Source organism: Mytilus galloprovincialis, chromosome 3 (genome assembly GCF_965363235.1).
Source record: "Mytilus galloprovincialis chromosome 3, xbMytGall1.hap1.1, whole genome shotgun sequence".
Taxonomy (NCBI): Eukaryota; Metazoa; Mollusca; class Bivalvia; order Mytilida; family Mytilidae; genus Mytilus; species Mytilus galloprovincialis.
This window is the reverse complement of record NC_134840.1, coordinates 85,732,980-85,958,521: the sequence shown is the minus strand read 5'-3', so window position 1 is coordinate 85,958,521 and position 225,542 is coordinate 85,732,980. Positions and strand designations below refer to the sequence as shown.

General features: G+C 31.9%; 12 protein-coding genes across 14 annotated transcripts; 6 read left to right on the top strand and 6 right to left on the bottom strand.

Annotated features, from left to right (window-relative positions):
• Window positions 1–11,324: 11,324 nt before the first annotated feature.
• On the bottom strand, window positions 11,325–19,911 carry LOC143069230 (uncharacterized). Its single transcript, XM_076243762.1, has 6 exons — window positions 19,839–19,911; window positions 17,646–17,699; window positions 16,318–16,371; window positions 13,774–14,320; window positions 12,246–12,467; window positions 11,325–11,584 (listed from the first exon to the last, which is right to left on the bottom strand). The coding sequence occupies exons 2-6, from the start codon at window positions 17,694–17,696 to the stop codon at window positions 11,364–11,366; spliced, it is 1,095 nt and encodes a 364-aa protein (XP_076099877.1). The 5' UTR covers window positions 17,697–17,699; window positions 19,839–19,911; the 3' UTR covers window positions 11,325–11,363.
• Window positions 19,842–41,308, top strand: LOC143069229 (interferon-induced protein 44-like). The gene is made up of 7 exons (XM_076243761.1): window positions 19,842–19,957; window positions 34,731–35,260; window positions 37,092–37,150; window positions 37,856–38,053; window positions 38,406–38,552; window positions 39,066–39,237; window positions 40,746–41,308. The coding sequence occupies exons 2-7, from the start codon at window positions 34,741–34,743 to the stop codon at window positions 41,057–41,059; spliced, it is 1,410 nt and encodes a 469-aa protein (XP_076099876.1). The 5' UTR covers window positions 19,842–19,957; window positions 34,731–34,740; the 3' UTR covers window positions 41,060–41,308.
• Window positions 41,309–43,632: 2,324 nt separating this feature from the next.
• On the bottom strand, window positions 43,633–54,585 carry LOC143069228 (uncharacterized). The gene is made up of 6 exons (XM_076243760.1): window positions 54,499–54,585; window positions 53,827–53,895; window positions 51,449–51,499; window positions 47,797–49,747; window positions 44,920–45,141; window positions 43,633–43,869 (listed from the first exon to the last, which is right to left on the bottom strand). Exons 3-6 carry the CDS (start codon window positions 51,494–51,496, stop codon window positions 43,658–43,660), a joined length of 2,433 nt encoding a protein of 810 aa, XP_076099875.1. The 5' UTR covers window positions 51,497–51,499; window positions 53,827–53,895; window positions 54,499–54,585; the 3' UTR covers window positions 43,633–43,657.
• A 155-nt stretch (window positions 54,586–54,740) lies between these two features.
• LOC143069227 (interferon-induced protein 44-like) lies at window positions 54,741–145,014 on the top strand. 3 transcript variants are annotated; one of them, XM_076243759.1, is made up of 6 exons: window positions 54,741–54,772; window positions 67,933–67,994; window positions 68,433–68,630; window positions 74,693–74,839; window positions 75,639–75,810; window positions 92,627–93,232. In XM_076243759.1, the coding sequence occupies exons 2-6, from the start codon at window positions 67,935–67,937 to the stop codon at window positions 92,977–92,979; spliced, it is 930 nt and encodes a 309-aa protein (XP_076099874.1). In that variant the 5' UTR covers window positions 54,741–54,772; window positions 67,933–67,934; the 3' UTR covers window positions 92,980–93,232. The 3 variants fall into 3 exon arrangements, with proteins under 3 accessions (XP_076099874.1, XP_076099873.1, XP_076099872.1); XM_076243757.1 differs by lacking the exons at window positions 54,741–54,772; window positions 67,933–67,994; window positions 68,433–68,630; ... (1 more) ...; window positions 75,639–75,810; window positions 92,627–93,232 and adding exons at window positions 138,855–139,477; window positions 140,404–140,441; window positions 141,696–141,893; ... (1 more) ...; window positions 143,747–143,918; window positions 144,363–145,014; XM_076243758.1 differs by lacking the exons at window positions 54,741–54,772; window positions 68,433–68,630; window positions 74,693–74,839; window positions 75,639–75,810; window positions 92,627–93,232 and adding exons at window positions 141,696–141,893; window positions 142,545–142,691; window positions 143,747–143,918; window positions 144,363–145,014.
• On the top strand, window positions 119,395–134,119 carry LOC143066617 (interferon-induced protein 44-like). The gene is made up of 7 exons (XM_076239483.1): window positions 119,395–119,534; window positions 121,165–121,703; window positions 122,310–122,371; window positions 126,179–126,376; window positions 129,448–129,594; window positions 131,714–131,885; window positions 133,669–134,119. The coding sequence occupies exons 2-7, from the start codon at window positions 121,181–121,183 to the stop codon at window positions 133,986–133,988; spliced, it is 1,422 nt and encodes a 473-aa protein (XP_076095598.1). The 5' UTR covers window positions 119,395–119,534; window positions 121,165–121,180; the 3' UTR covers window positions 133,989–134,119.
• Window positions 145,015–151,605: 6,591 nt separating the features above from the next.
• Window positions 151,606–167,306, top strand: LOC143069226 (UDP-galactose transporter senju-like). The gene is made up of 5 exons (XM_076243756.1): window positions 151,606–151,770; window positions 157,868–157,985; window positions 159,419–159,465; window positions 161,090–161,229; window positions 162,015–167,306. The coding sequence occupies exons 1-5, from the start codon at window positions 151,686–151,688 to the stop codon at window positions 162,639–162,641; spliced, it is 1,017 nt and encodes a 338-aa protein (XP_076099871.1). The 5' UTR covers window positions 151,606–151,685; the 3' UTR covers window positions 162,642–167,306.
• Window positions 167,307–178,919: 11,613 nt separating this feature from the next.
• LOC143066616 (uncharacterized) lies at window positions 178,920–183,460 on the bottom strand. The gene is made up of 2 exons (XM_076239482.1): window positions 182,878–183,460; window positions 178,920–180,299 (listed from the first exon to the last, which is right to left on the bottom strand). The coding sequence occupies exons 1-2, from the start codon at window positions 183,429–183,431 to the stop codon at window positions 179,846–179,848; spliced, it is 1,008 nt and encodes a 335-aa protein (XP_076095597.1). The 5' UTR covers window positions 183,432–183,460; the 3' UTR covers window positions 178,920–179,845.
• A 7,563-nt stretch (window positions 183,461–191,023) lies between these two features.
• LOC143069225 (uncharacterized) lies at window positions 191,024–194,425 on the bottom strand. The gene is made up of 2 exons (XM_076243754.1): window positions 193,820–194,425; window positions 191,024–191,734 (listed from the first exon to the last, which is right to left on the bottom strand). Exons 1-2 carry the CDS (start codon window positions 194,365–194,367, stop codon window positions 191,296–191,298), a joined length of 987 nt encoding a protein of 328 aa, XP_076099869.1. The 5' UTR covers window positions 194,368–194,425; the 3' UTR covers window positions 191,024–191,295.
• A 2,563-nt stretch (window positions 194,426–196,988) lies between these two features.
• Window positions 196,989–199,368, top strand: LOC143066615 (uncharacterized). Its single transcript, XM_076239481.1, has 4 exons — window positions 196,989–197,075; window positions 197,688–197,770; window positions 198,554–198,647; window positions 199,109–199,368. The coding sequence occupies exons 1-4, from the start codon at window positions 197,024–197,026 to the stop codon at window positions 199,351–199,353; spliced, it is 474 nt and encodes a 157-aa protein (XP_076095596.1). The 5' UTR covers window positions 196,989–197,023; the 3' UTR covers window positions 199,354–199,368.
• A 6,066-nt stretch (window positions 199,369–205,434) lies between these two features.
• LOC143069224 (uncharacterized) lies at window positions 205,435–207,599 on the top strand. The gene is made up of 2 exons (XM_076243753.1): window positions 205,435–206,091; window positions 206,981–207,599. Exons 1-2 carry the CDS (start codon window positions 205,550–205,552, stop codon window positions 207,468–207,470), a joined length of 1,032 nt encoding a protein of 343 aa, XP_076099868.1. The 5' UTR covers window positions 205,435–205,549; the 3' UTR covers window positions 207,471–207,599.
• A 1,255-nt stretch (window positions 207,600–208,854) lies between these two features.
• LOC143069223 (uncharacterized) lies at window positions 208,855–211,414 on the bottom strand. Its single transcript, XM_076243752.1, has 2 exons — window positions 210,396–211,414; window positions 208,855–209,755 (listed from the first exon to the last, which is right to left on the bottom strand). Exons 1-2 carry the CDS (start codon window positions 210,944–210,946, stop codon window positions 209,293–209,295), a joined length of 1,014 nt encoding a protein of 337 aa, XP_076099867.1. The 5' UTR covers window positions 210,947–211,414; the 3' UTR covers window positions 208,855–209,292.
• An 11,369-nt stretch (window positions 211,415–222,783) lies between these two features.
• LOC143069221 (uncharacterized) lies at window positions 222,784–224,515 on the bottom strand. Its single transcript, XM_076243751.1, has 2 exons — window positions 223,795–224,515; window positions 222,784–223,374 (listed from the first exon to the last, which is right to left on the bottom strand). Exons 1-2 carry the CDS (start codon window positions 224,352–224,354, stop codon window positions 222,897–222,899), a joined length of 1,038 nt encoding a protein of 345 aa, XP_076099866.1. The 5' UTR covers window positions 224,355–224,515; the 3' UTR covers window positions 222,784–222,896.
• Window positions 224,516–225,542: the final 1,027 nt, after the last annotated feature.

Sequence of the window (225,542 nt, the reverse complement as noted above, 5' to 3'; positions counted from 1 at the left end):
TTTAAAAACTAATGGAGGATAGATACTTGAGATAGTGAACAAAATTTTGTTTATAACGCATTATTTATTTGCGCCAGTATGTCACTTATTCCAAGTATGTCACTTATTCCAAGTATGCATAACAAGTTTATATAACTACATATATATAATTTTTATTTTAATAGTTAGTTTTATGTTGTTTTAAGCATGTCCATCTTCAGAAAATCTAGTTTTTATCAAAATGACAAATTGTCATTTGTGTATTTCATAGATTGAATGATAGAATAGTATTTGCAAATTTATTTCACCCTTATTTTGTGTTGATGTTAAATGTTAAGAATGTTAGAAAGATTTATGCTAATACCCATGTATTTAATATGTTTTGCATAATTTAATATTTAATTTTTTACCTCAAAGCCATAAAAACCAATCCAATGTATGGCAATCTGATACCTAAAGTTGTTGCTAAGATTTTTGTCTTCTTGTTTTTCTAAGGTTTATTTTGTCATAAAAAAGATACAGTTTTAGTGTAAGTTGTTAAACAATAAAATCACATCATTCCTTACTGAGAGGATGAAACCAAAATATGTTTCCTTAGCATATAAATTTCTACTTTTACCAAATAATTTTGATTTAAAAAGACTTCTCAAGTACATTAACATAAGGACATTTTTTTACTTTTTTTAGAAGCAAAAATGAAAAAAATTTGCACATTAATTTTGAATGTCAGATTTCTCACTTAGCTTTAATTTTGCTATTTGTTTTATTTATTTTGTTGTGTTATTTTCCTTGTTAAAGAATTATTTACCGACATGATTTCATACATACACATTTTGTAGGAACAAATTATAAACTTTAAATAACATTTATTATGATTAAGATTGATTGATTGATTATTAAGATTGTATTTATCAACACTTAAAGCTCCATTAGTTATATTGGGCTGTCAGTTCTTATTGATGGAGTAAGAGTGTTGTACAGATTCTTAAGCAAAAAATATCCAAATTGTTTGTATTTATAAACTTTTTTAATAACTTTTATTAAGTAATAGGATGAAGTAGTTTAAAAAAAGATTTATTGATAGATGTGCAATATATAAATTTTGTATTGTCGTTTGTAGTAATTATTGAATCAGTTTATACACAAGTAATAATTATGGGAAATGTTTAATTGTATTAGATTTTAGAGTACTTTTACATACCAGAATACCAGTTTGTATGAAATCCTTAGATAAATTTACTAATACATGTACTTATTGAAAATGTACCTAAAATGATAGAACCAAAGAATGATTTGAATTAGTTATATTTTCTGAGGAAACGAAATATTGATGCAAAATATGACAGTTCTGATCAATTTATGAAATTTTGAATTCACAGTCTTTTAATTTGTCTGTAAAATTTGTTCTAGAGAAACATTTGGGGAGGACCATGATAAGATGTTACAACTTTAACCATTTCCTATTGTTTATTTACACAATTAGGCCGTTTTTATTAAATAAGTTGGTTTACGGATCCGCCGACCCGAATTTTCGCTAATTCAAATAAAAATAAACGCACATTTGTCCTTAAAAATTATTTCCGCCGACCTCATATTTATCGATTTACTAAGAAAATTTTAAACGGAATTTTTGTGTTTACGTTTCGTATTCTGGTTCCTATTACTGCATTAAAAAATCGTTAACCAGTGCACCGGAAACGTGACTGGTAAGCTTTCCCTGACACCCAAAAACGAAAACAAGTCGCCCTCTTCTTGACAATACTCGCTTTCAGTCGCTTCAGTCATCGGACATTTTCAATTTTTACCAAGTTGATGAAACATCATTTTTTTTATTGATAATTAAAGAAATTAAGACATAAACGGTTCATTATCTTAAGAAAAGAGGCTGAAGCATTGTATTTGCAGTGTGTAGCAGTTTATTTGATAAAAAATACAACTTTTTATCACCTCGAACATTTTTGCAAGTTCCGGTGCTTGTTACTCGAAAACGTACATCAACCTAAATTTCGGCGGTAAAATAAGTTTGTTACTTCATTTAAACGTGATAAAAGTTGCCTCTAGTAAATGTTTAATCCATTTATTGCATTAAAAACGTCATGTTCCTTTCCAAATAACTTGTCAAACATCGTTTATTTTTGTAAATTTTCTTGCATTCGTCCGCCATTTACCGATTCCTAAACTACGGATCTGAACCGGACCAGCTAAACCGAAATCCGTACTTTTACAATAATTATTACGGACGCACGGATGGAACAGCTGACAGACGAATATTGACCACAAAGGAAAAAATTACGTATTTCACATGCATTAAGAGACTTTTAGTTACATTTTATTGATTGGTGTATATAATTCCCTATATTTTTTTATGTATTGAATTTGTTTCAAACTTTATTAAAGTTGCTTAACTCTGAGACTATTACACTAGCTAATATCAATATATTATGGCCCAGCTTAATAACTTATATATTTTTTGATGAGAGACACTGAATTTCATACTTAAGATAGTTTTGAATTAAATTGTAATTGATATATTATAATTTCTTTACATTTTTCAAAATAAAAAAAAAAATTTTTTAGTGCTAGATATTAAATATTTAGTTGGAAGTTTCTCACAAGAACCTAAGTAAAACTTTTAATTTGAAATGTTACTTTAATTGTATACTCAGATATGAATTGAACAATATAAAAAGAACATTATTTAACATATGACCCTTTATACTATAGTAAAATCCAAACATTGTAGGGCACCACGCGAATGATCACTTCTCTTTCAAATCTCACCACTTCTCCCTATCAGTTTCAAAAAGAAAAGTCACTTCTCCCTATAATTCTGAAAAAGTGTGAGCCCTGCTGATATCCGTAAACCAAGTAAAAAAAACAAAACTGGAAAGATCTAGTTTAAATTTATTTTTTTCCCCTCCTCCTACCCTAAGTTTTTTGGGCTGATGTCCGTAAACCAACTTATTAAATAAAAACGGCCTTAAGTATGTTGAAACCGAACTGAACTAGAGAATCATTGCAATAGATTAAAAGACGCCAATATTTAAATGATCATGGTTTGTTAATCCTATAAAAACCAAGTATCAACCTATGGCTAGGTCAATAAGAGCAAGACAAAGCGTGTAAATTCTACAAAAACAAGGTGTCAATCCTTTAGCCAGGACTTTGATAGGACCATATGCTTTAAATCCAAAAAGGATGTCTTTTTAGCATTAGCAGGATTTTGTGCCAGAAGTCAAATTAAAGTTGAAAACATTTGTTTGTGTGTGAAGAACACATGTGGGATGAGTTATGAATTCTGCAGGCTTGAGTTTTTGATAGAGAAGAGTGAGATCTTTGTCTATAAGTCCTACAAAGACCAGTTTCATACAACGATTATATAAATCAGTTCATTAACTGGAAATCCTGAAAGAGCCAGCCTTTAATCATAAGACAAGTAATATGTGTGATACAACATCATTCCTGTCTGCATTCTCTTTTTACTTTACTTTAGCATGCTTGTTGTAAATTTGTATTCATATGTTAGGATTGTTATTTTATTTAATATTCTATTTGTAAATTTGCATAATTGAAACATGCAATTAAAAAAATAGTGATACTGTTGAGTCCTTATTTTGTTATTTTGTTATTCCATATACTGTGGATTCTATTAGTTACATAGTGTGCTAGTGACCTAATACGGTATATATGGGGTCAGTAAAATCCATATAGGGTGAGAGCGAAGCTTGAATCCCCATATGGAATTTACTGACCCCATATATACTGTATTACGTCACTAGCACACTATATAACGAATTTATCTTACCGACTATCTTAACGTGTGAAATTAAGACTAGTGATTCTCAAAATGAGCAAGTCTTCAATACTGTTAGCATTAAGAAAATACTTCCATTGATCCTACTAAAACAGATGCAAACAATAACGACTTGTAAGGTTTAAATGTGTTTTATGAATTTATTTCAATCTTAATCATCAATTTCGTCGTCTGTTGGAACCTTTTAAGTTTTTTTCTCAGTACCGTTTTGTTTTTATAAAGGGACATAACACCATTGCTAACAGTGTATGAAATAAGCCCCGCCCCCTTCTTACCTAATATGGAATATAAAGGGACGTAACTCCACTACTAACCGTGTATGAGATAAGCCCCGCCTCCCTACTAACCTAATATCAAATATACACGGTTTGCACGCGGACGCTTTTAACCAATCATATTCCTGGAAATGTATAGGAGGTAAGATAAATTTATTTATGTGGGTACCAATTTTCGTGGATTTAGAAAAATTTGCATGTTCGTGGATATGTTCTGGACCATATGAGTATTTGGACCATCATGTATGCTCATGACCATATGGTCCAACCATATGTGTATGGTCCGACTGTACGTATATGGTTGGACCATATGAGTATATATACTGGTTTGGTTATTAACGGGCCAGACCTTATGAGTATTTGAACCATAAAGGTATTTGTTTTCAAATATCAATAAACTTTGATTTATCTAAAAAAATAACCACAATAATGTTTACATAATAGTCACATGAAAATGTATTAATTTTATAATTCAAAAGCTATATAAAATCAAAAATTGATGCCACAGTTAGTTTTCATTGCGAAATTGTGTTCTTGCATTTACCTTTAGGATGATATTTACTTCCACATGATACCCTAACTTTTTCTGCATTGCACATTTTTATTGTGCACGATCCTTTGCAGTTACACAATTTGCATTCGAGCAAAAAGCTGGCCTTCTTCGCAGCTGCGTGCAGTGATACCGAGGTCTTGGTAAATTCCATAACTGTTGCAGTAATTAAGAAATTTGCAAATATCTACCCAAGTCGACATATTTAATGTCATTCACTCGTAATAACAAGTTGGTAATGGCCATAGGTATAAAATGTTTTTACTATAGTGACTAGTGAGTAAAATTAACTGCTTATTTTTCATTATAATATAATTAAATGACCATTGATATCGTCTTTTTAATGATGTAACAACTAGAAGGATCATTTCTTACTAACAGTTAGGTATCACCTGTAAACTTGTTGATTACCCCGACCATAAGCGTATGGAACATATGAGTATATACCCATATGGTCATGACCATACGCGTATGTTCAAAATACTCATATGGTCTGGAATAGATTTAATTTCGTGGTTTGGCAGACATCGGCTTACTAGCCTATAAAAGATGTGCTATTCATTGAACATTTAATTTCGTAGTTTACCTGTTCCCACGAATAACACGAAAATTGATATCCAACGAATAATTATAATGAATCCACAGTACAATAAATCACATTATGATGTGATATAATTGGTAGTTAATGCCTGTCACATATTCACATCTACACCTCTAACATTGATCATGTTAAAAAAAGTTTAGATGAAATTTGTTTTAAATAAGGGTGAAGGTTTGTTACCGTTAAAACGTTTAAACCAGCTGCAATTGTTTGCACCTGTCCTAAGTCAGGAACTTGATGTTCAGCAGATGTCGTTTGTTGATGTGGTTCATAAGTGTTTCTCATTTCTCGTTTTTTATATAGATTAGACTGTTAGTTTTCCCGTTTGAATGGTTTTACACTAGTAATTTATGGGGCACTTTATAGCTTGCAGTTCGGTGTGAACCAAGGCTCCGTGTTAAAGACCGTTCTTTGACCTATAATGGTTTACTATTATAAATTGTGACTTGGATGGAGAGTTGTCTCGTTGGCACTGATACCACATCATCTTATATCTATGATGGAATTTTCTTTTATTTTGGTCTTAGTTTTGTCTCTCCATCATAGCAGAGGCAACAGCAACAGCGAGATAGATAGCAGCAGTGGCTACAGTGTTTTAACTGTTTGTGTGAAGCATTTTTATTTCAGAAATTAGAATACCTGGATGCTTCATACCATGTATGTAGATGCATTATGTTACGAAGTTGCTGTCTTTAATGTCTACCGTTCTTGACTTAATTTCCCTAGTTAATCTAACTTTAACCTCATTTACATGGATCAATATTGTTTAGTAATTTGGAACTTTGTAGTATAAACTTCATTATACATATTTTTAACATAAGTTCAATCATGATAAATGAAGCAGGTGAGACATTACATCCTGTTGTTTTGTAGTATTTTTATTCAACAAGCATCATATACACTTTCCATTTTTAGCTCACCTGGCCTAAAAGGCCATGTGAGCTTTTCTCATCACTTGGCGTCCGTCGTCGTCGTCGTCGTCGACGTCGTCGTCGTCGTTAACAATTTTTCAAACATCTTCTCCTCTGAAACTACTGAATGGATTTGAATGAAACTTAGCATGATTGTTCCTTAGAGTATCCTGCACAAAGTGTGTGCTTCGATTTTTGATCCGTCAAAAAACATGGCCGCCGTTACTTAAAATAGAACATAGGGGTCAAATGCAGTTTTTGGCTTATATCTCCAAAACGAAAGCATTTAGAGCAAATCTGACATGGGGTAAAAATGTTCATTAGGTCAAGATCTATCAGCCCTGAAATTTTCAGACAAATCAAACAAACCATTGTTGGGTTGCTGCCACTTAATTGGTAATTTTAAGGAAATTTTGCAGTTTTTGGTCATTATCTTGAATATTATTATAGATAAAGATAAACTGTAAACAGCAAAAATGATCAGCAAAGTAAGATCTACAAATAAGTTAATATGACCAAAATTGTCAATTGACCCCTTAAGGGGTTATTGTCCTTTAATGACAATTTTTCACAATTTGTTCATCATTTGCTAACTTTAAAAAATCTTCTCCTCTGAAACTGTTGAATGGATTTGGATGAAACTTAGCATGATTGTTCCTTAGATTATCCTGCACAAAGTGTGTGCTTCGATTTTTGATCCGTCAAAAAACATGGCCGCCGTTACTTAAAATAGAACATAGGGGTCAAATGCAGTTTTTGGCTTATATCTCAAAAACGAAAGCATTTAGAGCAAATCTGACATGAGATAAAAATGTTCATTAGGTCAAGATCTATCAGCCCTGAAACCATTGTTGGGTTGCTGCCACTTAATTGGTAATTTTAAGGAAATTTTGCAGTTTTTGGTCATTATCTTGAATATTATTATAGATACAGATAAACTGTTAAAAGCAAAAATGTTAAGCAAAGTAAGATCTACAAATAAGTCAATTTGACCAAAATTGTCAATTGACCTCTTAAGGAGTTATTGCCCTTTAAAGACTTTTTTCACAATTTGTTCATCATGTTGACTTACTTTAAAAAATCTTCTCCTTTGAAACTGCTGTATCAATTTCAGCCAAACTTAGGCTAAATGAGTTTTAGAGTTTCAGAGTATCTAGTATAAATTTTATATTTCATTTCCTTGTATGTCAAGAAACATAGCTCCTATGGCTAAAATAGAACATAGGAGAAAATGATTTTTTTTTTGCTTTTGAAGAAAATAGGACGATTCAAAGAACATTTAAATAAATTGAAAAGCCAAAATAATCATTGATATGAGATTAAACCAAAAAAATTCAGGTGAGCGATTCAGGCTCTTGAGAGCCTCTTGTTTATCAAAGAGAAGAATTAAATACTGAAAATGAATAGTTTCATCTGAGAAGTCTTATTGTTTTCATAAACCTATCTCTGTACATAACATTATTTGCTATCACTATGTTAAGTCATGCTGTTCCTTCAAAAATATTTTGCATCCAGTGGTGCTTGAAACTAAATGTTGAAAATAATTAAATTCCAGCATATAACAAGTAATTTATCTCAACTAATACCAAAAAAGGACACAAAACAAGTTAAGGACTTCCATTGCATTTAGAGGATGTTCTTAAAACTGACTGACTTGAATTGGTATGTTCAGTGAAAGATTTCATTTTATGTATTTTTTGTATGTCGTAATACTCATTTTTTTCTGCAAGGACAGGCAAATTTTGGGACTATGAAAATGTGTCGGTTAAAGCAGGATGTTGAAATACTCATGTGTCGGATAAGACAGGTTACACTGTATTTCATGAAACTAATGCTAGACTGATTTGTTTGTATTATCCTTCAGATTTTAAGATGTTTCACTGGATTGATATTATATAAGAAAAATCAATACAGTATCATTTTTATGTCTTGCATCATACATCATTGACGAAATAATATGTGTATTTAGTCACAGTCATTCTGCAGTAACAATCTTAGACTTCATAGAGCCTGAATTGCTGCACTGATATCTTTTCATAATATTTAAATATTAATAAAACATTTAAAAAAGAGCACTGGGCTTGGTAGCTGAAAAACAGTAGTGTACCGGTGACTGCCTTGCCATCTGCTAAATAACCATGTTCGCCGTACACAACCCAATCAAATTGCCCCAATAGAAGAAACCTTCTTACAAAACATGTGCCTGTAGCCAATCAGAAATCGCGTTGTAATATGTTGACCTTTAACCTAAAATCATGTGTGCTATAAAAAGAACAAAGTAAGGTACACGCTGTCTTGTGATAACCTTCGTGTATTGCCCTATATAAGGCCAGTTGACCTGTTAGCCTGTCCGCTTGTGGAAATTTCCACTGGTTGACATCTATACATGCATGACGCAATCAATGGCTTTATCAATCTAGAAAAATTCAAATAACATATATTTATTATACATCTCTGTATTTATATTATACAAACTTAACATTTTTTAAAGTCCAAATGGAGTATTTGGTGATAAATATATTGAGGTATACATTTTTCTTCTGTCAGCTTCGTCAATAGACGGACAATGCTCGACGTCTCCTAATCCCATGCGTTTAAGTTCTGCCATTCCGCTTTAAAATTTTCTCTGGAAGCGCTAAAACTTTCATCATTCACAATGTCAATTTTTTATTGTACGGTGGAGCCTTAAAATATCTTTTCAATGAGTATCTCAAGCATTGCAGTGAATTTGTTTTATAAGGATTTCCATCAGCTTTATGCACATCCATATAAAAATGACCCAACACTTCATCTAGTTTTAAGGTGTCATACTGTTCAAATCCAGGATCCATTTTCTTTACTTTCAATACTCCCTGAAATTAGTGGCTGCTGCTATATTCTGCTTTATTGTTTTGTCAGCACTCATTTTCAAACGTTTTTGTTCAATTTCTTCATCACTAGTATCAACAAATCGTTTTTTACCAGACTCCATCTTTAGTTGGCATAAAAACACATGAACTATGCACTACATGGAAAATCAATAGATCATCAGGTTTCACGATACACATTAAGAGTGAGGTCAGAGGGCGGAGTTAACATGTTACTATTGCGTAGTGAAATCTAGGACACTTGTGTATTAAACGTTTGATTAATTATATACCTAATACGGTTAGCATAACCGCACAAAAATGTTATCATGCTTTGACCCAACTAGCATGATTATTTAGACATGTTAGTTGGGTCAAAGCATGATAACTTATACTGAACTCCGAGTAAAACTCAAAACGGAAAGTCCATAATTAAATGGCAAAATCATCAAACGAATGGACAACTGTCGGCATTTTCTATTGTAGAAAAAGGTGGATTGAACCTGTTTTTTTTTATATAAAGCTAGATAAACCTCTCAAAGTCTTAGTTCATGGAACAATTGTAAAGTTTTTTGTTGCACTTCATTGTTTCTGTTGTTTCGTTATTTTCCTCCTATAGTTCACATGTGTTTCCCTCGGTCTTAGTTTGTAATCCGAAATTTGTTTTGTCTCAATGGATTTATGACTTTCGAACAGCGGAATACTACTGTTGCCTCTATTTATGCGTCCGAGGCGCTTTTTGTTCATCAGGAACGCACAAAACTAAGTATTAAAAAGCTAAGAATTATTCCATACACTAAATACAGTTGACAGACTGCTTATAATGAATGAGATACTGAATTGACCACATAAGTTTAACATGAATTACTGACCCATGGAATGATGTCGATGACAGTTACACCCTACCTGTAGACCTAGCAAAGAACCCATATACCTAATAAAATTATCCTATAGGACATGAATCATAATCTAAGTCATTGTAATTGAGGTAACTTTCAAAGTAAGAAAAATCTAAACAATATAATTGCTTAAATATCAGACAATTCAGCTTTGCAAAAGCCGCGGCCATTCAATTTTGTTGAAATCAAAGATTTTTTTCGGACCATTTGAACCCTGATATGAAAAATTGAGCTCAATATCCAAATATAAATACATTATTAGATTGAGCATATTGAAATCAATCAAAGTATAATTGTGTACCTTAATTTGGAACCACATGAAAATGAAAACAATCGTCAGTTTAGAGCATAAACTCCTAAAAGTCGACTGACGATTTTAGCCATGTATTTAAAATCTTTTATTTTCAACTTGTATCGTTGATCGATTTTACTATTTAAAGTTCTCTCTATATATTGCAGTTTGTTGTAGTTTGCAAGACAAAAAATGAAGTTAATTGACATGCAGTTATTATATCATTATTCTGAACATTTTTGCTATTTCATATTTCCCCCGTCCTTGTGAACATCTGTAAACACTTGTTGCCTAAAGTTAAGCATCGATTACAGTATAACACTGTTATTACCTTTATACCCTCGTCGCCAAGCGAAAGGGGATTACGTGTTACCCTTACGTCCGTCCCAAAAGTATTTTCACATAGTATTATCAAGTTTGAGCGGTACATTTGTGTCCTCAGTCTCCTTTTATTACTTTTTTTAATTTAAATAATAAATGCCCATATCTGAATTCCTTATCAACTTCACAAATAATACACGATGGTCTTGAAATATAGATTCTAGGTACTGACGTTTGTTTACCATCTTAATAACGTGTTATAGTATTCTTTAATTTGTCCTTGTATATTAATACTTTTATTTTTTTAAGTTTTTGGTAATATCCAATCGACAGGGATTACTTATACATCCCGCCATTGTGTTTTTGTAATATGGTATTTTATTGTATTCTTGTCTTTCGTATTGTCTTTGTGCTTGGTCTACATGCCATTTGGTTTGTCTTTGTTGACATATTTGTTTGTTTTTATATTGATTAAGATTATAACACAATGTTGACCCCTTTTTTGACATTTTTACCTATTATGTCTATTTGCTTTGTTAAAACAGTGTTGTCAATAAAATGTAATGTTATGCGACTGTCATACAAGTGTGAGGTTGAGCTAGTTATAAAACCAGGTCTAATCCACTATTTTCTACATAAGAAAATGTCTGTACCAAGTCAAGAATATGATAGTTGTTATCCATTTGTTTGATGTGCTTGAGCTTTTTATTTTGTCATTTGCTTAGGGATTTCCGTCTAGACTTTTCTTTGGAGTTCGGTATTTTTGTTATTTTACTTTTTGATAGATTGAAACACAGCGGAATCAACACAGCGCTATGCAAATTGAACAAGTGCTGTATATTATTATACGTTATTATTTATTTATTGAATATATTTCACTTTAACTGAGAATTAACCTTTATAAAGTTAACAAGTCTATCTAATGATTTTTCGTTCATATCACATGGATATACTCCTTTTGTTGTCAGATATGCAATATCCACTATAGCTCCAATATGTTTATAATCGCTTCCTATTAGCATCTTCTCACTCGGTTGTCTTGGTAAGGCGTGATATTCTTTATGGTGTAAGACAACCACAGCAATAGTTCTGGATCCTAAAATAAAAAGGGTTATCGTTTGGTTACTTTTTCAATGTAATACACAGGTACTTCATCGTCCAAACACCTGTTTTTATTCTAATGAATATCTCCCACTTGAATACAGACGAAAATAACTTCTACTAAACGCTATGTTAAACAAATAAAAGGCAACTACAGTAGTTTACCGCTGTTCAATAGTCATACATCGATTACGCGAAAAACAAATCAGGGTCACAAACCAAAACCGATTGATACACATAAATCATTAGAGACAAATAACGGAACAACAGAAACACTGTACTGCAATACAAAAAAAAACGCCAACATACATAGAAAAGCAAAGCAAGATACGACCATAGCTTATGGAAGCCATATTCAAAATCAAAGGCTGAATAAATGAACAATCATTCCATCGATTCCATTCATTCACGTCTTTATTTAGACTTCATTGCGTCTGAACGGACGCGTCATTTCAGCTCCTGATTATCCGCCTACCACTACATGTACTTTGGCTTGCTTGTCAGCTAAAACTAGTGTACAACAATCTGCTCAGTAATGAGGATTTAAAATTTTCCCAGATTAAACAAATTTTACAATCACCACAAACGATCACTATTATTAATAAAGCTTTGATTGTATCGAACATGAAAAAAGATGAACTGTTAAGTGTACTTACGATTAACATGACTTAAGGCTTGGTTGACATCTGTACCAAGACGTGATGCGTTAATACAAATAACTATCAGTGGAACTCTACTGTCTGGGGGAGGATCCTTGTATTTCTCAATTTCTATTATAGAATTGTTAAGTTCAAACTGCGTGCTTAACATGTTTTCTAATTCAGTCATCATCTTGTCACAAAGTTCCTTGTTAACAGCAGCATACATCTGAATGTGTACTTAAAAAAGATATAACACAAGGTAAACATATAATATAAAGTACTAGTATCTGATAACATTAAAACTGTTCTTTAAATTGTTTAAACTTTGATGTGAAATGGAACTCTGCATATGAACTATTATATGTCTTCCTGTTGATAATCCAGAGCTTGTATTTCCTATCATGATTTCGTTGAAATACAGTTCCTGCTTACAAAATAGCTATTGAACCAAGATTTCCTTGCCGCTGAGTTGCTATCATCCCTATTCTAAGATTTAAGACCGCCATCACGAGATGGTTGACCGTAATGGAAGCAACAACTTTTTCATGGATGACGACGGATATGTTATAATTGTTACCGAAATCCTGTCCTCTTTCCGTCGAATGTGACCAACCAAATCAGAAATGTCATCGAGTTTTACTTACATGAGCACCACGATTGGAGCCACATGTGGAGCAGTTTCTGCTTGGTCGGGTTGATCTTTTGTTCAGTCTTTCGATTTATATGTTATGTTGTGTGTTCTGTTGTTTGTATTTTTTGTCATGGCATTGTCAGTTTGTTTTCGACTTTGAATATCACTGTTTTATCTGTCGCCATTTCAATATTCGACAAGGAGATATGATCTATTTTTAAATCAAAATGAAAATAAAAACACCTTGTACTTTTCATAACTTATATGCCATGTCGTTGTCAGTTTATTTTCGATTTATGAGTTTGACTTTCCCCTTGGTATCTTTCGTCCCTCCTTCAGTACAACTCTTTTTGAATCTTCCTATATATGGATAAAATTACTAGCTGCTTTTTGAATGGCAGTTTATAATAATAAACGCTGAATTTTCGTGCTTTTTAGTTTTGTTAAAACAAGTATTAATTACTTTTTAATGAAATTTCGGCGAGTGTTTGTCTGCCCAGTCGGTGCAAATATGGGCACTTGCCACATGGACAAATACTATCATGCATTGTCAGGAATTCCTAAAAGTCACGACTATGACTTATTGCACCAAAACGGGGAGCAAAAACACATGAAAAGCAGATTTTTATATAAGATTTGCCCGAGGCCGAAGACATCAACACCTAAACCCCTCTTCAAATTTCTTCACCACTTTTCTCTTCAAAGCAGCAGATTTTTATATAAGATTTGCCCGAGGCCGAAGACATCAACACCTAAACCCCTCTTCAAATTTCTTCACCACTTTTCTCTACAAAGCAAACGGCACACCGTAAAACTGAAAAAGTACTTGTTCCCAAACATTTGCTTACTATATCCACAGAAATAATCAAAGTTGTAAAAAGTACAAATGAGTTTTTAAAAATATTAATCTACCTGTAGAGTGTTTCTTGGCAACCCAAGAATCAATCTGTTGTTTTAATGTGTTTTTTTCTTGTTCGAGTTTACTGTTAAGTTCCTGGAGACGCAGACATTTTCTTTCCAATGTATCTATCCGATCTCTATGGTCTTGGTTTTCTATTGTTAAATGTTTTATTTGATCTTCTAAATTTTTATGATGACCAATAAAGCACCCCTCTTCTATCTTAGGATCTACAGAAGACTCTGACAATTTGTTTTCAAGGTCTTGAATCGTTTTTAAATAGTTTCTTTCTTTTTTATCACTTTGCTTCTCCAGGGTTTCAATGGTCTTTTTAGCTTCCTGTAATTTCTTATCTGTTTCTGTCTGCTGGTTGTATTCTTTCTGTACTAACGTATCTTTCATTTTTGTTTTAACCTTGTCTTCCTGTAGCCTTTTTATTTCCGCATCCTTCTTATCGTTTTGTGCACGTAGTTGTTTGTTCGCGTCTTGGAATGATTTAATAATCTTGTTTTCATCGTTGGTAGCAGCTGCTAATTGTGAAATTAAACCTTTCACTCTATTCTGTTCAAAATAAGCAAATTAACACAAAATTAATATTTCAACGGAGTGTATAAGAAGTTGAAAAAAACTATTACGATTTAAAATAAGATATTTACACCGAATATTAGGGTCGTTGTCTTATTGACATATGACCCTTCATAGCTTTTTATTCAGTCGTGACGAAACGAATTGCTTAAATCTCTGTAATAGTAATTTGAGAATTTCTAAATCAGTACTTGAAGAAAAAGAGCATCATTAGGCAAAGCTCAATTTAGTTGTGAATTTGTTGGTTTAGTCTCAATCATCAGTTTCTACACAAATTTAATTGTTATTTTAAATTGCCCATATGATAGTGTGGTCTGTATCCTTGATTTGTCATTCGCTGATTGATTATTAGATTTTCACATTTCCATTTTGTCTTATGCAACTAATAATGATGCCAAATTGAACCAATACAATTGAGAAAGGAAATGGGGAATGTGCCAAAGCGACAACAACCCGACCATAGAGCAGGCAACAGCCGAAGGCCACCAATGGGTCTTCAATGTAGCGAGAAACTCCCGCACCCGTAAGCGTCCTTCAGCTGGCCCCTTAAAAGATATGTTTACTAGTACAGTGATTATGGACGTCATACTAAACTCCGAATTATACACAAGAAACTAACATTAAAAATTATACAAGACCAACAAAGGCCAGAGTCTCCTGACTTGGGACAGGCGCAAATTGCGGCGGGGTTAAACATGTTTATGAGATCTCAACCCTCCCCCTATACCTCTAGCCAATGTAGAAAAGTAAACTCATAACAATACGCACATTAAAATTCAGTTCAAGAGAAGTCCGAGTCCGATGTCAGAAGGTGAAACAAAAGAAAATAAATAAAATGACAATAATACATTAATAACAATAGACTACTAGCAGTTAACTGACATGTCAGCTCCAGACCTCAATTAAACTGATTGAAAGATTATGTCTTCATCATATGAATATCAGGCAAAATCCCTCTCGTTAAGGATTTAGTATCATACTATCATAAAATATATGAGAAGAACATAACCCGTGTCATGCTAACAACTGTTTTTTTTAAAATAAATGTGTTTAGTTCCGATGCAAAGACCCTATAAATGAATCAATATTAAAGCCAAAATATGCAATCTTTAATGACCTGACAACAGTATCGTAACTATATCCCCTCTTAATAAGTATGTTTAAAGGTTTTGTAAGCTTTTGAGGTGAATACTGATTTTTTTTGTGCTTTATAAAGAATATTACCATAAAAGATTGGATGTGAAATACCTGAACGTATAAGATGTCTGCATTTTGAGTTATATATACGAATTAATTCCTTATACCGATGATAAAATTTAGTAAATGTTTTGACTAGTTTGTGAAATCGAAAACCCTGGTGTAATAATTTATCAGTAATACATAAATTTCTGTCGCTAAAATCTAATACGTTGTTACATACACGAGCGAATGGTACAAGTTGAGATATATAAACACCAATGTTCTAGAAGTGAAGCATAAACTTCTTGCCATTCCTGAAAACTTAGATTTACTAGCGGTGCTAACGATGTTCATGATGCATAACCAATGCCCGCTTTCTCTGTGAATTTATTTTTCTGTTGTATTTTTCTTTTGACAATGGTACTACTTAATAACCCCTTGCTGACTGCTGTTCCCCTAATTTTGACATCTTTACCTATTTTTAAATGTATGTTATTTTCAAACATCGTTGTCAATATAATGGAATTTGATGCGACTGCCATACAATTGAGAGGTTTAGCTAGCTATAAAACATGGTTTAATCCAAAATTTTCTTCATACCAAGTCATGAATATGACAGTTGTTATCAATCCGTTTGACTTGTTTCATTTTCGATTTTGCCATTTGATTAGGGACTTTCCGTTTTGAATTTTCCTCGGAGTTCGGTATTTTTGTGATTTTGCTTTTATTTTATAATCTACCTACATATTTTTTTGGCAGCATTTGGTATTTCTGTAACAATATACACTACTCACCTGATTTTCTTCTGCTTGTCTATTCAAGTCGCTGCTTGTGTCTGCAGCCATTTTCTACATAAACAGATCATTGATTTATTCCTAGAATGCCTCACATAGATATATACTAATATGATTTCACGAATCAGAAGTTTATTTTCTGATGACTTTAGTATTATTTAATTTGTAAAAAAAATAGACAAAAGACATTTTTTCAAACCTCTGATTTCTGGATTAATTTACTTTAAAATTTCAATATAAGTACTGGGGGTTACTTTGTACAGACCTTGATTTATAGTTAAAATACATTGAAATTAACGAAATCACACATAATATATAGGGTTTATATGGGAAGGGTTTATATTGACTTAACTTTTCCTTATTGCAATCGAAAAAACATTACACGATAGAAACAGTTCAAATTCAACGAGATGATTGCTTAAATTGATAAATACTTCCTATATATCAAATACAAATGTTGGGTCAAGACCCTTCTTTTCTAGAAAAATAAAGAAAAATGTCCTGGTAAATATTTTTTTACCAAAAAAGTATTTTTGCAACATATCCAGAATAGATGCTCAGAAAAGACACACGATCTACCTTAAAAGAAGGAAAATATGGAACAAAATGAAAATCTACGAAAACTAGGTTTGAATTTTGACTACTGCACTTCACGAAACATATAAGACAGATTTTTCATTTGATAAAATAAGACAAATACTTATTTTTTTTAGTCAAAACCACTGACCATGGAGCTGAAACATATATTCTCTATGTTTGTAACTGTCCCAACTCAGGAGCCTGTAATTCAGTGGTTGTCGTTTGTTTATGTGTTGCATATTTGTTTTTCGTTCTTTTTTTGTACATAAATTAGGCCGTTAGTTTTCTCGTTTGAATTGTTTTACAGAGTTATTCCAGGGCCTTTTATAGTTGACTATGCGGTATGGGCTTTGCTCATTGTTGAAGGCCGTAGGGTGACCTATAGACTTTAAGTTGTTTATTTCTGTGTCATTTCGGTCTCTTGTGGAGAGTTGTCTCATTGGCAATAATACCACATCTTCCTTTTTGTATTTAATCAGTCGCACACTACTGTGACAAGTGGCACGATGATCCTGATAACATTTCGTTCAAGTTTCAGTTGTACTAATATCAAATTGATTGAACACTAAAGATACACTTTTTTATTTGCAGCAAATTGAATTTCATTTAAGTCACCAAAACATCCAATTTTTAAAGTGAAATTTATGAAACAATGCAAAAACCAATCATTGATATGTGCCTCATACATCCACATCGAAATAGACCATCATGCAACATTCCGTATGTCTGTAACTATATTCACTACAAACCTGATTTTCTGAGGTTGGTTTATTCATCTCGTTGCCCATCTTTTTAGCCATAATCTACAGAAAAAAATTAATAATTTACACATAAAAAAGTTTACCTCTAAAGATACATATGAATGGTTGTTCGACACCTGTAGACCCCCATGAAGAGAAGGACGTTCATAAAAGTCATTTTCTTAACGGAGTGGTCTCCTGAGTGATTCTTTTGATGCTTAACCAGTAAATGTTTTTTTTATAAAACATATTGCATTTTGCTGCAGACGAAAACTGATGCACCGATCTTGTAATTTTGTAAAACATCTTCATTTTTTCTTCTTTCAAAAGTCCGATATTTTTAAGTGTATCTGATCACTTATTCTCATTTACATAAACATACTACTATTTGAATAGAAAGGGTATCGAAAAGTTGCCAATCAGGTGCTTATCTGTTTCGAACCATTGTTTCTCTCTAGGTTTGAAGACATCGTCCAAGGTCGCCTCAGGAATTGGCTTGTACACAGAATCGATATACAAACAAAAGGGATAAAAGAACGATATTGAAATTTTTGTCCGTCTTTAAACGCGTCTATAAAATTATTGTATTTCATAAACCCAGATTAAGCGGCAGTTTTGGTTACAGCTGTTTTTTAATTTTTCATTGATGTCAACCGATCTGTTGTAAAGCTTAGCAGTGGTAATACATTTGCCTCTTTAAAAATACAAATTTTAAACTGGTATTTTGTTGTTGAATTTCAAATATGAAATATGTAATTATAGCAAAATCTAATTGTTGGAAATCGGTAGAGACTTCTTCTGAAGTGTTGTATTTCCCCCCTGAGAAAGTCCGTCAGATAATAAAATCTGATTTCTCACGTTGTTTTTGAGTTATCCCTCTTGATTGTCTACAGATATAAAACATGTTAAGTAAGGAAACGAATATAGTTGCTAGGTTTACTGTGAAAGCTCGTCCTACCAACTGTTTCAAACTGATTTGTAGTGTTTCTCAGTCTAGATGCATGACGTTGGCAAAACCATGAAATTTGGCAGGACTTTGGGTGTCTGGACTATTAGAAATGACCTATGTCCTTGAAATAAGGCTACAAATTTAACAGAAAGTGGCATTTTGAACAGTCTAATTGAGATAAAGAACATTATATAGAGCTCATATGGAGTATAGCAAAACCAGAGTGCTATACTTTAGTTAAACTGGTGGCATATGAAGCTAAAGTAACAGCATCACTCACAAAAACCCTTGAACTTTCAATGCTATGTCAGGTCAGTAAGAACACATATTGCATCTTATATAGGGTTCCGGATTGGTGGGATCCTCACACCTTTCTTTTATATACTTCAGCACCCAATTTTTGTCTAGTTTTTATTTTGTCTATTTTTTTTTCTCAACTTTTTACGCCATTACTCTCTTTTCTATAAGCCCCTTCCAGATCGCCGTATACACTCTTCTTGTGAGACTTCTAATCACTAAGCAGCTCACTTTCTATTATTGAAGCCTACTCTACTTGAACAAATAAATCAATCTGGGAAAGGTGATGACGTAGTTAGTTGATTTCTTTAAAAACACACATCTTCATGACGATTTTGAAAAAAAAGCCTAATGATATCATAATATCTATCTTTAATTTACCAAATAGCTTGAAACAGAACATGGCGATACATATATGCCAAACATCTACTTTAGTTCTTATTCTACTTCAGTGTTACCTTCAATATCTCAATCGTTAAATAGGATAAATACTTGTTGGCTTCATTCGAAGCTTTAGTTTCACAAATAATTATTCAGGTCAAATGCCTACAGAGATCATTATTTGATTTGAAGTATTGAATACTTTTACTATATATAACTCATATACAGTATAGATCAGTATAGTGACCCCAAGTGAGTGACTCTCTTAAAAATAAAAGACATTTTTTATATTTATAGATAATTAATTTTGTACATAATATAGACGAATAAAAAAATCATAAGAAAAGAACATTTTACTCTTTTATTTTCTTGAGCACAGTTATTTAGCAAACACAGAATATATCATGTGACAGCGCACAGTCATCAATCTATCATGTCACAGTGGCTCAGAGGATTACATGTGGAATATGCAACGACTTTGATGTTTTCGTTTACTTATGATACATATATTTCATAACTTCTATCGTTTGAACAATGATTCAGTTTTAACTATCAGTAATATATTTTCTACAAACCTGGTTATGTCTGTAATCAATGTTGACTTTCTGAAAATGAAACCGGAAGTAGTATTGTTCTTTCGGTTTAGAAATATCAATAATTGCATTATTTTTTAAAATACCATCACGTGTAAAATGTAAGTACTTATCATGTCTTATATGTATTTATGTAACTGATGAGCTAGCAATGAAGCTTGCATTGATTATTATTGATTCAAAGTCCATTTAAATCGTAATTAAGGATATAATGATGCACATTTAATATATAATTATAATTTAGAGATAGACACCCCCATTCTTTACATATTTAGGTCATTTCGCCATTATTTAGTGATGAACTTTGAACATGTGAGAAACGTAACAATTTAATTATAATATATAAAGTGGGAAAATCTTTGTGCATAAGAAAGGTTTCGGCATAGCAAAAATATAATAAAAATGCCTTTAGGGGGTGGTATTCCGAATAATTATATAGATATTTAAAACAGATTATACGAGATGAGGTGAGAGCATACCGTTACACTTGAACGCCAAGTTGCTTGCAATGAAGCAGTAATGTTAAAAGTAGAATGCATCAAGGAGTATGCTTTATACCGATTTGACGAATAGATCTTTTACAAATTCGTGAGATTGTTCTTCTGTGTTGTGATACTACACTGTCCAACATTAGGAGGGGGTTGAACGCTCACACATATGTTTACCTTGTCACAGCTTGACAGTTTATATATAATGTGCCCGTCACAGTATATTTTGTTCATCGTATTAAGTCTAATACTTTTTGTGTATGCTTTTTTAGTAATGAATTCTGCTTTCTATGTTTAATTGTACGACGGTGTGCATGACTGTGAAATGTAAAATCACAAAAATACTGAATTCTGAGGAAAATTCAAAACGGAAAGTCCATAATCAAATGTCAAAATCAAATGATAAAACTCATCAAACGAATTGTCAACAACTGTCATATTCCTGACTTGGTAGAGGCTTTTTCAAATGTAGAAAATGGTGGATTGAATCTGGTTTTATAGCGCTTAACCTCTCACTTGTACGACAGTCGCATCAATTTCCATTATATTGACAATGATGCATGAACAAAATTTCACAAATAGGGGTAAAAAAACAACACGGCCCCTACCAAAAACTAGGGATGATTTCGGGTGCTACGGAAGGGGATGCAGATCCTGCTTCAAATGTGACATCCGTCGTGCTACTTATGTTGTTACAAAGCTGGTAAATAGTCTAAATCGGTAGGTCACATTCGTGAAAAGGGGAAGGGATTGTAGTTACGACATAAGGAACATATCCGATATTCTTTGTACATGTTGTATAGAGCCCAGGTGGTCGTGTGGTCTAGCGGGACGGCTGCAGTGCAGGCGATTTGGTGTCACGATATCACAGTTGCATGGGTTCGAATCCCGGCGAGGGAAGAACCAAAAATTTGCGAAAGCAAATTTACAGATCTAACATTGTTGGGTTGATGTTTAGACGAGTTGTATATATATATATATATATATATATATATATATATATAACGAGTAATCCATAACGTTCAACCAACTCGTGATGGCGTCCGTAATATTTACGAAGTGATGATTTCAACTTCACTATTTGGATCTCTTGGTTTAAAGATGAAAAAAGGTAACAAATAGCTGAAATCATCTCTTTTGTCGTAAAGTTTTGTTTTTAACCGACCCTTATAGTCAATTGCTAGATATAAGTCCTAATCAAATGGCCAAATCAAAAGCTCGGACACATCAAACGAATGGATAACAACTGTCATATTCCCGACTTGGTACAGGCATTTCCTTATGTAGAAATTTGTGGATTGAACCATGTTTTATAGCGCTAAACCTCTCACTTGTATGATAGTGGCATCAAACTCCGTTATATTTACAACGATGCGCGAACAAACAAACATAATAGTCAAAATTGTCAAAATATGGGTACAGCAGTCATCACCGTGTAAATGTATGTTTTGTTTGCTGTGCTTTCCAAAAATACAATATTGAAAATTGGCCAATCAATTAAAAGCTATATTAGCATAGCCCGCCCCTACCCGCATGCCCTGCTTCATCTGTAAGTTTCTGAGTTGCAAATGTTTTCAGATCAGTTTTCTAAGAGAAGAAAAATTGGATGTGGATCCAGGATTTTCAAATAGGGAGAGTGTGGTTGGGCGGCCCCTAAACTAGGCAAAACTCGTAGTGGAACCGGCTCGGGCGTCCACTTCCTATCTGCAAGGTGATAGAACGTACCACTGGAATAGGTCACCTTTTAAATTCAAGCTTGTAAATATGTGAATAAGTCGGGAAAGAACTATCAGAAATAGATGATTAAACCAATAAAGTTCCCATAACTTCTTCGTCTGTCATATTTCTTGGTTTTCCCGGCTGATTTTATCAATCATTTTTTTCATTTTTGGAACTCTGTTATTCCACTCTTACATTACAGACCCTTACACATCACATGAAACCCAAACAATATTGGAAAGGTTACTTTTGTACCTCCGCAATATATGAAAAGTTTACATTCATAAAGTCTAAATTATATCAAAAGGATGGGATAATAGAACACCAGCGGCACCCCTTATCAGTTAAGTAGTCCCCTCTTCCGAGAACAACAGGCTCCTGACTTAAAACAGATGCATAAACATGCAGCGGGTTTATATCTAAATAAATTAAAACAGCAATTAAGGTTACAACACAAGAAAATAAATATAGACTTCCAGAGGTCAAAATAAGGTTTTTAATCAATAATGGCAAGTATCAACCCTTGAAACCGCTATGAGTTTGGCCAAGATTTAAACAGTTGAACTAAAAGAGTTTCGAAGATCATTCATTTTTTTGTTGTTGTTTTTTTGTCGAGCCTTCGATTTTAGTTGAAAAAGCGAGACATAGCGATCCTAGATTCCGTCGACGTCGGTGTCGTCGGCGGCGTCCACAAATATTCACTCTGTGGTTAAAGTTTTTGAAATTTTAATAACTTTCTTGAAATATCCTGGATTTCTATTAAACTTGGACAGAAGCTTGTTTATGTTCATAAGATAGTATCCTGGAGTAAATTTTGTAAAAATAGAATTCCATTTTTTTCTGTATTTTACTTATAAATGGACTTAGTTTTTCTACGAGGGACCATTGCATTCACTCTGGGGTTAAAGTTTTTTTTAAATTTTAATAACTTTCTTAAACTATCCTAGAATTGTACGAAACTTGGCCAGAAGCTTGTTTATGATCATAAGATAGTATCCAGAAGTAAATTTTGAAAAAAAATCAAATTCCATTTCTTCCGTATTTTACTTATAACAATGTATAAATGGACTTAGTTTTTCTTCAAGTTAACATTACATACAGTCTGCAGTTAAAGTTTTTAAAACATTTATAAGATTCTTAAACTAGCCTGGATTTTTACCAAACTTGGACAGAAGCTTCTGACAAATCAAAAGATAGTATCGAGAGGAATAATTTTATTGATTTTTTTCATCATTTTTCTTTTTGTTGAGGGTGTGATTAATAGCAAAAGTAGGCGAAACACTGGGTTCCGCGGAACCCTTACAGATTTTATTTATTTATTTTTTTATTTTTGCAAGATCAATTATTGTTGACTCTCCGACCAGGCATTGCTTAGACAGGTTGTTTAAATGACTTGTTCAGCCCTCCTCTAAGTAACATGAGTGCATGTTCAGACGAAACTCGTATATGGTATTAAATGTTAATTGTCTTTATCCTTAAAACATATAATATCTATATTTTATCCAGAAAAATGAGAAATGGTACTCAAAAAAGGAGAGTTTCGTATGAAACTCGAATGGAATAAACTTTTATTCATTTTCATTATATACAAGTGTGGACACAGATGAGTGTGGATAGTATGTATGGATGTTTGACAGTGTCTTATGACAAAATGAGTTCTATGTTTTTTCTATATGGTGTTATTAACTATGTTGCACGATGACAACCAATCTGAGCATTATGAGTGTTATTTATTAATTTTTTTATGCCCCCACCTACAATAGTAGATAGGCATTATGTTTTTTGGTCTGTGGGTCCGTTCGTTCGTTTGTCCCGCTTTAGGTTAAAGTTTTTGGTCAAGGTAGTTTTTGATGAAGCTGAAGTCCAATCAACTCGAAACTTAGTACACATGTTCATTATGATATGATCTTTCTAATTTTAAAGCCAAATTAGACTTTTGACCCCTATTTCACGGTCCATTGAACATAGAAAATGGAAGTGGGAGTTTCAGGTTAAAGTTTTTGGTCAAAGTAGTTTTTGATGAAGCTGAATTCCAATCAACTTGAAACTTACTACACTTGTTGCATATGATATGATCTTTCTAATTTCAAAACTCATAACTGCTCCAAAAGTAATCTGATAGAATTTCAAGCATTTTAAGCCAATATTATCAACATCTACTAATGAGTCTTAATATGTCTACATATCTAAAAAGTCATAGTATTCAAAAGGTAATGCAAAATTATTCCTTTTCATTTTTTTTTGTTATATGGATACACATTTGAGTGATACATGTACCAATACAATATTTGTTGTGGTATGAAAGTGCAGTAATTAGCATTTACTGTAACTATGTTAATTCACACAAATTGAAAAATAAACAAATGAATGGACCAGATGCTCCGCAGAGCCCAGCTTTATACGACTGCAGAGGTCGAAGCCTGAACAGTTGGGGCTAGTATTGACACAACATTCAAGCTGGAAACAGCTCTGAGTTTGAATTGTGATTAAATAGATGACACAGCTTAGGTTTCTGACACAGAATGAATGTGGTCTAATGAACTTAAATATTTGTTTTGCTTTTGTGTTAGGAGCAATTCACTATGCTGCTGAATATTAATCCTTTCAAACAAAAATATCTAAAGAAATTTTCTTTTTAATTTCTGAAATGAGAAACATTTAGAGGAGACAAACTTCAGTTAAGAGATCAGAAACTAAAAAAATGTATAATTTTTCCATTTGTAAAAGGGCATACCCTAGAAAGTGCTTGCAATCACTGAATGGTTATTAATGACTGCTTTAATTTATCAGTTGGTAATAAAGTGAATATTGCATTGTATATTGTATAATTGATTTAAGTTGACTGAACAAAGAAAGATAACTCCAATTTTCAAAAAAGATTTCATAAAGCATTGGTATTAGGTAATTCAAGAACCATTCTGGACAAACTCCAATTAAGGGTCTTGAATTTACAAAAATGTTTGTTTTTGGTCCGTAATTATTAGACTGTTTGTCCCATAACCCACACAATATATCCGAACCTTCTACTTATGGTATTAAACATTGTGGTACAATTTCAGAACAATTGAAATACTTATACACAACTTTTTAAACCGACACTAGATTAAAGCTTGTTTTGGGCACCTTTGTACCCCTTATTCCTAAACCTTAGGGACCATAACCCCCAAAATCAATCCCAAGCTTCCTTTTGTGGTTATAAACGTTGTGTTATAATTTTGTTGATTTCTGTTGACTTATAATAAAGTTATTATCCAGAAACCATCTTTCGGACAGGATACCAATTTACGACCCCAAATTTTTTGTGGTTGTATAAAAATGTTGAACATGTGCAATGAAGTATAGTTTTAGAAATCGATTAGGGAGCTACCATTTGATTTTTATGGGGGGGGGGGCTAGGATGAAAAATTTTGTCCTGCCTTTTTTTTTAGTTGTAATCTCTGTCCTGCCTTTTTATTTTTCAGTCTATTCGGTCCTGCCTCTTTTTTTCTTAGCTTATCCTGACTTTTTTACAACAATTGTCATCCTGCCTTTTTTTTTTTGCCAAGTTACTCATCCTGCCTTTTTTTTTTACTCAAAATCCTGTCCTGCCTTTTTTTTTCAGATTTCATCCTAGCTCCCCCCATAAAAATCAAATGGTAGCTCCCTTAGACTGGATAGGCCTTATAATTTTTTTCCCTCCTAATTGAAGGACCGTTTACACTCAGGGCCGAGTCATCAGCAGGCAATACAGATGTATTAAAACAACCTAGCATCATATTGCTAGTAGTGGGAGTAGCATTGTCCGGTAAATTTGTTCCCACTTTTTTTTATAAAATGTATGGTTCAAATCAAAATAGAATGCTTTTATCTCCTGAATACTTACATTGTACATAGAGATGATACTACTTTGACAAATCCTTGTCCATTAGAGTTGTCTGTCAAATCTTAATTTCACAAAGAATGAATTGCATAACAATGAACTGAGCTCAAAGCAAAGTACTTTAATAATACACTTAGACAAAGAGCTAAATCCAGTGATATACTTTGTACTACAGGTCCTTCATGACCATCCATCCACCCAAACCATATCTCAATAACATTCCATACTACATGATTGGATTCAGAAGTCCTGAAAAAGACATGACTTTTTTTATCTTGTTTTAAGTATATATGCACAGGTTAAACCTTTATTGTGGATATAATCATTCAGTATCTAGCAACTATCAATTTGCTTCATGCACATATTGATATAGGTTGATTGCTCCTCTGTTGGAAATTAGAACACACCTCCATCTAATTTTAGTCAACTGACGAAGAAAAATTCAAAACTATATAAAATGTTATCTAAGACTTGTCAGTGTCTATTTCCTTTGCCACTGAATAAGATTCCATATTTACAACCAATGAAAATCAAATATCCCTCTAATAGACTTAGCATTGAAATCGTTTTCTAAAATGGTAGTTATGTGGAACCTAGAACTAAAAAAATTGAAACAATATATCTTAAATATTTCAAATGCATGTACATTTAATAATTCTCCAAAATTCACTTTATTTTTCCTTTTTTGGTTTTCTGTTGGAGACTGTATATTGACCTCTATGTAGCCTTTTCAACTTATAAAAGGGGGGATACATTTCCATAGAATTAAACTTTTCTGAAAGAATTGATTCCATTTATTTTCAATAAACAATAAGTATTGAAGTCTATAACAGGCATCTAGGAACAGGCTCAACATTATTTCTAAACATGTATTAATATATACCAAAATGTGGACAAACCTACATTAAATATTCTACTTCAACGACTTTAATTAGTGGAGTAGATCAAATTAAAAAGTCACAATGGTTAAAAACTCCAATGGCAGTCTTTCCTGCTAAAATCTTGATGTGTAGAATGTGATATACCATTTTTGGGTCTATATACTGTCCTTTAAATTTAGGTCATTTTGACACGGCAAAATATGAAAAAAAATGTAAACTATGGTCTGGAAAGCACACAGTTTGTGATATTTTAAGGTATCTTTACTAAGAAAACCTGCAAATCTCAGTGGCAGATCCAGAACTTTTCAAAAAGGTGTGGGGGCTCTGATGGACCAGAGGGTTGCCCACTCCCATCAAGCTTCAATGATTTCTTACATATATGTCATAAGCTAAATTTCCCCCACCCCCTTGGTCTGTCTATGCATCTGTTTATCGTTCTGCGAAATAGTACTACATCTTCTTTGGTTACATCTTCTGACATCAGACTCGGACTTCTCTTGAACTGAATTTTAATGTACGTATTGTTATGCGTTTACTTTTCTACATTGGTTAGAGGTATAGGGGGAGGGTTGAGATCTCACAAACATGTTTAACCCCGCCGCATTTTTGCGCCTGTCCCAAGTCAGGAGCCTCTGGCCTTTGTTAGTCTTGTATTATTTTAATTTTAGTTTCTTGTGTACAATTTGGAAATTAGTATGGCGTTCATTATCACTGAACTAGTATATATTTGTTTAGGGGCCAGCTGAAGGACGCCTCCGGGTGCGGGAATTTCTCGCTACATTGAAGACCTGTTGGTGACCTTCTGCTGTTGTTTTTTATTTGGTCGGGTTGTTGTCTCTTTGACACATTCCCCATTTCCATTCTCAATTTTAATTTTTCCCCTCCCTTACCTGGCCCTAGACAGTTGCTTACCTTTGTAAACATTTTATAATTATAGTCAGGTATATATTGATTGAGAGTAACTTACATAGTAGTTAATGGGACTCTTTTTCACACGGTTCTGTGAAATATAATACGGCAAATATATACCCGTACATACTATCCGCATAACACAGAAATCTGATAGATTTTCACTCCTCTGGGAAAAATCAACCTGTGAAATGAAATACCATGCCTGGAAAAAAATTACCGGGACAAATTATCCTCAGGATAAAATATCACAGAGGACGAAATAAACCGTTACATTACATGAGAAGCCGGTTTGGTTACAAATAATTATGTCACGTGAAGGCGCACTGACGTCACAATTTGCATTAATTTTGCAATACACTACAGTTCACTCATACAGAACCCATTATCATGCAAACATGCAACGTGAATGTGATTGGTTATCAAATAATACAGAATTTATGCACGTACAGTTAATATAGAAGAAATTAGTTCATCAAATGTGAGTTCGTGATCTTGTGGTTAAGACCGATGGCTACAGTGCTGAAAGTCCTGAGTTAGATTCTCACTTGGGGTGCTAAAAATATCAGTACATCAGAAGGGTAATTTTCACCCTCTCACACACATCTTTGTTAATGTTCCGGGATTGTTGAAAACTTGCATATTCATCAATATTTGATTTTGTGGTTTTAACAATCCAGACAGACAAATAGCAATAAGGTGTTTAGGAAAACATGACCTAAAACCTCCTTCATATATGACAAAAATACATGGGAACTCATATTGAATGGTCAAATGTGTTCAATATGAAAATTGAAATTAAGATGGTAAAATCAAATATTAGCCGTTACTGTAAATGGACTTAAAGTATGACTTTTCAGCAAATTTAAAGGGAAATGACACGGAAGGGGCCAAATAGTGTTCAAGGGGAGCAAATGCTATTTAAATTAGTATGCAGGTTTTAAATATAGAGGGAAGTTGAGTCATCTTTTTGGGTGAAGTTAAATACTGACTAGTGTGTGGTTCTCATTGGGTCTAAGCGTGACCAATATTGACAATTTTTCGCAAGCGTGAAATGTGAAAGTCAAATTATTGTGTCATGAAAACGGGAAATGAGGTCTGTCGTGAAAACGGGAAATGGGGTTCTGCAGGACCCCGGAAATGACAAAAAAATGAAAATTGCTCATGTACATAGTGTAAGCGGGATATGGGAATCTGACAAAACAGTAAGTGGGATCTGGGATCAGAACACCCCCCCCCCCCCCCCCCCCAATGAGACCCCCTTATGTAGATTTACCTTCTAATTCTATATAAAAAAAACACAACTAAGAACTACGTTTAATTCACTTTGACTACTGATATGCAAACCTAGAAATATTTCATAAAATAGTGATTGAAAGATTCATAACACTTTGAAAGGATAATTCAGACACGTGTTACGCGGGGAGCATGTTTTAAATTTGTTTACAAATAATAATGTCACGTGATCGCGCACTGACCTCAAGTTGCATCGCCCTTACAATTCACTAATACATGACCATTTTCATGCAAACATGCAACGTGAATGTGATTGGTTATCATATAATACAGAAATAATGCATGCACAGTTTAAGAAGAAATTAGTTCAATAAATCGATGCGATTTTCACTTTTGACACGAATAGGTCGGGTTGACATTACTGTCATCGAGATAATATTGAGATAAATGGGATAAAACGGACCGTCAAAAAGGTCTAGAGGAGCACATCAGTAGAACCTTAACATTAATAAGTAATACTTACCAAAATTTCTCTAATTAAAGAACTATATAACTGAAATTTCACAAAGATAACGGTAAACATTTTGTTGATGGTGATGATGCTATTATCGATCCGTTGAATTCAGGGTCAACGGAATTTTTTGCGTTGCGTTTAAATCATTGAGGCCATCTATTTTTATTGCGGGTTCCACATATATAAATCGGAATTAAAGAAAAAATGGAATGTTGTTAGCAGAATCAAAACAGAAATGATGAACATTGCAACATTTTCAGCAAAATATAAATAGGATGGAGGATCTGTGTATTCACATTATTTGTAAAACTCTCCTTATTCATGTGAAGCGTGTGCTTTACATCGAGGCTTGCTATGCTTATCATTGACGCCACAGTACTTCAACCAATCAGACAATGTTTATTTTGGGCATTTGACTTTTTTTAACTCAGATTTTGGAATATTTTAATCGAAATTATAGAAAAATGGAATGTTGTTAGTACATATAAAATAGAAAATGATGAATACTTTTAGCTAAAGATAATTTGGATGGGGGTTCTGTGTATTCACATTATTTGCACAACTCTCCTTACTGATGCCATATTTTGGAGGGCCCTCATGGGGTTTTTGATTATGTGATTACTTGGCCGTTTTTTTAATGATTATTTGATTATTAAGCCAAATATTTCATGATTATTTGATTACCTAGGACTGTATTTTTAGTTTATGATTATTTGATTACTAAAGATAAGCAAATATTTAATGATTATGTGATTATATTGGCAAAAAAATGGTGATTATGTGATTACTAGGACCCCCCCCCCATGAGGGGCCTCATTTTGGAATTTCCGTGACCTAAATGGTTCGCGAAAATTAATATTTTTATATATAGTATAGTAATTATAGGGTTGGAGTGTCATGTAGAACTCTTAAAAACGTAGATAAATTTTTACACGACCTGCTTGCATATTTCATTTGTACTTGCGTTAAAAAAACATTTTGATGTCAGATTGGCGTGCTTTAACACGTGTCGTATGAACATGTATCAATACCATACATCAATATACTGTTCTTAATACCATTTTATTTAAGATAAAGACGACCCATATTTTTCTGACATTTCGGACAAAGTCACATTATACTTTATATTAAAGGGAGGGTATCTATTGTTGTTTTTTCTGAGTTCTGTTCTAATCATGATCAATGTGAGTATATTTCCTTAGGCGGATCCAGGGGGGCCCTGGGGGCCCGCCCCCCCCCCCCTTTGTGGGAAAAATTTGTTTGATTATATAGGGAATCATTAAAGCATGACTGGAGCGGGCCCCCATTAGGGAAAGTTCTGGATCCGCCACTGATTTCAATTAAATATTCATATGCCTACATCGTATAGTATATGGTATACGTACGTAAAAAGGATGAACACAGTAAAGTTTTGAACTCTGATGGAGAACAATGTGAATCTGATTCATTCGAAAGGTTAGATTACATTCTAAATCACTCGATTTTCGAAAACAATCAGCAATAAACACTATTTCAGTTTCACTATAAATATGTAGAAAGCGCTACTTAAATATATGATTTATTTTTGCTATTGCACATGTTAGTATTCAGTCTTTATGTTACTACTTTTAAGCTCTCTTTGCCAAAGGTCCAGGTGAGATTTTCTCATCACTTGGCGTCCGTCGATGTCGTCGTCGGCTGTTAACCAAAAAAATATTGGAACAAATTTAACCAAAGTTTGCCACAACCATCGTTTAGGTATCTATTTTTAAAATGTGTCCGATTATCCTGCCCGCCAACCAAGATGTCCGACATGGCCAAACATGTCGATTTCTTATAGGAGTTATTGATCTTAAATGGCAAATGTTATCACATTTTTCTTCATTTTTGCCTTTTATTTTAAAATGATATAGTTTATAGAGAGAAACTTTAAATTGCGAAAATGAATCAGCTAGACATGTTCTACAAATAAGTCTTATGGTTGAAATCGTGGACTCCTTATTAGAGTTATGACCCTTTGATGACGAATGTTTTGCATTTTGCCCAATATCTTAAAAATTATAATAGATAGATATAAACTTAATTTAGGCAAAAATGATCAGCAAGACAAAATTTACACTTAATTCAATTATGATAGAAATTGTCCGATGACTATTATTGGAGTTATGGCCCTTAAATGACGACTTTTACCAAAATATTTTGGGGAGAGAAAGAACAGTGATATTGTTGGCTTTTTTCAAAACTACCTTTACACTTTTATATTGGGAAAATATGCGTAATTTTTATCAAATTGAGAAATTTATAATAAACCATGAATTTGACTGGAACTTCAATTTGCAGACCCCCTTTCAAGGGATAAACACTCATTTAAAATAAGAGCCCTTATTGTCAGTGATGATACATAAATAGACCCTCAAATCTGCACATATAGTCATTTTAAGCATGAAAAATGTTAAAATGAGTGTTTTTCACTTTGAATTCATGCACTATTACTACTGAGACTGCACTGTTTGGGGAAAAAAAGTTGTCTTTTTGGGAATAATTTTAAGCCATGTTTTTTTTTAAATTGGGATTCTTCTCCAAGGGAAAAAAGCCTTTATTCTCTGTTAATTTATGTCTTATATGATAAGATCTACTAATAAGTCAAATCTTGCTCCTCTATTTAGGAGTCCTTTTTGTTTTTACTCTCTTTTATGTTTTGAGCAAAAATTATTATAGCTAGAGAGAAACTAAATGGACTAAATGTATTTTTGTCCATCTGATGAGTTAAGCCTTTTTTCAACTGATTTTTATAGTTCGTTCTTATGTTGTACTGTTATACCACTGTCCCAGGTTAGGGGGATTGGGAGGGTTGGGATCCCGCTAACATGTTTAACCCCGCCACATTATTTATGTAAGTCAGGAGCCTATAATTTAGTGGTTGTCGTTTTTTATGTGTTACATATTTGTTTTTCGTTCATTTTTTTTTTACATAAATAAGGCCGTTAGTTTTCTCGTTTGAATTGTTTTACATTGTCTTATCGGGGCCTATTATAGCTGACTATGCGGTATGGGCTTTGCTCATTGTTGAAGGCCGTACGGTGACCTATAGTTGTTAATGTCTGTGTCATTTTGGTCTTTTGTGGATAGTTGTCTCATTGGCAATCATACCACATCATCTTTTTTTTTTATAAATGATCAGCTTAACAAGATCATTTAAAACAGAGATTTTTGTCACGAGTTCTATTCTCGCCTACACTTTTGTAGTGTTATTTTTCATATAGACCGTTGTGAGCCACAAAGACTTTTTAGAACCTCTATTTCATTTGGTCAAATTCATGTAGTTGCTGACAGGTTTTGCATGGCAATTTTTAATAACTGTAATCCGCAAATGTTCAATTAATTTAGTATTATCGAAAATAAAACTTAATCTACTTCAAAAATTAGTTTTTATTGGATTTTATCCAAATAACAATACATCGCAAATAACGAGAAAGGGATTATTTTTACAAAAAATCTGACGATTAAAATTATCGTAAGTCATACTTAATTAAATGTGTATGACTAACGAACTTTTTTACTCTTTAAGATTTTTTGCGAAAAGGCCGCAGAACTGTAAATTGAATTTGAAACTTTGCCTACGAAAAATTATTTAATCTTCTTTGGAAACTGATGAACAAGGTAATAGATGGACGTCCAGTTGTCAAATGTAAACATCAGTGATGATTCAATTCACAAAAATCTACCAGAAAAAAATCTCATTAGTCAAGAACATTTCAATTTAACTTTTCATTGAGATTTGTGTTAACTTTTTTAACGTTTCAGACTGTTTGTTCGCCTCAGATTGTAATTGAATTAGATAAAAAGATTTTTTGTTTGGTGAATTTCTTGTTTGAATTCTTTTTAATTTATTATTAACATGTCAATATATTCCGCAATTTAAAAATGTCAGCTTCCAATAGTTACAGATAAATAGAATTTTATCGCTGGTTGTCATCCAATCATTACCATTGCTACAAAATGACTGCATTAGAATTTCCGTTACATTAGCTCACAAGCACTTGTCTCAGAATATTTTTTCCTATATACTTTAATATAACACTAGGAAATTTTTTTTCTGAGACAAGTGCCTGTGCATTAGCTAGATAATATCCGTGCGAAGCTTTTGATAAAAGTCGTCAAATTTTATTTTAGTTTTGATAAATGTCACGTTTACATTCTAAATCTAAGAAAAGTCTATTTACTCTTACAAGTATAAGCTGTTGTGTGTTTATCACAATACTGACCCTTTTGCTGATGATTGCACTTTGCCTGTGATTATAAAAAAGGGTATGTAAGTCAAACACTTACAAAGCACTCGAGGTCACACCCGGTTTTAGATCAGCTTTTGGTTTTCTATGTTGACATGTGTTTTGTGTACTGGTGTTTGTCATTTGGTCGTTTGTCGTTTCTTGCCATGCCGTTGTCAGTTTGTTTTCGAGTTTGACTGTCCATTTAGTATCTTTCGCCACTCTTTTGATACTGTTTGAAAAAATATTTGTTTTTGGTGCGATAAAAAAAAAACCCACAGGTATGTTACTTATTATTGTAAGTGTGTCAATAACAAAAACAAGACAATTTGTATAGATTCATAGCAGAAACTGTCTGCCATGTACGATGAAACTTTAAAGATATATTTAATAATGATCAGCATATTAATGGAATTCGCTGTGAAAAGGTCTTTGTGTTGTTATTGATGTTACTCTTGTATGATCATATCCACTATGTTAAAAAAACCGTTGATCATCAAAAATTGATACCGTTTATGTTACTATCAAAAAAGTTAATTCTTCATTAGCGTTTCTAAAAAGAATCAAGAAATACTTGAGAATCTTTAGGCAAGATTTTTATTTTACGATACTTATTTCACATTTAGAATGCTGTTGTAATCTAATACAAATATGGCATGTCTTCCTGATGACTGTTGGGAACTAGCACCTCACTAAAATGCGATTCAGGACGTTGAACATCCACTCGTCATAACAGTTCCACATGTTTGGAATAAAGAAATAAAAAAGGGGGAAGTCCATAAAACCCTGGATACACAATTACCGAGCCACCGGTCAAAAGTGGCAGGAAGAAAATAAACAAATACAGAATAAGGGGAAATTATTTTCTAACTACTAGTGTCAAATTAAATTTCAATTTTATCACAGTATTATACTTGGGTATCTTTTACACTAAAACAAAAGTAAACTCCCTAATCAAAATGCAATATAGAATTTGAAATATAGTGGTTTGAAAGCACTTTTTTGTTTGTTATTTGTTTAGCTTAATCGCAATGCCAGAAATAAACAAAGTTGACCAGAAACAAATATCAGAATGGATCGGAGGGCGACAAAAGTACACATTGTTGTTCAAAGCATCAAGGGACGGTTGCGTTGCCACAACATTCCATTCCAAGTGTAACAATAAAGGTGCAACAGTTACAGTGCTGTATAATGCCAATGGTTCAGTTTATGGAGGTTACACATCTGTAGCTTGGAGAAGTACAGGCGCTTATTCAATCGACAATAAAGCATTTTTGTTCAGATTGTATCTAAATGGAACAGCAAAACCAGTTCAATTTCCTGTCACTGTACCAGGGCATGCTATAAATGACAATCCAAATTATGGACCAACTTTTGGTGGTGGACATGACTTGTATACATTTAATGGGACTGTCACTCATGATGGTACATGTTATCCTTTAAATGGTTCTGCAAACTTTGGTAATTCATATAACATGAAAGGAGAGAACTTGAACACAATTGGTAATGGGAATCTGAAAGTTACAGATCTTGAAGTTTACATGGTAGAGGGTAAGTAAGACGTATTGCCATTAAATTGTTGGTCTATGACTAAGTAGCATATTTATTGTTTTATTTTCATTTTTTGCTATATTTATTATATACATAATGTACACAGCCATGTATCACCATCACTGCTGGTGATCCGATGGATAAATCTGTTGTAGAGTTGTCACTGGCTCAGACGTACTTATATATATATCATCTCCATGCCTTATATATCATGTACTGTAGTACGATGCTAGATTAAAACTGACGAGGAAAGGTAACACACGACCACCGAAAGCTTTATTATAGAAGCCCAGGTGGTCGAGTGGTCTAGCGGGACGGCTACAGTGCAGGCGATTTGGTGTCACGATATCTCAGTAGCATGGGTTCGAATCCCGGCGAGGGAAGAACAAAAAATTTGCAAAAGCAAATTTACAGATCTAACATTGTTGGGTTGATGTTTAGACGAGTTGTATATATATGTTCCAGACCGTATGAGTATTTGGACCGTACGCGTACGGTCTGGACCGTATGTGTATCTTTCCAAAATACTCATACGGTCGGACCGTCTGATTAATATTAAATAAGATGATGGTCAGGTTTATTAGATACAAATGCATATAACAGATCAACATAACTTAACTATCAAATTATTATAAAAAAGTTCAATTGTAATTGAAACAAAAACTTTATATTTTAACTTTTTTTTAAATTCACGCTAATTAAATCTGTAAATCTCTTGTATCGACTAGCATGTCGATCAGTAATACATTAATTGAATTATGATCACTGAAATTGAAGATATCGGAAGTAAATATCATGTGGGAGGTCAATTGTTTTGGAATATTTAGCAACTTTACCAAAAGATGCAAATGCAAAGAACATGCATGAACTGCATACATGAAAATATAAAAAATATTACGTTACTTGAATTGTGTCACCAAAATCGGATTCAGATATACAATTAACAAAATACTAAATTTCAATTGTTCGTTTGTCGTTTGATCTAATTGTAATAAATTATCAATAACAATTTGTATAACTTAAAATCACTATTAAAATAAAGATTGTGATAAATGCTTGTTTCAATTTAATTTATTACCCATATGATCAAATAACATGTATGGTCAGCTCGTACCGGACCGTACGCGTATACTCATACGGTCCGATCGTACGCGTATGGTCGGACCGTACGAGTATACGTATACGGTCCGGACCGTACGCGTACGGTCCAAATACTCATATGGTCTGGAACATATATATGTGTGTAAGCCATTGGCCAATATGGGTGTTAAGTGATTTGAAAAAAATAAGCAAATACTATACCTTACTTAAAGCATGTTAGAATAAAAAGAAATGAATTTCTGGTTAAGCACAAGCAAACTTATCGTACAATACAAATAAAAATTAATGACTTGCATGGATCAAATAGATAGTTTTACCATAATTCGGATGACTTTAATAGACACATTTAATATATACAACAATAGCCAGACTTCCGATGATGTAACTAAAAATAGTTTTTTTAAGACGTATAACTCTCACTGTAACTGACTGATCTCAAGTGTCAATTTAAATACAATTGGTTGGATTTTTTTGGGCTTTTGTTAAGTTAATTATAGGAGAAAATAAAGTCTAGTTTGCAATATTAACAATACTTTTAGAAATATAAAATAAGAAACGCAATAGCTTTAATATGATATCATGTTTGTATTCAAAATAATCTAGTTAAAACGTTCAGCTATCTAAGAAGATTTTACCTTCATTTACACGTTAAAAATTGCATATGAAAACTAATGCGGAACATTAATTTACAAGAATCAGATATATGATTAGACAGTTGAAATATTTTCAGAACTTCCAAATGCTCCGTTGGAAAATCCATGGAGGAGAACACCTGAATGGAACCTTAAGGTGAGGTGCTAACAAATAACCAAAAAACAAAATAACAAAAAATATACCTGGCACTATCTTTAAATCTAACGCAAAATTATTTTAATACATAGTTTATCACATTTTTAAGTATTGCTGATCATCACATAACCTATGTTTTTGAAACAAAAGTCATAATTACGATCAAATTATTTATAAGTAAATGATTAATTATCATCTAAAAATCTCTAGAGAAACAGATTCAACTACCAAAACTTGACCAATACGATATGTTTCCACTCTCGATAGTTAATTAAAAAAAATTTTAAACGCTTGGAGAGCTTCGCGTTTTAAATTTGAAAATTCAACTGTCTCGAGTGGATAAATATCGTATTACACTTGATGCAGTGGTAGAATCTATCTATATATAGCCACCGAACGCTTTGTTATTATAGTGCCTAGGTAGTTGAGTGGTGTAGCGCGTCGGATGTAATGCAAGGCGATTTGGTGCCACAATATCTCAGTAGCATGAGTTCGAATCCCGGCAAGGGAAGAACAACAAAATTTCGAAAGCAAATTACAGATTTAACATTGTTCGGCTGATGTTTAGACGAATTATATATACAGAATGTATAGTTTCAGCCTTGTATCACCATCATTGATGGTGATCCGATGGATAAAAGCTGTTTTAAATTCGTCATTGGTTCAGACGTATATATATTTTAATTTATGTGACTTTTTAAACAGTTCTTAGAAGAGTTGAAGGCGAATGTTGAGCATTATAAACCGTTGAAAGAACTGAAAATTCAGCAGGCCAGAATTTTACTCGTTGGTCAAGTTGGAGCAGGGAAATCGAGTTTTTTCAACACTGTCAACTCTATATTCCGAGGATACATCACTAGTCAAGCCTGCAGCGGTAACGCTGAACATAGTCTCACAACAGTGGTATGTAATATATGATTAAGGTTTATAAAGATTAAACAAGCACCCGTATGCAAACATATATTTATTGTGTAATATTTCTGTGATCGCAATCTCTTTAATTGTTTCTCTTTAAACAGTTTGACAAGTACGAATTTCCGCTCCTACTAGTATCTTGATTAATCTTAATATCTTATTATAACTTAGCTTCGCTTTTTCTATCTTTATATGTAAGCAATTTTGCAATACAGATAGTTGTCCAGATTTCAAATGAATTAAGATTGAATAAAGATTTAATAATTTTCTCTATAACTTATATCTCGGTATTGCATATAGATACTAACTTTTATTTGTTTTTATGTTTATTTGATTTTAGTACAGAACATATCAAGTTAGAAATGGACCATCTGGAAAACCAATGAATTTTCGCCTTCATGATACACGTGGTCTAGAGGCTGACCAAGGAATAGATGGACATGAAATTAGCTATATCGTAGATGGACATTTGCCAGACAGACATCAGGTAGTATTCACTTTAAAAGGTATAACTACTTGAAGAGTATCAAACATTACTTTAATAGCTAAGCAATAAGTGGTATTGTGGCCAATATATATAATTGTTTCTTTAAAGTCTTTAAAAACTCTATTCATCAGGTGATGCAAAAATCTGCCTCCATATTTATAATAACATGAAGAGATATTCCTGAAACCAGAATAGCAAAACATGTTAAATGATTTAAAATTGAAACTGATGGGTTATTAGAACGAATATCGGATTTACGCTTGCTTTTTTTGTGTGTATTATTTCGAAATTTCTTGCTTTGACTTAAAATAACTCATAAAGAGCACAGAAATCCAGTAAGTTAACCGGTGGCAAATGATATAATAACAGCCTGCTTAATTATAATTCATTTCCGGGAATCAAGATACATCAACATTCTTTGTGCCTTTGGCGACTCTCCCGAATAATCTATTATAATTAAAAATGTAACAATCTGCGAGTAAAAATAATGGAAATTAAGTGATCTTTTTTCAGTTCAATCCATCACTGCCAATTTCTCCAGAGATACCTGGATTTATAACTAGTCCACAACTGTCCGACAAGATACACTGTGTAGCATTTGTAATGGACAGTAGTACAGTTGATGTTTTACCAGAAAAAGTTCTTGAGAGGATTAAGAGCTTACAGACAAGACTCAATCAAAAGGGTATGTGGAAATACGTAAAATACACACAACACTCCTGGCATAAACTGTTAATTCAGAAATTATTGGCATCATTTGTTACTGCAACTTTTTAATAAAGGACACAAATTCAATATTAATAAAAGCGATTTCAGGAAAATCTGCATACAGTTATATGCATCTAATATACCAATGCCAGATTTTAACATTGCGATACTCACCCAGTCACAATATTCGCATTTATGAAAACATCGCAATAGCATCTGGATTTACAGTTATTTTCTTTTAAAATCTCTTCCCCTATAGCCCTCCCTAAAAAGAAAGGCAAAGACACACCAGTTATTTATCTCAGTAGTAAAAGACAAACTGACAACGCCATGCCAAAAACAAAATTAAAAAAAAAACATGAAAAGAACAACATTTTTTTTCGTAAATTTTAGTAATCTTTTACAAAAATATTACCGAGACAAAGGCCATAATCATCATTAGGGTATCAAGTTTAAATAATGTGTCTTATGAACCCGCTTGCCAATCAACATGGCCAAAATTGTTAAAACAGAACATAGAGATTTAATGCAGATTTTGGCTTATATCTCTAAAACTAAAGCAAAAAAATAACGCTTTCATTATTTCAGGCATCAATTGTAAACAAAAATAACAGGTTAGCGACACAGGCTCATTGGAGCCTCTAGTTCGTATTCTTGTCTTTCATTTTTGCTTATTTTTCTTTGTTTAAAGAGTGCAATTTTGTTTTTCTATATTGGCATAGCTGTTTGTTTTTATAGTGATTAAGATTATAATCTCAAGTTGACTGCTGTACTAGAAATTTTTTTTACCTTTATTATGTCTGTCTGTTTTGCTCACACATTGTTTTCAATATAATGGAATGCTATACAACTGTCATACACGTGAGAGGTTAATTATAAGTTTGCTATAAAACCAGGTTAAATCCACTATTTTCTACAAAGGTCTGTACCAAATCCGGAGTATGACAGTTGTTTTCCATTCGTTTGATGAGTTTCAGCTTTTGATTTTGCCATTTGTTAAAGACTTATCGTTTCGAATTTTTCTTAACTTTCGCTACTAAATAATTTTGCCAATAATTTTTTGGACACAATGTTGTCTTTTTGATTGTACTCATGATTTTCGATTGCCACCTTGGGGTATTTTCTATCGGTCAATGAACATAATGACTTATTTGCAATTATTTATATAGCAAAATATATAAGTTGAACAGAATTATTTTTTATGTATCGATTTTAATAGAAAAATGAATATCTTGCAAGACCTGGATTTTTGGTAAAAATATGTTTTAAAATAAACTCATCATAGATACCAGGATTGAAATTTGTACTTGCGCAGACATGCGTTTTATCTGAAATAGACTCACCAATGACACTAGAATATAAAAAAAAGTAGTTAAAAAGGCCAATTAAAGTACGAAGTTGAAGAGCAGTCAGGACCAACAGTTCTTAAAGTTTTGCCAAATACAGCTAAGGTAATCTATAAACTAGTAACTGATTTTTTTCCAGGTGTACCACAGGTAGTGCTATTGACCAAAGTAGATAAAGTATGTCCTATAATGACCGAGGAATCTGTTTCAAGAGTGTTCTATAGTCCAATCGTTCAAGAGGTTGTAGACCGGGTGTCACAGATCATGGGGCTACCAAGGGCTCATATACTACCACTTAAAAACTATGAGAGCGAGATGGAACTTGATGATAATGTCAGCACTCTAGCGCTCATAACATTGCAACAAGTCTTACGGTTTGCTGATGACTATATGTACAATTATCTCGATTTACTGGAGGAGGGAAAGCTGAAACAAGAGAACATTCGGGAATAAGACAAAAAACTGTAAATAAAAGTTGATTATGAGCCATAAAAATCAATATACTATGTAACGAGAATGTTTGGTTGATATACTCGACTGCCTTATTATGGCAATTTATTTTCTAAACCATCACAGGGAGAAAGTTAATGGTATTATTTACGTCGTCTTTCTGCTAATGAAGACATTCATTACAATTATTTACTAATTATTGTATATTCATGTGTCTCTTTTGCAAATAAAACAAGGTGCTAGTATTTGAAACTGGATTAAATGCCATTAAATATAAACTCATCGTAGATACCAGGACTAAATTTAGTATATACGCCAGACGCGCGTTTCGTCTACAAAAGACTCATCAGTGACGCTCGAATCCAAAAAAGTTAAAAAGGCCAAATAAAGGACGAAGTTGAAGAGCATTGAAGACCAAAATTCCTAAAAGATGACAAGGTATTTTAAATAGCTGCTGTCAAATGATAAGTCTAATTTCTAACTACTGGATTGAGGATTTATTGGGCATAGGACATTTGGGTAAAAACTTCAAAAATGCATATTGGTACATTTGAGCGCCAACACCATAGGACATGATAAATAGACAAACATTTCACATTTTCTTTAATTAAAAAACAATTTTTTTTATTTCATTTTATATGAAGTATAAAGATTTGTTATTCTATTTAAAATTTTAATTTTTATATCAAAATAGTAACATATTTTTTGTTAATTATTTTCTTTTCAGCGAAATAGTCGATGTTTAAATACACTTTAAAAACAAATCCTTTGAAACTAGCAATGTCAAGAAATTGACAAAAAGTTTGGATTAAGAACAAAACTTTGCGACAAAAAAAAAAGATTTTAGCTTCCCAATTGTAATGTTATCAATTCTATATAGCAACACTGTCTCAGCATATGCATATGAAGTAATAAAGTATTAATGTATTCAAAAAGGGAAAGAAAGTCTATAAAACCTGCCAAAATCCAATCCTCGACAATATCAACGAACATGAAGGAACGGAACGAATGAAAACAGTTGTCATATTCCTGACAAGCCACTCGGTATATGATACATTGAATGTCTCCCATGTGATAAACTATTTCAGAGCTTGAGATTTCATCGATAAAGGATCACTGCTTACAAGAAAGTTATTATAACACCAAGGGTTCCAAGTTGTAAAACGGCCAAATTCATTCCTTCGAAAAGTTTACGAACGGAATCACGAATTTGTTGATAGGTATTGAATGTCTATTTTAAATATAACGATGCATAAAATCCAGTTGTCGAAACCACAAACCCGACTTCTTTTTTCCTAGTGTGACATCACAGACTGAAAATATCATCAAACATGTACTAACAGAAGGAACACAACGGATGCTACATCAGAATCTAAATCTATTTACCATTCCTGACCACATTTTTAAGTTTTGTTTCATATTGCACACCCGTCAGATTTCTATGTTGTGTTATTCATTTTTTTGCCATGTCGATGTCGGTTCGTATTCCAATAATGAGTTTGATTGTCCCTTTGGTATCTTCCAGCTCTTTTTTAGAAGTAAAATTAACATAACGGCATGGGTTTGTTGTAGAGGACTGCATGGTAGTCAGTATTTTTATACACGTCTTGTCTTTTAATCGTTGTGTGATAATCTTTCCATTGGCAATCATTCCACGTCTTCTTATTTAAATACAAATTACATGAAGTTTGTATATCACTTATATTTATTTATTTTTTAATCGACCTTACTTTTCATGAATGTGACCTACCGAATTAGACTATTTACCGGATTTGTTATCGCATAAGCAACACGACGGGTGACACATGTGGATCAGGATCTGCTTACCCTTCCGGAGCACCTGAGATCACCCCTAGTTTTTTGTGGGCTTTGTGTGGCTTATTCTTTGTATTCTATGTTGTGTCATGTGTACTATTGTTTGCCTGTTTGTCTTTTTTCAGTTTTAGCCATGGCGTTGTTAGTTTATTTTCGATTTATGAGTTTGACTGTCCTTCTGGTATCTCTCGTCCCTCTTTTAGTACAAATAGTAAACTCCTACTATATTTTTAACAGCAATGTTGTCTGTAATAACATAAACGGTGACAATTTATCTGCGCCAGATTCCGGTGGCCAAAGTATTTGAAAATCAAAAAGAAAACTAAAACAACCCGAAGAACAGAAAGTACAGAGTGTAGATTAAGCGTGATAGTGATATAAATTGTTAATTTCATGAATTTCAATTACGTTTTTTTCATAGAATGATTTTTTTTATGACACAGTCTTGTTCTGTTATAATAGCAACACAAACTTGAGCAATTATTTTCTCCGTTTAAAAGTAAATACCTTTCATAGGGAAAGTGATGTAACTATTGTCCAACTTTATATAATCAATAGAAAAAAACCCGAATATTTTATAATTTTTTGAAAATTATCGACGTCTAATAAATTTCAGAAATTAATGAAATTCAAGCATTGGTAAACTATCGATACCTTTTACCAGATTTTAGAATTCATCGTTGTATTGATTCTAGACTCACATACTAATTGTTTGCGTTTTACAAGTCAGGCTGTATTATATATATTATTTTGATTAGTTCAAATTTATTCATAAGTAACTATATATCATGAATTAGTGGTTATGAAGTTGACTAGTCTATCTAATGAGTTTTCATTCATATCACAAGGATATATTCCCTTATGCGTTAGGTAAGCAATGTCTATTATAGCTCCAATATGTTTATAGTCCCTCCCTATCAGTAACCTCTCACTTGGCTGTTTAGGTAAGGCGTGGTATTCCTTGTGGTGTAGGACGACTACAGCTATAGTTCTGGAACCTGCAAAAGGGTTGCATTTAATGGTAAAAATAAATCGGGTTGTAATGTCTGACTAAAGGTGAACCAACATTTTTTTTTAAAAGAATAATTTCGTTTATAAATCAATGGTAAAGTTGAGCTTGCAAGTAAATGTTATTGTATGTTGTGACGTAACTTTTAACGTATAATACCAAATTCCATGAGCAAAACATTTAGAATGTTTGCTCGAGATCCAACATCAATACCAAAAGTTACACCCGTCCAAATTTTAGAATATTTGATCCAAGTTGTAATAGATGCTGAAGCCATAAATCTGCACTGTTTTAAAAACATAATATGATTGATTATGTTTCCATGTTGAATACATGAATGAAGGTACCAAGGAGAAATAAAACACTAGAAGTCGAAATGACACAAAGCCATGATATTAATGATAACCATAGGAAGGACAACAGTTTGCAACACTCAGTTGATTGATTGATTGATTGTTGGTTGCTTAACGTCCAGTGGCAAATATTGCATGCATGATTAGGACGAGAACAAGTTCACAATAAATGAAATAGGTAGGTTTTGTAATTAATGAGACCATCCGGGATGATGGTCGGGGAAATGTTAACTACCATTGATAAATGAGGGTATATTGGATAGGAACATACATTTTGCCTTGCAACAGGCATAAGTAACTGTAAGGAATGTTTAGTCCTCAATGTTCTTCAACTTCGTACTGTATTTGAACTTTTTAGCTTTTTTTTATTCGAGTGTCACAAATGAGTCTTTTGTAGATGAAACTAACGTCTTTCGAACACACAAATTAAAGTTTCAATCCTGTTTATGTTTATCAATACTTACAAATACATATTCTTTATCTAGGGTCATGAAAATACGGTTCCTATCAAGTTTTCTACTATTTGTCTATGCACTCTATTGTTGGTGCGTGTGTCACCATGAATTTTACATTTCATTTTTATATAAAGTTTAATTTCAGAATGACGCAAGATTGCTGTTAGCCAATCAAAGTAACTTCTATAATGAAATATACATGTAACTTAAGTGTTACTATATGATACTTACGATCAATATTATCTATAGCGTAATTCACATCGGAACCAAGACGGGAAGCATTGAAACACATGACTATTAAAGGAACTGTACTGTCTGGAGGAGGTTCTTTATGTTTTTCAACATTTATTGGAATGTGCTTTAATTCCAATTGTGTACGTAACATTCCTTCCAACTCGGTCATCATCTGATCACATAGTTCTTTTTTAACAGCTGCGTACATCTGAATTTTCACTACAATATAAATAGTCGCTTTTAACTGCTTTTAAACAACAGGCACTTGTCTGTGAAAATGCCTACAAAAAAGTAACATGCTTATGTATATAACACAAGGTACTTAACTCGCAGTTTTGAAAAGTGTCACCGGTCGCGAAATTCCGTGAAATTTCGATTCCTTAGCTGTCAACCCCACTAAAACTTGTTAATCTATATTTATTTATCCACAATATTGTGTATAACATGCCTACCTTTGTTGTCGGAAAGTAAGAATAATCTGTACTAATTTTTTATGTGATTAAAAGCGTTAGAAAGAGATGACTGAAAAGAATTTCCATTATCCGTCATCCCGACATTCTTAAACATTCATGAAGAAGTACTTTTTTCCAAGCCTTCACATAATCTGAGATAACTCTGACACATTTTATAGTAATCTCAGACATATAGAGCATTTTTTTGTATGTGAGTTTACAATTACGAGTTACAGATGAAGTGTTCCTTTTTTCCGCTCCATTGATTTTTGCTGAAATTACGGGCTGTAGATTTTGAAAAAGTTCGCGATAAAAATGGTTGTACATATATATAAGTAGATGTGGTATGCCGGAGTGCAATGTATAAAAGTAAACCATAATAGGTCAAAGTACGGTCTTCAACACGAAGCATTGGCTCACACCGAACAGTAAGCTATAAAGGCCCCCAAAAATTACTAGCGTAAAACCATTTAAATGGGAAAACCAACGTCTATAAAAGAAAAAAAACTAGAAACGAGAAACTCTTATGAACCGCATCAACCGAACGACAAAAACTGAACTTCCGTTTCCTTACTTAAGACAAATGCAAATAATTGCAGCAGGTTTTATCATTTTAATAGCTGAACTCAATTAAAGATATATTAATACATGTGAACTTACACTGAACAAATACATTTGATCTATGATACAATGTATATTCAAAATAAAAAAAATAAGGGATGAATGATAAAAGAGACAGTATCATATCGCTGTAAAATGTGAAACAATACCAGAAAAACAAAAACAAGTAAGCTTCAACAAAAAAAAATCCACCATTGGCAATAATATATAATTATACATAAGTAAATCACAATAATTTTGTTGTTATGTATAAATGTACAGATCAAATGGAGAACGGAAACATTTTTACAAAATAATTCATTTTGATGTTCATAGTGAAGTGAAAATTTATAGTAATACCACGCACATATCAAAGCTGGTATATAGACCAAATCTACCCTAGAGGAAACATGAATACAGACTGTTTTATCTTAATTTTTCTCTACTTAAAATGGCTCAGTATTTTGTATCGTCTGGTGAACAAAACTCTACAACACTCAGTCAAAATACCAAGACCAGATATATGATACAAACGAATCTTTAAGAAAGGTCAGGCGGGACAAATTTCTAAATAGCGATAATATATACTGAGTGCCAATGAAAACGCATCTTCGCGCTCTGTTCACGCGAAGAGAGCGGGAGTAGATCGTAACCCTTGGCTAGCGAAGATGATGAAAACGCAACACTTTTGTTTTTAAAAAAAAATCTTATAATTTTTATTTTATTTATATTAGAACTTTGTATAGTTAGTTTTAAATGACTTATAAGACAATTGACGATAACTTTACGGTTGAGTGATTTTTGGAACAATTGCCAAGTAAGGGTTCTTTTGAACGGACATAAACCGAGTTCACCGCTTTTCAACATACGCACCATTTTCACGATTTCGTCATTTAAAGCTTGACTAACATCTGAGTAAATGCCAGGACTTTCTGACAACCAGCGACATGCAGTTTTGTACATGATCCAATGAAGCCTCTCACTACATACAATTACAAGCAGACTGAAGTTGTAGCCTCAACAATAACTCAAATCATCCATAAATTCAACCAAAATGGATCATTTAATGAAAAAAGACATCCCGGGGTACAAAAAGCAAGAAACGCTCAGCCAGACCGATACATTTGGTCTTAAACATATTCGATATTGACTCTGATGGGTGTACACAGGTCACTAGAGTTCAATGGTGGTCACGGTAGATCCTTTGGAGAAATTTCAGTAAAGCACCATTTGCGCAGAAATTGTTAAAGAGCACCAAAGTCTTTTAGGGACATATAAACGGACGTAAGGCGTTAATATCGAGTTCTGTAGACCAAAAATCATTCATTGTGAACCAAAAAACCGTCAGTGGTGGTTACTTAGACATTTGGCACCCTTTTTGGCCAAACGTCATGTGTTTCACACGATTTGGGTCCAATCGAGAACATTTTGCATCAGATTGGACATGGTTTAGACGACGAAAACCACCACCAATATCATAAAGTCAGCTTGAGTTTGATATGCGGGACAAGTGCAACAACATTCCTTGGGATCACATTTACCGTCCGGGATGATTAATTCCACGGCGCTGTCGAGATTGCGCTGCACAACAGGGTTGTAACATGTTTTGTTAGGAATGTGAGTTGATAATTCGACATTGGATCTTTCGTTTACCTATAGCCTCTGAAAGATGACAATGAAACATTTTTGTTTGATATCGATCTATTGTTAGAATAATTAATTTTTAAAAACAATTAATTTTGAAAGATTATCATTTCTAATATAAATTTTATTTTTGAAAAACCAAGTGTTGAGTTTTCATAGGCACTCAGTATAGTATTACCTGTCGAGTTCTTCTGTGAAAACCACGAATCAATCCTTAGCTGTAATTCATCTCTTTCTTTCTCAATACTATTCGCTTTTCTTTGTAAAGTGTCAAATTTTCTACAATCTGTTTCAATTAATGTCACCAACTCTTTATTTTTTCTGGTTAATTCTGACAGTTTGGTGTCCAGTCGATTTATTTTTCGTTCTTTTTCTTCAATTTCCGTCTTCATTAGTTGAATTGTATGTTCAGGTTCATCTAATCTGATTTTTGTTTCCGTCGTTTGTCTTTGCGCATCAGGGATCACTTTTATTCCTTTTAGATTTGATGCTTCCGTTGGTGCTTTCTTCATTGCTTCCATTGATGCTTCCGTCGATGTTTCCGTTAAGGCTTCTTTTGATGCTTTCGTTGATGGTTCCATTGATGCTTCCGTTGATGTTTCCATTGAAGCTTCCTTCGATGCTTCCTTAGAAGCTTCCTTTGATGCTTCCTTTGATGCTTCCGTTGATGCTTCCTTCGATGCTTCCTTTGATTTTTCCTTTGTTGTTTCTGTTAAGGCTTCCTTTGATGCTTCTGTTGATGATCCCGTTAAGGTTTCATTTGATGCTTCCATTGAAGCTTCCGTCGATGCTTCCTGTGATGCTTCTGTTGGTGCTTTATTTAATGCTTTCGTTGATGTTTTTGTTGATGCGTCCGTTGATGCTTCCGTCGATGTTTCCGATAAGGCTTCCTTCGATGCTTCCGTTGATGTTTCCGTTAAGGCTTCCTTCGATGCTTCCTCTGATGCTTCCGTTGATGTTTCCGTTAAGCCTTCCATTGATGCTTCCTTTGATGCTTCCGTTAATGTGTCCGTTAAGGCTTCCTTCGATGCTACCTCTGATGCTTCCGTTAATGTTTCCGTTAAGCCTTCCTTCGATGCTTCCTCTGATGCTTCCGTTGATGTTTCCGTTGAGCATTCCATTGATGCTTCCCTCGATGCGTTCGTTGATGTGTCCGTTAAGGCTTCCTTTGATGCTTCCGTTGATGTGTCCGTTAAGGCTTTCTTTGATGCTTCCTTTGAATTTTCTGTTAATGTTTCAGTTAAGGCTTCTTTCGACGCTTCCTTTGATGCTTTCGTTAAAGTTTCCGTTAAGCCTTCCTTCGATGCTTCCTCTGATGCTTCCGTTGATGTTACCGTTAAGCCTTCCATTGATGCTTCCTTTGATGCTTCCGTTGACGTGTCCGTTAAGGCTTCCTTCGATGCTTCATCTGATGCTTCCGTTGATGTTTCCGTTAAGCCTTCATTCGATGCTTCCTCTGATGCTTCCGTTGATGTTTCCGTTAAGTCTTCCATTGATGCTTCCTTTGATGCTTCCGTTGATGTGTCCGTTGAAGCTTTCTTTGATGCTTCCTTTGATTTTTCTGTTAATGTTTCAGTTAAGGCTTCTTTCGACGCTTCCTTTGATGCTTTCGTTAATGTTTCAGTTAAGGCTTCCTTTGATGCTTCCTTCGAAGCTTTTGTTAACATTTCCGTTAAGGTTTCATACGATGTTTTATTTGATGCTTCTGTTGATGTAACCTTTGATGCCTCCTTTGATGATTCAGTTGATGTTTCCGTTAAGGCTTCCTTCGATGCCTCCTTGGATGTTTTTTCACATGCTTCCTTCGATGCTTCTGTTGATGCTTCTGTTGATGCTTCTGTTGATGCTTCTGTTGATGTTTCTGTTAAGGTTCCATTCGATGCCTGAAGTTCCGTTGATGTTTCCGTTAAGGCTTCCTTCGATGCTTCCTTCGATGATGACGTTGATGTTTCCGTTGATTCTTTATTTATCATATTGGCGTCAATATGCTGTTTAAGATCAGTATATCTATTTTTTAGCTCCTCATTTTCTGTCCGAAGTTTTTCATTTGTGTTCTTGAATGTGTTGATAATTCTATTTTGATCTTTTAATGCATCTGTGAGTTGCGATATTGAATATGCCAGACGCTTCTGTTAAATATAATCATAAAAATGTAGTAACCCATAAAACATTGTTGTATGTTAAACTTCTTGTATATGTATCATATCAATTTTTGAATATCTACCAATCGCAAAATATAAAGCCTAGAGTGAGCATTTCGAATCCAAATAATAAGGTGAAAAAGGTTATGGAGGGGGTTGGGTAGGTGCTCCGGAGGGGTATACAAATTCTGCTTCATATGTGACAACCTTTGTCTTGATCATTTATAATTTGATTCGCTGCAAGTGATATGTCTCATTGCATGATGTCACATTTTACAAAAAAGGACAGGATTGTGATTACAAAAAATACTCGTCAGTTATGCTCGAGTTCGAAATATTTAAAAATCCAAAATTAACTACTATAAAAAAATTAGTAGCGTATTCACAAACTAGAACAACAAGTATAGCCACAGCCGGACAAGGAATCAATGCATTGTATAAGGAAAATATCCTTCTTAATTTAAGCATGGTTTGCAAAATTTTGTAAAGCAAAATTTAGTAATTAAATGTCCGTTATCTCATCTATACCTCAAGACTATAATGTATTAATTGTGAATGTGATACGGTATATTTATCAGCAAGGCCTTGGCACTTTTGAACATGTGTTCTTGAATAAAAGACGAAACGTTCTTTTAAATAATAAGTTCAACAACGTTTTGCTCAGACACTGGTGATGCCAAATAAAGTCTGCGTAGAAGCTAAAAGCTATCGAATACCAAACGAGTCGGGTACTTCTTGAGCATCTGATATAGCCCCCTTTTTCGGTGATGCTCGTTTTGCTCTGTGTTTGGTTGATTTGTCATGCAGTTGTTAGTTTTGAATGATAAAGGCTTGTTACTACTCATGATGATTCTATATGATTATGAGTTCCTTGTCTTCAAGTATTTGTGTTTCAGCGGTTTTGAAAACCGCTTTAGACGCATGACTCTAATTAAACTTGTTTCATGCAACTGCAGCAAAATGCTTACAAATTGGCACTACAAACGTTTTAAAAATGTACAAAAACCCGAACTAGCGTAAATCCAAAAAGAAGGATGTAGTTATTTGTGTTTGTTTGTCGTAGTTGTTTTTTTTTGTGATGGTGTTGTCATTTTAACAAGATGAGGGTAATTTTATATGAGGTCTTTTCTTTCTTATTTTATACATTATTATATAGAAACCAAATATATTATGAATCAGTATAAAGAAACATATGATATGTTACCAATATTTACTTGAAGTAAACTGCTATTAGCTTCTTATTAATTTATTTAAGAATTGAATGCTTCTTTTTGTAAATTTATTGGGGTGTAAAAGCGTTGACCGAAGTACATTTTGTATGAAGCGCGGAACCCTATAAAGGTACAAAAAGAAGCATTCAATACTTATAATTACATTTTTTAGCTAGGATTATAAAAACACGATTTTCATGAAGTTTAATTTTTACATTCACCTGTGCACTTTATTGTGGGACCTCGTGTCATCATGAATGAAATGTTATTGTCTCATGCAATTGCTTACGGAATAACATGTGATGTGCAATTAGCCAATCAGAATAACGTATTATAATGAAACATACATCTAATGTAATTATTGAGAAATTTAATGTAAAAAGATCTGCAATTGTTTTTATCATTCGTTATATAGTTTAATTCTTTTTAACTACATCATTCTTATCATTTAAATTGTAAGAACTATAAAAATGTTAACCTTATTTGCTTGTTCTTTCTCAATCAGCTCATCATTTATGCCTTCCATATCCTGCAAAAATAACATGGCCAATCATGGTCACCATGGGTTTTTATATCAAAAACAGATTGAAGAAATTGGCACATCGGTTAGCTACAGTTGCATCTAACCAAGCCTGTGACAAAAAACCGTGATTGTATATTTTGTTTAATTTTGAAATCATTTGTTTTAGTTAACATTTATGATTTGGGTGTAGAAGTTGGCTTTATATTTATTTTAATGGTTGAGAGCAGAAAATTACACTTCTTTATACGAGATAAAAGTGAAATTAGCAGTGTTATATTTAACGTTGGCATAAGCAGCACAAGGTTAACCTAGCCGCAAAACCAGGTTCGACCCATTATTTTGTCTTAAAATGTCCTGTACCAAGTCAGGAAAATGGCTGTTGTTATCTTATACTGCGTTATTGTGTGTGTGGCATTGTCGTTTTGTGTTTTTGTTGCACTTCCGTGTTTCCGTCGTTTTGTTGTTTTCCGCTTGTAGTTGATATTTTCACCTCAGTTTTAGTTTGTAACTCGGATTTGTTTACTCTCGATCGATTTATTACTTTCGAACACGGTATACTACTTTTGCCTTTAATGTTATTATCATTTGTGCTATTATCATAATTCTATAATCATCATATTTTTTATCATTACTAACAGGCGAGACCCTGACTAAAAATATACCAAACGATAAAGAACAATAGAAAAAAGCACACTATGTAGAAAAAAAATAAAAATATTCTAACTCGAGAAAAAAAACATTTATCATTTTAAATCTTTGGCCGAGCCCATGTTCCATCGCAAATGCATAGTAACCCAGAGCCCAAAAATAATCAGTAATCTCAAAATATTTGGCTATGTAGTTAAATAAATTTTATAGATCTGTGAATAAATCGCTGGTTTCAGCACAAGTTCTATCGATTTTTAATGTCAGATTGATTGAATATAGACTAAAATTATGCATGCTTAAGTATTAGTTAACTAGTATAAGTATGATTTCGGCAATGTAGATATATGTATTTCAACAAGTTATTAAGAGTCGGTATTATCTAATTGAAAGAGTAGGTATTGCTTTCCTTCATAAAAAGAATGTCAAACGTAGATACAAGTATTTTTCCTATATAATTGGGAGGAACCCAAACAGCACTTGCATACGGAGTATATATCTCTCAATTGATACGATATTCTCGGGCTTGTATTTCCTATCACAATCTTCTTGATATAGGATTACTGCTCACAAGAAAACTATTAAATCAAGAGTTTCAAATGTTGAAGTTGAAATCATGTCTTCGTAAATTAACGGTCGCCATCAGGTTGACCGTTATGGAATAATCGTTACACAGATGATATCAGATATGTTCCTTATGTCGTAACTACAATCCCCTTCCCTTTTCACGAATGTGTCCTACCGAATTAAAATTGTGAATGAAAATGGGAAATGTGTCAAAGAGACAACAACCCGACCATAAAGCAGACAACAGCAGAAGTTCACCAACAGGTCTTCAATGCAGCGAGAAATTCCCGCACCCGGAGGCGTTCTTCAGCTGGCCCCTATACAAATATATATACTAGTATACTAGTTCAGTGATAGACTATCTACCGGCTTTGTTATAAAATAAGCAACACGACGGCTGCCACATGTGGAGCAGGATATGTCTAACCCCCCCCCCCCCCCCGGAGCAACTGAGATCACCCCCAGTTTTTGGTGTGGGTGTTGTTTTTGCTTAGTCTTAGTTTTCTATGTTGTGTTTTGTGTACCATTATTTGTCAGTTTGTCTTTTACTTTTTTAGCCATTGCTTTGTCATTTGTTTTCTCTCTATGAATTTGACTGTCATTTTGTTATCTTTCGTCCCTCCTTTATTACTGTTGTAAATTATACTCAATATTTTACTGGCGCTTGAATGTCTAATATAACCAGAGAAGTTCAACTACTTAACTCGCACACTATGAGAAAAAGGAGAACAACCATTTATATTTGATGCTCACTCAAAATCCTAAGTCAATAGATCTTGAATTTGTGTACATGTGTGTTTGTGGTATTTCATAACATGCGTAGAAAAGAGTGGTCAAAGTGAATAAAAAAAATCTGCTAAGTCACTTGATATCACTCAAAACTACCTGGTTATTTTTTACAGGAAGACATTTGACGCACAAAAACATTACTGTTTACAGTTTCCATTTTTATCATATCAATTCAACATGCAATGTTTTTGCTAGATTTATTTACCCTAAATCTCGAATTCGTCCGTTATAGTTCAATAGTTATCGTAATATTTTGAATCAATACTGCCTGCAGCATCAACAAATATGTCGTTATCAAGGTTATAAGTCATAAATGAAACAAGATACATTACCTTCAAATTGCTGATATCAGATCTTCTACCAATTCGGGTTTGATCACTTTCAATGTAATGTGGCACAAACTAAAAATAAAAATAATAGATATAGGAAGATGTGGTGTGAGTGCCAATGAGACAACTCTCCATCCAAATAACAATTTAAAAATTAAACCATTATAGGTTAAAGTACGGCCTTCAACACGGAGCCTTGGCTCACACCGAACAACAAGCTATAAAGGGCCCCAAAATTACTAGTGTAAAACCATTCAAACGGGAAAACCAACGGTCTAATCTATATAAACAAAACGAGAAACGAGAACTGACACAAAATTTTGGGATTTGGTGGTACTTTTTAAAAATCAACAGAGGCAATTAAACGCATATTCTTGTCACAGCAGCTGGAGGTTTGGACATGGTACCTTGCCTAAATTCCATGCATCTCATCTTCTCATGGTTTGATTTGGAAATAAGAGTATAAAATGCAGATATTATTTAAATAATTTAAAACCTCGTACTTATTTACATTCGTTGACTAATCTAACCGACTCAAGTCAAAATGTTCCTTATCTGTTTTTTTTATTTATCAATAATCAAATTAAAGCAAAAATCCTGTTCGCCCTCCTCTGAGTATTTAAATCATAAACGGGAAAAGAAAAAAAATGATAAAAACGAAACACATATACGTACACTTTCCAAAAGAATTTCACTGTATGCTTTGCGTGTGACGTAACCTTCATTTAATACATCGTACAGTTTGTACTACTCATCAGTCACTTTATCTGTAATCTTAATGTTTAACAGCAGTACTAATGATATAACTGTGTATATTGTAAAAATATAGATAAACTTTGTTAGTTATCCTTATGAATAGTATATTGATTTCTTAACATCATTCTGTATAAAGTTCATTTTAGTATCTACAGTATTAACTTCTTTTAGGTAGGTTAGATACGCCCTTCAGGTTAGTGCGATTTAAATCTTTATCCACATCTATCTACGCAATTTTCATCCTTTCCCTTTTTGAATTTTATTTTAGATTTTTTTTTCTTCATGATTATAATTGTAAAAGTTTACCAGTTGATGATCTGGTATTAAGCTGAAGTCTACCCTCGTGGGTGATATTTTCTCGCAGTGTTGAAAACCCACTGACCCTGTACTGTTTTCTGGTAGCTCTTTGGTTGGAATGTTGTCTATTTGACGCATTTGTCGTCTCCATTCTCACTATATCTGTTTTGCCCTTATTGTGAATACAAAATCAAAACAAAAATCATAACACTTAATCAGTGAACCATGAACAGAAAAAGACGAATATTTGTTTTTTGAATAATTGGTTCCCAGTAAATGAATGATTTACGTATAACATATGCTGTCAATAAAACATCAGGCCTCATGAAGTTTCCAAATTTCAGTGTACCTTTTGACGCATACATCTTTTTAGAATAAAATTGCAAAAGAAGAACGACTTAGAATTTATGTTCTCTCAGCAGTCATACATATTGAGAGCTAAAATTAAATCATCTGGTTCTAACTGGGTATCTGTATGTATTGCATTATGTATGTATCAGAAAGTTATCATCTTGTCAATATCGAAAAAGCAATCATGCAGGACTTTAAAACTTTATTTATAAACTATAAATCTTTTGAATTGAATATCATGTGACTAAGACTTCAAAATCGACGCAATTATGAGATTTGCAATCCGGCTGTATAGTCTTGACCCTAATATGATTCAATTCAAAGTGAAATACGATTTGTTAGAATCGGTACACACATAAACTTATACAATGGGAAGGACGACACATAAGGTCCGAGACCACAATTAATTCGTAGTGCATTTCTTTGAGAACATAAATGAAAATTAAAAAAATCCAACCTGCGCGTTATCAATGAAATTTTTACAGTGTGTTGTTACTGTGTACTACTTTTGGGACAACTTATATTAAAATTATAGCAAACTTCAACGGCTCTAACTCAAATATGGACAATTTTATATTTAGGGCGTCTTGAAATCTTTTGACAGCTTCCAAAGTGCTAATTTGTAACATTTTTTAGCTGGACAAATCACTACTTTCATTTAAAATTATGGACCCAAATTTTTTACAGTGTAATTTTACAACCCTACTTGCAATTTGAGGCATACAAATTGGAGAAAAAAATTTGTAAGGGGTATTAAAAATATTGGCAAGTAACCCACTGTCAACACTAGAGACTATGGATAACGAAAATCAAGGGACGATAATTGTGGTCTCGGACTATAAGAGTAAGACAGTTTAAACATAATAAGCGTAGTGGGGTCGCAGAATAAGCGGTTTGAGAACGTGGTATAATCGTAGTGGGTCATTATAGAAGCATAATAAGGACGTAGTAGCATCGTGGAGGCAACGAAAATAGACATTTCATGTCGCTCATACCGCGACCTTACGGCACGATCTGAATTTATAATATTTTAGATCGCATTGAGCGTGATGCGATCGTAGTCTATTGGGACTTGGGCTTAAGACAAAATAATTGTATCTATGTTGGCCATTCTTTTTTTTATGAAACAAAGCAATACCAACTCTTTCAATTTGGCTTTTAGTTAAGAATATGGAAAGGTCAAATGTTTTAATACTATTGCAAGAAGAAAGAGAGTTGCATTGTATGTACTCTAAAAGATCTTTGGAATTTGTTAGTATCCACATCTGTATCACGCCACCTCTAGAATAGGCAGTTTCACAATAACTTTGAAATCCGTCTTTGATTGCTGATAAAATAGATGTAATAATTTTGAAAGAGGTTTCGTATAGCACTTGGGAGACTCAGCAAAATACCGTTGTTTGTAAGAACACTTATGAAGTTGAGGTATCCAATACAGTGATGGAAGATCCAGTTCTTCATCTTTGGTTGAAATTCCAAAGGAGCATAGAACCGACCTATGATTATCCAGGATTTCCTCTCTTCTTCGGTAAGTGTCATGAGGGTATATGTTGAGTTTCCAAGTGATATGTCAATACCTGATTCGTTTATCAAGCAGTTTATTTAAATTGCGTTCTACACACAAACACGATGTTGTTTGGGGCTTTATCTGCGGGGACAACACCATATTTGTCATGGAGGTAGGATAAGTGTTTTGCAATATTTGGGTCTTTAAAGATTAACGTAGTGTAATATATTTGTTATGTAATAATACAATCCAGTTTCTATAACTAATTTATTAACAAGTACATCGTTTGATGGTCAGACTACAGAAAGACAACATTCAATTGATTGAAGTTAATTATGTTTATTTAAGAACGCACAGACGTGAGAGTTGCTTATCTGTCAATTATAAATACTGAAACAGATGATACGGTAATAAAGTGAGGTGAACTTTATAACACTTTTCTGGCCTTAGATAAAAACAAATAAAAAACAAATTAACTCAATTACAGAAAAGTTATGTCTTTTCATGGCTATTGATTGATAAGTCCATATCAGTTTGAAAACAAATAAAATGTTAGATCACAAAGATTCATTCCTTAAAGTTTATCTGCACTGCAACTATAATGTCCTACTATGAAAATAAAAATAGAAATGTTCGCTTTTGTCTTCTTTTTATTTCTTACACTTATTGATATGTACACACATGCACTGCAAATTACTTAATGCACTTCAAACTGTTGTGAGGATTATATATGCCTCTTTATAAATCAACAATTCATTTCAACACAAAATCCTTCAAATGCGACGGTTCTTTTCTTTTTCTCTTCGAATAGCTAGGTTCCATTTGTTCAGTCATGTTTGGCGGTTTCTCGATTCGTAATACGGTAGTTGAAAATAAAACGGTTCAACTTTTTCCTGGACTGTTCCTTCTTTGATTTTCTTCATACCTTCTTTGAAACTCTGAACTGCTTGTTCAGCACAACCATTACTAGTTGGATGCCACGGTGCGGAAATGTGATGTTCAACTCCATGGATTTCACATAATCGGCCAATTTTTTACAGGTAAATGCGGCTCCATTATCACTTATAATGAGATCACATAATCCATGAGTTGCAAACCTTTGTTGAAGTTTTGCTATCGTAGCTTCGGATGTTGTAGAATTCATTACGTTTATGTCTATCCATTTTGAATACGCATAAACCATAATTAGAAATGATTTGTTCATGACTGGTCCTGCAAAGTCTATGTGTATTCTTGACCACGGATGGCTCGGATATTCACACGGATGTAACGGTGGTTTTGCTGGTAATTTTCGGTTTTCCTGACATCTGTAATAATTAACTACAGTTTATTCCAAGTCATTGTCCATTCTCAGCCACCATATAAAGCTTCTTGCTAGACTTTTTATTCTAGTAATCCCTGGATGTCCTGGGTGTAATTCACTTAACATGGCTTCACGTCCTGGTTGTGGTATAATTACTCTTCCTCCCCACAATATGCATCCATCCTGACTACACATTTTCATTTGTTTCTACTATAATACGGTCTTATGTCTTCACTGGGACATTTTGACGGCCATCCATTCAAAATATATCTAAGCACCATAGACAGTAATGTGTCTTTGCGTGTTACTTTTGAATTTGTTAAGCATCAACTGGCGTAGTGGCTAAATGTTCAATTAATAATTTAGTATCACCTGGCGTTGGTGTCCTTTCAATGTTTGTTTTCAGCGGTAGTCTACTTAAGCCATCCGCATTACCATTCAGACTCCCTTCTTTGTATACAATCGTGTACTCTTATGCAGCTAAAGTCAGTGCCCACCTTTGAATTCGAGATGCAGCCATTGTAGGTATATAGTTTTATCTTCTCGAAATAAACCTATCAGCGGCTTGTGATCGGTTATGATTGTTTCGGGGTGTCCATACATATATTCTTAATACCAAATATTATGGATACACTCTCCTTCTCAAGAACGGCATAATTCTTCTCTGCTGATGTAAGTGTTCGAGATGTATAAGCTATTGTAATGGGCATTGGTATTGATAGACCCATTCAGTTTCTTCATTCTGATTTGTATCAACGACCTCACAGCCTAATCAACTCAGAAAGATATATAAGTGACAGACATATTGCCAAGTCCCGACTTATATTATTTCTCAATATATTTTAACAGAAATAAGTTAGAAAATACTGTAAAAAGCAAACAGTTTCTTATCTTTTCGTTTATTGTACATCTATCATAGCACGTTTTGCATCTTTTCCAAACAAAAACAAAAAACAAAATAAACAACGAAAATCAACATTCAGCTCATTGTTGAAGGCCTTACGGTGACCTATAGTTGTTGATATGTGTCCTTTTGGTCTTTTGTGGATAGTTGTCTCATTCACGGGCAATCATACCACATCTTCTTTTTTATATGTTAATCCAATAACGACGTGAAAACTTGAAAGTTGCCTTTCAGACGATACATTTGGTAAAGCATTTCGTGGCGTCATTGTCGTTCATAAAAAAATCCTCTTTTGAACTGAATAACACGTGACTAAGACTTCAAAATCCGCGACGCCATTATGAGATTTGCAATCCGACTGCATAATATTGACCCTTATATGATTCAATTCAAAGTGAAATGCGATTTGTTAGAATCGTTACACACATAATAAAATTGAGAATGGAAATGGGGAATGTGTCAAAAAGACAACAACCTGACATAGAATAAACTTATATAGTGAGAAGGAAGACACATAAGAAAATGATGTTTTAAACATAATCTATCTCATACTAATTAATAGTCTCAGAAAAAATACGATATGATATTCGGGTGGATCATAGAAAGGGGAAAAATTCAAGTGCGTCAAATGTGAATTCTATTTTGACAAAGTAGAAATTGATATACGTTAAAACCTCGATAAAGAAGGGAAATAGAGTAATATGAAATATAAGTTTTTTTTCAAATCTCGATTCAATCATTATGCTTCTTTAATTATGACTGTAAACGCTGTATTTGTAAACCCTGATTATCTTCTCCGCGGAGACGACATTAAGAATTTAACGACGGACAATCTTCTTACTATCTGAATGGAAGATATGACTGACTCTATCCAGGTCATATACTGTTCTAAGCTTTACCATAGCTAACGTTTGTTGATTGGTTTGGACAATTCGAAACTTAGTTCCCCCAAGGATGACTGGGGCAACGAAATATGGTCATTTGGACTTCTCCCGACCGGCAGTCAAACGCCTGCAGAAGAGGGGCGTCCGTTTGGCTGTGCGGGATATATCAAGTTCGTCGTCACGTCTGGTCACAATGGGGACGTTAAATCCGATGCCGCTTATGGAAAGAGAGCGCCACGCTCTTTGCACGTTAAGAACACTTGCAACAACTCATTGAGGGGTCCATAAGTGGCCTGTTGCAAGACAGCGTGTCTGTCCCTATCCAGTATACCCTTATTTTCATGTGGCAGTCCAAAGTTCCCCCGCTATCATCCCAGATGGCCTCTATTATGACAAGACATTGTCTTATCGGGGCCTTTTATAGCTGACTATGCGGTATGGGCTTTGCTCATTGTTGAAGACCGTACGGTGACCTATAGTTGTTAATGTTTGTGTCATTTTGGTCTTTTGTGGATAGTTGTCTCATTGGCAATCATAGCACATCTTCTTTTTTATATTAAGTGTCGAAATTGAACTCTTTATTTTAGCAATTAGATTTTGCCTGATTACCAATAATATATATCGATATACAAGAAACATAATAGATAAGTGTTACCTGTGTACTGATATATATTATTGCAATAGCCGAACATCCTGACCCCAATTCTTGTAAACACAAATGATTCTATCCAATCTCACTGCTACGTACATATTATACAAGAAATCATAGCTATGGACAAACCCTTTTTTCTTGCCTAGATTATCAATGTTCATAGATGGCAAGATAATATAAAAGGGAGATATCCAAACCAACTATTTTCATTTGAATATCAATATAAATGGCAGTGTTTATCTCGAAAAGGGGGTGGGTGTCTGTGTGCGATCTTTTCACGGTAAAACACCTATATGTCTCTGGTAAAAGGATATTATACAAATATAGCCTTTGTATGAGGTCGATACACGGATATATTGACCTGAAAGAAGTATATTGACTGAGGACGAAGTCCCAGGTCGATATACTTCTTTGGGTCGATATATCCTCAGATTAAGATTTGTTTTCGTCAAATAATCGATCACAGATATCATTTGTTTCAAAACGCTTTTAAAACGATATCCTGAAATTCATTACATGACGTCACAAAGAAAATCGGTTTTTAGATATTCTAAAAATAACCGTGCAATATGCTCTGTGCAATATGCTTTTTGCTATCCGCCGTTTTTCTCTACCTTCGAAAATATAGTTAAACGAATCAAATTTGTTAAAATATACGAATTAATGATATAAACCCACATAAATTAATATTTTTTTAATTAGCATAAATACGCATAGCTATCATGCAAGGGTACTGCTATTTCATCATAGTTGATAATATTTTTTGACGAATAGGTAATGGTTTTAATTGCAGGTGTTAAAAGGTATCGACATCAGATTATTTTCTGATTCAATCTTCAACCTTGAATTAGATAACACCGAAATTTCTCGACCTCATCAAATATCATATTCTTACGACTCACCACAAATGATTATTATTTTAGGTCCCCCGATCTTTAGAGTAGGGTTTAGCTGGGTTGAACGTTGTCTAGCTCGCATTATCAAAACAGCAGACGATGAAGAAGAGAAGTCCATTATATCGAAAGGCAAAAATTTGCAAGAAGAAAATAATACCACTCTCAGATGATGAAAGCAACGATACATGTATGCTATCATATTTTTCAACAATGCTTAATATCTATCAAGAAGATAGGAAGTATATGTAATTAATTTAGACAGCAACATAATTAAACAACAAACAAAACAATTTATTTCTAAAGTTCAACTCACGATCTTCTACATAGACATGTCATTAATAAATATTTTTTTAAAGTCTCTAATCTTCCCATAATACCCTAGTCCCACTAGGCCACGATCGCACTACGATCTGTGAAAAAATGCAAATATTGATGATCGTGGTATGATCGTGTAGGTCGCAGTAAGGTCGTACCACGGTCGTGGTGAGGTCTTCAAGATCATGAAGAGCGTGGACAACTTTGAACATGTTCAAAACAATCGTGGTACGGTCGTGGCGAAATCATGTCGTTGTAAAAGCGTAGTGAGAGCGCACTAAGATCGTATTAAGATCGCAAAGATCGCTGTACAATCGTAGCGAGAACGTAGCGAACGCGTGATTCTATTCGGAGAGATTGCGCTACGATCTCACAGCGACGTTATGACGACCTTACTACGACAATCACGTTCTCACCGCGATCCAACTACGCTTCCACTACGACTTTACTACGCTGTTCATGACCATAGTACGATTCTAGCACGCCCTTGCCGTCCTTATCACGCTCTTCTCACGACCTTACTACGTTCACACTACGACCATCATTTCTATTGTCATTTTCACATAAAATATATAAAAAAAAACTCCCTAGATTTTGTTTGTCTGAATGTATTCATCCATTTGCTCTAACGGCTCAACCATGCTTCTCGTTTTTATATAGATTAGACCGTTGGTTTTTCCCGTTTAAATGGTTTAACATTAGTATTTTTTGGGCCCTTTATAGCGTGCCGTTTGGTGTGAGCCAAGGCTCCGTATTGAAGGCCGTACCTTGGCCTATAATGGTTTACTTTTATAGATGTTTACGTTGATGGAGAGTTGTCTCATCGGCACTCATACCACATCTTCCTATATATATTGACACATCTGTGTCATCTCTGCTATCGTTCACTAAAATATCGTCATTTGAGCTTTATGGACAAGCAAAAGGTTGTAATAAAGTTTGATTGGTCATCTCTTGATGACAAGTTTTATACTACTTATGTATATAGTATCAGTTTAATTGGAGTCTGGAGCTGGCATGTCAGTTAACTGCTAGTAGTCTGTTGTTATTTATGTATTATTGTCATTTTGTTTAATATTTTCTTTAGTCACATCTTCTGACATCAGACTCGGACTTCTCTTGAACTGAATTTTAATGTGCGTATTGTTATGCGTTTACTTTTCTTCATTGGCTAGAGGTATAGGGGGAGGGTTGAGATCTTACAAACATGTTTAACCCCACTAATGTTGCGTCTGTCCCAAGTCAGGAGTCTTGTACTATTTTTAATTTTAGTTTCTTGGAGTTTAGTATGGCGTTCATACTTTGCTCCTTCTGCCTCTACATCAACCCCTACCACCACGCCCATGTGTTCTAGTAGATTTTGGTGGCATGACTGTATTGTTTCCGAGAAATCTCCGTTTTAATCAGAAATAGAAGGAATGGAACTATATTGATATGAAACACGATATTGACGGTATTGCTGATAACGTAGTAAGATCGCGGTATGAACGTAGTATAATCGTGGTAAGAACGTGCTATAATCGCAGTAAGATCGTGTTGCAATCGGATAACTCGTGGTATGGTCGTAGTGGGAGCGTGAAGAGCGTAGAAAGGTCTTTATAAGCGTAGTGAGGTCGCAGAATAAGCGCGGTGAGAACGTGGTTTAATCGTAGCGGGATCGTTGTAGAAGCGTAATTAGGACGTAGTAGCATCGTGAAAGCAACGAAAATGAACCTTTTCATGCCGTTTATACCGCGACCTCACCACGATCTAAATTTATTTTAGATCGCGGTGAGCGTGGTGCGATCGTGGTCTAGTAGGACTGGGGCTTAGATGTAGAGTAGTTTTTAAAACACGTAAACAATTATCATATAAGCAAAAACATAAAAATAAGTGAAATATTACTGTGAAACAATAAACAGGTTTAAAATCAAACTTTTTGACTATTTATGCAATATATATATTATATGATCCGTTCATCCTATATTGTCTCTTAAAATTCAAGAGTCAATCTTAAATTGAGAGTAAATTATATGGCCTTCCAAATACCGTTTCGATCCCTAACATCACTGAAGAGACATATATTGTCGAAATCTAGATCTGGTGTACTAAAGAAATATTGACACCGAATGTTTGTGGCACAACATCGTAGCCACAAGTTAACATTTTTTTTTCTTTCTGTGACGTATTAAATTAATATTCAGATCCATTTTGTTACATCTTGTGATCAATTTTATTTGGCAATCGTCAATGGCAGTCAGCAGGGTTAAAGAACATCAGTTGTTCGACCTGTTAGTCAAATGCGTTTTGTTGAAATATACTTTTTCACTTTTTTGGTCTTTTGGAAAATGTTGTTTGTGCTGTTTTTAGACCCTTCTACAACGAAATTTGTTTGACATGCACACGTATAAAAATTGCGGTTTTTATCCAACGCAATCATAGGTTTGAACGTAGTTTTCAATTTAGACTCGTTTATATTTTTTGTTTGGGCATGTATCATATTTTCTCTCCGGTTTATATGATCCGTTCATCCTATATTGTCTCTTAAAATTCAAGAGTCAATCTTAAATTGAGAGTAAATTATATGGCCTTCCAAATACCGTTTCGATCCCTAACATCACTGAAGAGACATATATTGTCGAAATCTAGATCTGGTGTACTAAAGAAATATTGACACCGAATGTTTGTGGCACAACATCGTAGCCACAAGTTAACAATTTTTTTTCTTTCTGTGACGTATTAAATTAATATTCAGATCCATTTTGTTACATCTTGTGATCAATTTTATTTGGCAATCGTCAATGGCAGTCAGCAGGGTTAAAGAACATCAGTTGTTCGACCTGTTAGTCAAATGCGTTTTGTTGAAATATACTTTTTCACTTTTTTGGTCTTTTGGAAAATGTTGTTTGTGCTGTTTTTAGACCCTTCTACAACGAAATTTGTTTGACATGCACACGTATAAAAATTGCGGTTTTTATCCAACGCAATCATAGGTTTGAACGTAGTTTTCAATTTAGACTCGTTTATATATATATATATATATATATATATATATATATATATATATATATATATAAAGTTTGCACTTGTCCTAAGTCAGGAATCTGATGTACAGTAGTTGTCGTTTGTTTATGTAATATATACGTGTTTCTCGTTTCTCGTTTTGTTTATTTAGATTAGACCGTTGGTTTTCCCGAATGGTTTTACACTAGTAATTTTGGGGCCCATTATAGCTTGTTGTTCGGTGTGAGCCAAGGCTCTACGGGGCGCCGAATGGGACTCTTGTGGTTTTGTACAAAATTCAATTCTGTCATAACAAAATCATTTTTGTCTTACAAAACTATGTGTTACAGACTTGTTTTGTGAGAACTTCAATTTTGTGATGACAAAATTCATTTGTGTAGACAAAATTCATTTTTGTCATGACAAAATTCATTTTTGTAGACAAAATTCATATTTGTCATGACAAAAGTCAATTTTGTCGAAAAGGTATGCAAATATAAACATATTTGCATACAAAATTGACTTTTGTTACCTGATATGGAAATTAAATCACAAAAGTCAATTGTGTGAGGTACGATTCAATTTTGTGAGACAAAATTGACTTTTGTGAGACAAAATTGACTTTTGTGAAACAAAATTGACTTTTGTGAGACGAAATTCAATTTTGTGAGACAAAATTCAATTTTGAGAGACAAAATTCAATTTTGTGAGACAAAATTCAATTTTGTCAATTTTGTAAATTTTGTTGAGGCAAAAGTCAATTTTGTCAATTTTGTTGAGACAAAAATCAATTTTGTCAATTTTGTTGAGACAAAAGTCAATTTTGTCAATTTTGTTGAGACAAAAGTCAATTTTGTTGAGACAAAAGTCAATTTTGAGACAAAAGTCAATTTTGTTAAGACAAAAGTCAATTTTGTGACGACAAAATTCAATTTTGTGACGACAAAATTCATTTTTGTGACGACAAAATTCTATTTTTGTAACAACAAAATTGACTTTATGAGACAAAATTGACTTTCGTGAGACAAAATTGACTTTCGTGAGACAAAAATCAATTTTGTTGAGACAAAATCAATTTTGTCAATTTTGTTGAGACAAAAATCAATTTTGTCAATTTTGTTGAGACAAAATTCAATTTTGTCAATTTTGTTGAGACAAAAGTCAATTTGTCTCACATTGGTCAATTTTGTCTCACATTGGTCAATTTTGTCCCACAAAAGTCAAATTTGTCAATTTTGTTGATCACATTGGTCAATTTTGTCAACTTTGTCTCACAAAAGTCAATTTTGTCAATTTTGTCTCACAAAAGTCAATTTTGTCTAACAAAAGTCGATTTTGTATGCAAATTAGTTCACAGAAACCAAACTAAACTAATTTGAATACAAAATTCACTTTTGTCGCCCAATTTTCAAATTAGGTAACAAAAGTCAAGTCTGTCTAACAAAAAATGAATTTTGTCATGACAAAAGTGACTTTTGTCCGCTGATAGATAATTTTGTATGACAAAATTTTAAATTTATAGTATGATACAAATTTTGTTAAACTGAACTCATTTTTGTTGAACAAAAGTCACGTTTGTCCGTACAAAATTGAATTTTGAGTACAAAACCACAAGAGTCCCATTCGGCGCCCCGTAGGCTCCGTGTTGAAGGCTGTACTTTAACCTATATTGGTTTGCTTTTTAAATTGTTACTTGGATGGAGAGTTGTCTCATTGGCACTCACATCACATCTTCCTATATCTATAGAAAATCAACCTAACGATGTTAAAGTAGATTTGATTCGTAACTTGATCTAATAATCCCAAACTATTAAATTTACTGCAAGCTTTTAGTAGTAAGTCTCTTACGATCACAGTATGCATCTATTTAAAAACTGCATGGAATATTCGCTGTGATATAGTCTCATAACTTTATATGTCATTGTATTATACTATTGTTCTCTGCTATCTTTTCATGTTTTATATTATGTAATATTTGTTGTAAATTTTGCCATACCATGTCCATGCTTTTGCAATAAAGATTAATTTATTCATTCAATATACATTTCAAATCATAGAGAAGGCGAAATAAGAGAACATTACAAATTTCAAAGATACTATTAGCATTTTGAAAGATAGATTTGGATTGTATATTTTCTGCAAGATTTGAAAACAAGTTTGAACATACAGAGACTATGATCGCAAAACAAAAGGACTATTACATATTACTGTTTTTTTCAGTTAGTTAAATTTTGAAGGATAAGTACGATAAGGACCTTTTTGACACCCAACATTAATAGTATAGTAAAAAGATGTGAAGACATGTACAAGTAAAAGATTAACAAATGATTCAATATTAAACAGTATAATGTCTTATAACGTGTTTGAAATTTGAAATATCACTGCAGATCATATCACCTTCTTTACAATCTATAACATTATCATGATTTGAAAAGATATGAAAAATCGTTGAAAATATATACTTGTGTTACTTTATATGTTTAAACTTTATTATGTTTCAATCTGTACACATTTAATGTCAATATATTAATTTTAATGAACGAAAAGCAGTCATGCGAAAGCGCCACATTTTTCTAGCACAAAGAAGTAAACAAACAACCAACACAACATATCTAAAAAATATAAACATGCAGATACAAACGATTAAGACCCGAGTTATGAAATCACCATCCCAGTATTGACACATTATCCCGATACACAAGTAAAATTGTATAAGCCTTTTTTTAATTTTGCATACACTTTCCAATTTCAGCTAAGAGACGAGTAGCTTTTGGGAAAAAGCTATTACTTTTATCATGATAACCACCAATGGTTACTGAAACTTACATGTTCATTGTTTTAAGTTTTAAAAAATTTTCATTTTAGAAAAGGTTAAATAGTACTAACTATTGTACTAATGCTACCACTGGGCACTGATATAGTCCTCCAGCAGAGGTATCGACCCAGTGCTGTAAAAATCGAATACAACTTTTGAATGTCATTCATGAGTCTTTTATAAACAAAAAGCAGTTTAGCGTATAATTTTATAAACCTGATATCTTTGATGAGCTTTCTTCTTGTTAATAGGATTTATCAAGATTTTCATTGATTGTCTTCAATTATAGTTCCTCAAACAAACATTGTCAAAAGCAAGTTGAGCAATGATCGCTTTCTAAAAAAACCAAAACATCTTAATTTCGTCTTGCTTAACGTATCATTGATATATCTAAGACATGGAACTGTCGGTCTTTCCAGTAACACATACTTTATATTCAATGACTAGATATGTCTGCTGATGCAAAATGTGGTGAGCCTTGGAGAAAGACACCCAAATGGAACACAAAGGTAAGATTTAAAACAATATGATACCGTTTTCGTGCAAATGTTGAGTATTTGTGGAATAATCTTCCTTACACTTTATGATACGAAGTATTGTTCCAATTTTATTCTTTTAGGCGGAATATGGGTGATTTTCAAAGTCAATAAATGTCTTTATTTAACATGAACGGTTTGAATATCCAAGAAAATAGTTTGAAATTACGGACCAGCTAAAAAAAAGGGATCACCTGCTGGCATTTGGCTGTTATCTGCTCTTTAATTGCCTTTTTGACATATTCTCCATTTTCATTCTCAATATAAGATTTTGACATTTCCTGATTGGTAACATGGCTACCATTTTTGAAGCATAATGCTTTTTAATTCCTTTCTTTTTTAGGCACATAATTATACATAGCATTTTGGGAATAATTAGACATACATTGAATGGGTTTTTCGTCATTTTAGCTTCTGGATGATTTGAAGAAAGAAACAAAGGGATACACACCCTCAGAGGGATTTGCATTTACTAAAGCACGCATTTTAATGGTAGGACAAGTTGGTTCAGGAAAGTCGAGTTTCATCAATACTATCAACTCAATATTTAAAGGCCATATTACAAGTCAAGCTTGTAGTGGAAATGCACAAGAGAGCCTTACAACAGAAGTAAGTTTGTATATATAATGTCAGCTGTTTGAGGTTATCTTGAAAAGCGTAAAAACTTTAAATTGTTATTAAAACATATTAAGGGTATATCAATCATAGTTGACAACCCAATGCTATATATACAAACCAAATTTAGACTGGTATATAGTTTTCCTACTGCTTTTTGTTGTTAAATAAAGACGCCAGTAGTATATCGCTGTTCCAAAGCATAAATCGTATGAGAAAACAAATCCGATTAAAAACTAAATCTAGCTAAACACATCAATTCTAAGAGGAATAAAAGGGACCAACAGAAGCACTGAACTGCAATTAAACAAAATAAAACAAACAAAACAAACAAAACAAAACAAAACCCCCCAAAAAACAAACGCCGACACACATTGAAACCTGACTATTTCATAACAACTGCCATGTTCCTGACTTGGTTCAAGAAACAAAAAAGTTGATTGGACTAGGTTTTATGGCTAGAAAAAAAACCCTCTCGCTTATATGGCAATGTTTAAATTGATCACTAGCAGGATATTACGCGATAGGAATATATATATTTGTATATTTAGACCGATCTATTATAATAACTATCTTCACTAAATACACACCTCCCCATAACAAATCTAATGCACATATAATTTGAGTGTCCATTTGGGTCATCATATAAAGTTTATAGTATAGATAGTTTGTGATAATAAAACTAGATGGACTTCATATAACAGTCACAATCGTCCTAGGTCAACTTCGCGTTAAACGCTGTTTTCAAACTTTTAAAACTATCCAACGAATTAACATCCTAATGGTTTCTTCAATCTTTAGCAAACAAACAAAAATATGATTGAACAACAAATGGAATTTAATTTGTTTCTTTTTTTTTCTGAAATCATTTTGTTATGAATTCACTTATGCCCATCTGTCCAGAGTTAAAGAAGAGCGAACAAACCAAATTGCCAATTGAACACCAATTCAATAATATCTATAATACTAAGATAACAAGGTCCAATTTGTCAGCCATCATCACGTAAAAACGATGAATCAAAGAATTCAACTTTATATATAACTACAATGTAATATAGAACAGTGATGTTGATTAAAAATTACACCACTCCAGACCCTTTTGTTTTCCACATAATTAATATTGCCAATAATTAAGAAGTTCCGGGTCGAATCCGATACCGATACCAATATAGTATGATCACCTGTTACATTTGTACCTATTACTTTATCTGTACGTTCCGCATCTGACAGGCGCACCACCAAACGCTGTATTTAGGATTTTGCTAAACACGGGTCGTAATCACAGGGTTGACACTACTAAATTCAATCATTGTCACATTGTTCCCGATTGAAGTATTTTAATCAGTATGACTTTCTAAGATGAAAATATGAATAATAAAAATCTGGACTTAAAATAAGGCGTACAGCATGTTCAGTTTTCAATTTGTTAGCCGGAATGACGTAAAACAGCGAATCAAAGAATTCAACTTTATTAATAACTTATCAAGGACAACGCTGTTGATTAAAAAAATACTCCTTTCCAGGCCCTTTTGTTTTTCAAATAAAATTAATAATACCAATAATTGATAAGGTCCAGGTCGACGGGTTCAAACAGAAAGCTGTTGAAAGCAGAGAAAACTGTGCATCTTATTATCAGCATGAATTTATCAGATGACAATACCAATACTAAAATTAGGCTTACGCATAGTTATTTTCTTTAATTCAGTCACAGACCCGCGATATCACGGATGTGTTATAGTACCGTATAAAATGGCTGTGTTTAAAGTGATTTATTCAGTATTTAACTTATATTGTATTAAAATATCACCAGTGTCTGAGCATAAAGTTTGTGAACTAACGTCTGGCTCTTTTCTAAAAAGGGTGTTGGAAGACTTTTGTTGATAAATATGTTCCGTATCAATTTTTATCAATTTTACAAATGATATATAAGCAGTTTAAAGTGCGAACCCAGCTTGTTCATTTTCACTATCATAATCGAATATGTCTATTGAAGAATAAAGGATCATGGGAAAACTGTATTTGTTTACATTTCGAAAATACCAAAATATTTAATTTGAAGTTAAGTTTCAACAAATGTTCATTGTGATATGTCTTTTTAATGTACAAAAACAGCATTTAAGTTCAAATAAATGAAAGCGATCCATTTTAACTATAGATGCGATGAATTATTACTATTAATGCAATCATTTCTGATGTAGAATTTTCGAAAATACGAGGAATTTTTATTGTAGATTTATGTGATAAATTGACTTGCAACAAATGAAAAAAACTTAATTGATGACTCTAGTATTTATGATTTTTTTCAAATTGAAATGCAAACTCCTCATTCATTCTTCATTAAACAAATATATAGTTACTCTGTTCAATTTATGTTTGGAATCCACTGTTACAAACCCTCATTCAAACCAATACAAACTTGAAGCTATAATTTCGGATATTGCAAGTCACAGACTTTTCAAGCCAGTCCACATTGGAAAAGACGAAAAAGAGAAAAAAACCATTTTCCTTTATCTTTCCTTTGCCAACGAAGGTCTCGATGGCGTCAACTTATGCAATATCCTTCATTATAAATTATTTTAATCGAAAATACCTCCTTATTTCAAAGACCAGTCTATACCAATCATTTCTTATACCTATACACAACCTATTGCACGTTTTGCAGGATCTCGATATTGACGACTTCAAGTCTAAACCTCCTGATTGCACTTATGCTAATTCCCAATTCACATATATTCCTGCTGGCCACGTTATTACCGGTGACCTCAACATTGTAAATAACACTTTTCTACGAAATGTGTTATCGAAAAGTCGTCCGAAATATCGTGGGCCTAAATCCATCAATTGGAAATACAACTTTAAAGTTTTGATGGAAAACGAGGATTATGCCAGGCAATGGGCTAAGTGCGAGAAGGAAGACGTAGACATTCTTTTCGAATGGATTAAGGTAGTGAGATCGTTGTGAAAATCAGAATAAAAAAAAACTGAATGGGTCTATCAATGCCAATGCTAGTCAATCTTTAAAGACCTCCATGACAAATATGTTGTTGTCCTCGAAGAAAAAGCCCCAAACAACATCGTTTTTGTGTGTAAAACTCATTACATTAACTGCTTGATAAACGAATAAGGTATTTACAATTCACTTGGAAACTCAACATATACCCTCATGATACTTATCAAAGAGGAAATCCTGGATAATCATAGGTCTGTTCTATGTTCCTTAGGAATTTCAACCAAAGATGAAGAACTTGATCTTCCATCACAGTATTGAATACCTAAACTACATAAGTGTCCTTACAAACAACGGTATATTGCAGGGTCTTCCAAGTGCTCCACGAAACCTCGCTCTAAATTATTAACATCTATTTTATCAGCAATCAAAGACGGGCTTCAAAGTTATTGTGAAACTGCCTATTCTAGAGGTGGCGTAAATAAGATGTGGATACTTAAAAATTCCAAAGATCGTTTAGAGTACATACACCTAACTCTCAATCATCTTGTAACAGTATTGAAACATTTGACTTTTCTACTCTTTACAAAAGTATTCCTCATCCCGCCCCCCCACCTCCTTCTGGACAATATTTCACTATGAAATTCTGTTCATGACAATACTTTACTATGAAAAACTGGCTTTGAGAATATTTTAAAACTTATTATTTCACAATAAGAAATACTACACAAGCCTGCAGCATGACCATTTTTTAGATTTATATCTGAAATTATTTTGAAAGTAGAAAATTTATATTATAAATAATAGTGACTCCGTTTCAAATTTGCATAGAAACATTACAAATGGTTCATTTTAGGAATGACCGTAATTTTTTTTCTATCTATAAAGAAATAACATAAAAAAATGGTGCACACTGAATAACGCACGTAGCGGGCTATTTAACAGTGTGCACCACATTTTTTATGTTATTTCGAATAGATAGAAAAAAGATTACAGTCATTTCTTATAATCTAATTCTAAATTCCATTTTAAACCGTAGAAAACCATGAAAAAACGTTGATGACGTCACGGTCATATGATTTAATTATGTATATAGGCTGATAAAAAAAAACCGTCAGCCAATCAGAAGACGCGTTACATTCATGATTAAATTTTAATAAATTAAAGAATTGTGTAACGTAGATTTAATTTTTATTACATTAAACTGTACAACTATAAGTAATGTACTGACAATCACTTATTTTGTAAATATCTACACAGGCCCAATGTTGCAGAAAAAAAATTCCTATATGCATGAATATATGTTGATAACCTCCCGTTCATGAGACAAAATTCCATGACAATCTGTCTATGAAATATTGTCTCAAAACTCACGAAATATAACTAAAATATAACCTCCCTTTAACAAGACACAATTTCATAGTATTTATCTATGAAATATTGTCTTAGTTCACACAAAATATAACCCCCCTTTAACAAGACAAAAATCCATTGTACTAGTATTCATCTGTGAAATATTGTCTATATACAGACACAATTTCACTATGCAAATTTGTCCTTCGCTGGACATTTTTCCATAGACGAGGACAATATTTCATGATACATAGTTATTAAATATTGTCTTGTGGTAATATACTTCATTGGACTATATTTTGCTTTACAAAATTCTACTTTGTAAAGAATCACTCTGATTCAAACAAAAAATCCTCTGAAACTGATATTATCCAGATGCTTGATTTCTTGATTGACAACATATTTGTTACGTTGAAAGGACGTGTTTTTCAACAGACTGTCGGCATTCCAATGGGAACAAACTGTGCCCCTCTACTTGCCGACTTATTTCTTTATTATTATGAGACTGACTTCATGTAGGGACTTCTTAGGAAGAAAGAAAAGAAGTTAGCAATATCCTTTAACTCTACTTTCCGCTTTGTAGATGATGTGCTTAATAATTAAAAATTTGGTGAATATGTGGAATGCATATATCCCATCGAACTAGGGATAAAGGATACTACTGATACAGTAAAGTCGGCCTCATATCTTGACTTACATCTAGAAATTGACAATGAGGGTCGATTGAAAACAAAACTTTACGACAAAAGAGATGATTTCAGCTTTCCAATTATGAACTTTCCATTTCTAAGTAGGAACATTCCAGCAGCACCTGCATACGGGGTATATATCTCCCAATTGATACGATATTCCCCTGCTTGCATTTCCAATCATGATTTTCTTGATAGAGGTTTCTGCTCACAAGGAATCTATTAAACCAAGAGTTCCAAATGGTGAAGTTGAAATCATCCCTTCGTTAATTTTACGGGCGCCATCATGAGTTGGTTGACCTTTACGGAATAACCGTTTTACAAATGATATTGGATATGTTCCGTACGTCGTAACTAATATCATCTTCCCTTTCATAAATGTGACGTACCGAATTAGACTATTTACCGGATTTGTTCTCACATAAGCAACACGACGGGTGCCACACGTGGAGCAAGATCTTCTTACCCTTCCGGAGCACATGAGATCACCCCTAGTTTTCGGTGGGGTTCGTGTTGTTTATTCTTTAGTTTTCTGTATTGTGTAATGTTTACTATTGTTTTTCTGTTTGTCTTTTTTTATTTTTAGCCATGGCGTTGTCAGTATATTCTAGATTTATGAGTTTGACTGTCCCTTTGGTATATTTCTTCCCCCTTTTATTCAAACTTGTAACAAAAACGCTTCTCAAAATGTCATATTGTATTCTTAAAATTACGTTTTTCCTTAACCATAACTATGAATTTTGTACTAATTAACATTGAAAGTTAAATAAGTTCCTGTGATATTTGTTTTAAACGAATATGCACATACGTCATAGAAATCAATGAATAAGTTCACACAACATATTGTACGATTTAAAATTATAATGCTTCTTGTTACACTTGAATCATAATGCCAGCTAATTTGTTAATGATTTTATGTAATCAAGATGTCAATACAATGGTCAAAATATATTGTTTCCTTTTGAGAACTTATATCTGAAATAACAATACCCTGAGTGTTTCTTTTATCATGTGAAACAGTTCAAAAACTTAAACTGTTTCCATATACTTTGTTAAATTCTTTTTAGTATCGGATGTACCAAATAAGAAGTGGAAAAAATGGACAGCCAATGAATTTCCGACTTCATGATACTAGAGGAATAGAAGCTGGCCAGGGGGTAGATGAAATGGAAATGTGTTATTTACTCGATGGGAATGTGCCAAATCGCCACCAGGTAAACAATTATTTTAAATCGAAACCTTTGGTTATACCAGACTTCGAGTGGAACGTATGCCATTTACGGAAATGTGTTACAAAAGATAAAATGTAAAATTATGTCATTTTTTTCAAATAAAATTCATTAGCAATATGAATGATAGATACTATATCTTAACAGTATGGTACATATTTCAAATTTCACCAAGTCAAAGTAAAAAAGGGTCTCCAATGTCAAAATCCAGAATTTAATATTACTTCAGGAATATCATTGTTGAAATTTATTAAAGGTAAATAGCTTAAAATGTAAAATGTTGGGTCTACATTAAACTTACTTATCAGTTTAAAATTGTTACACGATGATGACTGCTGTACCCATAGTTTGACTGTTTTATTTTAGTTTGTGTGTTTAGTTAACGCATCATTATAAATATAACGGAATTTGATGAGACTGTCATTAAAGTGAGAAGATTAGCTCTATAAAACCAGGTTTAATTCACCATTTTCTACATTTGGAAATGCCTGTACCAAGTCAGGCATATGACAGTTCTTGTCCATTCGTTTTTAGTGCGTTTTGTTATTTGGTTTTGCAATGTGATTATGAACTTTTCGCATTGATTTTCAGTATTTTTGTGATTTTACTTTCTACTAGCATAAAAACAGATAATATGTATATATCGTCTACCTCCGGGAAATTCTAATCGTTAAAAAGTGTATAACATTATCGGAGTCTTTTTGACGATGTACCTGCTTTCATACTTTCACTTCAATACAGGATTTTACCATAATGCTTTCCTGGACTACTATTTATTTTACAGTTCAATCCATCAGTTCCACTTTCACCAAATACACCAGGTTTTATAAAGAACCCGCTCTTAAGTGAGAAAATTCATTGTGCGGTGTTTGTTATAGATGGTACCACCATAGATGTGATGGTAGAAAATATAACTGAGAAGATGAATAAATTTAAGAAATGTATGAACCAAAGAGGTATATTGAATATTTCATAATTTCATATTTTCAAAACATGAGTTAATTGCCAAATAAAAGTTACTTTTTATGAAACAGATATGTGACGTTAATAGATGACAAGGTCTGTCTTTTCATACAAATGGTTTATTAATTGTTGAAATTATTTAAGGTTTGACAAGTGGGTCAGTCGGGATGAAAGACGATAAAGAGGGAAAAGCTACTCCTCTAAAATCATTTAGTTTCTTTCTTGCATTTTGTAAAGTAATGCTATATTTTCGGATTATTTTTTTCCATATCGATGTCAATATATAAATAAGAAATGGTATATCTAGCATATTTACCGGAACATATCTGGATGTTGGTATTTAGTCAAATCTTTACCAGGATTTGTTTCAAAAATGGATTTTAATGTAGACAAATACAAAATGATTTGGTTTTTAATAAATATATATAAACTGCTGCTGTGCTACATGACTGTGCTATTTGAGCAGTCAAATTGCATTGACCGTATATTCATATGTTATATACAGTCACTGACCGTATATCATCTTGTTTATGACGTTGACAATGTGTTTCCGTAGAGTTTTATTTATGACGTCAATAACACGTACATGTTCGCGGAAATTTAACGTCGTCCGCTTCAAATTAAGAAATGATGTTTTTTTACCCAAAATACTTCATTTAGAACAGTTTTAGGAGTTGCAGTATATGAAGAATAACCTTACATTGTCTCGAAATATCAATCTGTTATTTGTACTCGGCTCGAAACAGGTAGAAATGCTCGGCACAGCCTCGCTTTCTACCTGTTTCTAAGCCTTGTACAAATAACATTGATATTTCGAGACAATGTATGGTTATTCTATATATATTTGGGTAAGTTGATGCAAACATTCGAGATCATATTAAATCGTATACTGTTATAGATTTATAATGTTTAACCACCATATTTTTTTTTATCAATTTGTAAACATGTTAATTTTTAGCTTGAAAATCAAGTAGTTTGTGTTTTTTCCGAGTAGAGTTTTAGAATTTCAAACAAATGTATTTCACTTTGGTTTAATATTAATTAGCTGTCACTTTTCTATAGCTTTACAAATGGTGGTCATAATTATAATTTAGAATTGTCATTGAAGGTGGCGCACAATTCGTGTTTAGTAATTCTTTTGATGTATCATTTGTATGCAAGAGTTGCCCTCCTTTGTACTATGTTCAATTCCGAAAAAAGTCAATGTTGATTGTCTACCTTGAACAGGTCATAATTTAATCTTTGCGCCTAGTTATTTCATTGAGCTTTGAAATGTTACCAAATTTATAAATGTACTAGATCTTAGTTATCTTTATTGGTTTATTAAAGACATTTATGAATATATATATTTATATATACATAAGTACGTCTGAGTCAGTGACAACCATACAACAGATGTATCCATCGGATCGCCATCAATGATGGTGATACATGGCTGTGTACATAATGTATATACAACTCGTCTAAACATCAACCCAACAATGTTAGATCTGTAAATTTGCTTTCGCAAATTTTTGGTTCTTCCCTCGCCGGGATTCGAACCCATGCTACTGTGATATCGTGACACCAAATCGCCTGCACTGCAGCCGTCCCGCTAGACCACACGACCACCTGGGCTCTAAAAGAGAGCTTTCGGTGGGCATGTGTTACCTTTCCACGTCAGTTTTAATCTAGCGGCGTACTACAGTACATGATATATAAGGCATGAAAATGTTATTGTTACAGATCAGCTAAATTATCTATAGTAAAGGATCCTCCAAATTAATGTAAGATACTGTCACAGAAAATGATTATATTCATAAGTACGTCTGAGTCAGTGACAACCCTACAACAGATGTATCCATCGGATCGCCATCAATGATGGTGATACATGGCTGTGTACATAATGTATATACAACTCGTCTAAACATCAACCCAACAATGTTAGATCTGTAAATTTGCTCTCAAAAAAAGAGCTTTCGGTGGGCATGTGTTTTCTGTGACTGTATCTTACATTAATTTGTAGGATCCTTTACTATAGATAATTTAGCTGATCTGTAACAATAACATCTTCATGCCTTATATATCATGTACTGTAGTACGCCGCTAGATTAAAACTGACGTGGAAAGGTAACACATGCCCACCGAAAGCTCTTTTTTTGAGAGCCCAGGTGGTCGTGTGGTCCAGCGGGACGGCTGCAGTGCAGGCGATTTGGTGTCACGAATCCCGGCGAGGGAAGAACCAAAAATTTGCGAAAGCAAATTTACAGATCTAACATTGTTGGGTTGATGTTTAGACGAGTTGTATATATATATTAATATATATATAATTTTATTTATTTGTTTTGTAATGTTTAAAATTAATTGATATTACAAAAAAATAGATATATTCTATTATCTATTAAATATTATTTTGTTACATATCGATTTTCTGAACGTGCAAGACCGTCATGGGTGTGCAAAGACTCGCTTCGAACTTATCTCGTGATCATCAAGTTTCTAGGGTGATAAGACAAGTTACTGTAGAATAATAGTTATAGAATCTTCTTCCAAGTTCTCAAAAATCTGTTCTTTTTAAAGCCGTAATCTGGTAATAATTTAAAAGGATTTTTTTCTACTTTTAATTTAAGGTACAATATGCAGGTGGATAACACATGATTCGTTTTGCTGTCAAGAATGCAATGTTTCAAGATGTAGTATGCATCATATAATCTCCAACAGCATTGATCCTGCTACTTTTTATATAAACCATGAGTTCCTTTAATATTGTGTATACAATTATGTCAGAACTCAAGTGAAGCAGACATGCTGTCTTAATTCATCTGCATTACTCGACCTCAAAAGACAAATACATGAAAGAAGTGTTACACCCCTAACTAAAAACCCCAAAATACTGAATTTAGAGGAAAATCAATTTGGAAAGTCAATACTCACATGGCAAAATCAACTAACAAAACGCATCAAAAACGAATGGACAAGAACTGCCATATTCCTCACTTGGTACAGGCATTTTCAAATGTAGAAAATGGTGGATTAAACCTGGTTCTATAGCACTACCCTCTCACTTTATTACCAGTCTCATCAAATTCCGTTATATTTACATTGAATCGTTAAATAAACAGACACAATAAATTAAATAGTCAAAATATGGGTACATCACTCATCATCGTATAACAATTTTAAAAGGGACAATTAACAGAACACAAAAAACATCTACTATCTACTAACACATTCATTGATTTGAGTGTTTGACGTCAGAAAATTTTATCGTTCAATGTGCGTACAAACAATTTTAAAATTTACATAGGCAATGTTAGCTTAGAGTATGTAAGAATAAATTACAGAAATAGACCGAGATTTAAACTAGTCCAAAAGTTATATATAGAATTTATAAGAATCTACAAATAGTTAATTCCACTACGCAATTGAAGGATTTTGACGTTTGTGGTTCTACGTATATTGTAATTCATAATAGAAATACATGTATATCATAATGACATATAATAGAATTATATCATACTAACGGGATCTTTTAAAGTCACGTTATAAGAACAAAAGAAATACAAAAAGTCGCATATACCTAACAAACCACCAAAAAATAAAAGCCAATACAAAAACATTGACACCCATACGCACAAACACAAAAACAGCTCACCACAGCCACAACTTTATGCCAGAAATTTCATAAAGTTATGACAAATGCATTAGTGAAAAATTATAATTGGAACCTACATGTACATAAAACAAATTTAACTTTTTTTGAAAATGACTATAAATGAAAACCGAATTAAATTGTATTCCTCTAATGACATAATGATTAGGAAAATTGACCAGAGTTATCTTACATTGATCACAGGGAGGTTTAGCAAACAAATTCTAATAATAGCTTTATTAACGTTAAAACAATTTTCCACTAAAAATAAATGTTACTTTATTCAAATATAACGACCTTGTTAGCTAAATCTACTAACTTTATGAGATATTAGGAATTTTTATGATAATAGATAAACATGCTAGTATATCGTCAAAGCCTATAGATCAACGTACGGTATTCAACAATGTAGAAAATCCGTACTGCATAGTCAGCTATAAATGAACCCGAAATGGCAAATTTAAAGTAATTAAAACTAACGTCTTGATTTATTGAAAAATACCATGGAACGAAAAAAAACCAAACCCGACAACATCTAAATTACAGGCTCCTACAATAACTGTAACAATCACATACAGAAAGTGGCGGAATTAAACATGTTAGCGGACCATCAACCCTGTCCTTACCCAGGACAATGGTGTAACAGTACAACATTTGAAAAAAATGAATGACAACGATCACGCGAAAAACCAAAATTGAATCCGAAAAAAAACCCACAAAACATCCCTTTAAGTTGAATTGTTGCCCCTTTTTGAAAGCCATTATGATGATGATCAGGACTTCCAAGATACTTACAAAAGTAGGATGTAGCAGTGTTCTTATAGACCATGACACAGGATTGCCTGCATTTTTATCTTTTCTGGGTTTTTTTTTCAAATGGCATTTCTCCTTCAAGACGTATTTGAAACAGACAAATGAGTGACAACAATTTAACACCTGTTTGCACTTGGGCTCTCGAAGTGTTGCACAATTACATAATCAAACTTGTGGAATTATAACGGATCATATATGCCGAGTTATATAAACGTATACCTTCAGGTCAAAGACTCATTGAAAATATAAGAGATTTTCGACGAATCTACGTGTCTACTACAAGTAGGCCGGACAAATTTCGCATATATACGCTTACATTCGGATTGACGCGATATTTGCAATGATATATACTATAGCTAATAGATATTTTGATGAAACATTTTTATGATTTTCTCAATTCGTTATGTTTACTTGAATTAAACGGTCACGATTTTGAACCAAGAGCAAAATACTGTAAACACAAGCAGGGGTGGAAATTCATGATTTTGAAACATAGATTTATTTGTTTTTATCTTTCTGTGATTTTTTCGGCGGACTATATGCTACTGCACTTAAGAGATCCATATGCAATTACAACTACCACAATCGACTGTCTTGTAATTTTTTTTTTAAATATCCATACTGTAATTTATGTTGAAACACGAAAATAAAATGCATTAACTTTGCACATACAGTCAACTTTTGAAAATCCCATACAAACAAATGTACAACATATAAATATACAAAATTGGCATTTTTAACCTTCTCCAATAAAGAGTTCCATTTCCTTTGTTCGCTTTGTAGATGGTTACCAGCCTAAGTGGCGGAACTAAAAAGAGTAGCGAAAGATGCCAGAGGAACAGTCAAACTCATAAATCAAATATAAACTGACGACACAGCTAAAAGTGTAAAAGACAAACAGACAAATAATAGTACACAAGAAAGACTAAATACTAAGTAACACGCATCTCACCAAAAATGTGGTGTGATTTCTGGTGATCCGGAAGGGTAAGCAGATCCTGCTCCACAAACTCACCCGTCATAATTGCTCATGTCATGACAAATCCGGAAAAAAAGTATATTTCGGTAGGTCATTCATGAAAAGGGAAGAGGATTGTAGTTACGACGTAAAAACATATCCGATATCATCTGTGACACTGTAATTCTATAACAGTCAACAAACTCGTGATGCCGTCCGTAAAATTAACGAAAGAATGATTTCAACTTCACCATTTGGAATTATTTGTTTAAAAGCTTCCTTGTGAGCAGCTACCCGCTATCAAGGAAATCAGGATAGGAAATACAAGCGCGGGAATATCGTATCAATTGGGAGATATATAGTCCGTATTTAGGTGAAGATGAAATGTTGCTACATGCAAATGGAAAGTTCACAATTGGGAAGCTGAAATCGTCTTGTTTGTCGTACATTTTTGTTTTTAATCGACTCTTGTTGTCAATTTCTAGATGTAAGTCAAGATACGATGCAGACTAAACTGTATCTGTAGTATCCTTTATCTCTAGTTCGATGGGATAGATGCGTTCAATATAGTCACCAAATTTTGAATTATTTAGTGAGAAAGCAAAGTTTAAGGAGTTAGCTAACTTCTTATTTTCCATTCTAAAAAGTTCCTATATGAGGTCAGCCTCAATATAATAAAGAAAAAAATCGGCAAGAATAGGGACACATGTGGTTCCCATTAGAATGCCGAGACAGTCTTAAAATACCGAACAGATATAACATTGAACACTTTTATTTGGTAGATTAAACTTCGAACTACCTTATAGAATGCTACTTGATTTATTGATTCGAGCAGTATTTGCCCAACAATATTCCTTAGCAATATGCACACGTCAAGTCGATTCAAAGAACTGTTGAAAAATTTCATTAAATTTTCAAAAACGCTATGTATACACCAGACAATGGTTTGATATTTCCCTTCTGACAAGATTGACTGTTTTGTTTTTAAATTATCTATGTATATTTGTATATATTTATATCTGAATTCTTCTTCATTAGATCTAGTTATTATGACAGATCTGCCATCAGTAGGGTCCAACTGTCAATTTGATGTTAAAGTCTTTAACTTTGATCTCCTTATCATATCTCCAATACTTTTATGTTTGTTATACGCAACTGTTTGTGTTGCAGGGATGGGGTAATCGTAATCTGTAATCGTAATCGATTGTAATTGATTTCAATTTTTCAAGTAATCGACAGTAATCTGTAATCGAAGACATTTTCGATTACATGTAATCGTAATTTAATCGATTGCAGTAAAAAATTGGATGTAATCATCGATTACTTTTCGATTACATTTCGATTACTTTAGTAAAATAGTTGGATGAAAAACAACCTATTTCAGAGGAAAATATGCATGTCAATGCATGTTATCACTTTGAAGTACAGATAAAATATTATGCATCAACAATACTTGACAGTTAAGCAACTGCCTTATTTCTATCTATTGTCTCAAGCTGCAATATGAGCAACCAGATCCCCTACCTAAATTTACTTTATATCTAGCTTTTTAAAACTAATGGATGTATGTGCTTGTCAATAATTCAAGAGCTTTAATATTAAAATAATAAAATAGATTTGAAATAATAAAATAGATCTTAAATAAGAAATGTGTCTGTCTTTCGTTAAGTTCTGTACTACATTTTTGAAAGTAGTAAGTTTATTTGTATTGTGTTTCCTGAAAATATCCTTTTCAATCAGAGTTGAAATTAAAGCTTAGAATAGATAATCAGTTGATATCTTAAATGTTATGATATTCATGTATATAAATTGAATTAAAAAAGAAAAAAAAATCCTTTTAACATTAATGAACCAATTGCGAATGCATTGCATTTTTTTTAGAAATAGATACATAAAATCCTTTTGACACTATAAATATATTTTGTATATAATTTTATTGGAGAAGTCAACCAATCTTAAAAACATTCTTGCCTGTCCTAATAAGATGATCAAAGTCTTCTAATCAATAACAAACATAGCTTGTTTTTATTTCAATTATCTTATGTCTAATTAAAAAGGAAATTTACAGTATTTAGCCCCAGGTTATAAATTGTTCTCCAGTGGCAGTTAAATAATCTGTAATTAGGGTAGTTATCCAAACAAAAGGTTTAAATGATGCATGTCATTATAAAAATGAATTTAGCTGAACTAATTAATTATTCTACTTTTTTATATTTCCTTATATACCTTTATTCTCCTAAACCAAAGTACAATGGTACAGAGACATATACAAATAAATTAACACAGTATAAATTTTAAATACAAATGTTAAAAAAGAGACATAAAGTAATTACCCAGGAGATTCTAGGCATTTAATAATAATTCTTATAAACTTGCACAGATTGTTTAGTTAAGGGTTGCTACTATTCATGAGACCTTGAAATTTTGGTCTGTTTATAAAATTATTCTTTAGTAGCAATTGTCTACTATCGTCTATTGCCGAGCATTCTAAAATGTAATAGAACTTGTCGCCAATACCAAAGTACAAATACGATTTTCTCTCTAAATGATTTGCCATTTACCAATTTTGATAGGAATTTTTGTGTTCAAAGATCTAAATCTACAAAAAGAAGCAATGTTTTTGTCTTCTAAAATATCAAAGTAAGTTTCGAAATTTAAACTATTTTTGAATAACTTAGAATAGTTTTAATTTTATAATTAACTATGCTAAAATAATAATAAAAAGCTAACTGAAGTTAGTAAGAAAGCAAAATTTTTGAAAAACAATAAGTAATGAATAAGTGATTGTTGGAATGCGATGACATCTTTCATTTATGTTGAAAGTAAATATTTCAAGATTTTTTTTAATATTTCTTATCTTCATTAAGAGATTTGATCTTAAAAAAACAGCTATAATGTAGAGCATGTAATTGACAGTAATCGAAAAGTAATGTAATTACTTTTGATAAAGTAATCGATTGTAATGGATTACATACAAAAATTTGAGTAATCGATTATTAATCGATTGCACAAAAATCCTTCATGTGATCGATTATTAATCGATTACATTTGTCAGTAATCGTGCTCATCCCTGTTGTGTTGTATTAAATATTTGTACACAATCTTCGTCGAACTATAATATATGCCAGTGTTTCATTATTTGTTTCTTTATTTAACGTATATATGGATTATATTTAGTTTTTAAAACTAACGGAATAATGTGTTCCACTTTTGATTTGTTTTGTTGTGATAAGTCAGTACGGTCATTTGATAAAGCATTAGTAATACTATTATCTATTTCCTCGTTATCATAAACCCTATCTAATAATTTCACTTTGTTAGATTGTCTAATAATTTTTATATGATTTGCATATCTAAAAATACTTGAAATGGATTGGTCAATTAGAAACTTTCTCTAAGTTAACACTTCGATAAACCATGTTTCCGAGCTATCAACAACAAAAATGTTTATTAAATATCACAAATGTTTGGCTGAAGAATTATAAGGATTAAACTCATTTTTTCTAGAGGTTATAGATGTGTAAACCGGAGCTCTTACTCACAAACTCAACATACCGGAATTTCATTCAGTTTGTGAGTTAATCGTCCCGGTTTAAACATCAAGAACCTCTGGAAAAAATGTGTTTAATCCTATAATAATTTGTTATGGATCATGTTTCTAACCTCACATTTAATAGATCCTCTGAATACATGCTGTGACTGACTGCTATTTCGGTGCAGAAACAGATAAGCATTTGTTTCTTTAGATGTATTTTAAGGTTAAGAATGCCATATGTTGAGCCACCTTCTTTAAATAACAATCACAAGCTTAACTGCCGAAACATTATAGTTTCGGGTCCTATCATGCAATATGGGATGCGTTGGTGTTTTATTATAACAAAACATATTTTCGTTATCTGCAAAATTATTTACTATTCACAAGGACGTCGTACTACCGATTGTATATGCTATGCCGATCCGAGTTTGTATTCATTCACAGTCTGGTGCTGTTCTTATGTGTCTTTTTTTTTTTAGCTCACCTGGCCCAAACGGCCAAGTGAGCTTTTCCCATCACTTGGCGTCAGGCGTCGTTAACTTTTACAAAAATCTTCTCCTCTGAAACACTGGGCCAAATTCCACCAAACTTGGCCACAATCATCATTGAGGTATCTAGTTTAAAAAATGTGTCCGGTGACCCGGCCAACCTTCCAAGATGGCTACCATGGCTAAAAATAGAACATAGGGGTAAAATGCAGTTTTTGGCTTATAACTCAAAAACCAAAGCATTTAGAGCAAATCTGACATGGGGTAAAATTGTTTAACAGGTCAAGATTTATCTGCCCTGAAATTTTAAGATAAATAGGATAACCCGTTGTTGGGTTGCTGCCCCTGAATTAGTAATTTTAAGGAAATTTTGCTGTTTTTGGTTATTATCTTGAATATAATTATAGATAGAGATAAACTGTAAACAGCAATAATGTTCAGCAAAGTAAGATTTACAAATAAGTCAACATGACCGAAATAGTCAGCTGACCCCCTAAGGAGTTATTGTCATTTATAATCAATTTTTAACAATTTTCAGAGTAAATCTGACATTGGGTAAAATTGTTAATCAGGTCAATTTCTACCTGCCCTGAAATTTTCAGATGAATCGGATAACCCAGTTTTGGGTTGCTGCCCCAGAATTAGTAATTTTAATGAAATTTTGCTGTTTTTGTTTATTATTTCTTGAATATTGTTATAGATAACGATAAACTGTAAACAGCAATAATGTTCAGCAAAATAAGATTAAGTCAGTTGACCCCTTTAGGAGTAATTGCCCTTTATAGTCAATTTTTAACCATTTTTCGTAAATCTTATTAATCTTTTACAAAAATCTTCTCCTCTGAAACAACTTGGCAAAATCTATCCAAACTTGGCCACAACCATCTTTGGGGTATGTAGTTTCAAAAATGTGTCCGTCGACCAGGCCATCCAACCAAAATGGCCACCATGGCTAAAAATAGAACATAGGGGTAAAATGCAGTTTTTGGCTTAAAACATAAAAACCAAAGCATTTAGAGCAAATATGGAGGAAAGTTGTTTATCAGGTCAAGATTTATCTGCTCTGAAATTTTCGGATGAAACGGATAACCCTGAATTGTTATTCTTTAAGGAAATTTTGCTGTTTTTGGTTATTATCTTGAATATTATTATTACATCTATATAGAGATAAACTGTAAACAGCAATAATATTCAGCAAGGTAAGGTTTACAAATAAGTCAACGTGACTGAAATGGTCAATTGACCCCCTAAGGAGTAATTGTCCTTTATAGTAAATTTTTAACAATTTTCATAAAATTTGTAAATTTTTTCTAACATTTTCCACTGAAACTACTGGGCCAAGTTCTTTATAGATAGAGATAATTTTAAGCAGCAAGAATGATCAGTAAAGTAAGATGTACAAACACATCACCATCACCAAAACACAATTTTGTCATGAATCCATCCTCTTCCTTTGTATAATATTCACAAAGACCAAGGTGAGCGACACAGGCTCTTTAGAGCCTCTAGTTTCTTCTTCTTGAGATGTATTTGTTTAAAATTAAGAATGGACATGGGAAATGTGTCAAAGAGACAACAACCCGACCATAGAAGAAACAACAGTAGAAGGTCACCAACAGGTCGTCAATGTAGCGAGAAATTCCCGCACCCGGAGGCGTCCTTCAGCTGGCCCCTAAACAAATATATACTAGTTCAGTGATAATAAACGCTATACTTATTTCCAAATTGTACACAAGAAACTAAAATTAAAAAAAATACAAGAATAACAAAGGCCAGAGGCTCCTGACCTGGGACAGGCGCAAAAATGCGGCGGGGTAAATATGTTTATGAGATCTCCCCCTCCCCCTATACCTCTAGCCAATGTAGAAAAGTAAATGCATAACAATCCGCACATTTGAAATTCAATTCAAGAGAATTCCGAGTCTGATATCAAAAGATGTAACCAAAGAAAATAAACGAAATGACAATAATACATAAATAGCAACACACTTCTAGTAGTTAACTGACATGCCAACTCCAGACTTCAATTAAACTGATTCAAAGATTATGATTTCATCATATGAATTTCAGGCACAATCCTTCCCGTTAGGGGTTAAGTATCATCCCATCATTACATATGAGAAGAACATAACCCGTGTCATGCCAACAACTGGTTTTTGAAATAATGTATTTAGTTCCGATGCAAAGACCCTATAAGTGAATCAATATTAACGCTAGAATAAGCAATCTTTAATGACCTGACAATTAACCTTTTTAGTCACTATGAAGTGTTACAATTCATATTTAAACGCAACACTTAGATAATGACCAAAAAGGTTCCGTTATCGCATCAGGGCCGCTAGAAAAAGAAAAAAATCCGACAATTTTGTGAGATCATCTGACAAATATAAACAAGATATGGTTTAATTGTCAATATGTACACATAGATTAAAGAACAGATCAACAAATCTAAATGCGGGTCCAGGATAAATTATGAAAAAAGGGTCGACTAGGGGCCCAATCTAGAAAACGTTTTGAGTGGAACCGTAATAGGTCAAAATAAACATTAACAAATAAATCAAATATTTTATTGCCATATAAACTTTACAGTTTGTGACCAACATATATTAATACAATAAACACAATAAACATATATACATACATATTAAACATACAAAATATCAACAGCATTAAAATTTATAACAACAAGCAAGTTGTTAAGAGTCCCCTGTCCTCAGTTCTAATGACTTTTTCAAGAAGGATCCTAACTTATTTGTTTGTAAAGGCGATGATGGATTTAGTAAGTAATGAATTTTTTCTTCTTCATTTAAATTATTAAAATTATTATTTTCTGCACATATGTGATGAAAAAAGTCATTTATTAGAGTTTTGTTATACTCACAATATAGTAAAAAATGTTTCTCATTCTCTAGTATTTTACATTTATGGCAAAGACGTTTCTCTCTTGGGAATATCTCCCCTTTTCAATCAAGAGTGAGTGATCACTTATTCAAAATTTAGTGTTTAATCTCCTTATCTGAAAATTAGATGTATTTAGATATTACTCTAGTTTGTAATCTTTTTTAAGTTTTTTATAGAGAAAAAATTTACTTTTATCATCGATGTTTTGAAATTTATTTTGAATTAAATCTTCATATCTATTTTTTATTTTTAACTTTATATCGTTTTTTATTTTATTTACATCTTTTATGTCCTTACAAGTAGAAAGAATATTAAGGTCAACGTTAGTCTCTTTAACAATATTTTTAGCATATGCATACCATGAGTAAGTTCCTGTCAAATCTAGAGACTGTGCTAGAGAAAAAGCTTCCTTTAACAATGGATTAATATTATTATTATATATTCTAGCTAAATATAAAAGGGTTTGTGTTTTAATAAAACATTCTATAGGCAATCTTCCTAATTCAACTCTTGCTCCTAAATTGGGTGCATTTTTTCTTATCCCTAGAGTAGATTTACAAAATTTAAGATGCATATTTTCTATGGGGGTTTTGTCTATAAAATCAAGTTGATTAATTTCTTTTCCTGAAGTTAAGGCTCTGCTTTTGGCTCGATGAAAAGAAATATATGTATCCAAATATGTTACTTCTGAATTATAGGTCATAATTGGTTTTACTAAAGAATCAAAAAGATTATTTGCTACTTTTATAGGTAGATTATTCAAGAGAAAAATAGCTTGATCTTCTAAAACCATAACAGATCTGCTGATTTATATCTTTCATTCTGTGCTTTGCGAAAAAAATAAAAATAAAATGACTTACCGGTTATATTCGGAATTGTTAAAGTGTCCAAACATAATTAATAAAACGCTTGCAATATTTCATTTTCAATATTTTGTGCAAGAGAACGCCATGTTTACTGCACTGGGACAACATTTCAAGCTGTGACGTCAAGTGTGATTCGCTGTGACACGATAAAATCTTTTGTTTGTTATTTGCTTTATTAATCTATTTTACGTTATTACCAATCAACAAAATAAACAAAATAAAGGATTTTTTTTGTAATACTGACTTTATCACTGCGAAATATCAGGCTCGCTATTTGGGCTCATTTGATTTTTTACAGTGATAAAGTCGATCAGTGTAAAAAACAAAAAAGTTCTATATTTCTATACTAGTATATACACAGCTTATAACATACTAATACAGAATTATAACATACTAAAAATTTTAATTGTTAGTTCATAATCTAGAAATTATTAAGAAACTTTAATATCTGTTTCGTAATAAAAAATCTTCACGTGTTTCAAATCTTGTCATTGTCAGATTTTGTTTACTTAAAAAGATACAGGCGAATTCAGTGTTCCCTTATATACATCGACTTGGTGTCTTGATTCGACCATTATAGTTAAATGCCATTCTAGTATAGAACATTTTCTTCAAAATATATCTCTACCCTTAATGATATGGTTATTGTTATCATAAGACAGCTTAGTGTTTGTTTCGTTGTTTTCCTCTTATAGATCGTGTGTTTCCCTCGGTTTTAGTTTCTAACGCGGATTTGTTTTCTCTCAATCTAGTTATGACTACTGTTGCCTTTATTTATTTGCAAATATGATAAAATGTTTTACTCTGTATAACATATTATTTAAATGGATTTATTCTTCTAAAACAATCATATTAGCTTTATAATTGAATGCATCTTTTTATTGCGTAAAACCCTGAGGGTTTACGCAGTATATATTGGACGAGTGATGTAGTCTTTCGGAACACCGGATGTTATTCGGAACACTTCTGTTCTTTCTATGACCACCTTTCAAATACATGCGCAATAGCTTACTAATCTGTTGAATATGCATTAGCATCTTAAGTTGCTATAGAGATATTTTACGTATGATCTGAAATTTATTATGATATAATATTTTCTTGCACACAATTACTAGCTGCTAATATTAACCTACATGCGTAGTATTTTAATAAGTCAAACGATGTAAGCAGCTGTGTTTAGATATGAGATAAGATTTCATGTAAACAATGCGCTTTATATTCTGAACGAGAATAATTAAAAATAAAATCTTTAGAAAGAGTTTTAGTAGCATTTTTTTTTAGATTTTTCATTTAGTGAAGATGTACATGTTGTAAAAAGCAAGCTATTTATTTTTTTATACTGAAATTAAAGGGAAGTCTTTCTTGCATTTATTTTTTTGGTTAAATATTGCAACTTTAATAAAAAAAAAAACTGGTTATTAAAAATAAAATTTAATAGATTTAATAATTTAATATGAAAAAATAAAATATTTTAAACGAGAACAATTAAAAATAAAATCTTTTAAAAAAGTATTAGCACTTTTCGAAATTTTACGTCTAGGATAGACCAAGGGCATGGAAATATAATCATAAATACGTGCCTCAAATAGGTGTAAAAACGAGCATTTTTCAACAAAAAAAATTGTTTATTGAAAATAACGTTAAAATTAATTATGAAAGTTATGTCCGTATTTATTTTCATTAAAATTGCAAATTTAAAGTTATTTTCTTTGTTAAGTTATTGCAACATTATTTACTTTTTTTTAAAACAAGGAGGTCACATAATAACTTCTGAATCCTTTTCGTCATTAAAATGCGACTGATAAGTATAGATATTCAATATAAAGGGGGGAAAATAACCCTGACTGAAATCTAAGTCTAAAATTTATTTTAAAAAAATACACATTTGACCATGCAGATGTAAGAAATGATACTTCAAGCAATGAAACAACGAATTAAATGTGCCACTTTAATTACGACTGATAACATAAAAATGAATCATGCTTGCATTTTTAGCAGAATTAACCAGGCCGGCGATAAGATATCGAATATAAAAAAGAAGATATGGTTTGGTGTCAATGAGACAACTATCTACAAGAAACCAAAATAACACAGACATACAATCTATGGGTCACCGTACGGCCTTCAACAACAGGCAAAGCACGTACCGCATAGTCGGCTATAAAAGGCCCTGAAATGACAATGTAAAACAATCAGTCAAAAAAGAAAATTAACAAAGTTCGTATCATCGTATGCGTAACTTAGTTGCTCACCAGAGGAACGCTACGCAAGCGTTTAAACCCGCGTTCCATAAGTTTGAAGTACGTCGAAATGCAAAGGTATACGCTTGGTGAACGCTTTTACTTCCGGAAAATTTTAATGGAACATAAAAAATTTCATTCAGCTCAAGCGTTTGTCAAGCGGAGACCACGCATATAATATACACGCTACACGAGCTTTGAAAACGCTACAGATAAGTTTGAGACACGTTAAGGGCACATTTCATACAAAAATACTCGTCGCCTTAATTAAAGCTTTCATTCAGGAGAAGAAGTCCGATACGGGTGAAACTTCATCAAACCTACAGAAGATATTACACCCTCTCCAACCATGCAACATTGGACTAGACATAGAAGTACAAGAACTACTCCCATTAGTTTGAGCTGTACAAGATCTACAAAAACATCCCGCCTGCCTCAAAGGTGCATAGGATCGACCATGGTCCAGCACTAATGATACAAGTATTAATCAGAGTTACAATGACGTGGTAGTAAGTCTTTTGAGGCCACCGAACGGCCTCCAAAAATGAAAAAAAAACACTATTTAGTCGGCTATTAAATGCCCCGACCATTTAGATTTAAAAACAAAAATCAAACAAAACTAAACAGCCTTATTGATAACAAAAGTGGACATAGACGGAGTGGTAAACATGTAAACAGACGGGCGAATGTGACAGACTTATTGACAAACATTCACATATAGACAGACCTGCAGTTGGGAATGTAGAAAGACTAGGGGAAACACTTAGGTATGCTTTACGCACACCCAATACATGCGTTAAGCTAGTTGTGCACACGATACAGATATGATTGACAGGTCAAAATTACTAGCGTATTGGTAGCGTGCATGATTGTTTTTGGCCACGGCCGACGTACGTCGGATCTATACGTGATACGTTGATGTGTGAAGCCGGTATTACATTAAGTAAACAGGCAATGTCAGTTTCTAATTCTTATGCACAACAAAAGTAATATAAGACAATACATCTTTATTAAACAATTATCTAATATATATATAATGCCAAACAAGCATTTGGGTTTACGATTGCATTTCTTTTTTTTAAAGAAAGCAACTTGTAATTCTATTATGGCGAAGTCGTTCTGAATCTGTCCTTCATACTAAAAATGTCTGAGCGATCGACACTTACTTTTATTACCTTCCATATATTTCAAACAATTTTTCTACAACCATGAAATTATGTATTATGTCAAAATTTTGTTAGCGCTAGCATGCATTTTGAATTTCATTGAGAAATAATTTGACATTGAAGTACTTTACGATTGATTTCAGCCGACCAAAAGTAGGGTTGCTTATGAAACAACCATGCAATGTAAATATATTTTTCATTAATATTGCAGGCATTCCGCAAATTGTTTTATTAACAAAGATCGACAAGATTTGCCAGAAAACGGAGACGGATTTATCAAATGTATTTTACAGTACTCCGATCAAGGAAGCTGTCGACAAAATATCACAGATAATGGGATTACCTAGATCGCATATTATTCCGGTAAAAAATTATGAATCTGAGATGGATCTTAATACAAATGTGAGCATCCTAGCGTTGCTGTCCTTGCAGAAAATGCTTCATTTTGCGGATGACGGTATGAATAATCAAAAAGGCGAGGACTACTATGATGTGCTTAGTAATACCACTATTTTTTTTATGTTAGCTTTTGTTTGTTTATTGGGATTGTGGTTTTATGAATGATTATTTTTTCATCTGTTTAGTTTTTAGCAACTTCAGCTTTATTTCGTAATTTTAATAACATCAAAACATGTGCAGCATGATAAGCTTATTAAAGGAATGTTAGATTTTGTTTTAAGTTAAATTTTTGCAACCAATGGCATTTTGAGGGAATTTTATTCGAAATGCTTGATTTGATCTTTGTGTCTAATAAGTGAGAACTATGGTGACAAAAAGCGTAAATTTATTCAAGAATAATAAAATTGTTATAACCGAACAGAGCTTTATTTTTTTACGAAATATTTGCGAGTTTGGTTGCCGCAATAATTCTATATCTATAATAGAGATAGTCTTACATTGTGATTCTCAAAGGTAAAAGGAAAAATTGACATATAATTGTTTAAAAGGAAACGTATGAACATTACTGATAACTTTTTCAGATACATATAATACTGTATCTCTAAAACACATAACTAAGAATTCCTTTAGTGGATTCGGCTTTTCTTTAAAGAAGTTTTTTTTTGTATCTCAACTTTTCAAGAATTCTTATCTTGACACTCTCGACTGTCAAATTTATGACTCAAGCGTCACTGGCTGGGACTAATTTAGAATTAATTATCAATTAGCATGCAGCCTTCAAAAATGGAAAAAAAACCCAAACCGTATTGTTGGCTTTACAAGGACGCGATAGGAAAAATATGAATCAATCCAAATCTTTTTCCGAAATATTCTGATGTTTTGTTTCCTGAATAGTTTTTCCATTTTCCTAACTGGCTAGAAAAAAAAATGCATGATAACACCATATTTTATGCTTGATCAAAAAGATTTTACTTGACTAGACTCCACATTATCTCAATAGTCCTTAACTGTAATTTACTGTACTCGACGTTGGTCTCGACTTTACTTCATAGGTCTTATTTTAAACTACTTGATTATCTTGGTGTAGTCTGAAAAAATCTCGGCCAGTTTTGTCCTATCTTGACCAGTCTAGACCTGTTTAAACTCAGTCTCGACCTTTAAATTTAGTCTTGACTGGTCTGAATTAGTCAATCTTACTCAAATATATATTTAAATTACAAAATTTCAGGTTATATTATAGTTCGGTTCCTTTAATTCTACTTTCCGCTATATAGATGATGTTCTTTCACTAAATAATTCAAAATTTGGTGACTATGTGGAACGCATCTATCCCATCAAACTAGAGATAAAGGATACTACAGATACAGTTAGGTCGGCTTCATATCTTGACTTACATCTAGAAATTAACAATGAGGGTCGGTTGAAAACCAAACTTTACGACGAAAGAGATGATTTCAGCTACCCAATTGTGAACTTTCCATTTTAAGTAGCAACATTCCAGCAGCACCTGCATACGGGGTATATATCTCCCAATTGATATGATATTTCCGTGCTTTTCTTAAATTTGTCGGGTAATTTATTACAAAAAGCGTTTGACGTCTTTAGCCGAACAGTTTTCTCATTTTTACACAATTCAATTTACTGTGTGTTGGTTCATATTCTGGACGCCAGTCTTAGCTCCTTTCTAATACGGTTGTTGTCTGCTCTAAGGTTGGGTGGTTGTCGCTTTGACATATACACCATTTCCTTCCTCAATTTTATTACATTTCCTATCATGATTTTCTTGATAGAGGGTTGCTGCTCATAAGGAAGCTATTAAACCAAGAGTTTCAAATGGTGAAGTTGAAATCATCCCTTTGTAAATGTTACGGACGACATCACGAGTTGGTTGACCGTTATGGAATAACCGCTTCACAAATGATATCGGATATGTTCCTTACGTCGTAACTACAGTCCCCTTCCCTTTCATGAATTTGACCTACCGAATTAGACTATTTACCGGATTTGTTCTCACATAAGCGTCACGATGGGTACAACATATAGAGCAGGGTCTGCTTACCATTCCGGAGCACCTAAGATCACCCCTAGTTTTTGATGGGGTTCGTGTTGTTTATTCTTTAGTTTTCTATGCTGTGTCATGTGTACTATTGTTTGCCTGTTTGTCTTTTTCATTTTTAGCCATGGCGTTGTTAGTTTGTTTTAGATTTAAGAGTTTGACTGTCACTTTTGTATCTGTTTGTCCCTCTTTCATTGCTATGAATTTTAGAAATAAATAAATAGGTAAAAAGCAAGACTTTTCAGATAGTGATCTTGCATTATTTAAATTACCTTTTCAAATCCACTAAATTCAGAATCATCTTAAATTTTTTATATCTTTTTTCGAATCAATTTGGATTTTAATAAAACTATACACCATCTAAGTTATATGTTTATCTTAAAGAATTGCAGGTTGGTTGGTATTTTCGTTTGTTGCTGTCAAGTCTAAGAATTTAATTGATATGTAATAAAATAAGCTATAACTTTATGTTCGGACTGATTTCAGAGAGTCACCTGTGAATTATTTTTTCAATTAAATAGTTTTTTCCTCAAAATCTAAAGCTATCTTAATTATATATTTATCTTACAAAATACCAGGTTATTGACTTCTTTTTTTATTGCTGTCAAATTTAAGTATTTAAATTTAACTAAGTATCAATCTGAATTTCGTCAAAACTATGTTCTTTAGCTTTTTTACCTATCAACACAGTCCTTTATTTTGCGGTTGTTAAAAGCAGAAGGTACAATTTGTTGTTATTGAATTATTTGAGATCAATACACCAAACTACCAAACAACCTTTCATTTTGTAAGATCAATACATTATAAAGATAGCTGAAAATTTTGACGAAAACCATGTTGATTTGGGAAAAAAAATGAAAAAAATTAAAGGTGACTATCTGAATTTAATTGGATCTAAAAACTCTAGCTAATTTAATTATCTATCAATTAAATCCTTAAATTTGATACTAGCAAACAAAATCAGCAAACACCCTGGCATTCTTTAAGATCAATATATAACTTAAAAAGCTATATGGTTTGATGAAAATACAAGTTGTTTTGAAAAAATTATAAACAAATATAGAATTTCTGATTTCAGTATGAACTGGAAATTCTAGCTTGAATTACTTTGATCATTCAAATCTTTAAATTTGACATCAATACACCAACTTACATTACAATCTGGAAATCAGTGAGTCCATATCTAACGGAGATAGCTGTATAGTTTTGCGAAAATCCAAGTTAATTTGAATTAGTCCGACATGCAAATTCAAGTCATTTTTTAGGTATACATTAAATCCTTAAATTTGACAACAATTAACCAAACCACAAAACAACCTAGCATTCTCTAGGATCACTATATAATTGAGATAGTTGTAAAGTTGTATGAGTGTATCTTTATTCACCCCGAATTGAAAAATCTAGCTTTTTTAAAGCTTTTCATTAATCCTTAAATTTGACAGCAATAAATCAAACTACCAAACAACTTGGCCTTTTGTACGATCAGTGTATAATTGAGGTAGCTGTAGAGTTTTCTGAAAATAGTACGCGACATATATACCAATAAGGCAAAATGACAAAAAATGTATTAAAATAGCGCAAACATAGGATTTTCGAATCTACTGCATATACTACAGCTTTCGATGGTAAACTGTTAGGAAGGGTTTTATTCTCTTTTGCTTCACCAGGAATCCAACTCTTGTAATACAAAAAAAGTTACTTGAATCATCTGATTTCGAAAGGAATATATCTTACTATGAATAAAAGGCAATTTATAAAACTAATACGTTGTCAGTTTATTTTGTATCTCTGATTTTGACTGTCCCTTTGGTATCTTTCGCCACTCCTATATAATTTAAATATCTTTTTAATTAATTTTTCGTATGTTTGCTATCAGTTGGCATTACTTATAAAACCGACTCAAACCAAGGCTTTGCAAGTACAACATGTACAAAGGGTAAAAGAAGAAATGAAAGCTAATTCGAGCCCCCTCATATATACATACCTTCGCACATAGAACTTTATAACACGTTTATGTTTTCAGTTTTCTCAAGTAACTATTTTGGATTTATATTGCAGTAGATAGGAAATTCTAGAGTTTTTGAAATCTATTATGAATAACTTGGTAGTTGCTGGTTTATAAACAAATCGATTTATTGTTGGTTTCTTTGTTCTGATTGCCAAATATTTCAGGCGATTTGGCAGCTCTTTATATTAGAATTGTTTTCTGCGTGATACACACAGCGTTCTTTGAATGTTGAATATATAAAATAAGTTGTGGTATGAGTATGGAACGCCAGAACTGTCTTATTCGGAACTCTGATATTACTTTATGTTGTTTTATCATTACTTAATATTAGTTTGTCTTTATTTGATATGGCTTTGACATTACGTAATGATGTTTTGATATAACTCAAAATGGAATAGTCATTACTTAATGATATTTCGATATTACACGATATGGTTTCGTATTGACTTGATATAGTTTTGTCATAACTCAATATGGTTTTGTCATTACTAGATGTGGTTTCACTATTATTTAATATGGTTGTGTCATAAGTCAATGTGGTTTTACCAATACTTGATGTGTATGTAACTTAACGTATCGTAAGTGTATCATTACATGATGTGGTTTTGTTATTTCGTAATTATGATTTGTCTTTTCTTGATATGGTTTTAACATTACGTAATGATGTTTCAAAATTTGACCATTTTACACTACTTGATGTGTTAGTTTCATTATTTGATGTGGTCTTGTCATTCTTTGATGTGGTTCTGTCATTCTTTGATGTGGTTGTCCCATTGCTTGATGAGGTATAACCACGTGACCAATTCTGAAAAAAACTGTTCTTTTTTTAGATATATTTCCTTACTGTATGTACCTTGATGTGTTTGGCCATCCATCTAATGAGTGTTCAAATTAAAGTTTGGGTTACTGTTTCAGTTAAACTGTTAGCTAGTTTTCGAATTCAAGTCATACTTATAATTAAAGTTTTAGTTAATAGCATTGAGTTTCGAGTGGACTTCGAGTTTGAGTCACATTTAAAGGCGGAATTCTAGTTACAACTCTGAATTTGAATTACTTCTTGAGAAAGAGTTTGAGTTAATTCCAAGTAAATCTGATTTTTATTAATTAGATTTCGAGTTGAAATTCGAGCTATTTTATATGTCTTTTTGAGATCGTAATTAAGTTTTCTGTCGCGGAATAAGGATTTTTGCTCGGGCTTCCGAAAAGAGGGCTCCGGGATATGCATACTAAATAAACAATATAGCAGTATACAAAACGCAACATAGGAGTTGAAATAAAGCAGATGTGGTGTGATTGCCAATTAGACAACTATTCACCAGAGTTTAAAAGCAGTGGATGTAAGAAATCATTTATATGCAACCCTACAGCCTACAACATTCCCTATAGTCAGCTACAAAAGGCCACCATGCACAATGTGAAAAAAAATTCTATTTTTTAACAGATTTCAATATGTCGTTTGTTTAATGTGCTTTTGGTGGGTATCGCCAAAGTTAAAAATCAAATTAAAGTTCGAGTGGGTGGTCAGAGTTATTTGGTATGAAAAAGAGGAACGGCAGACAATAATAAAAAAATAAAATCCTAAAAATTTTGCAGTATTTCTGACATAATTGGGATATCCCCAAACCACTTGGTCCTGTAATTTGATCTTTAAGTTTTCAAATAGAAACAGTATTATAATATATTTGTTTATCGGACCACAGATGAATTATCACGTTGTGATTGGTTAAACGCCGTCAAGACGTGACCTCCTATGAGACTGTATGAGGTTAGTAAGTTTCATAAGGGGTTCATGACGCGTTAATGGCGACGTCATCTATTAATGTTGTTGTGTTTCATTGTTTATTTTTCAACAAAACGCCGCAGAAAAAAATCCAGCGTCCGATAAATTCGTTATAGGGTTAACTACTGACCCCTACGGATCCATAGAGGGTGAATAAAATTCAAAGGGGACTTGGCCTCGGGCCTCACCCCCTATGGATTTTACTAACACTCTATGGATCCGTATGGGGTCAGTAGAGAACCATATAACTTATAAAAAAGTCCAAGGAACGCTGTGTCTCGCCTGATATTGCTGCTTTCAGTGGAAAAGCGTAATGTTGATCGGCTGTACATTCATCGGTCAAAAAAATAAGACAAAATGTTTTTCTGTAGATGCCTTTTTCTTGATATTGAGGAAAAACTGCTATACAAGTTTTAAAACACTTCAAGTAGGTTATAAATTTATCATGTCAAAACAGTTTAAGTCGGTTTTATTTTACTAAAACAAAACTGTATGGTTTTCAACAATACACCTTATCGCTATTTAGTCCATTCCTGGAAAAACAGTCATTATACAACTTCCTGTTAAGGTCACGCGGCTCGAAAATGGAGGCCATCAGCAGTGAGCTGAGGGAGGAAAAACTTTAGACAGAGATCATCAAGAAACTTTGAGAAAGTATGATCCACTTTTTTCGAAATTAAAATTGAAGTTAAGAAATATTTTGTTTGAAGTATTTACGGTAGTTTAAACAGGTCTCATTAAAAAGTATTATGCATGGTGAATTGTTTAAACAGGGTCCCAGATAGCTTCAACTGGATGAAAAAGTTGTGTAATTTTAGAACTTATCCGGAATGGAATAAATAGCGATTAGGTGTATAAACAAAACCCATACCCCATAGTAAGCTATAAAAGGTCCCGAAATAACGCCACTTTCGATGCCGTTGTTATGTCTCACTGCAGCTACATTTATGTCGCAGGCTCGCTCAAATAAAAAAACTAATACTTTTTTTGTTAAAAAATGAGACTCTTCAAATCAACTCACACTTAAGTCAAAGGAAAATCGGAAAGGGGGTGGGGGTTGGGGGCTCGGACTAAGCGACAAAGCATCAATACTATAAAAAAATAATCATTTGAACATATATACAAATATCAATCTTTTACTTTTAATCAATTGTATTCCAACATGTTCCAGTTATCGTAATCATAATACCTTCATCTTCTACTCTAATGTGAACTTACAAATGAGACCAAATCACTGGGTTGTAATTTCGCAAATAACACGACGGGTGCCACTAGTTATCACAAGTACCAGGATTATAATTTTATACGCCAGACGCGCGTTTCGTCTACATAAGACTCATCAGTGACGCTCAGATCAAAATAGTTAAAAAGCCAAATAAATACAAAGTTGAAGAGCATTGAGGATCCAAAATTCCAAAAAGTTGTGCCAAATACGGCTAAGGTAATCTACTCCTGGGGTAAGAAAATCCTTAGTTTTTCGAAAATTTCAAAGTTTTGTAAACAGAAAATTTATAAATATGACCATATAATTGATATTCATGTCAACACCGAAGTGCTGACTACTGGCCTGGTGATACCCTCGGGGACGAAACGTCCACCAGCAGTGACATCGACCCAGTGGTGTTAATAGTTATCAAAAGTACCAGGATTATAATTTTATACGCCAGACGCGCGTTTCGTCTACATAAGACTCATCAGTGACGCTCAGATCAAAATAGTTAAAAAGCCAAATAAATACAAAGTTGAAGAGCATTGAGGATCCAAAATTCCAAAAAGTTGTGCTAAATACGGCTAAGGTAATCTACTTCTGGGGTAAGAAAATCCTTAGTTTTTCGAAAAATTCAAAGTTTTGTAAACAGAAAATTTATAAAAATGACCATATAATTGATATTCATGTCAACACCGAAGTGCTGACTACTGGGCTGGTGATACCCTCGGGGACGAAACGTCCATCAGCAGTGGCATCGACCCAGTGGTGTAAATAGTTATCAAAAGTACCAGGATTATAATTTTATACGCCAGACGCGCGTTTCGTCTACATAAGACTCATCAGTGACGCTCAGATCAAAATAGTTAAAAAGCCAAATAAATACAAAGTTGAAGAGCATTGAGGATCCAAAATTCCAAAAAGTTGTGCCAAATTCGGCTAAGGTAATCTACTCCTGGGGTAAGAAAATCCTTAGTTTTTTCGAAAAATTCAAAGTTTTGTAAACAGAAAATTTATAAAAATGACAATATAAATGATATTCATGTCAACACCGAAGTGCTGACTACTGGGCTGGTGATACCCTCGGGGACGAAACGTCCACCAGCAGTGGCATCGACCCAGTGGTGTAAATAGTTATTCGGAATGCCCGATCGTCCTTTCATAATAAACGGAAATAGCTTCAGTGTCAAAGTAAACTAAACGTATATTAAATCAACAGAAAAGGTGGACAAAAACTAAAAGCAAAACAAGTGTGTGCAAGAATTAGCATTAATAAGACGTAAGGAGGTCAGGTAATCAAGCATCATTATCATCATCTAAATCTGCCAGGTGTGTAGTGATGTTTTTACAAAGGTCTGATGCTTGACATTGACAAAGTTCAGTACAGGACAACTTTTACTGCAAACTGATTTTCCTTTGCATGTGCACACCAAATCTTGAAGGAAGTCAGATGACATTTGACCTTCAAACAAGACAGGTTCAAGACCACACTTTCCTTCTTTCCAACCAAACTGTAGAGGCGATGCAATAACAGACTTGGCAATATGTGCAGGCATCCAGATTTTGGTTTGGAAATAAGACCTAAGGACGTGCTGTTTGAAAGATGCTTCACAAGGAGGGAGTCGGACCAAGCTAGAATCTTTACATGTGGCTAATTTCACCCGGAAACTATTCAGATTATTATGGCAGCGTTTGGACTTTCCTTTAGGATCATAAAGCCTAGCTACGAGTTTCCGACTGACGGCTACTGAATCTTCTATATCTAATAAAGATATCTGGGACAAGTAATTGAAATCAACAGGCGCTTCTTTAAGTGCCTTTATTATGGATTTCTTGCCTATGCCAAATAAAGACGATGTAGTATCACATCCTATAATAGCATGTGCAGCTGGTAGGATTTTACACAAAACTGAATTTAACGACCCACACAGCTCGTGAACAGGAATATAACGCCGACAATCCTTAATGCTAGTGATCATTCCTGTTTGAAACCACAATTCAGATATATGAGTCATCTGTAGGAAATAATGTATTAAAAGTACTAGCACGTCCCTATCCGGAGACTTTACAATAATGCGACCGTTTATACCGTTTTCCCTGTACAGTTTTTTCAGCATTCAATGCATACAGGATATTACGTGTATCTGCCTCTTCTTGTGTACTTGACAATTCACTGCAATCTGATATACCTTTGGGACTTTGGGACTTATTATTTTCACTACTAGTATTTCTGGATTGGGAAATGATCCAGCAAGGTACAGTTAATGTCCATCCATTAGACAACTATTTCTTTCATATATTTCAAAGTGAATTCACCAAGAAACTTTATAAGTGACTGCTTGTTTTCACCTGAACTAAGAATTTTTTTCCAGTCTGGAATGATTCTTCCTTCGATTACTTGAAACACCTTTGGATTGAAAAATGACTTTGATCGACGTTCCCGTTCAGAGCTTTGGTGGAATTTTGAATGTCATATCTATCAAAAATGTCAGCAACCGACAAATATTGAGCTGCTGAACATGATATTTGATTTACCCTGGCCTTGTAGTGGTTGTATGAAAATTGCGGCGCCGTAATAATTCATTAACCTATTTTGCAATTTATATGTTGTGTATTTGTCAGCAAAGTCCTGTGGAAGCAAGAAACGAAATTTCTCAAGCAAGGTGGACATCATAAAAGCCTTATGCTTTACCATCAGGTCTGAATTAATTTTTGATACCAGCTTCACAAATGCAGTATCGTGGTCCAAAGATTCTGCTTTTACTTTTTGGGGTGTTTTCGGTAGATATTTAGTTATACAGGCCGAATGATAAAGTAAAATGTTCATGTAAAACCGTTGACTCAATTTCAAGATCCGAATTATTTCTAGTTGCCTCAAATATGTTCTTAATTCTGTCTTCTGATTCCACTTTGTGCAATTTAGCATCTTTTTTGTAAGTTTTGTTCTAACAAAAAATACAGGAATACCACTTTGATCGAGTTGTGATTCTAAATGTGCTTGCAGCAGGTGAAAAAATGCTAGCACCACCTTTAGTCTCCTCCGATTCCATAAATTCTTGTTTATAACAAGATAGATTCTTCTTACTGGTATAAGATTTACAACAAGACCTATGGTATTTGACATCAATATTTTCCGAAAACAATTGATTAATAGAACACAACTCTTCTACAAATATATCTGATCTTTCCGTAGTTAAGTAGCTTCAATGAAACTAGCTTTGCCTTTGTCAGTGATAATATATAATTTTTCCGGGCTTTAATCTGACAAATAATGCATTCCAGCCAATCTTAGGAAGATTTCCCTCTCTTGGCACTTGTTGGGGTAAGTTTTACCGAACTGTGACATTGTCCGGAAAATTTTCACAACAGATCTGGAATATTTTTAAGCGATTACTTAACACAATGTAAACAATGATAAAAAAAACCCAATATATTACCACTCTGGGTATTCAAAATAACAAAAAAACAATAAAATCAACAACAAAGCAAATATAAAACTAGTGTAAAGACAAATATAAACCCTAAAACTGATATTAATCAAACAATTTCAATGTGAAATGCTAATCGACATTTGGCTTGTACAGTGATAAGACTGAACAGAGTGAGGATTAAACAAAAATAAACGTCCCGGACGGTAATTCCGGAATTATATAAATTGTGTAACAGATTGATGTGTTCTATTCAAAACACAAAAATTTCTTGTAAATCGAAGAAGAAATGTTCCAAACGAAAATTGTTTTGTATAAAGTAAATATCAAAGTGTATATTTATGCCAAAATACACACAAATGAAGAGTTTTATAATTATCCTGTTTTTAACGGAAACTGGTAAAAATCGTGTTAACCACAACTACTGAAATAAAACAGTTTTTAAAATGTTGATGGTGTAAATATTTTTAAAACAATCATTGACTAGTTTTATCGTCAGTTATATATTCTTACATTATCAAATTAAAAAATAGCCGAAATATTGTGATTCGTAATAATAATTAACATTTTAGTGTATCAGTGAATTTTTTTATACACTACATAAAGCTCTAAAAAGCCATTTTTACGGATATTCGACCATACGATTTTCTTACTGCATGTTTAAAATATAAGTTTAACATGTCTTCTTTTTTAAAAAAAAAATCCAGGTGTGTGTTCTTTGGGTGCATTAAACTCCTTAACTAAGCGTCTTTTCATATTTCGCCGCTGCACTAACTGTTGAGCCCCAAAATGCTTCAATGTCCATATTCTGAAGGAAAGATAGCTTTAAGCTCGATTGTTGCTTGCATTACTTTACTGTATAGAATGAAACGATATGTGACAACTATCCAAAGTTTTAAAGCGTGAAATATAAGTCAAGTTGTGTTGGGCAAACTTTTTCTGTCAATATCTTCCTATATCTATGTACTGATAAATTTGCATTGATACATGTTTTAGAGCACCCTTGATTCTACGACAGAGGTCGAACCCTGAATAGTTTGGGGTAAGATGTACACAACATTCAAGCAAGACTTCATTTTTGATGAAATAAAAAAAAAAAATGAATTTTAGACCGTTTGGACTTCAATGTGGACCATTTCGATAACTTGGACAAAAATCCAAAAATCCCCAAATCCCAAATTTAAAACCACGGTGAGATTCAGCATGCCAAAGAAACCCAAATATTCAATTGTTGTTGAAATTCAAAAGAATTTATTTAAGAATTGAATGCTCTTTTTTGTAAATTTATTGGGGTGTAAAAGCGTTGACCGAAGTACATTTTGTATGAAGCGCGGAAGCGCTTCATACTTAAAATGTGCGCACGGTCAACGCTTTTACAACCCTATAAAGTTACAAAAAAAGCATTCAATACTTATAATTACATTTTTACCTATAGGATCATGAAAACATGCCTTTTATCAAGTTTTTATTTCATTTACCTGTGCACTTTATTGTGGGACCTCGTGTCATCATGAATGAGAAGTTTTAATGAGTGATACAACAGCTTAAGGAATAACACATGATGTGCCGTTAGCCAATCAGAATAACGTATAGTAATGAAACATACATCTAATGTAATTATTTGTATACAGTTTGGATCCCACAAACTTGTAAAATGGGCCAAAAATTAAGAAGAATCAGCCTACAGAAGAACCTCAAGTTTTATTTTGAACCCTGTGGACAAATTTAAAACCGGACCAAAAATTAAAAAAAACCTATTACTTTAGATATACGGTTAGATTTAGTAAATTAAACGTCATTGATATTGGTCATAAAAATTGATTTATAAAAAAGGATTAGAAAAGTGTTATTGTTTTTGTTATCCCTTTTTATCCCATTCTATATCGATAAACATGATAGATGAACGTATTTAGTGATCAAGTGTCATAGCATTGGATATTGATTTTCTCTATATATTCAATGTAATTTAGTACCCTATAAGAAAATTTTAAATGAAGTCGGTGACATTAATACTTTATTCTACATTTTCTGAGGTACATTTCAATATTTTTGAGTTTTTTTTTTGTTTAATCTATGAACTGATCATTTACTGAATGATCCTTGACCTTAATGTGTTTTCATTAATTTAAAAACACTTTCAACTCTTAAATGATCCACATGTTGTTATATTATGACTACAATGTGTTACATTTGAAATAGATATCTATTGAATTTATTTGAGTATTCAATCAAACTTGCCTTCTCAAGGTCAGCACTATAAAATCCTTAATTAGGATTGAATGCATAAAAATGAATAAAATTCATACAGTGAAAATGCACCGCATATACAATACTAATGAATCGCTCTACAGCGAAAATGAAAGTAACGTATCATTATTCAACAGTTAATACGACTCGCATAAATATAGCATCATATTGGAATTCAATTCAATATGGACAAACTGAATAAGAAAAGCTATTCTACGTTATACAACATTAATAATTGTGTTGAAATGAATATGTTTCTGCAACTACATCTTTCCTGCTATTTTTTTTTAATCACCTGCACGATTTGTTAGTAAAACGACCTAAATATTCACCTATTTTGGGATATAATTTCAGGTATGGAAGGCTTTTGGCGCGATGAAACTCCGTTATCATCTCTTATTTTGTCCAACTTGTATTATTTATTACTAAACATATACATGTGAACTATTTTTCTTCATTTTCTTCAAAAATATTTTTTTTTCATCTGTTTATTTACCATTCTACATTAGAAATGTTCGGCATATGTATACAGTGAAAATGGTATTTTAGAATCCGAAATTTACATACACTGCATATATAAAAATGAAAAAAATGTGGTATGAGTGCCAATTAAACAACTCTCTTTCCAAATAAACAATTATAGGTCGAAATGTGTGTATGTGTGTGTTTTTTATGCACAGGACAGTCAAATCGCACTTTAAATGTTTTAATGCAACTATATTTCGTTTTTATTGTTTGTTTTTAGTACGAATTTTTTAACAAGATGATATGCCATGTGAACATCATTCACATATAATTAAAATACTTTCGTTAGTTTTTATCTGATAATTCAACAATATGTGATGTATAATCTTGATAAATGAATGTGTCATAATAGTGAAAGTGTTAGCACGTATGCAATCAAATCATTAATAACAGTGTATTGACAGATTTTGATATAGGATAAGCTAAAAGGTCTTATTATAAACCATGTTTTGAAAAACTGTAACTTGCAAATAAACTCATCATAGACAACAGGATTTTAATTTTATAGTTGCGCCAGACGGGCATTTCGTTTACACAACACTCAGTGACGATAGACGATATCAAACAATATTAAAAGTCAAATACAGACCGAAATTAAAGAGCATAGAGTACCAAATATTCCTGAATGTTTTGCCAAATACAGCTAAGGTAATCTATTTCTGAGTTAAAAAACCCTAAGTATTTCACCAGACACAAGTTGGTTCCTTTTTCCTTTTTCCTTTTTCGATATTCAAATTTTGAAAAATATTACAAGTCCAAACTGAATTTTTTTTTTCCTTCAAAATTTTTTTTCCTCAAATTTTTTTTCCTCAAAATTTTTTTTTCCTCATTTTTTTCCCTCAAATTTTATTTTTCCTCAATTTTTTTTTCCTCAATTTTTTTTTCCTCAAAATTTTTTTTCCTCAAATTTTTTTTTTTCTCAAAAAATTTTTTTCCTCAAAAAGTTTTTCTTCAAATTTTTTTGTCATTTCCTTATTCGTTTTCTTTTTCCTTTTTCGATTATCATCCTTATTTGATTTCCATTTCCTTATTCGATTTTCATTTCCTTATTCGATTTTCTTTTCCTTATTCGGTTTCTTCTTCCTTTTTCAATATTCATTTCCTTTTTCGGTTTCTATTTCCTTATTCGGTTTCTATTTCCTTATTGGATTTTCATTTCCTTATTCGATTTCCATTTCCTTATTCAATTTTCATTTCCTTATTCGGTTTCTTTTTCCTTTTTCAATATTAATTTCCTTATTTGGTTTCTATTTCCTTATTCAGTTTCTAATTCCTTATTGGATTTTATTTTCCTTATTCGATTTCCATTTCCTTATTCGATTTTCATTTCCTTATTCGGTTTCTTTTTCCTTTTTCAATATTCATTTCCTTTTTCGGTTTCTATTTCCTTATTCGGTTTCTATTTCCTAATTGGATTTTCGTTTCCTTATTTGATTTCCATTTCCTTATTCGATTATCATTTCCTTATTCGGTTTCTATTTCCTTATTGGATTTTCATTTTCATTTCCTTATTCAATTTCCATTTCCTTATTTGGTTTCTTTTTCCTTATTCGGTTTCTTTTTCCTTATTCGGTTTCTTTTTCCTTATTCAGTTTCTTTTTCTTTTTTCAATATTCAATTCCTTTTTCGGTTTCTATTTCCTTATTCGGTTTTTATTTCCTTTTTCGATTTTCATTTCCTTATTAGGTTTCCATTTCCTTTTTCGATATTCAAATTTTGAAAAAATATTACAAGTCCACACTGAATTTTTTTTTTCCTTCAAATTTTTTTTTCCTCAAAATTTTTTTTTCCTCAAATTTTTTTCCTCAAATTTGTTTTTTTCCTCAAAATTTTTTTTTCCTCAAAATTTTTTTTCCTCAAAATTTTTTTTCCTCAAATTTTTTTTTTCCTCAAAATATTTGTCCTCAAAAAGTTTTTCTTCAAATTTTTTTTTCATTTCCTTATTCGTTTTCTTTTTCCTTTTTCGATTATCATCCTTATTCGATTTCCACCTTATTCAATTTTCATTTCCTTATTCGATTTTCTTTTCCCTATTCGGTTTCTTCTTCCTTTTTCAATATTCATTTCCTTTTTCAATATTCATTTCCTTTTTCGGTTTCTATTTCCTTATTAGGTTTCTATTTCCTTATTGGATTTTCATTTCCTTATTCGATTTCCATTTCCTTATTAAATTTTCATTTCCTTATTCGGTTTCTTTTTCCTTTTTCAATATTCATTTCCTTATTCGGTTTCTATTTCCTTATTCAGTTTCTATTTCCTTATTGGATTTTCATTTCCTTATTCGATTTCCATTTCCTTATTCGATTTTCATTTCCTTATTCGGTTTCTTTTCCCTTTTTCAATATTCATTTCCTTTTTCGGTTTCTATTTCCTTATTTGGTTTCTATTTCCTAATTGGATTTTCGTTTCCTTATTCGATTTCCATTTCCTTATTCGATTTTCATTTCCTAATTCAGTTTCTTTTTCCTTTTTCATTATTCATTTCCTTTTTCGGTTTCTAGTTCCTTATTCAGTTTCTATTTCCTTATTTGATTTTCATTTCCTTATTCAATTTCCATTTCCTTATTCGGTTTCTTTTTCCTTATTCGGTTTCTTTTTCCTTATTCGGTTTCTTTTTCCTTTTTCAATATTCATTTCCTTTTTCGGTTTCTGTTTCCTTATTCGGTTTCTATTTCCTTATTCGGTTTCTATTTCCTTATTTGGTTTCTATTTCATTATTGGATTTTCGTTTCCTTAATCGATTTTCATTTCCTTATACGATTTTCATTTCCTTATTCGGTTTCTTTTTCCTTTTCCAATATTCATTTCCTTTTTCGCTTTCTATTTCCTTTTTCGATTTTCATTTCCTTATTCAGTTTCCATTTCCTTTTCGATATTCAAATTTTGAAAAATTTTACAAGTCCAAACTGATTTTTTTTTCTCCTTCAAAATTTTTTTTCCTCAAAATTTTTTTCCCTCAAATTTTTTTTTCCTCAAAATTTTTTTTCCTCAATTTTTTTTTCCTCAAATTTTTTTTTCCTCAAATTTTTTTTTCCTCAAAATATTTTTCCTCAAAAAGTCTTTTTCGTTTCCTTATTTGTTTTCTTTTTCCTTTTTCGATTATTTATAGTATAACTAATCGCCGTATTTGTATATCAAAAATAAGACAACGCGTGACCGAACGATGCATGGATTAAACGAGTGCGCAGCACGAGTTTAATCCATAGCGGCGTTCGGTCACAAGTTGTCTTATTTATGTCGATATACTTCTTTGGGTCGATATATCCTGTATTGACCTCATACAAAGGCTATATTTGATATATTATTAATTTCCGACCATATTTGTATCAAAATCGTCATTTGATTTTGTTGGAATTTTATAGATATCATATTGTCTCCTTAACAATACAAACTATTAGTTGTTATTTCAATTGCTTTTTTTTGTTTGTTTGTCATCTTAAGTATTTGAAGATTTTTTCCGTCAAATAATCGATCACAGATATCATCTGTTTCAAAACGTTAAGATCGTTTAACAATATCCTGAAATTCAATACATGACGTCACAAAGTTTATCGGTTTTTATATTTTCTAAAAATAACCGTGCAATATGCTTTTTGCCGTACAATATGCTTTTTGCTATCCGCCGTTTTCTCTCTACCTTCGAAAATATAGTTTAACATGTGACTATCCCTAAACGAATCAAATTTGTTAAAATATACAAATTAATAATATTATTCCGTATCATGTCTTTGTGACGTCAAATACGTTGACCCGGCCTTAATAACTTTGACCCTAACATATCAGCGACGTCATAATGTTTGAACCGACGTTAATAACTTTGACCCGAACTTATCAAGTCATCTTTTGTGTGCTGGTGAAACAAAGAAAACACTTCCGAAACACGCAAATATAGCCCGATAAATCAATTATCAGATTATCTGCATATTGATATTGTAAAATATCAGCTGCTTGACATTATATGAAGGCTTGTTGATCTCGTTCGCTACGCTCACTCAACAAAAAGCTTCATATTATGTCTCGCAGCTGATATTTTACGATATCAACATGCTGATAACCTGATAATCGGTACTTATTGTATGACGTCAGAGAGTGAAATAACCACGTTTATTTCACATGTGAAATTATCGGTTTTTATTTAACTGGGAAATCAATGTAATTCATTGCAACCAATGTAATAACATTCCTTATTCGGTTTCTTTTTCCTTATTCGATTTTCATTTCCTTATTCGGTAACTTTTTACTTATTCGGTTTCTATTTCCTTATTTGGTGTCTATTTCCTTATTCAATTTGCATTTCCTTATTCGGTTTCTATTTCCTAATTCAATTTTCATTTCCTTATTCGGTAACTTTTTCCTTATTCGATTTTCATTCCTTGTTCGGTTTCTATTTCCTTATTGGGTTTTTATTTCATTGTTATAATATTAGATTTCCATTTCCTTATTGGGTTTCTATTTCTTTATTCAGTTTCTATTTCCTTATTCAATTTTCATTTCCTTATTACTCTTTATCGTTAAAAAAGGATTCACCAATTCAGACAAAAATGAGATCTTTCTAGTATACAATGAAAAACGAACTGGAAAGTCTATATGAAACATCAAAATGTTGTAACAGTGGCGGATCCAGAAGGGGGTTCCGGGGGCTGGAACCTCCCTTTTTCGGCCGATCAATGCATTTGAATAGGGACATATAGTTGGAACCCGCTCCCTTTTTAAAATGGCTGGATCTGCCCCTGTATAAGATTTGCATTTATAAGCTGTTTCGTAAGAACAAATGTCCCTACGTAACAATACATGATAGATTATGAAATGCCAGCGTATCATAAGTCCCGATTTTGATATTACATGCCCCGTTTTTTACTCCTTTTACAAAAGCGACAAATGACAACCTCAGTAGCCAGGTCAATAATTTTCTATATATAGATCGGAATTCCTTCTAGTTATTTAAAAGACTCTGATTAATATCGGTTAGGGAAATTTTTTCCGGAACTTTATATAAATAAAAAAGAATAGGATATAGATAGCAATTATCGTTACTAAGTGATGAAAACATCGGGTTATTCAATGAAATATGACTTATAGTGGCGGGGGCATTAAGTTTTTCCAGCTTTGTCCATACCTGCCAACTGTCACTATTTGCGGGGGATTTCCCCCATGGAGGCTCCAAAATGGAAATTTTGAAAGAGCAATTTTGTCCACAATGTTAAACAAAACAATTACTCTAACAATGGCTATAGGCTTGTTAAAGTATGAAGAAGCCAAAAAACAGCATTAAAATATATTTGAAGGCCCCTTGAAGGTTTAGTGAGACTATGCTAGCCATCTGGCACATAAATCCCCCATGGGCATTTTGAAAAGTTGGCAGGTATGTTTGTCTGTGTGTATGTCCGTACGTCAAGAAATTAGTTTTTGTTCTTTTATCTTGAGTTTGCCTCAACAAAATGTTAAGAAACTTATACACAATCCGTATTACAACAAAATACAGATCACATTTGAATTTTGGTGGCGTCATTTATACCATTCTAGGGTTATGCGCCTTAACAAATTAAAAAAAAATACTGATTTTTGTGTTTCCGTTTTCTTTCATAAGTTTGCCCGACATCAAAATCAAGACATATACACAATACATTTGCAGTAAAGAAACAGCGTCTTTATTGCTGTTCTCTTGACAACTACTTGGCAAAATCTGTCATGGATTGCCCGAATATTTCACTTATACATTAGTATAAAACGAGACACATTTAAAGTGAAATACAGGATAAGTTACTAGAGGTTGTATGTATATATATAATCCCTCAAAAATGAAGTTTTAGGTGGTATGTATATATGATTAACTAAGAGTGTTCCGTCCTGCCTGTCGGTTTGTCCATAGATCTGGGAAGTACTCGAACACTACATTATGTAGGTGGTCTTTTTACCGGGCACAGAAAAAAATCCATCATACTTGTCATTTTTACCGCGCTCAAAGTACGTCCATTATTCATTATTCAAAATTCAAAATTCAATAATGAATAATGAACTAGTTCACTATTCACTATTCAATGTTAAGTAATGAATGATGAAATAGTTTAAGTTTCATTATTCAAGTTGGAGCGGTGAATAGTGAAATAAAAATAGCTAAATTCCGTATTTTTAAATTCGTCATTTTAGTGTTATCAAACGATCATTCAAATTATTATAAAAAAAACACTCTGTAAATCTTTAATTTCATTTATTTATTTAGTTTCGGAGGATATAAACTTATGGCTTTTTCTTAACTATTTTTAAAAGAAATTCCATTTATGGACAACCTGAATACCAAAACATATATATATATATATCAAAATTAAAATACTCTACGTTGTCTTTTTTTATTTTCTCTGGACCTTTGCTATTCTTCATCCTCTGATTAAAGATATAACAAGTTGATTGTGCAGCAATGACCATTAGAGGGGTCACGGAGGACCTAAATGACAAAACACGCGTGAAAATTAAGGAATAGCCAATTTTGAATAATGAAATGGATATTTTGAATGTATAATGGAACGGACTGCTGCAACCCGTCAGCTCCTAATTACGATAAAAATTATACACCAATAAAAAGCTTATTGATAGAGAAATACACTGATAATAAACAATATGTGCGGCAATGACCATTAGAGGGGTTACGGAGGACCTAAATGCCAAAACACGCGTGAAAATTAGGAAATAGCCAATTTTGAATAATGAAATGGATATTTTGAATAATTGAATGGACTACTGTGACCCTTCAGCCCGTATTTACAGATAAACTTTATACCTCATTCGAAAGCGTATTAAGAGAGGAACAAACGGTATATAATCAATATATTTCGCAACGTTCATAACAAACGACATTGTGTGTACTCGATTATGCTTTCAAACAACCGTTGCAAGTAGTAACCGTTGTAACGAACGGTTTGTGATTAAGATTTATTTCCCTTGAAATTGCACAGACATAAACAAGCTAAAAATAAAATATTTTCATATTTTTTTCAAATAATCGCCTGTTATACAGATACAACAGTTTAAATTGAATAAGTTGGCAATTTTTTGGGGTAGGCTTTCAAAACCATGATAGAATAAGAGCTATTTTAACATATAAAATCGGCCTTATTGAAAATGTATATTATGATAAACATAAATACAAATAAAATTGACAATGGAAATGGGGAATGTGTCAAATAGACAACAACCCGACCAAATAAAAAACAACAGCAGAGGGTCACCAACAGGTCTTCAATGTAGCGAGAAATTCCCGCACCCGGAGGCGTTCTTCAGCTGGCCCCTAAACAAATATATACTAGTGCAGTGATAATGAACGCCATACTAATTTCCAAATTGTACACAAGAAACTAAAATTAAAATAATACAAGACTAACAAAGGCCAGAGGCTCCTGACTTGGGACAGGCGCAAAAATGCGACGGGGTTAAGAATGTTTGTGAGATCTCAACCCTCCCCCTATACCTCTAACCAATGTTAAACCTTTTTTAATAGAAATGTGTAACAAGGACTGTGAAGGTCTGTTAAATTCACAATTCTAATACAACAATTGGATGTTTTAATAGCCAGTCGTTATAAACTTCTAGTTGTTGTATTACAACTGTAAAACAAGGACTGTGAAGGTCTATTAAATTAACCAATTGTGAGTTTCATCTTAAACATAGTACAACATATGCGTACTGCATACGCGAAAGCTGAAACTATGCCTTTTATTAGAAACAAATACATATTTAAAATAGATTAAGTCCGATGCCTCGTGTTAAGAGAAAGGCATGCTCTTTGTACGTTAAGAACCCTTACAACAACTCTTTGAGGGGTTCGTAGGTTACCTGATGCAAGGCAAAATTCATGTCCCTATCCAATATACCATCATCTTCCTGTGGCAGTCAAAATTTCCCTGATCATCATCCCGGATGGCCTCAATTATTACGAGACCTACCTATTGTATTTATTGTTAAATTGTTCTCGTCCTGAATATTCATGAAATATTTGCCACTGAACGTTGAGAAACCAACAATCAATCAATCAATATATTTTCAGCATTTTCAAAATAAATCGTAATACACACGTATGCGATATTTTACCAATAAAAGTGGAAGGAAAGCTTCAATTAAAAGATCGTTTATAAGATATTTAAAGAATACAATGTCAGTACAATTTAATTAATAATTATTCTAGTCTTTTTAATTCTATGATGATTAATTATTTAGTCTAGGATGCATGATTTCGTTTATTATTTGTTTTTGGCTTTGAACTAGCTGTTAATAACTGGAAAAACTCTCAGATATGTACCAGGCCACGTACACTTTGTGTTTTAGCAAGGTGTATTTCTATTTGTATCTCATGATCTGAGTTAAGTCAGGCTTAAGTCTTTTTCAACTGATTTTTATAGTTCGCTCTTATGTTGTACTTTTACACCACTGTCAAAGTTACATGTTTAACGCCGCCACATTATGTATGTATATGTGCCTATCCCAAGTCAGGAAACTGTAAATTAATTCAGTGGTTCTCGTTTGTTGCTGTGTTACATATTTGTTTTTCGTTCATATTTTGTACATAAACTAGGCCGTCAGTTTTCTTGTTTGAAATTTGTTAGCACTTGACATTTCGGAGACTTTTAAAGCGGACTATGCGGGATGGGCTTTGTTCAATGTTGAAGGCCGTACGGTGATCTATTATAATAGTTGTTTATTTCTGTGTCATTTGGTCTCATGTGGAGAACACATGCACTTGCCTCAGACAAGTGCCTGTGGTGGAGAGTTGTCTCATTGGCAATTATGTCATATCTTCCTTTTTATATTGGTGTTTTTCATCGACGATAGAATAGGCAAATATGTCTTATTTATCAATAAATTGTCAGTTACTTTTATTTGGAATGCATTTCAAGAAAAAAGTCTCAAGTTGTTGATAAAAAAATAACATGAGAAGAGTGTCGTTTTCTCACTGAGTCAATGCAAAATCTCAGGTTTCCAATCATCTAAACAAAATCTTTTGATGAAACGACTGAAATTTATTGTTTAATATTTAATGTCTAATTTCAAAATCATGCAAGAAATAATTATACAATGAAATTAACACAAATTTGACACGTTAACGAATATAGATAAGAAACAAAAGAATAATACCAATACCAATCACAAACGCAAATCTATATTTAGAATATCAAAGTCATGTCAACTCAGTTCGTTTAAGGTCTGTTTGATTCATTCCCTTATGTACCACTAAATAATTTCATAGGGAATCATAAACAAAGTGTTCTAGAAACGTTGAAATCGTTATCAAATAAAACGTGAAGCTAGTTTTTTTGCTGATATGCATTTCAATTCTTTTGATGTTATCATGATGAATGAAATGACCTCATTCTGATTTCATTAAATGATTTCTCCAAAACAGCACTAACCGTTGAGTTACGTACCAACCGTACCAGATACGTAGCAAATCGGGAAACCTCTAGTAGAAGAGTACCGACGGACTTAAATATCGAAATACGCATGAACTTTGAGAAATGGCTTATTTTGAATAATTGAACGGACTGCCTTAACCCATCTGCTCATATTATACACCAAATTAAAGCCTATTAGCAGCCGATCAAAATAGCAGCCACTTCAAAATCGAAATCGAAACCGAATAAGGAAATGAAAATCGAAAAAGGAAAAAGAAAACGAATAAGGAAACGAAAAAAAGTCTTGTGAAAAAAAATTTGAGGAAAAAAAATTTTGAAAGAAAAAAATATTCAGTTTGGAATTGTAATATTTTTCTAAATTTGAAAATCGAAAAAGGAAAAGTAAACTGAATAAGGAAATAGAAACCGAATAAGGAAATGAAAATCGAATAAGGAAAAAGAAACCGAATAAGGAATGATAATCGAAAATTGAAAAAGAAAACGAATAAGGAATGATAATCGAAAATTGAAAAAGAAACGAATAAGGAAACGAAAAACAATTTTGAGGAAAAAAAAAATTGAGAAAAAAAATTTTGAGGAAAAAAATTTTGAGGAAAAAATTTTGAGGAAAAAAAAAATTTGAGGAAAAAAAAATTTGAGGAAAAAAAATTTTGAAGGAAAAAAAAATTCAGTTTGGACTTGTAATATTTTTCAAAATTTGAATATCGAAAAAGGAAATGGAAACATAAGGAAATGAAAATCGAAAAAGGAAATGGAAACGGAATAAGGAAATAGAAACTGAAAAAGGAAATGAATATTGAAAAAGGAAAAAGAAACTGAATAAGGAAAAAGGAACCGAATAAGGAAAAAGAAACCGAATAAGGAAATGGAAATTGAATAAGGAAATGAAAATCCAATAAGGAAATAGAAACCGAATAAGGAACTAGAAACCGAAAAAGGAAATGAATATTGAAAAAGGAAAAAGAAACCAAATTAGGAAATGAAAATCGAATAAGGAAATGGAGATCGAATAAGGAAACGAAAATCCAATTAGGAAATAGAAGCTGAATAAGGAAAAAAAAAAACGAAAAAGGAAATGAATATTGAAAAAGGAAAAAGAAACCGAATAAGGAAATGAAAATCGAATAAGGAAATGGAATCGAATAAGGAAATGAAAATCCAATAAGGAAATAGAAACTGAATAAGGAAATAGAAACCGAATAAGGAAATGAATATTGAAAAAGGAAAAAGAAACCAAATAAAGAAATGAAAATTGAATAAGGAAATGAAAATCAAATAAGGAAATGAAAATCCAATAAGGAAATAGAAACCGAATAAGGAACTAGAAACCAAAAAAGGAAATGAATATTGAAAAAGGAAAAAGAAACCAAATTAGGAAATAAAAATCAATGAAATGGAAATCGAATAAGGAAACGAAAATCCAATTAGGAAATAGAAACTGAATAAGGAAATAGAAACCGAAAAAGGAAATGAATATTGAAAAAGGAAAAAGAAACCGAATAAGGAAATGAAAATCAAATAAGGAAATGAAAATCCAATAAGGAAATGAAAATCCAATAAGGAAATAGAAACTGAATAAGAAAATAGAAACCGAATAAGGAAATGAATATTGAAAAAGGAAAAAGATACCGAATAAGGAAATGAAAATCGAATAAGGAAATGAAAATCAAATAAGGAAATAGAAACCGAATAAGGAAATAGAAACCGAAAAAGGAAATGAATATTGAAAAAGGAAAAAGAAACCGAATAAGGAAATGAAAATCGAATAAGGAAATGGAAATCGAATAAGGAAATGAAAATCCAATAAGGAAATAGAAACTGAATAAGGAAATAGAAACCGAATAAGGAAATGAATATTGAAAAAGGAAAAAGATACCGAATAAGGAAATGAAAATCGAATAAGGAAATGAAAATCGAATAAGGAAATGAAAATCAAATAAGGAAATAGAAACCGAATAAGGAAATAGAAACCGAAAAAGGAAATGAATATTGAAAAAGGAAAAAGAAACCGAATAAGGAAAAAGAAACCGAATAAGGAAAAAGAAACCGAATAAGGAAATGGAAATTGAATAAGGAAATGAAAATCCAATAAGGAAATAGAAACCGAATAAGGAACTAGAAACCGAAAAAGGAAATGAATATTGAAAAAGGAAAAAGAAACCGAAATTAGGAAATGAAAATCGAATAAGGAAACGAAAATCCAATTAGGAAATAGAAACCGAATAAGGAAATGAAAATTGAATAAGGAAATGGAAATCGAATAAGGAAATGAAAATCCAATAAGGAAATAGAAACCGAATAAGGAAATAGAAACCGAAAAAGGAAATGAATATTGAAAAAGGAAGAAGAAACCGAATAAGGAAAAGAAAATCGAATAAGGAAAAGGATGATAATCGAAAAAGGAAAAAGAAAACGAATAAGGAAATGACAAAAAAAATTTGAAGAAAAACTTTTTGAGGAAAAATATTTTGAGGAAAAAAAAAAATTTGAGGAAAAAAAATTTTGAGGAAAAAAAAAGTGAGGAAAAAAAAAATTGAGGAAAAAAAATTTTGAGGAAAAAAATATTTGAGGAAAAAAAATTTTGAGGAAAAAAAAATTTTTAGGAAACAAAATTTTGAAGGAAAAAAAAAATTCAGTTTGGACTTCTAATATTTTTCAAAATTTGAATATCGAAAAAGGAAAAAGGAAAAAGGAACCAACTTGTGTCTGGTAAGTATTTCAAACTTCAAAGAACTTTAAGCAGATATTATAAGAATTATAAAAATATCGATGATAATTCAAGTCTGTCAACACAGACGTGCTGACTTCTGGGCTGGTGTTAAGATCGGGGAATAAAAACTCAACCAGCAGTGACATCGACTCAGTGGTTGCAAAAAAACTCATAATACCAGGATTGCAATTTTATATTCGCGCCAGACGTGCGTTTCGTTTACAAAAGACTATAAGTGACACTCGAATACAAAAAAGTTTAAGGCCAAAAACATTACGAAATTGAAAAAGATTGAGCAAAGAAAATTCCTTATAGTTTTGCCCAATTCAACTAAGGTATTCTTTTCTTTTGAACAGAATACTGACATTTACTTATAAAAGAGTGCACATTTGTTTTCTCTGTTAATTTCTTTTTTTCCTTATATATTTCCAATTTTGTTATGTGATTTAATAATCTTACATCAAAAATATTTCTTAGCTACTGTATAATTGTATCATGTGTTATGAAGAAATGTCAATTGTTATTTGAATGGAGAGTTGTCTCTCGTTGGCGCCCATACCACATCTTCCTATATCTATAAACAATAGTACACATTACACAAGTGCTTCAATTGGAATAAAACCAATGAGCCGATCATATTAGATTTAAATGATTTTACTTTTTTATATATATAAAATCAAAAGCATTACATAGTCAATCTCCTCTATACATTGCTGTTAACGCTATTGATGCGAAAAAAGTTTACATGTTTTTGAACAGCAAAAAAATGTACGAGGTTGTATATGTTGAATCTATAAAACGCTATAAGTTGAATAATTTTATTTTATAGGACAAAGCTCAAAATTTGTTGAGAAAGTTTGAATTTGCAGCTAAAACATACGACATTATGTTGTTATAAGCTCGGTTAAAAGCTTAACCTTTATTATGCTACTATACTGTAAGTAAACAAATCAATTATCATGTTATAAATTGATAAATTGAAAGATTGTTTTTTTTTAAATAAATCATTGAATTGCTTTTTGGAGTACACATGATCTGATTGTATCCTTTATCAAATTTCAGTATTTTCTAAAATCCTACTTTCATTTTACCTTTATTTCTCATATGATGTCATAATTTAGAATACTAGGCAAGTATTAAATAAAAGTAAAATAAATCATGTTATCATGTACAATGTATGTATTCATGAATAATTAGGATCATTAGTAAGAGCTATATCGTAAAGAAAGATAATTTTCAAACAGAGCTCACAGAAGGATAACCTGAAATTTTCCTGTCAAAAATATTGCATCCTTCTTACGGCGGAGTTAACCCAAACGATTACATGTCAAAACAAAGAGGCTGAACTGAGAACTCAGGTGAGTGTTTCTTTTTGTAAAATCCGGGGGATCTTTAATATCAAAATACCAAAGTAATTAAAAGAAAAGTTTTAAGGGTATTATTGATATATTTGTCTATTACTTCTCAAGTCGAACTTAATATATGGAGATTTGTTATTGTCCTGTGATCTATGCACTACAACCAATATAAACTATAAATTGAGATAGGTGTATTTAAAATATTATTATCATCGCTTCCTATCAAACGAGGAAAATCAATCATTTAATTACAATCTTTTATCATTTCAAATCGTGTTAAATGTTACAATTTATACGAATTGATTTATCGAATTAATGACAAAGCGTATTGAAGAAAATCAAAACACCAAAGAGTCGATTTTCCAGGAGTCACAATGATTCGATTCTTCACACTTTTTCTACTGTACATTGGATTCATTTGTTACTGTCAATTTGTTTAAAAATAGAACCATATATAACACAAGTTTTAATCAAAGAAATCTGCTTGACCAGAATAATTTTTTTTTATCATATTGTCAATCGGATTTTTTTTTTAGAATTTTTTTTTTATATGGTCTTTCCCTTAGTGCAGCTTCATGCACTGTTTTATTTTCTGAAAGACAGTCTCATTTCAAATCTATATTTTCCGCAATAATCAAATTAAACAATTGACAAAAAAATCTGAATCTATACAGAAGAATGTGTCCCCGTGCTAGCAGTGTATGGCCATATATTTTTTTAGTTAGAATTTTTAGCTTGGGAGAGAGCATTCTGCCATTTAGTAAAATTCTCTCTTTGGCAATTATACCACATCTTCTTTTTTATATCGAACTTTAAGAAAAAAATCGAATGTTGTGTACACGAATGAAATGGACCAAGGTCAAATCAAAATCGTCTTCACCTAATTAAAGTTTTTTAGCGGCATTTTTATTTCAACTGAACTTTGTTTAAGAGTTTGGCAATAGATAATGCAGGATAACCTATGTATGCTTACATATAAATAAGAAGATGTGGTATCAGTGCGAAATAAGACAACTCTCTCTCTCTCTAATTCACAATGTGTAAAAACAATTAAAGGTTACATTACGGCCTTCAACACGGAGCATTGACTCACACCAACCAGCAATTGATTAAGCTTTAAAGGGCACAAGAATTACTAGTGTAAAACATTTCAAACTGGAAAATATATTTATATGAAAAAAACACCCGAGAAACGAGGACGCGTATGTGATATTTTAACAACTGGGTTCTGAATTAGGACTATGCTGCGCTATTCGTCATATTCGTATATTTGGACAGGTGAAAACAAATTCAATGGGTTTTAGCGCTTTAAGAGACGCCAACCAGTAAAACGAGATATAACACAAAATAAGTAAACATTGCATATCAAAAATACATTACAAATTGTTCCAATGGGTCAAATAAAAACGAGAGTACGATTTGAGAGTACTCGCAGAAATTTTAAGCTTGTTAAAAGCAGAAAGCAATCAATAATAAAAAATCATGTTTACATCTTATCTATTTCGTCCTAATTTAAGTGTATGGAATATTGTAAAATTGTCAAACATATAACATATCATGTAATATACTTGTATCTATGATAAATTTATCTACAAATATAATAATGATAGATATAAATCACACATTTAAGACAGAAACTGCATGAAATGGGCGTTGAATTAAAGAAGATTGACCAGTTGCAAATGAATAAATGGATTGATGGAAACAAAAAATACACACTGCTATACAAAGCAACAAGGGATGGATGTTCTGCGGGTGCATTCCATAATAAATGCAATAATAAAGGACCAACTGTTACTATTTTGTACAATATCAATAATTCCGTATTTGGAGGGTATACTTCCGTTAGTTGGAGAAGTGCTGGAGGTTATCATGCCGATGCATATGCTTTCCTATTTCGTCTTTACCAGAATGGAAGGTGGATTCCAATAAAAATGCCGTTCAGTGGTAGTAATAATTCTTCTATTTACGATGATGCTTCTTTTGGTCCTACTTTCGGTGCATTTGATCTCAAAACATTCACAGGCAGTATAAACAGCAGTGGAACGTATTATCATTTAAACGGGACCACCAATTTTGGCCAATCATATACCATGAATGGCGAAACATATAAATCTATAGCTAATGGTCATTTACAAATCAAAGATATAGAAGTTTATTTGGTAGAGGGTAAGTTTAAAGCATGCTCGTATCTAAATCATTATTAAGGAATCAAGTCCGTTAGGGCACGCCATTACATAAAATTTTTCTGTTCCACTAACACAAGAAATACAAATACATGTATCGGTAACAATGTTTCATATTATCTAAACCAAATACCAGTTTGAAAATTTTCATTCCAATTCCACCAATGACTTTTTCTGTTAGACAGTAACAAATTGAGTTTGTCATGAAACTGTTAAAATACTGTTACAATATTAATCTATAAAATGAAACGACTAATGGCCAAGGTAAAGGAGCCAATTTACGAAAACATGCACATGATTCCAAAACATATCGGTTAGTATTAACTACCTGACTTTAATTCTAACTTCAAACTCCCGGAATATGTATATTACAAATTAGTAAATCAAAGTAAATTTGATGTCGTAGACAATGGCTCACCAGCATTGATTAAAGCCTTGAATGATAATTGGAAATGGACACACAATTCTTTTTTTTAATATGACTTGAAAGTCACTACTGATGAGTCCTTTGAATAAGAAACCCGCTTCTGTCATATACAATTTGAATGCCTGAATCTTTATAACTATATGTAAAATATTTTATTAATAGACTTACCTGCTAGATTACCTCTCGATGAGCCATGGAGGAAGACCCCAAAATGGGATGAAAAGGTACTTTTTGGACTGCAATATAACTTTAAATAATTATATGTGAGTTAAAAATAGAAAAACAATACCAGTTCGGCATCGTTTGTTGTTATATACTGCAAAGGAGTAGTGTATAACTGCTGTTCTTCACTACAAACAGGACTATTCATAATTAATGCCAAAGGAAATTTTATCATTGTAGCTGCACCTTGCCCAAACCTCATATGTTTTGGTTTTATTTGGATTGTAATATATATATGATATATCAATATATGACGCAGAATCAGTATCAGTCACAGATTGAATAAGGTCAATCAATCCAAAAAAAAAAGGGATTTTATGTAAAACTTACTCGAATCTCGTCCAAAGTTGTTAAAAAAAAATAATAATATACAATATCATTCATCATTAATACAATTTGTTAAAACAAAAACTATAAAGCTTGCCTCTGATTATTTTTTCAAAATATAGAATAATGAACAGTATGTTAATACATAATTTCTAAAATAATAATATGATGCTATATCTATTTTCAGCTATGAATCAATAAACAATTTTAATTTGATTGAGCAAAACAGCTATGAATTGGATTGTGATTAAATAGTTGACATGTCATAGCGTGATAACTAAGGGTGAATGTTGTCTAAGAACTTAAAATTTTGAAATTGAGCTTTCACCTATATTAGTTCGTTATCAAAAATCGAAAAACGTGGTTAGATTCACAATACAAAAAAAAAACCACCAAGAATTAAATTTTTGATAAAATTAACCAAAGTATAATTTTCAACCGTTTGAGCCTCAATGTCGCCAGATTTGATAATGAACCTAAAATCCAAATTAGATACAAAGTTAGACACAGTATAAAAAAGAACAAATTTGAACCCCGATTTTGACCAACTTGAAAACGGAGTTTAAAATAAAAAATCTAATGCATGGTGAGATTTACCATATAAAAAAATCCCAAGAATTGTATTTTTGATGAAATAAAGCAAAGTTTAATTTTAAACCCTTTAGACGTGTGGATCAATTTGACTATTGACCAAATTTCAAAATCCTAATAAACAGTTAGATTCAACATGGAAAACAATCAAATAAAATCAAATTTTGATGAAATCACATAAATAAGAATTTTTGAAACGGTTTATTTCTTCCTCTGTGATATTTTATCCTGAGGATAATTTGTCCCGGTAATTTTTTTCCAGACATGGTATTTCACAGGTTGATTTTTTCCAGAGTAGTGAAAATCTATCTGTGTTATGCGGATAGTATGTCCCGGTATATATTTGCCGTACTATATTTCACAGAACCGTGTGAAATAGAGTCCTATTAACTACTATGTACGTTACTCACAATCAATATATACCTGTCTATAATTATAAAATGTTTCACAAAGGTAGAACAAATTTGCATAATTTATCAAAGGGAGGTAATTATGAGGAATTTATAATTTAAAGATATTAATATAATATATTTCTGAATCTATTTCATTGTGAAAATTTTCCTTGAATCATAATTTTTATATATCCATTTATATAAAAAGATGACTTAAAACTTGATTTAATCAGACAGATAACATTTCACAGGTAAATACTATCCAGCTGTTAAACATGCTTTCTTCCAATATATATCGTTATGCTATGATATATCTGATTTCCATATGATTAACAACTATATCTTTGTCCCCAGACAAAACTATTTATATAGTTAAAAGTATCATCATACTAAAATTATTCTATTACTGTTAACAGTAGTAATGCAACTATATTTCTACCTTACTTATAAATTGTTTATATTTGTACTGAGTTCTGAAAACAACTCACTTTTACATATATGATCACATATTTCACTAACCTTATTTAATCATGTTATTATTTTCACAATTACGATCTTTGAAATTACTTCTGGTTTTCTTTCTTATGTTTCATGATAATTTTCTTTTTAAAAGGATGATATTGACTTGAATATTTCAGGAATGTTTTTTAATTATACATTTTTTTTTTAACTATTTCGCTTTAATTCAAATACACTAAATATTATCATTTCATAGTTTTTTTTTAAAGGATAAGTTTTTTTCTAATAACTATTCAATAAGTTAACTACCCAGATAGAATTTCACGGCAAAGGAAAAAATATCCCAGGGAAATATTTTCCTCCGGATAAAAAAATAACAACAACTTCTGTGACATTTTACCTCCGGATCAAATGTCATACGGATATAATTTTGCTTTACACTTTGACCCCGAATTAGACCATCATTAAAATTTGACAAAAAAAATCGAAATACATGAAACCATTTTATCTACTTTTATATTAAAGTCAAAGTAAGTTTATTTTTTGACCATATTGACCTCAATGTGGACCAACTTGATAATGTATTTCAAAATCTAAAATGGTTATACACGGTTAAAATCAGCATATTGAAGAATGCAAGCAACTCAGGACTTTGAATTAAACCCCATTAAAAAATAAGAAATTTATATAAAAAAAGCATTGTTTTTTGGTCCCAAAATCATTCCCAACTTTTCATTTTTTTATATAAAAAATAGTGGTACAATTTGATAGAGATTCGTAGAATTACATGTATACTTGAGTTGTTGTCCGTGATCTTTAAAAATCCTGATTCCTAAATGGTTTGGGCCATAACCTTTGTACTCAATCGTAACCTTCCTTTTGAGGTATGGAAACTTATGGTAAAATTTCACAAATATCCATACACTTGACACTTATACAGAAGGTATTGTCTAAAACCAAGAAAAAGACTTTTTGGCATATAACTCAGTTAAGTTCTGGTATACGTACTTCTGATTTTGTTAATATATAGTTAGTTAGAATCAAGTTCATATGTTTTTGTTAATTTATTATCAATATTTCGAGTTCTGACCTGTAGATTTAATGTTCAGTTAAAACGCTTCAAGAAATATATATTTTCACAGAATAGTAGATTGATACAAATAAGCTTAAACTTTGTCTTGTTATTTCTTCAGGATTTGTAATTCCTTTGAATACGACAATCGTACTTATACAATATATAACGGGAGTAGCAAGAACATTTACAGGAATTTACCAAAACTTTAAACCTGCAAACAGGTTTATCGTAAAGACTATTCAATTTTCTCGTGCTTTACTTCGTATTTAATTTGGCCTTTTGAACTTTTTAGGATTCGAGCGTCAGTCACTGATGGGTCTTTTGTAGACGAAACGCGTCTGGCGTATATACAAAATTTAGTCCTGGTATCTATGATGAGTTTATTTACAACAACTGGGTCGATGCCATTGCTGGTAAAGATTTAATTCCCCGAGGGTATCACAAGCTCAGTAGTCAGCACCTTTTGTGCTGATATAAATTATCACTGATATGGTTATATTTATAAGTTAACAGTTTACAAAATTTAGAATTTTTTGAAATACTAAGGCTTTTCTACCTCAGGCATAGATTACCTTAGCTATATTTGGCAACACTTTAAGGAATTTTGATCCTCAATGCTCTTCAACTTCGTATTTTATTTGGCCTTTGGAACTTTTTAGGATTCGAGCGTCACTGATGAGTCTTTTGTATTTATAACTTTCATCTTCACACTTAGAATTTGGAATTTTAAAAAACAACACCTAAGCTACAAAAACAGGCATAATGTACAATGAACTATTAAAACACTCTGAATTTTTTTCTGGCAAAGTTACAATTCTAATGTTGGTTCACTTACAAAACTCATAAAATTGACATATACGACCCAAATGTACATTGATAAGTTTATATTTAACTATCTTAGTTGTCTATTGCTATAACGGCAAAATTCGCATTTAAATATAACCAATATTTATCTTTCATATAAGCTACTCAATGCATTGAAAGAAAAGATAGAACAATATAAACCTCTTCAGGAACTAAATGTGCCTCATGCACGTCTTTTATTGGTTGGACAAGTAGGAGCAGGAAAGTCCAGTTTCTTTAACACCATCAATTCAATCTTCAAAGGCTATATAACAAGTCAGGCATGTAGTGGTAATGCAGAGCATAGTGTAACAACTGTTGTGAGTAGTATTATAATTGAAAAGATTTGTATTGCTTTTAGTTTAATCAATACTTACTCTTTTGTAATGACTTGTCTACGTATTTTTAGTGTATCTAATTGCTCTCATGTGCAGAATTAATGATCGAAATCCAAAGAGGATAGAAGATGTCAAACGAATATAGGTTTCTCCAACAAACAACCATCACAACAACGAAAAATATGGCGATGATATATTGTTATTTATGTTTTGACCGTTTGATAGTAATGCAAAAAATCTGCTATAGCACGGACAAATTGAGTCGCAATTGGACTACCAATCACAAACGTATGATGTTGGACAAAAATATATCGAAAAAAATAATTCGTTTTGGCCCATGATGACTTTAAAAATGTTTTTATCTCAAAATTATCTTCCATGCCATGTTTTGCATTAAAATTGAAAAAAAAAATTCACTCATCGGTGACCAATATTTTTAATTAAACTGTACTTAAACTAAACTATTGTAAAATTAGGGCGATTTCTGTAATTTAGTTCTTTTTTTATTTTTTTTATTACCTTTTTTTCTCCTATTCGTTCAACAGGGGAAAAGTACCTTAACAAAAATGCATGCTTCTCTCGAAAGCAGATTGTGAGCGTAAAGAACGGTGACCCCATATTTTAATTTTATTTTTCTATTCAGTAAAGGACAATTTTTTTTTTAAAGTAGCGAAATCCTTAAAAAAATTGATTTATACCCGCGAGCCCCCTTAAAAAGATAACAATAGCATTAACGGTACCAATAACTTTGAAATAACAATGTTAAAATTTTGTCAAGTTCTTAAAATTCATAATAAAGTTTTGAGCTCATTTGTTCCCAGCTTATCTTTACTTTTCAGGGCCATGGTTTCTCTTTCTAAAACAAAAAAATATTTAAGGATATACTTCGGTGAGGTTTTTGGAATTTGTGTCAAATGTGGTGTTTTTCCATACAATACAACGTCAAATATTTTGCTCAATAACACCTATTTATCTTTTAATATAAGACTTAATGGCTCATAAAAGGTCATTTGACAAAATTCAAGTATATTCTTGATTTTCTTTCTTTTGCTTTGAGACCGAAATAACTCAAATGATAATATGTGGTAAAAGTCCGAATAAACCTTTCCCCTCCATATTTTATAGATAAAATATCTAGAAAAGGAGCTCCATGACCTATCACTATTTTTAGCTTATTTTGATCTTTATTTAGTACTCTTCCAGCTTAGAGTATCAATTCTAAATTCTTGATTTATTTAATTACACTCAAGATCATCTAAGTACATCCTTGGGTCATTTTCAAAAAATGTCGAATTTTGAAATTGAAAAAAATATTAAAAGTTACTTAATCAAACAATCCTCTACATAAGCAAATCAAAACAAACAATACTTTAAGAACAACATATTAAAAGATGCAATCTTAATGATGTCAAACAAGAATATGTTGAAACATTTTTTGATCGGTGGTACATTATTTTGTCTATCCTGTTACCATTTTCAAAAGAAATTTTGGGTTATTAAGAAAAGGTTTAGATAAAATGTTAAGCTTGTTTTACGTAGTCAATTAGATGGTTTTCAAGAGAATAAACTTCTATATCTATTCATTCTGTAATATAATAGATTATTTTCCCATTTTCCAGGTTGTACTGAAAAATGCCTCTAAAAATTGGTTTTCAAAGGTTGTAAAAATTACCACCAGTAATGCAAGTCTAAGATATCAATTCATATTGTTCGGCATTTTTTCACCCTTTCAAATAAACCTAACATCAAGTAAATCCCTCATAAGTTAGTTTACTTTTCTCTATATTTCATTGGTAACAGGAACATACGTTTCTGATAAATCACTATATAAAAGTCTATCCTATTACCTTTTTGTCTATCCTGTTACCGATATCAGTATTGCACCTGCGAATGCTTAATTAGGAAGATTGAGACGTTATAACCTTAAGATGAGTTTAAACAACGAAATATTTTATTCGTTTTGCACCTATATGTTAAGATAAAAAAATTAAGGACGTTTTTGTCTACAATTGTCTATCCTGTTACTGTAACCATAGCAACCATAGTAACAGGATAGACATAACAGGATAGACAAATTTCATCGTTTTTGATTGCTGTTGTGAAATAACTACTCCCTTTGGTGAAGTGATTATGTTTTTCTATTGTGAATTTGGTTTCCTACACGTTATTGCACTTTTTACAAGTATACTGTTTGTGTAATTAATCAAAATTGGTGGTAACAGCATAGACATGAAAAAAAGTACGCTCTTTTTTTTCTTCACCAAATGTCTTGAAATTTCCTTTCTCTACACTGTCGTTCAAGAAACGAGGCGTTTTAAATGTAAAGAATACTTTGCCCTTTTGAGATCAACACTGACTGATTCAATATTCGTAGGGAGAATAATTTAACGGCAGATTTAAGTAGCGGTAACAGGAAAGACATGAACCTCCTGTACGCTGATTCAATTTAGTTTGTAGATAATATGTTACATACAATGATAAAGAAGCTACGATTTTTCGTTAGAGTAATATTTAACGTTCTTAAAAAGTCCCTTTTGCAGATATCAAGGCGATCAGAAAATCGCAAAAACACTGTACGCAGACAAATACCCCCAAAATCGGTCTTAAATGCAGTTTAATCTTATCAAAATAGAAGTAAGGTGTTTTTATTATTAATGTTCTGAATCACAAATCCGACAAGCTTTCATTTAAACCATTACAACTGAAATTTCCATTAAAAATAAAAAAAATAGCATGGGTGTACTGAAAATTCGACATTTTTTTTAAATGACCCCCTTAAGTCACATAGTTTGTTAAATTGTTTCGGACAATGATAATCTTAAAAATACATATCATCGTTTTTCCTATATAGTGTATCATGTACACATACTGACAATCACATTGGAACTCAATGTTTATGTTATGTTATGTTTTTATGGTGGCCCAATTATTTCACATTATTTGAGTATTGGTGGTACCACTAACTTTGTTTAAGATCAATGTTTTTTTTATTCACAATTATTGTTTTTCAAAGAAATAGTATCACATAAGTTTTAGCGCATTTATTTTTGTAGTATCGGATGTATCAAATCAGAAACTGGACATCAGGCGAACCACTAAATTTCAGAATGCATGATACTAGAGGAATTGAGGCAAACCAAGGTATTGATGCCCATGAAATGTGTTTCTTATTGGACGGCCATATACCAGATCGACACCAGGTAGCAATATTTGTATAGATAATGAAGTAAAACAGAAGTGTGGTGTCATGATTAGTAATTATATTTGGTCAACCTTATCTTCCATGCGTTGACAAAATATACAGCATTTAGCTTATGATTCGATTTCTTATAACATTAGTAGTACTTATGTTGACAAAAAATAATCTGAAATGATATTTAAAATGAGATTGAGTAGATCACTTGTAATTTAACTATTCATTACTTCAGCAACTGTATCGATGTTGTAATCATTTCGAAAATTAACGCAACAACAGTTGATCTTAAGGAATATTAGTAATCAGTATAATAGAAACACAACAGATATATGGTATCCATCCGTGAAACAAATCCAATAACATTCACAGTAAAAACACATAATAAGCATGCAAAGAAAAGTCATTGTAAGGCCTTCAACACGGACTAAACACATTCACCTCACTGCGAGTTTTAGACGGCCCCTAGAAATGGTATCAGCTAAAATAAATAAATGAATAGAAGATACCTCATGTATAGGAGGCTGCAGATACCTTCTACCAAATATTATGTTGTTTCCATATCATAATTGGTACGTGACGAGAGAGCATATTCATTTATGGAGGACTTTATCAGTAGAGGTAGCAAGATATAGCCAACCAAAATAGTTATGAAAATGTACAACTGAAATCGGCAACACAACTATAACGGTCACATTCATGAAATAATTACTTCTAAAGACAAAAGAAAGGTCGTATAATCTGTGTTTTTTTACCGATGTTGTCAATTCTGTATAGTGACATTTTCCCAGTTGACTCTGAATCACATGTATGGTAAAAAAAACATAAAGGTGACGTTTACTGTAGCAACGCATACTGGAGTTCATGCGAAAAACCGATTTTCTTGGTTGAATGTACAATCAAAATGGACCACCATATTTTGAGCACCGGTAATCGATTGTCGTATCTGAAAAAAATGATAGTTCATATCGAACAAAAAACCCACCAACATTTCAGACAATACAATGTATTGTTCTTACAAAACTAGGTATGAACAACAGACAATTCTAAGCATTTTATTTCAAGTATTGACTATGTGAAATTATATTCCCAGCGAGTTTGTTTATTTATGTGCCTATGCACTTACCATTGTTGATCAATGAAAACTTTATAATGAATCACAAAAATCACTTCGTTGTGCTCCGATTAAGTGAATTTCATTATTGACACATACATGAAATCTTCTATGACTATATAAGCTGATATTTCTTTTGTGCGAAACTTAGGTACTGGCATGAAAATACGGATGTTTTGTGTTATTAAAATTTGCTGTTACAAAATATCAGAAAATATTAGAAATTAAGGAATGTATCTCCCTCATGCAAAGATCTGATTCCTCTCACGGATTTGGCTATACTTTTTGGACCTTTTGGATTATAGCTCTTTATCTTTTATATAAGCTTTGGATTTCAAATATTTTGGCCACGAGCATCACTGAAGAGTCATGTATTGTCGAAATGCGCATCTGGTGCAAGAAAATTGGTACTGTTAATTTTATTACATAACCTCAATGGCCGAATCTAAGCAGCAACGTAAAAACTGCAATGAAAAGGAGCGAAAGATACTAAAGGGGCAGTCAAATTCATATTTCGAAAATAAACTGACAACGCCATGGCTAAAAAGAAAAAGACAAACAGACAAATAAAAGTAAACAAAACACAACATAGAACACTAAAAACTAATCAACACGAACCCCACCAAAAATAGGGGGTGATTTCAGGTGCTCCGGAAGGGTAACCAGATCCTGCTCCATTAATGTTTTTTTCATATACGTATACATTTAAATCTCTTACTGGCAAAGAAATTATTCTAATACATAGAACGAAAACGCCCACGAATATGCACTACATCTTCGATCATATCTAGCGTGAATGGTTATCAAACGTTCCAGGATTATAATTTAATACGCCAGACGCGCGTATCGTCTACATAAGATTCACCAGTGACGCTCAAATCAAAATAGTTATAACGCCAAACAAGTTCAAAGTTGAGTTGAAAAGCATCATACTTTCCAAAATATATATAAATATATAAGTGTTCTTTTTACATGTACTATACAAATGTAATAATTAATGTACAATTTTCAGCTCAATCCTTCAGTTCCCCTATCAACAGACATTCCAGGGTTTGTGACTATCCCCCATCTATCAGACAAAATACATTGTGTGGTGTTTGTCATAGATGGTAGCACAATTGATGTCATGCCAGAGAAGGTTATTGAGAGGATGAAGGCACTTCAGAGTCGCATGAATCAAAAAGGTCAGTATAGATTTAAACTAAAAAGTTACAAGAAGACCATACGAAGAAGTCTGTTCACGAATAAATAACATTTCTTAATTGGTAAGTCTAAAATGTTCAACAAACAAAAAAAGTTATCAACCTTACGTTTTATATATCTCATTCAAAGAGCAGTTTAATAGGAACAATCTTCCATTGTTGAGTCAATTTTCTGAAAAAGTCGAGAAACTCGGTTGGGAAGTGAAATATATTTATTATTTGTTTCAGTTATTTCGAATGCATAATTTTATTGATTGGTCAAAGTTATTTGCAATTTTGTTTTGTTGAATTTTTCATCTTTGGCTAAAGTGACTAAAAGTGTGAATAAAATAGAATATGCAAGATATTATATGATTGTTGATGGGTGTTCAATTCAATGTGCAACAACTTAGCTGAACACATATTTACAACACCCATTTTGTGCGTCACAGTTTTTCTTTCACTTATGTTAGCTGTCATTCTGTCGTTTGTCCGGTGATTATTTGACTTTTTATACAAAAAAGAAGTATTTTGATGAAACATCATAAAACGTGTAATTACTTGAATCAACGAATAAAAAATCAATTGTAAAAAAAAATGTTTTCAGCTACAGAAATAAAGGACTTTAACTTGTCAGTTTGCCTAGATCAATTTACTAATAAAATACAATCTTTTATTTGGATAGGGTACAGAAAAACATATTTAGTTTTTAGTAATTTGTTTTGAATATCGTTACAGAGTGACAGGAATTAAATTCTATTGATTTGAGATATGGGAATTTAACCTTCATAGTCAAGGGACTTTTAACATACCATGTGCAAATCCACTTACAAAAAAAAAACAAATTTGTTTGAATGTGTAAATGTAAGCTACCTTTTGATTTTGAAAATGTTCTGGTTTGGAGTTCCAACGAAATTATAATAATAATTCCTTTTGATTTTATTTTTTTGGAGTCTCAAACTTTCTTATTTATGTCGAGAACAATTAAACAATTCAAAATTGATTCACATAATAAGTTCTTCTAAACTGGCGGAACCAATCAAGCGGCGCCTGAATGTTTGATGTATTCTGAAATTAAGCATCGAAACCATCCACCATGGGACTTTCATAGAATTTCGAAGGGGAACTGTTCACACTGAATATATATAACTTTACATCCTCATTACGACTAGAAGGATTCCGTTCTGGATACTACCAAAAAATTGGCGGACACTGATAGTCTGAGTTTATACTCGTCAGCCGTACACTGATAGTCTGAGTTTATACTCGCCAGCCGTTCACTGATAGTCTTTACTTGAGGTCTCCATCGAGCGTGAAGATTTTAGATTTTCTAAAATAAATACACGTTCATGGAATTTTTAAGAACATCAATAGATATATAAAAAAAAAACTATCAGGACTCACCAGAAAAAAACATCAACATTATTATTCAAAGAAAAAAACGACAGTGATTGTACATTTAAAAAAAAATAAAAAATGAAAGGACACGTTCTAAACACACTAGATTAAAAGTTTGACATAACAACCTCATATTCACTTAAACCGATTTCAGGTGTTTTGGAATGGTAAACAAATCCGGCAACATATGTCTGTTTTGGAAAGACGTATTTTAAGTAAATTTTGTGATTGGAAGTTGTGGTTTTTTTTCTTTTCAAATGTATTTTACGAACCGAGGCAGAAAAGACCTAAAACAATATCTTGCCTCTGTCCTTGCCATTGTTCTTTTTTTAGTATGTTTACTATGATTATAGTTGAATGTAGTAAAATATTGTCAAACATATTATAGGAGTTCCACAAGTGGTTTTGCTAACAAAGATAGATAAGATGTGCGAAACTTCATGTGAAGACCTTTCGAAGGTTTTCTCCAGCTTCGTTATTCAGCAAACGATAGACAGAGTATCACAGATAATAGGACTTCCAAGGTCACACATTCTTCCAATTAAGAATTACGAATCGGAGATGGAGCTAAATGATAACGTCAACATTCTAACTTTGATAACCTTGCAACATATTTTACATTTTTGTGATGACTACATGGACAACTACCTTGACCAAAATGAAGAGGGAAAAATGAAAAAGCTGAGTATTAGGGAGAAAAACATTTGATTTTATTATGTATAAATGTTTGGTGGATAATCATGTTCATAACTATACGCTTAAAATGTATAAATGTAAGAATTGGTTAAAGGTTTCTCTAAAAAAAATTAAAAACATGTTTAAAATTAACTTTTGTATCATTTTCACACAGATTTTGCTGACACAATAAACTACTTTTTTTCTTACAGATAATACCTTTTTGAAATGTATTCTGCTTAAATATATTTACTTGATTGATGTTATTTAATTTGTGTGGTTTTTATTTTTGGATTCACAAACTGAATAAATTGAAACATTGAATGCACAACTATTAAGATCGAAAAGATTTAATATCAACAATTCGTTCCACGACGGTTATCATGGTAATATATTTCAGTGGTCATACTTTGTACAGTGCTGTAGTCGTTATGGACACAATTATTATCATGCGTTTTTTTTCTTCAAAAATCAATGTTACACAGCACGATTTTGTTATTACTTTTTTGTGATTTCTTTGCTTTGTTGCTTATAAAAACATATGTTTATAAATCGTATGCTTATAAAACATATGTTTCACAGTAGATTATATTTTTTCCCGTATTCTTTAAATAAATGAATTTAACAAGCTTTGGCTATTGGTATTTTTAGTTTACTATTTTGAAATTCCTTGCTTTGTTGTTCCAAAATATATGTTTTAGATATGAATTATCTGTGAAGTCCTTATAAAAAATTAACTTGGTTATCGGTGTGATTTATTTATTATTTTGTAATTCCATACATGTTGGTATCAATTATATATTTTTAGAAATAAATAAGATGTTAAACAACCTATAGTTAGGTTCTAATGCATTTGGTCTCTTGTGGTGAGTTGTCTCATTGTCAATATCCTACATTGCCTTTATTTGAACATGATAGTGCTAGTGGTGTACTTTCGAAATTTTAAGCATTTTATGCTCCTAAAATTTGCACTTCCTTTAGTCCTTTTTTTTTTTTTTTTTTAAATATTACAGCATCACTGATGAGCATTAAACATTTTAGTTAGTTAACGTTAACAAACACAGTTAAAGATACTTCAACATATTTTTATATATTTATAAATGTTGATACCTATTATGCATCCTTCTGGTCGCCTTAAATTGTACATTTGTATATGTTAGCGGCAATGAATGAAACTAAGCATTTAACGTAAATTCTAGGCAATAAGCTCATGCCTAGAAATTAAGTTATTGCCTGAAATTTCCAGGCATTAAGATTTTTTCCTGAAATCTGATGATGACTGTACAACCTTTTTTGGAATGTTTGTTTATCTTTCAAATACATGTCGATTTGGTGAAATATTCCGCTTTATTTTTTTTTAAATATTTATTTTTCTTTCAAAAACTAGTGTAAACTGATTTAAAAGATCTTTAATCTTTTAGTGGAGTCTATTACTTAGAATGTTTATAAGTTTTGTTCACATAAGATTATTAATAAAATGATTTTATTGCGACTGTCAAACAATTGAAATGTATTGCTAACTATAAAATCAGGTTTTATCCACAATTTCCTACATAATTGTTTTACTGTATTGCCACAGAATTATCAAAACTATATTTGAATACCAATTGAACTCAATCATATACACAAATGTCTACGAGTATAGGGGCCAACATTGAATCTGAGATGTCTACACAAGATTACAAAATATCAGAAAATAAGTCGTTAACATGTCACAATATACCATACTATGCTTACTTAAGTTGTTAGTTTTCAGTTCCCAATTTTTTTTAAAACAATTTGAATTCATATAAAAAAAAAAGTGTCCATAGTACGCGCGTATCCTTATCGCACTATCATTTACTTTGTTCAGTGGACCGTGTAATTGGGATAAAAACTCTAATTTGGCATTAAAATTCGAAAGATCATATCATTGGGAACATGTGTACTGAGTTGCAAGTTGATTTGATTTCAACTTTTTCAAAAACTACCTTGACTTAAAATTTAAACTTAGCGGGACAGACGAACAGACGGACGAACGGACGCACATACCAGAAAAGATAATGCCCACAAATGGGCATAATAAACCACACTCAATCAACTAACACAGCTATACATAAATAACCTATTTTTGATATGAAAAAAACACTAAAAGAAAGTAGTTACTAAAAACATTAGATACAAAAATTCGTAAGGGTTCCGCGGAACCCAGTGTGTCGCCTACTTTGGTTGTTAGTTGCAGGCTCAACAAAAAAGAAGGATAAACATCAATGAAAACATTCCTCTTGATACTATGTTTTGATTGAAAATAAGAAGCTTCCGTTCAAGTTTGGTAAAAATCCAGGATAGTTTATGAATCTAATAAATGTTAAAAAAAACCTTTAACTGCAGATTGTATGTAATGTTAACTGGAAGAAAAACTGAGTCCATTTATAAGTAAACGATTGATAGACAGGTACAAAGTTTTAACAAAATGTCCTTTTAAATAGTAGCTTTTGCTTATAAACAAGCTTCTGTCTAAGTTTGGTACAAATACAAAATAGTATAAGAAAGTTATTAATATTTTAAAAACTTTAACCACAGAGTGAATGTGTTGTTTCCTGGCAGAAAATCTAAGTCCATTCAAAAGTAAAATACGGAAAATGTAGATTTTTATTTTTACAAAATTTACTTCTGGATACTATCTAATGAGCATACACAAGCTTCTGTCCAAGTTTGGTAGAAATCCAGTACAGTTTAAGAAAGTTATTGAAGTTTTAAGAAATGTCTACGCTGTCTATTATTATATGGAACGTAAAATTACACAACCTAAAAACGCCTTCCCAATATGTAAAAAGATTAATTAAGTTTCGTATTCTAAAAAATAACTAAATCTGTAAAATTGTCTCAGCTTTGAAAAGAGAAATCATGCATATCAAAGGTTAAGATTTTAAAACAGATGCCTCTATTTCTATTCTTTCTTTTCCAAATAGTTTGTTTGAAGTATCCCTAATCAAGATATTCCTGATAGAAACGCAAAACCTCAATATAAAATAAACTGGAAGATGCATTCTCCATAAGCAAGTGATGATCAAATACTTACATAGAAATGGAAGACTTTCAATGCGCAAATAAAGAAATTCAATATCTTGCCGTTATGTTAAAATTTTAAAATACTCTTACTATCAATAAGAAAAATAAAATAACAAGTGTATAAATACCAATAAAAGAATTAGCAACTTGGTAAACTAGATAACAATTTCTTGAATTTCCTGAGCCGTTGCAAACTTTTCCTAACCGATGAATTACTATTTCATTATCTATATGTGGTTAATTTACATTTAATAACAGTTCTTCGTTAGTGAAATTTAAACTGTGAAGCTAAACAAATTGTTTTGCTGTTCTCTGAGTTTGTTGTTGTGACGTTGCGTTTTTTTCAAGTCTAGACTCGACGAATATTGTATAAAAAGATTATTTTATACCTTCACTTGCTTCAATTATTTGAATAGTAAAAAAACATAAACCACACTTGAAAAGTAGTTTACACGTCCCCAATGCAGTTAGTGAAAGATACGTTGTGCGGTTATTTTTCAGCTTTTTGGGGATTCGGGCGTCACTGATGGGTCTTTTGTGGACGAAGCGCGCGTCTGACGTATATATACTGGGTTTGGTCCTGGTATCTATGATGAGTTTATTTATTCACATACTTAATATCTGCGTTAAATTTGTCAACGATAGAAAGGCAAAATAGATTATACAAATACTTACACTAAAACGAAAACGAAAACAATTCTGAAAAAAGCACGAATTCAACGTTCGCAAATTAACATAGGATTGAGAAAAAAAGATTGGTCGCATTTGATAAAAAAAAAACCAAGATGATAAATTTCGACAACAAAGTAGTCTAACTACTTTTATACACTTTTTATCTCTCTTATTTGGCATACAGAAAATAGGGTGCAGATTTAGCTATCTTAGTAACGAAAATTATTATACAACGTTCGGACATTACTAGCATGTTGGATAAGAGCATTTGATTTTCGCTTTAATGAGGTTGGCGAGTTGTGTTTATTTCCAAGACACTGGTTTGTTTGTGTTAATCATATAATAATGTTTATGAAATATGTTACATAATGCTTTTAAACAGGGATATGAATGATACTTTTGGCAAATTATGTTATTTCCATTGTACTTAATTCAACTGCCCAACGTCAAAATGTGTACGCATCAATATTCAGCAGCCATGGCAACACCAACATTTAAATCAATTTATTAACTAGGAAATCGTTTCATTTGGTTTTCCCTTGTAAATCGTTTCAAGCACGGGGACTATAAGTACTGTCTTCCGAAAGTTGGTGTGAAATGTAACCTTTCAAATATCTTATTTGAATATTAGGTTAGATACACTTAGACAGTTGCAATAGATACATTTTGTATTACTATTTATCGATTCTAAATACTAGTTTAAGATATAAAATATTTTTGAACGTCTTGATTGCATGCTAGTGATTGTGAAATGCAATACCCATTAAAGGTGTATCTGCTAGATGGAAAGGAAGATAATATGGTGAAAAAAATAAGGAAGGCCAATATTTTATTGTTTTTTCCTAACTTTCTACCTGAATATCAAACATATCACAACTTTTTCGGTGATTATTTCCGCTTCGTTATAATCGTAAAAGAAATTTTTGCGCTGACATACACTCGTTTCAAAATTTGTTTTATTCGATTAAACATTGTTCTTATTTGTTCAAAATTAAATGTTTCCCTAACTAATACATGTAATAGGAGAAAGTAGAAAATCGCCTTTCTACGAAATGAAAGTACACTAGAGGTATATAACCAGTTAAACGTTGTCGTAGACGACGTAAGTCACGGATGACGGAATATAATTCATATAACCTTGGTAGAAATTAACAGGAAGTAATTTATTGTTAGATAATGTTTTGAATTAATCAAAGGATATTCAGGTAGGGAGTAGTGAAATCATAAGACATAAATCATATTTAACGAAACAATTCAATAACTGTTACAGGTTATCAAAATGATTGTCGAATTTAAAAAGGAAGACCGAAGCCAAATGACAAAGTGGATTGGTGGTATGAAAAAGTACACACTTTTGTATAAGGCTTCTGGAGACGGGTGTACCTCAACAGCTTTTCATAATGCTTGTAACAATAAAGGCCCAACTGTTACGATCCTTTATAATCATGATAATTTCATATATGGAGGATACACTTCAGTCAGTTGGAGAAGTATTGGAAACTTTCAATCGGACACAAAATCTTTCCTCTTCAAACTTTATCAAAATGGCACATGGTCACCGGTAAAAATGCCAATAGCTAATTATCGAAATAGCATATATGACCATGCTGACTATGGACCAACATTCGGTGACCGAGATTTGCAAACCTTTTCTGGCAAGGTTAACTTTGATGGTACAATTTTCAACTTGAATGGAAAAACAAATTTTGGATCGTCCTACACAATGAATGACGAAAATTATAAGTCTATTGCTAATGGCAACCTGAGAGTAAAAGACATTGAAGTATATTTAGTTGAGGGTGAGTGACATTTATATTTGATAGCTATTATGGTTTTTATGTTAGCATTTATCATGACCTGAATCAATGTAAAAGGTAAACAAGCTAACAAACAAAAAACAAACAAACAAATTCATGAACGATTTAGGAAATGTTCTTTTAACAATGAGTATATTTTTCTCAAAATAACTTGAAAAGAAATGCAACTTTTGGGATGATAAAGTACCTTGACAAAGAGAAACGAAAGATACCGAGGTAACATTCAAAATCATAAGTCGAAAATAACTGACCACGCCATGGCAAAAAATGGACAAACAGACCAACAACAATAAACATAACACAACATAGAAAACTATGGACTGATCAACACGCACACCTCTAAAACCTTGGGCGAGCTCAAATGTTCCGGAAGGGTTAGCATGAGGTCTCACTCCGTAGTCGTCAAATTTGCTTTTCATAAGAAGTTGTTTATCGTATCATCTCCACCACGAATGCTAAAAAATGCAAAACAGACATTTTTCAATACTTAATTACCGATAAAGCCAATGAAGTTATAAACAGAATAGCAAGCACATCGTCAGAACAGCAAAGAAAAGTGCAATAAAAATATTCTTTTAGGGATAAAAAGAAAGAATAGCAGACAAAAAAATAAAGTCAACTCCTGATGGATTTAAATTTGATTTCATTGTTTTCCAATAATATTTGGAAATTCATTCAAATACCTTGAAATTCGGACTTGTTTTTGTCGTTATTATAATTTCTTTATTTGTTTTGATGATATTCATGGATGTCCTTAAAAGTATATATTATTCAGAAATATGTTTAGATTCCTGCTTTAAAATACAGAAGTATGCTTATAAAGCAAGTAAAATAGTCAATGTATCAAACGGGGTGATAATAATAATTGAACATGTAATAAATTGGTAAAGCTGTCATTGTACTTTTAGAGGAGCCATGGAGAAAGACACCTGAATGGAATGCAAAGGTTAGAACATAATGTGCATTATTTACATATCAAAATAACTTTGGAAGACAACAACTTAAAATTATAAAGATCTTTAACTCTAAAGAAGTGAATATTTGTATATGTGTGTACCATCATACAATAGCAGTACGTTATCAAATATGTTTTAATTGGTCTGGAATATGTTGCTAGTAACATTTAGTCTATATGAAGTAATAGGATTAAAATTTTGTTTTATGTTATGAAGTATTAATTTAAACCTCTTTACTAATGTCAAAAGATAAACACCTAAAGAACCAACTTATTGATCTATGTTCAAACAGAATTGATGGATTACTGTACAATAATATTGGTATATTCCATCATTTTTCATTAACAGATTTGAAAACACGTTATACTTTATTATTTTAATTTGCAAAATTGTAAAAGAGGATAAGGCATCTACAACCATGAGCTGCATGAAATGATAGAACACACGTGAGCTCATGAAAAAGAACAAAATTTCCTAGGCAAACGCTTATAATTTCAGTTCTATTGTTTTCTCAGTCAAAAGACAACCATTGACTGTGTCACTGCAGCTTAGAATGTTCTTCATCTACGGTATTTTTTTTTCTCACGTTTCAACACACTCGATTTGACATCTGGTGTTTTTAAATTACCACAGGGTTAGTGCCAGTGGACCCTCGGTCAATCACTGAGGATAGCATCGATACTGTAGCCAGACAGTGTTCAAATATTGGCATGATTATCTTAGGTTACGGTTCCCTCAAGTTCACCTCATAAAACTTGTCTTGTTCTGTTTTCGGTGTTGACATGAATATCAATTAATGGTCGTTTTTTTTTATAAATTTCCTGTTTCCAAAACTTTCAATTTTTCGAAAACTCAGGAAAAGATTATTTTAGTCATATTTGGCACAACTTTCTGGAATTTTGGGTTCTCAATGCTATTCAACTTTGTACTTGTTTGGCTCTATAACTATTTTGATCTGAGCGTCACTGATGAGCCTAATGTAGACGAAACGCGAGTCTGGCGTATTAAATCATAATCCTGGTACCTTTGATAACTATTTATTCAGTATTTACCAAATAAAAATAAAAGTGCAAACTATACCGTATAAGATAGTATGAACAACTGCACTCATCCGGCAAAACTGAAATCCCTGTGTGCTGACGATAGCTTAAACACATTTTTTTTACTTCGTCTTTTCATGTTTGCATAAGATCAGTTCTGTGAGATAAATTGGATATTTCTTTAATTTGTTTTTGTCATTGCAGCTGCTGGCTGAGCTAAAGGAAAAAATAGAAAAATATAGACCTTTGCCTGGTTTAAAAATTCCTCAAGCAAGGATTTTATTGGTGGGACAGGTAGGCTCAGGAAAGTCAAGTTTCTACAACACTATAAACTCAATATTCAGAGGATATATAACAAGTCAGGCTTGTAGTGGTAATGCCGAGCATAGCCTTACAACTGTGGTAAGTTTAAATGTTTAATTACTGAAGTACATGTTTTATTGTCGACTGTAATTAACGACTGCATATGTATAAAAGTGACCATGAGTATAATACGTTTTATGTGTACGATCTTACGAGGTGTAAAGGTTTTAAACAGATGCTGTTTTGTATGCCATAAAGAAACCATATCAGTTTCCTCTCCTTTATATTTGTATCGACGGTTTTGTATATTTTTAAATAAATTGATATCGCCTTATGAATAACATTCAAGTGGTTTCATCTGCTCGGACCATACCACAGTATATTCGAGCGACAAAGCAAAAGATACCTGCTTTTGGTTACCAAAAGACATTTATTTCTTACTAATTTTTGCCATATGTATATTGATGCACAATATAATTCAGCCTTTAAAAACTCAGCTGAACGCGGAAATATATCAGCAATGTATGGGAAACAATGTACCTAGAAATTTTTTAAGAATAAGTTCGAACTTTTATCGTAAAATGATTTACCATACTAATTGTTTTTTTTTCTTTACTATTAAAGATTAGGTCTTTTTATCTTTTATCGCACTTTTTTGTAGAGTAGTACGACAAACGCGCATTAATCTATATATTTCCAGTCGGCATTTAAATATATCCCTTTTATCGAGTCCATTGTTTTCCCTTATAGTATAGAATGTATCAAATAAGAAAAGGAATAAGAGGGAAGCCAATGAATTTCCGACTTCATGACACAAGAGGAATTGAAGCTGACCAAGGAGTAGATGCGAATGAAATTTGTTATTTGCTTGATGGAAACATACAAGATGGATACCAGGTAACAAAAAATCTAATCAACTGAAACCTTTTTTTTTTCACGCTGCTTATGTGAATTGTTTTATTTTCTTTCTATTTGCTTCCTAACATGATATTGGTTATAAAAAAAACTATATATTATAAATGATTTTCAGAATAATTGTTTGAGAAGTTTAAAAGTATAATGGAAAACGTAATACTAACTGCAGAATCTTGTGAAAATATATCTATGAGTATTTTTAAAAATTCAGTAAACGGAAAAAGAAAAATACCGAATTCATTGGAAAATTCAAAAATGAAAACTCTCTTATCAAATGGCAAAAATTAAAAGCTCAAACACACCTAACGAATGGATAACAACTGTCATATTCCTGACTTGGTACAGACATTTGAGATTGCTTCTAGTATTTGCATTCAAAAATGTCACTTATATGAACCTCTCAATAGTTATTTCCAAACACAAGCTTGAGAGACAAAAAGCCAACAAAATCTATTTAATTTTTGGATACCCGTTCTATATTTTAATTGCTGCATTTTTAATGATTAAAAGATGCAATCAGATTAACAGCATCAATTTTAAAAGATGCGAATTCTCTACAATACGACGCTCCTATGAAATCCTAAAGCGATGAACAAGAACCGATAATATTAAAAAGGCCATAAGTGTGGGCAAATATATGATAACGATTTGGATTTTTTATATTACAAAACTTCAAACTACATTGTACAACCTTTCCTTCCTAATTTGATGTCTATATTTCTATTTTCCTTGATATTGAACTTTTTTAATTGGTCATTTCATTTTCATTAGAATAAAACTTTGGACAATAAGTGATAACCTTATTCAGAAAAGCAATGCCTAATGATAGAAAAAATATAGTATTGGACGGGAAATTGAACATTATTTTTTGGATCTAAAATTCCTTCGCCACATTCCAAATGGAAAGATATAACTGAGTATTTTAAAATTTGTCGTATCTTTAGCTGATATCAGATCGACTCTATTTTGAAAGAAACCTAGAAACAAATCCAGTGAATTCAATCTCATATTATGATTATTTACATTCTGTTTTGTAGTTCAATCCATCGGTCCCAGTTTCAACGGACACACTAGGATTTGTAGATAGCGCACACGTCAGTGAAACAATTCATTGTGTGGTGCTTGTTTTAGATGGCACCACCGTTGACGTTATGGCAGAAAAGGTCGCCGAAAGGTTAAAAAAGTTACAGATGCGCATGAACCAACGAGGTATGACAGTAAAGAACTTTAATTGCTTTTATTATTTTATAAAATATTTCAACATTCATAAAAAAGATCACATTTGAATTATCATATATGAAAAACAACTTAAACTTATGGTTGAGTGGTTTGTTGTTTCGGTTTTAAAACACCACGCCAATGCATTCTACTAAATTTTTCTGAAAACGACAAAGTATGAAATGAATTTAGAAAAACTAAAATAATGATAATGGCCTTCTTTTTTTTTCTTTTTAGATTTTATAAACATAAAACTAGGCAGCATCTCAGACAATATCTTTTTTTTCGGAAACTCGATAGAAAATTTCCATACATAATAAAATAAACTTTGAAAAATACTTATATGACTTTTGCATCGGAAACACAAACATATGAAAGCATGTGCAATCATTCTGATTCAACGATTTCAGCAACTCTTTCTGATATACATTGTAGGTATTCCGCAAGTAGTTTTGCTTACAAAGATAGACAAAATTTGTGAGAGAACAGAGGAAGATTTATCAAATGTGTTTTACAGTCCTTTGGTCAAAGAAACAGTCGAAAGAGTTTCACAGATAATGGGATTGCCCAGGTCACATATCTTACCAGTAAAAAATTATGAATCAGAGATGGATCTTAATGATAATGTCAACATCCTGGCTTTAATGTCCCTGCAACAAATTCTACATTTTGCGGATGACTACATGTATAACCACCTTGATAAACATACAGAGGGCATTAGTTTTAGCTTTCAAAAATGCAATGGGATACTTCGTAATATTCTTATTATTATCATGTCAGCCGTTGTTTGTTTGTTGGCATTTTGGTTTAATAAGTGAAGATCTTAGTAGCATTTTTTTTGTAATGTTTTGTTTATTTTTTTAACAACTTTAGTTTGTTTTCAGCTTTCATTCTTATTAATATAAGACGAGTGCAACGTACGTGACTATCAAAATAGATGTATGCAAAATTTTGTGTTTAGTGAAATGTTTGAAAATTTTTATATATACAACCTTACAATTTGTTATTCAATCAATGGTGAAATATATGTGTAAAGTCGCAAGTGATATTTAGGCAAAGAACAATTAAAATGTTATTTTTGAACAGATTTTAGTATTTTTCGAAATATATGCGAGATCACTGGTTGTCTACATTATATCACAATGGAGATCGTCACTCATTCTGTGGTCCTCATACAAAACATATGAAATTTGACATCAAAATGTTAAAAAGAAACTTTTTGAACATTTCTTGATATTTAGACGCGCTTTCATCTACCCAAGACTCATCAATAGTGTCGAAATCAGTTGGCAGGCAAATTAAAAACAACCATATCAACGTTGACTTGTAACAAATCTTGGTAGAACTATCTCTGCCAAAACAACCATCGTTTTCGAATTATTCAAAGTAATAAAAAATTACAGAAAATTAACAAATCAATTTAATCCATGTCAGCACAGGAGTGTGGCTCCTGGAATTGGTTATGTCCTCGATGATACAATCTTGAACTATAAGTTGTGTTTGATCCATGAATTGGTTATAACACATGAATAGTCTTATTTATTCAGGTGCAAATATATAATTGTTCAGTATAGCATACCTATTTACCTCATAATGGTAAATTTTATTCATGCATCGTTGTATAATATTATGGAATTTGATGCGACTGTCATACAAGTGAGAGGTTTAGCGCTATAAAACCAGGTTTAATCCACCATTTTCTACATTTGAAAATGCCTGTATCAAGTCAGGAATATGACAGTTGTTGTCCATTTATTTGATGTGTTTCATCATATGATTTTGCCATTTGATTAGGGACTTTCTGTTTTGAATTTTGCTCGGAGTTCAATATTTTTGTGATTTTACTTTTTAGAATGACTGTGAATATCTCTAAAATTGTATATACAGGAAATGAACCAAAGAAAACTTTACCATGAACAATTAGTCAATTTTATTTATAATGATTATTCGACTCCATGCAGTCTGTAGCTCATTTTAGTACGTTCATCGGTCGGAGTTCGTTTACTTTACCGTTGTTTGTAAAACTGTATATAAATGTATTTCTTCTCCTCTTGCAATTTGTTTTTTTTTTAAATATGTTAAACCATCAGTGAGAATGTTTAGTCAAACTACATCAGGATGAACCCAGAATAGGTTTATACTGATTAAAGTCAACAAATTAGTCAAGGCTAAAATTGTTCTGTTGAATTTAATTTTGACCAAAACTATTTTCTTGTTTTTTTTTTAAATCTTTATTTAACATCGCTGGTCAAAGGGCGATATAAGATAGATAAACATCATTGATCGTTCGATATACGTATAGAAATGAACGTTCATCTGAAGAAGTTTAGGCACAATATGAAATTAGAATATAGTAAAGCCCTATAATGCGCAAGACTTCAACAACAAGCCAAATATTGCAACGACGACCAATTTATCTCTCATCAAGGCCAAGAACTGATGAATTGGAATCTTGAAAATACAAGAAGAAATCGTTCGATTCAAGATAGACGTCACTTAAGGGGGCTCCTGGGTATAAATCAATTTTTTTTTTCTAATATGGGATTTCGCTATATTTTTTTTATAAATGAACTTTATCATATACTTACAAGAAAAATGAAATAAAAAAATGGGGTCACCGTTCATTTAAGCTCACAATCTGCCTCCGGAAGAAGCGTACATTTTTGTTAATGTCCTTTTTTTCTGTTGAACTAAGAGGAGAAATAGAGGTAAATATCGAAATAAAAAAATTACAGAAATCGCTTAAATTTTACAATTATTTAGTTTATGTACAGCTTATATGAAAACAATAATAAAAAATATAGGCCACCGATGAGTTAAAAAAGATATTTCAAATTTCATGCCAAAAAATGGCATTTTTTGCACCAAAGGGAGATAATTTGGAGCTTTTTCAATGATATAAACATTTTAAAAGTCATCTGGGGCCAAACCGAATCGATTTTTTGGGTTGATTTTTTTAACATATAATAAAGTAATAACTAATAGTGTAATAAATAAAATTTGTAATGAAAAAATAAAGGTTCAATTTTTTGCTGAAATTTTTGTACCCACGAGCCACCTTAAGTGTAACGTTATATTGAGAATCATACAGGTTTATTACCAACAGATGAAGAAAGTGAAGTTTTGAAAAGCTTAAAGTAAAAAAGGTTAGTCATAATGGAATATGGAACAACAATGTCTGATGCAAGGGCTAATCTAAAATGTCAACCTGTCTTTATAGTCATTAAAAGCTGACCCATCATTGAAGTAAGTTGTAGAAAATCAACGAATCAATTTATTTCAATAAAGTAATTCTCCGTTGATAAATTTCGACATCGTTACGAAGCTATGGTTCACACTACGTCTAAAGGTTCAGGCAAAGTTGATCTTTGGTAGATTTAGCGATTCCTTGTTTGGTCTCTTTTAGTAATATAGATAGCTTCTACTGTATTCAAGTAGTTATGCGATCATTGGTATGGTGTTATTCGTTCTTTGTGGTTGTTTATGGTTTAGTATACAAAATCATTTTTTATCGTGAAATTGTAAGAGACTGCTGATAAAGGTCATGGTATTACAAGGCAAATATGGCAAGCATTTAAAATGCATTGGTCTACGAAAAGCCAGTACGTAAAGCTCGCGAAAAGATACTTAATTGTTGAAGATGTTTTTCAATTTCAATCCAGATTTCGCGGCTGATGTGCGTTACATATAAAAATGAGTATGGTAGGACAGAACAAAAACATTTATTATCATTCCCTAATATGAATTAAAGATATATACGGGCTGATTTGTATACAAAAAAAAAAAGAATTCTTTATTGTTGTATATATCTATATGACCTAGGAGGCAGAAATTTGATTATATTGAGGATTGAGCGTTGTTCGCATGTTTACTGAAAATATTTAGTTCTGTTCGGTTTCGTGATCATTTCTCATGTGAATGTCGACAATGAAACGGAATAAAGAGAGATGGTGGTAAAGAATTATGATAATTTGGCTTTCTTATTTGTCCATGTCCGGTAGATGACAGGGCAATTGTTTTATCTTTAGCCTACAGACAAATCTATCACTGAATGTGAAATAATTGCATTCCATTCCAATGTACATGTTAGCAGCAAAACTCAAATTCAGTTGTCAGGTTCTAAGAGCTGCGCGAAACCCAGATGTATATAAATACATATTTAAAACGTCTGAATATTAGTCCATTACAGTCCTCACAGCTGAACGAACGTGCTGGGTCAGCTCTCATTTACCCGCTATCTACGTTGAGGGTTTACTATAGATGGATCAACGACATACTATTTTCGATGACGGAAACCAATCCAACGCTGTACATATGTCAAACCGCGTAAATACTAGCGTCAGCATACACTCCAAAACCCATTATAGTTTGGGGAGGGTATACCGACTGACGTCCGAGGGCTGTATCCTTCGTAATGGATAATCGACCTTTGGTCCTGATATCGCTTACTGTCATCGTTACTACTAAGTCCGAGACTCGTCAACCAGTACTCCATCATCGTGGTTAGCGGACTGCCAAGCTGATCAAACCGGCCCTTAAAGCAGACGTTGTGAAGATAACATATCAAAATAGTCAACAAACCAAACCAAAACAACTCACAAAACCAAGATGTCGGCCTTCAAAAAGTTGCGTCTTCCACCTGTTCCTGACCGACTGCACAAAATATTTAAACGCTCCCTAAACGCCTTCGGGCACCGAGCCGACCGTGCAAGGGCTGTATAGCTAGTCAAGGTTGTTAAAAATTCCATTTGTTGTTGTGAATACTAGTCAAAGATCTTTCCAACGAGGGTGTTGGATCGTTATGAGTAACGATACATGTACACAATAAATAAATTATATAAAAGCCTTAAAAGGTGTATAAAACACCGATAACAAAAAAAAAAAAGAAACATTAAATGTAATTATCTATAACTATTTCGTATAACAAATATTATTATTATTATGACTCGAGGATTATGATGTTAAATGAATCATATCAATCTACTTTGATTAAACTATAACAATCTTGAAATTTATACAATAAAATAACTTAGACGCTTGTACATATTTTTTTTAAAACATGACTACAACATGATTGTACAGATGCTTATATCCCTTTTTGGTTTGTAAGAATTGACGTCAGTTTAACCGCCTAAAGTTGTTGTCGCTAAGTTAGCATATATATTATTTTGAAAAACGCAAACAATTACATTGATCTAAAAAATAAAAATGGAAATATTTGTACAAATGAAAATAGAAGTTTTTATAAATGGTTTTTTTCAGTTTTAAATTCAGATTATTTACGATAAATCTCAAGTCTCTTGTACATATAATTTTTTTTACAAGTAAACTTTCGAATCTTGACTGTAAATGAACACCAATACACAGACCTATTTTTTTTAAAAAGGTTACTCGTCATTGCACCGATGTTTTTTTTAAATTTTAATTGGTATGTTAATTTTCGAAATTTTTAAAAGCTTGAGAAATCGTTGCAATTTAAATGCTATTTTTAATAAACATACGAAAATCATAAATTATCAATTTTAACTGGTAGATGAATATAAAGTTTAGATAGAGAAAGAAGATATTGTAATTGATGCAAAATGTGGAGCAGGATCTGCTTTTCCTTCCGAAGCACCTAAGGTCACCCCCAGTTGGGGTTGGGGTTGCTTAGTCTTTAGTTTTCTATATTGTGTGTTCTATACTATAATTTGTCTGTTTTTCGAGTTGTTTTCCGCTTTCAGTGGCCATGGCGTTGTCAGTTTACTTTCGATCTATGAGTTTGGATGTCCGTCTGGTATCTTTCTCCCCTCTTTCATGTCAATATCAAGAATAAGTTGACAAATTTCACATTCTTTTGAATTGTAGATCCCTAGACGATTCGAGAACTGTTTTGGATAATTATTATTGTAGCAGAGTAAATGTAATCAAGCTTAGTAAAGTATTACAAACAACACATATTTAGGATTAAGTTAAAATATATTTAAAACTATAAAGGTTGTAAATTCCCTAGCAGTTCTTCCTGGTTAGCCTTTGTCTATTTTTTATTTATTTTTTTATTATAATCACTATTTATTGTAACATTCTTTTATTGTCATGTGCACACTTAATTTTGTATCCTTTATATATCATCGTTTCATTCTTTGCATGTACCAATGTGTAATATATATGCCTACAGTGGTTTTATAGAATAGAAATGTACGTCTTGTCTTGGCTTGTCTTGACGTTGCTAAGTATTAATTTGATTACATTAATTTTCATGTACTTACAGTTATTTTTTTCCAACTTGATTGATTAACATAATAATTAGTTTTACTTAAATTAAGGTGATTTAAAAGGTGTCATATTTCCAGTTCAAACAAATATAAATTATTTTGAAAGCCGGTTATGAAAAAATAATATGAAAGAAAAGACAAATAATAGACCAATAAAGGGTAGATTTTGCTTATTAATTGTTACCTTTTATATCTTAATTGTTATCGTAATAATTTTTATTTCAGGTAAAAATGTTCAAAATGATTTTTTGTTACCATTCTTAATCATCCATCCCCCCTCCTTTTTCGTGGGAAAACTTTGGTTGATTATATAGGGAATCACTGAAGCAAGCCTGACTGGAGCCCCTTTTTATGTCAGTCAGTGCCCTCCCCCCTTTTCGTGAGAAAACTTTGGTTGATTATATTCAATTCAATATTTTATTGGAAAGAGCACAATAGAGGCGTGATCCAAATACAGACAATTATAATATTAAACAACATATAAATGAAATAAAGATGCATATAATAAGCCAATTCTATGTATACCAACCAATACATTATAAAGTGATATTGATACCATAAACTTGTACATCAGTATTATTCTAGATTTTCTTAAATTTACTTAAAACACACAATATAAGATATATATATATGTATATTCACAAACTACTGTAAAAGATTATTATCTGGTGAAACGGTATGATGGTCTCTCAAATCAAGAGCTTCTTCAATATACATACAAATAGATTTTAGTTCTTTTTCAGACATAGGATTTAACATTTTGGTAAAATTTTCATCCAAATTATTTGAATTAATATCATTAATTTTATATTTAGATCTAATTTTGTTATATTGCGGACATTCAATCAAGAAATGTATCTCATTTTCAATTTTTCCTGTGCAAAATTTACAAAATCTCTCATTAGAGGGTATTTTTGGTTTTGCATACCTACCATTTTCTATTGGTAATGAGTGTGCACTTATTCTTAATTTAGTGAGTTTTTTCTAAGGTATTTAGGAATATTAAAGTTTAAATATTCTTGTTGTTTAAATTTAGTATAAATTTTACTAAAAACTGAAAGTTTACCACAGTTTCCATCTTTTATCTTAGATAGTTCAAATATAATTTTATTTTTATAGAAATCTTCTAGTTTCTGTTTGAAATTACTATTACAATGCTTGTTTCTCTATTTGTGAGAGTTTTGTCCACTAGGGAATCACTGAAGCATGACTGGAGCCCCCTTTTATGTCAGTTAGTGCCCCCCTTATGAAAATTTCTGGGTCCGCCACTGATAATTAAATTTTATTAATTTCAGATTTAGTAACGTAACTGATAAAATGTGAAAGGCCGAGTTAGATATAGTCCGAGTTTCTTATGAGCCGAGGAACCGGTTATTATCTAGTCGTTAAAGCGTTTATCACAACCAAATTTTATCTTTGACTGTGGAAGAAAATTGTAACCCGAGTAAAAAATTTGCGTGCACAAACTCGATAGTCTAATTTCATAGCAAAATCAATTATCAAGATGGGGTGGTGTTCAGAAGATTTGTTTCCTACAAAATTCAGTTTGATCATATTTATTTCGTATATGGCACTGTTTATAAATCAAGGTAAGTGATGACATGACAAGACAGCCATATCCATGAGAACATAAACAAAAACTTTCGTTAGGGTCTAGATGTCGTAGCATAATGATAAAGGTAATAAGAGACAGGTTTAAACTGTAAAAGATTAAAAAGTCTATATAGCCTGTATATTTATACCTGTTGAAATACGTGTACTGATTTATCATGTTTAACGTAACGGTACCCAAATTGCACCGAGTACCCAAATTGCACCGAGTACCCAAATTGCACCTATTTAGCAAAACTAGCAGCGAAAATCTTACAAGATTTCCTAGAGACTAAACAATTTGTAATTTTATGATTTGATACTAAGCACATCTTTCAACATAGGTAAAACTATTTAGATATGCACAAAACGTTCACAGTATTTGTCAACAGATGAAGTACAAAAAATGTATTTACTGAAAAAGCAAAATGTACTGAAACGTCGCCATGCGACGTCATCAAAACGTCATCTTTTTTAAATGAGCAAATACAATATGTTACAAGTATCCATTTAAAAAATCATGAAGAGTAAGCATAGACTAATATCCAATTGTTCAAAATATTTGAAGAAATTAAACAAAAGCTCTATTATTAGACTTTTGACGATGTGAATTTAAGCATGGATGCAATTTGGGTACTCCTCATTTCAGAATCATTGATGGTTTGGAGGTCAGTTTAGACCAATTTTTCTATGATTCCATATGGAATATAAATCAAATTGGTGTACCTTTATAATGAAGAAGAATGTGGCTACAAAATAAACACAGAATGGACATTTTTGTCTTTATCATAAAAAAACGTAGATGAAAAAACTGTCAAAATAGGTGCAATTTGGGTACCGTCATGTTATGCAAAATTAAAACAACAGTAAGTTGAATTTTATTACTGAGCCAAGGCCACAGTTTGTTTATATTTTGGAATCCGGGTCCGTTTGCGCCCATTCACATTCGCACCCACTCATGTTCGCCCCCTTTCACTTTCGCACCCTACATGTTCGCATCCAAAGTCGTGTTCACACCCTACATGTTCGCGCCCAATTTTAATTTTTTTGTTTGTTAAATAACTTTGTAATCAAGCTTTGGCAAGTGTATTCTTATAAGTATAATTGTTGTCATTGTCTCAAAATAAAGTGAGACAGCATTTTTTTTTTTGTGTTGAATAAATCTTTATCATGTTTCGGAAAGTGTCTGTCAAAGTTTTATTTTGTGTTGAATAACTCTTAATCATGTTTTGGTTAGTGTATTGCTATAACTTTGTTTCACTGACTTGTTTCAAAATAAAGTGAGATTCTAACTACGTTTTTATACGACCGCAAAATTTGAAAAAAATTTCGTCGTATATTGCTATCACGTTGGCGTCGTCGTCTGCGTCGTCGTCGTCCGAATACTTTTAGTTTTCGCACTCTAACTTTAGTAAAAGTGAATGGAAATCTATCAAATTTTAACACAAGGTTTATGACCACAAAAGGAAGGTTGGTATTGATTTTGGGAGTTTTGGTCCCAACATTTTAGGAATTAGGGGCCAAAAAGGGCCCAAATAAGCATTTTCTTGGTTTTCGCACTATAACTTTAGTTTAAGTTAATAGAAATCTATGAAATTTTGACACAAGGTTTATGACCACAAAAGAACGGTTGGGATTGATTTTGGGAGTTTTGGTTTCAACAATTTAGGAATTAGGGGCCAAAAAAGGGCCCAAATAAGCATTATTCTTGGTTTTCGCACAATAACTTTAGTTTAAGTAAATAGAAATCAATGAAATTTAAACACAATGTTAATGACTACAAAAGGAAGGTTGGTATTGATTTTGAGAGTTTAGGTCCCAACAGTTTAGGAATTAGGGGCCAAAAAGGGACCCAAATAAGCATTTTTCTTGGTTTTTCGCACCATAACGTTAGTATAAGTAAATAGAAATCTATGAAATTTAAACACAAGGTTTATGACCATAAAAGGAAGGTTGGTATTGATTTTGGGAGTTTTGGTCCCAACAGAATAAGGGGCCCAAAGGGTCCAAAATTAAACTTTGTTTGATTTCATCAAAATTGAATAATTGGGGTTCTTTGATATGCCGAATCTAACTGTCATGACTGTGTATGTAGATTCTTAACTTTTGGTCCCGTTTTCAAATTGGTCTACATTAAGGTCCAAAGGGTCCAAAATTAAACTTAGTTTGATTTTGACCAAAAATGAATCAGTTAGGTTCTTTGATATGCTGAATCTAAAAATGTACTTAGATTCTTGATTATTGGCCCAGTTTTCAAGTTGGTCCAAATCGGGGTCCAAAATTAAACTTTGTTTGATTTCATCAAAAATTGAATAAATGGGGTTCTTTGATATACCAAATCTAACTGTGTATGTAGATTCTTCATTTTTGGTCCTGTTTTCAAATTGGTCTACACTAAAGTCCAAAGGGTCCAAAATTAAACTTAGTCTGATTTTAACAAAAATTGAAATCTTGGGGTTCTTTGATATGCTGAATCCAAAAATGTACTTAGATTTTTTTATTATGGGCCCAGTTTTCAAGTTGGTCCAATTCAGGATCTAAAATTATTATATTAAGTATTGTGCAATAGCAAGTCTTTTCAATTGCACAGTATTGCGCAATGGCAAGAAATATCTAATTGCACAATATTGTGAAATAGCAAATTTTTTTTTTAATTAGAGTTATCTTTCTTTGTCCAGAATAGTAAGCAAGAAATATCTAATTGCAAAATATTGTGCAATAGCAAGATTTTTTTTTAATTGGAGTTATCTTTCTTTGTCCAGAATCAACTTAAATCTTTGTTATATATAATATACAATGTATATTCACTTTTTACTACCAACTGATAAATTAAAATAATCTTTACCATTCAGTGATAACAAGCAGTTTTTTTACATCTTAATATTTTATGATGTATTTAAATGAGTAGTTATTGTTGCAAACTCCATTAGAAATTTTAATTGAGATTAGTTTTGGAATAAGGGAAAGGGGGATGTGATTAAAAAAATTGGGTTCAATTTTTCTCATTAGAAATTTCATAAATAAAAAAGAAAATTTATTCAAACATTTTTTTGAGAGGATTAATATTCAACAGCATAGTGAATTGCTCTAAGAGAAAAAAAATTTTTTAAGTTCATTAGAACACATTCATTCTGTGTCAGAAACCTATGCTGTGTCAACTATTTAATCACAATCCAAATTTAGAGCTGAATCCAGCTTGAATGTTGTGTCCATACTTGCCCCAACCGTTCAGGGTTCAACCTCTGCAGTCGTATAAAGCTACGCCCTGCGGAGCATCTGGTTTTTTCTTTTCTGTGTGTTGAATAAATTTGATCATGTTTTGGTTATAATTCGTGTATAGCTATATTTTATTGTTTCATTGTTTCAGATCAAAGAGACCAAGCTGTTAAAACAATTATCTTAAAGTTTTGTGTTTTTCATTTAAAATCTTCAATGTTTTACTCATACATTTGTACCAAGCTATAAATAGTTTATTAAATACATGTACATTCAGTATTAACATCAAAGCAATTTAAAACAACAATCATTATTTTCCAATTATTCAACTGGAATTTCAATTAAAATTGGGCGCGAACGTGTAGAGTGCGAACGGACCTTGGTTGCAAACGTGCTAGGTGCAAACGTGTAGGGTGCGAAAGTGTATTGGGCGTAAACAGACCTGATACCTATATTTTGTAAAAAATGTGACTTTTAATACAATACAAATCACTTATTGCAGATCTTTGTACAGATACTGAAACTCTAACTAATTGATCTGAGGCGAGTTTCCCTAGAGAACTCATAATTTTTGTTTTCTATCAGTATCAGAAAATATCACAATTTGAAAAAGCAGTTGACAAATTTCATTCAGTTCACAAACAGGATAAAGTAAAAATGTTCGACCTGGTTAAGTTTCTTTTTCGATGATCATAGATATGTTATAAGGGGCTGAAGTGCCCTATAACAGTAAAAAAAATAAATAATTTCTAATTTATTTATATTATGAACTAAAAAATTGTTAACTTTTTTTTCTAACATTTTTTAGTTTCCCGCTTTCCCGCTTTAGTAGTAATCTCTTTTGTTCTTCCAGTCTCGTTTGTCATGAAACTTTGAGTATAATATATTTATCAGTCTAGTAATTAATTTAGTAATACCTGTACAATGTATATAGGAATGTGCACAATAACTTTCATTTCGATTATTCTTTGATATGAAAAAAAAACGTTACCTGATGATTATCATCTGATAGCGTGTCTTTGTTTACATTGAAAACGGCAATATGACTAATCATGATAATGATGTCACATCTAAAGTCACTAACAGAACCAACATCTGAAACGTTACAGTCATGACAGTATTTCTGTTTCTTTTTAAACATTAAAATATGTTAGAATTAAATAAAGGTAATTGATACGGACTTCGTCCCCTTTCACAGGTCACTCCCGCCTCATATATTGTATTACGAATATATGATTTCCCACATGTTCAACATGGCATACATTTGTTTTATTTAAGAAATCTTTTATTATCATCATGATCATGATGATCATGAATATATTCATATTTCATGATCATATATAAAATAACACATGTACAGCTGCTCTTAAAAAACATTTTGGATTTCTAATAAAGTCCAGAACAATTTTTTGATTTGCTTAGCCCTTAGAAACTGAATCCTTTTTAACATATTTAAACCCTATTTTAACTCTGTTCTGGAAAATATCACCAATGTCACCTCAAACCTACAACATCATTCTATATAGGTACCAATATATTTGACACAGGTTCAAGGTGGTGTATTTTGTTAAAAACGAAATTCTTCAATAGAGTTAATAGGGCTAGCTTGATTTAGGATTCTGAGGATGACCAAATCAGAAAATGACCCTTGACTTGTAATTATCAACACTAACATTTTGGATTCTAATTAAGGATAATGATCATGAAGGTAAATTGTTATTGGTTATCATGATTATAGTGTGGTAATTGTATGTGTTCAATCATTCATTCACATATGTCCTGGTAATATATATTTTAATACTGGAAGAGTAATGGATTTAAAATTTTGAGGGAAAAGTTCTTAAACGTCATTGAAGAATTATGAACATTGTAATATAGTTTTAAGTCCATTGTAAGTGGTGGAAAATAATTTGATATGATTGTGTGTTTAAAAGAGACTTCACATGTCACTTAGTGACTTAAGTGACTTAAATGGGTTGTTTTTATAAAACAACAATCATGATAATGAAAGAATTATTGTTTTTACATTGTACATTTTTGTACTTCACAATCATTTTTACTGATAAAAAATCGATTGTGAAAAGGGTTCTTTTATCCATGTTATTTCAAAAATGGTACAAGATTAGTTTGGATTTTCTATATGTAATGTTTAAAGGACAGAACGGCATTGCTCATAACATCTGAGGTGCATGGCCCTTCCAAGTACTACTCACACTTATATCACCAAAATTGTATAATCATGATAATGGTGAACTTAAAATTTGTAGTGTTGAGCTTATTACATGTATTACATAATCATATTCATGATATTATTAACTCTTTTTATTCATTAAAAAAAGATGTTGATCTGTTCCTTCATATTTGAAATACAATACAACCTGTGACAACCTTTGATAAATACTCACCATGTGCTATAAAACATAGCCTTGTCCTATGTGCCATCAGGCACAGCAATTGCATGGATGAAGTACAATTGTAATAATACAGCAGTATTAACTAAGCACAACAACAAATGGTGACCATGGAGTTCATAAAGCATACATTTGTAGGTCATAACCATGGGCTGGTGGTCAATCTAGACATATAGAAACTTGTAAGATTGAGGACAATTTTTTTATTTATAAAATAGTCCAATTATCTTTTTAGCTATATATTTAACCAGTTGTTTATTAAATTCGAATTTTGATTTTGTTTCTGTCATTATCATAGAATTTTAATTTTGCAAACAATTATATTTGATCTGAGACACACAATATGCATGTTCATATTCATTAGTGTATATGTATAACACAGAAAGCATTTTGAATAATCTTTATGTTTTGTAAAAACTGCTTTTTTGTACATACTGACAATAATGCCTAAATCTTTGCTTTCTTTCAGGTATTTTGGTAACAGCATCTAAAAGTAAAGACAACACATACAATTACAATACTGTTACAGCTGTGTTATTGACAGAATGTGTCAAGCTTGTGGCAGCAGCTTGTATATTTTTAAAAGAGTGAGTTACAATGTATTATAATATTTGTCTAGCTCATTTTATCATTCATTTTGTCATTTGGATATTCTTATGTTTAATTTTTTGTGGTCACAAATTGAAATTTCTTTGGAGAACACCTACTTAGATATATTTACATTTATATATAAAATCTATTTTTACAGTCATATCATTCTCAGCATCTTATTTGTAAATACAATGTATAATGTTTCTCATACAAAATTGATATTAGACATTTTTTTCAGCATTAGTTTTATTATATGGAGGTGATGATACTGTGAAATCTGTACACAGTACACGCATAAACTATTTTGTTTTTGACTTGCATTTTTATTTAATTTTTATAACTGGTTTATGATCAGATGATTAAAAACTATATTTTTAATCAATATTTCAAAATGAGTTCAAATCAATTTTTAATATGACAAAGGCAAATTTGAGTTCTACTTTTAATCTGCTAAAAGAATCGTTCAATTGGATAGTATTTTTATATATAAAAAAAAGGAAATTTACATGTACACATGATGTATGTACAATGTAGCTTTATTATCTAATTTAATCTCTTGTGGAGAGTAGTCTCATTGACAATCATACCACATCATCTTATTTATATAACACTGAAAATCTGGATAAAAATCCCCAGTTATAAATATAAGGCACAAACTCCAGCAGAAAATTATCAAATCGCTGGAACATTTTATATTTCAAGTTGATTTTCAACACAAGAACTTACTTACTAATTTTCAATAATAAGGGCTACACACACATGTGATACTAATTAATACAGTTGACAGGTTTCTTTCTTCTGTTAATCTGACCAATTTGAGCACTAAGTTTTACTGACCTCTCACAAATCCTGCAGATTTAAGTTATATTTTATGATGAGACTTCATGACAACTGTACATGTGAGGAGTATTGTTTTTGATTATTTTGCCTTTTTTCAATTAAAGGTATTCCACCAGTAGCTATACATTGTATCTTCTTTAACTAGCCTCATTATACTGTAGATGGGAGCACTTTTTGAACCTGTATATCAAATGATGCACAAATTTATATATTATAAGGTCAAAATTCATTTGTAACATGCACATGTACATTTGTACTAGTTCAAGTAGATATATTTTTATTTTCATTTATAGATAAACAAAGATGTGGTATAAGTTCTAATGAGACAACTCTCCATCAAAGTCACAATTTGTAAAAGTAAACCATTATAATTCAAAGTACCGTCTTCAACACAGAGCCTTGGCTTACACTGAACAGCAAGCTTTAAAGGGCATAAAAAATACTAATGTAAAACCATTAAAACGGGAAAACCAAAAAAATGAGTAACACTTATGAACCTCATCAACAAACTACAACCAGTGAACATCATTTATTTAGTTTTATGTTTATTTTTCATCGCCATTCATTAGTATTTTCTTTCAATTTTCAGTAATACAGTCAGTTCTCTGCTGTCAGATATTTCCAAGCATAAAGATGGTAAGTATAGATTATAACATGCTCTTTTCCATATTGGCCCTGGTATCATCCTGAGACTCCCATATAGGCCATTGAGGCTTTAGCTGAGGGCCGATATGGGTCGAGGGATGATACCAGTGCCAAAATGGAAAAGACATGTTATAATCTATTTATCACATATTTAAGTTCTGCAGAATAGAGACAAAAAGTTCAATTATTACAATTTAATGAAACATAACAGGTAAAATCTTAAATTTTGTATCACAAAAGTGTTATCAATTGTTGTTAAGGACGCAATGACGTCACGTCATTTGGAATCAGGGCACAATAACCAATAACCTCTTTTTTGCCCCAGGCATTTTTGAGGTTATTGCATATGCAAAACCCAACGTATTCGTAACAAATATGTGGTAAGGAATTCTTATCTACTGTTTGTATATCGTCTACAGCACAAAATGTATATAATTATAGGTACATGTAGGGCAATATGCAGTACATTACATATACAGTGTTATAGATATAAGAAGATGTGGTATGAGTGCCAATGAGACAATTCTTCCAAGTCACAATTTATAAAAGTTAACCATTATAGGTTAAGGTATGGTCTTCAACAGGGAGCCTAGGCTCACACCGAACAGCAAGATATAAAGGACCCCAAAAATTACTATTGTAAAACCATTCAAATGGGAAAACCAAGGGTCTCATCTATTTAAAAAACAAGAAACAAGAAACACTTATGAACCAGATAAACAGACGACAACCACTGAACATCAGATTCCTGACTTAGGTTAGGTACAGTGTATCAGGGCTTCCAAAACGGTCATATATTCCGGACATTTGATTTGATTGAGTGTATGCATGAAATTCTAAACAAATAACAAAAACCTGAATAACAGCTGAATCTATAACAGAAAGTTTGTAAAAACTCAAATAAAATTTTCAGAAACAACACACTAAGTGAACAGATTTCAGTTCTTTAACAACTTCATGTTTGTGGAGTAAAATTGAAACATTTAATAATAATTAAGGAAAATTATGAAAATGGACTCATTAGTTTGGTACAACAGGTTTATCATTTACAGCCATGCAGGATTTTCAATTAATACCTTCATTTAGTGACTTAATTTGGGAGAGTTGCATGCTATCTTTGTGAAATAAAACCCTTCTTGATACATCTTTTTGAGATTAGTAGTAGATAACCTGTTGGCAGACTTTTAAGTCTTGTCCCTATTCAACATATCAATATTTCCAAATATTTGCTTGACATGTATTTCATACTATCATGACTATTCTTAGCCTCTGCTAAACTTATAAACTTGATTATTTCTCATGAATATGCATGAACTTTTATCCATTGGAACTTTAAAAAATCTATTGGTGTGTCACATCATTATTTATTACTATGTATTTTACTAGGGGATACAATAAGCATGATGTGCCCAAGTCAGTATTTAACCAAATTTGCTTCTAAAAGCTTGCAAAGCATTTTATATATTTTAGGTTTAACTGTGTGAAGAAATTAACACATTACTTGGGTTTAATTAATTATAATTTAAAAGAAGCATTTTCTTCCGTTTAATATCTAACACATACATGTATGTACAAAAATATGACACACAGTTTATGTTATTATTTATTTTTTCAGTGCTACTGTATTACATGGTACCATCAGCGCTATATTGTTTATACAATAACCTGGCTTTCGTAAACCTGGCATCATATGATCCAACTACATACTTCCTATTATTACAGTTCAGAGTTGTCTTGACTGGTGTCATATTCCAGGTGAGTTCTTGTTTTTCAACAGGAAAGAAAAACTACAAATACAGTTCACTCAAGATAAATATGTAGAAATATGAAGATGTGATATATTTAATAATGAGACCACTGTCCACCAGAGACAAAATTATGTGGAATAAGTAAACTATAGGTTAATCTACCACCTTAAAAAAGTAGCAAAACCTATATCACACAGCAAGCTTAAAAATGCTCCAAAATGACAAATGAAAAAATATTTTAAAATAGAAAGTAATGGCCTAATTTATGAAAAGAAACCAATTAACAATAGCAAAACCTATATCACACAGCAAGCTTAAAAATGCTCCAAAATGACAAATGAAAAAATATTTTAAAATAGAAAGTAATGGCCTAATTTATGAAAAGAAACCAATTAACAAATATGGCATTCAGCAACTAACAACAACCACTGAAATACAGGCTCCTTTAGATGCTAATTTCAAAAGTTAAAAGTCTCTTTATACAACATACATTTCTTGGAATTGCAACTAAGGTCCAAATCGTTCTGTCAAAGTTGACCTGGAATGGATTGGGCTATTTTAAGGTCCCTTATCGTTGTATACCTCCCCAACTAATAATACCTCCTTGACTTTAAATGTTTTGGTATTTTTCCATTCCTTATGATGACAAATCCGAAAAGAGCTTCAGACAAACCAAACTTTGAACTGTTACTTTCAAAATATTATGAGTAAAAACATGACTGGTAAATCCATGGTGGTTACTGATATTATAATTTTCCATATCTAGTAAGCATTTTAAATTGTTCTTTTCAGATTGTTTTCAATAAGAAATTGACAACACTTCAGTGGGTATCATTAGGTTGCCTTACATTTGGATGTATCTTGAAAGAGTATGGTAAAATGTCAGAAAAAACAAGTTCCACATCATCAGATTTCATGTCCTACCTTGATCCTCACCTGTTTCTGATCATTGTCCAGGTGTTTAGCTCATGTTTTGCAGGTGTGTACAATGAATACCTGTTGAAAGACAAAGGTGTAGACGTCCACATAATGGTACAGAATGTATTCATGTATTTAGATTCTATCTTATGTAATGTCATAGCTCTGGGATTTAAAGGAGATTTGGCCAATGCCTTCACATTTACGAGTCTCAGCGCTATGGCCCAACCAAGCGTGATATGTATAGTTCTGAACAATGCCGCTATTGGCATTGTCACTAGTTTATTCCTGCGATCGCTGAATTCCATTTTGAAGACATTTGCCAGTGCTTTAGAACTGATGTTTACTGCAGTTTTGTGCTGGATGATTTTTGGTATATCTATAGACATGTACACAGTAGTGGCACTTGGAATTGTAACTGCAGCCACTTTCCTGTATTCTCACAAACCTGTTGTCAACCTGGCCAAGACAGATGAACACAAAACAAAAGAAGATGTCTAAATAAATCTGTCTACGTTTTAGAAAGACTGATACCTTTAAAACCAATGAAACAAAACCAAAACCTTGCAATTTGCCAAAATGACAACATGATTGTCTTTTCAGATGAGGGCTTTAACTTTTTTTGTCATGTTGTTAAAAATTTATATACAGTTAAGTTTTAGTTGTGCCCCAAATTCTTTTGCTGTTGATTTGGTTATTTGAAACCATGATTTGAACCACCTACATTAGTTAAAGTCTTGATCATATTTAAAATTGATAAATGCAATATTCTTATTGGAAAAATTATGATTTACTGACTGGTTTTGAGTTTGAACATATCTGATAAAATGGGCTTAAAGTCATTTATTATGATTTTTTCCATTGAGTTCTTAATTTCTTTAATAGATATAGTAACTAATCATGAAAGAACTTTTTTCAGTGCAATGTTTTCTTGGAATATTGCATTGTGAAAAATTGTTATAATAGACAATTCAATTAGAACAATCAAACTAGTGTTCCTCCTTATACTTAAATATTGGTTGGCTCTTGAGAAACATTTAACATTGGATAGCTGTACGTTTTAAATTTATGTCAAATTCCTTTGTTCATTTAATGTTTGTTACAAATGTGTTTGTGTGGCTTATACTAAGTCAAATATAGTGCATAGATTTTAAAGTTATAATTATGAAATTGAAAAATTTCTGACATAGGGAAAAAGTTGCACCAACTGCAGTACGGTTTGTCTTAAATTATAGACAGTAAAGTATATATTTAAATACCACTAACATCAATGTCATCTGCATTGAAGTTTAAATAATAAACTAAGCTTACAAATTCATGAAACATTAGCAGTTTAGCTTGTAGATTTGTGGGTTTCCAGGGTTGATTTATGATAAACATACATGTATACACACAAAGTTTTTATTTATAGTCTGCATATTATATCTTTATTTAAGGATCATTATATTTATATTTATGCAAATGTTCTATGCAAATTTTTCTATTGCTGATTTATAATTTTTGTATTGTTTGAAATAAATATTTTATGTTTTCTTTGTTAAGAATGTCAGTCAGGGGTAATTCTTATCCAAGTGTTTTTTATTTACTTGAATATGTGAATAATTTTGGAGTTGGAATTATGTCCCTTGGGCATATAGATTTTTTTTAACTAATATATAAATACAGTGTAACCTACCTAATCCGACACCTGAGTATTCCAACATCCTGCTTTAACCAACACATTTTCATGGTCCCAAAGAATGCCTATCATGGTGGGAAAAAACCTGAATATTCCAACACCCTGCTTTATCTGACATTTTTTTCTGGTCCCCCAGTGTGTCGGGTAACACAGGTTTGATACACTGTACATTTGGAAGTCAAACTTTGACGACATTGCTCTTTAATTATGTTCAAAGGTCGTTTTTTGTTGTTGTAGTCTTTTATTCTATCCTCAAAAGTATTTTTTTAGGGACAATGAAATGATTAAGGGGAGATCATTCAAATTTTGATAGAAAATTAAAATCTTACAAATTTTCTCATACAAGTAAGAATAACTAATATAACATCTTCAAGTGAATAAATATGGCTTGTATTAGTACTACCTCTGATTGAATGTTATAATATAAGTCCCTCCAAAGGTTGTTTGTAGTAAGGAAATGTTTATTAAAAATTTCTTAGTATTAATGGTTAAAGATTACTTAACATAGAGATGTGACCAGAAAATTAAGATAATCTCAAGAATCTCTCAAAGAAAAATCCAAAAACATAGCTATGTCCAGTTGCAGCTGGTTGTTTAGTAGACTAATGTCCTAGTAACCTTTTGATAACCTTTTGAAGACTGTTAAGTTTGTTACCATTGTCTTTTGATTAAAAATTCCTTAAGACTGTGTTGTTTTGTGTCATATTTAATATAAAGTGTATTAATTTATTGCTATTATAGAAGTGATAGGTATAGAGTAATGTTTGTGATAGTTTTGTATATTTTTCTTTAGCTCATGACAGTTAATGTCATTGAGTGCTCATTTCAGTTTCTGTCAGAGGTTAAACCTTTCCACTTTTTAATGCTAAAATAAAGTCTGTAAATTTTGTCCAATTTAATTTACCATACTAAATGAAAAAAAAGTTGTTTAATGTTTTATGGATTAAAGAATTATCATACAATCAAAATAATAAAAAGCATTCTTTGCAATGCATGTAAAAGCCACTACTTAAGGCTGAGTGAGATATGACACTTAGATTGAACAAAAGAAATTGCATGTCAACTCCTATGGGTAGGCAGAGTGAACAAACTAGAAATTATGCCCACCTGGTGCCCACTCCCATTGTGGATGTGTGGACAAAGCAAAATAAACCTGAGGTGTAGTGTACATATAGTTCAAATTCACTGTAAAATAAAAGAATTAAGAATGTTGTGTTTTAATTGACATCCTAACATATTATGAATATAATTTTTTTGTTGGCAAAATCAAGATGAATGTCTTGTTTCTTAAAGTGTAATGTTTTAAAATCTTTGTTTTAAGAATAATAAGTACATGGTAAATAAACTTATCTTTCAAAAACGTAATAAAAAGAAATCATGCAATTAATTTCTCAGATTAGTATACTTAAATTGTCTTAAAATACATACTCATTTAATATAAGTGTATTCCGCCAATCATTTATTACATAAGCACACAAATCTATAAATAGATTTATGATGTAATTTCTAATGTTAAATTGATGTTGCTACAGTAAAAAAAAATGATTGCTTTTGAAATGATTGCAAATGAATATGGTACAAATATATGAATGTTTTACATGAAAATTATAATTTGATTGTTTTATAATGTGGGAAGTTTTGATTCAAATATTTGCATAATTAGTGGTAACTCTTTTGTCTTCTGAGGGATTAATTAATTAACTGCAGTAAATTCAGATAAAATTTGGGTATTTATGTATCATTGAACAACTGAAATAGCTGACAAAAAAGAGAGTAAATCAAATTGACTTCCATTAAATGTGAAAAACAGTTTATACATTTAAATAGGTCTCAATTATAATGGTTTGGATCTCCACTAAATATGTAGACTACATAAAAGAAGATATTGTAAAGATATCTGAACTGACACAATTAGTCATGACTACTTCTTGTATGTCTTACTTTGAGGGATTTTAAATGTTTTTACATTTCAGGGTAGTTCAAATCAAATCAGAAATTCCTGCTCCAGTCTCATTGTGGGGGTCCTGAACTTGGTGATTGATATGATGTATGTTGAATACAACACCATTAATTGAATAAATTAAATATCAATCATGCATTGACTGTGGTGCTTCATAAAAATAATCAAAAAATTGTTTTATTGGGCTGATGGACACACTAAATTACATTTGAGCTAATTTTTAAATTAAAGATAAATCAAGCAATTAATTTTGGAAAATACTTGGCATCAACTGTAATAACCAAATACAGTATATATTATCTATTAATTTTGTATGATCAATTTTTTCCTTCTTAATTTTGTGTACAGTTGCAATTATTTCAAGTAGAATTTTCTGGTTTTTTACATATATGGTTCATGTGGGTATTCATGGGGATTTTTCAATGGGGATTTTATGTTGCTAAAAGTGGGTCAACTTGTGTATGGTCTTTTTTTATTATTATGGATGAATTTTGTATGATAAATTTTGTCATACTTAAATCTGGATATAGTTGGTTCAAGTAGAATCTATTGTTTAATAAAATTTTGCTTGTAGATTTACTGTTATTCAAATGTATAAGTTTTAAGGCATAGAAGTGGGAAATAGGCAACAGTTAATACTGTGATGTTTGGACAATGAGAGGACAAAATTACCATCTTCATCTTATTGCTTTCAGTATGTGGGATGGTAAGTTTGACTCGTCAATTACTTAAACTAGGATTTAGAAATGACAATTGCTGTTCCTCTGAAAAACATGCAGCATTTAGAAGTAACAGCAAGGACTAGTTTTCTCAAAGTCAGAATAATGTGTCGCTGTAGGGTGATTTGTCTTTTTTCAAACAGCTAATTTATAGGGTAGAAAGTATAAAAAAAGGATGTGGTGTGGTACAGAGTTGGATGTATTCATTTCTCAACTGGATATAATTGTCCTTGAAATAATTTTAATTTTGTCAAAACAATTGCTGCTTGGTGTTTTTCAGAAGACACCATTCAATTTTTTACAGCCTGTAGCTGAAGTTTCAAGAGATTTTTTTCTGTCCATCCATATTTTTTTTAACTTTTGATGTGTCTCATTGTTTTATCTTTCTGCTGAGGTCAGTGTCTATTCTATAAGTAAATTCTTCATTAGCTACTCATAAACAATCAAAGTGCCATATTGAGTTTAGCAAGGTCATAGTAGACTTACAAAATACTTTCAGAGTCTGGTTTCTTATTTCCAATACATTATAATAAATGTGTGTATTGTAACTGTAATTTTCCATTGGTTCTTTGGATATTTTTTCATTTTAGAACATGTAACATGTTTTTGTTAGAGATGAAATATTCATATGTAATACAACACTGATGACCACAAAATGTAATGATTGGAATAAAAATAGATGCATCTCCACTCCTTTTCTTTAAATTTATTTTTTTGTACACTGATGTTATATATCTTATGACAATTATTATTCAATCCTCGTTACTGTGATAAATGTTTGTATGGCAATAAAACTTTTAAAAAATCAATTTAGTTTATATGCTTCTGAGGAATTTGGTTTTAAAATCTTTTTGAAAGTTTCGCCACACATGATACAACTGTACATAGAATACCACATAAGGATGTGAAAAAAAGAAGGCATCATATAGACAAAGGAAAGTGAAAACTTTATATTTATACATAGATTTTAAGTTGTCAATGCAGATTTTGTTGTCAAATATGAAAAAACACTTGAGTTTTTGTCGCGCTTGACTGAGTCAAAAAGCGAGACATATTTATGCTGTTTACGGTGTTGGCAGTTTTGGCGTTGTCGTCAACAATGTATTATTTTGTGATTAGGTCTAGTTTATGGTGAACCACTAGTGGTAAGTCAAAGATATTTGGTATGCAGTTGTATTAGTATTGGCACATCTCATTTCCATGGAGATTTTTGGGCCTGCCCCCTCAGTCATGGTCTATTGACTTTGAAACTTTTGCTTATTTTTGCTTTTCTCATCACTTGGCGTCCCGCGTCCGTCGTCCGTCGTCTGTCGTCGTCCGGCGTCGTTAACTTTTACAAAAATCTTCTCCTCTGAAACTACTGGGCCAAATTTAACCAAACTTAGCCATAATCATCATTGGGGTATCTAGTTTAAAAAATGTGTCCGGTGACCCGGCCAACCAACCAAGATGGCCGCCATGACTAAAAATAGAACATAGGGGTAAAATGCAGTTTTTGGCTTATAACTCAAAAACCAAAGCATTAAGAGCAAATCTGACATGGGGTAATATTGTTCATCAGGTCAAGATCTATCTGCCCTGAAATTTTCAGATGAATGGGACATTCCGTTGTTGGGTTGCTGCCCATGAAATTGTAATTTTAAGGAAATTTTGCTGTTTTTGGTTATTATCTTGAATATTATTATAGATAGAGATACACTTTAAACAGCAATAATGTTCAGCAAAGTAAGATGTACAAATAAGTCAACATGACCAAAATGTTCAGTTGACCACTTGAGGAGTTATTGCCCTTTATAGTCAATTTTTAACCATTTTTCGTAAATCTTAGTAATCTTTTAGAAAAATCTTCTCCTCTGAAACTACTGGGCCAAATTTAACCAAACTTAGCCATAATCATCATTGGGGTATCTAGTTAAAAAAATGTGTCCGGTACCTCGACCAACAAACCAAGATGGCCGCCATGGCTAAAAATAGAACATGGGGTAAAATGCAGTTTTTGGCTTATAACTCAAAAACCAAAGCATTAAGAGCAAATCTGACAGGAAGTAAAATTGTTGATCAGGTCACGATCTATCTGCCCTGGAATTTTCAGATGAATCGGATAATCGGTTGTTAGGTTGCTGCCCCTGAATTGGTAATTTTGAGGAAATTTTGCTGTTTTTTTGTTATTATCTTGAATATTATTATAGATAGAGATAAACTGTAAACAGCAATAATGTACAGCAAAGTAAGAACTAAAAATAAGTCAGTAGGACCAAAATAATCAATTGACCCCCTAAGGAGTTATTGCCCTTCATAGTCAATTTTTAACAATTTTCTTAAAATTTGAAGATTTTCAATAACATTTTCCACAGAAAGTACTGTTATAGATAGAGATAATTGTAAGCAGCAACAATGTTTAGTAAAGTAAGATCTACAAACACATCACCATCACCAAAACACAATTTTGTCATGAATCCGTTTGTGTCCATTGTTTAATATTCACATAGACCAAGGTGAGCGACACAGGCTCTTTAGAGCCTCTAGTTTATGTATGTTTGTGATTAGATCAGTTTATGGGAACCACCAGTGGTAATTTAATGATAATTGGAATGCAGTTGTATCAGCATTGGCATATCTTATTTCCATAAAAATTATTTGGGCCTGCCCCCTCAGTCATGGTCTATTAACTTTTAAACTTTTGCTTAGTTTTCATGTATTAGTTTGTGATTTGGTAAGTTAATGGGGAACCACTAGTGGTAAGTTAATAATGATTGGTATGCAGTTGTATAAGCATTGGCATATCTCATTTCCATGGATATTGTTAAGCCATGTTCCCTCAGTCATGGTTCATTGACTTTGAATATTTGCAAAACTTGCATGTTAAATTGTTGCTATTTTAATTTCAACATTTGCATTATTGAAATTACAAAAAGCGAGACATATCTCTGTGATAACAGTGTATTATGCGTCCAAAGCTTTTCTGGATTTACCTTCATTAGGAAAATATTTAAAGGCAAGGCTGTAAGAGCTGAAACAGGTGACGAGCTATATCATTTTTGTCATTATAAATCCCCACAGACGCAAGGAACCTGCATCAAATAATGTTTGATTTTAAAAAGAAAAATTGAAGAGACTGAACATATCAAAGGTACATTCAAAACAAATTAACTGAAGAGATACTGACAACCACATGACAAAAAAGAGTTACTATAGAAATACAGATATCCACAAAACACTCCTTAAAAATCTAAAGGCTGAATAACGTGATCCACACAAAAATTGGGGGTTTTATTGTTCTGACAATTTGAAAATCTATTTTAAGAACTAAATCATGTAAAATAGTTGCTGCGGCGTATACTTTGCTAATAGAGCAAATATAACCGGAGTAAAATTGTTCAATTGGTCAAGATCTATCAGCCTTGAAATTTTCAGAAGAATCGGACAACCCATTATTGGGTTGCTGCCACTGAATTAGTAGTTTTAACGAAATTTTGCAGTTTTTTATTTTTATTTTGAATATCTTTATGAACTGTAAACAGCAATAATGTTCAGCAAAGTAAGAACTACAAAAATATGACAAAAATGGAGCAAAATGACTCTCACCTCATTGCAATTTTAAAACTTGAGCGAACTTATATTTTATTTGCAAAAATAATTTTAGACAAATTTAATCAGATGTTACACCACCAAATCTGACCCGGTAAAAAAGAAAAAACACACAGGAAAGTAGTACATATTTAAAACAAAATAGTTCCTACCCATAGTTGTAAATATATAAATATGAAGAAAAAAGTAAAACCACAAAAAAAAATTGAACTAAGAGGAATTTTAAAACGGAAAGCCCTAATAATAAGTCTAGAATATATTTTGAATAATATATTTTAGTTATTCAAGTATCAAATAAAATGTGAAGAAATGGTGACCCTGTGAGAACATATTTTGACTGATTATTTTGAAAAATACAAAATTTTAGTACACCATCCAACAGAGGTAACAGATTAGATAGATTTAAACTTGATTTTTTTTTTAAATTTCTGTGCATTTTAAAACTGTTTGTAAGTTAGTGAGTAATTGAGAAATTTTCCATTCTCCTCTTTTCTGGTATGATTTAACTAATAATAGTATAACATTATTTGCCTATATTGATTTTTTGTATGTTTATTCGAGGATATTTCCTCATCTTTATTTTGCACCTGCTTCAAATGCAGGAGGATGTTGGGTTTGATCCGTCAATTGATCAAACTAGACACCAATTAAGAGTAAGAGCATATATTATTTGGCTCAAAGTCCGAATAATGTGTCTATGAAAGATTACATGGTAATTTAGGGGCTAGCATGTTGAAAATCGTGTGTTATCAGGTACACAGATGGGTGTATTCATTTCTAATTTGGTTGTCGTTCTGAAAATGGATGATATTACTTTTATTATAATTTTTCTGCTGGATGTTTCTAAGGTTTTGCATCAGACACTCATTCAATCTATTACCTTATGCTTAATGTGCAAGTGCTAGCTGTTGGCAAATCACTTTTTCTCTGTCCATCCATCTGTTTTATACTCCTTTGTATACCTTTCTGCTTATTTAAGTTTTTATTTTATTAGTGAGTTCTTAACTAACTTCTTAACAAACATTAAGTCCCATATTGATACTTTTTTTCTGGTCAAAGGGAGACATTCAGAATGGTTTCAGGGTTGGATTTGCCATTACAAATGCATTATGATAAATGTTTGTAATGATGTGTTACTAAGGCTTCCTTGGACGTTGTTTTTAAAATATTTGGTTAATTTCTTGTTATTTAAAAAAAGTTAAATGTTTACCCTAGAATGAATCATTATGAAGTAGTTTTGTACACGTAAGATGTAAGATGTTTTCATCAGAGATGAAATCTTCAGTATTTAAATGTACACAACACCGATGTGCACCAAATGTAATGATTGAAATAAAAATAGAAGTATAATCGCTTCCTTGTACTTACAATTTGTTTTTGTACACTGTCGTAATTTCTCTTATTATTCATTTTTTTCACTGTGATAAATGTTTGTATGGCAATTAAACTTTAAAATTTAATTTAGTTCAAATTACAAGTTATTCTTGTGCTCACTATACCATAACGAATTTACTGGCAAATGGCTTCTCAGGAATTTGGTTTTAAAATGAAAAATAATATTTTGTAATTTTCGTCACATACGATACAACTGTATATAATACCTCATTATGATGAAGATAAAATAAGCAACATTCATTTACGTTTTTTGATTGAGTTCAGCCTTCCAATTGATATTTTATCGTGTGGTATTCTATGTTGTGATGTTATGCTATTGTTTCAGAAAAAGAGAGAAGGTTTGGTACCGTTAAAACGTTTAATCCCGCTGCAAATGTTTGCACCTGTCCTAAGTCAGAAATCTGATGTACAGTAGTTGTCGTTTGTTTATGTAATTTATACGTGTTTCTCGTTTCTCGTTTTTTATATAGAGTAGTCCGTTGGTTTTCCCGTTTGAATGGGTTTACACTAGTACTTTTAGGGCCCGTTATAGCTTTTTGTTCGGTGTGAGCCAAGGCTTCGTGTTGAAGGCCGTACATTGACCTTTAATGGTTTACTTTTATAAATTGTTATTTGAATGGAGAGTTGTCTTATTGGCACTCACACCACATCTTCCTATATCTAACCATAGACGAAAGTTAAAACTATGTTTATATATTGTAAAGTTGTTAAAGGGGCATTAGCTACGAAATAGAAAAAAGAGATTAAATGTGATTTATTTAATTTGTTAAATCATTAATGAAAATGAGAAAGTGAAATCAGAATTCGCATTTAGCAACCAGTCCAGTTCAATTTTGTAAAATAAGCTTAGAAACATCGCTGATTACCTCATTGAATCCGTAGCCTTGTGACCTTCAATTTCAACCCTTATCCGAAGATTGGTTATATATGAATTAAGCGATTTAAAGGAAAAGAATGTCAATGTTGCAAGTAAAACAAGGATGAGCCATTTGGTTGACTGATTCTATCCACAAAAAATATTCTTATACAGGTAAAACGACGATAAATATACGTTTAATCTACAATATGAAATAAAACAGACCTAGAAAAATCTAAATGCACGTGGTCCCTATCTATTTATATTTATATTAATGTTTATATCAGGTAATATGACCGTTGTCAGTCTTCGGATGTCATCTCAATGGTTAATCAGATGACGCCTAGACAAAAAAACATGCGAAATTCAGATACATACCATCGAGTCCATGCATTGTTAGTTTTATACTTTTTGTTTAACTAGTTTGATTTAAATATGTGAACATGAATTTGACAACTAATGCCCCTTAAATGCAGATGGTGTTATTAAGGAGCTTTGTACATGTATGATGCTTTAGGGACATTTATTTTACAATATATAGATATTTATGGAGTGTAAATATTGCAATATGTGGTATAATTGCCAATGACGAAAAAAGTAAATAACTACAGGTCACTTTAACAATAAGCAGAAACCAGTTCGTAAAAGGAACAGCGAAATAAATTTAAAAACTTTCCAATTCTATTGATCATCAGACAAGGGGGTTGAACCGTGAATCATAATTAACCTCATATTTTATCATATCATAATAATTTAGGGGACTTCCCATGCCTGCTAAATATTGGGCAGCTTGTCAGTGGCATGATGGTTATCCTTTGAATGAAAAAAAAAAACCTTTTATCTTAATTTGCTGGTTTGTCTATATTCAGATTTAAAATCTATATATAAAAGGAGAAAGCAAATGGTTTTGTGTAAAAAAAAACCCAACACTTATCCCTTTTAGAACAGAATCCGAAGGTCGTACACAAAATATGTATAAATAATTGAGGAAGAGGATACCAAGGGTACACAAAAGGGTAATGACTCTCACCTCATTGCAATTTTAAAACTTGAGCGAAATTATATTTTATTTGCAAAAATAATTTTAGATAAACTTAATCAGATGTTACACCACCAAATCTGACCCGGTAAAAAAGAAAAAAACACACAGGAAAGTAGTACATATTTAAAACAAAATAGTTCGTACCCATAGTTGTAAATATATAAATATGTAGAAAAAGTAAAACCACAAAAAAACTGAACTACGAGGAATTTTAAAACGCAAAGCCCTAATAATAAGTCTAGAATATATTTTGAATAATATATTTTAGTTATTCAAGTATCAAATAAAATGTGAAGAAATAGTGACCCTGTGAGAACATATATTGACTGATAATTTTGAAAAATACAAAATTTTAGTACACCATCCAACAGCGGTAACAGATTAGATAGATTTAAACTTGATTTTTTTTTTTAATTTCTGTGCATTTTAAAACTGTTTGTAAGTTAGTGAGTAATTGAGAAATTTTCCATTCTCCTCTTTTCTGGTATGCTTTAACTAATAATAGTATAACATTATTCGCCTATATTGATTTTTTGTATGTTTTTTTGAATACCTTATAAGTGGATATTTCCTCATCTTTATTTTGCACCTGCTTCAAATGCAGGAGGATGTTGGGGTTGATCCGTCAATTGATCAAACTAGACACCAATTAAGAGTAAGAGCATATATTATTTGGCTCAAAGTCCGAATAATGTGTCTATGAAAGATTACATGGTAATTTAGGGGCTAGCAGGTACACAGATGGGTGTATTCATTTCTAATTTGGTTGTCGTTCTGAAAATGGATGAGATTACTTTTTATTATAATTTTTCTGCTTGATGTTTCTAAGGTTTTGCATCAGACATGTACACTTATTCAATCTATTACCTTATGCTTAATGTGCAAGTGCTAGCTGTTGGCAAATCACTTTTTCTCTGTCCATCCATCTGTTTTATACTCGTTTGTATACCTTTCTGCTTATTTAAGTTTTTATTTTATTAGTGAGTTCTTAACTAACTTCTTAACAAACATTAAGTCCCATATTGATACTTTTTTTCTGGTCAAAGGGAGACATTTAGAATGGTTTCAGGGTTGGATTTGCCATTACAAATGCATTATGATAAATGTTTGTAATGATGTGTTACCAAGGCTTCCTTGGACGTTGTTTTTAAAATATTTGGTTTATTTCTTGTTATTTAAAAAAAGTTAAATGTTTACCCTAGAATGAATCATTATGAAGTAGTTTTGTAGACGTAAGATGTAAGATGTTTTCATCAGAGATGAAATCTTCAGTATTTAAATGTACACAACACCGATGTGCACCAAATGTAATGATTGAAATAAAAATAGAAGTATATTCGCTTCCTTGTACTTACAATTTGTTTTTGTACACTGTCGTAATTTCTCTTATTATTCAATTTTTTCACTGTGATAAATGTTTGTATGGCAATTAAACTTTAAAATTTAATTGAGTTCAAGTTATTTTTGTACTCACTATACCATAACGAATTTACTGGCAAATGGCTTCTCAGGAATTTGGTTTTAAAATGAAAAATAATATTTTGTAATTTTCGTCACATACGATACAACTGTATATAATACCTCATTATGATGAAGATAAAATAAGCAACATTAATTTACGTTTTTCGATTGAGTTCAGCTTTCCAATTGATATTTTATCGTGTGGTATTCTATGTTATGATGTTATGCTATTGTTTCAGAAAAAGAGAGAAGGTTTGGTACCGTTAAAACGTTTAATCCCGCTGCAAATATTTGCACCTGTCCTAAGTCAGGAATCTGATGTACAGTAGTTGTCGTTTGTTTATGTAATTTATACGTGTGTCTCGTTTCTCGTTTTTTATATAGATTAGTCCGTTGGGTTTCCCGTTTGAATGGGTTTACACTAGTACTTTTAGGGCCCGTTATAGCTTTTTGTTCGGTGTGAGCCAAGGCTTCGTGTTGAAGGCCGTACATTGACCTTTAATGGTTTACTTTTATAAATTGTTATTTGAATGGAGAGTTGTCTTATTGGCACTCACACCACATCTTCCTGTTATATCTAACCATAGACGAAAGTTAAAACTATGTTTATATTGTAAAGTTGTTAAAGGGGCATTAGCTACAAAATGGAAAAAAGAGATTAAATGTGATTTATTTAATTTGTTAAATCATTAATGAAAATGAGAAAGTGAAATCAGAATACGCATTTAGCAACCAGTCTAGTTCAATTTTGTAAAAATAAGCTTAGAAACATCGCTGATTGCCACATTGAATCCGTAGCCTTGTGACCTTCAATTTCAACCCTTATTCGAAGATTGGTTACATATGAATTAAGCTATTTAAAGGAAAAGAATGTCAATATTTCAAATAAAACAAGGATGAGCCATTTGGTTGACTGATTCTATCCACAAAAAATATTCTATACAGGTAAAACAGCGATAAATATACGTTTAATCTACAATATGAAATAAAACAGACCTAGAAAAATCTAAATGCACGTGGTCCCTATCTATTTATATTTATATTAATGTTTATATCAGGTAAAATGACCGTCGGCAGTCTTCGGATGTCATCTCAATGGTTAATTAGACGACGCCTAGACAAAAAACATGCGAAATTTAGATACATACCATCGAGTCTATGCATTGTTAGTTTTATACTTTTTGTTTAACTAGTTTGATTTAAATATGTGAACATGAATTTGACAACTAATGCCCCTTAAATGCAGATGGGGTTATTAAGGAGCTTTGTACATGTATGATGCTTTAGGGACATTTATTGTACAATATATAGATATTTATCGAGTGTAAATATTGCAATATGTGGTATAATTGCCAATGACGAAAAAAGTAAATAACTACAGGTCACTTTAACAATAAGCAGAAACAAGCTCGTAAAAGGACCAGCGAAATAAATTTAAAAACATTCCAATTCTATTTATCATCGGACAAGGAGGTTGAACCGTGAATCATAATTAACCTCATATTTTATCATATCATAATAATTTAGGGGACTTCCCATGCCTGCTAAATGTTGGGCAGCTTGTCAGTGGCATGATGGTTATCCTTTGAATGAAAAAAAAACCCTTTTATTTTAACTTGCTGGGTTGTCTATATTCAGATTTAAAATCTTTATAAAAAAAAGAAGAAAGCAAATGGTTTTGTGTTAAAAAAAAACTCAACACTTATTCCTTTTAGAACAGAATCCGAAGGTCGTACAAAAAATATGTATAAATAATTGAGGAAGAGGATACCAAGGGTACACAAAAGGTTATAGCCTTAACTGTTGTTTAACCTATTTAGTAGCCTTTACTCGTATCCCTGTGGTAACTCTTCTGAAACCTCTCTCTCTCAAATAACTTCAGACCACGCTTTAACGGTCTGTATTCGTACTGAAAATCAAAATCAGGCGAGCTTTATACTTTTAATTGTCTTTTTATCATTATTTATGAGTATTTATTAGAATACTAGTACTAGAGAATCACAGAGAAAATAAGATATTGCAATCATTTGTTTAACCTTCAAACGTACCAAACAAAACAAATTTGAAATAGACATGATCGCAGACACGTAAACACCCTACATCCAATTGTGTACGAAAGAGTAAAAGACACATAAAAACTATAGTCAGTATTATAGGCTCGACAATTGCGTAGGTAAATACTTTTCAAATATCTAATTTAACTAATTATGAAAATTATTGTTTCTGTCATATTCCATTGTCCTTGACCTTATTTTCATGGTAACTACTTGAAAAAAATATAGTTCTTGTGAAATACTCACTTATGATGTGTAATAGGATAAATATTTTGCAAAATATGTAGTAAAATTATTTCAAAACTTGATAACGAATTTCTTTTATTTGGTTAAGGTCAAGTTGCTGTGAATTATTGTCAACATTTCTTTTTTTCACTTCCTATCAAGGTGAGTGAACAATAAATGGGCTATGTCACAGAATTGTCTAATTTTTTTCGTACAACTTTGACTCGTTGAACTATATATGAAAATTGAAAAATTAATGCATTTATAACTTTATTCATCTTAAAACATCATTTGTATAGAAAGCACATACAATCGACGAAAATATTTCTTAAATTTGTCTTAAAATGCTAATACATATATAGATTTTTTTTTAAAACTATATGTTGTTGATACATAGATTTCTGTTTTAATGACATAAACAATTATTTGGTCACCGACTTCGTTTTTTGTCTGATAATCAATCTGTTGCCTAGTTGTTCGTGAATAACTTCAAAAAGTTACGTTTTACGGCCTGTAACACGATGCCGTTACGATAATTTGGATGTTTTGTGGTATTGTTAAGCTAGAACACCACTTTGGATGATGTATACCGTAAAAACGAAGTCGGTGACCCAATGATTATTTTACATCATTAAAACGGAAATTGATACATCAACAACATATAGTTTTTTTTTTATTCAATCAGTAATATTTCAGATGATAAAAAAGATAAATGCATAATTTTTATCGATTTTCAGATATAGTTCAACGAGTTAAGAAATAAAGACATCTTAACAATAATTTGGCAATCATTAGAGGTTTATTTATCAAATGAAAACAGAAATAACATACTAAATAAGAACACGGCTGGTAATCTACACACGCAGAACATTTGGTTCTGCAATGAAAACCGTGAGAGGATTTTCCGGTTGTGCTTGAGTGGGGTAATTGTCACCGCTTCGAAAAGTATATACATTTCTGAATCGCAATTTTCTTATTCGACTGATCAAAATATTGAAAATCGGAGAATGCTATGCTGTGGTGAATACTTTAACGAAGAGATACATGTATCATTTACTGTTGTACGTGGAGTTGAACTCCTACAAAATCATTTGCCGCACGAGAATTTGCTCTAAACAAGTGACATTTAAATTTTAAAATGGTTCTAATTACAGACTCTCAAGTTCAAATTTACTTTTTATTCGGTCAATGGGTATGAATGTCGTTTTGGGCGGCGTGTACGCTGTCCGATGTTGATCGACATCTTAATAAATCTAAAAACCTCATATTTTCATTATGACATGCGTCAGGGGATCGGTTCTGATTGAGGACATCGTGAATGCGTGAGGGGAAGTGAAATCATAATATTATATCCAAACTATGAGTATTTGAAAGTTGCCTCAATGTGGTCAGATTGTTCATGAAAAAACACATTTGTGTGCATAAACAAAATTAATGAAATAGAATTTTGAAATACATTGTGAGAAGATAGGTTTTACGAACAATAAAAGGAAAAAAATTGTCAACGATTTGTTTCTAGCTACAAATAAAAGTTGAAAAATTTCATATCAGCCCAGTGTATATATTTTACGAAAAGAGTTAACTCCCCTTGTATTGCGTATTTTAAAAAAAGATCGCGAAAACACAAATTTTGATATTTAGTTGAATATTTTGATTTATACAATACATCACAAAGTTTTCTGTATATGAATAAACAGTCTTACCAATAAATTGCAAATATGTCTCCAATAAAGGCAACAGTAGTAAGCCGTTGTCGAAATTTATAAATTGATTGAGAAAAAACAAATTCGGACTACAAACTAAAACTGAGGGAAACACATCAAATATAAGAGGAAAACTAAGACACAACAGCAACACAAAATTAAACTTTAACACACACAGAAACCAATTACAATTTAACAATGGCCCTTTTCCGGACTTGGCACAGGAGATTTTAAGAAAAAAGGGTGGGATGAACCCGGTTTTGTGGCATGCCAAACCTCCCGCTTCTACGGCAATGGTAAATATATCAGTTAAAGACAACATTACATGACAGGACTACAATACAAATAAATGATAGAACATATAGGACAATGAAACACTCCAATTATAGCTAACAAAAGGTACCAGGTTTTAAAAAAACACTTATACGTCAAACGCGTCTTTCGTCAACACAAGGCTTACCAGTGACGCTCAGATGAAAAAGTGCGAAAGTCAAGACAAGTACATTGAGGACCAAAAGTTCCAAAAAGTTGTGTCTAATACGACTAGGGTTTCTGCCTGGAATAAGAACATCCTTGTTATTTCGAATAGCCGAGTTAGTCAAAACCATAACCGCACAAAGTGACGTAATAAATGAATTTCTTAAACAATATCCCAAAAATAGGATAGACAGAATTCAGGATTAGACTTGCAATACTGATATAACATTTATCAATAACAATGAAAATTGCAATATTAAAGGAATGACTGTAATATTTTTTCTGTCTATGAAGAAATAACATTAAAAACTTGGTGCACACTGAATAACGCGCGTAGCGGGTTATTTAACAGTGTGCACCACATTTTTTATGTTATTTCAAATAGACAGAAAAATAATTACAGTCATTTCTTATAGTTCATTGAAGTGCTGGTAACAGCATAATGTACCGTACGCCTTATTTTGATGCTGTACACAATTTATGATAACATAAAAATCCAAATAAAAAAATCCAGGAACAACAAAAAGCGACAAAAGATAAGTTACGTTTAGACTTGACTATTTAATTTTCTGTGCATAGTAACTGTTTTATCTGTAGTCGATTCCTTGATATATTGTATACTAATTGAAGAATCAGTTCCGTATCTTTTCCTCCGTACAATAATGATAAATACTATTCCATTGAGAACACCACCTAAATTTGAGAAAGTTGTCACAAAATGGAACAAAGTTTGTGGAACATCCGTTACCCACTGCCATATACCGTACGTTGCCATGGCCCACCACTGTACTAGGAAAGCGAAAACAAATAAAGACATGGTTTTAGCCGCTCTATGCGAAGCGATCAAAGATTTTCGCGATTTTTTAATAGCTTTTGTTTCCCGATAAATACGAAACCAGCTAATGACGTAAAGAAGTATGTTGGTAATTGTAATGGCAGAAAGTAGAATAGTTGTATATATGAAGTTGGCGATCTGTCCTTTAACACCATCAAAGAAGCAACTGAAACAAAAAAAAATCAAATTATTCATTAAAGGAGTCAATGATTAAAGTACCGTATAGTGGGTTATTTTTATAACAATAAATAAGTTATACGACATATTTTGGCGTTTATTATTTAGGCGGATTCAAAACTTTTATCAGTACTTTTGCATGTGCACTTTTAAAATGGAGGAATTTATTTTGGCGATTTTGTTCTATCCGCGAAAATAAAAGAAATTTATAATCCGCGAAAATAATACGCTATACGGTAATTTGATACATTTTTTACAATAAGGATTCCGAAGATACCTTTTTATGCAGTAGGAAGAACATGTTAATTGCGTCGTCTGATATTTCAATTACCGAACGTGACTTACTCCCGATAATGACTGTTTTGCTGAGTGTGAATTCGCATTGCTATAAGACGTGTCACGGTACTTTTCTATCCCAAATTCATGTATTTAGTTTTGATGTTATATTTGTTATTCTCGTCAGTTTTTGTCAATGTCTTAACGTTTTTTATACTTACTTATAGTTGATTTCCAGTACAGGATCCCTCAAGGTTCCTCTTCACCAGATTTATGTAAATCTTATTTTTTTTTGTATTTGTGTGTTATTGTAAAGATAATCAATAAGTTCATTTATTAGATTTTAATTTGGAACAACGTAATTTATACGATATTTGGTTTACAGTTTGATTCAGAAGAAACACCTACATAGCTAGATAATGCAATTAATTATATAATTACTACAACAATTTGATGTTAATTAGTATTGTAGTTTTCATTGTTATTAATAAATGTTATATCAGTCTTACAAATCTAAACTTAAATTCCATCCTAATTCTATCTTATTTTTGGGAAAATCTTTTTAGAAATTCAAATGTGACGTCACGTTGTGCGTTCATGGCTTTGGCTAACTCGGCTGTGTATTTTTATGGGCTGGTTTATGTTGTTTCTTGAAATGTGTCCATTTTTCTTCTGTAATTAGTCACCACTTCGGTTTTATCATGTATATCTATTATATATTCATTTTATAAAATTGACTGTTTGCAAAAGTAGGAATTATTCTAAATAAAAAGTATGTTCTTATCTCAGGCAGAAAACCCTAGCCGTATTGGTCACAACTTTTTGAAACTTTTGGTCCTCAGTGCTCTACAACTTTGTACTTGTTTTGGCTTTCGAATTTTTTTCATCTGAGCGTCACTGATTTGTCTTTTGTGGACGAAACGTACGTCTGGCGTATTAAATTTTAAACCTGGTACCTTTTGTTAAGTATTATTTATGTGTTTCTCTGTCCTATATGTTCTCCAATTTATTTGTATTGTAGTCCTGTCATGTAATGTTGTCATTTTAATGTTATATTTAACATTGCAATACAAACGGGAGAATTGGCATGCCACAAAACCAGGTTAAACCCATCATGTTTTGCTTGAAATAGCCTGTACCAAGTGTACAAATTGACCATCATTATATTATAGTTCGTTTATGTGTGTGTTACATTTTAATGTTGTGTTCTGTTGTGTCATAGTTCTCATCTTATATTTGATGCGTTTCCCTCAGTTTTAGTTTGTAACCCGGATTTATTTAGTTTTTTCTCAATAGATTTATGAATTTCGAACAGCGGTATTCTACTGTTGCCTTTATTTTATTGCCGCATATCTTTATTTTCTGGATTATTTCTTTATACCTTGAATGGTGTTCTAACATCCCCCACTGCAACGTTTGTCTCTGAACTACATTTGTACAACTAATGGTATTTGTTTTGGTAATCCAAATTATCACAGACGTTTGTTTCTAGATAACATTAAGGATATAGGGTATGATTGCTTATAAGACAACCATCCACCAAATTTCAAATGAATTTTGTATAAAGAATCATAGGCAACCGTACGGCCGTCTAGTTCTTTTAGTCTCCAGCTTACACAATTCACGAAAGAGGAAATGAAGATTTTTTAAAACTCGTCCTTTGTCCTTGTGTATCAGTACAATAAAAGACTATCAAAACATCTACTTCATATCAAAAACCTTGAAATAGAACGACATATGGTGGGATCATTTGAATATTAGACTAACAGCTCATTTGAATTGCTATTACCATTTTCCCCACAATCGAATATTGCCGATAATATTGTGTTATGAGCAAGGTAAACTCAACAAACAGCGTCATTCTTCGCTTTTATATTCCTGGTGTCATATTCAAAATAAACAGGTGTAAATTCCCATTAATAGTTATCAAAGGTACCAGGGTTATAATTTATTACGCCAGAGGCGTGTTTCGTCTCCATTAAACAATACCATTTCTACAAGAATTGAAATCAAAGATATAAATGTCCTGTCTATAGTCTCGATAAATCACCCTCATCTAAAATTTCTCTAGGTTTTGTATGGAAATGGATTAACGATATTTTTGACATCGCTAAAATAACTTCTTAATTACGTTCTTTAATATTAGTATTCAACAGTCTGTATGAGAAGTTTGTTTAGACAACATTTGTTTTGCCATCACCACCTAGTTGAAAATGAAAGTAAAGTGTTTATCAAGTATGTCGCCTTGTTTGATGCTATTTATAGAAAATCTATTACATTTTTGTACTTACAAACTGCCATTTGGACCTAACTGTCCTAAGCCAGCTGTTACTGTTAGTCCTAAGGCAGGAGCCCCAAAAATGAATCCAAGAAGTCGATAATCCTTGCATCCAAAGTCAAGTTTCTTTCGAAAATAAACTAAAACAAAAACATTAATTGCAACGATGCTGACCAATAAATTCTGAGCTGTGACAAATTCCGCAAGCAGAAATCCATAGAAAGCACACAGATGTTTTGGTGTTGGTAGTTCCTTTGTAAGAACTATATGCAGATGGTCAGAAAAATGGGAAATATTAAAAAGTCCATCACATATGGCAATATAAACGGCAAATCGTTCGCATTTTGTCCACTTAAAGAATGTAGATATGTGCTGATGGTAAAACGAATAAGTTATAACAGATATAACACATGCAAAGCTGAAACATATACAAATAAGTGCTGGTACATGGATGCTGTAAAAGGTACCATTAGCTAGCCCATATACAGGTAAATCATAACCATCCTTTAGCTCCGTTGTTGTTGCTGTGGTTACACCATTGATTGTACTAGATGAAATGTTCATCATAGATATTTATTTTATCTTCTACTTAAAAATATTTAAACAATATCAGCTACTTGCTGTGAAACTATAATGAATATGCTTTTGTAATTTTTTTTCTAGATCACTTCTAGACAGGTTGACGACTTCTTGACGTTGTTCTTGGTTTGTTGATGACATTTATGTGATTGTTCTTTTGTTCAGTTTCTACCACTTTAATGTTGTCCTTTTAAATATTAAGTAACTATTATAAATTCTTTTGAACTAAATCATTTGTAGGTGTTTTGAAAAACTAAATTTATGCAAAAACGGACGATATCTGTAATCTGTAACTTTATGACATGTTGAAATTTTACCTAAAACCATCATATGACCTTCAATAACTTTTTGTAAATTATCGTTTAAAGAAGAAATATTTTAAATACGGAAATTTACATTACATTTTAAATAAAAATTTTCTTTCTGATGAAATCGTTTGCAAGAATGTATGATTTATAGTATGACGTGCTTATTATATTTGATACAGCTATGATTTTCAATCTTAAGTATTCAGTTTCATACTTTCCTATATTAGACCTCAGTCATGTTCCTGTTCTGAACCTCTTTATTTAGCCCTTGAAGACACTTTGGCAATATATGAGAGTATGCAGAGGAAGTGATGGTAATTAATAACACACATATTAAAATATAACCTTTATCATTAAAACATATTTAATAAACGTTAAATAGTATAAATCGATTACATAATTTTCTATATATTTAATAGTACATTACTAGGCGAGTGACATTTTCCAAAAAGACGCCTAGTTTACGACTTTAATGCACCCACCTAACAAACGGCTATATTATGTATCATTCGAAAGCTTATTACCTGTACTTTCTGTTTTGCAAGGTCGTCAATAAGTCGTATGTTGCAATTTTCAAGGTCAAAGGTTAAAATTGAACATTCCTAAATTTTACCAGGATTAAGCAAAATGCCATTTTCTGTTACTTGTATGGATTTTTTTTTCTAAAAATTATCTAGACCTTATAAAACAAATCACCACAATTCCAAATCAAATGCAAACTTAGTGTTGATTGAGCTCTATTCACAGAAAATTGCAATTCTTAAATAAACTTCCAAAAAACATAAAATTGCAAAAAAATCTAAATATTTTTTGAAGTTTGAATATTTGTATGTCAAAAGAAATAGAATAGATGTATCGTTTATAGGCCGAGGGATTTTTTTCATCATTTTAAAACGGCAACTTATATGATACAGGTCAAAATGCAGCCTTCTGATGAAGCGTTTGCAGTTGCCCTAAAATACACCATCTGCAAATATGGATCATTTTGCTTTTTTATTGCCAATATCGGCAGATAATGATCATCCATATTTGAACAAAAAGGTAATGGAAGAACTTTAATGAACAAAAAAGGTATATTTAGTAAAAAAATGTTTTCCGATGTTGAAAGACATGAATCGAAGTTAATTTTCGTTCAATGTTCGAATGAAAACTATTTGTACCATCCTCTTTTCAATATCAAATCCGGCGAATTCCTTTTAATATTACACCATTATCATATACTTTATTAGTCTATTTATTAAATATGTCTGAAACTTAATAATTCAAATTAATTAAGATTGAAAACCCTTGCTGAGCAACTGTTATCACCATACTGGTTTATGTAGTGTTCGCAAATATCGGTAGAGTATTGTAAGAAGTTTTGTTTGTCTGTACTCATTTTTCGCCTTTTTCATGCTGTCATTTGTTTTTCTTTGACGATGGTTTAAGACTGCCTCCTTGTTATTTCATTTCTTCTTTCAACCAAAGAAAAGAAAACCATAAGGTTCAAAGTTCAAAAACAACAGATCTAAAAATATACAAATTAAGTGAGAAAATCACTAAAAGTCGCTGTCAGATTAACAAATGAGGGCTCAATACATAATAAATATCCACAAACATAATTTAATTTTAAATGACATAAAACCAATTAAAAAACTAGATAAATAAAGGCAACAGTAGTATACCGCTGTTCAAAAGTTATAACTCGATTTAAAGAAAACGAATCCGGGTTACAGACTAATACCGAGGGAAACACGTCAATTATAAGAGGATTACAACGAAACAAAAGAAACACCGAAGTCGTCAAAAGAAACAAACGACAATGCAATATTAATAGAAACGAACTATTAGATATCAACTGCCAAGGGATAAATTCAACCACAATTTTCATTTCTCCCAATTATATAGATCTTTTAGAATAAAATTACTTCATTTTAACCACATCTATATTCAATATACATGTACTATCTCTGGGTTAATATGCCAATGTTCACTGCTTAATAGATGAGCTACTAAAATAATGCTCTTTTTTTCTAAAGGCCTCTAAATATTATGTAGAAATTTAATGTTAAATCATGGCTAATTAACTTTCAAATAAAATTGGTTCCAATGCATTTAAAATTCTATTTATTCTATTTTTTATATTAAGCAACATTACTTGTAAAAATTAACTGAAGTTAACGTCAATATCAAAACTGCTTTGTTTTGTAAGAAGTTGCCTACTTTTACAAAAGGAAATAATGCTGATTGGTAGATTTTTGTTGTGATCGCTACACATTAGTTTCGTCCTTCATTCTAACTAATGTATTGTTGATGGGGATTGCCAGTTTTCCTGCCGATGGTCGGTGGTTCCTTGGGCACTTCGTGGGCCAAAACCAATAAAATATTATGAATACTTAAGTAGCAAAAAGAACAGCACTGAACATGTTATTTCGAATTGCTAGATTGTCCATCTAAAAAAATAATGTAAATAAATCTAATTGCAAAAGTCTCAATTTATTTACAAGAATTTCGTAGTTTGATAGGATTAAATACCTTTACTAGACATAAAAAAACATTTCAATGGCTAACTTATGATAATTTTCACTTCCTAAGTCAATGCAAGATGCAGTTTAAGCAACTAAAAAATCTAAGAAAACATATAAATATTTGAATATTGAAAAATTAATATATCAAGGTTTTGCTCCAAAAAGCATGAATGACCTGTGTATTCTGTTTTTAACATTTTTGCACTGTTAAGATTTGTGTTTTTCAACTTAATATCGACTACATATATTTTTTTTATCAAAGAATAGCTAAAAGCAGATGGCGTTTTTTTTTTGGGGCAACTGCATGGTTGTTGTAATTGACTGTTTAATTAACAAGAAGCGTAATTACAGTAAACTTATTATGTCAAAAACATCCTTAGCTCTAAATAAAGTATGTTATTCAGTTTTATGGTGAGTAACAATTGAATCACAAGCACAAATTTTGGTTTTCATGCATTTTTGTCATTTTCAATGGAATTTCTGGAAAACGGCCCTATTTATTAAAAATCCGACATTAATTTTCCAAAGTGCTTTTGATAAAAGAGGAACGAAAGATACCAAAGGGACAGTCAAACTCATAAATCGAAATAAACTGACAACGCCATGAGTAAATATGAAAAGGACAAACAGACAAACAATAGTACACATGACACAACATAGAAAACTAAAGAATAAACAACACGAACCACACCAAAAACTAGGGGTGATCTCAGGTGCTCCGGAAGGGTAAGCAGATCCTACTCCACATGTGGCACCCGTCGTGTTGCTAATGTGATTAAAAATCCGGTAAATAGTCTAATTCGGTAGGTAACATTTATGAAAGGGAAGGGGATTATAGTTATGACGTAAGGAACATATCCGATATCTTTTGTGAAACGGTTATTCCATAACCGTCAACCAACTCGTGATGGCGTCCGTAAAATTTACGAAGAGATGATTGTAACTTAATAATTTGGAACTCTTGATTTTATAGCTTCCTTGTAAGCAACAACCCTCTATCAAGAAAATCATGATAGGAAATGCAAGCACGGGAATATCGTATCAATTGGGAGATATATTCACCCTATGCAGGTGCTGCTGGAATATTGCTACTTAGAAATGGAAAGTTCACAATTGGAAAGCTGAAATCATCTCTTTTGTCGTACAGTTTTGTTTTCAATCGACCCTCATTGTCAATTCCTAGATGTAAGTCAAGATATGAGGCCGACTTAACTGTATCTGTTGTTTCCTTTATCTCTACTTCAATGGGACAGATACGATCGACATAGTCACCAAATATTGAATTGTTTAGTGAAAGAACATCATCTATATAGCGGAAAGTAGAGTTAAAGGATATTGCTAACTTCTTGTCTTTCTTCCTCTTGTCTTTTTTCCTAAGAAGTTCCTATATGAAGTCAGCCTCATAATAATAAAAAAACAAGTCAACAAGAAGAGGGGCATAATTCGTTCCCATTGGAATGCCGATAGTCTGTTGAAAAACACGTCCCCCGAACGTAACAAATATGTTGTCAATCAAGAAATCAAGCATCTTGATGATATCAGTTTCACAGAATTTTTGTTTGAATCAGAGTGATCCTTTACAAAGTAAGATTTATCCTTTCCCAAGACAAGATACTTGTACCTTCGTCGGCCATTCTTTTTGATGAAACAAAGCAATACCAACTCTTTCAATTTATCTTTTAATTTGGAATGTGGAATACATGTATAAAGTGTAGAAAAGTCAAATGTGTTAATACTATTACAAGATGAACTCATCATAGATACCAGGACAAAATTTTGTATATACGCCAGACGCACGTTTCGTCTACAAAAGACTCACCAGTGACGTTCGAATCCAAAAAAGTCAAAAAGCCAAATAAAGTACGAAGTTGAAGAGCATTGAGGACCAACGAGAGTTAGATTGCATGTACTCTAAAAGATCTTTGGAATCTTTAAGTATTCACATCTGATTCACGCCACCTTTAGAATAGGCATTTTCACAAGAACTTTGAAGCCCGTCTGTGATTGCTGACAAAATATATGTTAATAATTTAGAAAGAAGTTTCGTGGAGCACTTGGAAGACCCAGCAATATACCGTTGTTTGTAAGGACACTTATGCAGTTTTGGTATCCAATACAGTGATGGAAGATCCAGTTCATTATCTTTTGTTGAAATTCCAAAGGAACATAGAACAGACCTATGGTTATCCAGGATTTCCTCTTTGGTAAGTGTCGTGAGGGTATATGTTGGGTTTCCAAATGAATTGTCAATACCTAACTCGTTTATCAAGCAGTTAATGTAATGGGTTTTACAAACAAACACGCTACTATTAATATCTGTTCTTACAGATTTCCCTATGTCCACACAAAATAGTATTCAAAAGACAGAATATGTAAAAATGCTGACTTCTTGTAAAATTAGAAGTTGTCTGTCCTTGACTTTTCGTAGTGATTAAACAGAAACTGCACCGTTCGATTTTTTGATGACCGGGCAAAAACGATAGTACAGATGTTGTGCTTTCGAATGGTATATGATTTAGCCGTATGTTAGGTGGGTGCATTAAAAATAGAATTTCATGGATAATATCACTCATCTATAGTACAGAGATCTGATACTAAGATAAACTTTGTAACCTGTACATTGTGTTTAGATTAATGTAAGAATAATATCCAGGTCAGTTGACTTATGAATGTTATAGTTATCGTATTCAGATTATGATATGGAATTGGTTATGATATAGAATTCAAGTAAACGGTTTCATGCATGAACCATATACCACATATACGGTAAGGAGTGTGTACATGTTTTAGTTTGTGCTTGTCTTGTTCAGTTTGTAACTGTATAGTGTTATAATGTTTATATGTAATTTTACCTGAAACTGCATGGTATTACATTTATATGAATATGTCGTAACACTAACTTTGAGATTGCTAGTGTTTTATATTACTTTATAGCACATGATTATGAGACGTTATGAGTGCATTTAAATTTAAATATAAGATTGTGAAGTAATGGCATTGGAATATATTTGATTTATTCCCCTTTGTCTATAATTCTGTTTTATGTTGTCATGTGTTGTTTATGATTGTTATATATGTTGTAGGGTTTAATAATATTTGCAATCAGTGTGAATAAAATCCCTTAAGAACCCTATCTAGTCTATTGTACTTATTGAGCCTTTTGGACCTGCTATATTTTGATAGGTTTAACACGTTCTGATATGTGTGTCATTTACTCTCACTGTTTGTGTCACTTTATTTTAACACGTTCTGGTGTGTGTGTCATTTACTTTCAATGTTTGTGTCACTGTATTTTTAACACGTTCTGGTGTGTGTGTCATTTACTTTCACTGTTTGTGTCTCTGTATTTAAACACGTTCTGGTGTGTGTGTCATTTAATTTCACTGTTTGTGTCACTTTATTTTAACACGTTCAAGTGTGTGTGTCATTTACTTTCACTGTTTGTGTAACTTCATTTTAACACGTTCTGGTGTGTATGTCATTTACTTTCACTGTGTGTCACTGTATTTTAACACGTTCTGGTGTGTGTGTCATTTACTTTCACTGTTTCTGTCACTGTATTTTAACACCTTCTGGTGTGTGTGTCATTTACTTTCACTGTTTGTGTCTCTGTATTTAAACACGTTCTGGTGTATGTGTCATTTAATTTCACTGTTTGTGTCACTTTATTTTAACACGTTCAAGTGTATGTGTCATTTACTTTCACTGTTTGTGTAACTTCATTTTAACACGTTCTGGTGTGTATGTCATTTACTTTCACTGTGTGTGTCACTGTATTTTAACACGTTCTGGTGTGTGTGTCATTTACTTTCACTGTTTGTGTCACTGTATTTTAACACCTTCTGGTGTGTGTGTCATTTACTTTCACTGTGTGTGTCACTGTATTTTAACACGTTCTGGTGTGTGTGTCATTTAATTTCACTGTTTGTGTCACTGTATTTTAACACCTTCTGGTGTGTGTGATTTACTTTTACTGTTTATGTCACTTTATTTCAACACGTAACTATTTTTTTTTACTGTGACTTGACTGTAAGTATTGCTCTCAACTCATTATAGTTTATTCAAAATTCTGAACAAATTGCAATTTGATTTATCAAACTAAACTGTTCAACTGGTCAGAAATTTAAACGAACTGCTGTAGAAAAACACCGTCAAGTCGTGAATATGCAAGGTGATAAAATAAACTAACGACGACATTCTTGATTGTAAAACATAATGATTTTTCTATAATTTGCAAGAACATTTAGTCGTGTGTTATCCGTTAACTTAAACTCCGTAACTAGAGGAATGCATGAACACTGGGCATCCTACTATTAGTTGTTCCTTACAAGTAAGAGCATTCGTAGATCTGTTAACAATCAAACAATTCTAAACTTAAAAAGTTATCAAAGTACCCCGATGCCAATAGATATACATATATATATAATGATTAAAAACGACAAAAAATGGAGAAGTCAACTGTTTTATTTAAATAATCTGGACAGTTTGACAAGATACAAATCATTCATTCTCTCAAATTTATACTATTGTTCAATAATTTGGTACAGCTATAGCAAAAATATTTTTTGAAGATTGAAAACAATTAGTTCTTAGCTTCATGTTTGATAATAATAGTTTTTACGAAAAAAAAGGTAATAACACTGTATTTCCATTGAAAAATTAAGAATAATCAATACAAGTCCAACTTATTTTTATAATTTGTTGACATGCAACTGCAGAACTATTATTTTAGATCACCGGAAACAATCACAACTAGGAGTCAAAACTAACAGGTATGGTTTTAATGCTGCACATATGGTTAGAGCTTTCTAGGCAGAATCAGTAAAGGTACTTGATGAAACTGAAAGCAAACATCACTGTTAAGATGATCATAGTTACATGTGTATGTAAGTGCTCACAACAACCCAATGCACCTACGAATACGAAACATTTCGATGCAGTATAAATTTGATATCAGATAACATATTACATTTAAAATAAGAAAATTCAAGAATAACTAAAAGCGGTGAAAGATGAGAAAGGTTTAAACTTGTTTCTTTAAATTTCTGTGCATGTTGACTGTTTGTCGGTAGTCGATTCTTTGATATCGTGTGTATTACTTGAAGAATCCATTCCGTCATGTTTCCTTCGTACAATAATAATAAATACTATTCCATTAAGTACACCTCCTAAATTTGAGAACGTTGTCACGAAATGGAACAAGATTTGTGGAACATCAGTTTCCCACTGCCATATACCGTACGTTGCCATGGCCCACCACTGTACAAGAAAAGCGGTAACGAATAGAGACATGGTTTTCGCAGCTCTGTGCGATGCTTCCAAACTTTTATGCGGGTTTTTTATGGCCTTTACTTCCTTATAGATACGAAACCAGCTAATGATGTAAAGAATTATATTTGTCATTGTTATGACAGAAAGAAAAATGGTTGTAAATATAAAGTTGGCTACATGTCCATTGACACCATCGAAGAAACAACTGAAAAGAAAAAAGTGAATGTTATTTAAAGGTAGAAATAATTGGGAAAACATATATATATATATATATATTTATATAACTCGTCTAAACATCAATTTAACAATGTTTTTGCAAATTTTTTGTACATTTGTTAGAATAAGGAGTCCGCGAAGCAGTAGGGAAAACATTTTGAATGAATATTTTTATTTTCTGAATGATTTAATTGTACCTTGAATGGTGTTGCAAAATCCCCCAGTGCATTTTGAATCCATACGGGAGTCTACAGAAGGAATATGTCAGTTGTAAATATTGATTCTTTATCTTATTTTTCTATTTTATTTAGCTAAACTTGACGTGGTGCCTAAACATATTTAAAAGAGGTCGAAATATACCTGAGGGACAGTCAAACTCAGGTCGAAAATAAACTGACAACGCCATGGCTAACAAAGATAAAGACAAACAGACAGACAGATAATGGTACAAAAGTACGTCTTTTTGTTTTGTTTTTGTTTATGTTGTTACATTTGTTTGTTTATAAAGTGATTAAGATGACAGTACAATACTGACTGCTGTAGCCCTACTTTTGACATTTTACATATTCTGTCTATTTGTTATGTTCACGCATCGTTGTCAATATAAAAGAATTTGATGCGGCTGTCATACAAGTGAGAGGTTTAGCTAGCTACATAACAAAATGCTAGATAATATATAGCTTCGTTTCGTATTTTTAGTCTTGAAGCCATCTAAGTAACTATCAAGTTAACCTCCGAAGAGCTCCGATGGTCATATAAGCAATATAAACATACATAGAAATATAAATAGAAACCCAACTCGTGTAATTGAATTTTTCAAGGTCTGTTTAATTCCATATTATAGATTAAAAATATATATTTATCATCGCTTTTACCTGTACAAAAATTATTTTTGTGGATTGAATCAGTCAATCAAATGATTTACCTTTGTTTCAATTTCAATGTTTACATTCTTTTTCTTTAAATAACCTAACACGCACACTTCATGGGCTATTTATCTCTAGTTAAGGGGTGTAATTAAAGTTCACATAAATACGGACTCAATGTGACCGAATTATTCACTTTCATCATCAACAATGTTTCTTCGCTTAATTTGACAAAATTGAACCATACTGGCTGCTTAATGCAAATTATTATTGAACAAAAAACTCATACTTTAGATTTTTTATACATTTCGTAGCTAGTGCCCCTTTAAAATGTTGATGATATTTTAGAACATCACAAATCTCAAAATTTAAGCAGACAAACTCTATAACAATATATTGTTTGCATGTACAAATCATTATTTGAAATTTCTTACAAAGGAAATCGGATTTCATAGCAAAATCCAACATACATCCTAACATCAGTCACGAAATATGAGATTTTAGAAAATGAAAAAACCCTTCCTCATATCTTTTTGTTTAAACATCATAAATGACGATGAACTTCTTTCTTCTTTATGTCGGTTACCAGAATTTCATAACAAGAAAACGAAGAACGACATATATCAGAATTATCGGAAAAAAAGGCTTTAACAATTTTTTTTAAATTCTGATGATCACCTTTTCTTCTGTAAGAGATGGCCGCGATAAATATTGTGATGAGGTATGCTCAACCAAGAGACTTGAATCTTAAAATACCTAAATAGTTATTTGATCTGGGAATTGGATGATTGTGTTATATTCATTAACGGTAAATTTGGACTGTATTTGCATAAAAATTGTTGGTGCATGCATTGACAAGGCAGATGCTTTCCTTTTCAACCCATCTGATCTTGTTCGTTCAATATTTTGTATATATTGAAATAGAACACCGAGATTTAAACATTAGTAAACATGGCATATAAATCACGTTTTAAAAGCAAAATGTTAGCAGTTTGAATGGTCAAAAGCTTTGTTAAGATCGAATCTGTCAAATCAGACAACATATAAATTAAAGCGACAGTAGTTTAACGATTCTTGTTTTTATCTCGGTAATCGATTAAGAAAGACATATCAAAGTACAAATAAAAAATAACGGAATCGCATGACCTGGAAAAGACAGGAACACAGTGCATCGACGATAAGTTATTCTTCTCTATGTTTTTACTTACAAGCTTCCATTAGGACCTAGCTGTCCTAATCCAGCTGCTACTGTTAGTCCTAATGCAGGAGCCCCAAAAATGAATACAAGAAGACGATAATCCCTGCATCCAAAGTCAAGTTTCTTCCGAAAATAGACTAAAACAAAAACATTAATTGCAACGATGCTGACTAATAAATTCTGAGCTGTGACAAATTCTGCCAGCAAAAATCCATAGAATGCACAAAGATATTTTGGTGTTGGTAGTTCCTTTGTTAGAACTATATGCAAATGGTCAGAGAAATGTGAAATATTAAAAAGACCATCACATATTGCCATATAAACAGCAAATCTTTCGCATATTGTCCAATGAAAGAATGTTGATATGTGCTGATGATAAAATGAGTAGCTTATAACGGATATAACGCATATCAAGCTTAAACATATACAAATTAGTGCTGGTACATGGATGCCGTAGAAGGTACCATTAGCTAGTCCATAGACAGGTAAATCATAACCATCCTTTAGCTCTTTTGTTTCTGTGGTTACAGCAATGGTGGCACTAGATGAAACATTCATTATAGTTATTTTCTTATCTTCTACTCAAATATATTTAAACAACTTCATCTACTAACGACCTTTTGAAAATTACTTCGTTTAACTAACCCATATATTTATATTGTTCCTGGTTTTTTATTAATGCTATGTAAATGTTTTTGTCAGATTTTTACTATTGTCCTTCAAGGATTTGTGTTTTTATCATAAATGCTTTTGATTTAAATCTTTTGTTCGTGTTATTGAACATAACTTATGTAATAAGCCGGAAATTATTTGTAAACTAGAAGACATTTGATCCAAACCATTCCATGTGATCTTACAAAACAACTATTATACATTTTATCGTAAAGACGATCAATTTTCAAATAAGGAAATTTGACTTAAGGATGAAATTAGTTAAAATTAAAAAAAAAAAATTGGGAATTCAAATAATAAATTACACTATAAGTCAGAAGAAAATTATTTCATGAACAAATTAGCTTCAAATATTAATTGGTTATTTGAGCTTCTTTTCGAGATTTTGAATTTAAAAATGGTGGGAAAAGGCTAACTCGGACTCTTACCTTATATTTGCATTGATGTAACTTAGGTCTCAAATCGATAGAAAATAAATCGAGAATCTGCTTAAAAATGGTAAATGTCCTTTGATGATCTATTGATGTGTTAGATGAAAAGGCAAACTTTTGTTATTGGGCAAACTATTTGATAAAAACTGCCATATTCCTGTTAAATATAAAAAAAAATCAAGAAGATCAAAGAACCCAGATTATCCAATTTCACATGCTGCTTTTTTTTTATTGTCTTATGAATAAATCCTCCAGAACTAGAAATTTAAGAAACAAACATGACTTCATCTACCTTGATTTTAGACTTATACCTCGAATCTGACATAGGCGGTCATCTCAGGACAAGAATCAAGGATAAACGAGACTATTTTTATTTTGAAATTATCAATTTATCCTTCCTTAGAAGCAATTTAGCAGCTTGGGATACCTGCAAACGGGATAAACATTTCCCCGACTCATTTGGTATTCAAGAGCATGCAGCTGTTACTCAGTCTTTGTAAAACGCCACTAGTGTCTGAGTAGAAAGTTGATGCACCAGGGTTATGTCAAAGAACATCTTGTCCATTTTCTAAATTTAAAAAGATATTATTACCTTGTTCATAGATATTCCGTATCAACTTCACAAATAATACACAATGGTCTTAAAGAACAGATTTAAGTTACTAACGTTGTTTATCATCTTAATAAATAATTGTAGTGTTCGTTTATTTGTCCATTATTATTTGTACGTTTTAGTCTATTTGTGACAAGTATTTGTTTACGCTTAATCGATTTGTGACTATTGAACAGAGCTGTATACTACTGCTGCCTTTTTTGGTTATATTCATTTATTCATCCCGTTATTGTGATATTGTACTATGGTAATTTTTTGTATTCTTGTCTTTCACTTCTGCTTATGTGTTTTGTCAATCATTATGGCTTTTTTGTTTTTCTTTACTGATATTTGAGTTTGTTTTTATGGTAATGAAGATTATAACACAATGTTGGTCCCTATTTTTGACATTTTTACCTATTATGTATGTTTGATTTGTTAACACATTGTTGTCAATATTTTGGAATTAATTCTGTACGACTGTCATACAAGTGAGAGGTTAGGCTAGCTATAAAACCAGGTTTAATCCACCATTTTCTAAATAATAAAATGCCGGTTCCAAGTCATGAATACGACACTTTTTATCCATTCGTTTGATGTGTTTGAGCTTTTGACTTTGCCATTTAGGAACCTTTTTTTTGTTTTTGTTTTTTTTAAACTTTTTTTTTAATTGGTTTATGGCTAGTCAAACCTCCTGTCTATAAAGCGAAAAAAAAAACAAATACCGCTAAAATGAGAAACACTACGTGACAGGACTATAGTACAAACAAACGCAAGAACACTGAGCACAATTAAATACATACATAAATAATATATTTGTACATTACAACACCTATTTGAATTAGCGACAACACAGGACACACTGAACTGCTCGTCACATAAATGGACCAACACAAAATGTGACATATTTTTGTGACGTATATATCATCATATGTAATCTTGAAATAGGCAACGCGATTTGAAAATACACAATTATGTTTACAAAACTAGTCCTAGAAATATCATAATAATGACTGTCTTGAAAGGCTTTTTTTTTTATTAATGCTGTAATGACGTCATAATTATTTACACTTAAACACTACGTTATCCATAGAAAGTTGAAATAAACTCGACTATACTGACAAAAACGACATAAGTAAAATGTACCAATAAAAACTGAATTCAGGACAGGTGGGCTAAAAATGCTTTACGACCAGATATACTAGCAACGAATGAGAGAATAAAACAAACATAATTATTATATTGTTCTCAGTGTGTTTTTAAAATAAACTTGGTAAAAAATTCAAATGGTATATTGTATTGCTAATGAAACGGTCTAGTTATTGTTTTATTTCTGTAACTATAATTACATGTTTTACTAGTAGTTTACAAAGCAAAGAGTTCCATAAGAAAATAATATCGAATTTATAAAATCTGTTACTATCATTAAAATGAAATTTAATCAGATATATAAACACAGAAACATATCTGTTAATATTGATTGTTTGAAAATATCCACAAATTTAGCACGACATTTGCAATGTATTGTTTGTTTGTACTATTTGGACTTGTTTTGGTTTATTGTTATGCTGGTATGGTTACATTTTGTGGTTGTTTATTTTTTCTATAAATAATACACACAATTTATTCAGAAATATTGCGATTTGTATTTATCTTCTCCGATGATTATTACACAATTAACAAATATATATATTTACCAATACATTTGGTAAAGGATAATCGCTAGTCAGTTAAAAATATTATTTATTTCAGAATTATATAATGTTTAAAGTCGTTACGATGTCATAAATCGTGTTTTTACATAATGGATGTCGCAAAGTATATTTTATGAAATGTATGGGAAGAACTTGGTTTAATTGGATAAGTGGGAAAATGTAACAGAAATATTTGAAATTGCTAAGTATTTTACGAGTGATTTTATCGATATATGATTTGTAAAATACATTAGATATATGTTGGGAAATAACGGTGATTCCTTGGACAAATTTCGTTTGCATAACATAGAAATAAATCAACAGATGTTAGACAAACCAACCTGAATACGATGTAGCAATATATATATGCATCAAAGCATGCAATTTTTTTTACCACCGGTTGGTTAGTCTTTCCTTTTTACAATCAATATTTTAACTTCTGCATCCAGGGTTTGTTTAGGTAAAACGTTCTTTGTTTTATTTTTACAGATGAATGCAGTTATCCATACCGACGAGTTGGTAAAGGATGTTATCTTATACAAAAAGATAAAGTAGACGGTGATGCTGCTTTTGTAAGTTATTTATAGAAATCGTCATATTGTACAAACTCATCAAATTAATGCAAAGGGTTGAAATAGTGACATCGAAAATTTGATGAAGATGGGTTTCTGCTAAGCGAGGTGTATCATATTATTACTAGCTATCAATTGATTGTTGATCACACGCGCTAATTTGATTTACTTGGTTTTAGTCAATTACCGTGGTGACATCGTGTTTTTACCTTACAAAAACGCCGTCTTTCGAAAAAAATAAAATGGGGTTATTCTAATTACAACTCTTGAGTGATCGAGTGTGACTACTAAAACATGAACCAAAAGTAATGTGAAATTTGAAAAAATCATTAAGAATTAATGGATAGTCAAAGGGCGCACACGTAAAACCTGTCTTTACCCTAATGTTTTGTTTGCCCATACCAAGTCAGAAGTTATGCTGTCTTGACCAATTGGTACTCGTTATCGATACATTGTTTGTATGATTGTTTTTGTATAAGAGCAGTCGGAGTTTGGTGTTTGATGAGGTCTTACACCTACAACTCACATGTTTGTCTGTGTGGAAACATGTTACTGTTTTCCAGAGTATATACATATGTTATCAAAGGTACCAGGCTTATAATTTAATACGCCAGACGTGCTTTTCGTCTACATAAGTCTCATCAGTGACGCTCAGATAAAAAAAGTAAGAAAGCAAAACAAGTACAAAGTTGAGGAGCGTATATAGTTATTGCACTTTTGTTTTATAATTAAAATAATTTATATGTATAGTATTTACTGTTTTTACGTTTTTTATGCTTTAAGGCAAAATGCCTACGACGAGGTGCATACCTGGCAAACTTTGAAACTCTAAATGAAGCTATGTTGATGAAGTACGAACTTCTAAAAATGAACACAGGTAATTTTGTTTTTATAACTTGTTTTAAACGTGAAATCCGTATCTTTCGAGACACACTTTAAACTGTACAAGAACTATGGTAGGTATAGGTAAAGAACCATAAATTATGTACAGTCCAAAAGAACAAACACGAAGGTAAAAAAAAATCTTAACAAAATCGTTCCTATGCTATATTGTAACGTCATAAACAAGTTTAAATATTTGTGAAATTTTTATTAAAACAATTAATGCTTGAAAACTTAAGATCATTTGTTGGAAGTGTTTTTGAAAAAAATCACTACAGGAAAAGTTATTCAACAATTCTTAATTGATTTTAGTTGAGATGTTTTAAGAATATTAATACGAAATTGGCACATTTTCAGAGAATGACAAGCTTGTTCTTCAGACATTAGCTTTCAGGTACAAAGCATATCCCACAGTATGTACTTTCTGTACAATTTAGTTTTATTTCTATTTCCCAGGTGTGCATTATTATGTCGGTGGACGCAACATCAATAGGTACAAGACTGGTGGTGATTGGAGATGGATCAAGAAGAACGGAGAAATGGTCAAGATGAAGTACTTTGCATTTGATAATGGAGAACCAAATGGAACATTAAAGAGAGCACAAGATTGTATGTTCTTCTATGCTTCTAGAGGATATAGGTTCCATAATGTCCATTGCGCACTGAATGGTTATCTTGGAGGTTATATTTGCGAGAAATAAATAATGATTTAACTTTAACAATCGTTCTTTTCATTTACATGTATACTAGAACACAACCGCGAAATCGAGGGGAAATAGAGCGTATGTAAACTGTAACAAAAATTGTAACTGGAGAATTCCAGGAGAGGTATCAAAAGTCAAATGTACTTGGGGACTGGGCACATTTTTTTTGTCCTCCCCCTTTTTTCCAAATACCGATTTTTATTCTTTCTGTTTTTCTGTATACTATGAACATACATATCGGCCACCGAAAAAAAATATTGACTGGAGAATTTCAGGAAAGCAAGGACGTATAGTTATGCGTCCTTGAGGAAAGGTAATAAAAGTTATAGGTACTTGGGGACAGGACAATTGTTTTTTCTAGCCCGGCTCCTAATTTTTTTTCCTCCAAAACTCCTATAATTTTTTTTCTATTGATTTTAATAATATTAGCGTTTATCTGTATATTATGAACATACATTACTTTAAATAAAGTGTATTTGCTTTTTACTATTAACTCTCAATTTACTAACCGATCAACGGCGGTCATTGACATATTATATAGACCCTCTCTATTTACTAAACTCAGTGACTTCCGTGGATAGTAAATTTGAAAATGATAGCAAATAGCAAATACACGTTATTTATAGTCTTTGGTATATACAAAGTACAGAAAAAACGCAAACCGGATGTCTAGTCTGACTTATAATTTCGTCAAATGACGGAAAAATATCCGGACGCAGTTTTTTTCGTTTTTCTCCCAAAATACCCCAAACTGAATTATCATAAGAATGGATGACAAATGCGATAATACATGGTACCTATAGGACACAGAGGCATGATGATTAATTCATTGCGGAAGGAAGAGAAGCGACACACAAAATGAGGTCTTCTCGTTTAATAGTATAGATACTACATTTAAAAAATAAGATGTGGTATGATTGCCAATGAGACAACTCTCCACAAGATACCAAATGACACAGAAATTAACTACTATGAGTCACCATACGGCCTCCAACAATGAACAAAACCCATGCTGCATAGTCAGCTATAATTTGCCCCAAAATGATAATGTAAAATAATTCAAACGAGAAAACTCACGGCCTAATTTATGTACAAAAAATTAACGAAAAACAAATATGTAACGCATAAACAAACGACAACCACTGAATTACAGGCTCCTGGGATAGGCACATACATACAGAATGTGGCGGGGTTAAACAGTTCAGCACGGTTAGATTATTATTTAGCGTAAAATTGACTTGTTCGAGTGATAACCTTTGATCTCTTCTGAAATTGAGCCGAGATCATTCTGTACAAAGGGAAACCAGTTCGGTGATTTATATTTGAATACCGCTGATTGGGAATAGTTAATGAGATAAACTGATGGTATTGTCTATTTGTAAGATTTTGTCAGGGAATATATTCCTTGTTCTGTTAAATTTTCGGCGAAGCTGTTGCTTTATTAATTTTTCAGTATGCTTGTCTCGTTTTAAAATAAAGTCATTTCTGTAACTTCTTTTTTTAACAGATAGTAAAGTTAATTGGTTGATCTTTGTCAACAACAAGAGACACATATTTTATGTCTTTTCTTGTAAATAGACAATCATATAATCAATGCAATAACTTCTTAAGGGTTGATCATCCAGATTAAAAAGTAAAACAGCAAAATTATTTTGAGTAAAATGAAAAAAATAAATATGTAAGAGTAAAGATTTTTCGTTCATAAAGGTCGGTTGAGGGCCCGTAATTGATTAGAAAAGACTTATTTTTAGATAGAGGTGATTGCATTTTCAAAACCCATCTAACATTTCCGTTCAATCCGGATCTGTTTGCGGACTGCTAAAAGGACGTAACATCCGTTTTGTTCTTATTACTCAACCATTTTGTCTATATTGTAGTCCTTTCATGTAGTGTTATCGTTTTAGTGTTATATTTAACATTGTCATAAAAGCGCGAGGTTTGACTAGCCGATAACTAGGTTAATCCACAATTTTTCCTAAAATGTCCTGTACCAAGTCAGGGAAATAGTTAAGCAGCTTACCACACAAATCATGCAAATGGTGATACAAGCATGAAACTTTGTAAGATTTGCCTTTAAGTGTATGTTATCATATTAGTTAGGTAGACACGAAAAAAATTCACCCGACCATGGCGGCCATGTTGGATTTTCGAAATGACGTCTTTACAGGGAAAAGACATCATATGTATGGTCCGTTTTGCTTGTATTGTATCCAAAATGTTACAAAATGAAGTAAATCATTGTTATATAAGATAAAGCATCACTTTCGGTCAAATATCGGTCGATAACTCACTCCTAGTTTTATGAATGTCCCGAATATGACTGTTTTATGACCCGAATAATGTCAGTCGTTATATTCCACAAATCTTTGATTGCTACATTTGGTTCGATAGGTTATAGGGCAAAAGAGAGCTCAATTTTATTGCAGTTGACCTTTTTTAAAGAGTATATGTTCTCATTGACGTGTCTCGGTACTTGTCTATCCACCGTTCATATTTTCAGTTACAAATGTTTATTTGCAATTATGGATACTGATTTGAAGGAATTCTATCCCTATTACTAACACAATTCTATAATAATAATGTTGTTAATACATCAAATAACATAACTAGAAAAGTAATCTTGAATGATATACAATTTCTAGTATTTTATCTGTGACGTTACTGTATGTTGCGTAAATTTATTCATGTTACAGACACACACACTTCGTGCACTTCTCTAATAGTTGATTAGTTTCACTCGGTCCTAGTTTGCTGTTGCATTTATTTATTACTCAGATAATATTTGCAATTAAAGTTCATTGTTGATTACTTTTTTTATATGATATTTACTTAGTTTTGAAATGGCAAAAAGAATTCGCTTATCAGCTTCCTCAGCAAATAGTTGGGAAACTGATTGGAAAAATGTTATATGTGTCAGGAGGTCACAACAGACCTTCTGAAATCGTCAGACGAATGATATACAATGTTAGGCAAAAATATTCCTCTTTTTCATGAATTTGTCACGAGAAGCACGAGTAGTCTTTATAAATACACGAGAGTACTGTCCAAGATGATAAAAAAAATGACTATTCAAAATATTTTTCCTTGTATTTGCGTTTTGCAATATCACTGGTCTCATAAATTGCATTTGGACGAAACAAAACATATCCATAAAAAAAAATCCCATAATGCATCACTTATGTGAATATAATATTAGTGTGTTTTAATTTTATTTGTCTTTTGTTGAAGTATTGCTATTTTAGGAATCTGCTGTGTATTGTTTATGCTTTTTAAGGTTACTGCTGGATTGTCTTTCCAAAATGCACTGTTTCTTTTATAATGCTTTTGAGTTATAGATTCTTGGTGGTGATGTTTTGTAGTTTTTTTATTACTTTACTTTTTTCTCTCCACTTGTCTTCGTTCTATTAAGTTTCTTTTAGTCCTCTGGGGCTCGGCATTTATGCATCACGCTATCGAATATTTTGACTTTGAAAAGGCCTCGTCAGGTTAATACTGAGATGCGAAGTTTACGCAGGAGTTTTTGTTTTACAGTGTTGTGTTCATTTTGTGTACATTGTATTTTTATCTTACCAAATTTGTATAAGTCGAGAAAGTGTATATCACATACGGTAAACAATTTTTTGTTTGCATCTTTGTCAAACTTTCAATTAGCTACAGCAATGTTTTTGTTTGCGTTTTTGTAAGGAATATTTATATGTTTTTTTTTTATGTTTAAGTCAGTTTTGTTGTTTATCTGTGCAGAATTTGTTGCTGGGTACAATTCTTGTCACATTAACCTGTTTGCTCACATAATTTTGTCGACATAACAAAACTATAAACCTCTGTCATATAATTGGGAGATGTAGCTATCTATAAAATCAGGTTTAATACATCATTTTTGTCTGAAAAATGCGAAATGTAACGTTTGATTTTCACTTTTAGAATTGTATGATTTTGTTAGTTTTAATGGACTTAGAGTTAAGCATTGTTGTTCTGTTTCGCTTCTACATATCCCACAAACTTATCAAACGGGGAATTATATAATAGACAATAACAATCAAAACCAAGGAGTAAACAAAGACTCACAAAACCAAACGACATTTACATCAACAGTTATAAATAATAGTTAAGAAACAACACGAACTCCACTAAAAACCGGGAGTGAAATCAGGTGCTCCGGAAGGGTAAGCATTTCCTGCACCGTATACGGCACCCGTCGTGTTATTTCTTTGTTCAGTTCGGTAATGATGGAAGGCTATCATAGACAGGAAGGCATTTCTCACAATATTAAAGCAAATTAAAATGCTTGTATAATTGTGCCAAAAGTGTGTTATCCTTCGTTGACTTTATAAATTTATTATATTTGAGTAAACAGTTAATTCACGGACTGAATCATTGTTGTAAGTTTGAAATATAATGCACTGGCTATGGTCTCGTTAATGTATAGTGAATGGCTTCACTACTGTAAGTAGTATTGCTTTTTTAATTCTGTTCTTGTTTTCGTAAACATGTTTGTCCATGATTACGCTAACAATGACGAATAGTATAATTTATCCAAATCTACATGTATTTAAACAACGTAAATACATGTATATATATGAACACAGCCATGTACAAATCATACCAACGCAATATTATAATAATGGTTAGTAAACGTCATATCAATATTCAAACAGGTGCTTGTAGCATGCCAGTTGTATTAAGAAGAACAAACTTTTTCTTTGTAAATCTGGTTAATGTCTGTATTCGGTCACTTTGGACATTATTTTTTATTGTGAATAATTAGTACAAATTAAAAAAAATCTTGTATAAACATTAGCAAGTATATGTATTGCTGTGTTCATTCTCGTTTTATAATCATGATTATTTTTTTTTTAAATGTACCAAGCCTTGAAGGAGGTCCTTTTTTTAGATACATATTTAAATATTAGAAAACAATGAATTATGAATTTTAGGCAATATGTTATTCAAAAGTGAACATCATATAATATGTTAGAATTACTTGAAATGTAAAATTCAAGTCCTGTTTGAAGATGGATTTAGTCAGCACTTCTGTACTGACATGAGTAATCATTGATTTGGTCATATTTATAAATTGACTGATTACAAAACGTTTGAATTTTTGAAATACTAAGACTTTTCTACCTCAGGAATAGATTACCTTTGCCGTATTTGACATAATGTTTTGGAATTTGGGGTACTCAATGCTCTCCACCTATGTACTTCTTTGGCTTTATAACTATTTTGATATGAGCGTCACTGATGAGTCATATGTAGACGAAAAGCGCTTCTGACGTATTAAATTATTACCCTGGTAACTATTTACACCACTGGGTCAATGCCGCCGCTGGTGGACGTTTTGTCCCCGAGTGCATCACCAGCCTTTGATAACTAATTATTCCTTTTCAAAGCATGTTTTTCCTTTTTGTTCACTATTACCAAAATATGACTATGGGATCCCAAAGTAATAAATTTATAACGTATTTAACCATATTTTTTTTGAAAAGCATTGTGGATTATTTCTTTCAGACGATTTTTCAATTGAACATGGCGAATAGTGAAAAACAGGGTTGAAATAAGTTTTGATAGAACTAATTTTAGAAAGAGATCGGGATTTTAAATTATCCAGAAGTTCTTTAGATTTTTTTTTAAATCCACTATACGAGTAAACAGTTTCCCAGGATTTATTCATGGTTTAACTAACCGTTTTTTTTTGTTTTTTTGTATTAAATGAAGGAACAACACCAATTAATATGACCGCCACTCTCCGGGTTTTCCCTAAACATAAACAAACAAAATGATTAAAAACATGAAAGTTTCCTGTGTAAATGTGTATAGTAAGATATGTGTACATGTAAAGTATACATTGAATCGTGTAAATCTTAAATTGATAACGTAGTGACGATTTCTGAAAGAAATTTGTCAAGGTAAAATGTGTAAAACATGAACATAGTCATTTGTTGTTGTGAAAAAACCCGAGCCGTCCTTCATAAACTGTATTGCTGGAACGACATTGTTTGTAAATGCCAGTTGTTAAAGGAGTTTTTGTCGAAGGATGGATTTCAACCGATCCCTTGTCAGGATAGTTTCGATAATTGCGTCTTGAAAAGACTATCAAAAACTATATATAAGCTTTTTCCATGTATTTATTATTACATGTTAATGTAGGAATATAACTTATGAACGTTTATCACAAACATTGATTTACATTACAATGAATACAAGTAGTAAAACAACTACTTATGAAAACATAATACAGATAAAGGATGGTTATGATTTACCTGTATATGGAATCGCCGAAGGTACCTTCTATACACTTCATGTGCCAGCAATGGCATGTATTTGTATAAGCTTTATATGCGCAATATCAGTTATTTTATATTCATTCTATCGGCAAAATTACTCTAAATTTTTCGATTGGTCGAAAAGTGAAAGATTTGTAGTGTATATGGCTCTTTGTGACGCTCTTTTTAATGTGTCGCATTTTAGTGACCATCTTCATATTGTTGTAACAAAGTCGTTTCCAACACCAAAAGGACTATGTGCTTTTTATGGATTTATGCTTGCTGAATTCATATCAGCTCAAAATTTGATGGTGAATATCGTTGCTATCAATGTGTTTGTCTTAATCTATTTCCGAAAACAGATGTTTTTTGGCAGATGGGATTATCGGCTGTTGGTTTATATTTTTGGTGTTCCTGCAATAGGTTGCATCATTGCTGGAGCTTTGGATCAGTTTGGTCCAAATGGAGCATTGTAAGTAAATAACATTATGCATTGATTAGAGAACTTAATTTAAGTTGAATTCTTGACAAAGTTATTGAAAATTAAGTAAATAATCATTTCAATCCGGTTGACTTTTTTCTAAAATTTACATACAAATTGAGAATTTGTGTCAATAAAACACCTGTAGCAAAGCAAATCAATACCAATGATTGAATTTCAAGTTTTTAATGGAGTGCTTAATTGATTGAACATATTATTGTTTTTCCTACTTTTTTAGTTGATGAATTCAAATATTGAATCTTTAAAAGGCAAATTATGAATTTTAAAAAATGCAAATTTAATTCTTGCCATTAATGGATTTACATGTACACCTCTGAGGAGCCGCAAGTTTCTAGAATAAAACTTTGTTATACATTAACCTGATTTTTGGTTTATATGACTGTAAAAAATATCGATGTTACACTTTTTTTCATTGCTACGGCCCTCCGATATCTTCCGCCCATCTTTTCTAACACTACTCCAACATTTTACACAATGTACGTTTGCCAAAGCCAATTACCCGTTTTGGCTGCTGTAGCAGTTTTGTGTTAACGTCGACTATATTGCTAACACACACAATGGATGAATATTTTCGTTAATAAAAAAAAAGTCAGATTTAATATTTCCATACATCCCTTTTTCGGTTATACATAAAAGGCAGCTTAAAGCATTTTCATGAAATAAAATATATAAATCCCATGACTTATACAACATCAGCAATGAACACCATCATCCGTCCATAAGCTAGTCCTTACTGTTAAGTGTTAGTTTAGATAAAAATAAGTTTCATGAATTATCAATTATACATAACATAGATGTACATGTTATCTTTTTACATACTTGTCAAATTGAAATACAATTACTTACGTTTCTTTTTCAGCTGCACTTTTGATGCTTTAAAAGGGAAAACAACATACATATTCTTCACAACGGTACCGCTTCTATTAGTCTTAGTTCTAAATATCGGTTTGTACACTTTAAGCTGGGGACGAATTTATCGAGAGACGCGGGAAATTAAGGACTCACTCGGGAAATCATCGCGAGCATTACAAGCATCGCACAAGGCTGCAAAGACTATGTCTCTTTTTGTAACAGCTTTCTTTATACAATGGTGGGCTTTGGCTGTATTTGGGGTATGCCAGTTGAGCGGAAATGTTCCGCCACTGTTACTCAATTTGGTGACAACTTTCTCAAATATTGGAGGTCTGCTGAATGGAATTGTTTTCATATTTATTGTACAAAGAAAAAGCGAGAAAGCCAGTGATAATGGTTCGCACAAATCAGGATCTGGAGGAACTGGTAGTACCCCGATCCAATCAATAAGTCATCTAACACGTGCATCACATGCGATACGAAATAGTGAAGTCTGAGGAAAAATGAAAAGATCAAAGTTTTGTCTAAATACTTCTGATTAAATTCATGTTCTTTAATTATCAACAAACTCAAAGATGCTTTATGGTAAAATATATAAATGTAATGCTAAATAAACTCATCATAGATACCAGGATTTAATTTTATATTTACGAAAGACATGCGTTTCGTCTATAATGATATAAATGATGATGATAATCATGTCAACACCGATACGCTCGGGGACCCTTTAACAGGGTTTTGAGTCCGGATATTTGTCCCACATTAACCGACACTGTTGTGGGTTCTAGTTATATGCCCACATTAGACGATTAAGCGAATGCCATTTGTAATCATAATCAAGCTGATTTCTTGTTCATTTTAGAATTTCCAAAGACTTATCATTGTTGGGTTCGTTTGGCTAGCGGGTGGTTTTGATTTGCTTTGTATTCAATTTAGATTCCATGAGGTATTTAGGTAATTAAAATTTCAAAAATTGTCCTCTCCACCGCCCCCTATAATGATAAACTAGGGCTGAATGTCCTGTTACTATTAATCCATGCATACATATAATCATGATAAAATGAAAAAAATCCATACTATGTACTCGAATGACAAGATTATTTTAATTTTGAACATGCCAGTATAATTATAGAGAAATCGTACATTGAATCAAAGTACATACAAAGCCAACAGACTTACATCTCTTGTTCTTCTCATTCATGTTTAAGTGCTATAAGTGGATTACAAACTATTATCTTCTTCCTTTGAAAGCAAAAACAATTGGTTGTTGTTTAAAGTCTTTATTCTTACGTATATCTGTCCGGTGTTTTGTAGACTGTTGTTTCCCTCTTATTTTTTTGTTTTTTTTGTTTTTGTTTTTTTTATAAATGTGTTGTCTAATAAATTTCTTCGGCTTGAGGTTTTTTGTTGTTCAGCTGTATTTTTATACCTTTTCATAGAAGTGTTTAGAAGGAACACATGTTCAAAATCATTTGTACAGCAGATAATGACCAGCCATACATTTATTTAAAAGTTATTGGTATATAGATATAGGGAGATGTGGTATGGGTGCCAATGAGACAGCTCTCTATCAAAGTAAAAAAAATTTAAAAAGGTCAAAATACGGCATCAATACGGAGCCTTGACTCACACAGAACAACAACCTTCAAAGGGTCCCAAATATTACCAGTGTAAAACCATTCAAACAGGAAAACGAATGGTTAATAATTGAAATGATTTAACTCTATCACAAGACACATCGACAAAAGCAAGTAAACCAACACTGAACGAATAAATTGCGTCTTTAACACAATGTAAATACTTATTAAAGGTGATCTATGTATCGAAAAAGTAAGATGAGACATAACACAAAATAAGTAAACATTGAATAACAAAAATGCATTTAAAATACATAAATTTAATTGCCATAAGAGAAGTTTATTCCAAATATTACAATTTGTAACACTTGTATGATGAGTGGTGCATGTAAAACAATGATATTTATGAAGTTAGTATGACTCGCAATGAGACAATTGTCAAATAAGATCTGGGACTTAGATGCAAACAGTTACTGAACGGTATGAATCAAATAGCTATATCGATGCGTGCATACATAAAAGGCGTTTTTTGTCGATTAACATGATCTCACTTAACTTTATAAGATTTCGTTTTCTTTCACACATATAAAACACTGTCTTTTTTTTTTATATATATATATATAAAAATGATATAATAAATTGGTTCCCTGAATCAATGGCTGTTATGAAATGTATGATACAACTAATAAAGCCAAAAATATGATAATTCAAGCATGAATTTGTTCTTTACAGATAAGACTGGTTACACTTGATTACTTAACTGTTGCATTATGACTGCTTGCTGTTTTGTCAATTCTTTGATGTCCGGCTTTTTTTTAATAGAGTCAAGCTCAACTCGTTTCCTTCTCACAATGATAATGAATACTATTCCATTAAGTATGCCTCCAATATTTGAAAAAGTTGTAACGAAATTGAATAAAAGTTGAGGGACATCCGTAACCCACTGCCAAATACCATACATCGCCATTGCCCACCACTGTACAAGGAATGCAGTCACGAACAGCGACATGGTTTTCGCAGCTCTATGCGATGCTTCCAAAGATTTGTACGATTTGCCAAGAGTTTTTTTAATCGCTTGTGTTTCTTTATAGATACGTACCAAGCTCATGACGTAAAGAATTATATTACTTATCAAAATAAAACACAGTAATATTGTTGTAAAGATAAAGTTGGCTATTTGCCCAGTTACACCATCAAAGTAGCAGCTGAAATTTTAAATACGTTAAAATGATTAAAAAAAAATATGCCGCGGTAGTAATTTTGTTTTAATCTGTCAATTAATTCGTGATGCCACCGTTAAATATATATGTAATGTCGATTCAAGTTCTTTCTTTTCGTAACTTATTTAAATTAAAATTTTTGTAGAAGAATACCACTTCGTGAAATAAAGTCTGTGTAACGTGAACAAGTTCGAGAGTAACATATTCACTGAGATATGTAAACACCATACGATGGAGCAGAAAGTATCTTATTGCTGAGAAATGATAAATTGACAATAACATATTGATGGGGGGGGGGGGGGGGGGTTGCATCCGACTGCCTGTGCGATTTAAAAATGTGCATCTTTGTCCGTTTCGATTTATGAGTTCATCATGCAATATTTAATTGAGGGGTCTGTAGCAATGCAATGTTTCTGCCCATATCAAACATTTTGTTTCTGGTGAAAAATTACATTATTTTTATTTCGGTAGGGTAGCTATTAAATTTTTAATTTTTATATGTTCTCCTCCTGAATATATTTGAAACGTTTTGCACTTGAAAGATAAGCAAACAGCAAATATTAAACAAATTAAGCTTTTAGAGTAATCAATTACGTTTACCCTGATACTTTGTATGTATACTTACAAACTTCCATTTGGACCGAGCTGTCCTAAAGCAGCAACCACTGTCAGTCCCAATGCAGGAAGTAAGAAAATGACACAAAGAAGTCGGTAATCTCTTAACCCAAAGTTTATTTTTTTTCGAAAAAAAATCAATACAAAAACATTAATGGCAACGTTACTGACCAATAAGTTCTGAGCTGTTATGAACTCCGCCAACAAAAATCCATAGAAAGTACACAACACTTTTGGTGTTGGTAGACTCTTTGTAAGAACGATATGCAAATGGTCAGAAAAATGAGAAATATTAAAAAGACCATCGCATATTGCCATATAAACAGCAAATCTTTCACATCTTGTCCACTCAAAGAAAGTAGATATGTGTTGATTGTAAAATGAGTAGCTAATGACCGATACAGCGCTGATCAAACTTAAAAATATGCAAACTAGTGCTGGCACGTGAATGTTATAAAACGAACCATTATCTAGTCCATATACAGGTAAATCATAACCATCTTTCAATTCCTTTGAAGTTGAAATTACACAATTGACCACGCTACAAGAAATGTTCGTCATATTTGTTCCTTTTCAAATTTCAAACATTGATTTCGTTATCAAGAACAATCTTTATCAGTCCATATCTTCAAATATAGATATATATATTTTAGTCTTATTTATGGCACTCTCGATATTATTCAGGTAGGATTAAGTAGTTCCTTGTTTGTATATCTGTTATCTGTTATGGGATTGTTCTTTCGTTCGGTATCACGTTATATAATATTGTCGTTTTGACTTCAATCTCACTGTTGTAATTTCCGTTCTGGTTAAAAAAAAAAGTAAATATTTCAATAGCCGTATGTAGTTATATGGTTTGAATGACATTTCAAAATCGTCATCTCGTAAATCTAATATGGTTTAAGTTCTTAATTCCCAAGCCAAATTATATGACTTTGGGCAAATCAAAAAGCTAAATATGTCTGTAATGATAGATCCACAAAGCATTTTTCCATCTGTCTAAATGCTAATCGCTCATTTTGATTCGGCTATACCTTTGCTTCAGATATTTGAAATCATTTTACCTGACGTTTGAATATAGGACTTTTCAACACGTGTTATGATTTTATTTTTTACATTATAATTACTTTCGAAGCATAAAAATTTTTTCTAGTTATTCTAGTGATTCAGACAATATAATTGACCTATAATGGTTTACTTTTATAAATTGTTATTTGGATGGAAGGTAGTCTCATTTGCACTCATACCACATCTTCCTATATCTAATAACTCATTATTAAATATATATAAAAAGTTATTATGATATTGTAAAATATAGCAAACAATTCAGAACTGAAATATAAGACACATAATTAACGATGATTATGTAAATATATTCTTATTAAAGAATTTCCTTCCAACACTATTTTTATATAAAACTCTTAACCTGTCAAAATAAAACCCAATAAAATGATAGCTATGATTAAGCACTTGTAATAAAATCAGTAGTTTAGAAAAAGCTTTAACGCAATGTATCCGTACGGAGTTCTTGAAAAATCGCACTTCATTGTTGTGTAATTCTAAAGACTCTCCTCATACAGTTTCAGCAATTGTATATTGGTCATATCCTTTTTCATGTTTTCAACCCTAGTTATATACATACTTGTATTGCAAGCTTATTGCAAAAAGTAAAATCACATTAATACTGAATTCAAAACGGAAAGTCCCTAATCAAATGGCAAAATTAAATGATAAACTGTTCAGTGAAAAAATGTTTATAAAAGAAATACATTCAATTTGCTCTCACCGTGTTGATGAAAAGATTGAAACAAAAATAAATGTTATTAATCCTTTAAATTATACAACTGATTTGATAATCTCAAATTAATAGGTGTTATCTAAAACATCTGATTATTTATACGGCAGATGCCTCATCTGGTCTTTGATGAATATTTGTCTCTGAAGCAATTATACCACAATTCTTTGTTTTATACTTATTATAATTACGGAGTTTAGAATGTAATACATTATATTTCCTTTTGTGATATTGGTTTTTTTCTATATGGTTTGTTTTCGCCTTGAAGCATCCTTTAAACTGATATTTCTACTGTTCAGTTTTAAAAGTTAAAAAAATTATGAAAATAAAGTAAGATACTAGAAGCCAATCAAAAAAGTAGAAGAAAACACAATCAAATAATACAATGTAGCAAATCAAAGCATTAACAGCATATTTTCAAATTTCAAATACATATATATGATATAAAAAAGAAGCTATATACAATTAATTAATGTTGGTCTATAGTTCAGCAACCATAAATAGAGTTTTGACCACTAAACTTTTCATTGTTATTTGTGTTCGATGTTTGCTGTCACATCGATAAATCTTTCACATCTTTGTAAAGTAATGAAAAAGTAAACATATTTCATAAGATAAATATTGTTTCAAATAGCGTAGCTTTAAGCAATCATAAGCCACCGTACGACCTGATTATCGTTTTGGCCTAATTTTTGTGTTTGGCTCAAATACCCTGTTTACATTATTTGCTCATTGTGTATTGTAATTATTCCTTCACGAAGACAGTTGATTGATATTTATTATTCACTCAAAACTGCCTGCGGTTAAAAGGAATTCCATTGTAGCTTACTTTTCAATATATAGACGAACAGATTGCTGACAAATATTTATTTTTTCTACTTCACATTTATTTTTCTCATTTTCAGTGCCAAATTCAAAATTAATTCTTCGTCAAGGTCGGTACATGTTTATTACATACTTTCTTAAATTTATATCTAATATTCAAATTGTCTTCTAAATAAATATCAAACATAATACCAATTCACGGAAAAAAGAAATCACACAACAGTCAAACAGCGCGTCTGGTGTATGTTTGTTTATCAGACACACAAAAGTAAATAATCATTATGTTAAAGTTAAAATCATCTAATATACAAGTGTGTATGTTAGCCCCAATATCCTACATGAAACGAAATAGCTCAATGTATTATGAATAAAATATTAAAAATGAAAATTAAAATAAAATTTGATAAGATTTGGCGCATGACGCACTAATCTGGGTAAAACATAAAAAGATAAAAAAAAAAAAAAAAAAAAAAAAAAAAAAAAAAAAAAAAAAAAAAAAAAAAAAAACAATTAACAGAATGTTAAAAAAAAGTAAACATGCAGCTTTATTATAGCTGGTATCTATATGATGAGTTTAATATTACTGAAAGTTCTCTTAAAAGTGAAATATTCAGATAAGTTTTAATTATACATCAAAATTGCTCTCTGTTTTGATCTTATTATACCTTATTTAAAGTTCCTACCTTAGAGCTAATACTTTCCTAAACCATAGGAGGAGATTCATAACACTGTTTTAGTTACATAAAAATTATTAATCCAAACAAATATATGAATGTGTACATTTGAATAATATTTAATGCCTATCTAATATTGACCTATATTGCGTGCAGATTTCGAATTAATACGTCAGTTGATATGCATGGGTGGTAACATCATCATTTTGTGTATCTTAACCATTGATGATGAATTGTCTCGCTTTTAAATTAAAAATTTATTTTTACTTCAGTTTGTTTCACTATTGATTTAAAAAGGAATAGTGGTTAGGCAGGTGTATTTTGGGAACTTATCTGCATATTAGGTATAAATTTATTACTTTTTAGTAGTACCAAGGGAGTGACAATCTATTTAGCAGACTTCATTGTTTTTCAGTGTAGGTTAACTATAAGTTTAAGAATTATTATTTAACTATTAGTTAAAAATCCAAGCATTAACCATTTATTATATATGGTTCATTGAAAGATGCGTTCTATGATATATACACATAAAAAAACATCTTTTTACAAGATTTCATTGTATTAGTGTAGGTTAACTATTAGTTAAAAATCCAAGCATTAACCATTTATTATATATGGATCATTGACAGATGCGTTCTATGATATATACACATAAAAAAAACCATGTTTTTACAAGATTGCATTGTATTAGTGTAGGTTAACTATTAGTTAAACATCCAAGCATTAACCATTTATCATATATGGATCATTGACAGATGCTTTCAATGATATATACACATAAACAAATTATAAGCTTTACATGTCACACGAATAATATAGAAATTTAACCTTATTTCTGTTTAACTAAGAAAGATTTATGTTTATGTTTTAAATGGTACTTGTTTAGACATACGTCCAATAAATGATAAAAAAAACAACAGCAGTTTTAGGCAACAGTTTGGAATTTTATTCCATTGTCATATACATGAGAGGTTTGGCTATCTATAAATCAGGCTTAATCCACCATTTTCAACATAATGAGATGCCTGTACCAAGTCAGGAATATGACAGTTGTTAGCCGTGCATTTGCTTGTTTGACTTGATTTTTACATTTGATTTGGGATTTTCCGTTTTGAATTTTCCTCGGAGTTCAATATTTTTTTTCTATTTTATGTTTTACCGATGTTGATAAATAATAATTCGATAGAGCAGATACAAATCAAGAAACAAACATAAACTGGGAAATAGATATAGGAAGATGTGGTATGAGTGTCAATGAGACAACTTTCCATCCAAATAACAATTTATAAAAGTAAACCATTACAGGTGAAGGTACGGCCTTCAACACAGAGTCTTGGCTCACACCGAACAACAAGCTATAAAGGGCCCCTAAAATTACATGTGTAAAACCATTCAAACGGGAAAATCAACGGTCTAATCTCTATACAAAAACGACAAACGAGAAACACGTATAAATTGCATAAACAAACGACAACTACTGTACATCAGACTCCTGACTCAGAACAGATGCAAACATCTGCATATATTAAATGTACATATTAAAGTAATTGAAAAGTATACCTAGTGTCAGTGAAACAACAACCGGACAACTAAAAAAACTTTATCTTAGTTTATCTACAACAGAAAATGTATCAATAATTTGTGAGAGAAATAATAAAGTACGGATAAAATGTGCTCAAATCTTTCATGCTGATTTCATTGTTAATTTAGAAAAGGTTTTTTTAAAGAACAAGTTTCATTGTATGGTATGCAATAGTAATCCATGTTATAAAGGTAACAATACACAGACAAGAGAAATGATATGTTCAGTCTATTAAATTGGCAAGTTTTGTATTGCAGTTCTTTTTGCCAACTCTTAATGTCATACTTAGTTGATACATGATACAATAAAAAGATATTTGTTTGTAATATATTTTCACAATATTTACTAATGGACATATTTTTGAACGATTTTCTTACGTATTGTAAAATGCAATGATAAACATTGTAACATAATACTAGATTAATTGATTTCGGAGCTATTTTAACATGTGTTCGATGAAAATTTGGGAAAAAATAAAGAATGTAAAACATATCCTTTTAACTACTCGTTTTATGCATTGCAATGCTGTTTCTTTGATAAAATACTTCTTCGAGAAACGTAAATCATGATCATAATATCCTTTTCGAAGTTTATCTTTAATTTATGTTACATATATATTGCATGTCCTTATTGATCTGTGGCATTTAAAACCTCCTGCTCTTCATCCTGGTCGACCCATTTCGCATTCCTATTATTATTCTTGTTAATGAGGATGTGATAATCGCCATGGGCGTTTCTAAATATAATATCAAACTAAACATAGATACCAGGATTAAAATATTGTATTTTGAATCACAATTAAAACAAACAAATATGTCAACAAATACAAAAAGACATATAGATATATCACATAAGCAAACAAGGAAGGAAGAAAGAAAGGAATACAAAATATTACATAGCACATTAAACAATGTATAAGTGCCGACTCACGTCTAATGGATATTACAAAAAAAAAACCAATCGGTAGCAGTTATACTTTACAGAGACAAAGAAAAGAATAATATAACGATGATAAACAACGTCAGTGTCTTGAATGTACACTTCCAAGACCATTGTGTATTATTTTGTGAAGTTGATATGTACTATTAATCAACAATGTCTTGGTATCTTCCGATGATGTTTTTAAAAAAGGACGAGACGTTCTTTGACATACCCCTGGTTCATTAACTTTCCGCTCATATACTGGTCTAAATAAAAGTGCAAGCTCTTGAATACAGAATGAATTGAGAAATAGATGTCACATACGCAGGTAAAGTTGGAACATTGCTACTAAGGTGCTGAAAATTGATAATTTCTAAATTATAATACTGTAAATTCAGAAATTATTGCGAGGTTTTTATTATTGCGAAAAATGCGACAGAGTTGTAAACGCAATAATTTAAACTCACATTTTTAAATATTTTATATGAATTAAACAGGATTTTTCTCAAAATCGTAAATTATAAAATCGCATTTAAGTCTAAAATGACTAAATAGCAATAATAAATGCAAAATTTTCTGAATTTACAGTGGTCTCGTTTGTCATAGATTCTCGAACTGACATGACAAATTTGTGGTATATGTTTAATAATGAGGCAGAGGAAGCAGACTCTGTTGTTTCTTTAATTCTTTAATTCAATTTCTTTAATATCTGGAGGATATATTTAAAGAACCCAATCAGAAAAGTGTGGATTGATAATGTTACTGAATGTGGAATTAAATGAAATGGCTTCTTTGATTTCCTTGCATTTGGCAAGTGTCTAAAGGAACTTTTTCTCATTTGAAAATAAGAAGAGGTCGGCAAGGAGCGGCGCACAGTTCGTTACCATAGGAATACCGATACTTTCTGGAAAAAATCTATCTCTCAATTCAACAAAAAAGTTGTCAAGAAGTTACTAACTACTAGGCTTATGATACCCTAAAAAAGGAAACCTTCACCAGCAGTTGCATCGAACCAAAATTTGAAAATCGACTCATTATAAATACCAGGATCAAACGGGTATACGCGGGCCATACAGGTTTCATCTAAACATGACTCAGGTGACGCTCGAATCAAAAAGCAAGAAGGTCCAAATGAGGTTAGAAGTTAAAGAACATTGAAAGTTTTTGAAAATGTTTTCCTTTAACTGCTAAGGTATTTTTTCTTTGAAAGAAAACATTAGAAATTTAAAATAAAATGGCATGAAGAGAAAAATGGAATTAGAAATGTCTTCAGTATAAAAAAAGGCGATAACTCTTATTTTCATTATATCATTCCAGTCACTTCTCAGTACTAACAGCTGTAAAGGTGTACTGGATGAGCTTGTATATCCGTACACACAACATGTTACGAGCTCAGATCATTCAACAAACTAGTTTATGAGACACCATACAGGAAGTATGCGTGGATGGTTGAATGTCTTATGCTGGCCAGACGTCCGATGCAAGCTGTATCCGTAGTTAAGTGTATTAACAGCCATCTACTACAGTGTCAAAGACTCATCTACCAGTAACACATCGTCGTGGAGAGCGGGTTTTGTGGTCTCTTGTGGAGAGTTGTCTCATTGGTAATCATACCACATCTTCTTTTTTTATATAAGTTTTGTTTATATTAACAACCAAGAAATGTGTCTTGCATCTTACTTAAAACAGTTTGCTCCATGATAACTTGTTCACTTCGGAAGGTTCTGGGTTTTAAAAAAACCGAAAACATATAAAATAGTAATTGCAGCGCCTCCGCTTATTATAAGGCATTAAGGGTAAGTGAAGTGATTTGTCGGTATCGATTCATAAACAATGTGTCTGGTAAGGTTGACATGTTTTTATGAGGATTGTAAATTGGTGGACGTTTAAATTAAGACTATGAGTGTCAGTCTAGTATAAAGCAATGTTCATTTGCAAATTCCATCAACATGATTTAGTCCTGATATGATGTGATACTGAACGTCAATCTATTAATTTTCATCTACATTGCGATTTTTCTTGTCATATAAAAAAGTTTATGATTAGTTTGTCTTTTAGGACATATTTTTCTCGTTTATATAAGCAAAACTGCGTATGTACATTGCCTATTTTGTGATAACAATATCGTACAACAGAAATCGTCTGTGCTCGTTTATGCTTTGATCATTTTTGTGCGCATGGTTTGGTTGCCGTTAATAAAATAAACTTCTCTCATTAGGAGGACTGAAAGTTGCAACATTCTTTCGTTTCGGGGACTCATTATGACGCATATAAAGAGATTCCTTATAGCAAATCTAGACGTAAAATCATAATGGCGAGTTGTTGCAATGGAGCAATGCATGACTACTCGCCTTCCTTATTCTATAAATAATGTTATTCTATAAATCATCCTATCTTTTTTTTCAAATTTTTGTTTTCACTTCTCTAGTGAGCGTTTTCCTGCCACAAGTCTTTATGTAAATGTCTAATTATCGATTTTAATGACGCTTGGTTGACCTCTTTTCGAATTTGAGGCCAAAACTATCTGCCCTTGAAGTATTTTAAGCAAAAAAAAGGCTAAATTAATAATAAAAAGAAGCAGTTGTGGTTGTCATCCCGGTCCACAAATACCAAACATAATATAATTCGTCCGTAATTAAAGCTCCAAACTAAATGAACCTTACTGAAAGGTAAATTTGCATACATAGATGCGGCATTGAACTTTGGTATTTCCAATATGGTCACTGTTGCCATCGAAACGACAAAAATATGAAAGTTCTAAAATGCTTTAAATGTAATGAAACATTGTTTGGTATTTGTTGATGTGGCATTTGATTTTGGTATATCAAAAATTGTCGTCGTTGCCATGGAAACCTGCCAAAACTTAAAGACCTATTAAAACGATTTAAAAGAAATGTAACTCCACACATATATTTCAATTTGGACTTATCAAAATGGCTGTTTTCACCTTGGTAATCGGCGGACCGAGATGACAACCACAACTGCTTCTTTTTATTATTAATTAAGCCTTTTTTTTGGTCCGATTTTTGCCGATGTTAATTATATAGTTGTAATCTTCGTTTTTCATGAAAAATAAATCTGTTGCAATTTGTGTGAGGTTAAACTTCAGATTCCCTGGACTAATAATAATAACAGTGAAAGAACGGAATAAACCAGTTTCTCTAATTCTATGGAAACTTTTCCCTTTCCGAACCCATTGTATAAAACAATTTAATCAACGTGTGGTTGCAGGTGATCTCAAAAGATCATTAAATGATTTAAGGGTCATGACCTTTTTAGCTAACTGGATGAATCAAAATATGCTATAACAGGTGTTAATGAAATTGACAACTTCGTGCAATGTGAAAGGCACTCGAAGGGGATTTTACGGTTAACAAAAAAATAAAATGTATCTTTTAATCATTAGAGAAACAGATTCTTACATAGTTACTCGTGGATTATCGGATTTATCCAATCTCGATAGTTGAATAATAAATTTTAAAGTATTCGCCGAGGCTCGGACTCTTAAATTGATAATTTAACTATCTCCATTGGATAAATCCGATAATCTACTCGTATCAATGTTAGAATCTATATATGTCTCCCGATATTCATTCTCGATGTCATTATAAAACAATCGTCGATAACGTTAAATTAATTTATAGTTCATCAAACCTATATGTTATTTATAAATTTTACAAAACCCATGTTGAAATCATTATTTTCATGACCCTTTGATGTAAAGTGTGCTAAACGTTTTAATCTCTCTCCATATAAATCGAAATATCGATACATGATGATATACCTAATAGGTGTTTTTTCCTTTGTTGTCACAGTTTCATAACACTGTCCTAATTGCATATTAATAATTAAACCAGACAAATACATGAATGTGTACATTATGAATCTCATATTGACAATGCTTTCATACAAGCCTTTTATGATTGGAGATAAATCAGCTTTCATTGAAGTTATAAAAAAAATTCAATTGTGTATGTCGCCTAAAGACAAGGCATTGTGAATGTAGTGTCTTATACCTGAGAGAGAACTCAAATGAGCTCATACAGAACAATACTATTTGGAATATTTTAAGAAAAAAGAGTTAATGATTAATTAGTTGCATCTTGTTAGTGAGCCGTGGTGTTGTGGTTAGTGCATCGGACTTCTAACACAAAGGTTCCTGGTTCGATTCCGTTTTGAATGAAAATTTCAGGAACTCAATTTTCGGCTCTTCCTTGATACCATCTGCGAGTATGGTCTTGAGGAAACGATGACAGTCCGTCGGAAGGGGACGATAAATGGCTGACCCGTGTTAAAAGAGAACCATATCTCTTGCACGTTAGAGACACCCTTGTAGATTTCGAAAAAGAGTAGGCTAATGCCGCTACAAGGCAGCACTCGCACCCGCAAAGTGGAAAGGGATTAATATAAGTTGCAAAACTTGTTTCCCAATCAACTATAAATAAATATCTTTAAATTAATCTTGTTAGTGGAAAGTATTAAAAAAAACAATGATTACATTTCGTGAATGAGTAAATAAAGTAAAAAGTAGTATACTGCTGTTCATAAACATGGAAAACATAGTTTTATCCTACTGTGTGCTATAATTATGAAAAAAACTAAAATATTTATCACGAATAATAGATATTGTTACATTATTTCTATTTCAAACATCAGAGCGGTGTATGTGTATGAAGTATGGTGGTAATAGTTAATCGATAAGCCACATAAACAGCAATAAAAACTATAACAATATTCATTCATACATAAAACAACATGTTTTTTCCGTCCATGACACAACACTCCTACAAATGGAAACAACGAAACAAAAATTATACTAAAGTTTCCGTTTCTTTTACTCATCTTTACTACAAATAGCTTGTTTTTAATTAAAGCAACAGTAGCTTAATGATTTTCAAATCTCAACATTTGATGAAAAAGACAAAAAAAGCAACAAACAGGAATAGGACACAATCGGTTAATGTACAGGTTATACATCTATTGCATCTAAAAAAAATTTAAGAAAGCCGTGGTGTAGTGGTTAGCATCGGACTACTAACACAAATGTTCCTGGTTCGATTACCGTTTCGGGATGAAAATTTCAGCCTTATAAGTCGTAAATTTTAAATAAGCTCCTGAATACACGACCCAAACAGTGTTAAGATCCATTTAGATCAAATGTCCAGTTTAAGTTCACGTTGCTCGAACTCCGGCCATTATTTACATAATACCTGTTAAACATCAGATACGTCATTGCCGTCTTATTGAGCTGTACTTCCAAATCTCAGATTTGACAAACTGACATTATCTCAGTTTTCTATATTTTCAAATAAAGAAAACAGAAAAGCAAACACAAATAAAAAAAATTGAAAAAGAACTTTAAAATCACTTGAAAAGATACCCAGAAGGACTGTTTATTCATTCCAAAATGCATAAAACATTTCCGAACTGATTTTTTTTTTAACATTATTATCTTATAATGAAATTATAAGGATTTTTTGCAGTCTTTGAATATGTTTTATTTCATAAGTGTTTCTTTTCATATAGCTACAATGGAAAAATACTTTAAGTATCAGCTACTAGATTCTAGATTATTCATAATTTTATTTTAGTGTCGCCTGGTATTTTTATGTCTTACCTGCTATGCCCTACCTACGACAGTAGAGGGACATTATGTTTTCTTGTCTGTGCGTCCGTCCATCCGTTCGTCCGTTCGTTCTTTCGTCCGTCCATCAGTCCCGCTTCAGATTAAAGTTTTTTGTCAAGGTGGTTTTCATTGAAGTTGAAGTCTAATCAACTTTAAACTTAGTACACATGTTCCCTATGATATGATCTTACTCATTGTAATGCCAAATTAGAGTTTTAACCCCAATTGTCCACTTTACATACATAAATGGCAGTGCGAGTGGGGCATCAGTGTATTATGGACACATTCTAGCTAATGATTATTTTGTAAATTCTCCAAATAATAATTTGTTTCCTCCCCAATACTCATTTTACAAAAGATAGACATATTAAATAAATTGCAATTTAACATTTTTTTAAGCATTTGCAGAAAAACGTTAAAGAAGCAATCACTTAAAAAACACAATTTTAGAAATAGAAAATGTAAATACTTTTTCAAAAAATCAAAACAAAAGCAAATATTAAGTGAAAACAAAAACTGTAAATTTAATTATTTCGAAAGCGTTGTTTCAGAGATACATTCATTAGAAAAGATAAAAAAAGAAAAACCTTTGAAAACCATAAATGCATAAGCACTAGAATTGAATGTGAAAATGTTTCACATCATACATGTAATGTAGCCTGAGGAAGATGGAACCTTCATTATCATCTCACTTTAACAATGTTTTATGGTGTCCAACTTGAATTGGGTAACAAATTCTATAGTTTGATACTCAATGTTGACCTCTAGTTGCCTTCATGCTATTTTCGATGGTTGCTGTCTTATTCATGATTATCCAACATCTTCCTATAGCTTAATAAATGCGTTTCAAAATTTCTCTTTAAAAATATAAAGTATCAGAAAATATAAGTTTTGAAATGTATCAGCCCAAATGTTAAAGATTGGTCATTATATCATGCTGTATTTGCAAGAGAGTTTGCAATTTATATCAAAAGAGTATTTCCGATTTTATTAAATTTTATATTTCAACAAAGAAAAAAACCAGATAATATAGAAATTAAACAATTTAAAACGTAATAGCATAGATATGTTATATTGAGTTCAACAATTCAAACGGTACTTTGTGTATTTGTCGAATGAACCTTAGAATTGATATGTGAACTGGTCGTACCGCCGGACCCTGCTTTATCGTTTGATCCTTTCTCTTCTGATTTCTCTCTTTTCCTTCGTATTATAATTATAAATACAATTCCATTTAGAAGACCTCCAATGTTTGAAAATGTCGTGACAAGATTAACCATAATGGCTGGTACGCTTCCTATCAGCTGCAATAAGCCATAAACAGCAAGAGCCCACCATTGGACAAAGAATGCAGTTACAAACAAAGACATAGTTTTTGCAGCTTTATGTGATGCTCGTATAGCTCTTGATGATTTTCCAAGCGAGCTCTTGATTTCACGTGTTTCTGTATATATTCGGAACCAACTGACTACATACATGACTGTATTACTCACTAATATCAGTAGTAAAGGTACTGTCGTGAAGAAAATATATGTCATTTGCCCTTTAACTGCGTCGATGTAACAACTAGAACAAAAATAAACCTTGTTAATGATATTTAATAAAAAAAACATCAAACAAAACAGGTTAATGAACTAATGTCACTTTAATGTTAAAGAGTTGATCGATTTTGCTATAATGGAACATAGCAACCTCATTGCAATTATTTTCTTATTTTTATATCCTAAACATAGGCAGTTCATACTAGATTTACCCGATATAAAGCCATACTTGAATATAAGTAAACCCGATTCAATAAACTGAATGTTTAAGTTACTTTTAAATACTCTATTTTAATAAGGGCTCACGATCTTTGATAATAAAAAAATGCAATTCGAAAATGATTCATAAAGGAATATTAACAATTTCATTTAACGAATAAATTAAATTGTGTGGTTATTATTTAAAATACTAGTTTGAAGTCTTTGAAAAAAAAATAACACTTACAATGCTCCACTCGGACCAAATTTTCCTAGCGTAGCTGCAATCGTAGCTCCTACTGCAGGAACACCGAAAACATATACCAAAAGTCGATAATCCCATCGACCGAAGTCTATCTGTTTTCGAAAATATATTAATACAAACACATTTATTGCAACAATATTGACCATTAAGTTTTGAGCTGTTACGAATTCTGCTAATATGAATCCGTAGAATGCGCATAGAGATTTCGGCATTGGGAAAGATTTTGTAACAACAATGTGTGTGTGATCGCAAAAATGTGAAATGTTAAACAAAGCATCACATAGCGCCATGTACACAACAAATCTTTCACTTTTAGTCCATTCGAAGAACGTAGAACATTTTTGGTGATAAAAAGAATACCCAATTACTGCTACTGCACATATGAAACTGATACATATACATGCTATAGCTGGGATATGAACTATGTAAAAAGTTTCGTCACTAATTCCATAAACAGGTAAATCGTAACCGTCAACAAGGCGAACCTCTTGTCTGTATAGTATTGTAACATTACCATTGTAAGTTGTACTGACATAAGACATATTTGATACATATGTTTTTCTAAAATTTCACAGTAAGTTATCCTATATATACTGCAAACACGCACACACAATCATGGAAATTTTACAACGTAGTTGATGAAAACCACCCTGACCGATTTTACAATGACATTGACATTTATAGTACGTGCTTAAATACTGGACATAAACTATTCTAATATACTTAGTACATGCAATACTTCCTAACAAATATAAGTATATAGGCTTAGGTTTGTTTCCCTCGTAGTCATATACAATTGTAAATAACTGCGTGATTTAAGTACATACTCGTATGCAGTTTTGCTATGACAGTACAATTTCCCGAATACCGTATATGGTAACGACAACATGTGGTTTTTTTTTTTTATTGTTGTGGTACCGTGAAAGATATAACCATACTTATTTCTGGAAATCAGGTTGCGTTTTAATGTACCTTACTCAAGTCAATATAGGAAATCATTATGAACGGATGAAAAAAAAAATGGAATTTCTTTTTGATTTACATTTATTCATGTATGTCAACAGGTCGTTGAGCGCTGATGGTCTTCTAATAACATATACTCCTGAATATTATTGAATAACTTTTTCAGTGTGTGTTGACTCACTGTGCTTGTTGGAAAACTGTTAAAATGATACAATTATGCCTATTGCCCAAAAATAATACCGTTCCTTATGTCATCAGTGCTAGACTTAAATATCAAGTTTTGGACAAAAGTAATTGCATTACTGTTATAAGTCCAACAAATTAATTATCTAACTGGAAAGGGATACCGATATGTTAAAAAAAATGAACAACGGCTTTGAAGGTGAAAAGTTAATAAACAAAACCTTGAATACCATGAATATCAAAAACGTTTAAAAATGAAAAAAATAGATTCTCTTTTAGGAATTTACAAAACCAGTTCTGAAAAATTATTGACGAATTTGCTTGTTCAAATTATGTACATTATCAATATGTTTTTTTCCTTCAACGTAAAGTAACGTTTATTTCCTTAAAAAATATTTTTGGCAGAAAATGTAACTTGTAGATCAACAAGAAATTCTTCAAGATAGTGAATTTTCTACAAATGAATGACAGTCGTATCCTTCCTTTCTGTCATAGCCAAGGTCATCACGTTGTTAATATTCTTTCTTTTTAAACACCGATCTCTTACATTTTTAAATAATAAAAAGCTCAGATTGCATTAATAC

Excerpts from the sequence above, each read along its gene's own strand:
- LOC143066616 (XM_076239482.1), bottom strand. The coding sequence starts at position 183,431 with ATGATGAACATTTCATCTAGTACAATCAATGGTGTAACCACAGCAACA. Across the intron at positions 180,300-182,877 it reads TTAGGTCCAAATGGCAGTTT|TTGCTTCTTTGATGGTGTTA; the intron begins GTAAGTACAAAA and ends TTTTTGTTTCAG.
- LOC143069229 (XM_076243761.1), top strand. The coding sequence starts at position 34,741 with ATGCCAGAAATAAACAAAGTTGACCAGAAACAAATATCAGAATGGATC. Across the intron at positions 35,261-37,091 it reads TGAAGTTTACATGGTAGAGG|AACTTCCAAATGCTCCGTTG; the intron begins GTAAGTAAGACG and ends AAATATTTTCAG. Across the intron at positions 39,238-40,745 it reads GACAAGACTCAATCAAAAGG|GTGTACCACAGGTAGTGCTA; the intron begins GTATGTGGAAAT and ends ATTTTTTTCCAG.
- LOC143069226 (XM_076243756.1), top strand. The coding sequence starts at position 151,686 with ATGGGGTGGTGTTCAGAAGATTTGTTTCCTACAAAATTCAGTTTGATC. Across the intron at positions 151,771-157,867 it reads GGCACTGTTTATAAATCAAG|GTATTTTGGTAACAGCATCT; the intron begins GTAAGTGATGAC and ends GCTTTCTTTCAG. Across the intron at positions 161,230-162,014 it reads TGACTGGTGTCATATTCCAG|ATTGTTTTCAATAAGAAATT; the intron begins GTGAGTTCTTGT and ends TGTTCTTTTCAG.
- LOC143069225 (XM_076243754.1), bottom strand. The coding sequence starts at position 194,367 with ATGAATGTTTCATCTAGTGCCACCATTGCTGTAACCACAGAAACAAAA. Across the intron at positions 191,735-193,819 it reads CTAGGTCCTAATGGAAGCTT|TTGTTTCTTCGATGGTGTCA; the intron begins GTAAGTAAAAAC and ends TTTTCTTTTCAG.
- LOC143069230 (XM_076243762.1), bottom strand. The coding sequence starts at position 17,696 with ATGGCTAAAAAGATGGGCAACGAGATGAATAAACCAACCTCAGAAAAT. Across the intron at positions 16,372-17,645 it reads AACCAACCTCAGAAAATCAG|AAAATGGCTGCAGACACAAG; the intron begins GTTTGTAGTGAA and ends CTGTTTATGTAG. Across the intron at positions 12,468-13,773 it reads TGCCAAGAAACACTCTACAG|TACACATTCAGATGTATGCT; the intron begins GTAGATTAATAT and ends ATCTTTTTTAAG.
- LOC143066615 (XM_076239481.1), top strand. The coding sequence starts at position 197,024 with ATGTATTGTTTGTTTGTACTATTTGGACTTGTTTTGGTTTATTGTTAT. Across the intron at positions 197,076-197,687 it reads TTTGGTTTATTGTTATGCTG|ATGAATGCAGTTATCCATAC; the intron begins GTATGGTTACAT and ends TTATTTTTACAG. Across the intron at positions 198,648-199,108 it reads ACTTCTAAAAATGAACACAG|GTGTGCATTATTATGTCGGT; the intron begins GTAATTTTGTTT and ends TCTATTTCCCAG.
- LOC143069228 (XM_076243760.1), bottom strand. The coding sequence starts at position 51,496 with ATGGAAGGCATAAATGATGAGCTGATTGAGAAAGAACAAGCAAATAAG. Across the intron at positions 49,748-51,448 it reads AGAAAGAACAAGCAAATAAG|AAGCGTCTGGCATATTCAAT; the intron begins GTTAACATTTTT and ends TATATTTAACAG. Across the intron at positions 43,870-44,919 it reads CGCTATAGATAATATTGATC|GTTCCAGAACTATAGCTGTA; the intron begins GTAAGTATCATA and ends ACCCTTTTGCAG.
- LOC143069227 (XM_076243757.1), top strand. The coding sequence starts at position 138,958 with ATGATTGTCGAATTTAAAAAGGAAGACCGAAGCCAAATGACAAAGTGG. Across the intron at positions 139,478-140,403 it reads TGAAGTATATTTAGTTGAGG|AGGAGCCATGGAGAAAGACA; the intron begins GTGAGTGACATT and ends TTGTACTTTTAG. Across the intron at positions 140,442-141,695 it reads CACCTGAATGGAATGCAAAG|CTGCTGGCTGAGCTAAAGGA; the intron begins GTTAGAACATAA and ends TTGTCATTGCAG.
- LOC143069223 (XM_076243752.1), bottom strand. The coding sequence starts at position 210,946 with ATGACGAACATTTCTTGTAGCGTGGTCAATTGTGTAATTTCAACTTCA. Across the intron at positions 209,756-210,395 it reads CTCGGTCCAAATGGAAGTTT|CTGCTACTTTGATGGTGTAA; the intron begins GTAAGTATACAT and ends TTAAAATTTCAG.
- LOC143069221 (XM_076243751.1), bottom strand. The coding sequence starts at position 224,354 with ATGTCTTATGTCAGTACAACTTACAATGGTAATGTTACAATACTATAC. Across the intron at positions 223,375-223,794 it reads TTTGGTCCGAGTGGAGCATT|TTGTTACATCGACGCAGTTA; the intron begins GTAAGTGTTATT and ends TTTTTGTTCTAG.
- LOC143069224 (XM_076243753.1), top strand. The coding sequence starts at position 205,550 with ATGAATACAAGTAGTAAAACAACTACTTATGAAAACATAATACAGATA. Across the intron at positions 206,092-206,980 it reads TTTGGTCCAAATGGAGCATT|CTGCACTTTTGATGCTTTAA; the intron begins GTAAGTAAATAA and ends TTTCTTTTTCAG.
- LOC143066617 (XM_076239483.1), top strand. The coding sequence starts at position 121,181 with ATGGGCGTTGAATTAAAGAAGATTGACCAGTTGCAAATGAATAAATGG. Across the intron at positions 122,372-126,178 it reads CCCCAAAATGGGATGAAAAG|CTACTCAATGCATTGAAAGA; the intron begins GTACTTTTTGGA and ends CTTTCATATAAG. Across the intron at positions 131,886-133,668 it reads GAGTCGCATGAATCAAAAAG|GAGTTCCACAAGTGGTTTTG; the intron begins GTCAGTATAGAT and ends AACATATTATAG.